We start from the raw sequence: 288,358 nt of genomic DNA, 5'->3' as shown, positions 1-288,358 counted from the left end.
CACTCAGAAGGCAAGTGTCATTCCTGCACCTCTGGGGAACTTTGAATTAGACCATCTATGCAAGGTGCAGTGGCGCCAGGTTCAGAACTTGGCAGACTCTTTCTGGAAAAGGTGGAGATTAGAATATCTCCCAACACTTCAACCACGAAGAAAGTGGTCCTCGGAGAAACCTGACCTCCAAGAAGGAGACATTGTTTTGATAAAGGACATTCAAACTAAACGTAATGAGTGGCCTCTTGGACGTAAAGTTAAAGCGATTGCAAGTTCAGATGGCAAGGTTCGTAAGGTCACAGTAAAGACTCTTAGCCAAGGGGTAATTAAAGAGTACCTTCGACCTATTAGTGATGTTATTTTAGTTATGTCACATAAATAAGATGGTGGTATAACATATTTATACCAAGTGGAGAGTGTTCTGGCTCCTGTCAGTTTTATTAGTAGCCCCCTTGTGGTGTTTTTATGTTACTGCAGTTCTATTAAGCAGGCCTTTCCAGTGTTTATACATACAGCACTTCATGCTAAACCACAGATTAAGTTGTTTAAATCTTGGAGCGGAACCAACATTTTACAAAAAATAACTGAGAAGATTCAGTAAAGCAGCCTCAATCACAGCTGCTGGCTCTCTCGTTTGTTCGCTATCTGTCAGCCAGGACAGAATAGTTGGTGTTTCTTTCCTCTACAAGTAGAGGAACATTTGCTTATGAACAAACCACCAACTTATTAATTTTTCATAATATAAGCTACGCTTTCTCTTTAAATCCACAATGTAATCATACACGGCTTATTTGTTTATGTAACACATTAGCATACTGTTTTTGATAAAGTATAATGTGCCTTCCTTTCTTTGCGGTGCAGTAGTTTTATGATTAATGATAAAATAAGTTGTTGCACTTTTGTTCCACATTATAAGACAGCAACTGGAAAGGGAGCATTGTTCTTATTCATTTCAGTTTCTCCCATATATGTATAAAACTGCTGCCTACTCAGGAGTTAATTTCAGTAAGGAAGGAAAGATGTACATCAATGAAAAACATTGAATTCAGTCCTTAAGTTAGCGTCTAGAATAAAACCTCTCAGTGTAACATCTGGGACCAGGCTTCCTAATTCTGTTGCATTGACTTCTGCTGTTGTTTCCATTTATTAAAATCACTCCTCACTCCTCCTTTCGCTGTCACAAGTGATAGATTTAAACACGCTGGTAAAGGTTTTTAGATGCACTTCGCATACTGCGGGTCCATTAAGGTCACTCAGCTGGGAGGGGAAAAAGCAGTTAGACAAAGGGAAGAGGCAGAGCGGTGTTCATGAGTAGCTTTAGAGATCCAGCTAAGTCAATCACAATGTAATTGTGCCTGTGTTCCAGAGGATGGGGCTGAAGCATTAACCACACAGTGCTATTGTTCAATCCATTTTTATGACACAGATTAATAAAACTGTAGCCTCATACTTGCATGACACAGCTGAAGATCATTTGGGATCAGATTTCCATCAGGCTACGGTCTACTTGACTACCTACCGAGGCGTGTGAGTTATTTGAACGTTGGTAAAAACACTATAAAAACACGATATAAAAAAGAAAATGGGATGGTTGCGAGGCTATTCCCCTGAAAGAAAGTGTTGTTACGCAGCCAACTCTTGGATTTTCCTGCTGCTCTGGATACAACTACTGCATAAACCTGATCCCATAACATCTTCAAATGGTGTTTTAAGAGGGGAGGAGGGAGAGGATGGAGATGTCTTTAGTTGAAAAATGTCTCGGTAGATGTATCACAAAACCACAGGTATTACTCCAGAGATTGAAAATCCCCTTCATGCATAAAAGAGCAAGAAGAGGCACTTTTTCCAGCTCTGGCAGGGCCACGTCTGTCTTTTCCTTCTTCTCTACTCCCGGCTGCCTGAAATGTTCTGATAAGACGTGCAAGTGTCTGACGAAAAGTAACCCTAACATGCTGAGGAGGGATTCAAATTGTTTGATGGAGTGACTGATTAACTGTATCTTTTTTTAACTCCCTGGTGTAGTGTTGTGATGGGACAAGCAGCTCTTGAAGACTGGTGCTGTTAGAGATTTTCTGTCATGCCAATCTATGAGAGAGAAAAAGAAAGTCCAGCAGATCCACTGCAAAATCAAACCAATTTTACAATCAAGCTTCAGATAAAAATTTATATAAATATAAATATATAAATGTCATCCTAATAACTACATATTTTTCTTGCAATTCCATATTACAATGCACAAGCAAAACCTCCCTATGAAAAGTAATAATATATAACATAATACACATAATACTAATAATGCAGAGTTAGATTTAAATGATCAAAAATGAATGCAACTGTGATTGACAAACTATCATCTGACGTGTTACCAGGAGTTAAAATGTATAATGTTTACATATTTTCCCTCATAAAGCAGAGCAGTTATCTTCTGAGTTATTTATACTCCTGGGAAACTTAGGTTTACCTCTGGCTGGAAGGTATACCAGTGGTAAGGGCTAATCGTACCAGAGTCATGATTTGAATCTGATAGAGAATATGAAAGTAGCTAAAGATTATTAGCCTGGCTAGTCAGACTGAATTAGCATTATTCCGACTGGTGAACCGCCGTTGACGCATGCTAAATTTGGCCAGACCAATTACAGCATGGAAGGAGGGACTTTACGATGTCCCATTATCAGCACCTCATGAATTTTCTGTTAGCATAACAACAAGATGGCGACCCCCACGGAACAATTTTTATTATGCCCTTTCTGAGGTCGGAGGTTAGATTGATCTAACTTTAAAACCTTAACAAATGACATCTTATAGTAATTTATTTTTAAAAGACTTCTTGACTTGACATGTCTCAAAACCTATGAAATTAGAAAAACTGAGGTTGCTTGGACTTTTTGCATCGCATATGTAGTTATTTAATTGGTTTTAATCTGATAATGCTGACCCTGTTAGTTCCACCTTTGAAATATTACTGTACCAGGTCTTTACCAGAGTGATAGGCTGTGTATGGGTCAGTGTGGCTAAATTATTTTTTGCATTTAACAGGAAGCCAATGAAAAGAGGCAAAAATAGAAAAAAATATGATATCTCTTTTAATGTAATCAGAACTCTGGCTGCAGCATTTTGTATCAGCTGAAGGCCTTTAACTACTGTTTGTGGACTTCCTGATATTAAAGAATTACAGTAATCCATACTTGAGGTAACAAATGCATGGACTAGTTTCTCAGCATCCATCCTTGATGGGATATTACAAAGTTTTGCAATGTTTCACAGATTAATTTGGAAAAATTCTTAAAAAAAAAAGAGAAAAAGTTTGATATGGTATTTAAAAGACGAATCCTGATCAAATAGAATGTCAAGTGTGTTGAGCTCAGTTTTTTTTTTTGGTTGTAATATTCATGTATGCATTGGGAGATGCTAATAATTTCTAGCAAAGCTTTTTTTTGCTTCTCCATCAGAAAATTGTCTTGGGCATTAAAAGTATAAATATACATATCTTTATAAACCCCGCTGGCCAGAGAAGAATGAACTACATCTAAAAAGTTTAACATGAATTAAGCTACATAACACAAAAGAGACATCTGATTGTAGACTGCTATTTTTTACGTTACAGGATGCCCTATTGCTATTGAGCCCCTGTACAGCAAATGTATAAAAGTATACATGAAGGAATTTTGTTTGACAAAATGGCTCCAAAACATGGCTTCTAAAACAGGCCTTCATTTGCTTATATTAATGGTCATCATTTCTGCCTAAAATAAAAAATTAAGTAAGTAGTAAAATTAAGGCAGCCTTTGAGTCATTATTACCCCAGGCTCACACCGACTCCGGTCTTACCGTTGCGGTGCGGTGGGTGCGGCGCCGCAGTGATTCCAAGTCATTAAAAAGACGTAAACCTCTCTCACCGGCTGCTGAGCTGTCCGGCTGCGGTTACCGAGACACTCCGGCACTGCAGAAAATTCCGCAAGAAAGCTATCCTTGCGGCGTGCCGGAGCCCTCCGCAACAAGCTCTCGCAAAAATCCTTTATTTGGGCCGTGTTATCGCGTGAAGTTACGTGAACTCAAGTGAACTTCTGTTAAATCTCCGGACCTGTTGCCGGAGCCGCAGAGCCGCACCGCACCGTAGTCAAAAGGGCGGTGTGAGAGGGAGTGTGCGGGAGTTGCGGTCTCCGTCGGCTCGGTAACTGCACCGGAGCCAGTGTGAGCAAGGGGTCTCAAGTCATTTCTCCATTATAGTCAACACTCCTATCAGAGACTCTCAGTCTGGTCAAAATGTTCCTTTTGAGTCGCTTTGGTGTCTTTCATGGCCCAGTCATATTAGATTTGTATGAATATTGAACGGGATGTGTAACTGCTTGAAAAAGTTTTTATGCCTGATAACCTTCTTCGAATGATCAAGATTCAATCCCAAAAACCCCAGCATAACAGTAAGAGGCTTATACCACTACACCACAGAAGGGCTGAATGAACAATATAAACCTATAAACTGTTAGATCTGTTAGTTTTATTCCTACAGTTGTTAATTTGAGAAAAAGACAAGTAACTCCTCAAATTATCACATTTTCTATTAGCAGAAGTGGTTATTAAATGCATATTTAAGGCTATCGAGCAATCCGTTTAAAGTGCCAGATCATCATAGAGAAACCTTTACATTTACTTAGCTTTGTCTGGGAAGGTAATCAGGTTTTTAATGTGTTTTAATGTTTTTTACTTGCTCCAGAAGGACTTTGCTTGAGCTTTGACTAAATGTTGCTGTGTGGGTTTACTGTTAGGTTATTAGAGCCAGACAAATAGATCATTTAACCTCTCCCTCCACTCCTTTCTCTCTCCCTCCATTCAGCTCTCTTTTCCTATAACTTGAGATTCTGTTACTGACCAAAGCTATCTGCTACTGCTTTGTTAGTTTTAACCAAAGAGCCCTCTAAAGATAAGGTAACATGCCTCAGTTGTCATCACCCATACAGGGAACACTACCTGACCAGCATGCAATAGTGGTAGGGGAAACCGGACTGAGGAAACCTATACAGATGCAGGGAGAACCTGCAAACTCCACTTAGACTTTTAACCAGATTTATTAGTCATTTTGTTTACACAAGTATAAAACAAAACGAAATTTAATTTAGAACAGCTCTCTATACTGCAAAAATGATCTGAAAATAAGTAAAAATGTCTTAAATCAAGTGTATTTACCCTTAATTTGAGTAGGTTGATAAGATGATTTTCCAATGGAATTAGTAATTAGATAATATGCACTTAAAATAAGACAATTCAATAGTCTTTTCTTATTTCAAATGTAAATTGTCTTGTTCCATTGGCAAAGTGTTGAACCTACCTCCTCAATTAAAAACAAATGCACTTATTTTAAGAAAAAATACTTATTTAGAAGTTTTTGCAGTGTAGATAATTTCATTTTTTTAAGTGAACCCTTGAAAGCTGGTAAAAATAAAAATATATGAAAACTGTAATATAAACATATGACTATAATATGGAGGAAACCTACACATATGCAGGGAGAACATGCAAACTTTGCATCCTCCACACCCAGAAAGGTCCCTGCCAAACCCAGGGCTTGAAACTGGAACGTATTTACTGTGAGGCAAGAGAGCTAAACACTTTGACATCGACACCCTCTGTCTCTTATTTTGTTTGTAGTCTTCATGAACAGACTCTCAACGTACAGCTTTCAAAACAAGTGAGTGTGGTTGGTACTTTTTAATTTTTGCAGATGGCATAGTTCAGTAGACGTCTTTACTCTATGAACTGGAACAACTATGAATCTGGTAATACGGAAGTAAAGTCATAAGTCATTTGTTCTTTTTTTAGCTAGGAAAAATCTGTCCCTTGAGGGGCTCAGTACCTGCCACAGGTCGAGGAGTTCAAGTCTTTTGGTGTCTGGTTCTGACAATAGTATTGAACAGAAAATAAGTGAGAGATGGATGCAGAGTTAAAGTAATGTATGCGATGCTGCACATGCTGTCATAAAGAACTGACCAAGCCAGAGAGCGAGGCTGGTAATTTACTGCAATCAACCCTAACAGGTAGACATGAAACGTGGATCATAACTAAAAAATCAGCCTCTCCTAAGTGGTTGGACAATTCATGTGAAGTCTATATTTTTATAATTGCGTTGATTAAGGGCTATAACGGGTATGGTAGTACTCCTAGGAAATTGATGTTACCATCAAATAAAAGTAGGGGGGAAAAATCCCTCTTGGGTTTGTTAAGAGTAATTTGATTAGGAGAGATCTGCTGTTTTCTAAAGTCGATAATTTATCTCCTAAGAAACAAAACAGTACATCATTGGCCTCGCATTATGAACATGTTTGAGAACATCTTGGATTAACCTGGTAATAGCAAGAGAGCATCCTGGTCCTGTTACCCCAGCAACCGGATCTCAGATAAAGAAGGAAGATTTCAACAATCAGGTCAGATGGATTTGTGACTAACATAACTTGGTGTAGTTTGAATTTTCTTCAATGCATAGGTTTATACATGTGCTTATTATAAACATGACAGCACAGATAAATCCATGGGAAGGTAAAATAATATTTTTTTATTTGAAAAAAATGGTGAACCTTGAAGGGAATGTCCGCTTAAGAGGGATGATTTTCCAATATTAGATCAAAACTAAGACTGTAAGAAGAATTTAAAGTGAGGGAATGTGAACAGACATCCACTAGTGGGATAAAGAGGTCATTTCCCACTATGACACTATCACCTGTCTGCAGTACTTATGAATGGAAGCAAACAAAATCTGAGCCTAAAATCAATTATTTGCTTTAAGTTTTAGCATTTTGGGGTCAAGGGCTTTGTGTTCGATGTTGTTCTGCACTAAAGAGGAAACACTTGGAGGCCCTCAGTTACTGGAACACACAGGGAATACAGTTTCCCATCAGAGAGTGAGCTTACCACCTTTTTAATTAGCCTTTGCAGCTTAAGGCCAACCTGGTAACCTATTTAAGAGGTAAATAATTACTTCTTTAGTCCTATGTCATAATTTCTTTAGGTTTATGGAAAGTTATCATAGAATTACATCTGTACCCTTGGAGTGCCAAAGAAAAATTGGAGCAGTGAGGAGTTTGCCCTGAAGATCCTCTCAGGGCGAGAAATCTTTTAGGATATGTTCCGAAATAACTTAAATTCTCCTTTAAATCCTGTAGGACTTTAGGAACATTTAAAAAAAATCTTGAGAGGGTGTCATTATCAAATAATTGAAAAAAATAAAATAGAATAAAGTGTTTATTTTATATCTTAAGCTAAGACTTGTGCATATTGGAACCAACATTATTTGAGGCTTAATAAAAAAAAAGTGTTTTGCTCCTGAAATATATTTAAATAATAATCATGAGGTGTGCAGTGATAAAATAGCTTGCAGAGTGAGTATTATTATTGTAACATTATATAAAACTGCTGCAAGTATGAAATAAGAGTGGCTAGTTGTCATTCTACTCGTTGTCTTTACTTTTGAGAATTTCCCCATCATTTCTTCTTTTGTTTGCTGGAAATTCCTTGTTTTGTCCTCTTGGGCAGTTGTAGACTCTGACTGATGCCCAGTTAATCAATAGAGGCTTTGTAAGAATTTGATAGCTTTGTTAAAATGCATTGCCAGCGTTCATTGTGTCTGCGTTGAGCTGCACTCTCCTGCTGCTAATCAAGTCATAAGATGGAAATGCACTGTTTGTCTTGAAAGTAATTACCGACCTAACTTCTATCAGGGACATGTTGGGTTCTTGTATAAGCCCTTTCATGGTCTGTTGCTTATTTTTCCAATTTAAATTAAATATGCAACATCTTATTTTCACACCGTTATGAACAAGCTTTTATTACAGTAGGTCAGTACCTATTTTAAGAATGAGCATAAATGTTTATCATTACCGCTTGGAATTTTTTTATCAGTTAGCAGGCATAAGCCTGGCCATTAGGGGTCAAATTCTAACTAATTTAACAGTTTCACCAACTTTCTGCTCTTTAGTTGACTTTACATTGCTTTATCTAATTATAGTGCAAACGGTTGAAAGCATGTGGGTATTAACCTATTAAAGTCACCTTTCCCCTTCTTTACGTTGTGGTGAGGGTGTTTGTAAACAACCTACTGAAATAAAATTACACAAATTAGGACAAATATCCTAATTAGCCGGAACAATGCTTATATTGGCAGAGAAAAACCATCTAATCTCTTTCCTCAATGCCTCAATGCTTGTCTGGGACAGGATATATTTTATGTGATGTTTAGAAAAATCATTATTTTGCTGTCCTTGCCTGAATGCAAAAATAAAGTAAATGTTTTTTTCTGGCTATGGGGCCCCAAATGTAAAATATAGATCTCAATAAGTCAGAATATTATCTACTTTTTTTTCTATTTTGTCATTTGGTGTGGATTGCTTTCACACTGCACTTTTTGCAACTTGTAAATAAAGCCAGGCGTATGACAATCATAAGACAATTATAGAAGTCCTGTGTGAGTCATTTGTGTTCCGCATAGTTGTGCTGTTATTACAGCTGCGAAATCATTGTGAGGGTTAAGAGAAGCTCTTTCAACGATTTATTTCTAATTTCAAAACACAATTACCTAATGTGTTCTGCAAACCAATGTGCTCTGCTCCCCCTGTATTGAAGGACTTTGGGGTTTGGATTTTTGAGTAATTTATTTAGGCCTATTTAATTTGTGGTATGCAAAAGTAGCCAGTTTGGTCTTTTTCGACTTTAAAAAAAACCTTGTCTTATCACAGCGTTTACAAAATTCCTTTAGCTTTAGATGTTTGGGTTTCTTTCATGTTCTTCTGTAAGAGTTGCTGTTGTTATCTTTGAAATAGTTCTGAAGGGTGGACCCGCCTGGTGAGGGTCTTCTCTGTTCCATGTGTTAGCCTTTAGCTAAGAATAAGGGCCATAGCAGGGAAAGGACATGGACCAGTGTTTAGGTATGGTGGGAGGTATTGTACTGTAAAAACATGTGTAAAGCCGGGCGTACACTTTGCGATTTTTAGTACGATTTCAGTCATGCAAGAATTTTTCAATCGGACTGACTTTCAGCCCGATCGTGCATTGTGAGTCGTGTAGTGTACAGGGGGTAATGAGGGGTGATCAGCCTCTTACGACCGCCTCCTGATCAGGAATCGTGAGGTCGGGAGAAAATCAAACATGTTCAGTGCGCAAACAAGGATTCTTCTTTTTCTTCATCCTCTCAGGTTTAAACTCAAAAGCATGGTGGGGGTGAAATCGATGAAGTGGAATGACAGACCGTAGTAGCCACGTTTCCTCAGCCATGTCTTTGTCCAAATACGTCGTTGCCTGTTATTTTTAGGGCTTTCAGTTCAAAATTGTACAAATTGCCCAGGCAGCCGATTCACACTGGAGAGCTTCATATTCCTCTTCTACTCGTTTGGCTTCCGGATAGACGAGTCCGAGTGGCGCCATCTCACTGCGGAGCTGAGTCCGACGTGGTTTTAGACGTACAGAGTGAGCAGGTAAATCGCATCAGAGCGTCGGGCCGAAAATAAATCGTGAGCTGTGAACTCATACTGTAGAACGAAACCCTGTGGTTTACAGTGTGAGCAGTAGCTGCGTGCAACGATTGAAAAAATCACAGTGTTTACCCGGCTTAATTGTATCTATTAAAGAAAGAAAGCTGAAGGCAAAAATTTAGTAAAACTGTTACAACTCAAATAGCTAGCCGCACGAAAGTCACCTTAAATTTAACAGAATATGTGTATAACTGCTTTCAATGTGATTTACTGGAGTCTCCACCGTTTACCTTGGTTACCTTTAAATTAAAGTCGTTGAATTTTTTTAAACTGTTCCTAAACCTCTTAGAGCTGATTACATGTTGCATTTGAATATCTTTTAGCCTACTTCATGCTGCCTTAAAGACTCATAGCCCGGTTGTAGAAGTCAGGTAGTAGCCAGATCCTCTGCTTTAGATATTTACTCAGGTAGTGGTTATCTTTCTATGAAAATAAAATTTGTTTTTACTGAACAATTTAAGTGGCACAAAACACAATAAGATTCTCTAAATTTAAAACATCTCTCACAGCGCTATGTTTTATGCAATGCTGATTTAATAATGTTATATCTAATGGCAAATCTAGAATTTATGACAGTCTTTTAAAAAGTGGGGGAAAAAATGCACTCATGAAAAAAAAAACTGGCTCTTTAAAACGTGACTAAAGTAGAACAAAACTGCTTTCAAACAATAACAACAGCATTTTGTGAAGTGCAGTGTGTGTGTCTGTGTGTGGGGGGGTGCAACACATGCGGACTGTCCAAAACTGTTGATGTTTAACGTTTATGACAACGGTTACTTTTGAATGTACTGGTTGTGAAGCAATTTGTCAAGTTTGTTGACAACTTGACTGGAAATCCTGCATCACAGGAATGCAAGTGTCAGTCTAGCCTTTTAATTTAGACAGGTAGCAATAAGTGAAGATTTGGTGCCAAAGGCTGTATTTCTGACCTCACTTGATGGACTGCAACACTGTGGATAATAATACAAAAAAGTTATCTTTTAAGTTCAAAGCTATTTATTTGTTGTAAAATAATTTAATAAAAATAAAGCAAACTCTAATTTTAGCTTCTACTTCTACTAAAATTTGATTGGACTCATATCAAATTCTAGATTTTTAAATATCTGTCATATCTCTAAACTTAGCCTTAAACTCAGAAATGTCACAATAAATATGCCCTGAAAATGAGAGGAAAGCTAGTTTTTGATTAAATAGTATAACTGGGATTACTTTGCCAAAAAACTATTACGACATGCTTACAGTCAGGCAAAGGTTTTCTTGATTCTTCATTTTAACTTTAGGCTTTCAATTAATTTACATTTTAAATTGTTTTAATTTGGGATGACTTTTTCTTGCATTATTCTCAGCACTGTTTGAGTTTTATGGCTGAAAAATAACCAGGAGGTTTTGATCTGCTACAAATTTGCTACAAATTTGCTTTCATGGATGATTATATGGCAGAATACTCTGGTTAGTTATTATCCTGTGTGACAGTTAAAGCTGTCTTAAGATACAATACTGTCAAATTGAGCAAGTCAGCTGTCTCTGTTTTGAGAAAAAAGAAGGAAAGAATGCTTTAAAAAGTAGAATTTACTTTTTTTTAAATAGAAGTACTGAAGACGATAGGTCGGTGTTGCAATATTAAAATGACATTAAAGAAAGGAAGAAAGCAAAACTAAAATACAACTTGAAAAATTGTTGTCCTAGTTTTATAAAAGCTTTTGCATGGATTGTCTCACTGGAAGGTTTCTGTTGTAGGAAAAGAAAGATATTTGGATTTAATGATATTAGAGATTTAAACAAATTATTTGTTTTGTTAAACATATATTGCAGAAAAATAAAAATAAAAAAATCTCCACAGAAGAAGCTGCTCAGAAAAAAAATGATCTAAAAACAAATAACAAATTCTTAAAATCAGTGTATCTGCGCTTAAGTTAAGCAGGTAAACAAGGTGATATGACAAAGGAATGAGTATTTTTGCCCTTAAAATTTGATAATTATATATTATCTCTTGACATATGATAGCAGAGCTTTTTTTCTTATTTGAAACATAAATTATCCTAGTGCTTTAGCAAATTGTCTCATGCACCTGCTCAAAAGGTAAGTAGTGCATAATGGAATATGGACTTATTTAAAGAAATAAATACTTACCTATATGTCTGTTTGCAGTGAGAATAAATGTTTAAGATTTTTCAGGAAAGCAATGTAGAATAGAATATAGAACAGAATAGAATTCAGCTTTCTTGACATTACACTTTCGCAAGTACAAAGCAACGAAAAGAGGTTTGAATCGATCCAGAAGTGCTATGCAGAATATAAATATTTCTTTACATGTGCACAGGCTATGTATGTATTGACTATAAATGGTATATAAACAGTAAGCAGAGATTAATTGTAAGACGTTATAAAATTAATGAAAATATGAAAAACTATATACAGATTAAACAGGAAAGTCAGGATATGGATTATAAATATATTAGTGGGGTTATGATACAGGATAAATAATAACAGATATTAGCTATGGTTGAGAAGTGCATGTAAGTAATGTTGGATACGTGGATGTGTGTCAATACCCCTCTGTCAATACTTTTGGCAGAGGGGGTACTGATGGTAAGACAAAATGCCCAAAGGTGTACACAAGTCAAAAAAGGTTTGGAAACACTGACTTAGAGGATGTTTAAATTTGGTTTGAATATTAATATAACATATGATGCATGTTAACATCTAGTATACTGATATCATGATAGTATGATATCACAAAGAAGAATTCTTCATGAAATAAAGACTATTATAGTCAAACCTGAGAATCTTCTTCATCAAAATGCCCAACCTATTCTCATTATGAGTGCGTGTGAAATCGTACGAAAACTTATGCATCGTAATTTCGTACGTTTTGGACGTTTTTTTCGTCGTATGCGCATGCGCATCTGACGCACCATTCACGAATCTAGAATATAAATTACAATTAGCCCTAATCCTGACCCTAACCCTAACCCTAAGATATAAAACAGCAATCAACGTAGTTAGAGACATGAATAAGTGATGATTGCACTGTTTTTTCCATTTTTACGTCGGTTTGCGGATCTGCTTTTTTTTTCTGTCAGCCAGCGCATGCGCACTGATGTGTATTTTTGAGGAAAAACGTACAAAAACGTACAAAATAGTGTGCATAACTTTTCGTACGATTTCATACGCACTCATAATGAGAATATGTTGAAATGCCATACGACTGTGTGTCTTCAGTCAGAGGCATCTCCAGAGGTGCTGTGATAAAGGACTGCTACAGGAGATCATTGTTGGCTGCATTCCTCAGTATCAACAACTTGTTGAAGTTTCTGAGATACAACAACATTAAATATCCCTTAGGGATTAATTAAGTATTTCGGAATTGATTATAGTTCTAAAACTGCTTATTTTCATGGTTCTTGCTGGCTTCTGGGTTGCCTTCTAGAGCACAGAAATTTCAGTAGTTTTGACCTTTCTGTTAAACCCAGATGACAAATTGCTTTTCAATTAAATATCAGACTTTTTTACTTCATGGACTAAAGAAGTATGGTTGGAATTTCCAGTGCTCTAAAAAGCATTTTATTCTCTTAGAGATTTCTTCTGCTGTAACTTTTATATAACATTTAAATAAACCATCAAACTAATTCTGATATGAGACATAGATAAAATGAGTGAATGCAAAGAGCAAGTGTTAAATGATGTTCTCATTCATCATGGGCCGCAAACTAAAAAAGTCTGTTTGTTGGATCCCAAATGTATTCTGATAAACACATGTTTTGGAAAGATTAGTTTAATTTCACAAACCACACATAGACCCCTTTACTGCCAGACCTGTAGAAACAAGATGTTACTTACTAGGAACCTGCCAGACAGCATGAAGTAGGGAGACAGACCTTGAAAAGCTATACGTCATGCCCCAATCTAAATAAATTCAGGAATAGAAGAAGACCAACATCCTTCATTGTCAGTCTTGAATATTTTGGTATTTACTCAGATGGCCTTTCTCTGATACTGAAATGGTCTGATTAGCTTAAATAGTTATTAGTAACTGAATAAAACAAATCTTAAAGAGGATACATACTTTTTCAAGGCTTTGTAAAACATAAGAATCTCAGCTAAATCGATCTTATCAGAGTCAATATATTGTGCGCAGTGACCACCGTTTTTCTCAACCTTTTCAGCTGTTTAAATTGGGATGAATGTAGGAGAAATTATTTAGACTATTGAGACAAATAACCAATCTGAATGCAGCAATCGAATTGTTTTCCCTGGCAATAGAGCTTCCAGTCAGGTCGTTCCTCTCCCTGCTGACTTAACTCAACAAAAGACAATGTTCGCTCATTTGCTGAGTAAAGAATTGTTTAAGCCATGCTGATTTCCAAATTAAATATCTTGCCAAGCCAGAGGAGCAGTTCCTCCAGAGTGCTGAGAGAATTGTGGCCCTGTTTTAATCACTGTTTTCTTTCAGGTTTGCGAGCGAAATATTGATTTGGATTCAAATGAAGCTGTTGTGAAGGGGAAATGTCCATTTGTGAAAACCTGCTGCCGTGCCTTTCTCCAGATAATGAGAAAGCATAATGAAGCATGTTAACTCTCATCATCCCCTCCTCATCAAAGCCATCACCAGCAGTGCTTTGATTGGCATCTATCACTGAATCAATGGCATTGACTTACATTTATGCCTCGCCATCTGCTTTGTTGTCATGCATTATGAATGATTTGGACGACGCCATGGAAACGTTAAAAGCTGTGACAGTTTTCACAGCATGTTTTGCGATGAAGGTTGTGTCATTTCCAGTTCCCCACGCCGAAGGGGGAAGCTGCTGATGTCCCGTTGTGGGAGAGAAGTTAAAAATCTCTCCTTGCACTTTTCTTTTACAAGAATTTGGATGACTATTTAATCAGCCTGGAATCTCACTGTCACATCTGATTTATTTGCACCAATCCATTGTAAATTCATTGCATTTAAGATAATGTAAGGATCATATGTTATATTGACAACTAAACAGATGTGATTATCCCAAGAGAGGCTATTGTTTAGATCTTTAATTACTGTAGGAGATGGCAGAGGCATCATCTTCAGGGAATATATGAGAGGAATATTACACAATAATGCATATTTCAAAGGAATGTATGTTTTGTTTTATTGTAACCAAATCATAATTGCTGTCATTCTACAATGATTTTAAACATAGAAAATCTGCTTCTATGTGTTTAAACTAAAAATAATCTATGATACTTATTCGACCATTTAACAAATTTGCAAAACAAGAATTATCCATTGAAATGAAATATTAGCTGTTAGATTAACAGGGCCTTAATAAAGGTGGTATGCTGCTGCGGATTTACAGTGTTTTGCTAAACTCCTCTTACCTCATTAACTTTTTCACCTACAACCACAGAATGTGATTGACAAATAAATTTTTTTCCAAACTTTCAACTGGAGAAAGAAGTAAGCTCTGCTGCTTCAATGGTTTTTAGTGAAGTTGTTCCTCCTAAGATTCCCCTTGTTCCCTAAGTATTTCAAGTCCCTCTGTGTGTAATCTGACTGTTCTGTGAGGGCCTCACTTTTTGGTCGAAGAACAAATATCATTAAGACCAAGGGACACAGTAGAAAATTCTGAAGAACTCTTAAGCAGGGTAAATGTAGAATATACCAACCTTTGAACATCTCCCAGAATTATTTTCATTCTGTCATCGGAATAGAGAGAGAAGTTGGAAAAACTGCAGACCTTCAAAGATGGATGTCCAGCTAAACTGATGGGAGGGGCACACAGAGAAGAAGCTGCAAGGTCCCATTGAGACACTAAGGCTCACACTGCAGGCCTTAATGATCAATTCCCCTTTTTTTTGTTAAATCCAATTTTTTTGAGGTGCCGTCCACATTTTCAAACACTGTATATGCGACTTGTATGTCATCTCCTGTGTAAACTGCATTCATACAGCTTAAGAGTCCCGCATGCGCAGTAGAGGACACAATGACGTCACAAGCCAACATGCTCCGTGGTCACGGAGGTAAACATGGAAGTAGTGGTGGAGCGCATCTAGCAATCATTCCAAACCTTGAAACCTCAAGCTTTTCAAGATGGTAAAAAAAAAAACTGCTCTCTGCATCATCGCCCGCCATAGTGTTTGTTTTTCTTGCCGCTTCTCTATAGCAATATGCAGAATAGTGACCTATGTCGGTAACTAATAGCTTTCAGGTCGAATGAATGCGACCTGGCCGTTCAGACACAGGTCACATTTGTAAAGATCAGATTCGTATCAGATTCAGGACCACATAGCCAATTGGCCTGGGTCGGATTGGAAAAAATCGGATCTGTGTTGTTCAGACAGCCATGAAAAGATCAGCTATAGGTCGCATATGGGCCAAATAATCAGATTTGGGTAACTTCAGGCTGCGGTGTGAACATAGCCTAAGTCTTGTATTCCAGAGAGACCTAGCCAACAAGGGGAGACAGAAAATATGTTGATGATGGTCTGGCCAACATGCAAAAAGATTAGGTGGAAAACTAACACCGCACATCAACCTGAACGCAAAATCACCACACTGAAATGTTGAAAAATTCATGGTGCTGTGGGGAAGCTTTTTTCTTTTCTGTTTGGAAGAATGTTGGAGCTTAATCCTTGAAGAACATCTGTTCAAAGCTGTGACAGACCAAAGACTGTGATGGAGGTTCACCGTCTAGTAGGACGACTGCACTAGACTTACAGCAAAGTGGAGAGATTTTAGTCAAAAGCAAAGTCATGTGTAAGAATGAATAGTCAAAGTTCAGACCTAATTCATTTAAAAATCTTTTTAAAGACATGAAAATTGGTCTTCAAATATGGTCTCCATTCAACCTGAAAGGGCCTGAGATATTTTCTGAAAAAGAATTACCTAAAATGTTATGGTAGAGTTTCAGGGGTTTTTTTCTCAACAAGGTTTATTCTTTTTTTTTACGCCAAACCTGTTAATTTGCACTCATTTCTTTTTCACAAAATGTAAAAAAGGGGTATGAGGAGAACCTTTTCAAGGCACCGTATTCTAAGCCCCAACATTTAGTTCCTGATCAATCTGGAAACATCTTAGAATGTTTTTTTTAAACACAAAAAGTTGATTCCAATTAGCTGACAGTGCAAGAGACATGTAATCGGTCTCCGCCAGTCACGTGACTTTTGTTGCTAAGACGCCGTTTTAGGTGGAAAAGGTGTAGTGTAAACAACCGCAGCATAGCTAAACGAAGGACTAAAGGCCTGTTTACATAGCAGCCTGTCCAAGATAAGTCATTACAGTTAACATAAGCCTGAAAACAGGGGCGGATTTAGGAAAATCGGTCTCCGCCAGTCACGTGACATTTGTTGCTAAGACGCCATTTTAGGTGTAAAAGGCATAGTGTACCGCGCCCGAGGTAAACAATTGACGTCACTTGGCGGAGACCGATACTAATTAGTGGGTGCAGAAATTTGAAGCTTCATCTTTTTCCACAAGACATTTGTGGTGACTTTCATTTAGGATGCACAGAGTGAGCTAATGTTATGAAGCACCCATCAGGGGGTCTTTGAAATGGAGCGATGTTTGGCTATAGAGAAACTCTTCCTGGAGCAGGACCTTAATAAGAAGCCCAGAGTAAAGTTAACCAGTGTGAACCACATCCCAAATCTTCTCAAACTGGTGTCACTAGTTGGATGCCTTACAAGGCAGGAAACCTGTTTTTAACAGTTTTTCCTAAATTGAAGATACATAGCCATGCAAAACAAGCCCCTGTAGATGGAGTGCCTGTTTTTCCATGGCTTTAGCAGGGATACTTAAAGCTGTTAAACAGGAATAAGCTGCTGTTTGCTGTTTGGCTCTCAGTTTTGTTTGACCCTCTGCTACCCCCTGCAGAGCAGTAAAGATGTTGTTGTTCTCCGCAGATCTTTGGAGCAGCTAATTAGAGTAGGACTGCAATGGAAGACTATTACCACTGATGCAGGTAGTTCAATAAAGGAACAGATAATGTATTCGCTTTCAGTCAACATCCAAGCAACATGTTTACTCCGAGGAGTTGTCATAATAATGCTGTAAATCAAGTATGTGTGAGTCAAACAGAACATGCCTACCAAAGTAAGGCAAACTGAAAAAGATCAAGAGCGTGATGCTGAGCTTCAGATACTGATGTTGGTGCTAATGAGAACTCCCATGGTAAGAGCAACTTCTCAAAGCATGAGCGCTTGCTTTTTTTTTCGCATGTAAACACTTTCCTGACTCAACGAGAACAGGCCGAATCCCCAGTAATTGTATGGAAACACAATGTCACATGGTAGTGCACATAAACTCTCACCGCTGGAAAATAAAAGGGTCAGTTGTGACACTGCAAGGCTTTCAGTGGCTCTAATTGATGTTGGAGCAGGCCTGATCGAAGGCCAAGACGCTGTTAATTCAAATGGTAATTACATCAACTTGACACAAAACTTGTGTCACATTATCTCGTAACGATGGACAAAATGATTTTCTGATAGTGTCAGCTACAATTATCTTCCTGCTTTGAAAGGGAGAGAAACAAATTGAATAGCTGTGCAAATGGAACGGGGAGCGAACTCTATGGTCTGTGAAATTCCAAATGTACCCTTGTGGGATGCAGCTGGTAACTGTTTTATCTCGATGAGCCTGAGGAGTTAAATGAATTTCATTAAGATTTTTTTTTTTACTTCTAGCAGAGCTGAAAACGACAGAAAGTTAAACTCATTTCACAAGTGGAAAACCAGTCTTTAAAAACACACAAAAAAACCTTTTCTAGTATTCCTTTTAAGTTATGCAATACTGACCAAAATATGTTTAAGTTTTACAAAAGTTGTATAGATGTAAAGATGAATAATGCTTGAGGCAAATGTTCAAACTCAATCTTATGCATTTTACTGTACTGTAATAAACATGGAGATATTCACACCCACATATGGCTGTTTTGTACCATTAAACAAACTATTTTATTCCTGTGTATCACAGTCCCTAGAAAAGTATTTATATCCCTGGAAATTTCCAATGTTTCATGAAATTAAAATATCTACTTTTTAAATAACTTTGAGATATTTAATATAATAGATCAACAAAAAGAAGAACATTTGCAAAACTGGTTGAAAATGTTCAATGTTTCCCAACTTTTATCAAATAAAATTCTCAAAGATGAGGGCATAAATATGTTTACAGTGCCGTAAGTCAACGCTTGATGAAAGCACCTTTCACTGCATTGCAGTTGTACCTCTTTGAGAAGTGTATCATTGAGCTTTAAACATCTGAAGATTGACAGGTTTACCGGATTTTATTTACAAAACAGCTAAAGCTCAGTCAGGACGTGTGTCAGCATCTAGGAACGAATACCTGTAAACCTTGACATAGGTGAGGTTGGTGAAGGTAGGCCAGAATAGCTTCAGTTTAGCTCTCATTTGACAGAAGAACCTTCTTCTTCATGTTGGGTATGTTCTCCACGTGCCTTGTTTTTTTTTTCAAAAATGGATATTCCACTTATAGCTCTTCCATGAGACTCTAACGATTCTTCTACCTGCGTGGATTTTTTCACTAATGAGGCCTTTTTAGGTTAGCTGGAAAGACGTGTTTTGGTAACGAGTTGTTTTATTTAGACATACGGAGCTCCGGAGGATGTTCATAACTTCAAATATTGTTTGAAAACTTCACCTTGTTTTAAATTTCAGTACTGTTCATAAGCAGCTGGGCTCTAATTAATATCTAGTTGACTGCAGAATGCATGGCAGGAATTTTCAATACAGCAATTCTTAAACAAAATTAATTTAATTTAATAGTTCCTGGAAATTTTATTTCACAACCACTCTACATTGATTGTGAAGAATTAGAGTCATGGAACCAAACTTCCTTAGGATGAGTAGATAATATAATTATTCTTTAAATCTTGAGTTGATTTAAAAGAAAAACAGAATAGGCTGCAGGTTTAAATTAAAGCATCCTTTGTACAAAAGCTGCTTTGGCATACTTCCTCTATGAAAGGTCAAATATTGAAATGGTACAAAATGGTGAAAGAGTCAAAAAAAAAAAAAAAAAAAAACAGAACTACCAGGGCACAGTTCCTTCTTATTTCACTACACTGTTGTTTAAGGGTGGCAGGACAGACAGCCTAGTGAAATGCAGTACCACTGATCAGTGAGAGAAATAAAAGATGACAATAAAAAAAAATAAAGACGAAGAAAAAGGTTAATCAAAACACATGGTTACAAATGCATAGAAAAATGGGTTTGACTTGCAGTTTTATCCACTGCGGGATTTGCTTTTTATATGATGCTGAAGGAAAACGTATGCCGCTTTGGTGATTTAATACTAGCTATACCTCTTGTAAAACCAAGTTCTTACCAGCTTTTTTAGAGATGTAAAAAATTTGTTTAACTTGAATCAAATATCAGTTGGTTCCTGCTGTGCGAACAGAGTTGGATTTGCATCATCTTCGGCATTCTCTGCTGAAACACATTTTAGGATGTCTTCAGATTGATCAGAAATTTTATATATTTGTCAGAAAAAATATTAGTTCCTGCTATTTGTCTTTTCACCCCCTTGATTGTGGCTGTCTGCACACGAAATAAGACAGATTATGCAATAAGTGGGATTTTAAAATGTTTGTTGAATAACTGATTTTCCACCCGATTCCCATAAGATTTTCTCTTCAGTTAATATTATTTAATAATATATTATTTATTTTTAATATTTTGCACCAATCCATTGGTGCATTTTTGAGTAAAGCACAAATTTTGCTCAAACTTAAAAACACATAAAAAAGTAAGAGATAAACCTGTCAGATTATTCGTAACAATGCATTTAATATACCAAGGTGCCCCATTAGAGCACTTTTTATGCAGGGTTGTCACTGCGGAACAACCCACTCAACCTCTCTCTGTCAACTTTTAAAGTAAAGTATCAGTACAAAAGCTAAGACAGTCCTTCTGTTTATTGTCATTGCAATGTCTTAGATAAGTCGATCTTAAAGCAAATGGATGCTTCTCATTTAAAGCCAATCCAGGCCAAGTGCTGATGGTGCAAATGCAAACCAAAAATCTTCTGTAAAGTGACCCCCGCTGTGCCCTTGTCACTAACTCAGGGTAACAAGTGAATGAAAATGGCTTTACCTGAGTCAGATAATCATTGCTAAATGAATTTACTCTTAGACCCAGGATATAAGTGGGATAAATATATATCTCGGAGATGAATACAGATGTCACTTATGTAATGAAAGGCATGCTGGTTATTGATTTTGGAGGTTGCACTCTGTGTGCCTTTCATCGCTGTCCTGTTGTACATTAGAATGATGAGTTTTGCTTATGGCAGGTGTTTACATGAAACTGTCAACAATTACAGTTACAGCGAGTTTTATGTTTTGTTATTTTTCTTGCAGCCTGCAGGTCCCCCCCGTCCACTGCGAGGATGCAAATCGTTCCTGCTTCATGCATGCATAATGAGCGTAAATGTGAATGGTTTCCACAAGTTCATTTTTTCTTCATCCTAAACCATGTTTTTGTGCACTGTCATTATCATTACAGACACACATCACCTGTGTCATCAGCATCATTTCCACCTTCATCATCTGTATTCTAATCATCATTGTAATCACAAATAACAATTATTGCTGTTGTGACTGAATGGATGGCACAGACATTACCATTGTGATACACTAATAAAGTGGCAGTGATTCATTTCTCCATGGCTATGTCTATGTTCATTACGCCTCAATAACAGATGGACCCTGTTAGCTGCACAAGTCTGACGACTGCTGAAGTGTCGGCTTTAGCACATGGAGCAGCTGGGAGGACATGGCCCGTGTTTCAGAGCCGGTCTATGCTCTTCAATAATTCAACCCTTCCAGCTGTCTACTATCAGGCCCAAAGCTCCACGGCCTCCAAGCTCTCATCACAGCCTTACAAAGACTCTGTGGAAGGCAACTTTAAGAAGAGTCTTCTATCAGTTTGATTACTTAAAAGACTATTCTACACTAACACCCATGCCGAAACCAACCTTGATTATTTATTTAACCAAACCTCTCCTTTCTTTTATAACTGAAGCTATTACTTTTAACAATTATCGTTTTTTTTCACTCATTTCCTTGAATTTCTGTTTTTAAAAAGCAATAGAATAGCTAAATCTTTAATTATTGACTTATACCTAGAAGGAAAGCAGCAAAAAGCCCTTGAATTTATTTATTCTTTCTCCTATAGGCTTCATGAAAAAAAGAATGGATCTATGGATGTGGCATCCTGGTGAGATGAAAGTCTAATTATCTCTCAAGAAAACGAGTGGAAGGGGTTTTTAATTAGAGCCCTACCAAATCTGCGCCGTGAGAATTTGTACATTGTGATGGATGGTATGTGTATCTCCTTAGTGACTGCAGAAGAAATAATAATCGGACTGTGTAAAGAGGAGAGGCCACCGAATCAGAGAGGAAGAAGGTGTTTAGCGGAGGAGGCAGGGCTCAGGCAGCTGCTGAATGGTGTGCTCTGGAGTTTAGAGGTAAAATAGGTTCATGAAGCTCAGCTGGATGATTTACGAGTCAGATAGCAATGAAAAACTAAGGGTAGGAGCAAGAAGGAGAGAGCCTTTAAAAAGAGATAAGTGAACGGGACAGAGATGTAAAGAAAAAAGAGGGAATTAGACAAAAATAGGGAGCAACAGAGCCCTGAGCCACAGCCATGATTGGTCCCGTTCCCAGCACAGTGCCGATTGGTTAGCCTTCTCAATACTCCCCTCTCCTTGGCTCTTACCTTCCCTCTCATCTCAACAGGGGGTCCCACCGTCGCCAAGCCCCTTAATGCTCCCCTCCACTCCTCTGCTGCGTGGCTGGCATGCAGAATGCATAATCACTATATAATCATTATCAATGCCTGTGTATATGTGGGAGGACTACAATAGAAGTGGGATTTTTTTTCGTTGTGGTTTGCTTAGAAAAAATAAAAAAGAACCCCCCCCCAAAAAAAAAAAACAAGTACTGTATATACAGCATGCCTTTTCGGCAACAGCCTTGCATGTAAAATCACAAGCAAAAGAGGAGAACTCAATAACATGATTATGTCTGTGCAAACTCGATTATTACCCTGAAAGAGTGGATGTGAGCGGTGAGTACATGAGGATTTTCTCAGAATTTGAATGCTTTTGGAGTAAGAACCTCCCTTTTATGTATTTAAGTTGTGTCCCAGAAAAGCAGCCATTATTCATCCTTTTAAATATATACAAGGAGGTTTTTAGTGATGTCACTGCCCTTTCCTGTCAGACCTAAAGACTCAATGTGGCCCTGGATCTGCAAGAAACTAGAAAACTTCACATTTAATTATGAGTTAGGATGTTGTGTAGAATAAATTAAAGGTTCAAAGATACTCTCTGATTATTTAGTCATGAAATAGTTTAATAGGATATGTAAAAATTAGAGGCAACTAATGCATGTTGAAAGCAAAAGACATGACAGCATTCTGCTTTTTATTTGCACAAAAAATAAGTTATTTGTAATCGACCCCACAAGGGATATATACCGGTATAGTTGAACCATGTTCTGGGTTAGCACCAGACTCTCCTTCCAGAATTTTTCTCCCAAATAACCTATAATTGAGGTATCCTGGTCAGATGCCTGAGGCACCTACTGTACACTGATTCTTTTTGAAGAAGCTCTACTCTGTGTCCCATCTTGCTCAATTTTCAAGGCTGCCACCACAGAGATCAGCCATGTTTCACCTGCTTTCGTACAGGATGTTGCTCTTTTCTTAATGATCAATGTCTCATCAGAATAGGTGGGAGTTGGAATTTAGATCAGTAAATTTAAACAGCAATTCAATTCAGAAGTAGTACTTGCATAACTGCATACATCCATTTACCATAATTTTTAAACAACCATCAATGGTGTTTGAACTTCTTCTCTTCAACAAAGTCTGACCATCGACCCAGAATGCAGTTCATGTGTTTTTGGTTGAGAACAATAGCTTTTGACTTAATGAATGAAATTCTTTCGGGCCAGGTAATTTCATACTTCACAAGAAACACCTTTGCCATGAGTACAATGTCATGATTCTGATCTTTTTAAGTTTTCGGTTATACTTTGAGTCATGTCTTTCTGTGTTTTCTAATTTATTGGTTTCATTTCCATTTTGTGTTATTCTGGTTGTTTTTGATTATAGTTTTTTAAGTTGTTTCGTATTTCTTGTTGCCCTCTAATGTCAGTCTCCTTCCAATGGTGTAAGGACACAACAATAGGCCCATAAGTAACATTATCTGGGTGGGCCCCATATGAAGTACAACATGCAATAAAGGTTCAGGATACGGCCTCAGTTCCATAAATCGGCAAAGAAGATACAATTATGCAATACTCAGTAGTATATGATCACACATCACACATGGAAAAATAGTGCACCTTAAATGGAACCATTGGTAACAGCGCACCCCACCACCTCGCATAGTCTAAAACCCGGGAAACTCCTGGAACTTCAGGGAGACTTGGGATGTCTGATGTAGCAGCAACGTCCACCTCTCCCTCTTTGGGTCTTTGAAAGAACACGCTTTTTTGGGAAGTATTTTCCATTCTTCCAGCAGCTTTTTGCTTTCTGGAATCTGCTTAAGTACCTCTTTTTGGTATCCATTGTCGCTAACATATTGTACGTAACAGTTATGGTTTCAATCTATGCTCTGGACTAACCATGATTCCAAGTCATAGTGTAAAAATTAAATACTCAAATATATTGTTGTTTTAAGGTCTTTATTGCGGTTTCAAACACATTATATGAGTGTATTTTTAACAACAAGTAATTAAAAGTACCAGAGACTGCTTTGCTATTGGTGTCGCGTTTAAACGGCTCACTATCATGTTAAAATCTGGCATGTGTTGAGGTATAAATATGGTCCAGTGCGGTCAGTCATTTCACTATCAGGTGGGTTTAGGAGGAATTTTTCACACCATTACATCTGCAAAGATATGTCCTAGTCTACAATTGCGTAGGGGACCCACCGGGATTCAGTGATGGGGCCCCTAAGTGGGCCCGTAAGCAAATGCTTTCTCTGCTTAGTGATATTCAAACCCATGTCTTCCTCTCCTAGCTTACTTATTAATTCTTCTGTCCACACTTGCTCCCAATTTGATGATTAGCCTGGTCCCTGCTCCTCGAGTCCGATTACGAGTACGAGTATTTTTTTTTTTTTTTTTTTGTCTCAGTTGCCAACCTTTTGGTTTATTAAAACTCCAAGATACCACTTCAGCTTCAGTCTTTGCATTTGGGTCCTCCAAATCCTCCACCCAACCTGACATAGAAAGATTTTTTGAGGTTCCTATATACTAAAAAAAGAAATCTGATCCCTTCCTGTAGTCTGCCTCTGTTAGAATTAAATGTACTTTGTGTAAATTATAAATCCTAAACCAGACATTAGAACTGCGAAAAGTTTGCCCCACTTGTGTTGCTTAAAGTTTATATTATGTAAGGATCTGTGCTTATACGTACAAAAATCTCATTATATTTTATCAGGACATTTAAATACCATATCAAACAGGTTTCTAGAATTTGCTCCTTTCATCTCCAGAATATTGAAAACATTTTGAAATATCTTGTCCAGAGTTGATGCTGATAAACTAGTCTATGCATGTGTTGCTTCAAGGCTCTAGCTGCAGAGCTCTGATGAAAATGAAAAGGAAATATCACATTTCTTCTTGGCTTCCATTTAAATCCAGAATGGAATTTAAAAATTCTTCTTCTCACATATAAATTCCTTTTTAACAAAGCTGATAATTAAAATGGTTCAGGCTAATCTGAACTTGTTGGGATCCAAGGTTTGCCCTCCAGAGGGCGGTGTGGATCCCATTCTGTAGCTTCTGTTTGGATCCCTTCCTGTGAGCTTCTTTTCCTGTTGGGATCCAGAGGTTGCCCACCAGAGGGCGATGTGGATCCTTCTCCTGGGAGCTGGTTCTCAGCGCACAGCTGTTTCCCATCAGCTCTGCTCATTAACCTCTCCCCATATAAGCTGTGTGACAGCTTCACTCTGGGCCGGATCGTAGCATGTGTTACCCACAGCCAAGTTCAGCCTTGTGTTTCCTAGCTATGTGTTCCCAAGCCATGTAGCATGTCTTGCCATGTTGGCCACGTTTTGCCACGCCTTGCCATGTCCGTCACCTGTGCAACTCTGCCTGTCTGAACCAGCGAACCAGTGAGTTTGAGCTTGTTATTCAGTCCCTGAGTTAACCTGTTTTTCCGTGTTCTCTGCCTCCCTGGTGGGAGACCTGAACCTAATAATAAATATTGGACTTTGATCCTGCCTCTGTGTCTGTGGAGTTCTGCATCCTTGGGCTAGCAAACCAACCATGCACCATGACAGAACGATCCGGCCAACAAGCTAGCCCGGCAGACTCCATCCACGCTCACCTGGTGGGGCCCGCTCGGCGCAGTCTGCTACCTCCCAAGTGGGAGGCGCAGCTGCAACACTTCCATGAGTTATTGGCCTCCTTAGCCCCTGAGCCTGCTTCGTGCCCTCCAGAGTCCCCTGAGCAGCTCTTAAGGAGGCGGATGCACCGGAGTTTAGGGAATTACCTTCGAGAGGTGGAGACGGAGCTGAGACGAGTCGACGAGGAGCGGATTCGTTTTGTGCAGGAGATGAGGGGGCGTCTAGGGATCCCTGCTCCTGATTCGAAGCCGCGATGGGCGGCCTCCTCAGTCCCTGATTCGGAACCGCGACCGGCAGCCACCTGTCTACCTGTGGAGCCACAATCGACGGTCTCCCCAGCTTCTGGGGTGGAGCCGCAGTCGGCGGTTTACTCTGAGCCTCCTCCTGTGGAACCACAGTCAGTGGTTTCCCCAGCTCCTGATGCGGAGCCGCAATGGGCGGCTTCCTCTGTTCCTGACCGGGTGCCGCAATCGACGGGCTCCCCTGTTCCTGACTGGAAGCCGCAATCGGCGGGCTTCCCTGTTCCTGACCGGGAGCCGCAACCAGCGGGCTCCTCTGTTCCTGAAGTGAAGCCGCAATGGGCGGCCTCTTCTGTTCCTGATCCGGAGTCGCAATCTGCAGCCTCCTGTGTTCCTGTGGAGCCGCGATCGGTGGTCTCCCCTGCTCCTGGGGTGGAGCTGCAGTCGGCGGCTTCCTCTGAGCCTCCCCCTGAGCTACAGTCGACGGCTTCCTCTGAGCCTCCTCCTGAGCTACAGTCGACGGCTTCCTCTGAGCCTCCTCCTGAGCTACAGCCGACGGCTTCCTCTGAGCCTCCTCCTGAGCCACAGTCGTCGGTTGCTGCAGAGCCTGTTGCTGTGTCGCGGAAGCAGAGACGGCGTCCTCCTCGGCGCTTCCCGCAGCAGCAGAGACGGCGTCCTCCTCGGCGCTTCCCGCAGCAGCAGAGACGGCGTCCTCCTCGGCGCTTCCCGCAGCAGCTGAGTCGGCGTCCTCCTCGGCGCTTCCCGCAGCAGCTGAGTCGGCGTCCTCCTCTGCGCTTCCTGCTGCAGCAGAGAAGGCGTCCTCCTCCATGGCCCCTGCAGCTTCTGAGATGCCGGTCACACGGCCGGCCACCTGAGACTCTGTCCTGCTGCCGGTCCCTCGGCCGGCCACCTGAGACTCTGCCTTTCCGCCGGTCCCTCGGCCGGCCACCTGAGACTCTGCCTTTCCGCCGGCCCCACGGCCGGCCACCAGAGACTAAGCCTTGCTACCCGGCCCCACGGCCGGCCCCCTGAGACTAAGCCTTGCTACCCGGCCCCACGGCCGGTCCCCTGAGACTTTCCTGTCCTCGCCCACCCCGGGTAGGTTGTTTTGATTTTTGGACTCTGTTCTGTTTTCGTGTCTGGCCCCCCGTGCCTGTTTCCCCCTCTGCTCGCCCGAGGAGGGTTGTTTTGTTTTCTGGTTTTTGTTTTTGGGCGTCTGGTATCCGCCCTTGAGGGGGGGGTACTGTTGGGATCCAAGGTTTGCCCTCCAGAGGGCGGTGTGGATCCCATTCTGTAGCTTCTGTTTGGATCCCTTCCTGTGAGCTTCTTTTCCTGTTGGGATCCAGAGGTTGCCCACCAGAGGGCGATGTGGATCCTTCTCCTGGGAGCTGGTTCTCAGCGCACAGCTGTTTCCCATCAGCTCTGCTCATTAACCTCTCCCCATATAAGCTGTGTGACAGCTTCACTCTGGGCCGGATCGTAGCATGTGTTACCCACAGCCAAGTTCAGCCTTGTGTTTCCTAGCTATGTGTTCCCAAGCCATGTAGCATGTCTTGCCATGTTGGCCACGTTTTGCCACGCCTTGCCATGTCCGTCACCTGTGCAACTCTGCCTGTCTGAACCAGCGAACCAGTGAGTTTGAGCTTGTTATTCAGTCCCTGAGTTAACCTGTTTTTCCGTGTTCTCTGCCTCCCTGGTGGGAGACCTGAACCTAATAATAAATATTGGACTTTGATCCTGCCTCTGTGTCTGTGGAGTTCTGCATCCTTGGGCTAGCAAACCAACCACGCACCATGACAGAACTATCTCTATAGTTATGCTGCTATAGGCTTAGACTGCTGGAGGACTGTACATCATTCTCCCTCATTATTCTTTAATCTCTAATGCTTTATTATTTGTTTTTTAAAATCTACTTTAATGCGTGCATGCTTTGTGGGAAGAATTACTGCAGAGTCAACAAAACAGTACAAGCTACTTTTCAACTGAGTTGAGTTGAGCTGAATGAATTGTTCTGAGATCGGCTCTTTTGTCCAACAAAAAGTGGATTTTTGTTTTCCATTTAGTGACATAACTTGTAACAAAGCCCCATGTGTGACAATGGTCACTTCAGTAGGACATGGTGGAGTAGAATCCCAAACCCAGAAATAGAGGAAAACTATCAGAAGTCCCATGTGCTTCATATCTGTTCTGCATAGTTGTGCTGCCAATACAGCAGCAAAATCACAGCTTGGCTATGCACTGTTCTCAATGTTAAAAGGTGTTAAAGGGAATAGATTTTGCACACCAAAAAAGTCCATGTGCTCTCTGTCCTCCAGCAGCAAAATACTATACATCTTCAGCTATATAGTCAGGTATAACTTGAGTACATTCACTATCAATCTAGACACCGTTACTGATGCTCATTAGTTGTAACAATACATTTTTCATTACATCAGGGTTGGATAGGGGATTGTTCGTCTTCACACTACAAACCACAATGGAGTCCATTTATGAATCACCACTCAAAAAAGTGGATCTCATTTGGATCATTTTGTCTCCAACAGGGTTTTTTTGTTTTTATCAGGACTGAGGGAGAAACAAATTCTCTTCTATTTAAAGTAGACTTTATTTATCTTTCTTAGGCCCCATGAACGACATGACACTATTTTGGTTAAAGCTGAAAAACGTTGCGTTTCTGCTCCTCATTTTCATTACAACAGTGGAAATCTTCACTGACAGCAACATCATTTCATAAACAGTCACAGAGTGGAAGGAAGCATCCTTTTCTGAATTTATGTGACTTTAAGTAACAGTTGTGATTTCATATTACAAACACCATTTCAACAGTTAAAGCTTGTCATTAACCGATATAAGCATTTTATTCTTTTCAATTGAAAAGTTTATTTAGTGCAGGTCTGCTATTAAACAGGAAGTGTTTGTGTGCAAGCGCATGTTATTGAGTTTCATAGAATGTTCGGCTTACCTGTGGCATCGCACCAAAATCCGTGTTTTGATTGTTTCTACCAAATGGACACTGCAAATAAAACATTGTTGTGTGGATGCATAGACTGAATCATAACAATAAACCTTTTTTAATGGATTGTTGTTGCGTGACATGGCCATTGGCCAACATATCACTGGCACTGCAGAAAGAGAGAATGGAGGGGTCCTACTTCTAGAAGTGTTGCATAATGTGTGATGCCTGCATGTCTGTATGTTTTTGTCCATTTATTGACATTTTATCATGAACAAGGAGAATCAGAGCCTACATCAGGTAGAGTATTGGATCCAGTCTGTGCGATTGTATATTTTTGGATGGAGGGAACTTCATTTGATGCATGGAAATCACTTAAATGATTGTGTGCATTAAGATGGCAGAATTTTTCAATCCTTTTATTCTGAACCTCAAACTGAATTGGAAGCAAAGATTCAGTATATACACACTGTTGTTATTTCTATGGGCTTCTCTGTATTCTAATCACAACATACCCAATTCCTGGGTGAGGACACAGTGACCTGCCAGGGCCGTAAAACTTCTCTGAACCCTTGTGAAGATGGATTACTGGGATTCCCTCTGTCACGATTTCTTTTGATGAGGAGTAACCACACGGTCTAGAGCTCCTTTGACTAAAAAAGAGACTCTCACTCGCTCTGTTCTGCTGTCAGTACACCATAACAATGATATAGGTTACTGTGTGGGCACCTTGGTACGAACAAATGATAATGTCTGCCTTTCAGTCCTTTAAAATGTTTTCAGTGTGTAATCCTCAAATAAAAGACATTTGACCTTTTACCTACAGCAGTTTGATTATAGGTTTTTTTGGTTGCTGTTTTATCATCTTAACTCTGGATTGGCCCAATCAGCCCTATAAGTAAAGAGTGTTTTGACAGGTTCTCTGCTTTTATTTCTCCAGATACATAGCATTACTGTTGTAAAAACACTGCACAGTACAGCAATTATTTGTTTATTTTCTTAACTCTAACACTTATTCTGTTATTTTATAAGGGCAACATTGTGTGACCACCTTCCCCATTGTGAGACAATGAAGGGATTTTCTATTCTATTCTATTCTATTCTATTCTATTCTATTCTATTCTATTCTATTCTATTCTATTCTATTAACTATATCATTATCCAGATCTTGTGTTGCTGCAGTGTTTACAGCTTTTATTACCATTCTGCTCAAATTATGATAAATTACCTACAGCTTTAAAGTAATAGCGCTCTGCTTCAGTATTTCTATTAGAAAAAAACATCCCTAAATGCTTCAACAACTTAAATTTTTACTTTGTAGTTTCCCCCAACATAAGTTGGAAATTTGCAGGATATGCAACTCGCAATCTGTGATAACCTCGGACTTTATACGTAACTGGAGGATTTTATTTGTTGCATTAATTGATTGCAATTGTGATTATAAGTTGTTGCAAAATGCACAATCTCGCCACACCGACTGACCAATCACATGGTTCACTGCTGTTTTACAATGAAATGCTGTTAACGGTGTGGTCAGGAAGTTTTTATCTTTATCTGCCTGTGAGGACTTGGAGAACGATGTCCGTTATCTGGCCAAGACATTCCTCTCACAGTCCATTCCTTTTTCGGGCAGCAGCTTGGATTAAGTCTTTGTCCAAGAAGTGTGCTTGTGACTGGAGGGTGAGATAGTGTGGTCTGGAGTGGCAAAGGTTCCAACACTTTCAAAATTTGGGAAGCTGGGTTGCAGTGGGTACTACAGTTTATAGAAGAAAACCCGACTTCTGACACTACAGACAACTAAATCTTGTGAAGAACAGACAAAAAGCCATGCATTGGTCATTTTTGTCTTTGATTAGGCTGATCGCTCATCCATTGAAGTGAAATAAAACTCCATGACACTTCTGACCTCTGATTATTGGATTGAGAGTTGGACTTTTATTTTCAGGTTGCTTGCCTTTTTATTTTTCCCCCTCTGGAAGAGATGAATGCTTTTTCGACAACTTTTTTTGAGTATAAGTCGGCAAAAGGGCTATATGCACATATGCCTTTTAAAAGTGTTTTTAAAAAGGATTTAACATTTTGTCACTTTACAGTCTCAAACAAAAATCTATCTTTACAAATCCAGTTTTGTCATAGATCAACACAAAGTACATAAAAGATTGTCATCAAAAGTTGACCTTTCAAATTGAATTACCCCTTTATTTTGATTTACCTAAATGAAATCCAGTGCCACCAAATGCCTGAACTGCATCCCAAAAAAAATGTGAAACAGCTCAAGGACAATCAATAACTTGGTAAGGAACTGTAGCACACAAATAAGCTTTTTATGTGGTTTAATGAGAAGAAAAATAGCACTGCAAGTGCCATGAACTTTGTGTTGCTTGGCAACTAAATAGGGGGAAATGTTTTTGAAAATAAAATTAGACAGGAAGAGATGTATTCATTTTTCTTGTACTTTACGCACTAAAGGAAGAGCCGATTAAAAGCATTGTAAATAACTTCACACGGATATTGTTCCACATCAGGAGTTTTATCCCTCCTGCTCATTTTACAGCAGCCAAGTGAAGACTAACACACCGATAGAAAAACCTGCTGATTAAAACTTAAGGAAATAAGCTTAATTAATGACATAATTCGCATAACAGGTCGTGTTCAGCCCCATTACCATAACCACTCATGGTTTATATATGATGGTGATCATTTCACTACTTATGCAGCTTATGTGAATTTTGCGTCTACTGGACTGTGTGATCCAGATATGCCTTTGATAGGAGAAATTAACCATTTACATAGATTAAACGTAAAGCTTTTTGATTTTAAAGGTAAAAGGCCCTTTCAAACAACAAAAAAATTATGACTGTTCTTTCCTATTTCTTTATTAGATAATACAGTAACAACCGCTTTCAAGCTGTCCGTCAGAAAACCATGATGATTAGTTTTTGTAATGGTATTGACAAGGCTAACAACTCCTCGCATTCCATACAGAAAAGAAAGTTTTATTGGGATATTTTTTAAACTCTGCAGAAATATCGTTAAAACCACATGTTGCACAACATTTTGTCTGCAAATATTTAAATGAGATAGAGGTTTGAAAAAATATTATTAAAAAAAAAACATTAATTGTAGTGTATAGTTGCGAGAACCCCAATAAATGTTAAGGTTTGAACTGGTTAGAATTGTAAGATTTGAGGAGAAAACAAACCATTTTTTTCTGCCCTGCGAACGTCCTGTGAGCAGGCATCCCAATCGTTTTTATGCTACAGATCTAATTGACCATTAATTATAATAGTTGTGCAAGTATCATTGTATTTATCATATGTATTATTAATAATTATAACTAATAAATAACTATTTATACTACTAATCAAAATAAATTTACAATGAAAAGATATTTCAAATGAAACTGGTTAATGGCTATCTGACTTTAATGATTTCATTTGTGTTACCGGTATGTTAAAATTTTACTTAATTTTACTTACATAATTTACCTGTAAATGTGGACCTATAAGCCAGTTATGTACTTTGGTTTAAATTAAAATGATCACAGTAAAAAAAAAAAAGTATTCCTTTTACAAGGAATTATTTTGTTTAATAATAATAATAGAACACACTTAACTATCGCAACACAAAGGAAAATCTGTAAATTGATTTATCGGAATCGGAGGCTTGCAAAAGTTCAGTTTAGTGTGAGTCAGGTGATGGTGGGTGATAGGTGAATGAATTAGGTTCCTAAAAGTGTTTTGTAAGTAGGTAAGAAGTTATGTCTAAAACCACTTCCTCTGTTGAGAGATGTTTTTTTTCCCAGGTTAACAAAGATGGCTTCCTTAACTTTATTGATCTCTCCCTGGAGAAATTTACTCTCTGCATGTAACCCATCCCCTTGCGCAGCAGTGGGCTGCCACTGTGTGGCGCCCAGGGAGCAGTGTGAGGTTAAGGGTCTTGCTCAGGTAGCCAGAGTGCCGGCTTTGGGGATCTAACCAGGTACTTGCAACCTTCTCAGCACACAAGCGCACTGCTCTAACCACTAGGCCAACACTCCCCCCCTCACTCAAACTGCTCAAACTCACTCAACTGCAGCAATCATTGGGTCATTTAAACAATGAATTAGGCCTTGCTTGATTAAACATTGAATTATTATCCAATAAAGTAATAGCAAATATTAAATAAACAGCATTAAAATAATTTCGGAATTTGCCGCTAATTGGACGTAGTGGCACAACAACACTTTCTCAGGCAAGACACACATGAATGAATGAATGACCTTTATTTCAGAATCTTTAACAGTTTTGTCTGTAATACAAATTTTTATAATCGGCGTCTGAAAAAGGAATAGGCTGAAGCACCTCACCTGTAAATATCTTTAACAGTGAAGAATAAAAACTCATTTTTTTATATTAGTTGTTATTTGTTGCAAAAATAGAAAATCAGCTCAAAAATGACCATGTGTATCTCTTAACTGTACTCTATAAGAACGAGTAAAGAATAGAATAGAACAGAACACAATAGAATAGAATAGAAAATCCCTTTATTGTCCACCAATGGGGAAATTCCTGTGTTTACCGCAGCAAAAAGATTTTAGAAAAAATTGTCATACAAATGTGGACCTTAGAAAATTGTCTAAGAATACCATAGTAGCGAAGAGTTAAAATGTTAATAAATAAAATACTGTACTGTGAAGTGTTTTAACTATATAAATAATGTGCACCTGGAGAAAAATTAACCAATATACAGCTATGGACATTTTTACAGTAATGGATATTTGAATATAGCAGCAACATCAGAGATGTGCGAAATGACAGCAGCATTTCATTTACCTGACTAAGGTAGAAACTGTGCAAAATCAGCATGAATGTAAAAACGAAGTTGTTGGGAACAGTGTTGGTTATAAAGTCTTACAGCTGCTGGGAGGAAGGATCTGTGATAACGCTCCCTGGTGCATTTAGGGTGCAGCAGTCTGTTACTGAAGGAGCTATTCAGTTCTGCAACAGCTTCATGCATGGGGTGGGAGACATTATCTAACAGAAATGTTATTTTAGTTAGGATCCTTTTTCTTTCCCCAAGTATTGTTGATTACTTGAAAAAAGTACCTCCAGTTTTGTAACCAGCTACTACAGGCTACAAAGCTAATGGGCTTTAATCAGCCAACAGAGACAGGAGCGGGAAGGGGTCCCCACTCAACAAAGCTGAGTCAAAAGAAAGTGAAAAACATCAAACTTTACTGACTGGCAGAGCAGTGGAAAGTAGGCTTTTCACACTATTTAAATCACACAGCATCCAACAAGCAAAACTTTTGGAGTAAATATCAGCTTTAAAACCTGTTTCAAATGAAGCTACTGTACTGCCCAGGCACCAATAAAGTAACAAATAAAATACGAAGGTTTCACATCGGGGTCCCCTGTTCTTGGCTTGGGTTGCAGAAACAAAGGGGGGAGGCAAGCTGCTGGCACTCTTCGGTCCAGGAGGGGGGAAAGCTTGCAGCAACAGGGGCTCGGGCAATGCTTCTGGATTGCTTGGCGTGCAACAGAGGGAGCAAGCAGGTTGGTCCGGTCCTCTTGCTCAGCCAAAGCAATCTGGTACAATTTAGCTATATTTCAGAATTATCCAGGGACTTCTCTGTTAATTCACAGTAGAGGAGGGTTTGTTTCAATAGGCATAGTTTGCCAGGAGAAAATCAGGAACCTTTTCAGAAGATCAGTTTATGCATGCTCTAAGCTTAAGCCAGCTTCCAAATCAAAGGAATAAAATAGGGATAAGCTGTAGTTTCCCATGTTTCCTAACATGCCATGTTTCCAAACACGATGGGGATCCGCTGAATTGTGTCTTGAAGTGGTGGCTTTGGTTTTGTCACCTCAGGTGTCAGAGCTGTAAGGTATAATGGGAACTACAGGTGCTGGTCATAAAATTAGAATATCATGAAAAAGTAGATTGATTTCAGTAATTCCATTTAAAAAGTGAAACTTGTATATTATATTCATACATTACATACAAACTCATATATTTCAGATGTTTATTTTGTTTAATTTTGATGATTACAAATGACAACAAATGAAAATCTCAAATTCATCATATCAGAAAATTAGAATATTACTGAAGACCAATAAAAACAAAGGATTTATAGAAATGTTGGCCAACTGAAAAGTATGAACATGAAAAGTATGAGCATGTACAGCACTCAGTATTTAGTTGGGCCTCCTTTGGCCTGTATTACTGCAGCAATGCGGCGTGGCATGGAGTCGATCAGTCTGTGGCACTGCTCAGGTGTTATGATAGCCCAGGTTGCTCTAATAGTGGCTTTTAGCTCTTCTGAATTGTTGGGTCTGGTGTATTGCATCTTCTTCTTCACAATACCCCATAGATTTTCTATGGGGTTAAGGTCAGGAGAGTTTGCTGGCCAATTAAGAACAGGGATACCATGGTCCTTCAACCAGGTACTGGTAGCTTTGGCACTGTGTGCAGGTGCCAAGTCCTGTTGGAAAAGGAAATCTGCATCTCCAAAAAGTTGGTCAGCTGCAGGAAGCATGAAGTGCTCTAAAACTTCCTGGTATGTGGCTGCGTTGACCCTGGACCTCAGAAAACACAATGGACCAACACCAGCAGATGACATGGCACCCCAAACCATCACTGACTGGGGAAACTTTACACTGGACTTCAAGCAACGTGGATGAAGTGCCTCTCTTCTTTTCCTCCAGACTCTGGGACCTTGATTTCCAAAGGAAATGCAAAATTTACTTTCATCAGAGAACATGACTTTGGACCACTCACCAGCAGTCCAGTCCTGTTTCTCTTTAGACGCTTCTGACGCTGTCTGTGGTTCAAGAGTGGCTTGACACAAGGAATGCGACAGCAGAAACCCATGTCTTTCATACGTCTGTGTGTGGTGGTTCTTGAAGCACTCACTCCAGCTGCAGTCCACTCTTTGTGAATCTCCCCCACATTTTTGAATGGGTTTTGTTTCACAATCCTCTCCAGGGTGCGGTTATCTCTCTTGCTTGTACACTTTTTTCGACCACATCTTTTCCTTCCCTTCGCCTCTCTATTAATGTGCTTGGACACTGAGCTCTGTGAACAGCCAGCCTCTTTAGCGATGACCTTTTGTGTCTTGCCCTCCTTGTGCAAAGTGTCGATGGTCGTCTTTTGGACAACTGTCAAGTCAGCAGTCTTCCCCATGATTGTGTAGCCTATAGAACTAGACTGAAAGACCATTTAAAGGCTTTTGCAGGTGGTTTGAGTTAATTAGCTGATTAGAGTGTGGCACCAGGGGCCATCAATTTTGAACCTTTTCACAATATTCTAATTTTCTGATATGATGAATTTGAGATTTTCATTTGTTGTCATTTGTAATCATCAAAATTAAACAAAATAAACATCTGAAATATATGAGTTTGTATGTAATGTATGAATATAATATACAAGTTTCACTTTTTAAATGGAATTACTGAAATCAATCTACTTTTTCATGATATTCTAATTTTATGACCAGCACCTGTATAGTTACAATTTGTTTATGACGCGCTTATCAAAACACTAATACAGTCTATGGTCTGTTACCATATGTGGTGATGGTCATCTTCCCCTAATTGGTCTGGAGCACCTCCTTTATATGGAGCAAGTTTGCAGCTTTTCTTGGTTTACAGTTGTGTTTTCTACTTTACATTTGTTTACTTTGTCTGTCAGCATTATTTATGAGTTTGCAGCTGGTTCTGCAATACTTTTCCTTTGCATTTGTGTGTGAGTCTAATTTTGGTGTTTGCAAGACTTTTATGTTTAAGTCTTGCTGTTTTCTTTGCCTTACATATAGTATTTGCTTGGATTTTGGATTATCATCATGTTTGTGTCCTTTGGTTCAGACAACTATGGCTTCAGCATTTGAACATGTAACTCAACTTTATTGGACAAAGCTTATGTGCTCATTTTACCTGGAAAGATTAAATTTACCTGGAATGCTGCAATTTGTATCTCCAAAACTTCAAAAGCTCCAGCACTATATGAGGTAATTGAAGTTTTCATGGTATTGAAGTTTAAATGATCAACTTGCAGTTCCATCTGGGTTTTTGAGGAACTAAGAGCTTTATGGTAGAAATTACAACATAAACTTCATGTGTTTCATTCTAAATAATCGTCCAACTTATAATGTGAAAATACCACATTCCAAATAAACGAATCATACAGTTTTTGCAAGGATTTGCTAGAAGCATTTAAATGCTCATCCAGTTTAAACTGAATTAAAAACCTAAAAAAAAAAAAGAAAACAAACTATGAGAATTAGACAAATAGACAAATTCTTTACTTTGAAAGAAAGTAATGCTTGCAAAAAAAAAACTCTAACCTATTGGGGCATCATGACTGAAGCATTTGGCACCATTCTTTTAGCATTTGCTTCTGTCAGCCTCATGGGGATGACAATTGGGTAAATTTCAGGCTACCTGTGGCTGTCCAATTTGACTTTTGTCCAGGGACTTTTTTGCAGGCTGCTTTAATGCCAAGGCCTCTTTGTCACTTTCTCAAGCAATTGTGAAGTGGCAGCATATATTATCCTCCTGGGAGGAGACCACTGGCGTCCCTGCAGCACAGTAAACAGTAATACCCAGACTCAAGGTCTGTTTCTGTTTTGAATATTTTCATGCCTTCTTGAAATAGACAAGACACTGCTCCTTTATCAAAAAATGATTAGCAAAAATATGGAATTTGGAGGTTATGCCATAAACTGCCATCTAAAAATTTCAGCTCTTGTATAATTCTTTTTTTTTTTTTTTCATTTCATTTTTATGTCTGTAAAATATTGATTTAATCAACAGACTTCATCAGCCAGATAAGGGATACAAGCATATTTGTAATTCTTACGGTAATTTCCATTCCAGTCATAGCCAGAGCAAGGTCCAAGCCAGGTAATAAAATTAAGACATTTTTATAGATTCTGCTTTGTGTGCTAAAACATTCTCAACCATCTTAAAAAAACACACACAAAAAAAACCAGACAACACTAGTGGAATCTGCAGTTAAGATTATGAACCACAGGCTGATAAAACATCCATGTCTTTAATATTATTGCCTTTTGGCACAACACAGTTAGCCATTTTGCGACCTACAGCACTTCCCTCTTTTCCAAAAAGGAATGTTGACATTCTTCTGTGTCCCTGTGCCGCCGCTCATAGCTCGGCAGGCCTCCCGACAAATTAACCCACGCCCCGAGAGTCACTCAGCCTCGTCACCGCCATGAATTTATCATGAGGAACGTCCATCAGCTGAACAACAAACTCAGCAGCAGAGTTTTTTTTTTTTTTTTCACTTTATCCTCATTGCACAATGTCCTTTTGTTGCAAATAACAACTCAAAAAAACTCATATGAAAAATCTGTGACTGACAACCTTAATTAAATACAGTGCACAAAATAGAACAGGCCACTTTTCAATTTAAAAGTGATTTTTTTTCCTAATGATAAACAGTGTTTCTCAGGTAAAATGCAACTGATTCTATATAGTATAGGAAGTTAACTCTAAAGGCAGATTGTCACGAGGCATCGCCAGCCAAGGTGTAGTGAAAACTGTCAGCCTGCTCATATTTAGTTTATAGCTATGATGATAAGATACATGGATGCAGCTTTGAGGAGCATATTTTAAGCACGTTAACATAGAAATGTGAAATAGAATAAGAAATATATATATTTATGTAATGTTGCCCCTAAAAACATTCAGGTTAAAATAAACTGGAAGATAAGATAGATGTAATATTTGGGGTTTTCTCTGAAAGACTGACTTTGGAACTAATTTAGGTGTCAAACCTTATACAAAAATGTATATACAGTTTATAAAGAATGCTAATTAAAAAAAAAAAAAAAAAAAAAAGCTGTCAGAAGCAATTATCCATTGTTTATATCACCATAGTTCAGCACAGTTTATTATTTATTATTCAATAATTACCATTATTAATTATTATCAAGTAGTGAAGCCATATTTGGTGCTGAAGCTGACAAACTGTTATTTTTCCAAAAGCAGAATTTGATCTTCACTGGGATTTTGTTTTGTATTTTTGCTCTTAACTCAGGAAATACAACTTATTTGTTTGCATATACTCACCATGACGTTCTACCTCATGATACACTTAAGTCGCAAACCCAGATTTTTAAATTTTGACGTCTGCTCTGGAAAAATTGACTGAAACTAGATGTTTTGGACTTAAGTCTTAGTCTTAGCTAGGTATATCTCTTGTAGTTAAGGTTAGAAAAACCTTCAGTAAATAACCTATAGACCCAGTGTCTGAGAGGGCTGGCCAAGTTCTCCCTATAAATTAAGTATTTCCCTTTTTAGCCTGCGGCTGTTTTAAAAATCTGTGAACAGAGCCGACTTTAGCTATTTTGGTGCCCCAGGCAAGAATGTTTGGCGGCCCCCTTTCCTCAGCCCAAACCAGTTGGGGGTGGGCAGGGTTCAACAGCTGTATGTAATAAAGGTTTAATTATACTGACAGGCTAGTCGAGTATTACAAGGTTCAAGCTTTTGATTGTTATACGCAGGTTAATATGTAAATAAAAGCATGTTCCTCAGGGCAGCAGAAATAATAAACAGAGACTAAAGTGAATGAGAGTTACAAATTACAGTTAACAGGCTGTTTAAAATCACGTTAGGGAGAACATCAATGCAATATAAATATATAGATTTATCAATCTTTACAAGTTAAATACATTATATTTGCTAAATGGCAGGATAAAAAAGAAAGATGTATGTTGTTTTAAGTATAGAAACTAGTGGTTACTACATCATAACAGATAAATTCCAAGTTTTACAAAAGACACTCTTACTGTTTATTCAGAAACACATATTGTCACATAAAAACCATTTAAACACTCAGTAAATTTACTTTAATATACTACATATTACTTTTAAAAGGGGAAAAAAAAGTATAAATAACCTATAATATAATTTATGAATGCAATATTCTGTTAAAAAGTAGCATTAATGTGTTTCATTGCTTAGAGAAGAGTAGATGGTCATTAATCACTTATATCAGTTCTGTTGGTTGACATAAATATATTGAGAACAATATCTTAATTTATAACAATAATCAGGTAGTGGACAAAGATCTTACAGGTGAAAACTGTGGTAAAATTAGTTTAATTTATCTTTCTTTCTTATTTTATTTAAGTATAAGCCAAAAGTGAACCCTCAAAAATGTATTTCTACTTCTTACCCATCAAGTATATAATTGGTTTTCCCTACTTTGACTAACATTAGTATTATGTTTGTTCTCCTTCTTGGTTCCTTTTCCGTAACGTAAAGCTCGGTTTGAAAAATAAGCAAGCTTTCACTTTTCCCGCCAAAATACTCACCTGAATACAAGATACATACCTCCCCTTTTTTTTTTTTTTTTTTTTTTTTTTTTGTAAGGGTACATTAAAAGAGAAGCTCTGTTCAAATTTCTTACAGTTCTTTAGTAACCTGAAACTGGATGTTTCCAGCACTTCCTCTGCACCAAGTTTGCTCTGACCTCCTCGAAGTTTGTTTCAGATGCTGATGCTGGGTGCTGACGGATATGCACATGGACAAGGTAAGTTTGATAATCCTGAAAAACAAAAGTCACACAAGGCTCATCAGTTCAGGGTCGATCTACAAACCTCCCAGCAGAATTAAACTGTAGCAGTCACAGAGTGACTGACATTCCTTCACCTGGCAACGTCTCCTTTGTTTTCAGCCACCTTCAAACCAATCAATTCTTCTCTTCCTCTGTGGTTTAGTCATCATATTGTTGAACAGACATCTAAAAGGATTTCATTTTGTTGCCCTTTAATAAAGCTGAGCAACAAAGGGACAAGGGTCAAAGCGTACACATCAGATATGATCTTTGTCTAAGTCTGGACAAATATTTTTATTTTATTAATTAGTCCTGCAGAAGTAAAATATGGTCCATGCTAAAATTAATAGCATGCATGCACAGATAAACTTAGCCTCACATTTGCATGTCCTGTTGTCAAATAGGGAACACAACTAACTTATCCAAAACAGTTGATAAGAAGGGCTCAGCAATCAGCTGGCTTTCTTTTTCTAATTGACATAATTAGCTTCACAGCACTGTATCCCAGCTAGACTGCATTCTATTTACTCTATATGGTTAGACTGAATAGATTCATATAGAAAGAATAATTGGCTTATAGAGATATTGAGCTTTTGAAAATAATGATATTATATATATTATAATATATATTATTGTGTCACAACATCAAAAGCAATGACATAATTCAAATTAAATGTTGGATACACGTTAGGAGCAACCTGGTTCGTTTCCATCTCTATTAAGATCAACTGGGCTAAAAAAAAATGTGATACAAGGGGAGGAAGCTATACTAAATTAAAACAGCACTGTGTAACTTTTGGCCACTAGGGGCAGTAGATCTGCTAATTCCAGGTTTAGCGTCCCTGAGGGTCACTGGCCTAGCTGCACTCTTTCAAAACTAAGCAGTCACCCTCAGTTTTTTGGAATCCAAAAATATATCTGATCTGGTTTCACATCTGCTTTTATTTTCTAACCAAACATTATCTTTTAGAATAATTAGCTCTCAGATGACTGGCAGGTGTGGATGGAAGAATCTAGAAGAGAGCAAGGGGAAGGAGACAGACATGAAAGGGGAACAGAGGGTAAACAAGAAATACATAAAAACTAAAGTACAACCAGAAAATATTTCAAATTGAGCCAATACTTCTGTCAAAGCTTACACAGTGCTTATTTAAGTACCTATTAATCTTTTAATTATATATTATATATATAATTTGCATGGTCATATCAATTACTGATAATCGTATACTGTTTGTTTTTAACCTATACAGTACTCATTTGTATTTTATTGTACCATGGGTTTTCAGTTTTCTCACAAAGTTTTTATTATGAATTATTTCTATATCTTCACCCTTTGGATTCATCTCCCCTCTGTTGTTCTCATATTAACACAAAAACAAGACTACACAGCAAATTGAAACATACAAAACAACCAGCTTATTAATCACAAGGGAACCGGCAATATGTTCATATGTTCTACTAATTTTCATCTTTTTATTTTCAGTTTTTTTTTTTTTTTTTTTTTTTTTTTACGTTGAAACATTCTTTATTAAAGCTGCACAATCTTGCTTATTTTACGGTAAAGTAACAGCATGATCTGCTTTCCCCTGGATTATGATGCACTCACACTTATCTTTCTTTATATTTTCATACGTTAGTGTGTTATCTTAGCACAAGTCATCATGTATTATATTTTTTTTTATCCCAGAATGGACTATACATGACAAACTAATTATACAATGCAGCATGCTCTGCAGGAGGGGGACATAAATCCTTTAAATCCAGATTATAATGTTACTCATAGTGATGATAGCAATGTTTTAGTTGGACTCTAATGCGTTTGTCACTTAGACATCATCGTTGCACAATGAAAATAGCTTACTGAGTTGGAAAGCAGTCATGTCTTAATTGCATTGGATACAGTTCTGTCAAAATCCCTTTGCTGTTCATAGACTCTGTTCAGACAACATGCCAGGACATTTTGCCTTGTAAGGCTCCTGTCAGGTCCTTATCCCAGGGTCTGTTGCCAAAGAAAGCTCAGTGTTACGATAATTAATAAAACAGGAGATTCTGGGTCTTTTATTTTATATATTTTTACAGGGCTCATCTCTGACTTAAAAAAGCCTTTATATCTTTGAGGACCCCCTGCTAGGTCAACTCTCTGCTCCCCCACATGTATATATTGATCCAAAGGAGATGCTTGAGAAATTGATTACTCAATTCAAAACGCTGGTTCAGGTCAGAAAATATAAATAAGTTGGCTTTTCTGCCTCATGTAAGAACATTAGGCTTTTTGCTGCAGGATAGCTAGCAATACTATTTAAAGAACACAAGACATCCATAAAGATTTTCAATTTAGTTGTGTCACAGTTCAGAAATAAGAAGACATGACATCAAATTAAAAGAATGTTAGACCTGAATCTTAACTTATAAATGTTTGAAAAAGTATTTTTGACAAAACTTTTTATAGTTAATATTCACAGATGTCAGATCTCCTGTATCTCTAGTCTACAAATTATCTTAGTGTCCCTCAAGGAAGGAATTATGTCTCCAATCAAAGATTTTATCGTAGACAACCTAAAAGACGGACCTTTTTCAACCTCTTTTCAAGAGGAGGAATGAGAGAGAAATGACCGTCCAATCACTGCAGCCCATGAGATTGAACAAAGTATCATTGCCATGGGAGACCAATTTCAGCTCAATTATATCCACTCCCTGCTGCTTTCACCCTCTGTAGTGCTCAGACCGGCTGCTGGGAAAGTTCTTCTCATCTTGGAAAGATGTTGAGATAATTCTTTTTTCTTAATAGTAAACTTATGTTCCATCGCTTGGCTATTTTTAATGGGAATGTTGATTCATCAGCTGCTCTAAAGGGTCTCCAGAGATGGCCACTATTTTTACTCCTAGAGTTTGTCTATCAGTGCCCTTTTTTATAAGACATTTATACTGAGAGTTTGGCTCAGGATGTGTAGGTAGAAATCAATAACATGCGTATCAAGCACTGATGTGAGTTCTTGACCCACAGGAAAACATGTTAGCTTTTCTACTTCAGGGAAAAACCTCTAGGAAGATGTGCAGAAACGTATGTTATAGCTGGACATATGAGGCTAGTTCAAGATCGTTCAACCATGCATTTCGAATTACAGTAGGAGAAAGTAGATGTGGATAGAGTGTAAATGTCATATTTAAAAAAGTAGGATGCAGAGAATAATGAGAACTCACTGTTCATACAACATTTGCTGGAGATTGAGGAAAATACTGTGCAAGCAATGCAGCTCCTTAACTACTCCCTGTGCAAATAAATCCTCGTTTGATCCCACTGCTTAATGAGATGTCCTACTTGAACCCTACCAAAAGCACAAAGCAAATAAAGAGGAAGGGCTGCTGGTGCAAACAAAATAGCTTTTGCATTTTGAGGACCTGCATGACATCTGTAAACAAGTATTCTCTGCAAATAATGCAGCGCAAAGCACTCAGCAACTATTTTCACGACAAAAACAACAAGTCAGGTTTTCCCGGTAAACCTGCCAACAGTTTTGTAGTTTCAGAGTCTCAGTTGTGAAAGATATTGTTATTTTTCTTTAGTTTTGAAGTGAGCAGAATACATTTAGGTTTTGGACTCTCAGTATAAAGCTACAGTGCTTTACAAAAGCTCTCTTACTTTCTCACATTTGCCTCATTGAAGAAATTTCTGTCAATGTCATTGGGGTTTAAGTTTGACAGGGCAACACAAAATGCAGAGTTGTGAAGCGAAAGAAAAGAGGCCCATTGATTTTAGCATTCTTACAAACAAAAATCTGAAAGGTGTTGATTGTATTTATGTCCTGCCCACATCTTTTACTCCAGTTACTGCTGCAAGTCTTCAGGGTTATTTCTCTACCAGCTTTAAGCATCTAAAAAGGGGGTTTTTATGCTGCCTTTAGTGTTTCTCAGAATTATTTATTGTGTTTGTTTGGTATATATTAACTACTTGGGCATGTATGCAGTTTGAACTTTCTAGTATTTCTGTTCCATAGGTCTGATTTTACTGTAAAATGTGAAACATTCTCCCACAACATTAATTTCAGTAATGTTATTTTATTTATCCAGAATTTTCATATTTCTTTATTTATTATTCCATTGAGTTTTTCCAACATGAAACTTGGATGTTAAAGTCATTTTTGTTCAATGCAAAACAATACAAAAATATACGATTAAATAATTACTTTAAGGTCATAGTGATAAAGAATATTTCTCCTCTATCCCTGGACCCACATTCTAACTCACTTGTTGAAGCTTTGATGGTCATCAAAGCTTCAACAAGCGAGTTAGAATGTGGGTCCAGCCTGATGGAAAGAGATTAGAGCTCACTGACTATTTTAGGTTGTTTCTTAATCCAAATAGATAGATAAGCTTGCAAGATGCCTACTGACCTGAGCTGAAACACAGCAAGGTAGGAGGATTTAATTTAATTTTTAACAATGAACAAGTGGTTGTCTTAATATTTTCTTAGACAAATACAGCTGTAAGAGGAAATCTAAAACTAGGGCTGAAACAATTAATTGAATTGATTGTGATTAATCGATTAATCATTAACTGGAGTATAGAGACTGTATAGAGCAACCCACTTAGAGCAGCAATTATACCAAGTAAAAAATATGTAAACATTTTGCATTTAAGATAAGTTTCACCTGGTTTAATTTCCTGCTTGAAACTAAACATCTTGGAGCTCAGTCATCTCTATGACACTGAAGGCTCTATTGAGCAGTAGAAAATCACTTATTTCTGCTGACTAATTCATAATCATAAGTTTACAGAAGAAGCCCAATATTTTTATTTCAATTACAAGCTCTGAGTAAAAATTAGAAGCAGATTTAAACTTTATAATTTCAATAACATTGCCAAATTGTTTTATATTATTGTTTTATCAAATACGTAAGGCTTTCTGTTTGGATCCGTTAAGACAATCTGAGTACTAAATATATATTTCCATGTCACACTGATCAGCACTGTTAATTTACCTCCTTTTTATAACTTTGAACAACTTTGTGTAACTTTATCTCATATATGTAACTATCACATAAAAAAGTCACTTTGATATTTCTTGCTGAGCTTCTCTCTGTTTAATGTGACCTACAACAAAAGGCAAATGTCATCTAGGTAATAAATACGGTAAAGATGCAACTCCTCTCTCTCATATGAAATGCTAAACTTGCCAGGAGAAATTTGTCTCCCATATTTACCTCAATTAATCTCAGATTAAACCAAGCATTTTACTGACCACACACTCCTGTAACATTAACACGTAATTGTTTCTAACATCATCATATTCTGCATAGTCTTCACAGCAGGTGTGCAGATTTTATGTGATGATCTTCCTCAAGCTGCGTAATAAATTCTTTTGTATAAAGCCCAACCAGGGTGTCATCGACAGACTAACATGGGGGAAAAAGACTGATAGTGGGGAGAGAATTTAAATCGTTAGACCTTAGTCACCCCCTCTATGAATGGAGCTGTTATTTCTGTCAAGGTGTTCTTATGCATGCCTGCAGTGACGTGCTGCTCACAGGGAGGGGGAAGGCAATTAATCTCCAATGACTGTGTCTGTAATTGAATCGGAGCGTTCGTTCAAACTGCTATTGTTCACCAATAATGACATATAATTGTCAAAGAGGAACTACGTCACTAATGAGCGGAGGGGGGAAAAAAAGAGATGGGAGATGTGATAATGATGAATTTTGATACGAGCCAGGAAACGGAGACTTCTCTGTTCCCCCCCTCTGGTTCAGAAACGGTGCCAGAGTTGAACTGTAATGGCCTCCTGTTTGCCTGCCACGCGCTACGACGGGGGGGTGGGGAATGAGTGGAATTAGATTGAATTTCACATCTCTTTCATTGTTATTTTTGGTCAAATAACACATTGCTCTTCCACTCACAAGCAGAAGCAGAGAGCAGTTGGTTTGTAATCAATCCTTTCGGAAGGGGGCAGAGGAGGAGGGGGGGCTCGTTTTCTGCCTGCTGCTGTGCACAAAATGGAATAAATGTGACATTAGGGGCACGGGTATCATTACCTTGATGAATTACGGAAGGTATAACGATTATGGAAATTGTCATCGACTGATCATTCATCTCAATTTATTGCAGCTCAGTGCCACGGTGGCCCAGCAGCCTGAAATGTTATCATGTCAATAGTTCTAAGGGCTGTTATCAATGCTTGCTTTGCTCTCAATGGCCGAGCACTGTAGGCCTGTTGTACACCATCCATCGCAATCCAGAGCTTAACGGCTGAGCCCCTTGATAATTCGGGAGGTGAAAAGGGAAGCTAATTGAAAAATTGACCGGTCACATTCCTGGAGTGGTCATGGACTCAGAAAAAGATGTGGAGCTTAATGAAGGGCTGATTTTAACTTGTAAAGCAGTTTAATTTTACAATCCTTTTTTCACTCTCCCTGTTCTCAGAACCGGGTTTAAGCTGTGCTAATATCTCACAGTGGAGATGTAATTGTGTCAAAAACTAATTTGTGAAGTCGTAAAACTATGAGCATAAAAGAGTTCAGCTTTTCATGGCAAAACTGGGATTACTGATTAATCTTCCAGCTGTTTAACGGCTAACACTATGGGACGTTTGACCTACAAGATGCAGGAAAAAAAGAGAAATTTGAATATCAGTATCAAAGTACAAATTCTGCATGCAACATTAACACCACCGCTATGTTGATCATGTCTTTATTGAGAAAGTAGTTGTAAGCATCTTGCCACAACACACTGATTGGAGTCCCAAAGAGATCTGTAGGAGGATATTGCTCTGTGCTCAGCGGCAACAATATGAGGCCACCTCAGGGAGGTTGTTAGTGCTCTGCATGTTTGCATCTATTATCATAACACACCTACAGTAAAGGCAGAACAGCATTTAAAGACTTTTACTCACACGACACATCCCGACCCGCTCATTCAGAATATGTATGAATATGATTAAACCCCTGACATTCATAATTTGCAGTGCAGCGGTGAAATTGGTAAGCCTCTGAGACAATAAATCCTAGTTATGTCAAATGCGCTCATTAGACTTCAATTTATGAAAACTGTGCAGGATATGAAGATTTGCAAAGGTCCAGACTCAATGAAAGCCTGTGATGGAGCCCCTCTGGAGACTTTTCTAATCGCTGCAGCAGGAATATCGCTGCGTAATGGAAGACATATCTCTTCATTAGCCCTGTATTGGAGTACAGTAACATGCACTCCAGCTTTGATATACGCAGTGCTGTTCTCTTTAGCACACAAAAGTTGCCTATATTTTAGCCAGGTTCACTCTGGGAGAAAAAAACCCAAAATGTTATGGCTTACTGCATGAATGAAACAACTGATTTCTGAGTCCATAATGGTATACTTAGCTACCATTACAGTAGAATCAGTCTCACTCGAGCAGCAAATGGGAAGTGGTATTGCAGTTTGTGTTTAGGTAAAGCAGGATTTTTATTACCAGCTCGGGTGTGTACTTTCTGAACAGTATGCCCAATCCTCTGCAGAGACACAAACAATTTGAAGGCTTTGCAGGGTTTTTAAACCTGTATGGTGCAGCCCACACATCTGCATCACATTATTAGGCCTTTACTAGAAAATTTCACCAGAGAATCAGTTTGATCATACCTATTCAAAATGGTACAGCTAATCAGCATTTGGTATTAGTTATTTTTTTTTTTTTTTTGCACAGTTTCTATCTTAGTCAGTTAAATAGCATGCTATTGTAATTTTGCACATCTCTGATGTTGCTGCTATTTTCAAATGTCCATTACTGTACAATAACGTCCATAGCTGTTTATTGGTTATTTGTTCTCCAGGTGCACAGTATTTATATTTTTAACACTTTACAGTACAGTATTTTATTTGTTTAGTTTTAACTCTTCACTATTATGTTAATTTTGTACACTCTTCTTAGGTCCACATTTGTGTGTTTTTTTAATAATCTTTTTGCTGCTCTAGCACTAGAATTTCTCCATTGTGGGACAATAAAGGGATTTAACTTTTTTTTTTCTGAATTCTGAGATATATCCCGTTTGTAGATGTAAAGATGTTTCTAAGGTACCTTCCCCTTCTTCTCTACACATTTCCTGAGTTATATAAGTCATTTAATCCACCAGATTTTATATTTTAGTGGCTTATTATTACTTACTATGTACATTTTAATTCCTGCTAATGTGTTGTTTGAAGGCATGCAATTGCATTAGGTTCACTCCATAAATCCCCTTTTCTGATGTTGTTTGCATTAAAGGATTTTTAATGTCAGTGTTCAATAATGATGCTCTTTCTCTTTTTGGTTAAACTCAATGTGAGTAATGGGCTGCAACTGCAAAAGATTAGACTGCTTTTCATTTGCAAGAGTTAGATGAACTTGTTTATTTCTCAGTGAAAATGAACTGTTTTGATTGTATAACAGCTGTTTTTCTTTTTAGGTGAATACTTACTGTACATGATCTTTAGGTCAAGCATTCACCTAATGAAAGTAACTTTTGGTAGTCTTAGTAGTATTTTACTGTGCAACCTTTTAAGACTTATGGAATAAAATCATAAAAACCTTAATAAAACTTGTGATTTTGTGCCACCAGGGCACAATATTCTTTATGCATGGAAGCTGAATGTTGGGACAGCGAAAACATGCTACTGCAGTACAGCTTATAAGGCTAATTGCCCAGGCAAACCATCACGTGTGATCTATTTTTTAAATCAATAAGCAATAGAAGCTAGAGGTGTATTTCCTGGTGGAGCTGTTTTTTTTTTTTTTTTTTTATCAAGTCAAGGACCAATTAAAAAAATGCCCTTTGTATCCATGTGCTCTTGTTATCTGCTTTTTCTGCCATGATCTTCCTCTGTTGTCCAAAAATCTGAGTCTGATGTGTATTTGTAGTTGCTTAGAGAGCAGCTTGCTTCCTCTCTGGGAGGTAGGTTTTTGTGTTTAAAAGCAAGGCTGTGGATAACTCTTTGAATTGGCTGCATTAGCCACAGACTCAGGGGAAAAGCAAACGCTTTCAAGAATCCAAAGGCAGTTATTACCCAAGAAGTAAACTTGAAGTTGATTTTTTATTTATTTTTTTCCTGCTGAAAAGTGTCACGGATACACCATTGAAGAACTTGTTGAAAGAAAAAATGCGAGGCAGATAAAAAAAAAAAAAAACATATTTTCAGATATGAAATCAACATCTTTAGCAACTTATTTGGTTAATGGTGTTAAAGGTTTTATCTGCAGAAATATATAAATGAAAACAAAACATTGCATCTGGAGAATTTCTTTATTTTTTTCTTATAAACACAAAATTCCCACATGCATTCTCGAATACATCTTTCAGTAAAAATACCTGTACTGGTCAACAGTTTTAACATTTTCCTAGGACTCAGCCAAAATGCCCTTGGCACTCTTTATGTGAAATGGGAAGGTAAAAGTACAGCAGGCTCTTATCTACAGTTAAAGGAACATGTAGCACACTGTGTCTGCTAAAAAGCCAAATCCCTGATATTTCTTATTTCAAACTGAAAGAAGACCACATGGAATGTTAAAATGTTCTACAATTTCCCTGAGGATATGGCAGCGGTTTACCAGCATTTAACAGACTTGACCTGAAATGGTTCATGATCATTTTTTGGATGATATCCGAGCTATGTACATGTAAGAGTCTTTTAAATTATATAGAAGTATGCAAAACCCTCAGACTGATTTCTGATGCATCTTTCATGTCAGTACTGAGAAAAAAAAGACATGATGGTGTCAAAACAGCTGACAGAATGTCTTCAGGGACATTTTCTATAGTGAGAGGGTCATTGTGAAATAGACAAGAGAAAGTGGGAGAAATTACCATCTCATAAGGTAAAACCTAAATAAAACAATAAAAACAGTGTAGTATAATATAGATAAAAGGAAGACACATAGATAGATAGATAGATAGATAGATAGATAGATAGATAGATAGATAGATAGATAGATAGATAGATAGATAGATAGATAGATAGATAGATAGATAGATAGATAGATAGATAGATAGATAGATAGATAGATAGAAATTAAAATGTTGCTGATTGATGGTCGATTCTATCAGGTAAGGTGATACGACATCCCCGATTCGTGACCAGACGTCCCCAATTTCTAGGCACAGTTTCAACTTAGGACCACCTGTCCCCAGGTAGAATATTACGGTAGAAAGAGGACGTAAGCATGTTGCTGTTGGCTTTTTGCTAGCTGATTGGCAACTGTCAACGTATAGATGAAGAGCAGGGCACACCACTTTTAAAACAGACAAGGAAGTTCGTTATCAGAATAGGTCCCAGCTGCCCTGTGTTATGGTGAGTGTGTTCATTGGTTAATTTGATTTGAATTGCCCTGATTATTGTGTTTGTTTTGTGCCCAGGTTAATAAAAAAAGGGCTTTGTTGTGTTTTGTTTAACTAAAGATGAAGATGAATGTAACATCAACCAAGCTAATCAACAAAAAGTAAGACAGACCATTGGCTGCAGCTGGAATGAGAAGATAGACTCAGATAAAATTAAATAGAATGATTGAAAACTTCTTCTAAGGTGCTAATCTGGTACTGTGGTTCTCCAGGGATCATGAAGGGTTCCCCTGAAGATACTTTTAGAACTGATCTGTGACCTTTAGTTTATATCTTTAGATAGTTAGTTATTTTAAGGTGATTTTAAGGTGTTTTTTTACACTTGATTTTTGTTGTTTAAATATTAATAAATATGTAATAATGGATGAAAGCATCCCTGTCCTCGTTTCCTATTATAATTTTCATTATATGTATTTATTTTCATCTATGAGCTGGAAATGTCCCCAGATTAGATTTATTAAAATAGATACAAGTTAGCTTTACTTGTCCTTAATGGTGCTGATATTCATATATTGTTTCTATTTTTCTTTTTTTGTTTTCCTAACTATCCTGCCTGTTAATTTACAACCAATGATTTTAACAAACCTTTTCACTATAATCCCAGAAACATGACATTCTCTGTCAGAAAGAAGATGGGATTAAATTAACATGCCTGTCTGCTAGTTTCTGTCTTTCATAATCCTTGTGATAAGCAAAAGAACATGTGATTTATTTCAGAGCTTTCACTGCTTGCTTACTGCTTAAGTTTTTTGAATTAACTAGACATTCTTCAGAGTATCCACAGCTTGCTTACTACAGGTTTCTTTGCCTTTGCGGTCGTCCGTCCATCTTTTAAATTCATAATGACAACCTGACCAGTGTTTGAGGAGCTGTTTCATTTTACTGTAAGGCCACATTCACTTAAAATAAATATCCAGCCCTGATTGACTGAACTTGAACATGTTTTTGTTTGTTTTCTTTTAACAACCAAATTAGAAATAAATTGTTGACAGAGTTTACTCTTTTATCTGAGAAATAATTGCAGGCAAATTTTCAGATGTACAGAGGTGTTCAACAGAAAATCACACAAAGCAACGAGAGGCTAAACCTGTGGTTTTTTAATGATTTTTAATCATCTTTTGTTTGCTCTAAAATTGTTTTCTTATTGGTTTCTTGAGTTTTCTGCATCACTCCTTTGCTACAGTGACCAGCTGCGATCAATAGACAGGTTCAGAGAACAACCTGAGAAGAAAATCAAGGCACCTCCAGCTTGTTTCAAAATGTCCTCAGAGATTTGGAAGCCTGGCAGTGAGGCATCTGTCTCTGTCCTCCTTTTCTGTCGGTGTCCTCTGCATAAATCTGGACAAACTGCTACGCTCCATTTCTATTGAAGTATTGCATTTTCTTTATGCGGATATTGTCAAACAAGCATGTAATTTGTGCATAAAATTGCTATTTTTTTGTATTTTGTTTTTCCCGATGTAAAAGTTACAAAAAAAAAAAAGCACTCCCAAAATCCTCACAGTATAACCAAGGGTGAAAGCTGTTTTGTCCTTTTCGAAGGGATTCATTTCCACATGAAAAGAGAAGTTCTGTCCAATCCCTTTATACACGTCCGTTTAGTTTGCAGAGCACAATACCCAACTAACAAAAGGCAATAGCCTTTACGGTGCAAATATAATGCACTGCACACATACACACCGCACATCTATTGTTGCTTTTGCTTTTTAACAGACATTGAACAAGATGAGGCACAGCTCTGAACACATCAGGCTCGCTGTCTGACCCCTTGGGGACAAAATTCCTGCATACACAGAGTGAGTAGCAGAGTGGATGCATAATTTGTCAATGTTGCTTTTTTGTTATGTCCACAGGTCTCTCTGTCCCAATGGTGTGGCCCATCTGTTTCCTCTGCTGATGCCGTACATATGTAAAACATACAGACCTGAAGAAAGGTGTGGGATTTTACTCTTTAATATATGCTATGCTCCTGGGCTTCAGTGGTGAAGTTTCTGGTTCATGGTTTGTGTATTCAGGCATGCCACAAAAGCCAAAAGTAGACTAGGAAGCAAATGTTCGAAACAATACGATCCTACAGCCCCAAAAAATTTCTGACATTTAATTTTAGAGGCTAGGCCCGACTTTAATCTGTAAGTCTACCAGAGGCACTGTACTACAGGACGCATTAATCGAGCAGTGTGTGTTTATACTGATAAAACTGCCTCCTATTAGGAAGCAATCAATCTTTAACATGTCTGTGGGTTATTTGTTTGGTTTAAAGCCCCTTTTTTATATTGAATACTGAATTCATTTAAAGGTATAAAATCTTAAAATTTTACTTTCATCATGTGAAACTGCTGGAGTCTATGGGTGCTGGAAGTGACTGGCCTCCAATAGAGGGCACAGTTGACTGCACATACATGGAGAGCATGCGAGTGAAGGAAACTAAAGCCTTGCTGATTGTCTTGCAGGAAAGACGCAAGAAATGTTATTGAGAATGGAAACTTAATGGATGTTGTGTAATAACGTTTGAGCAAACAACGGATGTGAATTTGTTGCTAGGTAACTAACTTAAAGTCTCTTTTGATGGAACCCAAAATTATTAACAGAGGCACATATTTTCTCTGCAAGTATCAGAACCATGGAAAACTATTGGCTGCAGAGGAATTCAGAGTATTTTCGTTTCCTTACTTCATGGCATGCTCTTGACTAAAGACTGAATGTCGGTGTTGGCGATAGATTGTTGGGCAGTTGGCTTTTTTTTTTTTATGCAGATAATGCCATTTGATGGAGACGAGTGTTTGATGTGCTGCGGGTGTAACAGAGGAATCAAGCATTGAAGGGTAGGGCTGATTTTGCTTGGAGAAAAGCTGTCCTCAGTGATAACTTCATCTCTGCATGTGGCCAGACGTGGGGTAAATTCAGGAAGGGGATTTCAAGGAAAAATGCCCAGTCAGAGCTGCAGTAGTTGGCCCCCTATTGGGCTGCAGAGCCTGCAGACCATAGTTTGAAGGTCTGTGATCTGCCATTGGTATTGTTAGTCTTACTCTCTTCTTTCTTCCTCAGAACCAAAACGACTCAGCCTCAAAATGCCTTTTTAGTGGGATTAGTGGACTGTCGCTTTTGTAATTAACGAAACTCTGTCGCTGTCATATATCCTCTAAATGCTATCATTTGAAGCCAATCGGATGGAGTCCTGTATGTTTTTTTGAAAGCAGTCTTGGTGTTAGGCCAGGGCAGGGAATGGCTGGGAGGCATGTGGACTTATCTCTTTGGCTGGAGCTCATCAAGACGAAATGTTCACACTTACAAAGAGCAGAAGAGCTTCAAGTCTGTCCGCATTATCGTCAACTAAAGCCCTTCAAACAATCGCAGGGCCTGCTTGCAGGCTGTTGAATCTTCCTGTGGGAAACAAGGCATAATCTTGAGTTGGAAAAAAGGCCTATATTTAATCAGCTAAATTTATTTGTGTAATAAAATACATTCTCATTGCCCAAAGTGGTAAATACAGCTTTAAGAATAGCAACAAAAGTCAAAGAAGCAAGAAAGATTACATCTAATATCAATATTAATGATAATATAAAGCATACAAAGACAATTCAAACAATCAGGTCCTTCTGCAATTACATTTATGAATCAATATATTTAAACAAAACACTTACCTTCCTCAGAAAAGGAATCTTGCAAAATGAGTCGAACACATGTTCGTTTAAAATACTCAAATATATAATTTCAGAAATGGCAAATGGGGTAAACAGTTTTTTACTGCACCATCTGTTTTATAAAACATACAAAATTGTGCTTATTGGTGATAATTGTGAAAGCCTAATGCATTACAATAAAGTACGACAGAAATAAAATGTGAGAAAACAGTGTGATGCCTTTTTATCATTATAAGAAACATTACATGCGTTCTAAATATTCTAAGAAATAATTAAGCCTAGACTTAAAGACAGGGATTTGATCATCAGTAAAAGCTATTTTCTTAGAATGGGACTGCAATTGAAAAGACGTTGCCCTCTTTGTGCTTAAACCTCATCTACAGGTAAGTATGAGAAGTTAGAACCTTGATTTGAAAGATTTAGGGGTTGATGGAATTTAAGAACATCAGCTATCCACCTTAAAATGAACTCAGAAATGGCTGGGGTGTAAATGCAAAGAGCTGAAGGCTGGTGGAATGAGCTCAGGACACAGCTTTATCTCTCCCCTTTAAGGAGAGGCACCCTGCTGTAGTGCTTCCTAACCTTTTTTGACTTGTGTACCCCATTTTATCTTACCATGAGTTCCCCTCTCAGTCAATAGTATTAATGATTATCAAAAAGTGGAACATACAATTACTGATTATAAACTAAAACTATTTTATTAATCTTTTAATTTGAGCATTTGATTCTTAAGCAATTTATGCTTTCTACTTCAAAAAAAAAAAGTAAATAAAATAAAATCCTATTATAAACATGTACCGGTATTTATAAACCTAGAGCTCCTCTGAGTAACTTATATTCACATTTAAACTTGAGGAATTGGGTACAAAATACAAAATAAAATTATAGTCAGGCTAACTTCATTAGTTTACTTTGTTTTGATCAAGGCAGAGGAGCTTGTTTAATGAGCTCCGATACTCAGTGTGAAACGCAGCTGATCCAAGGCTGTTCTCTACATCCAGTCTGTTCCTCTGCTTGGTTTTGTCACAGCTGCAGGTGAACTCAGACAGATAAGCAAAACTTACTCTTTGGTTCATAAAAGCGTGTTTACTTTTTCAATTGGGTCCTCACAAAGCAAAACAGATCCCTGCCCTATTTTCTTCTACTACCTAAAAAAATAAAATGTACCCCTTGAAATGCACTCGTGGACCACTAGGGGAACGCATACCCCCAGTTGGGAATCCCTGCCCTACTGCATGGGCAGGGCTCCACCATTTTTACCATCAAAACCAGAAGTGCACACCAGCACTTGGTTGACTTGGATTTGTTTCTTATTTATTAATTTCCTTCGTACTTTTAGCTTTATATTTTTATTTTAAAAATTAAGGTAATTTAAACCTTAAATTTTGTAAAAGTTTAAAAAACAATCCACTGGACTTGTGGATGATAATGACCTGGATGACTGAGAATTTTCATCAGCAAACTTTAAATTTCAATGTAAAACTCAAGGTTTAAAGTTGAAATTCTTACTTGAATTTATATTTTTTACATAAATGACACCTGACTGCCTTTTGTAGAGCTTGGTAGAGGTGTTGGAAGAGCTGACGATAATACAGCTATATATTTTTTCCAGTAAAGTTCTCTGAATACAAAAAAAATACGCCAGAAGTTTTGGAGAAAACCGTCCGTGGAGTTAATATCTAAACCTAATTTAATACCTTTGGTTTATTCCCTTCCTTAAAAGCTAGGGAAGGAAAAAAAATCAGGCTTAAATCATAGGGTCAGTGGATTTGATTTGATTTCATAAAATTCCTGTTGGGACCAACCTCAATTTCAGGACCCATTTCTGGAGTGTACTTCCAGCAATAATCATAAAACTGGCAGCTCCCTTCCCCTGCAGTACGGTACTCTTGCCATCAAGTCCTAATATATTATTGTCTATCCATTAAAGAGGATTTTTAGAATATGTTACGAGTTACAAACATATTGGCAAAAAAAACAACAACATTGTATATTAAGATTGTATTGTATCTTAAAACTTTTCTTTGAAGATGAAAATTTAAGGAGGCTGGGGCTTGATATTAAACGGATCCCAGTTGAACCCCAGAGGAAGAGGAATGCTTCAGAATACAGGAAATGTTGAAGTTGAACTAAACTGAGGCAGTTTAGACAGATTCCAAGCAGTTTGGGGGTTTTTTAAAGTATCAAATGCAGGACTCAAGAGCTGCATTGCCACCAGAATCTAATGTGACCAACAGCATTTACTATACACAGCACCAGTCACACATTTTTAATGTGATGGTACAACCTTGGGTCACCCTGGATGGGTCATCAATACAACCCAGTCATGCTACAAAAACCATATGCTCCCATATTTGATGCTCAATGCACTACAGCAGTGAGACTCAGTTAATTACATGATGCTATCTTGTTAAAAGTGATCTATCTTAGATAAATAAATTTAATCTGAGGCTTTGCTGATGGGCCTTTTAATTCAATTTCAGCATGCAGTTTTCTTGGGTTCATTCATAAAGAATCAACTGTCCTTGTAGAAGTTTCCTTTTGTCTGCTCATATAAAATAGTTTTAGTTAGAAGAGAAATACAAAAACATTCCTTAATATTATTATATCTGCACTTTACCACAGATATAAAACAGGAAAAAGCAACGCAGACGTAAAATAAAATGGACATTTCTCCAAAAATGATGAAAACACAAGATTGAAACAGGTCAGAGAGGCTGCAAAAAAGACCTGCAGTGACACTGCAGGAGGTACAGAGATTTTCAGCAAAGTATTGCTGTGTTCTACATTCTCGCGTTTTCTCAGGAGTAGAGTTGAGAAACAGGAGTATTTTCTTCCAATGAGCAGATCCAGATATGAGTAAAATCTTCTTAACCCTGGCAGAAAAGGTAGAGCTTAATCCCTAAAGGTATGTTACGCATAAAGACAACCCTGCACATCGCACCGTCAGAACACAAAGAGCACCAAACCCTCGGTGCAACATGGTGGCAGCAGTATGACGCTGTCTTTCAGTTAAAACAGAAACATTTAACAACACATGGGCATATTTAATAAATCACATTATGAGTTCTGATTAGACAGATTGGTTGTTCCATTTGAAAATATCAACCTTTAAGCAGGTGTGAATATACCTTTATCGACTTTATTTACTTTTCTTTACATTTTGAATAATGTTTTTATTACCTGTTAGCAGAAAGAAGGAAAATAATGATTAGCAACAAGGAAGACATGTAAATAGCATATATGATGTGTTTCATTAGTAAAATAACTGAACTTCTCAATAAGATGATCATGGATTGAATGACTTATCAAGCATTTGCTGATAGTGGAAGGAAAGTTTCCCACAGAACAAGGCCCTGTAAGAGCAACACGGAACCAGTCCAGGAATACTTTCTATGTTAAAGAAAAAGAGAGAAAAAAAAAACATCCAGTCTGTGACAGCGTTAGCTGCTTAGTGATTTTAATTATTGTTTCTGTTAGATGGAGCTCAAACTGTTCATATTTTCTGCTTATCCTCTTTGCAGCTGATCCGCGCCGCTACAGATGGTGGATGGACTGAAACAATATGAATTAAGCTTTACCCAAAAGAAACATTTCAATTTGAACAGTGAGGCTCAGGCTGCCTTGTTTATCTAACTGTTTAATTAACAGCTTGGGTAACCTTTAGCGGCCAGTCTTTCCTGCTGAGAAATAACTCATTTATTTACATCAATCTGCCTTTCCTTTTGTTCCTCAATGCACAAAAATAAATAAATAAAAAAAGCAGTTTTGTGACTTATCCAATTAAATGACTGGACGTCCTCATAGGTATGGCTCCTGTAGGCTTAATGAACAGCTTCTCTAAACAAAAGAGGGAAGGATGCTGAGGGGGAACAGGCAGGTGGCATGAGAGGAAGCTCTGACTCAGAGTTAATCCACATCTGGTGATTAACTATTTATTTTCAGTTTTTTCTAAAAAACCTTTAAAAAAAGGATTTTAATAGGTTGCATCAAACGGATTGAGTTAAAGCGTCCTGTTAATGAGGCTTCCCATGTTGTTTACAGGTGCCACCGTTTGCTTGTTGCTCACAGACTAGGGGTCAGAGTTGACCCTCGTCTGTATTTACGGCCTGATAGGCAGAGAACAGGTTGAGGCTGAGGACTGGATGCGCAGCTTCCCAGCTGACAAGCGCGTATCGGACAAAAGCGCAGCAGAGCGGATGGCGAGCATCCGCATCCTTACCGACTGAGGATTTTTTTTTTCCTTTCTCTCTCTAAATTTTCTGCACAGCTGCTTGGCGACAGGAAATATATATCCGCGTTATCTCCTGAGGGAGGAGGACAGATGCGTGGCTGGAGCTGCTGCCTGAGCTGATTCGCCGGGAGGACTGGGAAGATTTCGGAGCGTTTCTAGCGGAGCTGGCAGCGAGAGGTCCGCGACGCACGGCCAGGCACGAGTCTGTGGCTCCGAGACGCGCGCATCGGTTTCAGCGTCTGGAAGCGGACTGAGAGGAGCCTGTGCGCACAGAGCAGAAGAATAAAGTCGCAGCCAAATTTTCTCTTTCGGTTTATTGTGCGCTCTGCTGCCTGCAAGTTAGGAGCGAAGCGCACCGCTGGAAGTTTATGCGCCTCGGAGAGACCCGCTGGATCCTCTTACAGGTCAGTGCTCCATCATTTCCCCCAATTCTCCCATTTTATATAAATCTGCACAATGATTATTGTAATTCCGATTATATCCCTTTTATTATCATGCTTTACTCTCCTTCTATATTCCGTATTCTTTGACAAGACGCACTGTCCCGTTTTCCATTTTTCTCACTGATCTATATGAACAAGATGTATGATGTTTGATTTTCTTTCTTCTTTCTTTTTAAGCAGTGAAACCCATGCCGGTTTAAGATATTTCCCAGTCGGTTTGATCCAGGGTTTTCTGTGCAATAGGAAGTTTAATAATAAAACACACAGAGTTCCTAAGGAGCAGCCTATTTGATTTACAAGCTCTACCAAATTATCACGTTTTTTTTTTTTTTTCTTTTTAGCTTTAGCGGGAATATTCAGGAATATGAACACATAGCAGAGGTTCATTTGGTGGTTTGCAGCATAATTACACTGGTAATGAAGAATGAGACCAACCATCCCCTTATTCTGCATCCCCTCTTACTTTTGAACATATGCAGACCAGTAAGAAATAAAATTAAATAACTTATTGTGATTAGAACAACCCAGCAGCTTCCATTGTCACATAAATTAACCACTTTTTTTCTTTTTTAATTTAGATTTAGAGCGTTTAAATTCAGTCATCCGTAGTTTAGAGGGTTTCAGCTATAAGATGTAGTGAAAAAACTTCAAATGAGCTTTGTGAGTAAGATTTTAGAATGCAGATCCAAAGCTGCTTAGGTCTGAGAGGAGCCTGACGAGCAAGCAAAACTAGAGCCAGATATCCTGCATTAGACCCAACTCATGATATTTGTTTCTATAAAACAAGAGGTTTCGGATTTCTGGTAATTTTCCTCCTCTTTCAAGCAGGGAATGGTGCTAGACTGCTAAACATGGAGACAGATTTTGATCTGATATGACTCTGACAGGGATCAGGCTAAACACAATCTGCAGATACATGCATCTGGGTCCACATGATAGCCCAGGAGGACAAGTATATCTCTTCAGCTAAATTGATTTATGGCTTTTGTCCCCAGTGTGATTGAGGAACTGCAGCGGTTGAGGCCACTTTGTGTTTTATGCTCCACGTCTGACAACGACTGGAATCATAAACTAATGCGGATTTTCACCACTTCGGGCGTGCTTGGTGAATTATGCCCGCCAATAGGTTTGTTGCCCCCAGTTCACACCTGCCTCCCTGCAAATCATAACACGTGGATGTATATGGATGTAAAAATAAGTGTAAGAAGATGTGACAAGTGTTTTATGAGAACCAATAAACTCTCTGAGACAACAGTTTGTCTTTCTTTGGCACCCTGTAGTAGCACGGCAGTCACATCTCCTTTATGGATCATAGCAAGAACTGACCTCCATGTACAGCAAACACAAACCAATGTGACTCATTTTAGGCAGCCAGGGTTTTGCTGATAAATCACAAATGTCGTTTTGACACTTTCAGAAACACACCTGGATTCAAAAAGGTCTCAGTGGCTCTTTGTTCATCAAAACATTTAGCAAAGCTGTTTAGAGAGAACTAGATGTAGATCCCTATTTATAGAGAGTGCCACAGTATGGCAGATGGCTACGCATCGAGCACTGAGACATTTAGGCTTTCTGCTGTGACCTCTTATTGAGGCTTTAATCTGACTCCTCAGCTTTTAAAGTCATTTTATTTAAAGTAAACGAATAGAAGCAGGTGACTACATTTACAAATCCGTGGAATGATTCTACGGTCAATGATTGCAGTTTGAAAATGTCTAATTTATACAGAAGTTGTATATGAACTGTGTTCATTTCCTTGAGTGATTTCTTTTTTTTGGGGAGAATTTAGTATTCTGTGTGATGATAACTGCCTCTTACCAAGTTGAATCCTGCCTTTAAGCATTTTTATAGACTGTGGAAAAGCAGAGAGGTTGAATTTCCGCCCTACTTACACATGTGGAAGGTGGAAGGCCATTCCATGCACAGGCATCTCGCCTACAGCATCTCGCCTTTTTTTTTTTACTTTGGGGACGCTGAGTGTGGCTTTGGAGATGACCTTTGGGATTAAAACATTTGATATGCCACACAGCGTGGCCTAGTCGCCTGTTTCAACACGTCGGAGCAAACATGTGAAGGTTAATGCAGCCTGACAAACTACCAACAGTTCCCTGGGCTCGACGGATCGGTTCCATGTCATATTTGCTTTACATAATTGCTGCCCTATAATCTGTTGCTATTAACACAAATCCTGGTTTGCTATTGTCTGCTGTATTCTCTTGTTCACCTGCTTTTTCGCTGGGTGTGTTTTCCCTTCATTCCCACGAGAGCAGCATGATCAATATTGGAAAAGTGCATGTGAAGAGCGGCGTGGTGCAGTCTTTAGGTCGATTGGAGTTTAACATAACCAAGTTTTTCTAACTCCCCTCAGCCGATAGACTCTCCTGTTCGCCCTAAAGGCCTGCGGACAGAGGATTACCTGAATTGAACACAGTGATGGCACACCTGCAACAAAGTTGATCCTGTTTAGTGATCATCATGAAAGGAAAAAGGTGCTGTGTGGGATTTGTACAAGTTGCCAAATTATTGCTGAAAGTCACCCTCGGATTTGGAAGGGAGCGGATTGCGTGCTCTTGAAATGTGCTTAGAGAGGGGATATTTAGTGACAGCACTTGATGCATTGCCATAGTCCTTAACTACATTGTATGCTGCACGAGGAAAGCAGAAAATACTATAAAAAACATGGCATATGCTTTATGCACAGCCTCTTTTTTTGTGTAACATATTTATTTCTTACCCAATTCATAAATATGTTGATAAATTCACTACAGAGGAGCTTCAGACAGCTAAGAATATAAATGGGTTTTTTTATTCACATAAAGATGAATGTTCCATGTTGACGGGAAACATCAGAAATTGGGCTCTGATTGAACAGGACGGATGAGTGTTCTCAAGGCGAAGGCTATTGTAGCTGTCGGGTGGCTGTTGTGCAATGCCTAGCGTGATTTATTGCATTGTGCATAACATAAACTGATCCTGCATCTCATTGCACTCATATGTGCAGATGTTTTGGTGGCAATGTTTTGCGTAGGTGTCTGCAGACAGAACAACCAAGGTGGTAATTGTTTGTGATGATGTGGCAGCCATTCTGCAGCTGGTTTATTTTAAATGAAGAAAGGCGTATATTCAGACATGAGAGCCCTTTATTTATTTGTTTTTTTTTTTGCTTTGATTGGAGTCTATGTGGCCAAGGCACGCTGGGATTGAAGTCACCTGCCACCCAACCACAGGATACCGTCCTGCTGGTTCGGTTCTGGATGTGCTCACACTGTTATAACCTACAGATTACCATTTATGGCTCAGCGTGCTCCAGTGGGCTTTCTGGGTCAAGAACAAGCGGAAAGATTGGCAGTGGGTTTGACTTTGAAACAGTAAACCTCTCCCTGCATGTTCCAGGCTAAAGCTTGGTGAGGAAAGCCAAAAAGAAATGTGCTTACTTGTGTCATAGGGAGAATAAAATAGAAATTCATCATGTTCTCTGTTTGTGAAAATTGCCCAAAGCGGTGTGTAAGTCCAGCCTTTGTGAATATAGCAGGAATTATATATGAAGCCACAAACTGTTCTGTGTTGAAATAATGTCAGGGGTCAGCTAGCAACTACAAAAATATTCAAAATAGTTTTATTTAAACTTTCTTCCCTCTGCCTTTCACTCTTGTTTGTTTTTGCGTAATACCGCATCACATTTTTAGTTGCCTCTTGCTCACAAAGCAGAGTTAGCTCTGAAAAGGGGATCCTCAGAATAGCTTCAGCCTGCCAAGGGCCTCCGGTCTGGTCTTTTGTGACCCCTGGACAGCCCAGTGGGAAACAGAGCTTGTCAATGAAGCCGCTTGATGTCCTCAATAATTCAACCGACACGGCCTCCGCGATGCTGAACACCTCATGTCGGATCTGTGACGAAGGGCGATGATAAGTACGAGCGTGTGAAGGCAGTCAGAAACACATTCTCAGTGGCTCTTGTTTTTTTTTATTTTCTCACAAGGGCGAAGAGGGAAAAAAAATGGAATATCAGGCTACTGAAGAGTGTAAAACTGGAGCCTCACAGTCAGTGTAATAGTACACAGGTCAGCAGTCTTTGACTTCCAGAGGTGTGCAATGTGTATTCAGGAGTCGCTCTCTGGCCAATAGTTGCTGGGCGAGACTTTCCAAGCCCCCAACCCCCAGAAAGTTGAGAAACCTCTGCGATGCAATGAATTTTCAGATTGATGTTTCTTTTATAAGGCTTGCAGTGTTTCTGTATTCTCATAGTGTGCCATCATGACCTACATACTCTCTAAAATGCTGACAACTAAAGAATAAAACCATCTAGCTTCTTTTTGTATTGTTTATGCGGCACAATTGCTTAAAGGAAAAAAAAAAACGCTCAATAGAAGTTTTCATTCTGTGTCTGTGGTATTTACCTGCTTTAATTTCATACCCTCAAGAAAGTATATTGATTTATTTTGGACCATTTATGTGCATCTGTATTTCTAGTTGTACATCAGCATCTTTATTTGGTCGGATTTTGTTGTTTCCCGTAGTTGCTGCTTTCTCGCTGGAGTATTGCATTCCCATTGCAGTAGTTATGGCTTAAGTTTTCCACCATAGTCTGTTGTCTGAGATTGTTATGATTGCTGTGTGTATTCCATCTGCCTCTGCATATTCTAAGGGAGGAAGGGTTAGTTTGTGGTACAATCATGCGAGATGCATTTGAATGACACCCAGTGTCAGCACTTTGGAATAGCTCTCCGTATTTGAATTTTTATCTTCTAGCCAGGTTTGTATGCTCACAGCATTTCTAATGTAGCTCGAGTCCTGATTTGCAGCTTGTGTCTCAGTGCTCTGTTAATAGGCTCTGGCAGCAGATGTCCAGATTAGACCCGGAGCTGGAGTGATATTTGATTAAAAATTGTGCAATTAAAAATGCACTTCTCCCTGAATAAATAATATTCTTTCAATGATTCCCATTTTTCCTCTCAATCAGTTAACTCCATTTTCCTTTGTTTACCAGCTTTACTGTATACATAAATGGTTTCATTTTTTGCACTCCCTCTCTGTGGCGCTGAGATTGCTCTCTCCCGCCATCACATTGTAGGCGCAGTATTACTACAATTTAATTTGTTTCCGTAACAACCGGTCGATCATGGATTTTGTCTGTAAATTGCCACAGGTCTGCGTGGCTGAATTTGTTTTGCACAGCGTGGAGTTGTTTCTTTCTGAGTAAGCATTACTTGACAATTTGTTGATGCTGTCTTGCAGGATTTTCAGGAAAACCAATGCACATGAACTACATTACTTCCTCAGATCCAGTATGTGAATCGGCTTTGGATCTGCACTGATTTCAGAAAGCCAGGCTGTGGTCCATTGAATTAAAACTGTCTGGTGTAATTGGTTGTGTGATATGGAAAGGAGCACCTATTTTGATAAGGGCTGGGTTCAGTGGCTGTAGCCTTGGATACAGATAAATGCTGTCGCTGGTATGTATGAATTCACTGCATAACCTGTTATTACCATTTGGGTTACAAGCAGAGACTGCAAAAGAAACATTAAAAAGCCCTTTCTCACTTGTCCACACATAGCAATTATATTTCAGAAACTGAATTTGGCTGTGCTTGCATATTATTTATTTCTTTTTCTTCTCCTCACTAAAGGATCCATTGAATGCAGAACTCATATGAGTCACTGGTAAAGAGTTTTTTGGGGGATTTGTAAACACCCCTGCTTAGCTTATTGTGCTGCTTATTATGTTATCTTAGAACTGGCACATACACTTCTTTTTTCATTATTTAATTCACACATAAAATACGCTGAGCAATAAAATGGTGAGGATTTAATGTTGACCATTCTGATTTAGCAGAGAGGAAAAAGACAGATGCAGAAAAACAGAAAGCTCTGGGTCCAGCTCTGCTTCTTTTAATCTTTTGTTTTTCTAGGCTCTCTGTTTCTTGGTTTATCTTTTAAATGTGCTGCATCCATGAGGGCTGAAGCTTCAAGCCCCAGACATGTGGAATGATCTGAAGTGACTGTATCAGAGATTTGCATCACTTTATTCCAGTTGTGAATATTCTCCATCTTACACTGAGACAGGAAATCCAACACGGAGCAGGATTTCATCATCATTCATGAGTGCAGTAAGCTCATCCCTCAAAACAATTGCAGAATAGACTTTCGCTGCAAGACAACATATATTCTGAGTTCATGTCTGAGTTTAACCTTTTTATTCATTTATCTAATGTTTTGTTGCATATTGGATAGTTAAAATTAAATTTTTTCATATCAAGTATTTCTAGAAAAAAACAACAACACAAAAGTAACTGTAATGAACAAATTGTGCTTTTAATTCCATAAAAAAGTGTAATTATTAGAGCTTTTGGTTGTTGATTTTACAGTGAATTGTATTTTCAGAGGTTTCTTGAGGTTCATAGGATCTTCTGAAAAATGATAAACGCGCTTGTAGATTGGTTCGGGAGCAGGGACTGTACAGTACCTCTGAGCAAAGATAAAATTCCTCCCCAGGCACTGCAAGCTGCTCGCTGCTGGGTTAAATGTAAACAAGATTTTTTCTAATTAAAAGTACAACTGCTGAAATTGTTTTCTGGAAACTTTGCACAGCTTTTTTTCCCCATGTATTCTTATTCATCTCCAAAGAACGCAGAACTTGACTAATTAAGACCCAGCTTAAACCATAATGAGTCCCTGGGTTTTAGTGGTAAGAAGATTTTCCTGGAGCTATGAAAATACGTTTTTGGTGGTATAACCAGACACATGATGGGTTCCAAACATTGCCAAACATTGTTTTTTTTGGGATGAACGTCTAGGTACAAAAAAGAATTGCAAGTCATTGTTTCATTAGTTAACTTTAAGTCCATTGAACTAATTGATCAACTAATGATCATTTGATAAATTGCAGGTATCTGGAGAACCTGTTGCAAGGCCATATTTTTTTATAAAATATTATATATATATATATATATATATATATATATATATATATATATATATATATATATATATATATATATATATATATATATATATGAATAAAACCTAAGAAATAAACAAAAAATTATGGTTTTCTCACACATTTTTAAACTTAGACATATCAATTAAAAGCAGAAACCTGTAAGGTTGCTGAATAAAAAAAAAAAAAAATGATGGACAGAACCAAAATAGTGAGACACTAATCCCCTGTGAACAGAGATATAAAGACACGATATGTCTTTAAATGCGTGCCTGGCATTCTGTCAGACTTAACTTGCCCTTTTGTATCACTGAAGTGGATATAACTGTTGTGCAGCTCTCTGTTTTCAGCATAACCCAGCAATCAGAGGTGGGAACGACTTTTTTTGCCAATAGTTATGTTTCAAAATCTGTGGCTCTGGTTGCTTTAACGGAACTTTTAAACAGTATGTAGTCATAATGTTTAAAATTACATTATGTAATTGTCATAGTTATAGTATTATGCATTTCTGTATCATCACTGTTTTGTGTCATACTGTTCACTTTTCTGTAGTCGGATTATTGCCTTCCCAGCAGATCCTTCATATACGGTTATGAAGCTGATGCTGCTCCATCATGCAGCACGGCTGAATGGGCACTATTAAGGTGATAAGATGACGACCTTATTAAAAGTTTATTCTTACAAACAGAAGTGCACAAAGTGTCTTTTTTGCAGGCTTGTAGCCATTGAACTAAAATAATCTTGCTTCAGACTCAGGATCATTTTGCGTTTCTTTTCCAGCATGCCTCCTGCATTATTATTTGCTCTTATAAATACGATGGGCTCTGTTAGCTTAAAGGTGAACAACAGCATCCAGAAATGTCTGGAGGCTAAAAGGAAGTAAGTTGGCCCCGGACCCCGTGGATGTGTTGCGCATAAACAAGTCTTTGTTGATTGATCAGCAGCTATTTTGATGGAACAAATTTTAATCTAACACATAAAAATATAATTGGAACAAGTAATTGTTAGTCCATTTCTTGCATCCCTTATTCAAACCATGGGTAAATGAACAACAGAGCAACTGCTCCCCTTTTTTTAAATTTGGAGAGCAAATGTATGTTTTCAGCCTTTCCAAAAAAAAATTCTATGGGTGCAGTTAAACCAATTCTGATTTATAAATCATAACATTTTACACAAAACAGCAACTTTTTAGTATCAGTTGAGTTAAAATCTGATTCTGAAACTGAAGTTTATTTATCTCTTCAGTTGCTAAGTTCCCATTAATCATAAGAAGTAAAAGAAGCAAAATCTGAAACAGGTCTTTACACATTATGTCCCAATATTTCTTAGAGCAGCTTACTCGACCATTGCAGTGATCCCCCCATGCAAATAAGCTGAATAAACTCTCTAACTAGGCTGCTCAAATCAGCCAACAGTATGTCCAATTCTCTGGAGGAATTGAACCAAAAGAGTGGGCCTCATCTCAACCCTTTAGGCTGCTGTAGCAGGACTGTTTAAAGTTGTGTAAACCAAAATATTGCATCATATAGGGGATGCAGGCATGCTTCAGAGATATTCCTCTTATCTGATGGTTGTGGTGGTAGGAGTGGGTAAAAGTTCAGACACAGTTGGATTCAGACACTGATTTATACGTTGTGAATCTGTTCAAGCCAATATGTCTAAGCAAACAACACTTTTTACTGCTAGGTGAGTTAACGTGCTATAGGTAAGCAACATTATTGTTGTTCTTTTTAGTGAATGGCTGTTACACCAAATGAATGATGCATGGATGATGGTCAGGAATGTGGGCTTTGAGGCACATGTGATCTAATCAATATGTCAGTTAGACCTATTTTCATCAAGTGAACATTTAGACCAGACTTAATACTCGTTAAGCCAAGGCCTGGAGGGTGATGCCCCTTTTCACCTTCTGTTGAATTTTGTAAAAAGTGGTCCATTTTTTTTTTCTCCCAATTTTCCTTGAAAGGAGTAGGCTTTAATGCTTCTAAAACTAATGGCTAATACCGTTGTTCTATCAAACATGGCAGATCCCTTCAAAAGAATTGTTTCAGGTCATGATGTCGCGCTGCTCCTCATGGCTGGTAACTGGGAACTGCAGTAGCGAATCAAACAAACCACTTATGGATCCTTTTTGGATGTTTTCGGGCTATACTACATATAGTAGCCACTTTTATAACCTCCATGCTTTATGCACAGTTATACCTTTACAAATTGCGCTGAGCAGAGTTGATGATATACAGCGTAAATATTATAACCAAAGGCCCATTTATAGGCAATTAGCATTTATGTTTGAAAAGATTCCCTTTTACAAGCCTAGAATAACAGCAATCTAATAACAATAATCTCAGCTCTCCTTGTGCAATGACTCTCTAAAACTATTGTGGATTAAATATGTTTCAACTGATTGAGCCCGGATTCGCTGTAGGTATAGTAGAGATGTGGGTAAACACAAAAAAATACAAAAAATACAAAAAAAGCAGGATTTCTTCGTTTACATGCAAATAAATAAGACATAGTTTAGATATAGCTGTGATACTGGTCTTATTGGAAAAATATTCTTTATAGTCTTAATTTTAAATGGTACTAACAGGTTGTATTTAAATAATTTTGGAGCTATTTTTGGTTTATTCTACTTGTGTTTTTTCATTTCATTGTAAACAGGGCACGGTTGGTAGTGGCTGGTATATTTTAAAAGTTATGTCTAAACAAAGTTAGGATTGCAGTGTAAATTTTTCCCCTGTCCTTGTTTCAAATAGTTGAACAAAAACCCTAATCAATAACTATCAATATCGACTGATATGACAGGCTTATATTATGATACGTTGTTTTTAGTGATGCACGATATTAAAAATTTCAACCGATACCGATAACCGATAATTTCCTGCTTCTCAGGGCCGATACAGATACTGATACCGATATGTTAAAATTTAATTTAATTTTCTTATTAAAAAACAACATTAACATAATATATTGATATAATCTACTTTGTGCAGTATAGATAACTGATGAAGTAGCTGATTTGACCTATCTATAACAAAAAACAACAACTTTGTGACACTGCAAATGTTTATTTCTTTTCATTTTACTAAAAAAATAAGGTAATCTGCTATAAAACATGTAGCAAGACACAGATATGCATCAAACATGCATCTTAATTTAACAAAAAAAGTGCATCTCTTATGGAGGTATGTAATAAAGTAAAGTGCATTCTGAAAACCATTAATGCTTGACTGCATTAAAACAAAACTCAGTCATTTAGATAAAAAAAATGCTTACAACTTAAACTTAAATGATTTCCTCCTCTCAACATGTCCTTTGCTAACCACTCCCCAATCTTGTCACTGTGTCATGTCATTACATGTGGTCATATGCCATCATAAAACATATAGCAAAAGTTCTAACAACAATAAGCATAAAATGTGCCTCTTAATTTTAACAAAACGTACATCCCTTAGGGACGTAAATATTTAAGTCTGTTTCAAAAATAAAATGCTTAAATTCTTCAAAACTCTGTTGTGAAACTTATGTGTAGTCCGTTCTGGTCGATTAGGCTGTGGATGTGTGTGGCAACAACATCATAAAGTGCAGGGAGGGACACGTCTGAGAAAAAGCGGCGGCTTGGAAGAGTGTAGCGTGGCTCCAAGTGTGCCAACAGGCTAGGAAAAGATGGCTCTTCGACCACGGAGAAAGGCTGGTCGCCGAGTGCAATCTACTCCATTACTTTGCCGTTAATGGCTTTGGTCTTTTCACTGTCTCTCGCAAAGGGTCTACTTTTTTCAAAAGACTGCAGAATGGTAACATCGGATTTTCTTCCTTTAGTTACCGCATTGGTTTTACTGCTTGTGCTTGCTGCTGCAGCCGCTGCCTCATACTCTTTTAATACCTCTTCGCCACGGTGCCGACTTTTCAGGTGAGATATAAGATTACTTGTGTTAAAGCTTGACGACTTTTTTCCTCCTCTCGGAATCCGCAATGAACAGGCGTTGCATATAGCGAAAGCATTGTCATTTTCTGCCACTGTGAAGAACGACCATACTGGTGAAGGCATGTTTGTCTACTTCCCCACTCTCTGACTGCATGCATTGGATGTGACGTGCCACTGCACACGTCATGGCTTGTGTCGTCAAAATAAAAGTCGTTACTCTTGAACGCAGTTTCCACGTTTTTATTAAATTATCGGCTATTTTTATCGGTAAAATATGGCTATCGGGCCGATAGAAAATAAGCCCAAATCGGCCCGATAGTTTAGGTGACCGATATATATCGTGCATCTCTAGTTGTTTTGGCTATAACTTTAAATCATCTTTTTCAATAACGTTAACCAGTACCTAAAAAATGTGTTTTACAAAATGCTGTCTATGTTTGAGAATTATCAGAAGTTGATCAGTATTATTTTATCCAAATATCATTGAAAATGTCTTCTTTCTAATTGGAAATCTGTTCTTTTTTAAATTTGAGGTGGTAGTTTAGAAATTTCTCTTGCAGCATGGGATGCTGGCATTGAACCTCTATAAAGAAGGAAAACAATGTGGTTCAGATGGCATCCAGGATTTACAGAGCCTGGGAATCATCCTACAGACAAACACTCCTCTGTCTCCACAATCACTGGTGTCAGGGGGAAACAGGCAGCATCTGATGGAACACTGCCTTGGTTCTACCTCTCTTCCCCAAGCACCGAGAGGCAAAATAAAAAATAAATAAAAAAAGACTGAAGATAAACTGAAAGAGGAGAGGGAGAGAACAGCGTCAAGGAGGAAAGAGAGAGAGAAAGACTCGACAAGATGAATTATGCGAAGCTGTCAGAGGCGGCTATTGTTGGAGGTGCTGGCTGTGTTAAAGCGAGCTAGCCCTGATCTCCACAAGCTCCATCAACCACTCTCAGCACTCCCTGTGGCTGAGAGCTGTCTGATCTGTGCTCCAGCAAATAGCCAGCAACGCCACGCGGGGGGGGTGAGGGGCGATGGCCGGGCCACACTGTGGCAGGTGAATTGTGTTGGAGGGATACACCAGTGCCGACATGTGCGCTCTTTATTACCGTTATTTACAGAGGTCAGCGACAGGAAGATCTGAGCTGATATGTAAAGCCGCCCTGTGGAAATACAATTACTGAGCAAACAGTCTGGTGAATAGTTGCCATTTCAGCACTCTGGTCAGCAGTGACGACTCTGGTTTTACAAACTGCTTTGTATGCTAAAGTAACAAACAGAAGCCAGCTGGATTTCAGCTGCAGCACCATTTTTTAAAATCAGTTTAATCTTTATCAAATTATTTCAAATTAAATTATAAAAAATGCTTTTTCTTATTTTTGTTCCCACCATATCCGTTTCTTTCATAACACTTGGCTTTAAGTGGTCCAGTAAGTAAAGACTCATTCAGAGAATGTTCTACAAATCCTTTATTTCTGTTTTGTGTATTTTTATAGAAGAATACCTTTCTTTTCTTTTCTCTGTATTTTTGTTACAGCTGGTTAAGGCGGGAGCTCAGCTTCACAAAGGGCGTGACTGCTGGAAAAAAAAAAAAAAACATAACCCTGATATGGACCAATAAGAATTTAGAAACATGTACTGGGATGCACAAAGGAAGGAATTACAAAATTATATCCATCCATACAATTAATCATAATTTCTTATCCTTTAAGCCATTTTTGTTGAGTTCAAGCAGAGATATTTTTTTTGGCCCTGCCAAATCAGAAAAAAAAATGTCCATCTTGTTTCAGCTAGTTGCTAATTAGTGCATCGCTAATCATATTAGCACAAAACAAAACACACATATGTGTTTGTTTTGTCATCTCCAGTCATCATCAAACATGGCCCTGTCTCTTTGAAGAATTAATAAATGCCTTTCTTTAACCAAAAGTTGTATGTTTGCTTTTGATTGCTGCCTTTAACAGAAGGATGTAACTATTTTTTGTTTCCTCCATATTTCATGTTCATTGGTAAGAAATACGACTACAGAGCTTAGACACAGAAAAAAAGCAGGATTTCTGCTTAATGAAACTCAGACATTTTACTCTAATCTGTCAGTTCACTAATTACTTAATTAATTGTTCCAGCACTAATGAGCTTATTAATTAACGAAGAGCTGCTGACAAAGTTGCTCTGTGTCTTAAACAACCCTTGCCTCTGACACCAAATAATATTGTTGTGAGGTTTTGATGAATAACACTGAGATAAAAAAGTCTTTTTAATTTTCTTTTTTAAATAAACCATTTTACTTTTTCCTGAAAACTATATAAAAAAAAAAAAGAAGAAAAATAGGACGCTATCTTGTGGTCATCTTTTCCAAATTCCAACTTGGGAACATAAAACTCCCTCCCGGACATCTTTGATGAATAAAACACTCTGAGTCAGACATGAAACAAGTAGATTTCAGACCCTTGAAACCACTCCAGCTGTGTTGAAAAGCCAAATGACTTGGACCAGTTTTCCTCACTGTATTATACAGATGGTTTATGGTTTATTCTTCAAAGAAGTGCAGAAGTGTAGGACAGCATGAGGCGTTGAGGTGACGGTATTCGACTGCCAGGGGAGCTGTTGAGATGTGCGTAGAGCTGAGCTGCATAGTGTATGAATTGTCTTCTTCCGCGGCTCACTGGCTCGCAGAGGGACCTCTGTGTGACACTAATTTCGCATTGTCGACTCCTCCACTGAGTGGTCACGGGTGACTGACTGTCCTGAATCAGCGGCATGATCAAAAGTATATGGAGAGGTAGATGTGAGCAAGGAGGAAAGCGAAAAGGACTAGATAGTAGTTTCTGTTTAAAACCAAGCAGACAAATCTTGACTTTCTTGCCTTTGCTTCTTTTGACAGGTTGGATGCAGATTTCGAATTATAAATGTATTGCAGGAGCGGTGAATATGGGTTTAGAATTTAGTTCCGAACAAGAAAAGAGCCTCTGCAACCTAATTTAGACTAGCATGGATGCCTCTCATGTGGCTTACAATGTTGTGTATATACAAATGAGACACTTGGAGGAGCTGTGAATAGATCCCATCCTCAATCATACAGGGATGTTTATACAGGGCCATGCTTGGTCACTCAAGGGCTTATAGCTGATTAGGATGCAAAGCTAAATCCTACTATAGTGCAGAGTGCAGCTTAGTCGGTGAGACTTGTAGCATTAGCCGTTGTTCAGACAGCGAATCTCTTTACAAGTCCATAAAGAAGATGAGGATTGTAATCAGGGATGCTTCTAGGCGTGTCTGCACACACTTATACCGTGCATTAATCTAACGGTCTGGATGGGTGTGTACAATTTACTGAAAGTGATGAGATGTGATTGAGCCAGCTTATGGCATCTAAAAACAACTGCTTGGGGTGCAGTGAGAAGGGTTGAGTGTAAGGGTTACAGGAGAGTCTGTCGGTGATTGCATCTCAGCCCTTCAGGAAAACAGAATCATATCAGGCAACTCTGGGAGGTTGGGGAGCAAGTTTAATAGGTGTGGAAGAGCTTACAATTTTCATTATCCCTGCATCCTGTACTGCATCGGTGACTGCCCCAGGTTTTGGAAAGTCTCTGGGGCAGGTGATATCTCGCAGTGTGACGGTAGACTATTCTGGCTTCATTGAAATGTTTTGATGCTTGATGTGAAACAAAGTAGATCTCATTTGGGAAAAGAAGGAGTCTGATACTCCAGTCTTACGGCTCAGCCAAGAGAGAAATGAAATTTGGTTGGTGGTGTGCGAGTGTGAGTGTGTGACAGGAGGCAGTGGAAAATGGCTGGTAATAAACACTTCTGACACACCACAGCTCCCTTCCACATTCCTCTTTAGGTCTTTTTAGGAGGGGGATTGGTCACATTCATATCCCCCTGGCCCACATTTCAGAGCACAAGGTGGAAAGTCATCTATGAATTTTCAAAAGCTGAAGAATTTGAGTACTGCTTCAGTGTATAAGATTCTCCTGCATATTGTTCAGGCCACGATGCACAAACACAAAATATCCTGAAATAAGGGGTGTCTTCTTGGTGTGTTCAACTTGTTACATATTTGCTTATAAAGAGACATTGCTTTTTCCTAAAATATATGTTTTCATTTTTTTATAAACCTGCAGTGGTGGTTAGTAGATGGAAAATATGGCTCTTGCCCAGAGCGAGCTTCTTCAGGGGTGGCCAAGAAATTAAAAGTAGAGTGTGTCTTGCAATATGTTGGGTGCTTCCCTTAATCTAAGAAAATATGGTCATGCACAAAAGGAACATTATTTTATTATTTACATAAATCATGAAATCTCTTTGATTTGACTGTTTATTATGGTTATGATCCTAACTTGGATCTGTTGACTATTAGCCTTGATCTGACAAAATTAAGCAGAAGGACCTCGTGCTTCTGGATGATTTCTAGTGGGGCCCTACAACCACATTTCGTCATGGTGTTAACAGTCTATAAAAAAACTTCAAATTGTTGGTAGTCAAAGTTGGTGTAACCTATTTGCCGTATAGATAGTAATTGGTGCATGGTTGGTATAAAAAAAATAATCTGGCAGCAGTTGATGCCATATTGCAAACCAAAATTGAAGCATGTAGTTAGTTATATAAAAAAATATAAAGACGATATGTAAAAATATCCAGAACCCTCCAAAGTTTAATTTTATACAGAATCTGGTACTAAAAGTAAGGAATATCTAGTAGTTTTTTTTAAGTAATTTAGTTTTTTAGCATTCCTTGGTCAAATTCAGAGGTTACAATCTAGACTAAACAGAAGCTCTTTTAACCACAGTTTGAAGTAAGGTGTGAAGATCAAGTATGAGAAGCGCTAAATTGCTTCTGTTAGAAAAAAAAATGAATTGCATGAGCAGATGATCTACAATAGTTAACAGGTACAAAACAGGTTCAGGCCTTCCTATTTCTATGAGGAGATTGCATGTTATACTGGCAGGTTTTAAGGAAGCTGAAGTTTAAAGCCATAGAGTTGGAGGTAATAATGAACTATAGAAATAATGATACCAATAATAATAGTAGTGAATATAAACTCATTGTGTCTCAAATGTCTAAAACTAAATCAAAAATTTTTATATATCACGTAAAATTAAAAGATTAGATAAAACCTAGAAAAGATTTTTTTTTTTTTTTGTCAGGCTCTATGTTGGGTTATTAACATGCCACAATATTTAAGCTCATTCTTAATGTTTATTGTTTTAATTCAATTGCATAATGACTCTCAGAGCTTTCTGCTGCATTAATCTTTTCCGCACAAAAATTTTTTTCTGTCCTAATGCTTTTGTACTATTGGGATTTCTGACAGTCCAAATAAATTCAAATGAGCACAGACTCTTTCTCCATTTCGCCGTCACATCTATATGCTTCTTTGGTGCCAGCATGACCTCAGACATTTTTGGTGTGAGTTTGCATCTGCTGCTCTGCTTATTTTAGACAAATATGTACCTAGTTAGGATTTCAGCTGTTTATACACTATCAACTTGCATATTTTTTTTGTGTTTTATTTTTTTTTACAGACAAACCTTAAACCTGAAGTTCAGGCTCTAACGTTTTTTTTTCCCTCCCCTGGTTTCTTTTCCAGATTTAAAAATAAAAGCCTTGTGCTTTGGAAAGTGAACTTCTTATTGCTGCTTTCTTTGGGTTGAATTGTAGAATAGATATATGTGAATTTTCTCCTTACTCTTCAGTTTTTATATGCTCAAAATGAATAATTTCTGTTGCAACTGCATAAATAGCTTCTGTGGAAATGGCTACTCTTCTGTGCTGTGGGTGTTGTGTGCAACAATGACAGTTTTCTAGAAAACACATTTCTGCTATGACTTTACTGAGTTTCTAGTATCTGAAAAAAACAACAACAACTTGCATTTAACCCATCCTTTAAGTGATGTGGAAGCAGAAGTCTGAGAAATCTAAAAACAATGTGCGCATATATTTAGCAATATAAGTAAAAGGTTTAATTATTTACTAACCAGCTTCTATATTTTTCTTCGCTTAACTTCCACAGCATCCTCAAAAAATATATATATATATATAGTGACTATTTATTTTTAATGAGTCTTTGTCTTTGCCCTCATTGCTGTTGCTTGTTTGTGTATTTAAATGAAAGCTGCCGAAGCAACAACAAAATAGTTACACTAAAACCCTCCTATGTCATATAATTTAGCATGTTGTTCATTTTAATTTTCTTTATTTTACTAGAGTATGATGATTAGAAATCTTTTTTACTACTGTATGAAAATATAGATGTCAGATTTTTAAATCTGAAAAAGCAGGAAAAGGAGGATGTTGTTCAAAAGATAAAGTCTATTGTTCATGGGGCAGGTTTCAGAGGTGTGGAGGGAGTGTTTGGGTGGGGCGGTGAGAAGTAGAAAAGTGTGTGGTTTATTGAAGATGAAGCTGTGGGATTAGTGTTATCGGTGCTCCTTGCTACTTTTCCTCATCTCTGGTTTTTCTCTCTTTCCCAGGTGCAGCAGGTGGACAGCCGAATGGACTGAAGAAGTGACGGACAGAGGTTCACAAGTGAGGAGGAGGGATTTGAAGAGGAAATCACTCACAGGACGAGATTCACACAGTGGAGAGAGAAATAAAGGGGAGCTGAAAGAAAGTGAAATAATCCAGTGGTGAACACCTCAGCAGAGTGTCAGTATCAAAAGGGAGGGAGTTGGATACCCAGCATGCCGGCAGCATGGAAAGGGTGAGGGAGCAGCGGCCTTTCTGCTCGCTGTCCAAGAGCCATAGGGAGCGGGACAGAGACTGTGAGAGAGGGAAGGATCGGGAGCGGCGCTACACGGCTTCATCCACGGACCGGGAAGACGGAGTCTGTCGGGTTCCCACGCAGAAATCATACAGTTCCAGTGAGACCCTGCAGGCCTTTGACCATGACCCGTCGCGGATGCTGTTTGGAGGCAGAGTTAAGGAGATGGTCCACAAGGAGACAGCAGAGTACGCCAGGCCTGGTTAGTGAAAAGAGTCTTTTTTTTTCTGCAAGGGTTTTAGATCTGTTGGAGACTTTTTGACATTTAATATAAATGCTTACCTGACAGTACAATTGGATAAGGTTAAACCATCATTTTCCTATTAAAATGCAACAGTTTGATTATCTAAGATGAAAAACAAATGTGGGATTTTCATTGTCTCCACTCTAGTGAATTCAATAAATAACTAAATCCTCATATCTTTGTTGATTTCCTGCTGGTCACTAGTGTGAGACTTAATTAGGAAGATGAAGATCTATACAAGGATTTTTAAGGTTGTGTACAAAAAATGAAAAGTCTCACTGTTTATCCTTTTTTGCTGTGCAACATTTATTTAAAAAAAACAATACTCTAAACAGTTGTTGATACAGGGGTAAACACAATTAAGGCAAGTCGCACAGAAAAAATCAAATGTTTTTACTGAAACTTTAGGAGAAAGCTCTTTCACAATGTGATCCAGTGGGCTCCCTTGATCCTGTAAAATATTCCAACCATTCTAGACTAAGTTGAAATATAAAAGCAATGCCTAAATAGTAAGACTTTCCTTTAATTGGCTGGTGGAAGCTGCTTTAAATTGTGTAATTAAAAAGTTTGAGCACTTTATTCTATTTTATGGTACTCCTTGGGCTCATAAGAATGCAATCAGAAAATCTATCCATTACTCCACTACGTTTTCCCAGCGCTAATTGGTGTCCGTTTCAGATTTAATGGGATCATGACGAAATTGTGGGAAGACAGCTGCTTTTATTTTTAATTTAATGCGAACATTTAGAGGTAGCAGATTCTTTCTAGATCTTCATAATAAATGTTTGATTTAAGGTAAAAAAAACAACCTAAAAACATATTTACCTTAATTAATGTGTTTGTGTGTGTGTGTGTGTGTGTGTGTGTGTGTGTGTGTGTGTGTGTGTGTGTGTGTGTGTGCTTGTTTAATTAGAATATGAAGTTCCTTGTATTTTAAGGAAGATAAATTCAGTAATATATAAATTAATTAGTGCAAAAATAAATAATAAATAAATTTTTTCTGAATGCAAATGTTTATTTAGTTTAATTGCATGCATTATTCATGTTAGATATCTATACTTTTTTTTCCCAATGTTTCCAAAATAAAATCCATTTCCAAAACAATTTTATCAAGTCGTTTTTATTTTACTTAGACATATATTGTGTATAAGTTATACTTTTTTGCTTGCTTTTCGTTGTATAAAATGCACTGAATTGAAAGATGGAGTAATTTATTCCCAATATTTCAGGAACTTATAGTTGAACTCAATTATTTTGTTTGCTGTACATTATGACATGGGGAGATGTTCCATAGGCAGTTATGACAGCTTATTATTTTCTTGAGGGATGGTAGAGTAAAATACTTAACTAGCTCCAGGTTGCTCCAAGTAGAGGGATTTTATATACATATATATATATATATACATATATATATATATATATATATATATATATATATATATATATATATATATATATATATATATATATATATATATATATATATATATATATATATATAGTATATGTCTGAAAACAAGTCATTACAGATATTTATCAAACCCACAATACTGATTTTCTGTAAAAAAAAAAAAAAAACTCTTTATGTTTTTACCTAGATCCAGAAAATGTGAGGGGATTTAGATGTTAAGAATTTGATGTTCCTTGTCACGATGCTTATCAGGGGGCTGTGTTCTTGGCTATAAACCTGGTTGTTCCTCGGTTTGTTAACTTTACAACTTGCTGTCATTTACAGGACAGACATTTTCATTGAGGCAACTCGGGATTTGTGAGGCACCAGCTCGCAGAGGCTTGGCTCTCTGCCCTGAGACTGGCCTGTCCCACCCACTCAGCAGCTACACCCGTGGGCCAGCTGCCACAGAAAACCATGAACCTGTATCACCGGAACGTACCATGACTCTTTGGGGAACGGGGGCAAAATCGGGGCAGAATTCATGCCTTTCCAGCCGTTCCAACTCAGCGCTCACGCTCACTGACACAGAAATGGACAATAAATCGGACACCGAGATGGGTGAGTAGGGCACACTTTACGTGCTTTTATGTTCACACTCTTATTTGTTCGCAGCTCTTGCCCCCCTTTGCTTGAGAAAGTGGGGGATATTACTAGGTAGAAAAAGCAGCAGCAGGCTGGATTATGGTTGGTGCTGCAGATAAGCTCCTGATTGGTGGAAGGAAGTGGAAGTGTGATTGGTGGGGCAGCTATCTAGAGGAGCATTTGCAGCTGTCTTTGTTTGGATCAAAGGGGGGGAGTCTTTGCTGCATTCAGAGAAAAATTTGCCCCGAGATTGAGTGGTTGCTAGTCACCTGGTCCATCTCGGCGGGAAGCCGAGGAGTTTGATAAAGTTTCCCCATGAGCTATCGTATAATCAAAGATAGCTTTGTGTGCCTCAGTTTGAGATTTTGCTTAGAAATCCTGCAGTGGTCGACTAGGCGCACATAATGGCTGATTAAATGGGCACAATGGTTTTGAAGTGCAAATTTGATCATGCTGAAGACCTGAGATGGAGGATCGGGGTTCTCTGTTTGAAGAGGGCAAATCTGTGCTACACCAAAGACAGGGAATGTTTATGGATTGATTAGATGCAAACCTGTCATTTACATCACACTAGGTTCACACTTTAATTCTTCACTGCTGGTATTTTTCCTTTTTAACGACTTTGGTTTCTGTTTTAGTATCATAAAGTCGGTAAATTAATCATCTCACCTGTTTGTATTTGGCGTTATCCTAATCTTTGGTACAAAATTCATTTTATCTGCTGTAATTAGTTCTGTGCGCTGAAAGCGCTCTTGACTCCATATGTCATTTGTCATCATTATGGTGTCACCATTGTAACACATTTGATGCAAAGCTCTAATTATTTTAAGAAATCGATGTTATCAAATGATGGCAGGCAGTTTAAATAATTAGGGTTGATTACACTTTCTGGGCCAGAACATTAAAGAGAGGATAAAAAAAGAAAATGTCATGTTCTCTTGCTACCAATTTTTACACTTAAAACATTGGCCACCATCTGACATTTAAGACAAGTCATTTTCTTAATAGCAACATTCATCATGGGGATCCTGGTGTCCAGGGAGGGGAAGCTGACTTAGTTTTGTACCTTTTAAAAATGCAATCAGAATTCAGAATCGAGAATCTGCTGCTGAAACGGGCCTCAAAGGAAATGTGCCTTCCCCTCCTCAGTGCTTTACTCGGGGACTCATTTGTTGTTCTGTATGCCAGGACTGAAACTCGATCTCAAGAGACTGTTCCATTTTGAAGGAGAACATACAGCTTTGCTTCAATAGATCCTCTCCTGCACTTTGATTCCTTCTGCGGGGCTCCACCTAAAAGTGTGTGACCTCACACACACTCATCCACACTCCACAGATAGAAAACGCCTCAAGAAGCTTCTGCTGATTGGCTCAGGTTTTAACAATGTCCTGCTGAGAGTTAAGGTCACTTACAAGGCAACAGGAAGTATTTGTATTTTTTCATCATAGGAAACTAAAAATGTTTTTTCAGGGTTGCAGAGATATAAAATATCTATTTCTTCTATTATTTATTTATAATTCAAACTTCTTCTTTTTATAAGGTTTTATTGGTTTATCACATTTTAAGGCAGGACATAAAAAATAAATCCTTGTCTCTGTTCCACCTCTATAGATCTTTGTCTTCTTTTTTTTTCCTTTGGCAGGAAGCGTTGCACTTTTGACTTTCACTATTTAATGAAGCAGCTAAGAGAAATGACCCATCCAAAGGTTTCTATCAACTCAATATGCATGCGGAAGCTCCAACAAGGGGCCGTTCAGGCCCACTTATTCATAAATGAACCCGATATTTCATTCTAATTTGCTCTGTTCTGCTGAGAGTTCGACACAGACAAGTACCAAAGACTTGGCACGTTCGCAGAGTGTGGCATCTGCAGATATTCACCTCTAGGACAAAGGTCTCCCCCTTTACAGATGAACCAAGGGTGGTCATCAGGGGGTCAATCTGACAATGTGCAGCCCTGTAACAGCCACATGGGACCACAGGAACATTCAAAGCTGTTACATTTTGTGGGTCACTGGGGAGAAAATTCAGATATTTTGAATATTTAGTTCAGAAGATTTTTGGCTGTCAAATTTGTGTTTTTTTTTATTTTTCAATCAAATACAATTTTAAAATATTAAATGTGAATATTAATTTTAGTTCTTTTATTTTAACTATATTTCTCTTTCATTTTTATTTATGCATTTAGTGGGTTTACTAAATAAAAGGCAGGGTAAAGCTACATTGTGTTGGGGTATAAATTACAATAGTTATAAATCAGTAAACTAATTGTTTAGGTAACCTTCTTATTTATGTATTTATAGTTTTGATTAAGTCACCTGTCACCGTATAATTGGCTATTTTCCTCTTTTTTTCTTTTTTTTCTTTTGCTTGCTCTCTACACATACTTATAGATACTAAAATTTTGAAAATTCAAGATAATTAAATTAAAAAAATTAAACAAAGAATTATATAGAAGCAGGCACACCAGGTCTAGAATAATAAATATACCAGTAACATTTCCACAGAAAATAATTTTGTATAAAATATTTTTGTAATTAATATATTAACAATAATAACAATTGAACTTTATTGATCTTACACTGGAGAAATCTACCTCTGCATTATTTGACCTGGATAATTGGAAACACAATTAAATATGTATCTAATAATTGATGAAATTATATTTGGTTTCAGTTGAAATTATTAGTTATACAGTTTGGTTTCAGTATGATGTACCTTAAAATAAGATTAAATAAAAGAGAGCAAACTCTAGTTCTGGTTACGATAATAACATTTCTAACTCAATATTGATGCATAGGAAAATAGTCAATACTTCATACCATTTTTGATACAATTGGTTAAAAATGTGGCAAATAATTATAAGCATAAACTATGTTTTTTGATTAATATGAAAAACTTTATACGTAGCACGTGCTTTTTTTTTTTTTTTTTTTTTTTTTTTTTTTTTTTAGATTAACAGGTAAGTCTTTAAATAAACACGAAAGAATTAGCCCCCAAAAAATAAAAAAATAAATGAATACAAACAACTATACAACATCTTAAGGTTGGCTTAGGTATTATCCACAAATATTAACTTTAGTATTAGCAAAAATCCTTAGTATTAATATCATCCTAAATTAGGATTGTATCAGGATACAGTATTTATATTTTTTGGACTATCAATACTTTTGACACACCTTGTTTAGACAAAAACCCAGTAAAACATACATATATATTCATAGCTTGGGTTGTTTAGTAAATGATAAGATAATCACTTTTATTCAATGTACCATTTTAAGTCACACAAAGGTTTAATTTTTCCACACAAATCGTGTTTGTTTTATAAATGGGAAAATTGTTTAAAAGCAGAAATATAGAAGAACAACATTATTTCATTGTATTTTTTATTTAATTCTTCAAACATGAACATGTTTTTGTTTAAACCAGTCAGACGTTATCCAGATTTAAGATTTAATACCATAGGATGTGCAGCAGTTTGTGGGGCTCAGGGTGCTAATCTGCTGCCAGTTCTGTTAAAACCATGGGAAAATACATTTTGGCTAAGGGTTTGCTTAAAAAATTCACAATTCTCTCAAGTGCAGGAAACATACTCTTTATTTTAAACTAAACAAAAAGCCATTGTGTTTTTACCCTGGAGCTTATAATGCTTACTTTTAAAAACATTTTTTAGGTTAAATTCCTTTTTGGGAAGATTGCCTATACATTTCTATTTTAGGTTTGTTGTAGGTCAAAGAACATCCTCTAAGGAAACGTCTCACACCCACACACACACACACACACACACACACACTGGCTGTGCTGGGTTTTAAATCAATATTATATCCTTCATAAAACATGAATGACTCCATGCAGAAAAAACATTGCCTGGCCCTTTTGAGTTGTATTCCTAATAGGGTGTGAAAAAGCTCACGCTTACTTGTTGGGTATCACAGGTAGAGAAATTCAGCACTTGATAACAGCTCTCCCCAACTTTCCGAAACATATCAGGTGGATTTATTGTTTAACAGCGGGTCAAGATGCCTGCTGCAGCCTGGTTGGAAGAAAACAACTTTCACTGTAACGGCTGTCATCCCAGGCTAAAAAGCCATCAACTTCTGTGCTTGTGTTCTGTGTCTTGGTCTTGAAGGGGGGCTGCTGTAGAGTCAGTGGGAGTACAACATCTGGCTCTTCCCATTGTTGACTCTACTTCTATGCCCACTTACAAGCTAATGTTCAGATGCATGCAGGCACAAAAGATGCATAAATGGAGCAGGTGTAAAACTAAAAGCGTATGCAGACAAAAGGAGCCTTCGGCTTGTGCTAAGACTCGTATTTGATAGATGTATGTTAGTAATAATAACATCGTGGATAGTGATTTTACATTAATATTATTATTGGTAGTAATAGTAGTAGTCATAATAGTATTTGATCAGGAACTAAAGTACTTAAACATCTGATAACCTAATTTCATCCCTTCCTTCTTTTATTTTTTTAACATTTTAATAACATGAACTTAAACCAATATGCATTTTTTTATTGTACATCTACTTTTGAGTATCCATATTGTTTTACGGAAATAAAATTTTATAAAAACTGTATTATTCAAATGTGCATTATTGTCTTAAAAGTACTAACTCTGTTTTAAGTCTTTTAACCTTTAATTAATGAGTGGATCAGCTGACCAAAGAGCAAACCAAATTGACTCCGAGGGACTTCCTTTTCGAACCTATAATCATTTAGCCCCATTTTCTTACATAGTCATTGGTCAAAGCATGTATGAAGTATTTATCTTTTCATTTCTCTCCATGTCATCTTTTTGTCTCTGCTGCCTGATTTAGACACAACCTGTCATGCCATTAACTTAAAGTCAACTGTGCAAAAGGATGAGTTTCTTTTTTTCCCCCTTTTTTCCCACTTTAGTTGAACAAATCTGCAAAGCAAAGCAGTCCCCACGATCTGCGAGTACAGGACACTTGTACAGTAGAGGCTTTGTCTCGTTTCGGCCTGCGCTTCCTTCCCAACATTACAGAGGAAATCAGCGTGTTGCATCCATACTGTGGGGATGCACCAGTGCCTTGCATGTCCAAGATTTCTTCCAGGAGTGTTTACTAGGGGGGGATGTAGCAGAAAAGAATTTCAATTTGTTCAAGTCACAGGTCTACACTGTGGTCATAGGCATTTTACAGCTGTGTATAGCAGATTTACTGCATGAACAGTGCCAGGAAAAGGTTAATTAAATCAGGAGAGATGTCACGGCAAAGTGTGCTGTAGCACGGCGAGCTTTTTGGAGCGAATACGAAAGCAGAGTGGAAATCCTCTAACATGTTTCTCTGCATGTTGCTGCTCACTCTTTACATGCACACACACTTCCGTATCTCACCTTGTTTTTTTTCTTTTTGTGTTTTTTTTCTTCAATCACACTATACCTAGGATTAGAGCAATCGAGTGAACGTGCGGACAGGTTTGCGCGCACACGCAGGCGTTCATGCCAGAGGGGCGTCATGCTGATGGAGATGACACGCCATCTGTCAAACTCCTGTCTCAGATCCGCGCCTGGTTTTGTGACAGTGAAATCAGCCTATTGATCGTAGCATGGAGAAATCCTTCCTGAACACTTTTCATAATTCAACATGACACCAGCAGAACTCTAAAAGAATAAATAATATCTGAGTTTTTTTCTCACCCTCGGGTCTGGAGGGGCGGCCTTTTGTGAGATGTTTGAATGATAGCCCATTATTGACAGAGCTAACTGTTTCATGATTTGTTGATTGGGGTTAGGAAGGTGTGTCTGAGTTTTATTTGGTGCCTCGTCAAAGGGGGAGGCACACTTTGATTGCCATCATTTTTACTGTCACCACTTCTCTTCTGGCTGCTGTTGTCAAGGCTTAAGTGCCGGCACTGCAAAGTGTTCCGTGTGATGGGATATGGGATTCGGTGATGAGATGTCATGGCAGCTGTTGTGCTTACCACTCATATGAAGCTTTCTGTTTTAGAGTGATTTTGGAAAGTCTCAAAGGGGTCACTGCGCTTTTCTTTCATCAGAACAAAGGTCAGGGTCTTTTTAGCCTCTTTCCAGACACACACACAAAAAAAGGATGATTTTATTTCACATGATTCTTTTCTCCAACCAGACTTACGGTATCTGCCTTTCTATTGGTGTATTTTTGTGCTCAGCCACATTGACAACATCACGGCACCACATGGTGAAAAAAACTTCACACACCACAGCTACCCCCCACAGAGTAGATGATCTGATTAGACTTTGGAGTGTCTGGCTGTATAAATTTGCATATTAATAAGGAAAAGCTGATTTTCTTGAAGCTACTATGTCCTTTTAATACTTCAAAGATGGAATTTCAAAAAAAATATCTATGTGAAGATGAGATTTTTATATAAGTATTGGCTAATTAATGTATTTTTCATATGCTTCAAATATCCAGATCTTATTATGTCAAGTAGAGCAATAAAAAATGCATCTTTAGTTGAACTTCTGATTTTTTTTCTAATTTTATTGTAAAACAAATGCCTATCATTATATATTTTGTAAAATATAAAGTTGATATTGTAAAATAAACAATAGTTAGGACTGTTAGTTTAATAAGCATTTGCTTAATTAATACCTAAATGTTCACTTGGGACATTAAAGTTATGCTAATGCATTAATGACAAATCACTGCCGGGTTTTTGTAGCTGCATTTCAAATGACATGTTCTTACATTTTGCTTTAGTTGAGCTCTTTTGTGTAAAATAAATCAGCAGTTTTTTGTTGTTTTTTTATGCTACAGTTTTGCAGACAGGAGAGATGCTTTTTACTGATTAATGTCCAGCCTGTAGATCTCCTCACTTTGACGCTTAGAAGCAACATTTGCTTCAATTTATGTTTGAAGAGCAACATGTTTAGAATACAGAATTAGAATAGAATAGAATAAGAATACATGCTGAACCCTGACAGTTTTTTTTTTGGTGTATTAAGAAATATGTAATTAGAATCATCTTTCCTCTTTAATTCAAAGCGACTGCATTGTCAGTCATTGTTAGGTTCTTAATGACAACAGATGAGGCAAAAAGACACAGCTACTCTTAAGCAAGCAAAACAGACTCATTGTTCGCTCTTAACAAGTCAGCATGTTTAATTAGTTATATGAGATACAATCTTTTGGTTTTTATGTTACCATGGGAGCAAAATATGCAACAATACTTGCTCTCATCTGGAGTAAATTGACATTTATTATCTTCTTTTAGGCTTTTGACCTGGCAGGTTTTCTCTGTGTTTATGTGAGAGAAAATACTGATGAAGTTCAGATTTGTATTAGTTGCATGATTTACATTAAAAAGGAATCTAGCAGTTTTGTGGAATACCAAAATTGAATATTTTTTTTGTTTTTCATAATACAATTACATAATAAGAGACCATCTGTTTTTTATTAGGTGTTAATGGTGGGACATTTTAGCCAGTGTTTATTTAATAGAAGATAAAATTTTATATGATTTTCTTTAAAAGTTTGAATTGGTAGAGGACCAAATCAGTGCCCAAGAGAAATAAAATGACTCAGCTTCAGGTAACAGCATATAGTATATCGTCCTGTTAATGCCAACATAAAGCAAGCAGTGAGACGTGTAGCCAAAACACTGCCATCAAGTAAAAGTAACATTACCCCAGGATAATATTACTTGGTAGAAATGACAAAAAATATTATCCAAGAACAAGAACAAACGAATAAGACTGTAAAAAGACTGAAAACTGACAAACATTTTACAATTCTGTTTTTTGTGTACAATTCTGTACAGTTCTGTTTTTTCTCTCCACTGTCACTACTAGCATGCTTAGTGCAAGAGATTGCCTTCGAGTGAATGAGTTGATGCAATCAACTGGTTTTCCTTAGATAGAAATTATCTATTGGTTAAATTATCTCTGTAATGTACTTTGAGATGACGTGTTCTAAATTGGTGCTATATAAAAAACTGAATTGAATTGAGTTGTGTAATTTCTGGTGAGTTAAAACAAATAAAATGATACAAAAAATACTATTTCAAAATGAATTAAACATTTTTCGTCACTGATTTACGACATAAAGCTTGTGAAACCAACACTTATGCTAGATAATGTACATCAGAAAAGTCCAATTTGTGAAAAAACACATACCATACACTGTGAGCTCATTGACTTCCAAAGGGCTAAGCCGGTGACAGTGAACTTAAATTCTGATGAGTCGCTTTTAAAGTCATTGCAAATTTGCCCCAAATCATAAATTTCCCTTGCATTTTTACTTTACATGCTTTTATGTTTTTGTTGTGCGCCCTCTGTTTGCACAGTTTTGCACAGATTTGTGGCTTTGCCGCAGGAACATTCCTGGCCTTCAGTCTTTCAGCATGAAGTTTGCATGTTCTCCCTCTGCATGCATGGGTTCTCTGGCTTCCTCCCGAAGTTCAAAAACATGCCTGTAAGGTTGATTACCATCTCCAAAATGCCCTTATAGTTGAGTGTGTTAGCATGGTTTTGTGTCTCTGTGTTGTTCAGTGATAAACTTGAGACATCTTCAGGGTATACCCTGTCCTGCACCCACCGACTGCTCCCCCCATTAATTAAATACATTGGTGACCATAAGGTTAGGCATGCCAGAATATGGTAAAATGGTAAAGTATGTCGATGGCTTTATACTTCCTTAAGAAAACAAAAAGAAATCTACAATTGCTTTCTGATAGGCAAACCTAAATGCAAAATATGCACAGATACAAGTCTGTCCCCTTTACCAATTTATATTTTTAATAGACACATTCTATTTCTAATAGAAACAGTCTTTTCATGTCGTTTAAGAGGCTACAGATTGTTGGTGATACTATTGCTTAAAGCAAACATTAGAGAGGATAGTATTCAGAGTAAATCTGCACACACCATTTTTTTTTCATTAGAAGCCCTAAAGTGAATAAATTAAAACCTCCAAATTAGCTTAGCTCGGTTGTTTGTAGCTCTTAAACAGGGATGATTTATGAATGATTTAACTGACAGCAGTAGGAGGTTAAAGTATAGCCTAGTTCAGAGTTGGTACTGCCCTGATTACAAAGTCCTTATTCGCTTATATGAAATGCACCAGATACAGGCAATATATACAAATGATTCACACCAGTCACCTCTTTTTAGGGTCCAAATCTTACTTAAATGGGTCAAAACTCTGTAATTCACATCACGAATGCAACAACTCTGCTCATGGCTCAGGCTAATCACACTCTGTTGGGGGACTGCAGGACTTGTCATTACGATTAGGAATTACTCTACACTTGTCAATTTCGAGACCACTATTACCGTCCTCAGGAGAAAATGGTTCATTTCGTTTCATCACACAACCTAAACGAGTGATTGTATTACAGTGCAACATGGAAATAGACAAGAAGACATTTCTATACCTTATGAATATTAATGTTTGGGACTGAAATTACTGTGTCGATCCATTAGTTTTGTTGGTAATTACATGTATACCTGGTATCTTTTCTACAATTAATGGTTTTCAGAACCCAACCATCCACTTCGACTTCATCAAGAAAAGGTTTCCGAGGGAGGGTCGTGCCATTGAGCGATTGTAATAGGATTAATTCGGGGTGTAGTTTAACTTTTCCAGTTGCTGCATGTAAGAAAATACCACAGCTTAAAGAGATGAGGGGAAACTGATAACCTTGAGGAGACAGGCGAACATTCAGTAGATAAAATATAACGTCCCAGCCTACTTTGCTTCATATTGGCTAAAATGTTTTTACCCATTGTGGATTGGCAGTAGGTTTTCAAATGTCTCCGGATTACTATGTCATATCAGATTCATTCGATTTCATGTCTTCTTCTTCTACAGACTTCTTTTAATCACTCATCTTGGGACTCAGGCATATTAGTAACGTGTGTTGCTTTGGTGGTTTTGTTTTTTTTGACCTTTTGTTTTGCAATTTTTAAAGTTAGCAATCAGAAAGTTAAAGATCAAGGTGATTGCCGCACCTGAATATGAATGTCTGTGCTTGCCGAGTTTTTGTGTCTTTTTGCTCGCTGCTTCTCTGTGTCCTTCAGCAAGACACTGAGGCTAAAACGTTTGAATTGCAAAGTGTCAGCAGCCATGGAGTAGGTTTTTAATGTTCCGGGCTCCAATGTTAAACCTGAGATCTCTAAATTCATTAAAATTATATGAAACCTTACCTTTCTGTAAACTAGGTCAATTAGGAGATCATAAAAAAATATTTAACTCATTTCTACATAAAGTTAAAGTAGTATATTTACTCTGGTTGCAACACAGCATTTTTATAGCTGTGGAGTAAAAGGATGAATAAATATTTCATTTGAATCTTTCGTTTCAGTCAGTTTATCTCATGGAGAAGCTCATCTGTATATATGCCCCATTAAAGGGCTGTTGATTGAAATTGTAGTAATATACCCAATAGTTCTGTAATTTATATCTCATTTTATAATGCAGAAATGGAGACGTGTGAGTAGGGCTGCAACTAATAATTATTTTACAAACAGATTTATCTGTTGATTTTTTTTTTCGATTAATTGATTAATAATCAGATAGCAAAAGGTTCCCTAAAAAGACCTTTTGAATTTTTCTACTTCTTAGTTCTGGATAGAATATATTGACAGACGAAAAATATTTTTATCTTGAATGCAAAATGTTTATATATTTTGTTTCACAACTGTTTTATGTGGGTTGTATGTGGGTTGCTCTGTCAATTAAAGGCATGTTTAGAGTCTCTTTACTTCAGTAATTGATTAATCGATTACTAAATTATTTTAAGATTATTTCAATAATTTCTTAATCCGATTAATTGTTTCAGCCCTACTTGTGTGGCATTATTATGTTTATGATACCGAAGCATAGATGAACCCTGAAAGTAGAAAATGAATATATTCGATAGTGTTGCGCCGATGCCATTTTTTGGCCCCGATACCGATACCCGATACCTGGCTGTGCAGTATCGGCCGATACCGATACCAAAATCATGTAAAATAATTGCCATCATGGCTTTGTCAAGCTGCTGCCTACCTTTGTGAAGCAGGAAAAAATCTAATACAAAGTGAATCCAGTAGAACTTTTTATCTAAAACTTCTACTGTATAACAAAAATAAAAGTTTTTATTGCCTACCAGGAGTGGGTGAAAATAGTTGAATAAACTTATGGCTCTCAAAATGGTATCGGTGCCCTATTTGTTGGAACTCGCCGATACCGATACCACCATTTTAGGGCAGTATCGGGGCCCCGTCCGATACTGGTATCGGTATCGGTGCAACACTAATATTCGATGACAACTGTGGTGGTATATGTGGTTGTATGTCATTATTTATTTTGTTTTGTTGATAGCAAATATAAAGTTCTGCCAAATTTTTTCCTTCTGTTTTCAAATATTTCATGTTTGGCTTCTCGTGAAGTTCTTAAAGCTTGAAAGAAATTAAGATCTTAATGGAAAACACTTTTATTTTCAGCTTCCTTATATGACAAGAGTTTTCGGTCCCATCGTACTACATTAATAAAACATCAATATTTCATGAAGTAAGAATGATGACTTTTGTCAAAATGTATTTTTAAACTGATGTCAAAGTGGCCAATATTGTTTTTAACCTGGGAACTTGCTGAGATGAGCCTTTGAAGGACTAATTTGGTTGAAAAGATAAATGTATAAATCCTCATTAAACTCCATAAACTAAGATAAACTGTAATATGGTTCCATAACTTGGAGTAAGAATGTAGAAGTTATGCAACATGTTATAGTCACATTTAGCTGTTTTTTTGTTTTTCCGTTTTATGTCTCTAGGTGATAGAAAACAATAAGAGCCTTCGACAGTGGCGTTGGTTGTAGGAGTTTGCGCTGCAACTGGAGGGTTGTTGGTTCAAACCCCGGCTCTGGCTTTCAGTCTTGTTGTGTCCTTGAGCAAGACACTTAACCTGCATTGTCCACTGATGTTGGTCAGGTGGTGCCAGTGTACGGCAGTGCATGTGTTCTTGAATGGGTGAATGTAGTCTAAAGCGCTTTGGTCCTCTGACTTGAAAAAATGCTTTAAAAGTACAAGCCAGTTACCATTTCTTTTAGCCAGCTGTTTAGCAGTGCTTAGAAACAGGTGGGGGTGGGGCTGGTGCAGTACGTGTGCTCCATATAGCTGTAAAAGAAAACTTTAAAAAAAATGCTCAATCGTTATAACCATAACCTACTCATCCTTGTGAAACAACAATTTTATGTCAAGTATCAATCAGTTTAAAACACTGTATGTAAGGTTAAGGCTGTATGACTTTATCTTGAGGGTTAATTTAAAATTTCTATCTCAGATTTGTTTTTTGTTTTTTTACAGAAATACAAACAGAAACTGAATGAGTAATTATTAATAAAATTTCGTCTTAGCTGATCTGAGGCATGAAGGCTAGAGGTGGGAGTACCCTGTATATGTTAACAGCTCTCTTCACAGGCAGGTCTCTTTCTTACTGTGACTCATTTTAAGCATAATCAGCCAAAAATAATTGTATTCATGGATATTTGCATGAAATTTTGGCAAGTCTGCTTGTTGGAGAAAAAGCCTCCTTACACTCTTGGCTGTTCATCTGATGGATTTAGATTATATATGATCCGGATTTCACCCTCTTTTAAATTTCTAAGTTTGTCATGCTTAAAATAACTTGTAGTGCAAAAATAAAATAAATCTATATTCCTTTAGTCAGATAATTTGACTGAACAGTGATCGTCTCCTAAAGGACAATCAAATGACTTTATTGTAAGACTTAAAGAGCTGATTGAAAAAAAAAGGTGGTGGCACAATCAAGAGGAGGACACAACACCTGCACTCTCTTACTTTCCTTAAGGGAGAAAGGTCAGTATCTAGAGGAGGAAATGGTGAGCTATTGTTATGATTGATCACACAGCAAGGTCCAGGGAGGACGCAGTGTCACTTTCATTGTCAAACTCATTATACCACAGGCGAAGATTCCCTACCACTGCTCCTATGTCCTTTTTCCACAGCAGGAAAAAGGAAGAAACCCTTCCGCTGTCTGCAGACACAACATGGGTTCCGCAAAGTCGAAAGCCTGGTGAAAAATGCTGAATGTACTTACTTTTTCAGTCTAAACTTTAGTAGGAGGAAATATAGGATTTTGCTTTGAGAAAAAGAAAGAAAGAGAAGCATCTAAAATGAGCACTCCCTCGCAATAGTAACCGTCAACTTACACCATCGACAATGTGGAGGACTGCCAAATCAATTAAAATAAAGCAAAATGGAAGTGTTGTAGCCAAAGGCAGCTTGCAAGAGGTTTGGAAGGATATGCCGGTCCTGATTAAAAATGAATGGTATCAGAATACATAAAGCCTCCTGGCCAAGTGCCCAGAGCCAGGCATCCTGAAACTGTGGTCACTTTAGTGGCAGAGAAAAGGCATTAGGTATCCAAGATATGAAGGGATGCTCAAGTAACAGACTGTTCTCCGTTCAATCATCTAATCACCAATGCAAACCTAAGCACTTTGCAGATATAGATTTGAGGCAAACGATTGATATTGTACACCATGTAAAGTGATTCATGCTCAAATAAAGAAAACATATTCTTCTGTAGATGCGTCTTTTCTGCGTAAGTTGCCCCTGCTATCAGAGCCAGGCCTTTTATCTCGGCCCAGCTGAACTCAACCCAACATACAAACATAGACATCAAACTGAATTCTTAATTTACTCATCAAAATCTTATTACCCCTTAACGGCTCCTTTCATTGTTTCAGTTCAGATCCTTAGATGGGTGTGATTTACATTGGTATGATAGAGTTACAGATAAAGCCCTTTTTTTTCTATCTGTACATTTACTCGTGCTGATTTAGATCAGATATGGGTGATTTTTTGAATACTTTGTTAGATTTGAGTGGGTTTGTCGACCCAGCCCCTTTGTAGCACTTCTGTTACTTGTCTTCTTCAGATGTTATCCAAAGCAGTTTTTCGTTGTTTCACGAAAGTAAATGAAAGACAGATACTTTTACAGAGAAATGACTAAACACTAATTTGTGACATTAAGTAAGTAATCCAAGGTCGTCAGAATGCAGAGTATCTGATTCCTAACTTCTACATGGTCCTTCCTGTGGATTGTTTTGCGTCTCGGGTATTGATCATGCCTAAAGGCTTCCAAGAGGGGTGAAGCCATCGCTGCCAAGAGTAGAGGTCACTCAGATAAATTGGCCAGGTTGGCTTTTAGCAGCTTCAGGGTCAAAGCCCATTCATCTTATTAGAGCGACGTATCCTTTTAGAGGTCTCAGAAGAAGGATTAGACAAAAGAACAGCAACCGGGCATTAGATGACAGACCATTTGGCAAATAGGTTAGAGCAGTTTCCACCTATTGTCTTTTTCTGCATTACCCAAAGGAGCTGTCTGCAGCAGAGTTTTTGCATGGCAGCTCTAAAGGTTAGAAAGACACATTCGCTATAGATGAGGGTTGGCAATTTGAAGAATACCTTTAAAACTGTAATGCAGTAAACACTAGTCTAGACGGTTTTTATTGTGCTTATAGTATTTTGTGTTCTAAAAAAAGTATAACACATTTTTTTTTTTAATGAATTCACATGTTAGGCATACTTTTCCAGGCATTTTCTGTAAGTCTGTCATTTTTTAACTTAAAAAATATATTACTAAATTTAATGATTCCACTGATCAACTAGCATTAATAAACTGGTGGGAAAATACATTATAGCAATATACCCATATTCCATTAGATTCAGCTTTTATCCTAAAATATTTCCATAGAATTTTAAAGAAAATTCTTAAGATTATTTGTTTTTCTTAGCAAAAACTACAGTTATGGAAGAAATTACACACCATCATAGTCTAGTTTAATTTGCTTTTCAAAAAGTTTGACTAAAGAATACAATAAACTTGAAGAATACAATAAACACATCAAAAAACCAATAGTGCTCTAATACGATTTCATTGACTATACATAGAAAATAAGGTTATATTTTTGTTTAAATAAATTAAACCAAAAATGTTTTAATTTTTTTTTGATCCCATAGAAAGGAGAGGAAATAGCAAAGACATATTCCAAATAAAATTAAGTCTTACAATAGCAACTAGTTGGAAAACAACTATGCCCACAAGAACATAGGACTTGATTGTGCCTATCTTTTTAGATATCAGCAGACCTGTTGGAAAACAAAATATAATTTTCCCAGCATTTATTATTGTTATTTGGAGACAGTTTTTTAAGTAATGTGATTATATGGGTTAAAGTCATGCAAGTAAACCTTATCAAAGATCAATAAAGGACATTTCTAAAATTCAAAATGCATTAAATAAAACAGCCAGAAACAGTGAATGGAAATGGACTCAGAGGGCCGGATTTATCAAGATCCATTTTTGCGTGCAGTAATTTGCGCTCGCAAATTGGAATTTTGCACGAGGGGCTGAACCATGGTTTGCGGGTGATTTAACAAGAGCGATTGCGTAACTGGTGGCAGGAGCAAAACTGTTGGAGACGCCCTATTTAAATGATGGTTTCCGCGTTTTGTGGTTTGCGGCAAAGTAGTTTGTAGTTTGTGCAAACTAGTGCATTAAGAAATTTTAATCTTACAGTGACACCCCCACCAATATATATATATATATATATATATATATATATATATATATATATATATATATATATATATATATATATATATATATATATATATATATATATACGTATATATATATGTATAAACTTTGGCAACCTTTATTCCCTAAGGTGGTATGTGGCTGAATTTCTTCTTCACTGCAGTAAAAACAAAACAAAAAAACAGGTGTTTTGTTTTGGCCTGCAGAAAAATGCACATACCAAATGGCTCACAAGAAGTGACTGTGGATGAGATTACTGCGTGTACGCATCCCCGCAACATTGGCATTTTGCTCCACAGGCGCAAGGGGCAGGTCGGGGTTCTCTGGTAGGGCGTCAGGGCGACATAGCATTTAGAACGTCGGACAGCACTTCTGAAAAACGAGATTGGGAGATCCCAGATGCAAAAAAGTGCAATGTTGCAAGGAGTTTTGTGATATCTGGTATTGCGTGGGTCCTCCTTGTGGCTGGCTCCAAATCCATTCGGAGTTCCCCCAACAGCTCCAAAATGGTAATGCTGGATAAACGATATGTTTTGATGATCGTTTCCTCGTTCATTCCAAAAATATTCACACGGAGTGAAAAAATGCGTTCTCTGCGTCTCCTTGCTTCATTTCGATGTCTCCTTCTTGTGACAATAACCGCTGCCATGTGTGCGCAATTACGCATACAGACCATTTGCACCTTCTTTTGAAACGTGTTAAATATAGAGTTAGATACCGTTAGCAAAATTGCTTTCAGGTTTGATAAATCACTTTGCGAGTGCTAAATTAATATATTTACATGTTCTCCTCCCACAAGACGCACTTTTGCGTGTAAACGCCCCATATTGCATATTCATTGCAGAAAAAGTACTAAATGGATAAGAGGCGCTATTTAGCACGTTTTAAAGACCAAATCCTTTTAGCACGCTGTTGATAGATCAGTTTGTACATTTTTTAGCGTGCGCAGTGAAATAGCTCACTTTTTTATACACGCAAACTTTTGATAGATCCGGCCCTAAGTCTCCAGGAATGAAATGCAATTGAATAAAAATCCAACAAATCCATAATTTAAAAGTTAATACATAATTAAAAACTACCCAACCAAAGCAATGAATAAAATGGATTATGACATCTCTGTAAAAGATTGCCCTTCAAAAAATATTACTCATTAGGCTCACACATAGAAAATAGACAAAGTTGCCGGTATAAAAAAAAAAAAAGACATGCAAACTAACTATTCATTCTAAATAAGAGCAGATTCATCAATCGGCCAAATGGGCGCTATGTTATCTCAGGCAATCTAGACTCAGGGTCAAATGTTTAAGACATTTTCCAAATTTCAGACTTTTCAGTAATATTAAAGGAATTCAGTTAACTATGCTGCCTGTATGCACTATTTTGCATAGCCTTTTTGTATTTGAACAGTCAGGAGGACAGTGAGGGCCATCAATACTAGTTATTTTATTTCAGCTTGGAAAACTACCTCAGGTGATTATATTTTAGTTGCAGAATCATTGCTTTATTTAGTTGCAACTATCTAATAACCAAATTGGCTACTACAAGTTAAGCAGTTCCCCACGATCGTAGTTGAATCCAAAGAGCTTGCAGAATACAGCTGTGGTGTTCAGCTCTCAAAACATTATTTTCCATCACTGCTACTAGTCAGTTATCTGTCTCTGATATTAGCCTCAGATTTATGCAAGACCATGTATTCATTTGTCTCCACATTAAGGAAAATAGGTTTAAACTATTTTACCACTGATTTGTTTTAATCATATATATAATTTACTTTAGAGTCAGATCATCAGATGTAAAATATTGCTTTTAAAGCTGCTACGATTGCTTTCAATTTAAAGCTGCAGTGATTCACATTTTTTTATTTCAATTTAATTTTAAAGTGAAGGGCTATAGATATCAAATCAATTTGCTTCGAAAGGTTAATTCCTTTCCTTACCTTCTTCCTTTATGAAAAGTTAGCTGTCATAGTTAATCACTTGGGAACACAGAGTAATCCTTTATTCAATTAAAGACGGTTCATCTAAAAAATATAATGTAAGGTGTTATCAAACAAGCATACTGATAGCCTACTTTTTATTTTTGTTTATGCAGCACTGCACACTGATAAACCACCAACATGGCTTCTTAACCACTCAAGTCTTAGTCTTTCAATTCCTGCTGCAGCGTCGCCTCCACTGAACGTCTGGCATATTTTAAACATTGCTGAAGAAACTCAAATGCAGTGTCAAGATGACACACACACAGCACTCCAGTAATTGGCTGTCCACCATCCCCCCTCTCTGCTCCGCACCATTGTTGAGGGAAAATGTGTTGGTTCTAATTTGAACTCAGCTTGTGACTCTCTTCGCTACGCTTACAAAAACCACTAAATTGCAGTGACATTTTTTTTTACTATAATGGCGTTTCTCAATGATTCCCTTTTTCTTCAAGGCTTCTCTTTTTTGTAAAGATGCTGTATTAAAGGAAAAAAATAGACTAAATCGCAAACTGGTAAAGATAGATCCGTTTTTTAGAAGCATGTTGGTCGACTACACTGCAGCTCTCTGACTGCTCTGACTTCACGTGTTTTACTTTCATCCAGAGTAGTTCTGGAGATTGATCAAAAGTCTCCACTCTTAAAGATACACTTAAAGTTCCTGGACAACCTGTTTACTGTGCACCTCTGCCCCCTTTTTTATTGAGCAGCTTTTTTATTTGTCTTCTCTCCTGTCTTTTACTGGGGCTGCTTGTTTTCACATCACTTGAAGATGCACTGAGGGACAGCCAGGCTTCAAGAGGAGCGTCTCGGAGGCTGTGCTTGAAAGAAGTATGGGGTTGACATTTGGGACTTCATTAAAAAAGCTTGAGAGAGAATATTTCTTCCACCCTCTACCACATGACACAATATATTTACCACAGCAAAAGCATATTACTCACAAATAATCCACTACTGCAGCTTCCCTCGTGCAGAAGCCATTATGCATCTTGGATGAATTTGGGGCTGTGTGACTGATGACTCGCGTGGTAACATATTAAATCATGGTGTCATTCTGTCCAGGTCTATCACATTTCCATAGAACATGACATAGCATGTCATTTATGCTTTAAGTGATGTTGTGGTGTTAGATTACATGGAAAGCTGCTTTAATAATGGCTCATAGGATGAAGGTGTCTGTGATAAGAAATGAATGCAAAAAAGTATCAGCACAGGAGATAATACTCTTATATATACTTATATAGATACTTTATATAGCATATATATATATATATATTTATATATATATATATTTATACTTGTGCACATCATGCTTTTATTCTGGGAGGCACATCAGAAGCAAAGTGGTAGTGACGTTGTAGCCATCATTTTCAGATTTTGAGTTCTTGAGTTAGAGAAGTTCACTCGAATATGTATATATATATATATATATATATATATATATATATATATATATATATATATATATACATATACATATATATATATATATATATATATATATATATATATATATATATATATATATATATATATATATATTAGGGGTAGAACGGTTTACAAAATCCACGGTTCGGTTCGGTTCACGGTTTCGTGGTCACGGTTTTCGGTTCGGTTCGGTATATGTTTATTGTTACACCGAAAAATAAAAAAAGTTAATAAAAATGATTTAATTTATGAAATTAATGAAAAAATCACCCAAAATTAATGAATTGTAATTATTTTTAATGATTTGCGGAAACCCTGGATCATTTCCGTACGTTTTGCTGCTTTTAATTTAATCATCTGGTGCATGCTCTCTACCATCTCCAAGGCACTCAGAGCGGAGCGGACGGGAGCCACAGCGGAGGCTGTAGGCTTTGCTTTGTGCAGACGGTCTGGAGCGCAGCGGGGCGGAGCGCTGACGGAGCGCTGACGGAGTATGTGGGATTTCGGGGTTAGCATGACATGTTGGTCATATTGCTGTTAGCATAAACAAAACGTGTTGCACAATGCTTGCACACTGTTGCACTTTTATCCACAACTTTCTTTCCGCCGTCATCGTAGGTCACTCTAAATGCAAAGTGGTCCCATACAGCAGACCTATAAAGTGCTGCTGGCGCGTCTTCCAACTCCTGTTCTTTCCCACTCGCCATACCGACACAATTCTCCACAACAACTGATTTTTTTCTGCTACGCCGCTTAGCTTCTCCTTCTTCTTGTTTACTACTGGTGGTTGATTTTAGTCGCAGTACCGCCACCTTCTGCTCTGGATTATAAACGCTTCGCCTATGAGAAAATGGAGCAGCGCATGAACCGAACGAAACACACGTGAACCGAACCAAGACAGTCGAACCGAATGGTTCCGACGGTTTTCATAAACTGTTCCATCCCTAATATATATATATATATATATAGAGAGAGAGAGAGAGAGAGAGAGAGATGTCAATAGTAGTTTTTTGTTTGCTGCCAGCTTTTCGAATATTCTGCTTTGTTTGGCCTATCCTCTCAGTCTCAGAGGCAGAACCAAATGAAAGCTCAATATTAGCTGGAAAATTTAACATTATGCTAATTTTTCCTGCGCACCAACTTCAGCTGTGTGTGGGTGAAGAGCTTTTAGGTAATCTAACGCTACTTTACTCTCCATGAACAACATTCATTTCACCACTGGCTGAGTATCAGGGTGGGCTATATTCTCTCCATCATTTAGTTTGTAGATGTTAGTGTTACATGAACCAGGTGCAAGCTGACAACTAAATGAATAATGTGTCTGGTAGAGGAGAAAACTCAGTCAGGGGAAGCCCATTCCCAGGACTCTCCATTAATATCACAGTCCAGTCTTTCAGGGGATACCGCTGACATTTTGCTCTCTGTGTAATAGAGATCTAACCTTTAAGCACTGTACGGTAGAAGTCATTTTTTATAATCCACTGTCCATATTTGAGAATTATTCCTCTACTGCCTACTATGCATCTGTCCTTATTCCCCTCTTATTTGTTTATTTTTTTATGTTCCTTTTTTTGAACAATCCAAGGTCATATTTTTCTCACATTACAAATGCATGAATGTAACCCTTTACGGCAAGGTCTGTTTTTCGGTGAAAGATCTAAATTTAATAACCAAATAAAGTGAAATAAGAAATGGCGGAATACCAAGAATATTCCATTTATAATGAGGCATTTAACCAAGGATACTAAAAAGATCCAAACAAATTTCATACATTTTCAAGTCCCATAAAATTTTTTTTTGCATAATTTCACCCAATTGTGCACCTGTTTTAAAGTGGATGCAACACTTCTTCTGCTTTAAAGGACACAGGTAAAAAATGTTTTTAAGTTTACAGCGGCAAGACACCACTTGACTAGAAAAGGAGAGAGATGAATGAATATGGGATTTATTCATTTCTTGACAGATTTAACAGGAGACAAAGCTATTCTGAATCTTGTAAAAAGCTATCACTAACCAGCTTAGAGTTTGTAAATAGATAGAAAAAGAAACTGTTAAAAAAGAATGAAGGCAGATCTAATGGAAATGCTGCCAATTCTTTAGCAAGAAAAAAGCTTTTTTTCTAAATGGCACAATAACTTATTGAGAGACCTGTTTTGTATACTTGATAATGTTTGATCAAGGCCATCAAAGAGAGGAATATAGAGAGGAATGTCATTAAGAAAGAAAGTTATCAAAAACTCTAATGTTTAACACAAAAAATGTGCTTTATGAAATAATACGAAGTATTCAGGAAAAAATTCCCTTAATAAAACTTCATAAGTCAATCTTATGTTGTCAAATGAAATAATAGTTTATAGAGGCACACACAGTGGATGAGGCTCTGTATGAATTCATTGCAGGGAGAATTTATTGTAGTGCAACAGTTTCAAGGAAAAAACATTAAAGCTTACATTTACATCCCATTTTTTAATACATGAGGAACAGTGGACGCTGTGCTGATTGGTGACTAGTTTTTTTGTTGGAAAATGGAGAGGAATCTCTTTTCTTTCTCTTTTCTGCTGAGTCTAACCAGCCGCCAGGATTTTGGAGAAGCAAGGGGCCACTTGCAGCAGCTCTCACTGCTCACTGAAGAAAGTAGACTAAGTTATTGGGGCATTCACATTGTTGCCACTTTCCAAAAAAAAAACTGAGAAAAAATTGCTTGATTAAAAAGAAACGTCTTAAAAAGTTTTTAAATATGACACAGTGGATAAGTTGACAACAATGTTTTATCGTATCAGACCCTTCACTGCTTTAGTGATTAACATTTACCATGAAATCTATCCTTGACAGGAAAGAAGGTTATGCATACTGTACAGATCAGGACTTGTATAATATGCTTATTATAATCTGTTAATAACCTAACCGGATCTTTCTCTATGACTTCTAAATGCTTTTTGAGAATCTTTGTTTGGTCCAGAAAAATTGGCATTCCACAAAAAATGATAAGAGATGTAATTAAAACACTAAATGATACATGCTAGTGAAAGTATATGAAATGTAAAATATTACTTAACCATGTGGGTCAGATCTACCTGACCCCATCCCCCCACCCCACCCTTTCCCCTTACATATCCAGGAATTGGAGATTAAAGGTCAAATAAAGCCAAAAAAAAAAAAAAAAAAAGCTGAGATGATGTAATAATAGTAATTATCATTATTATTATGTAATAATAGTATTAGACTAAGTGTGGAGTCTTGGGGAACCCCATACATTAAGAAAGCTTTAGCAGAAATATTATTTCAGGTGTGCCTCTTAAGTATAATATGCAAATAAATGTAGATATAAAGCAAGTGTTATTTTCTTAGGTTTAACAGTTTTTTGTTGATATTTTGTTTTCAATATGACAGGTGAGACACAGCCTCCCCTGTCTGCCCTGCCTCTGTTACTCTTTTTTTTAAATACAGAAGCTTATGATGAATTTTGTATGATTCAGTCAAAAATGCTGTGTGTCCTTTATCTCTGAAGATGACTTGGATGGATGATCAGAGTACAGATTTTCTTAAGTCCAAGTCTGCCCTAATTCCTCAAATCCAACTCAAATGTTAAGCCACCAAGAGCAATGACCAGATCCCTCGTGTCCTTCTCTGAGCTGAGTGAGCTAAAACAAAGTCATTGTTTCAGCAGCCCGTAATGATGATTAGCCACAATCTGGGGGATCGACTGCACATCGGTCAAACGCGTCGACATCCTCAAAGGCATACATGGCCCACTGTCCTACCCACGCATACTGATCAGATTGATTGTGTTTCTGCAGAGATTGAGGAAAATCTTTGATGTGTGCATGGCAATAATGTGGTGAGAGTTGGGGCCATTTCACATTACCTGATAAAAATCTCAAATAAAAGGAAGAATTTAGCATCTTTGCACAATTAAAGGCGTTATCCCACTGATAGGAAATCATTAAATCTCTTGTAAGTATTCTTTGTCAACATCACATAACTTCTAAAATAGTTCTTGGTACTTGGTTACCATTTTTGGTAACTTGAATATAAACACAACTTTGCAGCAAACAAGGTTAATTTAAAAAAATAAAAAGCTAAGTTAAAAAGTTCAAAGCCTAATTGGAAAGTTAATAATCTAAGTTAAAGAGTAAAAAAAAGTTCCTGTATGGGCATTAATGTTCTGTGGATCATGTTGTAACATAATTTTTTTTTTTTTCTTCTGTTATTTTTTTTCATGCATTTCTTATACAACACAATGGATTTTCTTTCTTTTTTTTTCTTCTTTTTTTTTTTTTTTTTTACCATTTTAGGGCAAGTGACTGTTTTTGGTACTTACTTGGACCTTGATTTTTGCTATTAGAATACTGTTACAAAAATATTAAGGTCCTGTTTTTTCTCCAAAAAACACTCTTGACTTGAGAGTATTTTACCTAGGGTTAACCCTAGGAAACAAGCGCATGGATTTTTTACAAACATGACATGGAAAAGGGAGGGGCAAGGCACATGAGGCAGGTCTCTGATTTAAGATAACAAACATTAGCTTGACAAATCTGCTGCATGAAGTTGAAACCTAATGCTAAGTACCAGCTGGTAGGTATATTTTGTCAACATCATTTTTTAGGTTTTAGTGGCAGCACCATGTGATCATAATGCGGTAATTGGATAGCTCATTTATTTCACTTAAGTCTAACTGGAGGTTTCCATACTGACATTAATTTGGCACAGAAAGCTACCTTTTACATGATAAATGGTTCGCAGGACGGTTTCAGGTTTTGCAGGGTACATGTTCATACCCTATTCTTCTAAAACAAAAAAAAGATCTTTTATTTTGGTAATGGAATAGTCTCGGGCATGCTTTGTGCAATTAAAACCGTTTCTAAGAAATTCCAATAAGCTGCAGCACCCACTGGCACCATGCTTGGAAATATTCTCCTAATTTCTTCTGACTTTACTGGAAATGGCCTTTATTATAGAAACAATGATAGAATCCAGTAAATCATGGAAAAGTATAGGGTGTAGTGTTGCCATCAATAATAGATTGAAAACAAGTTGGCACTGATGGAACCTGAGGCCTTTCCTTTGTGGAGGTCTTAGTGCCGTAGCGATGCATGTGAATAATGCATGCCCCCAGATAGACTCTGTCTACCTCTCTTGCCTTTTCCACTCACTGGCTTCCTTGCTTGCAGGCTGGTGCGGCACTTTTCCCCAGCAGTGATTGGCTGTGCCTTGAGGGCAGTGGAGGAGATGGGAAATCACCTGCCCCATTTAGCCATGCCGTGCTAGCTTCCTTAGCACCATTCCGTACAGACCTTTGTGTCTGCTGCTGGCACTCGACAGAAGGACCTCTGGTTAACTTTAGTTGGGGGTATAGCAGCACAGAGCTGTCATTTGGCTACCTATTATTGCCCCTGACTCTCTGAATTTTTTCAAAGGTAAATCTACTGCACACTGACACTCCCTGGCTTATTTCTCTTTTTTTCTCTTTCCTTTTCTAGTGACAGAGCATGCACTATGATTGGCAGTAATACAATGTCTGAGCTCTTCCAAACTCACAGTTGTTGCTCCTACTTCTTCTTCAGTGTCCCTCAACCCAAGCCCCTGCCAACCCACTCTCCTTCCCCCTCTTCACTACCCTTTTTGCTCTTCATGCTATTTTCCCCCACCCTGATGTATGGCACTGATGTGGGAAACATCCGCCACGTTCACCGTTATTTAGCCTTAAGAACCGAGGGGGTTCTCAGCGTCCTCTCATGCAGGGGTCTCGGTGGGGAGTCTACTAAAGCTGGACACCCAGTCCAGCCCCCTATGGAGCGAGAGACTTGCCAAAGTAACAAATAATCTATATTCTAAAGACCAGCTGGACTTAAACCATAGGCTGAGACCTTCTCCCCCTCCCCGCCCATCTTTTTCCCAGAAACTGGCTACCTTTAGACAGCTTTGGCCTGTCAAAACTGAGAGTTGCATGAATAGCAACCATTGAGTAACAGATCTTTAGGAGAAATAAAAGTCCATTTTCCCTTCAGCCATGGATTTAGGCATATTATGTGGAGAAATTCTATCCTTTTACCTATATTGTTAACTTACTGCAACATCTTTGCCAGTGCAGATGGTATTTTTCTTTCCCCTTCTTCTCCTGTGCTTTATGTCTGAGCATGCTGTTGAAGTGAAAAGTGGTGGTCGGGGGGTAAACTTGCTTCACCATCCCTTCAGTTACTCTAATTGCTGCTTTCCAAACCAAATCCTCTGCATGTTGCACTCCAACTTTACATTGTGTCCTTTTGTAAACAAAGAATAATATGGCCAAACAAGCTGAAATACTAGGCCAAAACGATTACTGAACATTTTCCCTGCAGTTTGAGACTCTGAATAAAATACTGACTTTCCCACTTGACTGCACCTAGTTTTAAGTCCTCCACCTTACTAAGGCAGACCCCTTGGGACTATAATGAGGCCGTTGACTATTCCCAAAGGATTTTAAATTGACGTTTTCTCCAAGGTGTTCCAAAATGACTAATGTAGAAATATTTCCACCTTAAAATAGCCTCTCTTACAGAGTCTCATTACATTATCCTCGCGATGGGAGATGAATAAAATAATTTGGACAAGTCACTCAAGTTTTCACTCATGCGGTGCAGAACTAGGGCAGTTCTTGTAATCAAGAACCCCAGTCCAAACTTTAAACTATTTTTTAACTTGAACTTCAGGCATGACCAAACCCCTTTGAGGCAATGCGTGGCTGCACCAGGGAAATGTCAAAGAAGCTTTGCTTGTTCTTAAACCCTAGAGGCATCACTTTTGATGTCCACCTTCAATGGGTTCTTATCATGCCTTGTGCTGTTTTATTTGCTGGCCGTTAACAAAAGGGGATTATTACAGAGCTCCATCTTCACGCCATAATTTCTAAAAATGAAATGCTCAATTGATCCTACCATAAAGACATGATGCACTGCTGCACTGCCTGCCTTATTTAATTCATATCAGCAGAAGCAGATTCCTGAATGAAACAACTGAAGTAAGTCAAAATTCACATTTGCATATGCCTACTGTGATAACGTATAAAACTGTTGATATCATGGTTCATTGCACACCTTAATTATGGGTATACAGGAAAACAGCTGTGCATAAGAAATCACTGATCTTTCTTAGAAAAACAAGACTACGCAAATCTGGTATTGTATTTTTTGGACCGTTGTTTTCCAAATACACACATTTAACTTCTAAGTCCGACAAACCAGAAAGATGAGCTTGCCTAATTAGCTGGCCAAAGAGAACATCATATATTTCCACTACAGAAGAATAATAGCCATTTAATCATTTGCTTTAAATTGTTATACTTTATATCCATGGAAGGAAATAACATATTAACAGTAATAGTTTAAAAAACTATCTATTCTGACCAAAAAATTGGCGATTGTCAGTTTATTTAAATTAATTTGTGTTCCCCAGAAATATTTTCTAAAGGAAAAGTGAAATATTGGAAAACCAAACCTAAAAGTTTATACCTCAATTTTATCAGACTACAAAGGGTATGTTATGGGCGTTATATCCTCTGTTAGATTTTTTATGTCTATATTTATAGTAGAAATGTGTTGTTATTCCTTCACTATTATATTTAAAGGAGTTAATATCTGGTATATTACATATAAAATCCTTTTAAAATTGTATCTAATTACTTATTTTATCATGTTAGGTAAAAAAAAAAAAAAAATACATGGAAGAGTTAGCTTCTTGCTGCAGGAAAGCTAAATGTTTGATTTCTCCTGCAGTCCACAAAAATGACCGTCAGGTTGGTTGGCATCTCTAAATTGTCCTTAGGTGTGAGTGTGTGTGTGCATGCATGGTTGTAAGTAATGTTGCACCGATACCTATACCAGTATCGGACGGGGCCCCGATACTGCCCTAAAATGGTGGTATCGGTATCGGCGAGTACCAACAAATAGGGCACCGATACCATTTTGAGAGCCATAAATGTATTCAACTATTGTTGTCCACTCCTGGTAGGCAATAAAAACTTTTTATTTTTATTATCCAGTAGATTTTTTTAATAAAAAGTAGGCAATAAAACGTTCATCTGGATTCACTTTGTATTAGATTTTTTTCCTAAAGGCAGCAGCTTGACAAAGCCATGATGACAATTATTTTACATTATGGTATCGGTATTGGCCGATACTGCACAGCCAGGTATCGGGTATCGTATCGGGGCCAAAAAATGGCATTGGCACAACACTAGTTGTAAGTCTCTGTGTTGCCCTGCGATAGACTGGCGTTCTCTCCAGGATGTACCCTGCCTCTATCTCTTAGACTTCTAGAGAAAGCAGTGCCCCATAGTGGCACTGACGGAATAAATGGGAGAAGATGGATGGATGGAAAAAAGAGCTCATTCTGAAATTCTTTTCATCCCTTTTTTTCTTGCAGAGGTATGCAATAGAATATGCACATTCTTGTGGATGAAGTGTTACCATATTTGCACCTGGTTTTCTCACGGTCTATTACACAACATGCAAAAAGTTACACAAGCAGCAACTCTTACTGACTGTCTGCAGGTGATTCCCTGATTGTTACAGTCTCGCTTTTTGGTGGAATAGCGACGGGCATGATTAAAGCAAGGTGTGATAAAGTTTGTATTCTTCCACAAACTGCATAAATCAAAGAGAATAACTAAAATTGCACTGTGGAGAGCCCTGTTTGCTTTTTGATTTGAACAACGACTCACACCAACAAAAAAAAAAAAACGCTTTCGCACTGCAAATTCTCTTGTAGGTTTAAACTGAAGTCCAAAACTAATTCATACATTTAACATAAAAAAGTCAGATTTCTGGGTAATGACACCTTTTAATGAATGCAATACCAATTGTAAGGTATAAGGAAAAGTTTACATTGTTTTCTAAATTGTCTAATTTGCATTTGTACCGTATTCACTTTAACTTTAATACCCCTATGTAAAATTGAGTGCAACCAACTGTCTTTGTAAGTCTTAATTAATGAGAGAGTCCCGCTGTGGGTAATTCAATCTCAGTTTAAATAAAGCTGTGGTGTAAAAGCCTCAGAGGAGTGTTAGAGGACATCAATATTATGAAGACCAAGTAACAGAGTGATAGCTCCCGAACAAGTTTTACAGAAATGTAAAGCTATGAAACAATATGTCAAATTTTATGAATCTCCCACAGCTCGGCTATATCCATTATCTGAAATTGTAGTGTATGGCAGAACTACAAAGCTACCACCAGATGTTTTTCCACCTAAAAAGGCAAATCAGACAAGCCCAACAGTAATCAGAGAAGAAGCAAAGACACCTCTTCCAAGTTCAAGATGTGGATTTCCACAGCTCCTCCAACTTAGGAAGTAGGAAATCTGTTAGATGTTAGTTATGTACTTGAAAAACATGGTCTCTCCAGTGGGTCAAGAAAAAGCCATGTTGAATGAAAGCCATAAAAAAAAATTATATGTATTTTTTTGCAAGCCATGTATAACACACAGCAAACATGTAGAAAAGGTCTCTCTAGTTAGTGGGTGACAAAATACAAGTAGAAATAGTGAAAAATCATTTACATCCTCTTTAATTTTAAAGTTTTATGTATTTGTCACAATTCAGAACAGAATGACCCAGTATTCAGGCAAGCCAGACAGTGGGTTTACTCAAAAAGCATTTATTAAAATAAATGGTGCTAGTGTGTCTGATGTAGGAAACTCTGGAGAAAGGAAACACAGGTTAGTGACCAGGTAAATCTAATGGAGGAAGATTATAAACTTGAGTCACTGGTTTACAAGTTCAGTCCATAGCCAGAGAACGAGGTAGGATCAAGCCGGTTGGCTGCCGACAAGATGCGCATGTGCCGCCAAGAGTGTCCAAGATGCAGCATCTGCACATGTGCGGCAAACAGATCAGAAAAGGAACAGGCAGACTCAGAGCTCCAGGAGTCCAAAGACAGTTCAGGCAAACCGCTCAGACGGGAACAGGCGGGCTCAGTGGTTGAGAGGCAGAACAGGTCGGGATCAAGAAATCAGAAACACTCAGGTATGCTAAAAACACTCACCACTGGCTAAAGAAAGCAAGAATAATCAGGCTCTGATGACTGGATGCAAGTAGCTTAAATAGAGGCAGGAGCAGGTTGATCAGATGATGGGGTTATGAGAAACCAGGCCAAATTAGATATGTGAATGAAAAGAGTAATTAAGCCAGTCGTCAATGCCAACATAATGACAGTATTGTATACTGAGTAAAGGTTTTAGGTTCAGGGTTTTCACAGATTTCAATTTCACTGTTCTCTATGCTTGCTAAATTCTTTCATGATGGAACCCTGATCAAAGGTGTGAATAGTTTTAGATCCTGGAAAAAGCCCAACAATTGAGAAATGTTTGTAATATCTAACCATCAAAATACATCGCCTTCTTTTTCTCAATGTGTAGCTATAATTAATCACATTATCACGTCGGTCTTACTGGACATCAGATAGTGGAGACAATAATTAGCAACATATTCACACTGAATATCTTTTTAGAATTACAAATTAGCAATGGTCATAGAGGTCATATTACTTATGTTTCAATGAAAAGAACAAGACATTCCCACTAGCATATCTGGAAGCACCATCACTTTAGATGTTCAAGTAATTATTGATCCAAGCGCACAGTAATTACACAGCCAGTGCTGTAGAGTTTCTTCTTCTTAAAATGATTATTTTGAAGGCAGATACATCAGTAGTGGGGAAGGAGCTTTTTAATCTTTTAAGAAATAACCTTGATGTTGCATGAGGGTTTATCTCATTTGTGCCTCGAAAACCAAACCTTAAAAGTTGGCTCTAAAAAGGGAAGGATGGTTCCGATGAAAGAGAGGTAACAACATAGGGATTTAACAAGACTAATTGGACCTTCACACATATTTATATGTGTGAAGGTCCAAGGTGTGTATGAAGGTGTGTATATATATATATATATATATATATATATATATATATATATATATATATATATATATATATATATATATATATATATATATATATATATACGTGAGTAAATGTCACAATATCTTGATTTATTCTGTTCCAATTGCTTGTCTTTAAAACATGGAGTAAAGTTTAAAAAAACATTTCCATCTGGTATGGGCTATTTTGGAAAACAGAGATTGTACATTTCTTTGAGTGTTTATTAAAAATAATATGCCCAATATTTCAGCATTTCTTTAAAAGCAAACAAACAAAATAAAACAATACAGGATGTTTTTAATTGATGCTTTAAAAATTTCATCCTGGCTTTTTTTTTATTTTATTTTCATCATCCTCCCAACACATTCCCTAGTGTTTGGCAGTTCGGTCTCAAAGACCTCTCTTTATCAGCTGAGGATGAAACAAACACAGGAAGGCTATCTTGATTAAACATGTTCTTTTTACTTTTTATGCATAGAAATTAAAACATTTATATATTTACATTTATGGAAAGGTTTGCATTGGGATACAAGATAAGATTGTCTGAAAGGAGTACCATTATTGTCTGTACCATTTAACAGTGATCTGGTGTAAAATATTAATTTTGTTTTTATTTAAATATTTATATAGGTGATAACTAGCTTCTGTAATACAGACAAAGTATATTGTTTAAATCATTAACAGTAAAGAATCTGATCAAACCTGCCAAACTGAAGGCTGGAGCAACTTTATTTTACTTCTCTGCTAAACAAAGTATGTTTAGTGTATTTGGGATTGTCACTTAGTATTCATCTGCCTCAAAAAGTTTATCTCCTCACTGCTTTATTTGTATTTTATACAAAATTTATCTAGGATGGAATATATAAGGTGTGAAAAACTGAGAAAAACATCTCTAAACTGCAGCATTCTTTATCCTGAAACGGCACACTATAAAATAGTCAGTGCAAGTTGAGTTTACAAGTTGAGCTGTAGTTTTTCTGTTTACAGCAATGTGGAAGCAAAAAAAAACTTCCATAAGGAAGAAATGAAAGCCCTGTTTTTCCAGTTAAAAGTGCATAACATTTAATGAATAGTTTTCAATAGTTTCTGTCTAAAGTTTATGCCATACTGTCTGCCATCACACTCACAATATTTCATATATATTCATTTTTGTTTTATTCTGTTTGCTATGTGAGTGGTGCACTTTTAGTTACATCATCTTCTCCAGTGCAGTTGTTCCAGAATTAAATTGATTTTGCGTTTCCAACAGTAACAAACCATTGATCACCACATAGCTGTTGTGGATAGCCCAGTGTGCATTGGTTTCTATTTCTCATTTCAGTTTTTTTTTTTTACTTTTTTACTCATTTCAAATAAAGCTTAGCACCTATGCACAACAGTTCTACTCGATGCTTAAAGGGGAACACCTTTTTTATTTTTACATTGGCCCCTTAATTTTACGTTATTACATCATGTTCTACTCACCCATATTAGTTTTGTGTCATTTGGAGCCGTTCTAAAGATATTCGGTTTTGTAATCCAAGTCTTCCAATGGGTAACAAGTTGAAGGCACAAACTAAACTGTTTTTAATTTATTATTAATGGTATACCAGCATTCATAACATGTAGGAGAATCACTGTCCCCCAGACATCTGCGGGTATATTTTTTATATTTATATCTTTTTAAAACAAAGCGGTGCGTGTATGATGTCATCTGCACGCCGGACTGGAGTTGTGCCAGGCAGCCCGGGCCACAGGTGGCTAAGCTCTACTCCTTCCATTCATTCGGCTAGCTAATCTGAATCATTCAATTCTATTTAGAGAGCGAGATCATCTGTGGTAGTAGCACTAGACATCTTCCAGGCATGTGAGGAAAACTAGCAGCAGTTCAGCGGACAGGATGAATGAATGGTAGCCGGCGCGCGCAGATGACGTCATACACACTCCGCTTTGTTTAAAAAAAATATAAATATAAGAAATATAACCGCAAATGTCTGGTGGACAGTGATTCGCCTACATGTTATGAATGCTGGCTTACGATAAAGTATAGATTATGAACAGTTTAGTTTGTGCCAAATAACCGAATATCTTCAGAACAGCTCCAAATTACACAAAACTAATAAGGGTGAGTAGAACATGATGTAATAACGTAAAATCAAGGCGCCAATGTAACCCCCCACCCCCCCCCACCCCCCTTCTGGTCGCATGCGGTAGCCGCACAGATGCTGTGAGAGGGGTGGAGCTTGGAGGTGGGGCATGAGTGAAGCAGAGAGGGTGGGGAGTGGCGTGAAACCTGTTTTTCTTCAAATTTTCAGTCGAAGTCTGCTCTCTTCTCACTGTTACAGACTGCAGCTTTAATGCTTTAAAACATGTTGCCAGTTGTGCAATTAAACTCTATGAATATCATATATTAAACTAAGTCATTTGATTTAATTAAATTACTAGAGAACAAATCACATTTAATTCAGATACATATATATATTTCATGTAGGATAAAAAAAAAGTTTATATCCAAACATTTACCAATTTGTAAAACATACTTGAATAAACAGTCAGCAATATTAGTTTAATCAACAAGATTGGATAGATTTATCATACTTTGTTCCATCATGGTGTGGAAATGTGACAGTGTTGAGTCATTTTTGATGACCTCATTGTTCTTTTAAAATTATGCAGGTTTTATCATACTATTGAAGCATTTTAACATCTCTGGTTAATTTCTGTCTGCAGCAGATTCGAAAATATCCTTTCTATCGAAGGCAATAGAGCACACATGATCAGAAAACATTACCTTGAACAGACATCTAAAACCTTTACATAAGGATTTCCAGTCAGCTGTCTGGCATTCTCCCCATGAATGAAGATCAACATGTTTTAGACACAACTCTTCACTTTGGTTCATGATATTTCTTGAAGGGTTTTCCCTGCTTTCGTGCTGCACAGGAGGCTCCCAGTGTTTTGCCTCCTTTCTCCACTGCTGCTGCTTTTTTTAAGGGGGTAAACACACACGCAAACCTCCACAGTCTATCATCTGTGACCGCCGCTACAGCCAGACAGCGTTACACGATCCATGATAGAGTGGTGCAAATCGCCCGGTGCGCTTGTCTACCATCTCACACGAGAAGGGGGAGTAGCCCACAAGATCGGTGGAGTTTTTTTTTTTTTAAAAGGGAAAGAAGAAAGAGAGGGAGGAGGTGTTAGAGAGCTGAGGGAGAGTGCGGCAGCAGCGGCTGGCAACTAGAACGATGCTGGTGTGACTTTCCGGTCCACTAGGTTTTAACCCCTTTGACTTCGCTTGAGTGCCATCCATGTGTCAGAGCGATAGTGTTCTTGTGCAGCCCGTGGCTTGTGCAGCAGCTGTGGGAAGAGGAGGAGATCCAGAGCTTTAGGAAAGCCAAAACAAAGCAGCATCGCAGCCAGAGAAGTGGACGTTAATGCAGTAAAGCTTCAGAGGGGAACAGCTACAGTGATTCTTCAAGGTAACTCAGCACTCACTCAAGTTCTCTAAAATCCATATTGATACAAACAGACATTAAATGTATTTAAATATTGATCTATACTACATTACTGTTTGCTGCATCTTATTTTCTACTCCTTTTTTTTTTCTAAACACGTGTTCTAACAATTGTGGAGCTGAACCTGAACCGCATCTGTCAACAACTTGGATGTGGAGAAATAATGTTTAATGCATTAGCAGGCTGTGCAGCAGCAGCAGCCCTTCTCTAACCCAGGCCTTATTGTTACAGCAGAAATCTACTGTCTATTGTATTCTTTTCATTCCCCTTGTGGATTTTCTTATGTGGGGGTGGTGTGTTGTGCTTAGAATGGCACTGCAGCCTAACACGTGTACTCTAATATCACTGCATCCTGCACATGGCCCTAAATTAGGTCGCTATGCTCAGAAATATTTGCATTATGGAAGAAGGTAATGCAGATTGGGATTTGAAATGGGGTTGAGTTACTTGATGCCACCCTTAAAAGATTTCTGCCAAATATGTTCGCTAAAGAAATTTCCCTTTAAGATACATCAGCAGAACTCCTTGGTGCTGGGGGAAAAAAATGAATAAAAAATTAAATTTCTACATATCTATCTGTTGACATATATACATGTGAGTAGAGAATAGCTGAAACTCTTTCAAACCTGCTTTGGAGTGATACAAGTTAATTCTTCTACTTCTATCTTATTCTTTAAAAAAAACTGCTTCTCCAATTAGAAACCCCCCTCCCTCTCATTATCATAGGAAATACAGGGTGCATTATAGCTAATGCATGCAATCGGACTCCCCGTAGGTGTTGCTTTTCTGATGTCGACTTGTCTTTGATTAATCATTTTGGGCTGACGTCATGGCCTGGGAGACAGAGATGAATTGAAGTGCTTAGCAGACCACTAGCTGCAAAGACATAGAGTAATTGGTGTGTGGTGAGTGGTGGCCAACGTAAGCAGACCAGATACATCAGCAAAAGAAATAAGTCTGCATGCTCCAAAAAGGGTCATGCAGTTGCAGTCCCACATGCTTTCAGAGGTGACAGGTAAATAAGAGCAGGTAAATGCAATGTCCCTCCTCTCTACTGGCAATGCTTTTTCGGAGTTTTCGCGCTGCTATTGTCCTGCTCTGAGGTGAGTTGTTAAAATGGCCGTTTTGTTGTACAGATTTATATTTGCTTATGTGGTTGTTTAGTAAATGAAAGGGGGTAGCACTGTACTGAAAGATGTGGGCGTATTGTCATGCGGCCGTCTTCTTACATATCAGCAATAATTACTGTGAAAGAGTAGCTTTATGTCCCAGTAGACAGCGGAAAATATATCTACATACATGCTGCTGCTGAGCTAAAGCTTTTATGGAATCATTCAGCACATGTGCAATCAGTAAATAAATGATAGCTTGAGTATCATCAATCACAGTTGGCTGGGGAATTGTAAATCCTTAACTTAGCCTTTGATTTGTTGTTGTTGCCTTCTGTAAATTACAACCTCTGGACTCGGATATTAATACCAGATTTAAAGGCTTATTCTTAATGTCACCCAGCAACTCTTCTAGTATCTTTCTGCTCCTTGTCTTCCAGGCAAATACTCTTTCTGACCTCAATGCTACTGAGAGCCTTCATCAACAGAGGCTTTTGTGCATCATGGTGCAGTTTTCTGGATAAACTGTTTCATTATTTATGTAATGACAGGATGAACTGTTGTTTAATTTATGTAATATCTGAACGAGGAGCGCTCTCCTTGGCAGAGCCCGACCTTCCCATCGTATAACTCGGAATTACAGTCTGCTGAGAAACCTAAACAGGTCCCATGAATCCCTAAACAGCAGCTTAAGAGCACTACTAAGGTACAGCTAACTTTATTTCATAATGCTGATGTTCCCCTTTGTGTTCTGTAAATAACACCTGCTTTAAAGGTAAACAGGATAAACTACTTAAACTTAAAGGTATATTACATATATATATGTATGTACATATTTTCCCTTTAAATGACACCTGATGCAGAAATAGATCAGTGTATGGTAGAAGCAATCCTCTTTTTCTATACATTTTGATTAGCCTGCCAGATGCGTGATTATATGACAAATTGAAAAGTGGAGCAAATGCTTCTCCTTGATTCCTCAGGAGGCAAAGCTGACATTACTTTTTGCCCAAATCATCTTCACTTCCGACTCTAAAGTAATCTCAGAGGGGGGTTTTTTCAAGAGCCCATCAGTGAAAAATTGTCCCTGAGTGCTTTGGGAGACGGTGATTTCTTGTTTTCAATTAAAGCTTTGTCAAATCACAAGGGTCAGAAATCGGCACACTGAAAGCTTAAGACACTGTCTTCGGGGAAAACGTTAAGTGAAATGAGGAAGAAAACCATTTGTCTTGTTCCATTGTAATTAATATTCTGTATTTTAAAGAAGGCATTTATGAAGTATGAGACTGATAACTATTATTTGAAATAACTAGTTTTTCCTAGTTCTAATATTATCTGGGTTATTTTTTTACCTCAGCTCCAGTGGCTGCTAGAGATTTTTTTTTCTCCTCTTATCTCATTTTCAGCTTGAACATTTGGAAAAAAATAGAGAAAAAGACATCCGGTTCTCTCTATTCAGCTGTTTTCTACCATGTGAATTATATTCTTAACAAAAGTACCTCTGTAAGAACAAGGAACTTTAGAATTTTTTTGAGGATTATCAAACTTTTTATGACTGCTGCATACAAGAAACTTATTAGTAACGCATAACTCAGAAAATGAAACCTGTTCCATAACTTTAACCTTAACAGAGGTAGGCTTTAAAGGTTATCTCTTTTGTGTTGCGGTCCTGGCATGGATATAAGGGCAGGAATGTACAGCTCACCTACTTGAAAAGGTCACAAGTTTTTAAAACTGTGAAATGACTTTTGACACCACTCAGTGGGGAGGAAGGCATTACTCCAAAAGGGATGGCAGAAATAGATTTCCCCTAGGGGCAAACCTTTGATGATTACAGAAATGCCCTTCGGTTTAATTTATTCTTAAATCAGATTGTTTGTTCAAACTGACTACTATTATATTTAGAGTAGCCATTTTCTATTTGTGCTCCAATATGATGGCAGCATCATTTGATAAGTTAAGTTTTTGTTTTTCTTGTTTTGTTTTTTTGCTGCAGAAAAGAACAATGCACTTTAGTATTGAGAATGATGATTGATGATTACCACAACATAAATTATGAATAACCGAGATGTCTCATTAATTAATTCAAACTGGAAGTAAATACAGTATTTATTTAATACATATTTAATTAATTATATGGCTGCATGGTGGTGCTGTTTGTAGCACTGTTGCTTCGCAACAGGAAAGTTCTGGGTTTGATTTCTGATTTGGTCTGTCTGCATGGAGTTTGCATGTTCTCCTCCTGCTTGAGTGGGTTCTCTCCTGGTACTCTGGCTTCCTCCCATAGTCCAAAAACATGACTGTTGGGTTAGTCAGTGTCTTTAAATTCCCCTTAGGTGTGAGTGTATGTTTGTGTGGTTGTATTTCCCTATGACACATTGGTAACCCGTCGAGGGTCTACCTTTCCTCTCGCCCACAGGCTGCAGGAGATAGGAGATAGACACCGGCCCAACCATGACCCTGATGGATAAGCATGAGAAGATGGATGGATAATTAATTACATGGGCCTCAATTAAATATATTGATTTTTAGCAGAGCGTATAATTATTTCAGGATTTAATAAATTATTTCATGTTCCTACTGTGAATTAATTCAAACTGTCACAGATCCATCAAAATCAAAGAAGCAGCACATAGAAATCCTGACATCTGATGGCTGCTTCTTATAAAGCATGATAAAATAATTTCTTCTTGGTTTTCTTGACTCTAAAGTTAAAATTATGATAGATAAACATTTTCATACATCTCACTCTCTGTGCTTCACAAACTAGATAACAAGATGAAAAAATACATTATTTGAAAATAAAGAAATAACATCTGACATCACCAGCCAGCAAGTTTGAATTAGAATAAATGAGTCCTTTACATAAACAAACACCCCAAGCATATCACCACATTAGTGGTAGATAATGAGGTAGAAGCCTGGCCCAGCTAGGCTGGTTCTATCAGGTCGGATTGGACAAAAGTTAAACTAATTATTATGAGGACCTTTTTAAAGATTGAGAAATAGATATTTAACCCAAGTTATATAGTTTAGAATTTGATTTAACAAAATATCAAGAATCGAAACTGAAAGTCCTCAACTGTAATGAGGGTCTGAATACCAGTAGTGTAAGGAAGAGTATCTGGAGCAAAACCTTTGGCCAAGTCTGTAACTGGTCTGTGGCTTCAATATGTAAGCAGATTAGGGCTGAAACAATTAATCGGAATAATCATAATTAATCGATTATTGAAACAATCACTGAAATTATGAATCGATCAATCATTAACTGGAGTATAGGGACTGTAAAAGATGCCTTTAGCTGACAGAGCAGCCCACTTACAGCAGTAATTATATCAAAATTGTTAAAAAATATATAAACATTTTCCATTTAAGAAAAAAAAAATGTCATCTGTCAATGTCAACTCCTCAAGTTAGAAAGTTTTAGTTTCACTTGATTTAATTTCGTATAAAAAAAATCTTCTTTATAGTACCTTTGGCTATCTGATTATCAATCAATTGATCAGAAAAATAATAGACAAATTAATCAACTTGCAAAAGAATCGTTAGCTGCAGCCCTAGAGCAGATAAAATTATGCAAACATTAAAAAAATGTAAAAAAGAGTTTTGAGTTTAGGAAACTGTCTAAAAATACTTATTCTCATTCTGGCATTTAGTAAATACATTTTTTTTAATCCTTTGTGACCAATAAGGTAGAAGTTTATTTGGATTTAACGTCAGAATGTGGAAAAAAAAAAAAAAAAACCTTACTCCACTATATAATCAAAACAGACCTTTATTTTTTTAAAGATTTAAGAAACACATTGCAGATGGTGACAGCCAAATGCCAAACAGCCTTCTTGACAGCAACACATAAACCAACAAAAGCGGATAAGCCCAGTAATTCTGTCAAGCTTCTATTTAACGCCTACTATCCTATTGGTTATTGGCAACCCAAGAGCAGTGGTTTTATGTCGACAGGCTGCATTATTATATTTAAAGTAAAGTCTGTTATTAAAGTAAATACAAAAAAATGCTTGTGGTTGACATAGCAACTCTAACAAGAAGGTTCCAACAGCAGCAGTTTAAATAAATTAACATGCAGAAGCAAATCTGCTGTACTATATCCTAAAAAATATGAGAAATAAGAAAACAAAGGATAATTTTTTGTGGTTTGAACACATCCTTGTGACTAAAATTAAAACAATTTCATAACCAAACAACTAACAGTGCTGAACTACTTGCTTTTCCCAGGATTGTGCACCCGCTTTGTTCAATTTCTATATTTCCTAAACCTAAAAGGTTTGTAAGCCGACGATTATTTGACAGCACTGTAAATTTCAAGTGAAAAAGGTTTGTCTTTGCATCCAAACAGTAATGTTTCTGTTGTTTGCATAATATTTTAAGATTTTTCTCTCAAATTTTTCAACAGAAAAGGAACATTATATCTAGTTTTTTTTATTTCCATCTAGAATAGCTGATGCTTTATATGTGATGCTGAATTTCTGAGCATCTCTGTCTGCACTATTAAATTGTTAAAGACACACAGCTGTGTGTGTGTGTGTGTGTGTGTGTGTGTGGGGGGGGGGGGGTTCCATTTGTGCTTTTGCGCCTCTCTTGTTGGAGTGACTGGAATTCATTCAGTAATGACCATCTTTTCCTCATGTACAGTCAATAGGCAAAAAAAAAGGCTGGGGCCCTTGTTCCTCAGTTGTTTACTGCGGACATTTACTGGCATCATTATCCAAACGGTGATACCAGTGGGTGGCTGTAAGAGCTTGAGGTGAAATAAGCCATTTAGCCACTTTATGATAGCCTCCCCAGACCTTACTGTTCTCACATCCAGGGTCAAAGCTGAGCAGGCTTCTAATCTCCCTCAGTCTCACAGCTGTCATTACTGAGCCACTTGATCAATCGAGGCCTCTGAAAGTGGCAAAGTTTGAGGCTTTTTAGATCAGAGATGATAACAATAATGCCTGTATGGGTAATTGTCCCTCTTTGCAGGTTTCATTTAGGTCTAATTCTGTTGACATTTAATATGAGATCTGATAAGAATGTAGCTCAGATGGCATCATTGTTGGAAAATGATCGAAACAGAAGCTATATTTGAGTTGAACTAGGCTGTTCTGCTTCTAGTTAAACTCGCTGTGCTGTAAACTAATCTCAAACAATGTGAAATTAATCTGCTTTGCAATTCTAAAATGACAAAATTGTAAATGATTTAAGAGTCATTGGTGTGCATCTATATCTGCTGTCAGACAACTAATCTTCTCCTACAGCTGCCTTCAACAACATGTTACATTAAACATCACAATTTCACTCAAGTGAGTTAGAAAAAGCAGCTAAAAAGCAGGGAAAGAGCAAAAAACAAATTATTTTCTGCTGCCTTAATGAAAGACAAAAGTGTTAAAAATAGAAACAGATTATGACAGTTTAGAATCATGATTATTGTGTCCAAATGACTGCAGTCACACTCATAAATATGATCAATTCAGTTCATTTGTTTTGTATAGCTCCAATTCACAACAAATGTCATCTCAAGGCACTTGAGACAGAAACAGTTCAACCAAATCATAAAGCCAGATTGGTTTAAAATTTTCTATTTAGGTAAAACCAGCTGATCGAGTCATTTAATCTTCAGCAATCCCTCACATCGAGCATGCTTGTGGCGACAGTGAAGAAGAAAACTCCCTTTTAAAAGGAACAAACCTCAGCATAACCAGGCTCAGTGTGAGAAACCATCACAGGAGGCCGACTGGGGTTCAACACTTGCTTAAAATGTGTTAAAAATTGCAACAGTAAGGTTAGGGTTGTCATGATTTTATCTAGAGCTCTGACCCACATGCAGTAGACCAAACAGAGAGACCAGGGAAAAGTTTAACAGGTTTTACTTTGATGCTGCTCTGAACACTGTTGAACCGGAACTGGAAAGTAAAGGGGAAGATACTGCGGTTAGTTCAGGCTCAGTGGGAAATTAGTGTCTTTGACTTGAAGAGGAGGAATCAGGTTGCAGACTCACGTTTCCAGAAGAAGGTGTCTCTGATTGAATCCAGTCGGTGTGGGGTGTTCCAGTGAATGTCTTGTTCGTTGGAGGGTGGACAGGGTTTACCTAGATTGCGATTGATCCTTGGTGAACGGAGAAGCTGACTACCACTTAGTTTTCCTGTGGTACTTGAACGGGTTATTGTGGAGATGAATCCCCTGCTCATTGAGAATCCCCAAACAATCCTTGGGGGAAAAAGTTGATCCAAACCACAAACTTGAATCCTCAGCTCAGTTTGGTGCTCAGAGAATCCTTCAGGGGAGAGAAGGTCCGAAACATCCAGTTCGCAGGATGAATTCCTGCCGAGAGGCAAAGACAAAAAAACAGCAAGATTAAAACTCAGGGAAACAAAAACTCAGTTTGACTCAGCAAAACTCAGCTTGGCTAGAGTACTCAAAACTGGCAAACACTCTGGCGTCGAGGTAGTGGCAGTCAGCAGCTTAAGAGTGCTCCGTTAATGAGGTAACATCCGCAGGTGTGTGAGGAGGCCTACCAGAACCAGGCGCCGCCTGGTGGAGGAGGGAAGACAAACACAAAACACACAGACTGGATTCCTAACAAGGTTAGCTTATTATATTGTGGTTTGTTGTGGGTTAACACTCTCCCACAGACTGCTGGAGACTCTTGGTCCCTGAGCAAAAAGACCCTTAACCGCACACTGCTCTTGCACAATGGCACTCCAGTGCTTCCCAAGGAGTTAAATTTGTTGCTCTGTACTTGTGACAGTGTAATAACAATAAAACACTAAAACGCTGGGGGAAAAAAACATGCGTTGCAGAATTTGGTCACCTGTACAAGCGTCTGACATCATAGGTGGCTTTAGACATTTAATGCAACTCACTTAGACATATTCCTCTTTAGCAGGTAATCCTTGGCAGTCCTGGCTCTAGGCATTTCAAAGTCAGTATCTTGAAAACTGAAACTGATAAGGCTTCTGCCCACTGTGCTATGCAAGCCTCTTTCAACCATCAGTGAGGTGGGTGAGGACTTCACATCAAAAGATCTGCCCACTCTTCAAGCTCCAGTAAGTCTAAGCTAGACTGAGCCAGACATTTCCTGCTCAGTCCCACACTTATCCCTTTGCTTCTGGGTCTCAGCACCAACCACTTTGGTGGCATTTTTCAGATTTTGTCTGGGTACATAGGTATACTACAACAGAGGATGAGTTAGATTTAATAATGTAATTACGCTAAGTTTGGAATGCATAATATTTTCATTAAAGCTTTTATTGTGAAGGATAGCAGGACATTTATGCTAATCTGTGGCACTGGGGCTGTAAAACAAATGTTAATTTGACCACTTCTCATTTTTGTGTTTGTATGCGTCCTATCTGCATTTTCAGGACTTTTTGAATTTGTTGAGTATTCATAGATCTGCAGGTCAGTTGCATCCCTCAACCACCATCATACACAGACCTGTGTCTTCATTTCTGATTATATAAGGAAACAGTTAAACTCACTAAAGGCAACTTATTTAGTGTTATTACTCATCACAAATTACTTTTTGTTTAAAATGCATTGAACAAAGTGGACATTTTCCAAAACCCATTTAGCCTTTTAGAACCGTTTTTGAAAATACAGTCACATTTAACACTTGTTGCTTTTTGGTGGTTATAATATGATCCATTTCACTGTTTATTGTGGCTGCTAGTGTCTGCAGTTAAACTCTCAATGTGAAAGGCAATAAAAAAATAGAATTATCTAGTCAGCAGTTTTTTTTTAGTAGCACTGGGGTTGTAAAATAATAAAACGTGCATCTGTTATGATTGAAACTTGCTTCATTTTTGTTTATAGGTTAATAAGATTCCTTTATACCTTTGTAAAAAACACCTCATAATCATCTTGCTGAAATGACTCTCCCATCATGATGCTCTGGTTAATTTGCCTTCTTTACATGCAAAATCTTTGCCTGATAGAGTTTAGAATTCCCCTTTGTTTTTGCTGTATGTAGTAAAATGTTCCTCTTACTTGTTTTCTTCTGACCCATACCTGTGTTTCACACTGTACAGTTACCCAGGGTACACTACACTGTGACCGTTTTTTTGGGGTGTATTTTTTCTAACAGGAGTAAAGAAGTAGCAAAATAGTAAAGATGTTGATTATAAAAAGAGGGCATAGATTTGTATTGCCTACAGTATAGTATACAGTATAGATTTGTACAGGAGAGTCAAGTTACAGTAAATGCATAATGTTATGCATTAAGCAGCCTCTTCTAGGAATAATAGAATACCTACAATAAATGTGTGTGTTTCCCATAAGGCAGGATCTCAGGCTGGCATTTGGCTGATGAAACTGACTAACTGCACTTTAATATGACATCTGCTTGCAATAGGAAGTGTCAGAAAAAAAACCCTCAGCCCCTCCTTTTACCCGCCTTCACTTCTTCCATAATCAGAGGCAGCGGACGGGAAAAGGAAAAGAAGCAGAGAGTAGCTTTTTATTCCTTAATAATAGGCCACTTAGGAGGATAGTATACCCAGAATAATCAGTTCTGACTCCTCTTTCTGCTACCAGATGAAAAAATTTCAAGAAAAGTTCAAACATACTATCTAATATAAGATCCCTTTAATAAAAACTCACCTCTTTCCCCAATTATTTCTCCTTTCACCTATTTCACATACCCGCATCTTCCCTTATCTGCCTCGTCTCTTTGATATCATCCATCATTGAAAGCTCATAGGTGCCCTTTGCAGTACTGTACCTCTTAGGTTAGCTCTTGATGCCTTTTGAAATCACTGGCTTATCCAAGCTTTGATGTTCCCTTCAAATGGGTACTAAGTAAAACTTTGAAGTTGCGACCTAGATGTGGCCAAGAATGTTGAATAACAGCGATAACTCAGCACTTCACAGGTTTTTTTTTTTTTTGCAAGCAGACAGTGCCGCACATCCCTGACACTCCGTATGATTCAAAAAGCAGGTTCTAGGAAGGAAATCACCATTACAGTATTTGTTTTTAAAAGTGAAGGAGAGAGAAGGAGTGCTCCGTCTGTCTTTGTTCTATTTCTGGGAATGGCTGCCAGAGGATTACTGCAAGTGGCAGAGTATTCATTATTTAGATGGAAGTAGCGGAGTTGGGGAAGGGCTGGTTTCATAAACCACTTGGCGGTGACATGTGTGCTGCTATACTAGAAGTAAAGAGTGAAAAAAAGTTTCACCTCCAAAATTTATCCCCCATAGCAAAGGCACTTGTAGCAAGTCTCTGGCAGAGACTGCTGAGACATTCGACACTAAGTAAAACTGATGGAGCAAACTCAGATTGATGGAGTTAATGGATGAAATCGTTATGAGTTCCCCTGGATCTCTCCCTATATGGCTCTGAACGTCGTGAAGCATTCATCCCGCTGGTTCATGGTGCATGTAAGATGTGGTATTATAGTTTTAAATGCAGCATCCTTCATGCTTGTTATTACATTGAAAATGACCGAGTTCGATATCCGCATCCAGAAATCTTTGTTAAGCCTGACTGATTGTGAAAAAGTGGCAGTTTTGTCTCCGTGTCTGGCTCTGAATTCTTTTCAAAAAAGATGACTGGAGATATAGGCTTTGACATTTCAAAATAGCCTGAGAGGAAAAATGTGAATTTCAGATGAAATGGCTGAAATGGTTGTTTTCCGAAGAGAAAAAAAGCCGCCGGCATGGTGGGTCACCAACAAGGCTTTTTCTCCGGGGTTAAACATTAGCATGTTTATCCTGACAGTTCTGATCCCGGCCATGGAGAGGGTCCTGCCGCGGTGATTAATGCACTGTCATGCCACCACGGCAGAGGATGTCTCTCGGCAGTCTCCATCCCTTTTCCCGTACCCATCCCTGATATTTTACTAATGTGACTCGACAATAAAGAGATTGATAGTGATCATTATGCTGCTCTCAAAGAGTAATGTCGCTTCCCAGCATGATCCAGCCAGCTCCTAATTCAATGACTGCTGCGGGTCGAGTCTGAGCAGCGGAGGTACATACTTTTACTGTACATGAAACTCACTTCTACTGCATATGTGACATTTCAAAAGCAGCATCTTGTGCTGCCGTAGACTCCCAAAGCCCTGTACATTTAAACAACAAAGCACCCCCCCCTTCCTCCCATAGGTTGACTCTTTGTGTTGAACTCGACACTGACTGAGTTATCACCTTAAACAAGAGAATCAACCACAGCGTTTTGCAGACTATATCGCCAATTTCCTAGTTCTGGTTCTACAAATAAAACTGTGAGGGTCATTCATTTGCTTTCCTCGCTCTCAGTCTTTACAGCTAGGTTGATTTGTTTATCTGTATGTGTTTAGCCCCTGGCCCCAATCTGCTACATGAGAAAAAGGTTTAGCATTTAAATTGGCTGATCCGCTGCACGTTTGCTAAACCTGTTTTTTAAGCATTACACTGATGAAAAGCAGACGCTAATCCCAGAGGGTGTGCGACCTTATCTGCCTAAACACCTGACAATGAGATTCTATTGTCACTCTGAGAACAGAAAAAGGATCTGTGTGACCATGTCTTGTTGCACTGACCGCTCCAGCGTAGCACGCCGTGGCTGCAGGTATGAATTAGAGCATGACGTTTTCAGAACACAAGCTGCTGTTTTTCATCGCTTAGCATCGGGGCAGGAGGGAATTTTCAAAGTCTTTCTAATGCCATGCTGCTCAGAAAGTTGCTCTGCACTGCTGGTTTGCCTGCTAGACATGCACTACAGTAACTTCTAGGTATCAGTGACCAGACCTGGATGAGAAGACTTTGTTAGCTTTTCAGCTTTCAGAGGTAATCCCAGAATCTCTTGTATGCATTTCTCCTCTACTTATGTTCACGCTATCTGATCCTGTTGTGCCGTACAACCCATTTTATATTTATCCAGACAAGACATTTAGTCAATATTGTTGCTCATGAATATGTAGACAAAGGTGGCCTTCACCAGAATGTGGCAGATGTGATTTCTAACTAAATCATAGGGATTACATTATTGACAGTGCCTTGAATAAACATCAGGATGAGGTCAGAAATCATTGTCTTCCATTACTTGCACAGCATCTGGAGCACATTTAAGTTTTTAAAGAAGCAGATCACATCTTACATGTATTCTCTTATCATTCCTTGTGATGAATTTAATTTGAGTTTTGTCGTTGGCCAGAATTTTTCTGGTTTGTGAGACTGGTTGTGCTTTAAGATCACTGCGGGTCCTTTTTTTCTCTCAATTTAACCATCATTCAGACATAGATTGGACTCCCTGCTATGATCTAGTTTCATGTTTAGCTACAGAAATTCAGCAAGGCATGATAAACTACACTATCAGAACACAGAGAGAAAAACATGTTCAAATAGTGACAGTTGATTGTGCATTATGGATGAAACAGAAAAGTGTGACTCCACACGCTCGTGCCAGCCATGGGCTTTCAGTTAGATTAATAAGCCTTTGTTCAGTTCATTGTGGTCAATACTCATCTGAGGCAGGAAACTTAACCAGCTGCTGCCTTTTATAAACTGACAACTTACGGTTTTCTGAAGCCATATGCTCTCTCCGCCGCTCTTTCTCTCAAATATCATTTCTCAGTTTCTATTGTCAGCCTCATCTTGGCTTTTGTAATCCTTATTCTGATGGATGTGTTCTAGTGTGAAATGACTCGTACGGGTGTGAACACGGGCCATCCTTTGCCTCCTACTGTTGCCATTTGGTGAGAGGGAGGGAAAGCGTTGAGACCATCAGAGGAGAAGGCAGAAAGCTCGAGTGTTGACGACGCTCCGATCTTATCTAATTGGAGGAAAGCAAACATGATTAAGCCCAATCTGAAGGACGATCAGTGTCTTCCACCACAGAGACGTGTCACGTTCTGCTGTGTGCGCAGCTGAAAGGCCGATCAGCACAGTCTAATGACAGCATCAAGCTGCTGTCTCAAAGGAAACCTGCAAAGACAAAGTTTGCCTTTTTAGTTTAACTGCTAAATAGACTCTTTGACATGAATTTAATAAGCATTCTCTTACGAAAATATGTCAAGGTTGGTTCAGCAGGAGTTATACTTGTAGGCTCATAATTTTATCCTCTTTTTTCTGATTTATTGAAACTTCATCTTAATACATTTCTAACGAATAAAGATAAATATGTGAGCAAGAACACAATTTTTCTGAGGCTTCAATTAAAAAGCAGAACATAATCTTATTGAGCACATGAGTTAGTTATAATTTCTCCCGTAATGTAGCAGTGATTTAATTATGTGGCTCCATGTTAACCTTTTAGTTGTTAATTTTCATTTTGCTGCTGACTGATAGCCCACACCAACCACTGCTGGTCCTTAATATGATTTAAAGCAAACATTTTAAGATTACTATAGATTCCCTATCACCTTAAGAAAGTATTTGTCAGAATTTCTGATAAATATTTCTGGAGTTTCTTTTGTCTTCCAAAATGCCTTGCCATAGATTGTTAATAGTAATTTATTTTTGGAGAAATCTATATTAGAAAATCTTTATTTTATTATTTCCTTTTCTAGTGGTTTATTCTCTATTTTGAGAAGGCAGTACATTATGCTTAAAGTAATTATAGACAGTTTTTTTGTTTTTCTTCTCACAAATTTGTGAAATTACAAAATTTAAATACAACCATGATGAAAAAACCATGACGTTATTTCCCATGAAGTACAGTTGAATTACAGAATGAAGTACAGAAGTAAAGTTTTACAGATAATCCTGCAGGAATGATGAATACCATTCAATAAAACACAATGTCTAATATTCAGTCTTGATTTAAAAGCCTGAGGTGAGCAATAATTAAGCTCTCCCGTGTTGAACACTTCCTCCCTTTCAGATGACTCATGACAGATTCACAACATGTTCCTAGCAGCACGGAACCAAACTCAGTGCGGTTCAGATGTAGAGGCGCGAGGGAGGCGCTAATTGATGCCTGCTGAGGCACGAAAAGCAAATTGTATAGTTTACAAGTACAACCACCAAACTGAAGACATGCATTGCCCTGTGTGTGAATGGAGAGTGCGCACAGAGAAACTTAATGGATGCTGTCAACACATCACTGCTACCTGCTTGCTACTATTCCTGTGGCCTCAGCATGTTAACAGCATTTGCGCCCACTCAGGCACATTAAAGTGCCACCACACTTGCATACATATTTGAATATGCAGAATTTTTTTATATTTAGCTGAAAAAAAAAATATTTATGCATTTTTTAAACAAGTACATGCCAATTCATTTATATTTAATCTACTAAATCAAATTTCAAGATCAAGTTGTAGGATTCAAATCCATTAAATGAGAGTGAATGTCTTCCTTCTATTAACTTGAATTATATATTCAGCTATTTATGCTGTGAGCCTGAGGAAAAAGATCTTTCATTCTGTTTTTTTTTTCTGGAGAAGTGCAACACAATAAGTGAGCATATAATAGCTCTGCGACGTGCACACTGAAATACTTTTTACAAGTCTAGCAAGTGAACTTTTGACCGTTTTGAAGTGAATTTCTAATATATAAGTCATTGAACTGTTAAAAAGAGTTATCAGTGTACCGTGCGCGTCTGAATGATGAAGCTGCTCTCCCTGCTCTGTTTCATTTTCATAAATTTTCAGGATATTTATAACGCTCTTTTAAAAACAGAGCAGCTTTATGATGCTTGCTCACAGCAAGATGTAAATAGGCCGAGAGATGAACTGCCATTCCTCACCCCTGCCAGTCTTCTTTTTTTTTTTCCCTCATGCAGCAGCTTTTGGAGAAAAAGACAATTTTTCCATTTAACATGATGGTGTCACAATGGAGGTGAGATTGAACCTTGAGAGAGGAAAGGGAAAGTGTTGTTCCCGGAGTGGAACATCCATAACTATAAAGCAAATTTCAGGCTACCAGCAGTTTCCATGAGGCTGGTAGCTCTACAAAAGTTATCATTTCTATTCTGCTACAGGCAGCGGTTTCCCACAGTGGTCGGCTATTTTAATAACTGTGTCTGCTCTCATTTAATTTTTTTACTGTTGTGAATTTAGCTGGCTCAATCAATAAAATCCTAAGTTTTCTGTTTCCATTTTATTTCTATATGAAAGTCTTAATTCTAATTATAACAGTTGAAGATAGGCTGCACTTAATAAACAGTGTAAACCTTTACCTATGGAGGTCGTTGTGGCGTGCAGTTAAGTTATCCTAAAAACTGTCCACAGATGGTGTTCATACACATTCTGAGGCTTCACTGCCAGGATCCCAGGAGAAAAGCAGTGGACTTCAGCTCTTGTCCCAGAATCATGTCTCATTTTCACTGACCTCAAACTTTAATCCTCCAGTCTGTCCTAATGTGTATGATGCTTTTAGGTTTGGAAAATTATTTTGTTGACATTCTAGAAAGTAGCCTCTAAAACTGGCTTTTGTCAGAGGTAACATTTAATTAGGGGTCTCTGGGTCCCACTGCAAGCAACACCGTAGTTTGCTTACTGATTGCACACATGATTCATTTCAAGAAAAAAGCTCAGAAAGACCCTTTTGCCTCTTTGGTTAAATCTGCTATCTTCTACACCATATTTTATTAAAGCAGCAGCTAATCTACAGCTAAGAGGATTCAATAAGCGCATTAGGAGAATCATCTCTGCGCTTGGATGCGCCCTGGACACATTGCAGATGGTGGGAGACAAATGAACTGTGGAAAAAATAACATCATGGAAGGACAATGATTCCCACCTCATTCATGAAGCTGATGCAAACCTTAAGATCTGTTTTGGTGACAGACAGCTAGACCCAGGTGCACAAAAAAATGATGTTGCACATGATGTGTTATGTGTGGTTGCCTGGTGCTTAGAGTATCTTAACCCCTTATTTGAATCCTAGAGCTTGCTTGTCTTGGTCCATGAGCAAGTCCCTTAGCTCCCAAAGCTCCCCAGGCGCTACGATGACAGCCCATTACACCCTAAGGGGATGGGTGAAATGCTGTTGGAAAAAAAGTTGTTACTATAAAAAAAGAAAGAGGCTTATTAAAATTATTATAGACTGGTCAGACTCTTAGTAATATCTTTTTTTTTAAGGGGAAATTCAACCGTTATTTTTCATGGAAAGAAATGTTGGGTTTGCACATTTTAAAGTGTCAGTTTCCATTTTCTTTTCTGGGGACAGAAACTAAAACATCCTGGGGTTAAATCATTTAGATCAATTAAAACATTATTAAAAAGTGCATTTATATCACTAACTCAACTCACAAAGTGAAACCCATTATATAGATTCATTATACACAGACTGATGCTTTGGGGACTTTAATTCTGTTAATTATGATTATTTTCTGCTTAAAGCTAATAAAAACGTAACATTAAAGATTAGAATATTACATAAGACTATAAAAGAACATTTTAATACTGAAACTATAGTTTAAAGAACATTATATTTCCTCTAAAAGGTCTTAATCAGGCAAACACGCCTTAGTTATTGCACATTGATGCTATGGAGCTGAAATCATAGTTTTTAAATTCTAACAAGGTTTTTTAAGTTGGGTTTGCTTGAAGTTTAAAGAGAAATTAGTGGAGTTTATACTCCTATCTAGTATTTTTAGAGTAAATATTTAACTGTTGCTTTCAGATTATAAAATGGTAACTTCCTCATAGATCTTATTTTTGTACCTAATAACTCTTAAAAAAGATATACTGCTACTTTTTAAAGCTAGCTATTTGTTATAACATTGTGACACTTAATGAATATAAAGTAGTGCTCAACAAGGCTGCAAATATGTGGGCTTGTGTGCAGAGGGATGGTCTGAGGCTGTGGTAAGACGGAGGTTGATAAATTACTGTTATCTGACTTGCTGTGGCAAAAAAAATAAATAAATAAATAAATAAAAACAACGTACTCCAAACATATGGATGGAGGATTGAATAAATCCGTTAGTGACCACATGTTTTGACGTCTGGTGTCGAGAGGCTTTTTTTGGCTGAGCGATTTGGCATGAAAAGCACTAAGAACTCTCCCCAGGCTCCCGCTTTTTACATCGGTAACATGCTTTGATACACGTCAACAATCTGCTCAAATCTTTGTGTGTTTATATGCTGGCTGGACTCTAATGATAAATTAGCAGCAGAGATATATATGGAAAAATGTGGTTTTGCTGAGCTTGACTGTATCATGCATTTTAATACCCTCAGCTACCCCTATTGAACAAATCTGGCTAAATTTCCAGCTACCTTAAAACACTGCAATTTTTCTGAACATCATGTTTTGTGTGTGTGTGAAGGGGGTGGGGGTAAATGTGTTCCTGTAAAGGCAGTCTCTGAAGAACCGGCAAAGGAGGTATGTATAAGCTGGATGGCTCCTTGACAACACCTTGGAGGTAAAAATCAATGTCTGCCAAACAAAGTGAAATGTTAGGCTGCAGCCAATACTTGACAGATGATGCTTAGGGTGGTATTTTCTAGGAAGAATGAAGACTGGAACGCAGGCAGCCTTGTCTGTTGTTGTCAGATAAAGTGGCATTTTGAAGGACAGTGCATCTGACTTCACTGGCCACTTTTGCTGTTGATTAGAATGGTGCAGAAGTGTTTGAGAGCCACTCTGAGATAGAGGGGTGATGAGGTTAAAAATTAAGAATGCCTGCACGGCAGATTAAGCTTTAAAGACCCGTTTTGCTAATGAATTGTGATGCTGGGCCACTGGAGGGGCATCACTTAAAACTGCAGTTGCACAAAAGCGCAGTCATGTTGATTAAAGTGGATCAGTTGTCATATCAGAACAGTGCCTGTATTTCAAACCGGAGCTAAAATTTTGTGATAAGTCACAAATTTCACAGCTCAGCTGCTTAGGATTTTAATAGTGTATGTCTAAAAAAATGTCTGTACTTTCCAGCTCAATGCCCACAGAGTTTTAGTCAGATCCCAATTTCCTCAGGGTGGAGCTGAGGCTGTGCAGCTGAATAGAAGCTTTGGAAGCAGCCTAGCTGTGGCACATTAGTCAGAAAGCACTGTGTGGCCACCTCATGCATGATCAGTCTTCAAGACTCCAACAGTGACCTCACCGCACAGCCGTGGGCCATATCACGTTGCTGATTGAGCATGCAGCAAGCCTCAGAGGGTACGCGGGTTACATCTTCTTCTCGCCGAGAGGAGCAGAGGGTGTTCTGACGGAAAATTCCAAAACATCACTAGTGCTCCAAGGCTTTTCTCAGTGGGCTTTGGAGTGTGTTTTCAATGTGCGCGTGCGTGGAGTGGAACATGTGCTTGCACACGTAAAGTTCATCACTCATGTCCCGTTGAGGTTATTGACATCTTCAGCATGAGCCGCCCCTCCACTCTAATGCACAAGTTGGTAAGCAGTATGAGGGAAAAACCAATGATTTGTCCCATTATTATTCTTGTCCCATGCTCTGCTCGGTGGCCAGGAGTAATGCAACAGTGGGATATCAATTCATAGCCTTAGCCCCAGGAAAGCTCTTTGGAAAGCAGAGGGATTTTCAGCCTGTGTGTTATAGCTCTAACTCTCAAGCCAGACGCTGCAAGGAATGTTGGTTTAAAGAATTATATCTGGACATGTTGGAAGGAGCCCATCATGGGGAGAGATAGCATGGATCAGCTTGCATTGTTTGCTCATTAAAGTTCATTAGATTAAGAGACTTAGATGACAGTGCATTAATAATTTAAGGCTGTACTAATGTCTGCTGTATAGAGAAGCATCGCATGTGGATAATTTCTTTGTTCTGGCATATTATTAGATTTACAGAATTTTTTTTTTTTTACCAAAGCCACAAAAGCTTTTTTTTTTCCTTTGTGAAGCTGCAGCATAAGGAAATGCAATTGAATGCAGTTTTGCTTTCATGTCAGCTGGCAATGCAGCTGATTAACTAGTTAAAGAAATGGACATGATTTAGCCTGTGATGGACTGGCGACCTTTCCAGGGTGTACCCTGCCTCTCGCACGCTGACGGCTGGAGATAGGCACAAGCACCCCTCACGACCCCACTCGGGACAAGCGTGTCAGATAATGGATGGATGGATGGATGGATGGATGGATGGATGGATGGACAGGATTTAGCTGTACCTCAACCCTAGAAAAACTCTTTCTAGATCCTAAACAGTAAAGGCTTTAATATTGCCCCTACCTTCAACACTTTGTTCAGATTTTATGGAATAAGAAACACAAAGACATGCACATGTTGGAAGTGGAGGGGAAATGAAGCTTGACTTTTGTTCTACTGTAAAACCAAAAGCATTGGTTTGTAAATGCTGCAGGAATTTTTATTAAATAGTTCAAATGTTTTTTTTTTTTTTTTCAGGATTTCCTTTTTTTTAGCTGCAGTCATATCCTCATCTCATCTCTGTAGCATTCCCCACAGCATGATGCAGCCATTGACATGCAATGATTTCTCCACCCTAGGCTGTGAATCTCTACAGCTCCTCCAGTACTGCTCCATCTTTGCTTCTTCTCTTGTTCAGTTTAAGACGGGTTTAGGTAGGTTCGCATTGTGCCATATTCTAGGCATTGGCTTGTTTGGATTTTTTCTCAGTGTATTTATATAGCTGGGGGTGCTTATGTATGCAAAAATGCTAAACATTTATTTGTAAATAATCAACAACAAAAAAAAAATGCTTACGCTCACCTATTTATCAGTATTTTGTCAAAATTAGTTTTCACCGTTTTACAGGAAAAATGATATCAACCTAACATGGATTCAGCTTCATTGATGACTTGATAAAATCTTGGATTTTCTCGCTGTTGTAAAGCAGTTTTATTACAAAAAAGGCACAACAGTATGTAATAAACTGGATAATGTATAACTCTGCTTGAGGTTTTTGCTCCATATAAAGATATCAAATTCTAGAGAATGTTGTGTTCTGTTGTCCTATTATGTTTTCTGAAAGATACACACAGCGTAAACCCTTCTCCTCCTCAAATTTTCTCACAATGGAGGTGAAAATTAGCCCTCTCTGCTAGTGGAGTGCATCCAGTTGAGAACAATATGCTAACAATTAATCAGGAAAAGATATGCTTTCCCCATTTTTAGATGGATAGTGCTTTCTTTGTCTGGCTTCCCCACAAAAACTGAGCGATTTGCACAGGAAATGCAATTACAGAAACCGTTGTAAAAGGCCGCCACTACAACCATAAGTGTTTTTGTTTTTTTTGTTTTTTGTGCTCAAACCATTTTCTCAAGTGATTGGGGAAGCGAGCTGTAAATGAATAGGGAGGCATATGAATAGTTCTCAGAATGCACGTCACATTTCCCCTCCAGATGATTTGGAGAACATGCCTTTTTTGTGCACTTACTGATGCAAGTCTGTTGCTGTGGTCGGGAAAGTGATTCAGAGGTGTGCAGAACTACATGGGGCACCTTTATTGTTGTTTCTGACCTTCTGAGAGCCACTGCGGTTGAAAATAAATTGCAAAGCTTCTGAATGTTTAAAAGCTTCTCTGCACCATCCAGGAATACCCTAACAAGGGTTTCAGGTTGGCCCCCATTAACCATTCACCATCACAGCTACTGGCTCTTACTGAAGCTGCTCTAAACATCCGCAGTCATGTAGATAGGGGAACGGATGCCTACTTTCAAGCCAGGTTTAGTTTAAACATGCAGCAGATTCACAACAAAGGGCTTGGCAGAAACATTTGTATAATCACATGTCTCGCGGTGTCCTCAAGTTTCCTTGTCGTCTGATGCATTGCAGCTTACTTAATCTTAATCTTCCTTCAAGATCAGAAAGGATGTTGCAGGAGAATATTGATTTTCATTGTGAGAGGTAGTGGCACGTCGCTGCTGATGTGGTTATTAAAAAAAGCACATTAAATATGTAAACAAACTGTCAGGGTAGGAGTTTTTTTCCGGAAAATGAATGATGCAACAGGGACTGAAAAGTGAGATTGCAAATTGGAAAGGTTCATCAGTTTTCTAATGTACTGAGAAATAGCAATGATGCAAATGTGGAACGCTTTTAAAGCTGCTTCAGTCTGTATTTTTCTCATATGAAGTTCCATAAGTGGCTTAGGTTAACACAGTTGCTTCTGGTGAATTACCTCAATAAATCAATGAATCATTTTATAAATTTATTTTCCTTTATGGGTCTGTTTTTCATAATTGTTTTTTTCCAATTACCCCTTTTTCAGACATCAAACCTCGGTTTATGCCGAAAGTAAGTTTAGAATTACTTCAAAACAAAAGTCTTTCGTCTGTCAAGGCAAAAAAGTCCCGAGCCCTTAACATCATCAGTGACCCCTCACACCCCCACCATGGACAGTTCTCCCCGCTGCCCTCTGGAAAGAGGCCTTGCGGCATCTGATGCAGATCCAGCAGGTTCTGTAACAGCCTTTTCCCCGCTCTAAATCAAGTCACAAATCAAGACTTTGTATGACACTGATAACACCAAGATCACTGCTGCACTACGAAATTGAAATGTTCATTTCACTGCTAAGCTGCTGCTCATTACTATCTGAAAGCGGTACAAAACCAAATTTCCATTTGTATAAACTATGTGTATACAAAATTACAATAAAAGCTGTTTAAGTCTAAGTCAAAAAGTTCTATGCTTCATAGTTGTCTAAGCCAGACAAACGGATTGGTAACCTTGATAAAGATGATAAGATAATTAAAGTGAACTAATCGTTTACCCTGGAATTCTCCTGCTGAACGATTTTAGAAAAATCCAACATTTGATTCGAGCATATGTTTTCAGCATGATGCAATATATATACATATACTTTATTAAAACAGATGTTGTGCAACCTTTAGCCACTAGGGGCGCTAGATGTGTAACTTCTAGGTATAAGCAACTTGTAACACTTTCCTGTCAACATTCCAGGCTGTTGCATGATTAAACACTCTCTCTTCTTGTTTTGGAATCTAACAGCAGACCACTTTGGATCACCAGAGTAAATCCTACAGTAACTCAGAGAAGCAAACATATCTCTGATCAGGAAAATGTTATATCTGTTTTTATAACAACTTTATGAGACCCCAAGATCCACTGTGTCACATGACTCCTTCCCTGATGAATCCAACTCAAGTTACACAGGCAAGTCCTTGCAAATGGAAGACCGGTAGCAATTAGGGTTGTCAAAAGTATCGATACTCAAAAAAGTATTGATACTGAAACGTTGTATTGGGATACAATACTCGTTTTTAAAAGTATCGATACAGTGCTACCACCAGTGGCACCTAAGCAGTCATTCGTCTAAAGTGCAGAATAGACGACAATGCACTTTCAGAATACTGTGTGATTGAATAATTCTGTGCACTTTTCAGTTTCAGACTTTTTTTTGTAAGAGGTGCAGCTGCTGAGAATTATTTTTGTTTCTTAACCAGTTTGGCTAGCGTCATTGTTGTGTGCACATCATAGCCAAGGAAGGAACACTTAATTTTAATTTTGTAAGTTTTTTATCAAGCTTGCTTAATATTGTGCACAGCATACAACCTCAAAATATTGTTCTTATTGTTTATTGTATTTATTTATTGTACTTTATTTATTAATGAAAATATTTCTGTAGAATTTTAGAGTCTTTGTTTTTGTCCTTGTGGTATCGAAAATGGTATCGAGTATCGAATATTTTCCTTAGTATAGGTATCGAGTTAAAAAGTTTAGTATCTTGACAACCCTAGTAGCAATACACACCAGGTGCTTAATATTGACCTGAAAAAAACATTTAATACATCTCAAGTTAAGACACTATTTAGATATAAGGTTAAGCAGTTTTCCTTTACTTATTGTTTCCATAGTTACTAGTATATTTCCAAATACGGTTCTATTGTCAGCAGGGAAAAAAATGTCCTGTATGTGCTATAAAATTTCACTTAGTTCAATAGTCAAGAAAAACTGTATTTGACAATTCCTTTGTGCATGATATTAATTTAAATGTATCAATGATTTTATTCAAAGTTCAACTACCTGAAATTGTTTTATTTGTCCAACATACATGTTTTCAGTTAGTCTTACTAAGGTCTAACAATTTCCACATGATTATATTTGTGATAGTATGAATGGCATTGGTATTTTTTTTCTTTTCTCCCAAATTATCAGTAGCAATGGAGTTGCCATCTTTTTTTTTATAGAGACCACAAGGCCCCTGTTTTTGTGACAGCTGTCTAACTGTGACTTATTTACTTTGTTTTTTGGCAAGAAATGTAAACCTTTGTCCTATTCCTGTGATCTTCAAAATAAATCTATCAGGTCATTTTTAACCCCTGCAAATTCCCAGATTGCTAATTAAAGGTTCAGAAAAATCTTTTCCACTAAACGAGTAAGGGAAGAAAAATGTAATTAATTAGAAAAAGGCTCCAGGGACATTCTTTTAGCAGGATGGTGCCATAAGTTATTCTGTTTAGAAAAATAGGAAAGAAACATCTCCACTAAAGTTATTGTTGTTTTGATTTTTTACCCAATAAGTAAATGTACTAAAATTAAGACAGTATTATTCTTGATCATTTTTATATTTTCAAAAAAACATTATCCTGCTAAAATAAAAGAGGATTTTAGGCTTTCTACATATCTATTATCAGGGGACCAAACATTTTGTCCACATGTTATATTCTTATGTAGATATCCAGCAGTTATTGACAAAACTCTTAAGGGGGTATACCACCTACAGGATGCTTACATTTCAACACTTAATCCATCCTTGTTTAAAGCAGGGTACTTGTGCTGGATAGTGGATGGGTTTGGTATCTTTCTTCATCTGCCATTGTGCAAGAGGCATGTACACCCTGGACAGGTCACCAGTCTGCACAAGACAGCACAGAGAGAAGAATTTAAACTGCGCAAACCTTTACAAGGACAATTTGGAGAGATCCTTTAAAGTGGCATGCATATCCTCAGACTGCAGGAAGAATTCACAGTTTTTGAAGAGAACCGAGGCATGCAATGTTGGGGGAATATTCTTCTTTATGCTGCACTGAAGAAATAATGTTGAGGCTTTGGTTTTGGCTTTGGTTACATAACTCTTCATCAAACAGTACCTATAAGCTTTAGAAAAAAATTAGTTCTGATGGACTTTAGAAACAAGCTGCACCGAAGCTAGAAACCGTTTCACTTTATAAAGGTGCGAGAGAGACCTCTCGGAAAAAACAAAGAAGGCAAAGCTGTCCAAACATGAATAAATAGAAGTAAGTGTTTTGTCAGCAGACTAATTGTCAAAGCAGCTTTAGAGGAGGGGTGTAATTGCTATGTAATCGGAGAGCTGACAGAGAGAACGGCTAAGCAGTTATCATTTGTATGTTGATCTGCCATCTGTAGCAGTGACTGGAGGAGGCTGAGGTTTCGGGGGGGGGGGGGGGGGGGGGGGGGGGGGGGGGGGGGGTGGGTAAACAGCGACATGGAGCTGCTTAGTTTTACAGTGCATCTTCAAAGGTTCCTGCTTTTCAGATATTGATACAAGCTGCACAATTTAAATTCAGAGCAACCTAGTTTGTGCAGATGAGTGTACATCTCTGTAGGACCAATGGGAAGAAAAAATGTCTGTTCTTATATAATTTTATATATTGCAATGATTATGTAACATTTGAAACATTGGTTACATCCTGGTTCCTCTCCTCAGAAACAGCTTAAAAGAAATATCTGTCTTTGATCTGATAGAGAGTCAGAGGAAGAGTGGGCTTGGCTTTGAGTATGGAGAGGATTTTTCTCAAGCTGAAGGAAGATAGAATTCAAACGTTTCTCCCAAAAGCCCAGATCCCTGAAATTTCCAGCCCTCTTTGCTGGAAAATAAACCCCAAACTCACCTTGAGCAAGTGTCTTTTTTTTTTTGTTTTTTTCCTCTTGTCTGATGGTCCAAAAATCCATTGGGTATGGCCTCCACCTATACCTTCCGGACTGCTTAGTAAGAAACTTCTGCCTATTACTGCTGAATATTAAGGTCGACTGCTGCAGGAAATATCTCGGCAGACCTGGAAACTAAATCCAGAAATCTTTGAGAATCCATTTTTAGCATTTGGCATGTACATTCAATGTGTTTTTTTTTTAAATGGGACCCTCCGTATTCCATGTTTTCTTGCTTTCTTGTTTCTTTAATTTATACTGTGTTATAAAAACACTACAGACCTGCAACAAAAACAAAACTATTATAATTTAATCAAAAGATATTTCATAAGTTTATCGTTAGAAGCTTTTAGAAAGATTAAGCAGAGTGTCGTTTCATTACAATTGCTTTATAATTTAATTTAAGGTATGAAACGATGACTTATTTCATGATGCTGTGGAATCTTAAGTAAGTTTGCCTAGTATTATTTTAGTATTAATTTGGAAAAGCAAAGAATGTACTGCGACTGTAGTATAGGAAGACATAAACTAATAGATAAGGAAAATAATTTTCATTTTCATTCATTCCAAGTTTCATTTATTTGTTTTTAATAATAATAGTCAGGATCTTGATTTTGCAGAAAAACGGGCATTACATAATCAAAGCTCTAATTGCAATTTAAAGTTCTATTGAAATGTCTACTGAATAATCAGAAAATGATTTAAAAATCAGTAGATATGTGGGCCCGAGCATTATTATAATATATAGAAGTCAGATAAAGTCAACTTTAGCGAAGAGTTTTAAGTCATGTTTAATAACCAGACTTAACCTGACATAATCTTGTCTTGAAACCCTGGTGAATGGAGCATTTTTTTTAAATAATATTGATATATGTTTAATAACCATTATATATTTAATATAGTACATATTTAGTATAAATTTAATATAGTACATATTAGAATATATATATATATAAAATTGAAATATATACATCAAATCTAAACACACGTTGCTGAAGTACCCTCATTATTTTTAATCTAGATTTCTAAGCAGGAAGGTGCTGAAACATTTTGGGGATAATTTAGGTTTTCCCTGTAAAATGTAAATACTAGGAGCAGTAATTGAAAATCTCTGGCATCTCCAAGTTATGTGATCTGTTTTGATAGAATTCTTCTGATCCACACATACAGCAATTTTCCTATTGGTGAAGGGCAATCTAGCCAAAGCAAATGCCCTTTCAATTCCATTAGCAGTTGCATCAGTCTCTTAATGGAGAGTAAAATGGCACAAGGCCTTTTTGCAGTATTTACACAATGAATATGAAAAGACTTTCACTAAGCATGCCAAGCTTTAGTGAGTGCAAAACGGCTTTTAATTGTGTCCTGACTCCGTGTTGGAACGTTATGCACAGCCTTCAAGGCTTGTCGATTTTATAATCAAAAAAGGATATTTTCAAAATGACCATTATTGTGGAAACTTAATTTTCCCTCAAGAAATAACAGCAACAAAAACAGCAAAGAATGCTATTATATAGAGCAATTGAAGCAGCTTCAAAATGGCAACAGCCCCTGAAATAATGTAAAATGGCCTTAATTCAATATCTTGACCAATGTACAGACAAGAAATTGTATTTAATAACAACTAGAAATATTTGGCTTATAATAAAGTACATTTTTCATTAACACCTGCGTCACAAATCTGTCTAAAGATCTCATATATCTAAAGAGTCGTAAAACAAAGTTACTTTCTAGATTCAGTTAATGAAAAGATTTCAGAAGCTCCGTAAAGCAACAGCTTTGATAAGTAGGGAAAGCATCATTAAGTCGCGAATGGGTCTGTCATTCCCGTCTTGGCATGGAGTATTAATCACCAAAGTCCCTTTTAGAGCATGTAGCTGATGGAGATGATGACAAGCTGACGTTGAGGAATTATGCAGAGGAGGCATCCGTCTTGATCTGATTTCAAAGCAAAGCTCAATAAACCTCACAGCTGTTTCATCTGCCTTCCCAGTTTGCACATTAAAGGCCAGCCTAATTCTTTCAGTCTTGATGGAAGACAATGCCAAGCTTTCGTAAAAGCCTCATTTTTTGCGCGTCTATTTTCTAAAAAGGAAAGTCAAACATAATGTATGCTTGCCAGTGGGTAATGTAAATTAAAGTGGCAAAAGCCCATATTTATCATGGCTTACCCCAGTGGCTTTCAGACATCCAACTCTTCTAGAGAAGTACACAGAGAATGAGCACTGCTAGTGCCACATTTTCCCTTTGAGTTACCTGGAATCACATTGAGCTTCTCACTTACAGGTTTTCATCATAGCGGGACCCTGTGCTGAGTATAAAACTGTTTGTCAGAAATTGGATTCAAACCTACACCTTAAATTGGAGACCAGAAACCATGGTGCCTGACATCACTCAGACAGCCTGACACCTACTGTGTGCAGGGAATTGGAGTGCATGAAAGAAATACATGGTGTTAAGACCGGTACCTTTAATCGAAATTTGTCCACCATATACGTAAAAGGCCTGAATTCAGTAGATGAGCATTAAAGGGCAAAATGTAGATATGCAATTTAAATCTTGACTGTGATATTCAACTAAAAACACATGAGACATACATTTAGAAAAAAATTATATAATCCTTAAAGTAATGATAACAATCGAGTAGTGAACTCTACAAGGAGTAACGTTTCATATTTAAAAGCTTAAAAGGGCAACATTTACAGCTTGGTTTACATTTTAAACCTGAATCTGTGATATGCACAAGAGTAAAATTTGTGTTTGTGCATTTAAGACAAAAAAGAGCCATCTTTTTATCTTAGCTTATGTTTTTTCATATCAGTGGGTATATGTATAATACAAATGAAAATGTAGAATTTGTTAAATAGCTCTTAATTGAAACAGAAACGGCAGTTATGACAACTAATACTGAATTAATTGCATACATAATCAGATCTATAATTGTATCTATACTATTTAACAGTTTTTTGTTTTCATGTGTTTGCCATCTTCTGGTTGTACCTCAAACTTTAAATTTAGATGTCTTTACTTAGTCTTTGTGTGTATTCTGAGGGACCATGGCTGAATGGGTGGGTTGAAGTCAACCCTGTTCCTCTGAGAAACCAAGCAAGACAGTCCGACCCACAGTTGATTCCTTTTTATACATATGAGCTCCTTCTATAATTTTAGCATGGGAAAGTATGACCAGTCTGTCTGCAGATTTACTACAGCAAAAAAGAAAAAAAACAAAAAAAAAAAAACAGGGAAGACAGTTGATTGGCACATTGTGCAGTTTTTAAGTTATAGTTCTGCCTTCTTTGGATCCTTGATGGCAGAATGATTTCTAGAAAAACTAACAGCTGAGTTGAATATTTTCAGTTAGAAACATTGAGCTGGCCAACTATTGTGTATTATTCCTGTTAAACTGCATTAAAATAAAGTAGACTTCAGAATACTTATGGCCACAATAAGCATGGACTTATTTTTTAACTACTATTTTGCTATATTTTTTTTTCTTAGTATTGATTTGGTAAACGTTTGTACTGTTAGTGTTTGCACTGCGATAACGTCATAAAAAAGAAGTTTTCTGCCCCTCTTCAGATGTGGGGGGGATCCCTTATTGTTTATATATATTTCAATATTTCTGATTTACGTTTGCCTTTTCTTAAAGTGCATTTTTAAGACCTTCCCTAATACCAAGTGGGGTTGTATACAGCAGTCCCTTTAGCAATAATTATTTCTCAGCTCTTATGGATGCTATATACCTGTTTGGCTTGACATTTTAAAAGATATATTTTCATATTAAACACTGTTGGCTGTTGGAAAATGTGGATATTAAAAACATCTTCCAGCTGGAGTTCACTTTTGCAACTTTTTTTGATCATTGATCACAATCTGACATTATTTAAAACAGTCAACTTGCAAAAAAACTGAAAGCAGAGAGAAATGAGATAGAAGCAAATCATATGGGAATTAACATACAAATGCAGGAATTTATATTTATTTTTCATTATTTTGTATCCCTATAGTTCATGAAATGACTGAGAAATAAACTGAGGTAATATAAACAATTGGCTACATGATTACGACATGGAAGTAGGATGGGATAAAATGGGAAGGGTTGAATAAAGATTTGAAATAAAAGATTGGCAGTTGGGGCAAATTGAACCAGAGCTGATCAGAATCATCAATGGAGATTAGATTTTGCTGTGTTGTTGCTGTGTTGTGTGCCTGTGCATAAAGCACTTTACAATAGTTCACATTCCATAGTATTATAGTAAGATTAAACGCTCTGATTTACTGCATGTCATATCCTGCTCTTTGGGAGGTTTATTGGGTGTTTGGAACATTTTGTTCTGTGTCCTCAACAACTAAACAGCTAATTTCAGGGAACAGTTCGAGAATGTTAACATCTCGGTTCATCATAAATTGTTTTGCAGTAAAAGCCTTCACGCACTGTTCCCATCAAACATAATGCACCTGTGATGTAAACTGGCTCTATGTTTTTGTTATGCGTTGAGACTTGGCTGCACTGCTTTTTCAGGGGCCACATAAATGAGGGCAATCAGGATACTAAGATCGATATGTAAACACTGAGATGAATGGATACAAATTTGTTCAATATCTGTCATGTATCTTTATTTGTAATGGCTTATGGTAAGATGGGCTGCTTTTGATGGAGTTTTTATTGAATTTGTTGGTGTAAAAAAAAATACCAGGGTTTAGTAATAAAAAGAATTTTAATTGAATTTTGAGTGGGATGAGCACATTCTTCTTATAAAGACACTCTCAGGATGTCAACACCCACGTTCACCTTAATTGTCTTGAATTTCTTTACCAAACGGTAGAACACGGTTTAAATTTTCTTTTCCTCTCACTCACTGTGATATGAAGAATGTTCAGCTGGAAAGTGAAGCTGAGCCCATTGGTTCTGCAGGCTCCTGCGGAGCCATAAGGCCTGGAGGTAAAGTAAAACCAGCCAGAGTTGGTAGATAACTCACTTTTCCATCAGCCTACTAAGCATTTTTTTCTAATGGGGTCCCAGTCTCACCCAGGAGCTGAGTGGATGTCTTGTATTCGTTATCACCAAGTCATGGCACTCTTCTATTTTTCAAATACCAGCACTGTAACTGATCTCTGGTAATTCATGCTTAATTTAGATATCAGAAGTGACTTTGAACGTGGTGGCGTGGGGTGCTAAAGGGATCATGTTTGATTGGGTTTGATAAAACTCTAATCACAGTTCACAAAAAGGAGGGGAAAATAACAACCTTCATTTGCTTCTGATGATTTTGCTTTTATGGAATTTATGGCCCCATGCTGCTACTGTGTAATTGCAGTCAGGACGTAATTAATCTTTGATTGGCCTTCTGCACCAGAGCTGTGGATTCTTGTAACTCTGTTTCTGTCAAGGAGTCTATTCATGCATGAGCCTGCAAGGAAGGGGACAAAAAAGAACCTGTAAATATATGCAGTGGCATGCAAAATTAGTTTTAACTACTGGACCCTTCACATTGTCAGTATATTTTATTGGGATTTTATTATCTAGAACCAAACAAAGCATCTAAAATGTATAGAGTTTTTTCTTTATAACTCTAAAAATTCCAAATTCCCCATTGAAATTAAGAGGTCTCCTGTTTGATAAATGTAATCTTCTTGTAAATATTTATAATCCAGACTACTTGGTCTTTGAAGGCCTCAGAGGGCTGGGAAAGAAAATTCTTAAAAAAACAAAAACATCTTAAGGGTAGGCCTTTATTTTACCCTCCCAAAAAAATCTTCCTTTTTTGAGAACAAACTTCTCACTCACCTGTAATTATGATGTCATTTGCTGTTTTGTGTGATGGTGTCGTTTGCCAAACTGCAACCTGAGAGTAACGCTGCAGCTACAGAAACTCCTGGGAGCCAAAAATGCACTGCTATATATATATAAAAAAAAAAGATTTATTTATTTATTATTTTTTTTAACTCCCGCAACAACAAAAATGTAATTCATTCATTGAATCATTTTTGCCCAGTCCTACTCTATGGTCAAGGAACACATCAGACAGTTGAGGGAGAACATTGTAAAGTGTTTTAAATCAGGGTTAAAATTATTAATCAACATCCTGACTATTATTATTTTAGTTTCAAGAATATATAATACACCATGAAACCAAGAACTACTATGTATATATAATGATAAGCGGTGCAAGAACAGTATTATTATTTTTATTGCCTATACAACATATGGTATTTGTAATCGTACTCAGCTACAGCCAAAACTGCACGACAAAACCACAGGCTTAAAAAGTTCACAGCTTGGAATATCTGATGCTGTACGTCCAGAAACTACACATCAGAGTAAGAGAAATGGTGCTGGTCAGGATCGCCTATCCGGAAGTAAAATCGAGGAAGAAAAATGTTGTTTGCACGTGTGCAGTGTGCAAGGTTGAGGTAAAACGGCTAATAGACACGCGTAGTTCTGCTTCAACAGCACAATACGCGCATGATCACCTCACAAGGGCCAACTGAATTTCAAACATCTTGGATTTCCATCCAAACTTATGATTCCTGATCATGGGGGGGTGGTGGGAAGCTAGTGGCCCGTTGTTATCCCTTGTATACATGACACAGGGTGAAGCTGAAAATCAAGCCGATCCCCCCAAAAATTCTTGCACAGCAGAAAAATGGACCCAAAAACAGCTAAATATGGTACAGTGTCTGCCCAACCTAACAGGCCAACTACTAATGAGAAGCACATTTCCCTTTGTGGAGGAATTGTTGAAATAAAGTCATTTTATCTCAAATTTAGCCAAAATGAAAAATTTTTGGCCGGCATTAATGAAACTGTGTGCAAAAGAAAACATTGTTTATCGCTTTGAGGATGCCACCACATGGTGAAACGTGTTGGTGGCGGCATCAAGCTGTGAGGATACTTTTCTTCACTAGAGGAGTGTAAGCTAATCAGATTGGTCAACTTTTGTTTCTACTTGAATAAATTTGCTTTAAAGTTTGTTGATCATTTAAAATCGAATAAAAAAATCTGAATTCTAACTTTATTAAATGAGAAACCAGTTCAAGAGGCTTGGATACTTAAAATTTCACTGTGTGAAAAAAACATTTCATTGGAATATTATACTGTCAGGCTTCCGTGTACTCCTCGAAACTTAATTATTTTTTTTATTTCAAAATAATTTCTACTGCACTATTTCCCATGCTACATGTTTTTATGTGATCCTATATTAAACATTAGAGGGTAGTCCATATTGGTTCTAATTGGTTGCCTGGACAGAAGCCTGAAGGTTTTTCCCTCTAAGCAGTGAAAATGATTGCCTTGCTCCAAAATGCATTCATGTTTCCTCCTAGCTGTGTGCTACCAAAAGGCTCATTTGCCTCCACTGAACAGCTCGTTTCATGCACAGAAGGGCACTCTGAAAAGCAGAGGCACTCACACAAGGACACAAACTGCAAGGCTATTAAAGGATTCGATTCAAAACAATGGCTTGTGTCATTTTAGTGTGCTGCTCAGTGCAGCTGGCAGCACAGTGACCACTCTGGTCTTTGCACACATACACTCACATACTGTAGACACACACCTGCGAAAGCAAAGGTTAAATCATGCGTTGACCTTCGGTGTACATATTTGCTGTAAATCTAAACTCCTTTAGGGTTTGTAAAAATTCAGGCTGTCGATGCAAAAACAACAGAAGCTCCCTAAAAGAAACAGCTTCTGGCTTTTTCAATATTCTCTAAGCCTCCGTAAGGCAGGAAAGATGATACCCATTTGGGACTCATTGGAGCAAATCAGAATTGTCAGCACTGTGGGTTTTTACCTTTTAAACAGGAAAGATGGATAGATAATCACCACATGCCATTCTGGGGGCCAATTACACAGCTTTGTGTGAAATTGGAAAACCTGTTCTTTCAGAGCCCTAATGGATGTTCTGGTCATTAGTTATTTGAGAGTCTTCTCTGGCTGTAATCAAATGTGAAGCATTGCGTTAAGCGCCCATAAAGGAACAGCTGCCTCTCTAAGTGACCTTCTGTTTAAGAGAACCCAACTGTCAGCCGTATGGTGTTTTGTGACAATTATTATGTGTATATTCATAAAAACAGCCCTTTTCGCAGTGGTTGCATCTCATTTTTATGACTTGCTCTTGGTTGTATTTGCTTTTCTTGGTCTGTTAAGTTGCTGTCACATACTGTATATCTGCGTGCCTTAACCATCTGTCGTCTCTCAACTCAGGATTTTCAAAGTAAATGTGCAGATATTCGTTCGCTTCTGATTTGGCTCCTGATATAAGTATGTTAAATGCTATTCTCTTGTCTGTCTGATGTTTGCTTTTAGGTGACAATCTGACTAGTCAACAGGCCCCGCCTCCTATCCCACCTGCACCACCCCCACATAAGCAGCATCCGTCAATTACCTCCCTGAGCCGGAGCTCACTGGCCAATCAGAGGAGCCCGAGTCCACCCCCCACAGCCGGCCTGGCGGCTGACTTGCAGAGTACGGCGGAATGCGTCCAGCTGCAGGACAGCTGGGTGCTGGGCAGCAATGTGGCCCTGGAGAGCAGGTGAGTGACCCGCTCAATAGCACAACTGGAGAAGGAGGTCCATATGTCAAATTCAATGATTAAGAAAGCTAATGCCACAAAGATGGGCCGAAGTAAACTTTAAGTACCATATTTTCCAGACTATAGAGTGCACTTTAAAAAAACAAACTTGAAACATACATATAAAAGCCACACTGGGCTATAAGCTGCTGATATTGATCTTCAGGAGTTGAGCCAAGTCTCTTCATTGTTCTGCATTTTAATGCAGCAAATAAATGTCAAAATACGTGAATTTGGGACATTTGTTCTCCGTCATGCCTGCTGCATGTTGTGCTAAGTAAAAATTAGCTTCTTATTCTTTAATTTCCAACTTTGACTTCCCCTTCTGGCGGTTAGGAAAAATCCACAGAAAAGCCTTTCTTTCTTATAAGCCGCATGGTTCAAAGATATAGAAAAACATTTAATTAATTAGGTATTAAATAGTTAGGTTTTGTTTAATATTAACACGTCTAACTTGTTTAATACATAAAAGTCATTTGTATTTATTGATACCAGAAATTAAAATCTGAGGCAGCACAGTGATAACATTTGTAGCACTGTTTTGCAGTCTTCTACTAAAAAGATGCTTGGTTTGCATCCTAACTAAAGGATCTTTATTGCACCATCTCCACATGAATGCATGTTCTTTGGCTTCATCCCACAGTCCAAAAACATTACTGTTAGGTTAATTGACTACTCTAAAATGCCCTTTGGTGTGTGTGTGTTACACTGTGAAGGACTGGGGACTTCTTAAGGTTGGACCCAGCCTTTCACCCATAAGCCTGTGACCCTGATAAGCAGTAGGAGATGGATGGAAAATTTAAAAAGCACTGCAGAGAAATTATATTTCATTTTTTTTTGCTATTATTCTTTTTGTGAAAAGTCATATTCTTAAAGAAAATATGTTTCTCAACTTCCTATTTTTTTTTTTTTTGCATCGTTTGGCTTATTTATTCTGTTTCTGCATCCATAAACTCTTCTCTTTAGTCTTTACCCAGTGACAGCTCATAATGTAGAGCCAGGGCTCCCAGTTTATCAGACTGGAGGCATTTTTCATGTCTCTCTCTCTCTCGCTTAGCCAGAGCAGAATAAACTGCTGTAAATAAGTTAGTCACTCATGATTTATGCTCATCATTTTGCACTTCTAAAACTGGAATGCATGGACAGCTTTTCAGCATCTGAGCCAAGCACAGACTCGGATAAATGTAATTTTGTTTCAGAAAAATTGTCCTCTTACAACTTAAGTTGTTTTAGGGTTTTATGCTATAGACTGACTTTCAAAAAGTGAAATGATAATTTTTTATCCCATTTCCCTGATACCCCTAATAAAATACTGTGTCACAAATGTAGCGACAAGGTCAGATTTTCTACAAAAAAATAGTAAGTCAAAAACGTGCAAGAGAAACTATGGTGTAAAAGCTATTCAGAGAAGAAGCTATGAAATCAACAGTCACTCTGGGAGAACTGGGAGAATGAAAGCTATTAATTGTGTTCTTTAGAGTACAAGTTTTTATGGTTGAGTGTTGACTGAAACCCATAAAAAATCATTGTTTGTAGTTTGTAACAAGTCTTTTGGCGCACATAGAGAAAATCTACAGAGAAAGTGCTGCGTTCAGACGAGATAATAAATTTACAGTTTTGGCTTAGGATAGGCAATAATACCTTCAAGCCAAAACAACTCGGGTTCTTGTCACAATAATGTGTCTATGAAGAATAAACTCGGGAGATCTGAATATAAACGAATTGCATTTGATTTTAGAAAAGCATTTCTATTTTAAACATTTTTATTGGTTTTGTGTTTTCACAAACAGAAAAAAATTTGAAAATTATACACTGTGTTTCCTATCATCTTACATGAGTATGGGATATGGAGCAGGAACAAACCACTAAACAAATAAATAAATAAAAGGAGCCGCTGTACAATGTCACATTCACGTTAAATCATGTCTAGAAATGCATTTCTAAAAACAATGGACACCTTTGTCTTATTCTGTCAATTACAATATTAATTACTGTTAAGGATTTCACACAAACTGATATTTTACACCCTTTATTTTCTTTATTATAATGTTTTGGGGGGTTTTTTTGCCAACAGCTGATGAAAACCCAGCAGGAATAGTTAGATTAACACACCGATTAAAAAAAATACAGAAATGTGGCTTAATGACACGTACATTATGATTATTATCTGCCTTGTTAGTAAAGATTTTCCTTAAAGGCACTTTTATCTGATAAACAAGTGTCATTTGAAGGCTATTATTATAATTATAATATGCCAATATTATGGTATTACTCCACTTTCTGTGCATATCTGTTGTTGTTTTTTGACAACAAGGAGTTTACAGATTTAGCTCTTTTTAGAGCTTTTTCTGAGAAACTCCCATCAGGAAAAGAAAGTTGTTGGCAGATCGGCAGCATGTCTGTGTCTTTAACTGCTAAGACAAAGCATCTTAAACTCCATAGGTTAAAAATAACCTGTAACAGTATGAAAAACTCTTTTAGTCAAATAGACATGGTGTAAATTGGCGCTGTATAAATAAACTAAATAGAACTGAATTAAATTAGGCTAGTACCCTGTGTTATGTTTTATCAACATGACCATTAAAACTAATTTCAGAGACTACACAGCACTACCTCAAAGTTCTACTATTAAAAGCCTTTTATATTTGCTTGTGCAAAATCAGCTCAGACTCCATTAAAAGGGATGGATGCCTTTAGCTGCTGGGCTGTGAAATGCACAAAAAGCAACACCCATTCTTGATCGCTGATGATTTTATTAATGTTTTACAGTCACTCCGACGAACAGGAGGGGACACTGAAATGATAAATCACTTTAGGATTTAAAATATTTAAGGGTGGCTAAGTTTTGAGTCAGTTTTAAGGAGAGCTTCTCATCAAGTTAAACTATTAATCCACAAATTGGGTATGACATATTACGACTCCTGTTGCGTTTGATTAATGGCCACAATGTTCACTGATTTCTCTGCCTTTTGTAATCACCTGCACTTAAAGGCTGATTACTAGATATAAGACCAGCTGGCACTGAGAAGGAGAGTTCATGATTAGTGTGAAGTATGGAAGCGGCAGAGAGCATGCCGGTTAAATCAAAGAGTCTATAGCTTAACAAGAATCTATGTAAGTGAATTTTAGTTCTAGATCACAGTCTGCTCTGCAAGATTCTATTTAGTGCCTCAGCCAGGTTGTTTCTTCTGAAATATTAGATATATTTCATCTACCGTATTTTCACGACTATAAGGCGCACTTAAACGTCTTTTTTTCCCCTCAAAATGTGCAGTGCGCCCTATGGTGCGGTGCGCCTTATGTGTGTTGTAACTGCGACTTTTGAGACCACCTCATTGAGGAGATGATGAAAGAGTGGCTGAATGTAAGGAGAAAAGGTGTTTTTTTTCCACTCATCACCATCGCTGTTAATATGTAACTCCATGCATGCCCATCTCACAGCTGATGTGAAAAACATGGGGAAACAAATTAACGCTGTGCTCGCTGTTCAACCGCTCGACATCGGTGTGAACCGGACCCAGCAGGTGCAGCAGAAGCAGCGAGTTTACATGCAAAGTCAATGGTTGACGCGCGTACAGGCGCAGCAAAAGGTCCTGCAGCGCGTTTTGAGCAGCAGGAGCGTTTAAGCATCTGCCAACGCGCTGCCGCTGCTCGAGATGGAAAAATTGAAGTTTTGCTGCTGGACACGCTGCATCAACCAATCAGAGAAGCTGATCTGGGAGCTGACAGCGAGACAGACACAGCGCTCTGATGACATATGATATTAACGCAAATGGAAAAGGCTGGGTGGATGAGGAGATGATGAAAGCGTAGCTGAGGGAGGTGTATGTGAGGAGAACAGGTGGTTTTTTCCACGCATCACCATCGCTGCGTGCCCATCTCACAGCTGATGAGAAAAAAAAGGTGAATCAAATGAACGCTGTGCTCGCCGTTATCCCAGGGGTCTGACAAAGGAGCTTCAACCGCTCGACATCGGTGTGAAGCGGCCGTTCAAAGTAAGGCTGCGAGCGGCGTGGGAGCGATGGATGGCCGACAGAGACCACAGTTTCAGGATAAGTGGAAGGCAGCGCCGGGCAAGTTACGCCACCGTTTGCAGATGGATTGTAGATGGACTAACGTGTCTGCTGGCTCTGTTGTACAAGCTTTTGCAAAAGCCGGCATTATTTCTGAGGAGCTGCGCTGCACGGAAAGTGACTCTGACAGCGAAGAATGGGAAATTGGCATTTCTGATTCAGCGCAGCTGTTTAATTCAGAAACAGAGGATGATGACTTTGATGGGTTTGATTAATACTTTGTAATAAATACATGAATAAAGCACAATCATACTCAGTTTTGCTCCCGCTCTATTTTTCTACCAGAAAACTTAATTCAACAGCAGCCTCTGGGCGGGTCTCCTCCTCTTCACCATGGTGGCTGGCAGGTGTTTTTTCATCTAAATAATCTAAATCTTGCAGCTATATTTGCTGTGATCAGTGGGAATAAAGTAGTTTTAATATGTTTTTAAATGAGAAAGTCCACCTGAAAACTTAATAATTGCAGTCAGTTCATCCAGATTATCTATTTCTGTCGGAGGCGCTCAGACCCCCACATACCAGCGGTGCACCGACAGGAGAAATCCTTTCATCAGCAGCCTCTAGGCTGGGCAGCCTCCGGGTTCACGCGGTGGATGGCAGGTGTTTTTCATCTAAATAATTTAAACTGCAGGCACCCATAAAAGCGAACATATTCCGTCGGCAGGTTTCAGGATTTTAAGTTAATTTAGGAGTAATCACAGCGCTGTGTCATCTGCGATGTGTCTGTCTCACGGCCAGCTGCCAGGTTTGATTAATACTTTGTAATAAATACATGAATAAAGCACAGTCATACTCAGTTTTGCCCCCGCTGTATTTTTAAATACGCAGTAGAGCTATTTAAAGGTAGTAGAGGACATGTACCTGTATATAAAAAACGCGCCCTATAGTCCGGTGCGCCTTATGTGTGTGTTAAATACAGAAATGGGACACATAACTGAGACTGCGCCTTTTAGTACGGTGCACCTTATGGTCATGAAAATACGGTAATCAGCAAGCTGGAAATATCTTGGCTAATGAGTTGCGGTGCATCGCACTCTGCCTAAGAAATAGCTTAGAGTAGATATATTCCAGCCTGATGTTCGCCTGCCAAGCCGTAGGCGCCCTTTCTGAGACTCACCTGATTGAAAACTTTGAAATTATTCTGCGGCAGCAAGAAGTTAGAACTTAAGATCTGATGGGATCACTGGGATGCAGAGTGACAGTTTGGCTTTCCCAGGAAGGCGCTGTGATTGAACACGAACCATACAATGACCTTGAGCTGTCTTAGCTGTATCGACAAAACAATATGTACACACCTATCATCAGCCGAGGCATAAATCACTATCACCATGGTGGACTCTAAATCAAGTGCTTGTCAGTGGGTGGGATCCGAGAGCCGCTGCGATCCAACAGGGCCAAAAGGGAAGACCCGGTTCAGAACATAATTACAGATGTCAAGAAAACCACCGGGTTGGGAAATGTAAACAGAAGCTCAAGAATGTACTCATTAGGCTGCCCTCAGGGGGTTTGGGGCAGCAAAGTCCAGGCAACAGCAGCTGTGTGTAGAGGATAGCTTCAGGTACCTTGGGGAAGTGAATCTCATTTCGGTGTCCAAGAGTGACACAGACTTTATTTCTTATGCAGCTCTGCAGCCGTGCTCATGTGTGCACACGGTATATTATTCTGTACAAGGGATTTGATTAAAAAAGTGTCAAGAATGATTCACAATGTTATGATCTTGCCTAATATATTTCCTGTGATATGACGACCCCTTTGAAAATAAAACACTCATATGACAGCTTTAACTACTTCTACAGCAATTAGCAGTAATGAAATATGTGTGTGTAACCTCCCCTAGAAGTATTGGTCTTCAAAGCACGAGGGGGCTAATTTGACTCGGTACCAGCTAGCTTTTAGTGTGCTTTGAATGAGTGAAGGGGCTGCATTGTGTAACCACTGATCATTATTTTATGGTGATGGACTAAAGTCCCTAATCCTGCTGTGATCATACCGTCAAAGCTGTTTTAAAACAGAGCTGGGATTAGGCTTTTTTTCCTCTTGCAGCTAAAGAACATTACGCTCAAGAGATAAGTCCTTTAATAGATTAGGACAACTAAAATAAAAATGACACTGCTTTGAATTTTCCACCCATGCATCTACATATATGAATGTAACTAGACATCCAACTGACTATAAGAGGTAATGTCAAGTTCATAATAATGAGGAAGGAGGGATCAACGCAAAATGTTTATTGTTCTTTTTGCCAATCCCAAACAATCTACAATAGAAAATATTGTGAATGGTTGACTCCTCTGTAGATTTCCCCCTGTGTGCCTCCCTTCTAAGATGGTCTCAATATCAAGAAAGCTTTGGACATGCTCTTTTCTAGTTATATATATTTTTTTATTTCTCTTTTTTATGAAGACTATAAACTGTTAGAGACTACCTTTATTTGGGATGTTTTATCAGGAGGATGTATCAGCAATGTTGTTGTGTGCAGATTCATCAGAGCTGTTACCACAGTTCTGTTAATATTGATGTGGCAAGAATTTTTTTTATCATATTTAGGTCTTATGGTCTCATCTGTAAGGGGAGAATTTCTTCTTTCAATGATTACTGAAAACAGCAAACATGCAAAACAGACCTTAATAGCTTTAGCTTGTACCTTGACAATGTCTCAGGGCCATTATGTGCATAAACAAATAGATTTTTAAAAATCCATCATTAAAAACAATGTAATTATTTCTAGATGCACAAAATTAGCATAAATCTTCTTTAGGGCAGTGACCACAAGAGAGATCTGTGCAACAGAGAATGTTTAACTATTGGAAATATTAACAAGGAATCCGATAACTGCTTTAAATAAAATGGAAATTATCTGGTTTATCACCTGTTATGCAAAAACTAGTCTTTACAACTTGACAACAAGAAAATATTATTGACAGATTACTGCACAGAAAATAGCTTTGCTTTTGCTTTCATTTTAAATAATAAAGGCTAAACTCTGTTTACATGTATGGTTAATACAACTATTCCAATTTACATAAAAACACCCTCGGCTAAAATGCCATCAGAATGCATATTATATTAAGTGTGTCTCATCCCATTCAGTGTCCACCACATTGGATCAGTCCTTTTGCTGGACATGTTCAGTAAGCTCCAAACAGACAGCAGCAAACCATTTGAAAACAAATGATGCTAACTTAGCGCTTTTCTAGTTATATTTAACAACTTTTAAGACTCCTGTAGCACTTTTTATTTTTTTTTAAACCCGCCTAATGCAGAATCTAGTGACTTTTTTTCTGCTACTGGAGACTTTGGCGACAACATATGAAAGCACTGAACTCTGCTCTCCCGAGCAAGTAGATTCGTAACCCCCCCTCCTGCTCTACTCTATCTTGTCTGCTGTCATGAAAATCTTTCATTCCTTTCATTCCAGCTGAGTTCAAAACATAGAGAGGAAAACAACAAGAAAAGGGACAAGAAGAGAGGGACAAAAACTTAGAAATAAAAAATGTATGTCTATTCTATTTCAATTTCTGTATCTGTATAATGGGTCTGTTTTATGTGTTGTCTTCTCAATTCAGAGGGCCCCCTTCCTGTCTTTGTCTGGGGTCCCAAATTTCCTAAATCTGCCTCTGCCAGAATTAAATGATCCTCCACTCCCTTACATCATCATGATAGACCCACGTTTTTCCCTGAGCTCAATCATTTTAGACAATTAAATCTTTTTTCCCTATGTTCCTTATTCTTTTTTTCATTCCATACCAAATTTACATGTGATTGATAATGTCGAACCAGACAGAGACAGAAGATAGAAGAGCAGTGGAAAGCAAAGAGATCCTTTGGATAGGAACCGAAAGAGAAAAAAGACAAAAAAAAGACAACAAAAATTATACAACCAACTAACATGTCTCAAAAAAAAGCAACTGTTCTTTGTGGGCAATCCAGGTGGAGAACCTATAGGAGCTCCTGCAAATGGGCACAGCGAAAACAAAAGAGCAAACAAGCAACAAAAGCCACAACAACAACACTGGTAAAGGTGATGTTAGTGAGCTTCTCAGAATAAGGCAGCAGCTGTACAGAAGCCTATGGAGCCGTATGTCCCAGTAACCACTCAATGAAATCTGCTTCAGTTTTGTAGCATCAATAAGCAGAATTCTATTCACCTGGTTAATGAATTGTTTAGAGGCACAGCCTTGACATTAATGTGTGCACCCATGTGGTCTATCCTGATTGCAATATTGCACACAAGGATTTTTTTCTCCTTTTTTTCATTTTTTCCCTTTCTTTTCTCTTTTTATTTTACCTTTTTCTCCTTTTTTCTCTTCTTTTCTTTCTTTTTTTCCTCTTTTTTTTTCTCCACTCTAAGTCTTGAAAATCCTTGTAATTATGACGGTGAGCCTAAGATCCTACTTGCCAAAAACCACCAACAACTACACCAACTCATAAAAAGCCATTAAATCATTCAGGTCACCACTTATTTATTTATTTATTTTTTTTGTTGGTTTGTAAAAATGCATCACAAATACTTTAACAGTAATAGAGACAGATTCAGCTTTTGTCCAATATCAAGACATGGACTCGGCTTGGCAATTCAAGAATGACCTCATGTGTTATTGTTAAGTAAATTTTCAAACATAAACACAGATTAGTACATTAAAATAACCTGCCTTGGATCAGATTATACCAGACAGACTCCACCTTGATGAGGAGTATCAATGCCATCCTGTTGCAGTCTGACCTTTTTAAATAGCCTTGACCTAACTGTGTAAAATGAAACAAACTTAAGACTTATTCTGTTTTATTTTAAAAGTGTGTCAAAAGTAGCATCAGGCAGAGCTGAGATTCTTCTTGATGATCTCGAGCACTGAGGAGACATTGCTATGAATAAAAGAAAGGAGCACTTTAAATTCATCCTGCTGGTTTATCTTACTCACCACTCAGCTCCACAAAAATAGTTTTTTTTTGTTTCTTTCAATTAGATATCCCATTGAATTTCTTTGTATAATGAGAAGCTGAGTCTTTGTCTCTCTCACTAGAGACCAATACACATACGGGGCAATTATTCTTCAGCAATACTTAATCCTTTGTTTTAAATAGTTCATACAACAGGGAGTGAAATTTGTATTTTTAATGCTATTATCTTGTAAGGGAGAAGCTCTAGAGTGTACTTGCTGCATTGAATACATTAAGGTGTGCATCTTTTCTGACATTTGAATGTCCATTGGAGCCCACTTCATAATTATGCTCTTAAATTCAATGAGATTGGAATATGGCCGTCGTTATGATATTTCTGAATCAGTTCTTGAAGGCTTTCCGAGCTGCACACTGCTGTTATAAATGTACTGTCAATCCTCATTGGATTCACGTGTCAAGGGAGTCCTTTGGTGAAATGAAATTATGTCCCGGCTCTAAAATCATCACGCGCCACAGTGTCCCACAGACAGTTCATTTTCCTGATTGAAAAAGGGCTGGAATTGTTCTCGAGGGTAAGAAAGAATGGGAGTGGTAATTCAAGTTTGTGGGATTTGCTCTTTGTCTGCGCGTATGTGTGGACATAAGTGTGTGGTACGCACATGTAAATCATGACTCAGTCACGCTCCACATCAGAGGGAGGAAATTGAACTTTTTTTTTTTTTTTTGCAGTGTATGGCCAGTCACTGTGTCATGATTGCACCAGGACTGATTAGTCATGTGTGAGATACCAGCCAGCAGGCCCCGCCGAGCTGAGAGGAGCTCAAAGTGTTTGCTGGTTACCAGCCAAAGTGTATGCTGGTGTAGACAAAGTAGTAATCCTCAAGATGTATTTTTTATCTTCTTCTGATGTGTTTTTCCTCTTATTTATTTTGCCAACATCTTTAGTGCCAAGCAAACACATCTCCGGCAGTTTCAGAGTTCTTTGACATTTCCTGTTATTTTTAAGTCAACTTTACAAACTGTTACTGCTGCTGTTAACGTTTCACATCCTTTCCATATGTTCTGTTTCAAACTTTTTAGTATCTCTTTTTGAAAGTAGAATTGGAGTAGTATAAAGGATTAGTCAAATAAAACAGTTATTCACATAAAAGCAGAACCACCCTTGCCCTAGTAGTCCTTCAGAATTACCCTACGGGACGATTGTCTTAGAGTTAAGACTTCGAAGACAGTCTAAAATGCACTGATGGGACATAACACACTCACGACTGACAGATTCTTTTCATTAAGTGGGTGGAGTCTGTTAGGCAGTAAGTAAAATAACATAACAACAAAAAAGTTAAATAGAAGCAGAAAAAATATGTAACTTTTCAAACGAGATTGAGAAGGGGCTAGTTTATGATGGCTAGATGAGGTGGAAGTGTGTTCATAACTCAGTCAAAATGGGAAAGATATCTTTTATCTACGCTCTCTCGTTTTTGAGAACCCCTAAAATGTGAACAGTTTCTGTTGTCAGGTACACTTACAGAACATCTCCTCATTCTTAGAATACTATTATAAAACAAAGCAACTTAAATCAAAATGTCAAAATAAGGGCTAAATTTCTATCGCACTGATGGAGACTGCTAGCTGCAAAGACCAACCAGTCTGCACTATATAGGCAGTGTCCAGTATGTTGCCATATTGCTACCATCACACCGCACGTGATTGAACAGCTGGTTTACAAGTCAATGGTTGACGCACATCAAGTCGCCTCAAAAGTTCCTGCAGGCCATCTGAAGCAGCAGAAGCAGTGCATCTTGATGCATTGAAGCAGCTGAAGCAGCGCTCATGAGCTTGTGAGCATCTGAGGCACATGATGCTCTTCACAAGCAGCAGATGCTGGAGTTGGAAAAGTTTAACTTTTGCTGCTCGACACGCCACATCAACCAATCACAGAAGCTGATCTGGGAACAGGCCAGGAGACAGACATAGCCCTGCTGATGTCCGTCTGATGCACTACTGTATAATAGCTCCTCTGAAACATTTTATTAATGCCTAAATTAACTTAAAATGTCGAAACCAGAACCTGCAAAATATGTCTGCTTTTATAAATCTGGTGCTTGCAGTTTGAGCCACGTACATGAAAAAAAATTACATCTTCTTACAGCCGCGACAAACTGTAGAAGAAACCCCCAGACTGCTTGTGGGGATTCCCAGTGACAGTGCATCGCCAGTATGTGGCAATCTGTGTGCCTCCGACAACAAAATAATACTTTCTGCACAGACAATATTATAAGATGGAATTTCTTGCTCAAAAATATATTAAAACTAGTTTTTATCAGCTTATCACAGCAAATATAACAAAGCCACTGTCTTCCTTTTGAACACAGGAGGATCATCGGACGCATCTGGACACATTTTACTGGACGCACTTCAGGACTGTGACAAATACTCTGACCTTAATGTGTACAAGCTTAAAAAAAGAAGCAGCAGGGGCTTTTTTGCTGCCCAAAGCATGTCCGGTGTGAACTTCGCATAAAGCTTTTCTGAATTTATAAAAGCAGGATCCCTGGAGCTTGTGAACCTGTAAACTATTTGGAGAAACATGGAGTAAAGTCATCTGTAATATAACACCACAAAAAAAGGGATGGACTAGAAAACCACCTCACAAAACAAAAGAGTCTATGATAAAGAGTTAAACGCAATTATGCTGGTGGCCTGTAGATTAGAGGCTGTCATACAAAGTTTGTATATGCATCAAATTAACAGTGGTGATGGGAAGGTTGGGGGAGATCAGAGCAAACTGTATAATATAGAAAGAAGAGGTTGTTATAATGTTATGCCTGATCAGTCTATGTACAAAGGAGCTAAACTGTTGCTTGGTCAAACACAATCAGACTAATAAATATGATAAAACCCTTCGTGCAAATAATCAAGACCCTCTGTTGCTGTGATTCAAGGTGGTACCCCGCTGCTTTCTTTGGGCAGGATGACACTGAAATACAGTCACATGGTGCAGATCTAGCCACAGCATCCCAGCACCTGCTAGTAGACCCCCTGTCAACAGGGCAGGTGGTGCATTAATGGGGAGACCACTCGGACAGCAAGTATGAAAACAAGTCACTGCAATGTCATATTACATCTGTGGTCATTCTTAAACCATATATGAATCAACCTGATTATTCCAGCGCTAACCTTGAATTTCTAGGGCTAACACAGTGTGCTGGTGAACATGCAGATTACACATTCTAAAGCGCTCCATCCTTATTGTTTCTTCTGTGCTCTCTCGCCCCTACAGCTGGAGCTTAGCCATGGACTCATCCACCCACTCCCTGTTTAGTCTTTTGTCCTCATTGAGCATGTTTTTAAATGTCATCATGATGACAAGCAATGTTGTGAGTGCAGAAGAGACCAGGCCGGCTGCCGCTTTTGTGTTTTAGGCTCCTCAATGGGATAGACAGGCGTGCAAACCAACATGCTCGATCTCACCGACAAACAGCCATTCATTCTGCGTTGCTCACACTCTCCTGATTGTCTCTCTTCCTTCTCCCTCTCTTTCACTCACAACACACCACTGGCTGGATTAGCATAGTAATGTGCCATGTTGCATCACACTGACTGGAATCAATTACAGCTGGTCATTCAGTGTCTATAGGAGAAGACATTTACACTAGTCTGCTGTTTGTTAATCATGTCCAACAGGAGTTTATCTTCAGACCCCTTCAGTGTGTATTTTTTCTTAAAAGAAAGAAGGGTAACATGAAAGCCATCGACATGAGAAGTACTTTAAATGTCAAGTGTAATAAATGTCCAAAGAAGGAATTTGTTTCAGACGCTGGTGCATCTCTCATTCTCTGGTTTCTAGGTGTAAATAACCATTTGTCTTTTCTTCTTGCATATATTTCTTAAAACGCGTCTTTCTGTTTATTTAATCTCAGTTACATTTTTAGTATCTTAGTGTAGCTTTCAAAACTGTCTTTATCATCAGAACTTTTCCCATTTTCCCCAGGATTTTATGGGGATTTTTTTTTTCTTTTCCTGGCAGAATAACACAAAGAGGTGAATAATTGTGAAGTAGAAGGTAAATAATACATGTATTTTAAACTATTTTTCAAATTTGATTTCGACACAGGCAGCATGCAGCTATATTAATTAGCCCTTTTTTCATTTGGTGCCTAAAAAATATATTATGCATTCAATTGTCCTCAGAAGACATTTAATAAGGAAACAAAGGAGAGCTTAAGTTAAATTACAGTATAGGTATTTAGCTGTTCTGCTTATGGCTATTGGTATAATAGAGAACATGAGAGGACAACCAGCTTCATTAATGCCAAGGAACTCAATAGACAGCTCAGTGGCAAAAGGGTGGACAAATCTAAAGCAGAGATAAGTTCCAAAACATTTTCCCGATCTGTGAAAGTCTCTGTCCAACCCCTCAATCTTAAAGCCTTCCAAAACATGGAAGATCCCCTAATTTGGAATGAGAAAGATTAATCAGAGAAGCAATCAGGATAAGGAAATGGTAACTACTAAGGAGTTGCATAGATACACAGCACAGGAGAGATGAAATGTTGACAATATGTATTATATAAATGGCAGAGAAACACAGGAGTTGGTCAAAGAAAGCAATAAAAAAAGCCTTTTGTGCTTTGGAACAAATGGACTAACATGGAAATGGAACGTATCTGTTTAGGGAATCACATCTATATCTCATTTTTTTTAAATTGTTACTTGCCGAAGGAATATGAAAAACATGCAGTATTTTCATTCTCATTCACATGTATGAACAACATTGCACTGGCCTTTTATTTGAAATTCCAATAAAATGCAGTGAAGTTGGAGGCAACAACAGAGAAAAATCCAACCTTTTCCAGTTGGTATGAATATTTTTTGTTTGGCACCGTATGTTAATATTGCTTCATCGTATTGTGTAGACTTTTCCTGTTTTTTATTTATTTATTTTAAGTTCAGCTGCCTTAAAATTGAAGGCCATAAGAAAATAATATATTCATAGCATTGCTTAAATAAGATTCTGCAAAGATTTCAGTGCATCTATTTCCAGGCAACACTGTTTCTGCACTATCTACCCAACATGCATTAGGCATTCACCTTTTACAGATAGAGTACCGATTCTTCTTGCACACGTGTGCACAACTCCACCAGTCTATCTACCTCATCAGATTGCTTCTACTTACACTTAACTCCCCCGACAGCAGGGTCTATTTGCCTGTGAGTCTGACTACAAGGCTGCCGCCTCTGCTGTTGAGCAAGTTTTGACCTCATTCATACCCAATTTCATATTATGGAGTCTGGCACTAGAGCTACAGATCAGATTGTTCTAGAATGAGGAATTGGAACATTTCCTGGTTGCAGATAGCTGTTGCATTGTCATTCCATCAGTGTGGCTCCGTAACCTTTAAATGGAATCCCTGTCTGATCGTGAAGACACGTGTCAGTCGAGGGGCATCGAAGAGCTCAACGATCCAAATCTGACATTTGTTCTTTTAGTCAAGAATTGATCAGAGCAGGATTTACCTCAGAGATATCCTCACTGGAGACAAACAACACCTAAATATCAGCCTCGACACTGAAATGTGTGAATTGCCTCATGTTGAACATATATGTTTTTTTGTTGTTGTTGTTGTTGTTTTTTTTCTGCGAAGATGCTTAAATCAACTTTCCAAAGAACATCCTTTTACACTGAAGTGTTTAGATAACAGAAACAGAGCACTTTAGAAACCTTCAGAGCTCCTCTAATTACTATTAAGTGGATCTCCATGAATTTGCAGCCTTCTGCTTTAGATTTTCTGCTCTGTTTGCCAAATTTCAAGCTCTTTAGTAAAGAATCACAGCCCTTAGAAAGCCTACACAGATACTTCACAGATGCTGCACAAATAATTGATGAGCAAATGGGTTTATCGGTACATTGGTTTATCTAAACATGTGATTACACTGGAAACAAAGACATTAGTGTCTGGAAATCTTTCAAAACTTCATATACATTGGTCTAATTAAGTTTTTATAAGAGTGTATTTTGTTATTCGCTGCTATTTCTTATTAAACTTTGTAATCTTTAAATTCAATTATTCTTCCTGACAATAGTTAAGATTCAGCTGTTTTCTTTTTAAGGTCAGATAGGTTTAAAAATAATTTTGATAAGAGGCTTACAGCGGTTGTGTCCGAACATCACTATATAGAGCAAGGACTATATAGTGGACTAGATAGTGAACTTAGTTGACTGACCGCTCGGACACATAAAACCTGCTTTTTCTGCCATCTGGTCATGTGACTCCAGCTCCCTGCATGGTGTGTGTTCCACACCATGGGGGCAAGAAAGATTTGTTCTTTCTTGCCCCCAAACAAATATTTCTGCTCATCTAGTGATCATGGATGAATGCTACTTTTCAAGGTGCATTGTGGGAAATTTTTAATCAACTACTTTTTCATTCATTAGACATTCGGACTCTCATATAAAATGGCATAACTACTATAAAGTGATCTATATAGGGGTTAGGGCAGGAGGCTCGGACACAGCCAAAGAGATATTTTTAAATATACTTTTAAAAGAAGACGAAGAAGAAACTTTACATATTTATGTGGCAAAATAATAAACTGCTTCACAAAAGACATCAGGAACAACATAGTTGAAATTAAATAGAAAAATAAAAAGCAATTAATGCCCAGTTAAGGAAATTTTAATTTTCAGCTGCTTTCTGGAAAAAAAAAAAAAAAAAAAAGTAAAATGGGTCAGACAAAGGGGCAGAGATAAAGCATTCCAAAGTTTTGGAGCAACCGCTCGAAAGAGGTATATTCTGATTTTTCAAGCAAGTCTTTGGGTTCTTCAGAATATTCTGACCAGAGGACTGAAGACAGCGACCCGAGGTGCAGAAGAACAACAAACCAGAGGCATATCTGGGAGCCAGACCCTGCAAGGCTCTGAAGTCAATACTAAATGATTGAAATCTATTTGAAATTTGATGGGGAGCCAGTGCAGAGAGGCCAAAATAAGAGTAATGTGTATCATTCTGCCTGATATCAAAAAAATAAATGATAAATAAAAGCATGAATCATGGTTCTAAGATTAGAGTTGGCCGAAATATTAGCTGTAATATTTAAGTGATAAAAACTGCTTTTCACCTAAAGTCTAAAATGGCTTTCAGGAAACAATGGATTCTTTGGGATTAGTACATTAGAATCACATTGAGGGATTAAGGGAAGCCAAGATACCCAGATTGTGTTTTTATAGCCTTATGATTGGATAATTCAAAATATTGAAATGAAATTGAACTGAAATGAAGACTCTCACCTTTGTTACAGTTTTCTATTGCTTGAAATTGCATATTTTGAAACTGTTTTGTAAAGAATATGAGAATAATCAAAAAATTGTTGTTTTGGTAAAAAAAAATAAATAAAATATAATAAAAACAAAAGACTGGGCTTTAGCCTGGGGCTGAACCTGGTGACCCGTACTGGAATTGTCCTGTACTAGACTTCTGAAAGGCCCCCTCAGTTAAAGGGAAGCCTAAGCTCCAAATGCAGTGTTAAAAGATTGCATTGCAGTTTGTTAGTGTACTTAGCAGACATGGGCAATGTGGAGTCAACAAGTCATCTCCATGTCATGTATTTGTTCTACCCAGCCACTGAAGCAGGTGAGTCCAATCTTCACCGTGAATTAACCTGTGCAGATTGGACTCACCTGGTTAATTGGCTGGGTAGATTAAATACATGACATGGAGATGACTTGTTGACTCCACATTGCCCATGTCTGGTACTTAGACACATGTCCTGTTGTCTAAAGAAAATAAAATTGAGGCCTTTGACCATAATGACCAGAATTACATGAAGGGTAAAAAGGGGGAAATTCAAATGCACAGGAACTCTTCCTAACTTGGAATTACTGTGACAGCAAAGAATAGTTGTTATTATCACAAGTATGAAGACTTTAAAGGCTATCTGGTCCCTGCATAAAAGGTTACATGAAATAGAAAACATAAAAGTCTTGTTTTTATTTTTCAGCAGGGACATGCTCTGTGTAAGACAGATGGTATTGTTTTGAAAGAAGATCTTATAGTAATGTTGAAGCAATATTTCATGCAGCCCTGATCTACGATCCACAGACTGTGAGTAAGCATTTAAAGAAGCAAATCTAATTACATCAAGTCTATTAGTACGACTGGGATAAAATTCTAAGTCAATTTCAACTAAATGTTTTTTGATCAAGCATTGTGAAATAACTCATATTTGGCATGTAGCAAATATAAATTTGATCATTAGATTTTAATGTCTGCCTGACATAAAATGTGTAAAAAGTTTATATATTATTCCAATTGTATGTAAATGCCTGGTTCAAACAGAGTAGGATTATTTTGGTGGATCTGGAAAATTGTGACCTTTTTTACATTTTGAAGGACGCTGTTAAGCCACAAACCATATTGTTCCAGTTGAACAGGCAGAACTGGGATGGGGCTGGAGCTGGAGAGGCACCCTAAGGTGGAATGTGTGCAAGAGAGCATGTGAAGTGTTGATTCAATGCAGCCTCTCCTGAATAATAAAATAACCTGAAACAGGTCTTTCATGATTTTATTTGAAGTTTTTTTTTTTTTATCCTAAAAGAGATATGACAGTTCTTTATTCTTTTTTTTTTTTTTTGTTTTGGTGTTTTTTTTACTGTTGGTTTATTATGCTTCACATTAATGATACATTCTGTTTTGCTGTTTCTGTCTTTTAAACTCACATAAGCAATTTGATAAACTGCAAGAGAGCAATGTAGGATTCATTTAAACCTGTAGTTTGAAACTACTTATTATTTGAGGTATTAAAAATAAAACAAAAGAAAAAAAATAAGACTGAATTTTTATAAATTATTTCATATATATCAAGCAGTATCATAATACAGCTGCAGACTGGTATAATGTGTGGAAACCATGGTCAATTTGTTCAGTTTCCCCGGCTGTCCCCATAAGCCGGAAGGCATTTGGGTATTAATCTCTAAGTAGTGGCAAGTGTGGCAACAAGACTTAATTCATTTACTTAAGAGCTTTTCACGTGGGGTTTAAAAGTTAATAAGACCATCACTCTGTGGTGCATTTGATTAAACCCTGTTAATTACCCCAGGTATAATGGGCTATTAGCAAAGGCCCGGTTGTAAAAGGGCAAAAGGGAGATTATTGTTTTTATGAGGTGATTTTGGTCCACCTTTCTCAGTATAAGGATATTAGATTATAAGCGAGGCTCTTCTGTAGAGCAGTCCATGTGGGACTTTATAGTGTAGTTAAATATGTTTAAGTTAATCAGCATATTTAGATTTAGGCCGGTAAGATTAAATTCAAATTTATTTGAGTTATTATTGTTTAAGAAAATACTATAGAACAAGAAGTGTAATGATTACTATATTGTACATTTTTGTTTCTGCAGGCACTTTCTGTTTAAAACCGGCACAGGAACCACACCGTTCTTTGGCGCCACTGCCCCTGGGTACACCATGGCAACAGGAACCATGTACTCTACACCTGCGCGCCCTTTGCCCAGAAACACGCTGTCCAGGGGGGCTTTCAAGTTCAAGAAGTCACCTAAGCACTGTTCCTGGAAATGCACAGCCCTGATCGCCGTGGCCATAGCAGTGGTGCTCTCCATCATTCTCTGCTACTGCATAGGTAAGGCTCAGAAAAGATTACAGCAGCTGTAGCATTTGGTAAAAGTTGAAATTTGGTTGCTTGGGAACATTTCCTTAAATGTTATTTGCCTTCAAGAGTCTCAGAGCTATTACAGAAAGCTTTATAAGGGAAAAAAAAGAAGGCAGACTTTTTCCTTCAAAAACTCAAAATTTATGTGAAGCAGAGTTTTTCTCTTTATTTTAAACATGGGCGCACACCACAGTTCCTTATTTTTCTTTAAATCTATCCAATCAGATATTTCCCTTGCTGTTATTTTATTGGTTACACATATGATATCCTATTGCTGTAAGGTAGAAGGAGGAGATTTTAAAGTGGAGTGCACATTGAACCTGAATGTAAGCCAAAATAACTAAATCATTGTAAATAATTTGGACTTTGACTAGACCATTCTAATATATCAAAATACTTAATCAAAGGCCTCCTGTTGTGGCTCTGGCCTCATATTTAGGTATGTTTTCCTGTTGGAAGGTTCAACTCTACCCTAGAATCAAATCCTTTGCAGCATCTTCTTCTAGAATTGTAAATCATTTATCTTTATCTCCCTCCATCTGCACAGCAGTTCTAAGTACCTTGTATCTTTTAAACTAAACATCCCAACATGATCAGGGCCTGAAATTCACTGCCTCATCGCGTGAATAGCACATTATCTGATCCATCCCCGCAAATCCTGTTTTTATAATGCAGGAAATTCGCCCTTAAGAAATCACAGCGATGTGTAGCTACTAATGTTGACGTTTTTGGATTTAGACGAAGAAGATCATCTTCGCTACTCTCTGCTGTGCGTTCTTCTTTTTTTTTTTTTTTTTTCTTCTCTAAGAGCACAGTTTAGTTCTTGGCTAGCAAACCAGTGTTTATCATATTTAATGTCTTTTACCTTTAAAATATTCCAAATATGGATCGCTGGCTAAAATGCAAATCTATGGTTGTATGAACAGAGAAACAAGCTTAAAAAACACACACACACAAATCAAAAACGATGCCGGACCCAGTGATGTCTGGATTGACCTGGATACCGACGATCCTCCAACAGGCGTCAATATCATTAAGCAGCTGAAAGATATGTTTCAACCTAACTAGCTCAAGATACATCCCTGGTACAGCGAGTTACTCCATCTGTAAAATGTACGTTCTGTACAGCCAAAGCTGTAAAACTTTGTGCCGCTGCAACCTGATGGTGTTTCTCCCACTGCAGCAGTGAAAAGAAAAACTAAGCTAAAAATGTCTTGGCCAAAAGCTATCCACGACGCGCAGCGTGAAGATGAAATAAAGGGACTCCTTTGTTGCAGAAAATAAAATAGCCAGAGCAAACTTTTGCATATATATGCATTGATCTGAGGTAAGAATATATTAAGCTGCATTTGTAACCTTACAAGCTTTTTCTCTGGAAGGGTTTCCGTCCTAGAGAATATGTTCTTCCTTTAACCCAAAAGTTAAGTGAGGAAAAACAGAGATCATGCAGGGGAAAGGGCAAGAAAGAGCAGCTGAAACAACAGCTAGGAAGACAAACGGTAGAAATGAGAAGCAGCATTAATCTGGGGTATGATTAGTGCAACATAAGATCTGTAGTGATAAACTAGTCATGATCCCCTGAAAAATGTATAAGTCTCAAGGATATAAGGAGGGATTCATCCCCAATTTCAAAAGTTACAGTTTTATAGTTGAGATGCTGAATTCAGGGTGATGTTTATTGTTATTGTTTAGCATGATACAGCTGCATTATGGTCTCAACTCACCAGAGTACCTACAGAAACACATATGTGCGTCCTTCTCCATGGCTTTTGGTAAACAGCTTCTTTTGGCTTCCTTTTCTGCCATGCCTTGTGTTTGTTAGTGTAAAGGCCAGTTTAGCAGAGAGCTAATAGTTATACTGTTAACTCTCTTACTATTTATGCTTTCTTTACCAGTCATCAGTGTCTTGATGGGTTAGCATTAGGGGTTGGTAATTGTTGTCTTTATTTATTGTGGGGGGAAAAACAAACATAGTTTTGTTGTTGATAAGAGCTGTGACAGAAACCAAAAACCTGTGATTGTTGTATTTTCTGTTTGAATCATTTCTCACACCCTTGGTTCTAGGAGGGCATTGATAGATAATATGTTTGACGGTAGAACATAAATCAATGGCTGTGAGGTTTTTAGCTGTATGTTTGCAAGCACTTCAAGTAACTAGTGTGCTGAAGTGTCATACTTGGTAATAAGTAATAAGTTTTTTTGAGCAGTACTTCTGTTTGTTGAGCTCTGCATCACTTAAAAATACTCGAAATAATAGTTAAATTTGAAAGCATTTGTAATAAATAAAACTGTTATTACATATAATTACTGTAATGAATACTACAAAACATTAAGGCTGAAGCTCAATCTTTGCAGTTGCGCAGTAACTGACTAGTTTTAGTGATGATGGATTAAAGTTTGTGGTTGTGACCTGACAAAATGGGATATAAATCATGTTGCAAGTTATTACAGATATAGTTTTCTTATCAATTCATGAAAACACAGTTTTTTTTATCAGAACATTATCAGTGGACTGTTTCAAATCTGTGCTTTTGAAAAAAACAAAAAACAAAAAAAAAAAAGCCACACAGTGATTTTCACCTTGAGTTTGTGATGACGAGGTGCAGCTCCACCTGTCACACAAGTTTATACAAACACTATATCTTTGTGTGCCGCAGGCACTGAATTTCAGATTTAGGTGAGAGAGTATTATATGCTTTGGCATTGAACAATTGTCTTCCAGTTGAATGGAACAAATGATTGACATCCTGCTGGGAGTGAATGGAGGTGGCATTCCTCTTCCGCTGCCAGTCAGATGTCCTGATAGAATTTGGTAGATCCTATCTGACCAAACCGTCAGTCAGATATGCTGATATTGCATCGGTAAAAAAAATGTTTCCGCATGTTATTTTGACAGAAACCCATGCATATTCCCAATGCTTATGATCAAGCATTTCACAGAACAATGCCCCGTTTATGTCCATGCGAGTTTACATTAAAGCGCCATCACTGAAGTTCAAATAGCGTTGCTTTAGATAAGTTTTGGAACCAGATTCATATAAAAGGAGCTGCAGTTTGAAGAGCAGGAAACATAAAGTAGAGATTGGTCCACAAATCCTTTGTTGTACAAGAACTAAAACTCTGCTATTCTGTGAAACAGGAAACGCTTTTATCTCGGTCAGCAGGATAAGATACTCACCCTCCACTCTCCCTCCTTGGGGCATTATTTCTTACAAGAAAGCCTTTTTCCTTTTTTTGTGCTGTTTTTATAGCACATGTCAAACCTGACTCCTTGGTAACCTTTGGAATCTTGACCACAGCAATAAACTTGTTACAGATTCATCTCCCCTTATGCCCTCCCTTGTCATCCCAGCCCTTAATCCTTCCACTGTGGGTTCTGCCTGAGCAGATGTATAAGTATTCACCCAGCTTACAGGCAGAGGAAATGTGACAGTTGTATAAAGAGAAATACGGCGATCCTGAAGAGATCCTAACCACTATTTTATTGCTAGGAAGAGAGGCAAAGTGCTCCCTTGCACGACGGGTTGTTAAATGTGCAGCATCGGTATCGATATACATAACCTCTTCATTGACTTAACTGGTTTGTTACTTTGTGTGGTTTGCAGGATGATATATTGACTAAGATGCTCAGTTTAGTGAGAGAAAATGTCCCTGCTTCATCTAACAGCTCTGCTCCTTTGGATTCATTCACAATGTTTAGATTTTTGAGGATAGTGTGAGACATCCACACAGGCACTGTGGCAATTCAGTCAGTTTTATTATCAGTACGATTAATGATTATTTAATTAAAGTCACAGTGATTCTGTTATGCCTGAATTAGATCCTATAGAATTGAATCTAGACTGCTGAGACTGAGGAAGTGATGGGGGGGCTTTACGAGGCTGCTGCTGTGACGTAAATGTTTCTCAAATGGTCTAAAAAGATGCTTCATCCAGTGACAAAATCCCTCCTTATTGAACTGTTTTTATGCAGCTATCTATTAAGCAAAGAAAATAGAAAGGCAATATTCTGAAGCCATTTGTATTGATTTCATCAGTGCTGTGAGCCCTTTTAATATTTCTGAGTTGTAACTATAACATTCACACAGCAAATTCTTCCTGCTCCATCACTTTCAGATGTTGAAAGTTAACAAATTAAATGAACCATTTAAATTGAAGTTAGCTTATGTAGCTGGAGATTATCCTTGTTGCTCCTCAGGGCAACAAGGAGTTTGTTTTTCCCCAATCACCATGAAACTCATAGACATATATGAGAAGGAATTGACAGACAGAGAACCTTTATAGGAGCACTTAATTACTGACGTGCATAAACATAGTACCATGTTATCTGCATCAATTAGTCACTTCAGTATCGAGACCAAGAATGATGCCGGTATCAACCTGATCTTAGTATGGGTTCCCATCTCTGCCTATAATCACTCGGACACCTTTAAGCTCATTTGTTGTTTGCAACTGATGAGGAATAGAAAGAACAAATTATACTTCAGTCCTATGAAAGATCATAATTCGCATCATAATCTTAATGCAAAGAACACCTGAAAAGAGCCAAGTTTAGCCAACCTGAAAGAATCACCATTGAGATGCAGCAGAGCAGTCCTACATGATGGGTCTTGTAAAAAAAAACAAAAAACCCTCAGGTAGACGTTACTACCAAACAAAACCAGCTTTGGTCACTTTACTAATCTGATGTTTTTTTCCTTAGTGAATTAATTTTTTTTTTTTTTATGTAATCATTTTCAGCTTTTTAATCAACAGCAATAAGAAGTAGCAAATAAAAAAAAACAAATACTATTTAGATTAAAGATAATACGATACAACTCTAAATGAGTGTATCCTCTTCTGACTTTCTTTAAGGAGACTTTAAGTCAGAGGTTTCACCATGATCTCTCATTTTTACATCAAAGAAAGACCCTATATAATCATTCAGCTATTACAGTACCTGAAATCTAGAGCATGAAGATAATTGTGGTTCTGATCTAAGTAAAGAGGCATTTAATGCTCCCTCGTAAATAAAAACATGTCAGCATCTAGTTTTATATTACTAGTTGAGGAGTTGAGTAGTATGTGGAGCAACCCTCTACCTGCCACAGAACCAGGAAGTACACACCTGAAGCTCACTTCGGCATCAACATGGCAACAGAGGATTATTGTGGGAAACAGTGAAGAAAGACGATTTAAAAGGTGAACACTCTCTGTAATCATTCTTGAAATTGCTTTAAGGGGTTATCAAGGTTAATTTAGACCTGAACTGCTGAGAACGAGGGAGATGACTGTTCAGTTTGGCAGCGATAGGAGGGAACTAAAGAGCCATTGTGCAGTTTGAATGATCTACTTTAAGAGTTTCAACCCACTTTTATACACCTTCATATATATATATATATATATATATATACATATAATCTCACTAAAGTAGTGTACTTTAAGGCTTTAAATAGAACAAGAAATCAGTATAGTGGCTTTTGGTCACAACCCACTATGGGCCGGATTTATCAAGATCCAATTTTGCGTGCAGTGATTTGCGCTCGCAAACTGGAATTTTGCGCGAGGGGCTGGACCATGGTTTGCGGGTGATTTAACAAGAGCGATTGCGTAACTGGTGGCAGGTGCAAAACTGTTGGAGACGCCCTATTTAAATGATGGTTTTGCGCGTTTTGTGGTTTGCGGCAAAGTAGTTTGTAGTTTCTACAAACTAGTGCATTAAGAAATTTAAATCTTACAGTGAAATATAAAGAAAAAACTTTGGCAACCTTCATTCCCTAAGGTGGTATGTGGCTGAATTTCTACTTCACTGCAGTAAAAAAAAAACAACAACAAAAAAACAGGTGTTTTGTATTGGCCTGTAGAAAAATGCACATACCAAATGGCTCACAAGAAGTGACTGTGGATGAGATTACGCATCCCCGCAGCATTGGCATGTTGCTCCACAGGCGCAGGGGGAGAACCCCGACCCCGTCGGACAGCACTTCTGAAAAACGAGATTGGAGTTTGGGAGATCCCAGCTCTCGCTGCAACCGTACGCTGGAATGACCCAGATGCAAAAAAGTGCAACGTTGCAAGGAGTTTTGTGATATCTGGTATTGCGTGGGTCCTCCTTGTGGCTGGCTCCAAATCCATTCGGAGTTCCCCCAACAGCTCCAAAATGGCAATGCTGGATAAACGATATGTTTTGATGATCCTTTCTTCCTTCATTGCAAAAATATTCACACGGAGTGAAAAAATGCGTTCTCTGCGTCTCCTTGCTTCATTTCGATGTCTCCTTCTTGCGACAATAACCGCTGCCATGTGTGCGCAATTACGCATACAGACCATTTGCACCTTCTCTTGAAACGCGTTAAATATAGAGTCAGATACCGTTAGCAAAATTGCTTTCAGGATTGATAAATCACTTTGCGAGTGCTAAATTAATATATTTACATGTTCTCCTCCCACAAGTCGCACTTTTGCGTGTAAACGCCCCATATTGCATATTCATTGCAGAAAAAGTACTAAATGGATAAGAGGCGCTATTTAGCACGTTTTAAAGACCAAATCCTTTTAGCACGCTGTTGATAGATCAGTTTGTACATTTTTTAGCGTGCGCAGTGAAATAGCTCACGTTTTTATACACGCAAACCTTTGATAGATCCGGCCCTATATCTTGCTGCTCTAATCATCTAATATTTTAGTTGGATCTATCATTAGGAAGTGAGTTCGAGTGAGTTCATATCTGTATCTCTTCAGCTAATTTTCAAATAACTGCATACACAGATTTTATTCTTAGATGTAATTCCAAAGAACATGAGCCAAGGTCTGCACATGTAGCCTTTAACTTGTAAACTTGACCAAATTAACTTTACTTTTCGCCAACTCACCTCCTGCCTGTCTCCTCTACTGTAGTTTGACTTGAAGTCGATATGGAAAAGGGAAAAAAAATCAAACATGTGCATATTTTAGAGAAGTGGTAAACTCCAGGACACCTAGACACAGAAACGCACCAGGAGGAACAACTCTGACTGACTGGATTCACTGTGATCAGTTGCGTATGTGTAGTGCAGCGACATCATGTCGCTTAAACTTCCACATTGGGAGGAACAGAAGATAACACACCTATATGAACATGTGACAACCTCAATCTGTTGCTATTTCCGTCTTTTAGGAGTAATAATCAGGAAGTGAAAACCTTTTTCTCTGTAGTGGATAGCATCGTATTTTGGACTGACTTAATGTGCCAATGAAGCCTGAGCCTACCAGTACTTGATTCTAGGGATTCCTCATGAATGTTTGAGTTTAACAGATTCAACCTTCTGACCTTTCCCTCATGGTGTCTGAGAATATTTCCTCAACTTCTCATGTCTTGCATTGAGCACCTGGTGATATAAATAAAATAATGACAATAATCAATCATATGCTCACTCTCCTACTGTGGGCTCACAGTCTGTGAAAAAAAAAAAAGCTCCAAGATAAATAAAACACAGCTGCATCTGTGTTTTAGCCAAAATGCTCTACATTTTAGAGCCACACTTTAAGTTGTTTGCTTTTGGTTGTTAAAAAAAAAAAGAGCTTTTTTTTTTTTTTTTTTTTTTTTTAGAAAAAATTGAGAGTGGATACTAGAGCACAACAGCTCCTGCAGGTCAAATGAGGCAATGCTGCTGAAGTGAGTCGTTCACATGATGCCAACTCTACTAAATTGGAAGAATTTCAGCAAAAAATGGTCTAGTCAGAACTGATTCCAGGTCAGTAACTCCCATTCATTGTAGGAACAGCATGTGGCCCTTAACATAATGTGTGAAAAGGAGAAAACTATGAAATCCGTCACACATTTGCCTTTAAATATAACATTGTCTTTATATTACATCTAAATCAATCTGTATCTTTTGCAGAATTAAGTAATAGCTTGTATAGCCGTGTTGGTAATAATTGTAGGAACCTCCTACAGAAGGGGAAAAAAAAAAACTGCTTCTTTTTTTTATTTGTAATAGAAACAAAGACAGGCTGACCTCACTTTTGTTGCCACTAATTATAAAATAAACTCTCGGTCAGTTTTGTAGAAGGGATCTTTATCCATTTAGGGAGACACTGTCCTGAGAGCAGCAACATGTTGCATTTTCTCAGCTCGCTTCTTAAAATCTCTTGAGGGCATTTGGATCAGCTTGAGGACTCCATATGGTCCTGTTTTCCCTCTGATAAATGGATAAAAAGTCACCTGCAGTAGAAATGCCATTACTCTTCACCAGGGAATCTAACTAGCTGGACTCTGATCTGGATCCTGGCCACATACCAACCTGATTCAGACCCAATCTGTGCCTCTTTTTTTAGCCCATCAGCAGCGGCTGCACATAGGAACAGAGCTTCAGTAGCACCAAGCATTGATAAGCTTTGTTTTTTTAAAACATGTTTTTTCCACATATAATAACACAATTAATGTTGATTTACCTTGATGTTAACTTAACATGTTTTATTCTTATTATCATTATTGCAGATGGTATTGCTCATATTAAAGTGTTAGAATGTTTCATATTACAGTTTTTGACTATATTTTAAATCCATGGATATTCTAGAAATATTCTCTTCCCCAGCAAACGTCAAACTGAGTTTTAATGAACAACTCCTTTAAACTATGTGATATGCAGGGCAGTAAAGGCTTTGCCAAACTCTTTAAATATGATACAGAAAACTCCGGTACACTCAGATCTTAGTGAGGATCCTCCCTTCATTACTCCTCTGCAAAGTAAGGAAATGCTTATTTCAAAGGGAAGTATACATTTAACAGATGTCCTATTTAAAACCATTATCTTTGGTTAGACATCTCGGGTTAAAGCAGCTTGAAGAAATTATGGACATTTTGAGATATTGCAGTGAGTAATATAAAACACTAAAATGTTTTGTAAACCACAGAGGTCGGTGACAGTGTAGCCGTAACTACGTAGGTCTATGCTGGAATCTGTGCAGGTGCATACTGTACACACACATATCCACCAATTTAGGTTCAGATGTGATAAACTGCTTATGTTTCAACCATTTCTTTGTAATCTACCTAAACATTGAGCTCTGTTACTGTATTGAGTTCGGATGGCATAAATCTTTTCCATCGTCTCATTCCTGAAAAGGACAAACATATTGTTCTACATTTTTTTTTACGAAGACAGAAAGATCGATAGAACTGAGAAAAAATGAATAGAGGGAAAATATTGAAATATTACTGCTATGAAAAATACAAAACATGCATTAGTATGAACAATAAGTATAAAAGATCAATTATTGATGCAACTGAATTTATTAAAGACAAATGTTAACATTGTGAAATAAAGGATTAAGCTGAGCAAAATAGCCATTAGTTTGGCTGATAATGTAATAACTGTAAAAAAGGCAATTTACTTGTAAAGGCATTAAAACTAATTAAGTTATAAAAATGATGCATTAATTATGGCTGGAATTTAAAACAAAAGAGCAGCATAGGGTCTCAAATAAACAGCTGTATGCATGAATTACTGTTTCTTTTGCATCTTAGTTGTAAACTGAATTAATGAAAACAGTTTATTTGTCTTTATTTGTTCTGGACACTTGACCTTTGATCTAAAAATCCATTTTGAACACAAAATGGAGAACACCTAACTCAATCACCCTCGGTGTTCATTCTAATTTGTCTAGTGGCAACAAACCAGGATTCATCGAAGCCAGATGTGCGGTTTCGCAGTGAGAACGAAATGAATGATATCCTGAAGGCCATGTTAGGTTGTACGGTGAAAAGGTGTTTGTGCCTCAGCAAATGAAAGGCCTTGCAGGGGTATCAGCGCTCAAACAAGCACAGAGTTAACTTAAAAATTCAACTGCCGGCGTTAATGTTCCACAGGGAACATTTTGACATCAGCGATTGGGAGCCTGCTTTTTCACCCTTCTTGCTCTGGAAGAGAATTGCTCCTGCCCTATAAATATTAATTGAGCTGGCCTAGGCTGGATAGAAATAACTTATGTAAATTTATAAATTGAGGGCTATTCACCTCAAAGCAATTTGTTGATGAGGCAAGTGGAGATCCAGGCCGGAGCGAGCTGAGAGCATAGAAGAGGGAACTGCTCTCTGCGGTTCTGTTGCCTCTGATACACAAGAGACTTCACTAATACACAGCTTCCTTTCTCATGGAGGGTTTTTTAAACAATGAGACAGATGTGTAGAGAACAGAGCATCTTTGCTTATTATGTTGACTGAGTTTGGGGTCCAAAATAAAGAACCAACCTAGAAAGGGTGTTTTCAGGCAGTGAAACCTGTATCTGTTCATTTAATGGTTTTATTTCTCTAGGTTAAATGTTGTCATGTTCATATTAAACATAATGACTGCCTGGCCTCAGGGACAGAAGTGTCACCTCTCTGCTACAGTAAAGGTGTTAGAACACAAAGAGGTTAGTTCTTAGTCCATCTAAAGCTTAGAGTGGAATCATAAAATTGATGTTGATTGGTAGAAAAGCTTCATGTGTAAAACTACCACTGTTTGGATGAGTGCAGTAATTGCCCTGCAGCGCTTCTCTTGGTGAGGCCGATTCAGGCTGCCCATCAAACAGCCGCTTCTCGAATGCATTCCTTGTTTTACACTGAGGTGTTTTCAAAGAAAGGAACTTGCTATCTTTTCTTCTTCAAGTAACAAACTCACTTTCTTTATTTGGCCCTGTCAGTCACTCTTTGCTTGGTTGGTGTATTCTTTTCTTTTTAGACAGAGGTCCTGCTTTTCATTCATGCTCCATTCCCACACTGACTCTCACCATTTTAGATCTGTTTAGTAGACTGTTTTCAGACACTAACATGTTTTCCCTAAAGCAGAATTATCTGTACACAATGGTGGTGGGATTGTCTGCTATTGCTCTTATCTGTAGATTTTCCAGGGCCAACTGTTTTTTTTTTCTTTTCTTTTTTTGTAATATCTTGATTAAATGCAAAATATATATATGGAGATCTCTGAAAGGTTGCAAAATATAGAAAATAATTACTACATTATTCATCACTGCTGATGTACAGTGTATGCGAAATTTTACCACAGTCATTGCAAATAGACATCGTGTATTTTCCGCTGGTTTGTGTGTAAGTGAAAAACTCTGAAAAACTTCAAACTTTAGTTTTTATTTACTGTTTTTAATTTGATTAAGAATATATGAAGTGTTGTTGCAAACTTTTCACCTTATGTCGGGTTAAAATCTCTAATCTCAATGTGTTTTAATGGGTTTTTATTTGTTTTTTAAATGTATAATAATAGATATCTGGTATGCGTATGTGCTCGGCTCCATTTAACAGTCTTATCGTCCAACACAGATTGGTGAATAATGACTTGTAGATTTCATAGATATTTACAATTAAAATTCTAAAACACGGCAGCCATTTAAACCCTTGTTTTCCTAACAGTTACTATAGTAATACTATATAATATCTGAAGCTTTCAGCATCACCTGGCAGTCTGCATGAAGTGACAAACCAGTCAAGATCAGCCCTAATTAGAAAAGCAGTCAGGAAGTCCATGGTACCTCTGGAGGAGCTGCAGAGATCCACAGCTCTGGTCTGTGAACATTATGCACTCTTGCAAAGGTAGGATTTTTGGAAGGGGTGTGAGATAAAAGTTACTGTTAAAGGAAAGTTTTTTATAAACACAGAAACCAGCTTAGCTTGTCTAGTTTAAAAAAACACCAGTGTTGTTGTGTTGATACGTGCATGTGATGAAAGGAACAGCAGAATGTCTCAGTTTTTTTGTTTGTTGTGGTTTCGTTCCTGCCTACCAGGTCTTACATGCAATTAGAAATCTTCCATTTTTTTATACATTATAGAGCATTTAATGTCAAGTTCATAGAGACCTCTCTTAAAAACATCATCATTAAAGTTACCAGTATACACTGAATAAGCAGAATAAGCAGAATAAGAGCATTTTTCATAAATTGAGGATGTGAGACAATTTGCCAATGAAACACAACAATTTACATTTAAAATAAGTAAAAACAATTGCATTGTTTTATTTCAAGTGCATATTATCTAATTATCGTATGTAAAAGTAAAAATACTGTTTCTGTTGGTAAATCATCTTATTTAACTAATCTAATTAAGGGTAAATACACTTAATTCAAGAATTTTTTTACTGATTTCTAGGTAATTTTTGCAGTGTAAGCTATTTCCTGTTCACTCTGCTCTTTATAGAATTAAAGTATTTTCCAAAAGAGGTAACGCTGCAGGAAATATGCTGTTCTCTCTTAAGCCAATATGTTCAGCTCTCTCAAGCTTTTATGTAAGTCACTCCTGTCACAGGAGCATTATTCTTTTTTTAAAAATATTGATGAAACAATCAAAAATCATTTCCTTTGTCTGGTTCACTTTATTGACTACTGAAATAGATTCTGAAGCAGGGCTTGGTTTTGAGTGAATATGCTAGATGGCTAAATATTATCACTGATGTTAAATCGGTATTTTCTGACTGAAATTCAAGGCTACGCCACACCTGTTCATCTGATCTACCAAGGACATGAGCTTCCATATTCCACTGAAGCCCATTTTTTTTCTCCTTTTTTTTCATCAGGAGGCTTTTTACAAAGCGCACACGCACACTGTTTCTTGACAAAGTATCTATTGACACGCTGTTCATACCAGTTTTCCATCTCTCTTTTGGTCTCCTTCACATTTGATATTCTCTATGGCCCCACATCCACCTCTCATGTTATTTGCTGCAGTCGATATCCATCTTCCCAGCGTGCGACGGGTGTTGGAGAAAAGTTCCTCCCGCAGATCAAATGGTCGGAAATCAAGATGCTTCCTCAGCATGTTCCCTCGGTTGGTGACTTTGAAGGAGATAAGCCCTCTCGCTGTGCTCGCAGAAACGCCTCAGTTTCCCAAAACAACAAGAGCGCAGTTTGATTGCATCCAATTCGGTGACAATGAAGCAGGTTGTCTGAATGAAAGCCAGACATGTTTTAGTTATGTAAGACAACGAGGAGTGTTGCAGCGCCTAACCTTCTCGTTTCCATCTCCTGCTGTGAGCATCTCTCTCAGTACTCTGCTTTCCACTTTCTTAAAAGTCTCCCACTTTTTGCACCCCCCTCCCCACGCCTGTTTTTTTCAAACACAAGTTGAGGCATTTCTTACTTATTAGACTCATGGAGTTTAAGACGTCTTCCGGTAGATTTTGTCTGTCAGACTCAAGTGGAAGCTTTGTGTCAAAATAAAAACTCCGGCTGCTGTTGTCTTTGATGCAGTAGCTGACACTTTGGAACCTTAATGAACAGCAGTCCCCGAGGAAACATGCCTCTGTATCGATTGAAATGACTTTGTCTGGCCTGAGTCAGTGCAAGGTTTACACAAAAGCCACCCATGGACGTCTGTCTACAGAAAACACAATGTAGAGGCAAAAGCTTGGAGTTAAACAGCTGTTGTTTTCCATCTGCACCGCTCGCTCCCACAGGTCTTTTGTCCATAAGTGGCTTGATTGGTGTTTTGAAGCTATTTGCTTATTGTTTTCTGCAAGCCCACACACTGTTTTTATGTTTGTGTTTTTCACAGCAATGCACCTTTTTGGTCTCAACTGGCAGCTCCAAGAGTTGGAAAACCAGCCAGCTTTTGAAAACGGAGGAGTCGGGAAGGCAGGGCCCACCCAGTCGGTAGTAACAGCTCTGGCTGCTGACGGTGAGAAAAAAAAAAGACACTGAAATCCCACGATCAATTAACGCCGCTGTTTCAATTAGGATCTTTTATTACTTTATGTCATATTAGGAAAGATTTGAGACATTACTTTTTAAAGTATTAGATATTATTTTTATTGCAGAACTGCCTTTTTTATGTTTCCATCCATAGCCTGCGGAAGCCCTCTTCCTCAGACTATGGATGGAGACACAACTGCATACTTTCAAGGGATTTTGTGTCAAAGATTGCTAGTGTCAGCTCTCAAAGACTCTTGTATCCATAACCCCCTTCTCCCCTAATTTTCTCTGACATTTTCCTTCACTTCAGGCATCTTTCCTTCTTCTATGTTAGCTGAAGCGATTAGAAATTTCATACCCCTCCCTGTATTGGTGCTACTGGGCATTATGACCTCATGTTATTATTTCTTGTATGCCTTTTATCAGTTAAAGCCTGTCCTATTTGGCTACAGGAAGCAGATATAACTTTGAGTCTCTCTGGACACAAATGACGGCCCCTACATATCGTTTCCTGTTTCAAATGCTCTCTTTAGGTCTTTATTAATACTTCTGAAAGGTTCTAATGATTGTTATCATAAATAAAAGATTTATATAGTAGGAATTGTCCTTGATCTTTATGAGCACTTTGCATCATGGCATCTTTCAACTGAAGCATTGTGCTTTCATTAGAGGAATTCCTCTTGAATTATTGAAATTGTACTTAAGCTGGATGAGTTGTTTTTCCATCATCCTTAATTCCTCGCTCATGCAGGGTTCCTCAAGCATATCTTCTCACTCCAACTGTTTTTCCCTCCCTCTGCTACAGTGAAAACTTTGAATAACAAGATTTTCCCTGCCATTTAATACAATGTATGTAAGGGGTTATTAGAAAGAATGGAAAATTGATAGTAATAGGATACATTTTCTTGACCCTTTTTAAACCTTGAGTTTCTGGTGGGTATGCTAGGCTTTCTTGGTTGGTTTAGTAATGTATTTGTGATGCCTCTGATATCAATTTATATCATTACTATTCCAGAAATGTGCTTTTGCTTCCCTTTACTAATCTTCCAAAGCAGTTTGTGTCAGTATTTAGTCTTTAAATTACCATCCTAGTATTTATTTGGGAATGAGGTGTTTTTTTGGTTTAGCTGTCTAATACTGTGTAGGATTAAACTTTGGTGGTTGGTCCTTAATTCCTGTCTCTGTATTGCATCTGTACATGGTCGATACCCTAGCAGGTGCAGTTAAAACACTTTGTTTGAAAATAGTTTGAAAGTTTGAAAACTAACTGTGTGAATATTTTCAGCAGTAAATTGATTTTGATTTTTTGTTTGAGAATAATTAGAAAAAGAATCCCTGACAGATTAAAGTACCTTTCTCATGAACAATGAACCAACATACCTCTCAAGAGGTACACAATTCTGACTGAACATTTCCTGAAAACACAGAAAACACACGTTTTAATGTTATATATTATATCTAGATAGATTCTTCTTTTTCAAAGTTCCAAAAACTATAACTTGTGTTTTGTCTGCATTCAGGAGCAGAAAGTTAAGAGTCATCCACGTGTTTATGTGTTCAAGACATTGCTATAATCTATGTAATTTGTTAGCTTCATATGGATTTATAGACAGATATAGCTGAGTATCATCAGGATAATACTGGAAATTAATCCCATGCTGTCAAGCAGTTCTACTGATATATATATTAGGGCTGGGCGATAATTCAATAACAATATATATCGATCGATAGACGTGTGGCGCAATAGAAAAAAATAGCGTCGATAAAAGTTCGATAAAGAAACGCAGTTTTCCTTCCTTCTCATTGTAGCCTATTATGTAGGTTTATGCTAGTCACTACTTCCTCCCAACCAATCACAATCGCGGACCCAGGCATGCCGTCACAAAGCGCCGCCCTCTCAAACCACAACACAGAGCACATGAAGATGTCACAGCAAGGAAAGGCAGAGGAAATTGTTCCAAAGAAAGGTTTTTTTAGTTCGCCAGTTTGGCAGTATTTCGGTCATGGCAAGTTGGACAAAAAACAAACCACAGTCATCTGTAAAATGTGTAGGGAACCAGTGAAAATGAAGTCTGATAACACAACCAACTTTTTTTTTTTTTTCATCATCTCAGCTGCTCACACCCGCAGGAGTACGAGCTGTGTAGGCCCCGGCGCGGCTCTGCATATATATATATATATATATATATATATATATATATATATATATATATATATATATATATATATATATATATATATATATATATATATATATATATACATATATATATATTCAGTTTTGGGCAGGTTCCCACGTAGTTCTAACAGTTGAGAGAAAAATGCTGAGGGGCCAGCAACTTCAAATTAATAACTCAGATTAAAGCAGGAAACTAAGCATAACGAGGCGCCAGCAGCACCTCTAGAAGAATGGGGGTGAGAAAAAATACCCCATAGAAATGCTAGGCTAAAGGGTGAGTTGATTTGGGTTTATGTTCTTGTTGAGTGGAGTTTAGCCTAGTCCTACAATCTTTTAATTACCACAAGCTGGTGGTGTACTATTCCCACCCAAATAGGGTATTCTATTTATTTATTTTTTATATTTATTTTGGTCACTTTTCTGGTCACTTTAGTTTATTCTTTGTCAGTATTTAATAACATAACTCAGGTCTCTTAAGTTATTTTTCTTTAAAACAATTCTGTTATGGTTAAAAAAGTTGGTTAAATAAATATTTAATTGGAAGTCTGTGTTCGTGTTCTTTATTAAAATTAAATCATTTAGCAATATCATAAAAAGTCCAGGCAGAGCTGCACATAAAATATGGTTTCAAATCTTTTCAATAATTATCGATATCGATCAATATGCATTTTTTTTTATCGATAAGCTTTTTTTCTGTATCAGTCAGCGCTAATATATATAAATATATAAATATATATATATATATATATATATATATATATATATATATATATATACATATATATATATATATATATATATATATATATATATATATATATATATATATATAAAAATATATATGTAGTGGTTCTAGCACTTCTCTGGTATGCCACGGGTAACCCTGGAGCATGAAGAAGATGTATTATTTTCACGAAAACACTGAAATCTTTCAGATGCACAGGATTTAAACCAGTCTAGTGCTGTTCCTTCAAAATATTAAAGTCTTTCTAAAAGTATCAAATGCAGAATTGAGATCTAACAGGAAAAGTACAGATTCAAGTCCACTATCTGAGGCCATGACAATAACATTAGCAACTTTTACCAGAGCTGTTTCAGTGCTATGATGAGTATTTGAAAAGTTCATTATGGTGTAAGCCATCACACACTTGTTTGGCAACTATTTTCTTAAGAATTTTAGAAGAAAGGAAGATTTGATATACTAGGTCTATATATGACCATAGGTAATTGTTCAATGTTCTGTAATTGGTCTATAATTGTTAATTTCACTGCTGTAAGCTTTTCATTCAGTGTTGAAAGCTGTATGCATAGAATTGTCATGTTGTATGTACTCTGTGTATACAACATGACAATAACGTTTGTCTAAGTCTAACACCAAGTCATCTGGGTCAAGAGACGGTTTCTTAAGTAAAGGTTTAAATACAGCTACCTTAAAAGCCTAAGGTAAACTAAGGTTGGTATAAACTTCCCCACATTATCCTTGACCTATCCAGTACATGGTGTCCAATGATTCACTCCGTCGAGCATCTGAGTCCTTCACAGAGCAAGTGTATTTATATTGAGAGTAATCTATAATTTATAACTGACGTGTCTGTCCTTTCATTGTGCATTTCTAATCTGAGAGAAGTTTTTAAATATGCTTCTCACTGGGGTTTTCAAGTATATTGTAAAAAAAATTGGTAATCTGGTTCATGGACATTAGTTTGGACAATGACAGCAACTAATCCTTGTTTTATTTCCAAACTGCTTTTAGTCAGCTGAGAGAAATATCTTAATGATTGTTGTTGATCTAAAGATCTACAGAAACCAACTGTAGACAGATATTTGGTTGGACAGATTTTTTGTTTGTGTTTATTTTAAGTTGTTTTTGTTTTTTGTTTTGTTTCTGTTATTGTTTTCGGGCAAGGTTTTAAAAGATTCTATAAAGTCTAGATTTTAAAGGAACTATTCAATTATGGCTTCAGCCTTTTTTTTGACTGATAAAAATAATATATATATATATATATATATATATATATATATATATATATATATATATATATATATATATATATATATATATTACTAGAAGATACATCTGCAGATATCTTTTTTTTTAAACAAACACATAGACTGATGTCTCAAGGAGGAATCTGAGTAAATCTAGCAGCAATATGCAGCTCATTTAATGACAGTTAGTGATTCCTTAATGGGAATTTAGCTACATGTTTTAGGAAACATTTGGCAGAACTTATTTGTTGTGATCTATTGTGACCTTTGATAGTTGCCGGTGCACAGCAGCATGCCAGCCATTTGATATCAGCTTGTGGCCGCATGTCTGCACTTTACCTTCATTTTTCTGCAGCCCTGAGCATGAAGAATAAATTAGATGTTTATAAACAAAACTAGTGTATGTTTCTCCCAGGGTCTCATTGGATCTAATCAGTTCTTTCTCCAACTGATAAAAATAAGAATTGTGAGTCTGCACTATCTGCAAAACCCCCAGAACTAGGATCAAAGTCCTGCCAATAATAAAAACTGGGCCTGAATTTATACTATTGGTGTAGTTAAGGCTACATTTCTGTTTCTTTTGTTTACATATAAATGTAGATATAATAATTTAACATGGTAAACCCTACATCACCTTTAAGCAATAGGACTTTGTTATAACTCTCCATTAATGTGAACATATGTCTAATAATGCAACCATTAAATTCCTACTGATTGATATCTGTTCTCCTTTCAAAATTAAAGATCACCAGTATATGACATATTTCAATGAAATGCTAAACATTTTGATATTTCAGATATCTTCAAATCCTGGCTAACTAATAGAAGTAAAAAAAAAAATATTGTATGTAAAGATCTCTAGAAAGACCCGCGGGAAATATTTTAAGACTTAAGTCTTATTTAAATGTATATAAAAGATAAATCCTAAGATCCTTTTTTAACCCCATTTTAAATTTTCCCCTCAAACGGGATGGAACAGGAGAGAACCTTCTGAACATGTTTAAAGACACTGTGGTTCTTTGTAATAAATTTACAATGTACTGTAAAGAGAAAGTTCATTTTGCAGCAAGTTTTAAACCATTGTTCTAGTGTGGCATGTAGACAAAAGGTTATTAATTCAAAATATTTAAGCTTAATAGATAGCAAACTGGCATTGGATGTAACTTTGCATCTATTGTGGCTCATTTAATCCATGCAGGCTCAGCATCATGTAAACAAGCTGGAATTGATGCAAAAGGTTCCCTCTGGGATTTGTTTGAATGTCTTTAAACCAGATGCATAAAATAACATGCTTTTTGAAGCTATCTGAAAGGTTCTGGCAAATTTATGACGGATATTTGATTACTTTTTTTTTTTTTCTTTGTTCAGAACCTTCTCAGAAGTTCTGATTTGTCCATTCCAGAACCAGCTTTGGAACAATAAAACAAATAACAAAATAAAAACAAAGAAGAAGCAGGACATTCATGAAAGAAAACATAGACACGAACAATTTTCCCCAATTCATGTAATCTTGCAGCCATTTTCATACATTTAATCCAAAAGCAAACATCACTGTGTTTAAAGCCTAGTCCAACCCCACCAAATATTGCCGGTACTCTCATCATTGAGGCCAAGCAACCAAATATCAATCTTCTCCTCTGGTCATAAAATTGTGTTTAACAGAATATTTGGCAAATGGTTAACTGCAAATTAAACTGAGGCTAAAAGGTGTGAATTCCTGAATCGTGTTATATTTGCCTAAGTATGGAAACTGACACAGGTGTTCTAGCTGTTTCCAGTTAACAGCAGACATGAGCCTGACTGGTTCTTGGCCTGATCCCTGTTATTCTAACTACATTACTTTCTTCTGAGGGGGATGATTTGAATCGGATGGGTATACAGAGAACATTAGACTGCTTCACTGAAGATGCTTAGATAAATACATTCTAACGAAGATTTATAAACTATCCATGAAAGTCAGATCTGTGCCTGGAAATTAAGATGAACTCTGGTGACCAGAGTGGTCTAACAATTTTTTTTACAGAAGCTTATGTGGTTCAGGTATAATTTCCTTATCAGATATGTGTTTGAGCATTTGGTAAATATTAGCAAGAGTTTCAGAATTAATTTAAACTTTTATATCCAAATATATGGCATGTGTAATTATTACGGCCAGAAAAAAAGATAATTTAAACCCCAGATTTAATATTAGATTTCAATGGAATGATCATGAGATGGTTTTCATTTTAACCCTCTGACCAAAAATTTACAAAAAGACAAGATATGAAATGTGCTGTGGTTCCATATGGATGGGACAAAAAGGTTTTATATATTTATGAGCTACTCTTTAACAAATTGTAGTTTCATGCTTCGCTCAGATACATCACATATAACATCTTACAGCGTACTTCTGTTTTGAAAAGACAATAAATAAATATATAAATGCACCTAAAGATCTTTGATTTCTACATGGAAATCCTGACTTTAGATGTTACATCATGTTAAATTATGGATCCATTTACATATTTGGAGGAATGTATGCACTTTTATAAACTAAAATTATCTTATCAACTTCAATGTTTTTTTTTTTTGTTTTTTTTAAAGAACTAGAATGCCAATAGATGCATTTAAGCAACGTTTCAAAAAACAAATAAGATGGACAAACAGCAAAGAAATGGCCCCTACTTTGGTCTCCAGGCTGAGCCATGTGATATTGATAGAGATCTTTCACCTTCTGGAAACCATTTGAGCGACATCAGACAGCTCTGTAGGCCCTAATCATACTCTCAGTCTATTGTGTATTCATCAACAAGCAAGCAGGGCATCTCGGCTCACCTTTACTGCAAAAAGCGACCAAATGAATCTCCAAGCACAGTGGGGCTGTTTAAAATGCACGGTCACGAAAGCATTAATTGAGTTGAATAGGCCAGGCAAAAGCTCAATTGTTTAAACTGGGCTAGATTTAAATCCTCATAAGTACTGCTAATTAAGATAGCACGAGGCAGGTTTTGGACTGTTTAAAGGCAATCAATAGCCAGCTATTATTCTCCCCAGAGGTAAACTTGGCTTCCAAGCCACACTTTGACTGAAGCGGAAGTGACAGGCAATGGCCTCATTACACAACCAACACTGAGGCATGCAAATAAAGGAGGTCTGGCACAAACAGATATAGTCACAGCTACAGTACATGTGTCGGCACATCACAATGCCTCTGAAGAGGTGGAGTAATGCAAAGCTTGCTCTGTATCTTCTATATGCATTCCTTCACAGCCACAGCTTTTTTTTTCATGCCAAAGCATTTCATGCATTTCTTCTTTTTAACCAGGGGAATTTGTGTGGCTAGTGAAATGTTTAACACCTCAGTTTTTCATAGAACTGCATACCTTAATCTATAACCTCCCTCAGAAGCTCGCTGCTATAGGGTAACGGTTGAAGGACATCATTCAGCAAATTGTTTTGATTTGCAGTTATTGCTCTGGCAAGGAGGCTCTAAATGTGTCTGACAGATTCCATTTACACCTTATCTGATATAAAGCCTCACTCCATGAACCACAAGGACCAAAGAGACGATGAGAGATTTGGCCTGTTAGCGGTTATAAAAAGACAATTATGTAGGGCGTGTTTTATTTATTTATATTTGGGGTTAACAGGGCTTGGAAATAGTGGTTTTAATCCTGTCATGCTTGGTCAAAGCCCATTTGTAAGAGAAATTATACCCTTACTATACTGCCTCATCTTAATTGAGGAATTAGGATAATAATGAAAGGCAACTACAATGAAAACCCCCAAAAGAAATGCAACATGAAAACTGCGTTATATTTGAATGGTTTCTCATCACCTTCCGTTCTTAATGTTGTTACAGGAAAAACTGGAATCATTCAACCTGAGAACAACTCCATTGATACTGGACAGGTGGATATTGGAAGGAGGGTGGCTCAGAGCGTTCCACCAGGAGTGTTCTGGCGCTCTCAGCTCAGCATGGAGCAGCCACACTTCCTTAAATTCAACATCTCTGTGCAGAAGAGCGCGTTGATTGGAGTCTATGGGCGAAAGGGTCTTATGCCATCTCACACTCAGGTAAAGGAATCCTGAAACGTTTTCTTTTTTGTACTAAAAATGACACAATGATTTTGAATGCTGTGCAGTGGGATTTGTATAGTTTTATGTTCTCCTTTGTTTATTTTATTGGTGTCTGTGTATAAGAACTAGTATTTAGGATGAACAACCAGCCCACGGTTTAAAATGCAAATGCAAATTGACTAATATCAAACTATTGCTTATGCACCTTGCATAAGAAAGTACTGTGCCTTGGACCAATAACTGTCCAGCTTTGATGACTCTCTAACAGGGATGGAGGTCTCGTGTCTGGTCTTGGTCTTGATCCTGGTGTAGCATTGTTTTATTAGCCACACATGCAACATTTAAAATAAAAACCCAAACTCTGCAATTTCAAATGGCATCAATGGAAAGATTTTAATAAAATAGGGTTGCATAAAATACCCTGCCGTCCAACTTGTGCCCATTGTTCTTTCCAACTCTATGTGAGCGTGTGTGGTAAAGATCAACAGTACTGTATCGCTGATCTGCATACAAAAATCTCTGAATCAGCCGATGCATAGAATAAAGGGACTCATTTCATAAAGCCCAGAAGCATATAGTAAATGTTTTCTTTGCTGTTTTAATGTCATAATGCATGGAAGATTAATTATTTCAACATGGCTCCTGTAATCCATTGTTCCAGTGTCATAGCAACAAATATGAAACTGTTCATAGCTGTTTTCCATTCTCTATTTGATTTTTACAAAAAGACATAGATTCCATTGGCTCTGACTGATCAATAGGTGTGCTAATCATTCATAAATATATCAGCAGACATAAAAAAATCCATCTAATTTGATCTAATTTGGAAATCCGCCTAATTTAATATTAACTTTAAAAAGAGCAGTAATATGGATGTTTTTAGGAGCAGTAACAAAACATTGTCAAAAGATTTTTGTCGTACTTTTAGCGTAGTGAAACTACTCCCTGGGACAGAAAAAATTGTGAACGAGTTAGCACCTCTACAGCTAGCTCTAAGTCAAATGTTATTTTTCAGTAATACTGATAGAAATCATGTTAAATTATAAGAACCTACTTTTAACACACTGTTTGACACAAAACTTTTAAATGGTTTATTACTCTTTTCCCAAAATTGCCAAATCAGCTGCTTAAGTTTTGTAAATAACCAAATTATAACACTTGAAATAGAATGTATGCAAAACACTCATGAACACACATACTCTTTACAGACATTTTGTGGTTTTGTATGCTTGCAGAATATAGTTTATAAAGTCACATTTGCATAAAATAGTTTCTTTGAAAAGTGATTCTGAGTCAGTATCAAACAGCATTTAATATTGGTTGAAAGTCTTCTCTGTTGTTGGATAAGTTGATTTTCATCCCTCCGGATCTTTAACCATTATTATTCTAGGGGTTTAACATTAGAATATTAATATTACCGTAAATAAAAATGCAGAATCTTTTCTTTTTTTTTTTTTGTAATTTTGTAATTTTTTTGTAATTTCTTAATACCAGTAATATTAAAAGGCTAAACCTAATATGAAATATCTTTATCAATCATTGCACTGATCTGTCGCCAGTGAGTTTGATTATTGTATCTTTTTATTGCTTACAAAAAATGTTTTAAGTTTCCATCAGTAATCTTTGAATCCAATAAAGTAAATCATGATATAGTAATAGATTTCCACATTTAAAATGATTTTACTTTTCACCAACCTTTTGCTACCCCATTTTTTTGTCAATAAATTCTAATAACTGATGGTCATTTATTTATCCTTATTAATTCACTGACTGCATGCTGAGTTTGAACATCTGCCCATTTATGAATAAAAACCCATTCTGTTGTTATTTATGTGGATAAGTCTCTGTGCTCATAGCAACCTGAAATGTTTCAAGAATTTCTGACGTAAATCTCCTGAATAACATGTCTGAGTATCTAAATGTCTGATGTGTGCTGATGGTGATGAAAGCTCTCAGGCAATAGTTATTTTCCTCTGAACTCGACAGAAAAAGCTCTCAGCTTCTCCTTCTCCACATTTGCTCTTAGAAAAGGTGGGCTTCACTTAAGTATAGAGTGTTAGGGCCACACTGATGGAAAGAAAAAAAAAGTTCAATATAGGTAACAATGGGTGAGCTAGTCTGCACTTCAGAAGTAAGGAAATAAAGAAAGAAATTGAAAAGGTAACTGAACAAAATCAAAGTCCAAAGCATCCTAATTAACAACAGCCTACTTTTATGTTTCAAGCTATTGCCATTCCGACACTCATCCTTGTCAATGTGCAAAATTGTGTCCATTGTGTCTCCTTCTAAACTACATTCTGCTCAGGTACTGAAGGAACAAATCAATGCATTTACTTAACCGAGCATGAAAGACCCCAATGAGAGATATTGACTGTTCATCGCATTCACTGCTTGGAAGACAAGACAGCATTTAAGTGTGAAAACCTTTCCACCTTTGTCAAATATAGACTTCCTCCATCACCTATTGAGTGGCTGTCTGTGATGATACAAATCAGACAAGTGTGAAGAAACTAACTTTTTGTATTTTTTTTATTGTGGTTACCACTTTGTTGTGTGGCTCAAAGTCCACTCAATTCAAAGATTGAGGAATGCAGAGACTTTTCCTCTCTGTCCAAGGCGCATCAGGGAACATCTCCATATTTGGTCTTAAAGCATGATGGTTATTCTGTGTCCTGTGTTGTTGGATTGAGAAGAGTTAGGGGGCTTTCACACCAGCAAATGGAGAAATATGCGCTTGGCCAGAGGGTGGAGGCCATGTGGGATGAAGTGTTTTATTACTTCCCCTTAAGTCTACAACACAAAGGAGTCAACTTCTGCCAGGTTAATATCTCTTCCTAAACCCCTCAGCTTTTCTCAGAAGCGTTTGAAAGAATGTTGACCTGACCTCCTACTTAATGTGCTTCTATGACGTTTGCTAATCAGCTAAACAGTTACAGATCACAATCATGTTTACTACAACTATGTATTTATGTATTTCTGTGCCCTTTAAATGTATTTGAGAAAATAAGACCTTTGCATTTAGGGCTGAAGACCTGGATGTTTTATTATTGACCTTATTGTAATGAAGGATGCACAAAAATTGAACTTTTAAAAACCTCTCTTAATGTGGTAAGTCAAACTACCATGCGTGTTTAAAAAACGCACATGTACTTTGTTTCACATGATACGTTTTTAGCTTAACAGACCTGGTCCAGTGAGCTAACTGCTGATCAAATTGCAAAACATATCTTATTAGTGCAAATATGTGTCCATCTATCATCAGATTATTTAACTATAGTTTAGACAGGTGGAAGAAAAACCTTGTTCTCATGCTTTAGAAAAGCAAAGATTTAGCTGCTTCTACCGTAGTGTAAAATAGTGTTTGCCAGCTTCCTGATTTCTTTTTCCTTTTGTTTGTTACACTTAATAATGCAATAAAGGTAAGCAATAATGCATAGGTTTTGATCCAGGTATTACTTCAACTGAACATATAATAAAGGATTTTTGAGATCATTATACTTTGCAAATACCAAAGCTCCAACTTAAAAGGGTCTGATCAATCGTTAAATGAGTCATGTGAGCCAGAGCACTGAGCTCTGCTTCATCATGAGAGCTAATTTAGCTAAAAGTTTTTGTTGCCAACAAAGAGTTATGATCTTTACCTGATCAGACATTTGGTTCTAAGATGTAGGATTTCATCTAAGGATTAACTGTAAGGGTCTGTCTTTACCAGTAACCCCATGTCTTGTCAGTCTGCTGGTCCCGGGTCTGGTATTGGATTCCAAAACAAGGATTGAGATGATTTTATTTTACTACAGTTGCTTTCAGGGTTGCTCGACCTGGAAGATGCAGATCTAGCAACCCCTGTGAGTAAAAGTTACTCATTGTTGCTTTAAGTGCTTCAGACCATGAAACAACTCTGAACATTAGTCAAAGACAACACATGTAAAGGCAACATTTTGTTTTAAAATCAAGGATTTAAGTAATATGGGGGGAAAAAATCAAAATCAGCATGGACCTTGAATGAATAGGAAACAACAATAAGCAACAACAATAAATGATTCAACAAAATACACACAAAAGAGACTAGTTAACATCTACCCAAACAAATACCAATTTTTAAACTAACTAAATTTACATGAACATAAATAGAAACAAACCCTCCACTAAATAATCCATCGGTATATACAGCCAGAGAAATGACATTGATTAATGGAATACCTTTATTAAATAGCGAGTGTCCCCTGTTAAACCGTAATTCAATGGTAGTTTATTACACCTAGGTTTTATTTATTAAGCCACACTAAGGCATTATTACTGCCATACTTGTTTTCAGACATTATATTACTTAAATAGCACATGCCTGACAAATTGAAATGCACCCAAAGATCCTCAAAAACTAGAAATCTTGCAGAGATCCAAAGGTAACCAGGAAGAAAATGAAAAAGATAGTAGTAGAAATCTATCAGTTAAGAAGAGGTTGCAAAGCCACTTAAAAAGCTTTGGGACTCCAGTAAACCACAGTGAGAGGCCTTATCTACAAAAAATGGAACAGTGTTGAACCTTCTCAAAATGGTCAAACAAAATTACTCCAGGAGCAGAGTGATAACTCATCCAAAAAGGCACAGCAGACCCAAAAAAAACAACCAAAAAAAAAAAATGCACACCTCCACGCTGACAAAGGGACTGGGCCTTAATGGCTGCATGGCAAAAAACAAGCAAAAAAAGTGCTCCTTTTTTAGGATTTTTTTTTCATAATCTTCAAGACCTTTTAGGAAAATCTTTTGTTAACTGATGAGACAAAAGTTGAAGTATTTGGAAGGTGTTTGTCTTGTTACATTTGTTATGAAACTAACAACACATTTCAGAAGAAAGAGCATCATACCAACAGTTAACCACAGTGGTGGTAGTCTGATGATAGGGGGCTGTTTTGCTGCTTCAGTATCTGGAGGAAATTAAACCATGAATTCTGCTGAATCCCGAAGGCGAATGTTTTGGCCATCGGTCCATGACCTCAAGCTGAAACCAATTTAAGTTCTGCAGAAGGACAAAGGTCCAAAACATGCAAAAAAAGTTCACATCTGAATGGCTTAAGATGAACAAAATGAAGACTTGGAATGGCTTGTCCTAACCTGAATCTGATTAAGGAGACGTGACATGACCTTGAAAAAAGGCTGTTCATACCTGGGAACCCTCCAGTGTGTCTGAAGTACAAAAATTCTGCCTAGATAATTGAAACAAAACTCTTCCACAGCTCTGTTAGCAAGTTATCACAAACACTTCATTGCAGTTTTTGCTGCCAAGGTTCAACCTGTCAATATGTTTGGGGTATTGGACATTTTTTTCTCCATTAATAATAAAACCTGCATGTAATGTTTTCTTTATTGTGATGTAAGCTTGACAAATAAAAACAAAATTAAGACATCAAGAAGGAGCAATCACTTTATAACACCACTGTACATACAGTAATCAGGTTGGATTGGGTTCATCTACATTTGCCTCTTTAAAGGCATCTATACTATTTTCCAAATAGCTCACAATTGTAAAAACATATAACAAAAGACAGAGAAAAACTGTCTGACAAGATGAGATAAGTGGGAAAAAAAAGTGTACATCTTCCAAACCCTAAAAATTACCCTTTATACACTTGGGTGGGATATCCTTGAAATTATCTAGAGTAAAGTTCTTCCATCTCCTTTTTTCTGACGTGCATCTTTCTAATATTCATGTGAGGCTGTGCTTGTGTCGAAATAACCCTGTTGACTTTGAAGCATAGCAGCAGCCATCCTGCTTGAATAAGCAGATTGTTTCATTCCTGCAAAATCTTTATGTAAACTGTTACACCTATTCTATAACTATATTTACCTTAAGATATCATATCATAATACCAGGAATTGTTAGGAATCTGTCAGAAATCTACATGAGAAAACTGAAAATAAATGATGCTTTAAAACCTGCAGCAAACAGCCTCATTTCTGGGTTTGAATTGCTGCTCTTTCAAAAAGCAGCTACCAAGCCAATCAGTATGCATCACACTCCTTAGCAGCCCACAGACTCTTTCTCCAGCCCCCGACTTCAGTATAGACACAGTACATCTGTGTAGCTAACAACTGCTTTAGCCTGGGGATCTGCTGTCTTCATCTGCTGTGCTACTTTGCAGCCTGCAGCCTTTTTGAGGATTGTTTGTACTGTATGCATTTCATTGTTTTTTGCTACGCTTTACAGCTCCAGTCAAAATGTGGTTCAGGTGCTGCTGAGCAGGTGCAGTGAAACCAGATGCACCTCTTTACTCAGTGGCTCCAATAACTCTTTGTTTGCTCTGTAAATCTGTGTTTGTTGGGTTTTTTTTTAGAGGACAAATAGAAATAGTATTATGTTGAACCCCAAAGATAAAAGAATAGAAACTGTCCAATATTACAAATATTTAATGCATATTTCTAATTTTATTCTTACCATAGATATAGATATAATGTATAGATATAATGTTATGAAAATCCAAAGTAGGAGACATAAACATGTTCTAGGACATTCTACCTTTAATTTGAAGGAACAAAGTGAATCACTGGATGCATGTTTTGTTCCTTTTTCATGCAAATTAGGCAGCAGTAAACCAATGTCTGCTTCAGCTACAAAGATATTTTCACACCATATTGTCGAGGTTAATTTAACAGACTGTAACAAGCATATATTCTAAATCCCCATTAGAGTTTCAAATGTAGCTTTCACATTTGCCTCAGAGCCATATCAGCTCCATCAGTACATAAACGCCTCTCCAGACAATATATATAAACTCCAAATACCTGCCACAGGAAAATCAACAATTATTATACTTGAATATTTGCTGTGTATACACAATCCACTTCTGGCCGTTTCTTGTATTAAAACTTTGCATATCCATTGTCTGAGGAAAATCCAGCAGTTGCATACAAAGTAAGCTACACACAAAAAGATGTTTTAATGTTTCTGCTCAAAAAGCCTTTCTGTCTTTTTTTTGCAGTACGACTTTGTGGAGCTACTGGATGGCACCCGGCTAATTGCCAAAGAGCAATGGACCCTGGGCGAATCAGACTCAAGGGCCCGGATTGATCACCCGGTCCCTGTCCACCAGGCGGGATTCATCCAATACCTGGACTCAGGGGTGTGGCACTTTGCGTTTTATAATGACGGACGAAGTGTGGAAGTCGTCTCCTACAACACTATTATCCAGGGTATGAGGACTCACATCTGCTGGGAGGGCTAATGAGAGTGGAATGATGTGTAATGATATGTTTGGAGGATTTTAATTTCCTGAAACAGCTGTGCCTGAATGGGAGTATTTTAAAATCTTTCTCAAACGAATCGAGTTTGCAGAAAGTTTCGGCAATGCACCGCATGGATTTAGGTCTTCATTTCAGTGCAGTGGATTATTGTGCTTAGCACTTTAATACAAGACTATACAGAACATTGATCTTTCCTTCCTAACAACCTCTGCTTTGTTCTGAAGCCTGTGAAATTTCTGTGCGGGTTATGGGCAAGGAAAAAACTCTAGGGTTGAGTTAACGTTTTCTTTCCTTTGGGGAGTCCCATTGATCTGGCCCTACAAATATGAAGATATCGATGTGTGAGGTCAAAATTGCCTGAGTCTGACACTGGCTCAATGAACATCCAATACAAGCTAAAGTAATAACATAAAAGTTGGCCCTCTTAACGCCCATCAAAATGAGGGCCCTGGTCTATTGGGGGTACGATTTATGAGCGTTGGTCTGTTGAAAGAACACAAGATCTGTCTGTAGGATATGTCAGATTAACTTCAACTCAGAGAGGTTTTGAGCTGTAAACACAGAGGAGATTGCATGGCTTGTGTGGGCATGATCAGTCATTCAGGCTGGGGTGGTGGTGAAGCAGGAGAGAAGACAGCAGGGGATGGAAACGTCTCAAGGACATGGAATTATTTGGTCTAATTTAAAATGCATTTTTGTAGAATTTACTTAACAGGGCTTAGGTGGAAACAGTAAGCATGCAGTGCACAGTTATGGAGGCTTAGACCTTAATGGGACATAGACAAACAGCTGTAAATGTATGCCATGCTGGATTCAAGCACTGCATATAACACTTTATATTTTAAAAAGTCAACTAGGATTTCAATGCAGTTTTTTCTCTTTCACTATGAATTTGTTAAAGACTTAAATATGACGGTTGATAGTTATTAATAGCTGTACACCTCTGTGCCCACAGAGTCTGTCACAGAGTGCACACACAACTGCTACGGGAATGGAGAGTGTGTGTCGGGATCTTGCCACTGCTTCCCTGGATTCATTGGACCTTACTGCTCCAGAGGTAATTACCGGCTCTAATAATTACCTTAAATGGTCCCTTCAGTCTTTTTAAGGTTTATCAGTTCAATATTTTTTTATGGAAAATTGATCTGATAAGTTTAACATGGAGCTATTTCACCGAAACTTGAAAAAAATATATATATTCTCTCAAACTCAGTCTAGAATTCAGTTTGTTTTGACTCCACTACACAAGACTCATTACCTTAATATGACCTTTTTTATTTTTGTTACCACCTTAATACAACTGAGGTAAACCAAATATGGCTCAGCATACTTACAGAAATGGAGAAAGAAATGGCAAAATCAATTTCTATCTATTGTACTTGACAGATAAATCACCTTTGCTAGAATTAGCAAGCATGTGAGTACCAAGACACTTTGGCCAGAAATACCACAATTTCCTTTGAGACAATTCCTAGTAATTTCACCACTGAGCTAGGAGGCATTCATCTATCCCAGTTGCCCTAGGCTGGGGCAGCAGTCACCATGGAGAGGTGCCAAGTCCATCATGGAGCCTAGACACAATACTCTAAATATTTAATGTCTACATACTATAAGAATTTCTACAGGACACAAATGTAGATGTTTCCATTTTAGAAACTACTATCCAACAAGATGATTTTTTTTTTAAATACAGATATAAAAGCTTGTTTTTGTTCTCTAGCTGCACATTTGGAATACATATTATTACTTTTTAAAATTTTATTTTTGAGAATACGTTCAGCCATGTACATAGCAAAAAAACACTTTCTTATAGTATGTCTTATAGTATGTAATCTATTTTTTTTTGTGTTTGACCGGCTATCATGCTAAAAACTTTATCCAAAGAAGAAGAAAAAAGGCCCCTTCCTCCCAGTATGCAGACAGGTGCCCTAAAGGGCCCATTTTTTATGACTAAATACATGGTTGGAAAGAAATCCAGTTGGGTACCTACAGTATTCTCTTGAGAAAAATGGATCTTTACCTTAACTTGAAAATCAAAATATCATTAAGCTTCAAACATTTTCAAGTCCATTGTGTAAGAGGTTGAAGCTGTAATATTAAAGCAATGCAACTTTGCTGTACTCCATTTGACCTTCCTGTTATCTCTGAAAAGTCTTGTTCTCTCTTTCTCTGCTTGCTTCCTGACTAAACTGCATACATGGCTTGATATGGTGTAAATAAATCTTTCCTTTTCAAAGCTTTTTTATAAGTGACTATTGCTCCCAGAGTCACTCAGTAACATCTGTATGGAGGATGTCTTTCTAATGTAATGTTCAATGACCAAAAAAGAATAAGAAAGGTATGGTAATAATCCTATTTCGTGTGAAGCAGTTAGCTAAATTAACTACTTTGCAGAAAATTAGCCACTAAATAAGGATGTTTGTATTGTTAAATTTGTATTTTATGGTGATTTTAACTCTTCTTGATCTCTTTACCCAGCTGCCTGTCCTGTGCTCTGTAGCGGAAATGGCCAGTACACCAGGGGGCGCTGTCAGTGCTACAGCGGCTGGAAGGGAACAGAGTGTGACGTTCCTGCGACCCAATGTATCGATCCTCAGTGTGGGGGACACGGACTCTGTGTGGCAGGAAATTGTGTGTGCAACACCGGTCACAAAGGAGTCAACTGTGATCAAGGTAACCGAGAAAGAAAAACTCTTCCTGCTGGATTTAAACAGATTTGTGCAACACCTTTCTGTGGGGCGCTCTGGGGAAATCGACTAAGTCTGGTAGTGAAACAATCGGTGTTTTCGACTCCACCAAGCAAATAATGCTTTGGATGTTGTTATTGATAATGTATAAACCAAGTGTTAAGACCCCATTGGGGTACAAGCTTGAACTGATTGCACTTTCCCCACCGATGCAGTCACCTACTAGAGGCCTCCACAGATGATGACATCTGAGGAAATCAATCAGTTTGTGGCATCTAATTCTTTGTTGAGAAAGAGCTACTTCCTCTTTCTTGTCAGCCTCCCCTCCCACCTACACCCTCCTCACTTCATTGCCTTTAACTCTATTGATCTGCTTGCTGATAAAAGGCAATTATCAGCTCAGATTTACATGTGGGAGCTGTCGACCTTACATGGCAAAGCTATTGAGTTCACTAATGAATATGTTGAGGTTTTCTTTGGAGTGAAGGAGCACTGGAGAAAAGCATGAAGGAGCAGCATTTGTGGTTCTTTGAGAGTTTGAAAGAGGTCCTTATTATTCCCAGTGTCCTTAAGAATAAAGATATGCATAAAATGGGAATCTAAGGCGGCAAGAAAAAATATGTTGTCAATTCTTTCTTGTTAGTAATAGGTTTATTATGTAGATCATAATTGGCTATTATTAACCAGGATCAGTATAGTAATTGATCAAATTAGTCTACAGTAGACTCTAATTGGGTATTGTTTCACAGTGTCTATAATGGAACATAATTATACTGTTTCTATGTTGGACCTACCCTTTTGTAGAGCAGCTAGTTGAACAGGGTGGAAAATTACCATGTGCAACTACCAAAGCCTGCAAAATCTTCCTGCTTCCCTGCTATCATCCTCCTCTCAAGTTTTTCCTCTTTGAAAGTGACTTTTGCCTGGTTGGAGATTCAAAGTGGCCAGGGTAAATAAATATGTTTAAATCTAGAAGCGGTAAACTGACATAGCTGTCACCTTCGTTGTGTTTCTTCAGTGGACTGTGTGGACCCAACGTGCTCCGGTCATGGAGCTTGTCATCATGGTGAGTGCCACTGCAACCCGGGGTGGGGAGGGATCAGCTGCGAGATTCTGAAGAGCACTTGTCCAGAGCAGTGCTCCAGTCACGGCACGTTCAACACGGATACGGGAACCTGCATCTGCGAGGCCAAATGGACGGGAGCCGATTGCTCCATAGGTCAGAAACCATCTTTAGTCATTAAGTTCTTACTTGATCTGTGTAAAAACTAAAGGTGGCAGTGAAAAGATGTGTTTATGTTGTTAATTCCGGAGATATTTGCCTCATTCAGTGAAATGAGAGCATTCAAAGTGATTAGAAAACACTCTATAAACCCAAGATACCATCTTTAAAACAGCATATTTTTTGTAATGTGAATAAATAATTGACAGGCCCATTCAAGAAACTCAGCAATTAGAAATCCAAGAATTACAGCTGGTTATGTTTGACCTTCTAACTCGAATACGGTAAATTATGGATTCTCTAATGAATAACCTAGTGCTTTTTTTCTGTTGAGTGACTCAATTGTTAATCAAGAGTCTCGATTGTAATTAAATTTCAGTATTTAATTAAAGTTGACAGTTTTGGTGTTTTTAAACTTTTTCCATGTAATCACTGGGAGCAGAAAGTTAAAAAAAAAAAATGTTAGATGCTACTCAACTACATACACACACACACACACCAAAATTAAAGCAAACAGAAATAAATCTGCAGGCTTTTTTTCCATCCATTCCTTTTTCATTGATGATTGAACTATGATGTTGTTCTGTGCCAACATGTTGCCAGCAATCAGTGCTGTTAGATTTACTTCATTATGTCTCTTTTTACTGTTTTCTTAGGTGATATTTTAGCCACACTAGCAAATAATTGGCACAACATTTCTCTGTATTTATTCCAAACAAACTCCCCCCTTGCTGTGCCAGGCACCGGGTCCCCCATACAGCAGACATATAGGTCTTTACTAAGGGGCTGTGAGTTGGAATAGCATGTCTCTGTTGCAGCACAGTAGGCCACACGTGGGTGTCTTATTTGGAAAGTTAAGGAACAATCATTAAACTTGGCAGCATAAGTCCTGATGAAATTATGACAGCAATGCCATTGATGCATTGTTTCCTTTTAAACGATTATTATAAAGTTGAAAAGAAAAATCACACTTTAATGTATTCATCATCTGTGTTTTAAAAAAAAATAATTCAGTAAGCTCAAAAGATAATTTATTTTCTGAAATTAATGTGGTACAATTTGGAACGAAAGCTCTGAATCCATCACATGTGAGATTCGTTTCAGATTTTTCCATAGGGAAGCAACAAAATTACTCATTTGTGATGTCCCACTAATTTGAGTGCTTGCCTGCAGCCGCAATGATAAATGGAGGCGTGAAGTAAAGTTTTGTTCTATTACAGCGCTAACCCTGCTTTGTTTTCTTAGCACTACATTACAATTCCCTAGTTTTATTAAAAGGGCCACTATTTGGAATGAACATTTTAATGTCTGGTTAAGTTGGATTAAACTATAAAAAGCTTTACCTGTTCAGACATAAAGCACAAATTTAGGCATTGTTTGGCATAACAGGGTAGTGGTGGCCTAGTGGTTAGAGCATAGAGCTTGGAATCCTGAGGTTGTGAGTTTGAAACCCACTCCCACAGACTGTCACTCTCTTCCCTGAGCAAAGACCCTTTAGCCCACACTGCTCCCCAGGCGCCGCAAATGGTATCCCACTGCTCTCCAAGGGGATGGTTTAAATGCAGAGAGTGAATTTCGTTGCGCTGTACTTTTGACAGTGTAATGATAATAAAACACTGGAAATTAACGCTATGATGTCCTTCCAAAGAAAAGATTTATCTGATGTTGAGAAAAAATATCTAGCGGAAAATGCTTTCCTTAGCTTTTAGAAGACAAATGTTGACATATATAGTAGCCCTGAGACGGAGGGTTTATTGGACTATTTAAGAACATCAAGAATTGCTTGAGAATTCCAAGAATGTTAAAAGAGCCACTGGTTGAAAAACGATCTACTAGACTTTGTTTCCAAGATTGAAGATGTTTCGCTTCCTTTAGCTTTTCAAATCAAAATGTCAGAAATAGCGTTAAGTGTGAGGTTTTATAGAGTGGACCAAATACAATGCTTTGTTTTGGCTTAAAAAACATGCAAATTGAACCAGACGAGCGGGTCCACCCCTTTGGCATGGGGGTTCTTTTGTTTTTTTGTTAGCCTGTAATACCCAATACCATTATTGTCCCTGAAAGGGTGTCGTTATAGGGAATTTTTGGCCTGACTGAACAGACGAGATGTTCTGTTCCCATGTAAGGGGGTGAGGGTTGCGATGATAGCTGGAAGGAATCAACTCAATGAATTGTAGGTTTTTGAAAGCTGAAATCTGAGTCCACCCCTCTGTTTAAGGTCATTTTTTTCTTTCTTGATACAGATTGCTTCCTTCATGCCCCTCTCAAACCACCTATCTTCTTAGGGGAGAATTCTCTGAGACTTTATTATCAGTGTTTTTCATTTAATTTGGCTGCTAGTTCTTTCCGCTTTTTGTCTTTTCGTTCGTCAGAAGTGTTTTTTAATCTTTCTGTCCCTGACTGACTCGGACAAGAGAAGACATAGTCTGCTTTGACACGCTTTTTCCCCTCCTTAGGGATAAATCATGCTTCATCAGTTACTGCCGCTGCTGGTGGATCAAAGCACTGCAGAATATGTTGCTATACACTCCCCAATCCCTTTAACAACCCCTGGGAATTTTTCATTATCCTAACTTAAGGGACTAAATTACTGATAAACTGAAATTAACTGGATAAATGTGTGTGGAAACACTACTTGGACTTTTGGCTTTTGAGGGGTTATAGATGACTCCAGGAACCATTAGTGAAATAGAGAGAATATTTAAAGTGTTCCACATTGGCTAAGGACAACAGGGACTGTACTCTGGCTTTTTGGTCAAAAGTGCTTCTCAGCACAGAAAATAATTTTTTTTTTATGTTATTCAGAAATTCGGTTTACATGTTTAGCAGGGATAAGCGTTTGCCAAAGGTACCATTGCCTACTGTACTTTATTGACCAATGTATCACAGTTCTGGCTTGGTGTGACCCAACCCTTTCAAAGGTCATTGTAAGGAGAAGATAATAGGCAAATAACCAACAATCCAGATGAGATGAAGGTTGCTGTTAAAGCGACCTAGACTTCTGCAGCACAACCAGTCAGATCGTCTTTGTGCCACTCTGCACTGATGCAGTAACTCATGCAGAAGGAGCATAGTGAGAGCATCTATTCTACAGTTAATGGACTGGGGAGTATATACGTATTTTATGTATTATACAGTATGTGACTTCATAATGATAAGATTTAATTTTTTAGATTTTCCTGAAAACTAACTGATGGGATATTAATGATAGATATAAGACAATAAAGAATAAGATGATTCCTTTAAGAAATGTATTAGACATAGAAGTAGACAGGGATGAAACAGGTTGTGTAGAAATATAAAATAGGTTTATAACTGCCCCAAAACTTTTTCAACTTCCTGTTGATTAACAAAAAATTAAACAAACTCTGATTTAACAGTGTCAGAAGCTTTTTTTGTGTAAATAAGTAACAGGTAAATACAAGTACTTATGACACCTTGTTAAGCAGAGGTGTCAAAATTATTAATGTTTATTACTCAAGTAGAAGTGTAAATCTTACTGTTTAAAAAAAAAAAACTTTTTCAGAAGTTGAAGTATCAACTTAAGCTTTTTACTCTAGTAAAAGTAACAACGTACAATTTTAAAACTAAAGTAAAAAATAAAGTAATGCAGGAAAAAATGCTATGGACAGATGCTTTAAACTAGGACTGAACAATTAACCTGATTAATTGGGATTAATAGATTATTGAAATAATTGTCAACAAATATAATAATCGATTAATAGCCTTACTTTACTTATACTGCTTACTGCACTACCCTATTAAAGGAAGATTTTTCCACAATTCTGAACGATAACTTACTTATACTTAATTTTCTTAGTTTTATAAGTGATAGTTATAGTGTCCGAGTTCACTTTGCATCATCTTGAAAACTATTTATTTTGGTACTGTATGTGGTGAAAAACCAGTTGGTGCAGCACCGAGTCCAACCACCAAGAAATCAATTGACTGGATGAAATAAATCATTTTTTTGCTTTTTTATTTTTATTTTTTATAAATACCAACATTCATAATGAAAATGAGCTTAAACAAAAGTAATGAGTCATTTTTTAAAATGTAGGAAGTAGAAAGTAGAGATAATTGCAAAAATAATGTAAGGGGTAGAAGTAAAAAGTTGTTTAAAAAAGAATTAGTCCAGTAGAGTATAGATAGCCAAAACTCTACTTTAGGAAGGTAACAAAGTATTTGTACTTCGTTACTTGACACCTGTGCTGTTATGTATTAATATTTTTTCACAATGTAAACTAAAAAAAAAATATATGTTTTAAACTAATTAAATGATGCTTTGGGTGTGATCACAGCTTTAAAGCTTTGTAATCAACCCATGCCAATTATAAATATAGGTGTTAATAAAAGCCCAGGCTTCTCTATTATTCTACTGAACCAGAGTTGTTCTCTCTTTACTTTTGTGGTCTTGAAGATTATTTGAATATATTCTTTGAAGGTGTCCGCGTCTTTGATAGAAGCTTCATATGTTGGAGAGAAAAAAAAGACATTTTAGTCTTTCTGTCCATGTGCAGCCAGCTCTTCATTTGTTATCCCCTTTGTATTAGATGGGGTTTGTCTTTCGACACAGGTAGGTGTCTTGTTAGTTCAAAGGCTGGTCCCTCCTGTCTGTATCTGAGAATCAGGTGATTTATGCACTGTTCCCCCTCTCAGAGATGGCTCCTGCTCTGCGTGTTACATCCAATAGGGAACACATACTGAGTCAAACAATTAAAAGCAGAAGTTTCACTCTGTTTCACTCAATTTAAAAAAGTGGAGTATCTCTCTCTTGAGCTGAACTTGTGAAAATCAAAGCTTAAATACATCGTGATGGTGCGTTTGAAATACCAGGTTTCTTTGCAGACCTTTTGAAGCAGCGTGTAGCCAGTTTGGATGGTGCCTAAGAACAAAGAACAATTGTGTTAGCGAACAAGACTTTTTTTTCTCTCTTTTTTGTCCTGCCTCACTTATTTTTTTCCTTTAAATAAGTAATTTTCAATTCTTCTAAGTGTTCAAAAATATCTGAGAAATCGACTGGCACAGCAGGACATCTTGTCAATAGCAGAACTGATAAGTCTAGCATTGCTGCAGTCCAAGAATTGGGGAGTTTACCCATCTGGCTGGGTGGAGGATTCCTCATAATTAATGCTGCGGTTCTTCTTCAATTAAATAAACTTTAATTAACAAGCTGTAGCATGGATCGACCGCCCACAAGCCCCCATCCAGCTCGAGTCAGGGGCATGTTAAAGGCAGATAAACACTTTTGCACTAATGAAAAATTGATTGCATAGATTCTATGAGAAGGAGGTATTCCTTTGGAATTAAATGACTCCCCTCCAGAGACATGCTTAATATTCTACAGTGTCTGCTCAGCTTAATCAGAACCATCCAAGGTCCCTCAATCGAAGAAAAACTCCATTCAGAGAGCTGGAGGAGACAGACAGTCAAAAAAGCCTCGGTGAAGCAGATGAGTGAGGACAGTGGGAGTGGATTGAAAAAAAAAAAAAAAAAAAAAACATCAACCAAATGAGTGGCTACTTTATTTGTTGTGTTTTTAATTGTGAGCTGATTATGATTTATATACTCTCTCTGAAGTCAATGAGCCAAGTAGTTTCTAAGACTGAAGGTACTTAGCAGAGAATAAAGTATTGGTTACCTTCCTATTTTCTTGATATGACTGTTTTCATCAATCTAATTCCAACATGTGATTATCCTTTGAATTTTTTTTTTAATTGAGTCTTTTTGTACAGTTGAACGTATAGTAGAGGTTTTTCGCAAATTTTTGAAAAGACCCGGCCTCTGCAAATGCACATTCACTACCCTGTACCCGAGAGGGAACACCTGTTAAACATGTGCAAGAGCGTGCACGAGCCCATTTTTCCTCGTGCACGCTCTGTATAAAAGTTGCTGTTTGCATCACTCACACAAGCTTACTTTCCAAAAGAAGATTTGCATTTTCCACTATATCAGACTTTAAGTGAAAAGGAGAACCAGCACGTAGGAATGCCTTATGTAAACATATCACCAGAATGATAACACTTATTTTGATGATCCTCCTGGATAAAAAAAAAAAAAGAAACTCCACCATTCATTTAAGCCAAGATGATGACTGGGCTACTCTAGAAACAGACTTGCAGATGCTCTTTAAATTAGTGTCCATCTTAGCAAACCTGTGTGCCTTAGTTTAAAGTATAAAAAACAGGTGTGAAAGCATAACCCAGCCCTGCCTCCATACAAGTTCTGAATGTTTCCACCAAAGTAGGACATTGCCAAGAGACTCTATAGGACATGCGTAGGGATGTGTTAAGGGGTTTAAGCAGGGGTGTTGTCATGAGGAGGGGAAGTGACATTGATTTAAGAAATGGGTAAATAATAATGTAAGAATTTTTATGCTGAGTAATATGGAATAAAAAGCTCACCTGAAAAACACTATCGATCGATGCCCACTGTGCGTGCAATTCGACACACAGGCTGTGGCTGATGGTTTGGCTGATGGTCATTTTGGCTCCCGAGTCAAAATATCACAGACGTTTTCTTTTGCCAGTGTTGAGGTTCTAACAGTGGTCATCTTTGACATTCACAAGCAATCGAGAATTTAAATGTCCAAAAGCAACTCAACACTATCATCTCAGATATAACGTCGCTCCTACCTCCCAGTTCTAAGGTTTGAGGTGAATCAAAACCACCGATTTACCCAAATCTGTAATGTGATTCACACATGTGTACCAAGTTGTATAGGTTAGAGGGGAGCACTAAGTAGGACTGTTGGACAAATACTGCAGTATCAAACAAATTAAGAAGGAATTGTCTTCTGCCTTAGGCAGAAGGGGTTCAGTCTAAGGCAGTGGTTCCCAAACATTTTAATCTCTGTGCCCCAAAAATAACACTGCAACAGACTGACCGCCTCCTAAAATGACATTGAATTATTTCAGTCTATATTTATTGATGAATATAAAGCAATTACTTATGTTTGTTTTGAGTTAGATTTAATTTTTAAGTAACATTTAGTTCATTTTAGATGTATTTTAATTATTGAATGTGACATTTAATAATTTGATGGTCCATTTTTCTATATTTAATATTTGAATTATGTATTAATGGAAAAAATAAATGTTACATTTACTTATTTTGTGCTACTTTTAAGTATTTTAAAATATATTTTATTTAAAAGTGTATTTTTGGCCTTCTATATACCTCAGCAATCACATTTCTATTTCTTGTAATTAATTCATACCTGTGAAAGGTAAGGTCTGAACTCCTGGACTCATAAGTTATCTCCTGGATGAGCAATAATCAGTCTTTCATTATGTAGTAGTTTTCTGGAGTGCCAAGGCATTAAAAATGCAATACAATCTTATGCAGATTAATAAATGACAATATATCTGTTTTCTTTATTCTTACATTTCTGTGGTTTAAGGTGTAGTTTGTTGCTTTTAGATTAATTCATCTTACTTTATTTTGTAGGAGAGAATTGGGGTAGACTGTTGTTTGTTGTTTTTATTATTTATTAATTAATTTATGTATGTATGGGCTTGAAAAAAAGCAATACATCAAATCAAATAAATCAAATGAAGTAAGTAATTATCCCTTGAAAAATATACTTTATTACCAATGTTATCTGTCTGTAGTTTGTTTTTGATAATCTGTCAAATTTAACAGTGAGAAGGAAGCGAAAACTAAGGACATTTTTAAAGAAAAGAAACACAAAGAGCACAATCCTGAAAACATTTTGTGACCGCCAAAGTCTCTGTTCAAAAGATATGATTGTAGCTCTTGTTTCTGCAAATCCACTCTGCTCCATCTCCCGTAAGAGCAGAAGCAGCTTGTTGAGCATTAGCTTTAACATGAAAAATCCTGATTCCTCACCAGCAATAGATCCATGCGTGTCAATTTTCTGAAGATAACACATATTCTGCAACAGATGCTCTTCTGTTTGCAGTACTAGAAGAAAACATGTTCATTATACGTCTCTGAGTTGAGACAAAAGAACCCAGCCTCAGCCTGTTAAGACAAGACGAGTGGGGCTTCATCTTTTGTTAGAGTGCTTATTTTAGGAGTTTTTCAACATACAGTAATTGCACTTCTTTATTCTTACGAGCTTTTTAGACATAGACATCGTTGTTTTCAGTTGATAGTGCTGCACTGATGAATAAATAATGCAGTCTATTCAAATAGTCTTTCATAAGCTATGAAAGCACCACAAACAAAAGTCTGTTTTTATTTATTTTATTCCAGGGGGTTTATTTAGACAAATATTTAATGTATGTTGTAAACACTTTCTGGTGGCAAGCACTAGTTAGAGAGATTGAAACAGCTTGTTGATGAGATAATGTAGACCCTCAAAAACTTGCAGAGAGAAAAGTGGGATTCGGTGAAAGTGATTTTAATCTGAAAGCCACTTTAATATTTGATTCTATTTCTGTGAAAAAGATACTTTTTAATTGCTTTCCGTGAGCTACAGACATTTTCAGGCGTCCAACCTCTAAGAATTGATGGAAATCTTTCAGATTTAATGTTTTTTATCACTGCTTGCACCTCCATGGGCCTCTCTATCAGTTCACTTTGACGTCCGTGTATTAGTAGGTTTTTAGATGGTCCATTCTCTCCATATTCAGGTGATGGATTAGACAGAGCTCTGTTTAAAGTCGTAGGGGAATAATATTTGAATGTCAAATCATTCTGGCTTAAACATGTATATAAATGTTCTCTTTATCGAACGATATTGTTCAAAAAGTTAGAAAATTTCAATTTCTTTTTTAAATCCTGTAAATTCCCGTAAATTATTCCTTAAAGCTTGGAATTTTGTAGAACCTAATATGTCTTTAAACTTCTCCAGAGCCTCCCCCCCTGCCTGTCTGCTGGGTCCTTTAGCCTATTGTGCTGTTTATTTTCTGTTATCCACTGAGACCTTCACTGAACAGCTGTATTTATACCGAGATTAAATTTTCCAGTTTTCTAATTAGGTCAAATTTAAAGGCAATTTGTTCCATGGTATTAAAATGAAGAGGGCTGATTACATATGCGGCCCCAAAAGAAACCACGTATGGTTCCATTTCCACTCAGCAATAGTGACTTTGCTGTGTTGGAAATCAAAATAAAATTATTTAAATATATGGTTAAGTGGAAAAAAAAAAAGTTGTCGGCTATTTGAGGCACCCTTTATCCCTCAAACAATGCAAATCTTTAAACCCTCAGAAATCATATCTTCCTGCATGACAAGTCCGGATCACTGCAAAAAATAAAAAATATAAATAAGTCATTCTTTCTTTAAATAAGTGCATTTTTTCTTGAATTAAGGAGGTAAATGAGTCTGCCAATAGAACACAATTTACATTTAAAATAAGAAAAAAACATTGCATTGTCTTTTTTCCAAGTACATTATACCTTATTATCTTATTCTAAGTGTAAACCATCTCATTTCATTGGGAAATATTATTTACCTGCTCAAATTAAGGGTAAATACACTTAATTTATGACATTTGTACTTATTTCTAGATGCCTTTTGCAGTGTGAAAACTTTTCTGTAAAAACCTGTTTATAATGTTGCAGCAATGAATAATTGTTGGTCACATTAAATGATATCAGGCATTTCAGTAGCTGCAGGGTACAGTACAGTATATCCAGAATGTATTATAGGCTATTGACAAAAGTGTTAAAAACAGACTGTTTGCTGTTGAACTTATTGGCCCAGTTTAACAGTAGGAGCAAACACTTCTGTGCAAACATCAGGGTGTTTTTCATTTTTGTTAAGTAGTGGCAGATGAATGTATAGAGACTAAAAAGGGAATGCAAAATGGGGGATGGGTTTACAGAAGGGAAGATGCATGTTTTACCAGCTCTCTTTTTCTGCAACAGAAGTGTGTGTGGTGGACTGCGGTCCACACGGCTCCTGCATCGGTGGTGCGTGTCACTGTGAGGAAGGTTGGACAGGACCAGAATGCGAGCAGAGGGACTGTCACCCGCGCTGCATCGACCATGGAGTCTGTCGAGAGGGAAAATGTGACTGCCACCAGGGCTGGACGGGCGAACACTGCACCATCGGTGAGCCACGATGACACCCACACATGGCGCCCAGAGAGACCCAAGTCACAGAGGAAATTCATCTCTTGGCAAGGATGAAAGGGCAACATTGAAGTGTGAATGTTGGGATTTTCAGCAGGGGTTTCAAAAATTAGATCATGCTATACTTCTCATGCTGCCCACAATCTCTAACTATAGCCAATCAGTCATGAGCTGTTGGTGGCATTTTTGGCATGCAGCTGAACCTTTGCTTTTTAAAACAAAGTTCAGGGTGTGGTCTATCACACTCACCAAAATCTATGAAGGTATTTACACCAGTGATTGTTTGAACAAAATGCATATTTATAAAAAAATTTAATAATTCTACGAAACAGCATATATATATTTTGTACCACATGCATAAAGACATTCAATTTCCCTTGTTTAAAAACACACTATCACAAGAATAAGAGGAACAAAAAGATTTGATCAACTTTATTAAAAAGTTAGAATAGATAATTAATAAATCTATACTTATGGATCTAAACTGTGGTTTAAAGCAGAGTAATTCATACCAGAGTTTCAGTGTTGAACAATAATGTTTAGATCTAACTGGCCAAGGGGCAAATATTCAAAATCCTTTAAAAACAGTGACGCTGTCCTTACATTAAAGTTATAGAGGACGATTTTTGCAAGATTTTGAAAAGACCCACCCTCTTTACTTAAAAAAAAATGCACATACACAACCCTGTACCCGCCCCCGAGAGGGAAAGCCTATTAAACACGTGCAAGAGAGTGCACAAGCCCACTTCTCCCCGTGCATGCTCTGTTTAAATGTTGCTGTTTGCATCGTTCATACAAGCATACTTTCCAAAAAAAGATTTGCAATTTTTCCACTATGTCAGGCTCACCACCGGTAAGTGAAAATGGGAATGAACACATAGGATAGCCTTACGTATCACAAGAATGATTGTCAGTTAAGAAGACCACTTATTTTGATGATCCACCAAAAAAAGAACATCCTCCTCTAGACTTTTAAGTATCTTGAGTATTTTAATTTTTTTTTTTAGCTATTCACTCTGTACACATAAGTTTTGGTTTAAAGCTTGTGCTCGACCCGAGTGTGGCACCTCGGGTGAAGAGCCACAATATGAACCCCTCCAGGAAAAAATATGCTATTCTGTGCTTTGATTTTTAGATTAAATGACTTACCACTTCAGCAGTTTAAGGTCGCACATTCACCTCTACACATGTAGTTTTTTGTTTTGTGTTTTTTGTATTAGAGGAAAAGTATTTATTTTTTCTAAACGCAATAAGCTGCTGACTGTTCTGGAAATATCTCCTCTGCTGAGGTTATCCCCCCTCTGCAAGGCGCAGCTTTCATAAAAACCCTAGGGTGAGCTATAATATGTCAAACTTTAGCAAAAAAAAACGACATGAAAAAACAGAGTTTGTGAGCATGTTAAATATGATTCGTAAAAAAACCTTTTATTAATCATGTTTCTTCTTTTCTTTTCTTTTATTGTAAACACGGTGCCTTGAAAAGAGCCGCATATTAAGTTTGTAATTTCTATAAATGATGTATGTATTCCACCTTTTAGACTGCTGGAGTGGGGCCTCTGTATTAGTGAGTCAAGGGCAGGTATTAAGGGAGCCACAAACCATGGCCAGGCCTCTTTGGAATATAATTTTTTCCAAAATAGCCATGCTTCACCTGGCATTAATGAGGATAATGAGTTCTGAGATGCCACTTCTTATTGACCTTTAACTCAAACTTCCTCCACATCTTACCCTCTGTCAAAGGTCCAACAGTTAAACCTTGACACGCAGCCTCCAAGACTGTTCTCCCAAGTGTCATTTCGCTGCCTCTCGATGGCGGCACATTTGCAGCGAAACAAAAAGATCTGGCCCTCCAAACTCTTGAGTCTTAATTATGTATTTACAAGTTCTCTCTCAAGCAATCCCCTCTCTGCAGCACTGGTCCACCTCTGCGGAGAGAGGAGATTGCAGTGAGGGAGTTGTTGCAAGGGTCACATTCCTGATCTTATTAAGCTTTCCCTCCTCAGGGGCCGCCTCAGCACGTCATCCATTTTCTCTTTCTTTTCTCCTGTTCAGGCTCCGTCAGGAAAGTAACTCCATGCTTTGGACTCCCATGAATAGACGGTGCGCTACCTTTTCTTAAAGGAACCGGGAGCTTATTTTGTCTTTCAAACTCTGAATAACTGCCATTTGCACAAAGCGCCTTTTAATCACATTACATGGTCAGCTCCTGAATGGAGCACTTCCTTGGTCATTCTTTTTTCACAAGCATCTAGATCCTGTTTTATATGCAAGGCTTACCCTATTGTCAGTCACTTTCTCAGAACAGCAGTTTGCTGCTAAGGTGTTTTTGATTTGTCTCGGTGCAAAATCGTCGAAGTGGAGCTGATGATGGAAAAAAAAGTCTAAATATATAAAAAAAATAAGAGCACAGAAGCAGAGAACTGTACTTCACGATGCATTTACAGTAGAAGCTGAGGCCATACGCATGCTGACAAGCAGACAGGGAGATGTTTTGATGCAGACCAGAGTGAAAATGATTCATATGGTCTGAAAACAAAGAGAAGACAAACTGTGGACGCTTTAAATAAGAAAAAAGCAGATGGAGAGTGTTAACAAAGGCTTTGCTTTACACAGGCTGCAGAATTGATTTATCTTGGTTTTCTTAACAGAAATATCTTTACAAATCAAGGCCGTTTAAACCATGGGGACATTTATTATTCTGATTAATTACTCCAGCTTTATATAAAAAGTTTTTCACTCCTTCTGCTAAACCTCAAAGAAGCCTCTAGAACTGTAGCCGCTGTAACTTCTGCCTTCTTCTCTCTGATAGATTTTCTGTTTGTTTCTTTCTCCTTACATTCCTTTGCCTAACTCATCCTTATGTCCATTCTCTTCTTTATCCCACGTTTCTATGCCTGTCTGCCTCCCTGTCTCTCTCTCTCCCGTCTCGGCTCACGCATGTAGCCTTGGATTCCAGAGTATCAGGTAAAAAAAATACTTTTTCACTTTGTGTAAAACTTATATCGTTAAATGAAATATTGATTTTTCTTTTAATCACACTGAACACCCACGTTTTACAAAAAAAAAATGTGAAACCCTTTAAAGCTGAAAACCTGTTAACTAACTTGTTTCCTCTCTTTCATTAACACTTGTCATACAGATAAACCTCAATTAATAAGAATATTATTAGAAAATCAGTTCAAATCAAAAGGTAAAACTGTCCAATTGTGGATATATATATATTTTGTCCATATTGATAGTTATGCCTTGCAGCTAATAAAAAAAAATAACACTGCTTCTAAGAGCTATTAAACACTAAATAGCTACTAAATAAATTAGGATGTTTACTTTAAAAATGTCTTCCTGCTGAAAAGAGGTCCAAGTACTGTTTAGTGCATGCATCTAATGCTTTGTGCAGATACAAATTCCTGCACAAAACAGGTGAATCCATAAAGCTGGTCAGCAGAGGAAAGCAGGGAGTCTGATCTCATCATAGATGGTGATGAGTTTGGTTTAATTAAAGCAGAGTGATCGAACAGTTGCAATTAAATTATCACTGTTTGTGAAGACTTTAGTCAGGACATAAAGGTTATGTCCCTCTCTCCATTATTGCTCCAAAATCTTGATTTTACATAACTGGAAAAAATCTATTTAATTCTCCTAAACCCTTGAGAGAGGTTTTCTTCACAATTCTCTCATGCACCAATTATCTTTGTGCACATTTCTTTACCATGAGTTTTTCCTTCCACTGAGCTTATGTATTAATCTGTTTGGATAAAACAGCTGACTAAGCAGTTCCCTATCTTCGTTACGGACAGTGTTAGTGCATCTGTCGGCTGAGTAACTGTAAAATCTGCTTTTTTTGCAGTTTTTTTTTATTTAAAGCATTACATTGCTGTGTTTGTAGTATTTATATTCAACCCTTGAACTTAAATTGCAGTTTTCATTACCTATAAGTCAAATCAAATAATGAAGATTTAACCTTAGCTATTGCAGCATATTTAAATATTCGAGCCAATATGTTTTTGATTCAAATTGATATTCTGATTTATTGGGAGGACCTGTATGCTGTCACTCAATCTTAGTATTACCTGTCATCCTTAATACTTTGATTTACTTATCACAGTGGAGAATTTGAAATTAGACACTATCTAAAAGGTGGTGAGTAGAAGAATCCGGAAGGCGACGACCTGCAGAGGTTCTTCTCTAAATATTTAAGCTCCCCTTGCAGGCAGCTGTGTGTCAGACACCGTTTCCACTTTTTCTTTTGCAACTTACTCTAAGTAAATGTGTTTGCCAGTCTTAGCAAACTGCCACCGCAGAGATAAGTAATTTTCTTTTCCAAATGTTTCCCTTTCCTCGGATGTGTAATAGGAGCAGTCAAGATAGGATATAAAGGTAAATTGAACCACTACCCCCACAAGGGAGATTGTCATGAACAATCCCTCCCCGCTCTCTGTCTCTCCTAGCACGGCGTATATACACCTGTTTTATGTCCGAGTCGATCATAATGTTTCTGCTGTGACCCTGACCCCCCCTTGCTCCCACACCCCCCCACCCTCCCCACACGATATGTCCCCTCATCTCCTGTCCGTCTGAACCAGTCTCACACGAGACTCCACGGTACGTCCCTCCTCCACCCCTCCCCGTCCTCCACCACTGTCGTAACTCCCTGTGTCTGCCAGATTAAACGCCCAGAACTGGTGTGGTTTAGTCATGTTTCGGCTCCCTGTCTTCACCCTCCATTAGAAGGAATGCGATCTGGCAGCAAGTGCACTGTTTTCTGTAAATGTGGAGACTCTTGACCCCTCCTTCCCCTTCTTCTCCCACTTCCCCCTATTTACATATATACCTCTTCCCTTTGATGTTGCCGTTACTTCACATGAGTGTTTTTTTATTTATTAAATTTTTTTATTCCCCCCAACATCTGCAGCGAGCTGCTCATGCTAATTATTTGCAGGAAAAGTCAATGAAACCCCAAGTGAGAAATCGCCAGCCTCTTAGGTCTAGGTTGCACACAGGGTTCCTATGCAGACTGGAAAGGTGTCGTAAATATTACTGGACTGGATAATTATTTCCAAAAAGGAAAAATATAAAATGTCTTTGCCCCACTGGTTATAAAAACCATACAATCATCCATCCTTTAATCCGTCCATCCATCTATCCATGCATCTTTTCAACTCTGTAGAAATCTATCTTTGAAAAACAGAAAAGTTTTAGATATTAAACAAAAACTCAGAGAACTATAGAAATATAAGTAAAGTGTTGACTTTTACACATAAAGGCAGAGGAACTCTGTGTACAGCTCTAAGCTTTAGAAAAATCATAGAAATTCTATCTCGATACGAATGAAAAGATAATGGTAATAGTTGTGCCATTAAATAAAGTGGAATTTATCTGAGATAATATTGTTCTAATGTTCCTAAAATCTGAATTTATAAACTCACCCCATTATTCTACTTACAGTGAATGAAGACTTTGAAGGTCCCCCCCTTTACTCTTTTACATTTTCCATTTCTCAGTAGTAGCCCCCTCAACTCATGTGAAACGACCGTAACCTCTCATCCCCCCATCCCTAGTCCTGTCAGAAGTGTATTGTTCTCTATGTTCACTCACTTCTATCCTCTATCATTTTTACCCCTCTTCCCCTATTTCCACTCTCACATGCCCTCTTTTGCTCTTGTCTCCTCACTCCTCCCTCCACCTCCTCCTTCTTTCCGTCTCTGACCCCCCCGTGCGTGATGGTTTGACAGACGGCTGCCCTGGGTTGTGCAACAACAACGGGAGGTGCGTCCTGGATCAGAACGTCTGGCACTGCATCTGCCAGTCCGGATGGAGAGGGCTCGGCTGCGACGTCGCCACCGAGACGCTCTGCTCCGACGGCAAGGATAACGAGGGAGGTAGGAAGACGTAAAGGCAGAGCACAAGCAGTCGAAGAAGAAAGAGGAATTAAGTGGAAGCGTTATTGCAGCAGACAGGAAAAAGCATTTTGATTCGGCTCCTTAGTGACACAGAAAACAAACAAAACAAATCAATCATACAAAACATCAGTGAAAATGCAAATGCTGCAACAGTTCAGACTGTTAGACAGCATGCTTTAAAATATAAAGTAGATCAATTAGAAAAAGGGCTAAGATTATATTATTTCTTATAAAACACTCTATTGACTAATCACAGTACAAGCCACAGACAGTCATGATTCACGTGGGATGCTTTAAAATATTCACCATGTCACATCTCTGCTCTGACTTTTAGGCGCTTGAGTTAAAGTAAGAAGCCATCTGTGCCTATCAGCTTCAGAGGTTTAAAACCTCCTTTTTTTCAGGTCATCAAAGCTTTCAGGGCCTGTCCCGACTGTCTCCCTGCTGTTTTTTTTTTTCTCAGATGGCCTCATTGACTGCATGGACCCAGACTGCTGCTCTCAAATCTCCTGCCAGGGTCAGACCTACTGTCGTGGCTCGACTGACCCGGCTGCCGTCGCCGGCCAGGGCCAGAGCGCCGCCGCCCAGCCTTCTTCTAAAACTTTTTACGACCGGGTCAGCTTCCTGATCGGCCCCAGCGGCAGTCATGTGATACCCGGGGATAACCCCTTCAACAGCAGGTAAGCAGCTTAATGTAGCTCTGACACCTGCTTAATTATTTGGCTCACGCTGGCTGTTTGCTGTCTAATTACCAGTTTGAGGAAGGCACCTGCGGTTGTGCAGCCGGAGCGTCATGAGTGTCGCACATATTTGTCTTTGGAGTCAAGATGACGAGTTTGTTTACAGCCGTTCAGCTGCCAGAAGTGACAAGTAACTCAGGAGTATCTTGTTCTATTTTAAGCACAGCTCATATGGCAGAAAAACATGGATATACATTGATTCTGTACATTAGACAGTGAAAAAGATATGCTTTTAGTTTAAAAAAGATTAGCAAGTAACTTTTTTTATTAATCTTTATTCATATATTTTATAATCAGTAGGCCGACTAGCACACTTTTCTACATTTGAAGATGCAACTCTTTGATATGAACAAAAAAAATCTGATATTAAGGAGAAGGCTTCGTTTGAGAGAAAATTTAATATGTTGGAGCACTTTTTTGTAAGTTCTATCTGTATGAAAAAATGTATTAAAACTCCACATACTAGTGTTATAGAGTTGCGTGAAAGTTGGCACGGCTTCCATTTCATCATTGACTTTCCATCCAGCCATCCATTTTCCATCATGCTTATCCCAATTGGGGTCATCAATCGCAGGGCATTAATGACTTTCCATTTTGGTTCATGAACCCTAATAAAGTTGTTTTATTTGACTGATCTATCTTATTAAAAGGTCTAAAGAAAATTCTAAACAATGTGTTTGAAGGGTTTTCTTTTTTGTCTGTCTCTGGAGGGTCTCTTTGTTTGGCCCATTGTGAGCACTTATCTAATTATATTTTATCATCTTTATCATTTCAAATATGTTTTTCTGTTCATTTGAAATCATTATTTTTTTTTTATAATACCATGCAAATCAAACTCAGTTATTTCATTGTTTATTTAACTATCTATTATTTCTTTATTTATTTACTTGATTATCTACTAATTGCCTACCTATTGTTGTGTTTAATATATCCTCAATTCCTTTATTGATTTATTACACATTCTATATGCATTCAGTACCGTTACATTTTCAAACTGATTTTGAGTTATTTTTCATATTATAACATGCACCGTGTTGACTGTGAGCCTATACATTCTATTCAACTTGTTTCTAGAACATAGTTTACAGGCTAAAGGTAAACAAACGTATTAAAATATTTGATATAAAAGACAAACGAAATACAATAAATAGTTATAAATCGACGTGCAAAGCAAAGAGACGGTTATTGTTTTCATTAAAAAAGAACTTACTGCAGTCATATTTGCACAGAAACACTTTTTTTTTGCATGGGGGTGGACTGATAGAGAAGAAAATGATTATCAACTGTGTGCTGAAGGCTTTTGGATTATTTCATCCAACAATTTAAAGTAATCCTTATGTAAATAGTGTACTCAACTCAAAATATAGAATGAGGCAATTCCCCTCAGCCGGGTTCTCAGTAATCCTCATCCTCATTGTCTTGAGCTTACTGTCGATTTCATGTCTGGCCGTGGCATTAGCTCTATTGCTTAGAAATTTCATTTGACTTTTTATCTTTTCCTCTAAAGTCAGTTTTATATTCAAAAGCAGAATGTACGTTGCCCTGCAATGAAATGTGACAAAATTAATTACGCTTTATTCTAAATTATCACTCTTGTGGAAAAAAAAAACCTGAATGCATTAATGTTTTTAACTAAAAAAGTAGAGCTTATTGGTGTTACAGCTTGTTTCAAAGCTCATTGATAAAATTCTGGCTCTAAAGTGAAGTTTACTTTCTAAAGAAGTGTCTGAATCTCTGCAACAACGATAAAGACTTCCCTCTGCAGCGATGACTGTTAGTCACAGAGTGCTTGATGTGGGACAGAACAGAAAATGGAAATACTTAGAGGTCATTCGTCTGCTTCTGTTTTCTTACAAGAAGCCATTGTGTGAGACGACCGAAAGGGAGTCGATTTCAGTGTGTGGTCTGGTTTCAGAACTCGGCAGTAAACTTGTCTCTTGCATAGAAGAGAGAATAAAACATGTGTTGTGGTGTAGAGTCCCCCCCCCCCCCCATCCCAGCCTTCTCCTCCACAATAGTTCCCCAGCCGTATCGCATGTCCCCCACACAAGTCTCCCACTGGGCTTTCAGATGGTGTTTTTCTGCAGCCAGTGTGGGACAGTGACAGATAAGAATGCACGTACTTTATGATTCATTTCTGGATTTCAGCAGGTGGTGTTACTTTGCGTTTGTTTGTAGGCTTCAGCTCTCGCATCATTTGTCTGCCTCTCCAAAGATTAATAGAGACACGGGGAGAAAGACTGAGCCTTTGCTGGAGCTCTTAAGTGGCCTTATTTTTATTTTTTGTTGCTGCTTTCTTTTTTTGTGAAAAACAAAAAAAAAGATAAGAGTCATTTGTGCAAGGACAGAAAAAAAGACAGCTGCTCATGCTGTTGATCATCCCTGTCTCATATATGTAATGACCCAGAGATAAAAAGGCAAAAATGGACACTTTTTACCTAGCAATGATAAATGCAGCAGGAACGCCTTTAAAATTCCCCTCTGCGGTTCAGATATGGTAAATGGAAAAATATTACATTGTCTGGCTCTGTTTTACCTTCAAACACTGGTCGGACCTAACAAATGACTCCACATGCATGAATTTAGGAAAGGGAATCGTTGTTAGACAAGTTCTACCTGAAGGCCCCACAGTCACATTGAAAAATGGTCAAGGATACCAGGGGCTTAAATCATGTATGAATCTTCTGCCTCTGTGATTTATAAAGCAAATGTAGATGAAAAAGAAAAGAAAAAAATAAAGTTTTCTTTTTAGGTGATAGCAGGAAAGAGAAGCTGAAGCTGGAGAGCTTTTTGACCAGAAGCAAATCCATTTACCAGCAGGAGTAATACACGAGCGGTTGGTGAATGAATAATGCCCTCCCATACAGAAGACTAACTACCACTGTGGTGTCCTGAAGTGAAGTATTTAACCCCCCTATCTGCTCCAGAGGCATTAATGTTTGGTCAGCAGTGGGAGGTGTTCTGTAAAAAGCCGCTCCAGGGGATTCATGTTCTCAAAAGTACTCGTTGAAAATGTTGGAAAATCTCTTGGACTGATTCAAAAATAGGCCTTTTTTGTTCTATACTGAACCTTCAGATTCTGACATTTCAGGGCTGAACATTTTGTCATTTCTGAATATAAATTGCATCTTTCCTTCACATGTTAGCTTCTAACCTCACCTTTCTAAACCTTTCTTAGTTATGCTCTCTTGTTTTGTAGCAATGCATTTTCTTTTAGGAACCTTTGTTGGTTCTGTCTTTAGTGACACTTTGCCTTAGGCGTTGTATCTCCGTTGTTCTGAATTGCTATAAAGTGTCTCTTGACATGTCAGCTACCAGGCTTTTTTAGCTTCTAACTTAGAGAGGGCTTCTGTAACAGAGCTGAATAGCTTGTAACACTGCTCTTTTCCATGTAATATCTGTCATCATGAGCATCACTAGTGATATTTAGAAACATCGCTGTCATAAAAATCTGGTGTGAGGCATGAAAAAGGAGCTATTTGAGAACAAATTGTGTTTTTTTTGGAATAATCTTCAAAGTCAGTATTTTGTCAGAAGGGACTCAGAGAAACATTTTAATAAAACAACATCAGCTTTAATAGAAGTAATTTCATTACTTACATTGAGGTTTTAATGCTGTCTGAGCATCTAACTGTCAATCTTGTTTGGTTGGTTTACATCTCAGGCTTTTTCTTCGCTAGAGACAAGCCAGTCCTCTTCTCCCAGCTGACACCGCTGTCCAGTTTTCTTCCAAATTGAAATGCAAACTATATTTAAATTAACTGTGAATGTCTTCGCGAGGATAATAACAATCTCATGTGTGCAAATTACTGTATGTTCTGATTAAAAAGGTCAACAAATTCAGGCCTTATAAAAAAGTTCTTTAATCTGCCTAAAAAGGAATTGGAAGATTATCTGCTTAAACACCTCAGAGGAAAGGCCTTTAACCTTGTTATTGTTTTGATTGAAGTCAAAAAACCCAAAAGTGCATTTAAAAAGTGTTTTATGGTGTGTTTGATGGTGCTTTTACAGACCAGAGGTAGTGGGAATTCTTAGTTTTGATTTAATGAAGTGCGAAAAAAAATATGTTTTTCCGTGTCTGACCTTCAGATCAATGGTCAGAGCCAGTCAAGGAAAGAAATTGGCCGACATTGATCACTGTTCAATGGACTGAGCTATCATTAACCTTTACCTTAGTGTGTTGCAGAACTGATTGTGCAAATAAACAAACAACACACACTATTCTCCTACAACAGACATCTGTCATTTGGCCTTTGCTTTTTATGTGTTCTTTCCCGGCACCTTTGAAAAATAGACGGGTGTTGCCTTGCAGCGTGAGGAAGAAATTTGTTCTACAAAAGGGTGACAACAGGGACCCTCCCACCCACTGCACTATAGTAAATTAAAAATGCAGCAGTTGGTATCTGAATCAGAAAACAAGTTAAACAGGGCCCAAACTTAAAAAAAGACAAAGAAGAAAAGGAAAGTGTTAAAACATGGACCGGAAACAAAACAATAGCAAACAAACCAGAGTGAATATATCAAGAGTACTAATAATGCTAAAGATATTACAGTAGAAACCACCACAGAACATATTTTCCGAGATAAGAGTATTGGACAAAGTAAAAGTCGCCCAATCATAGGACACTGGTCCTCAGTTCTTTCGGGTAGAATAAACAAAAAGCCATTTCATATGGAAAACATTATGCATTTTGGAAAGGAACTGTTTGCAGAACTGTTTGTTTTTATTTGCTTTATATAGGAACCCCCCCTTCAGCTCTCTTTACCCTTATGTCCACATATAAAAAACATTGTCAGCAATTTCCTCCAAAAGAGACCTAAATAACAGTCTGTCTATATGTAATTTCAGCTCCTAATAAACAATGCTGTTTGAGAGGTGGCAAGATGTTTGTCAGACAAACTTGGTAGAAATCCTACAGTAGTTCAACTAAACTGAGGGCAAGAAGAAACGGCCAGGAGGCCGGTGGTTTCTGCTGCCAAGACCAGGACTTTATGTATGAGAATCTATTAAAAGGACCTCTAGGCATGATGCATATGGCACCCTTTTAATAGCGCAAGAATATATACAGTTTACCAAAGGCAATGCAGTCTAAAATGTGCAGGAAAGCGCTGTGTTCAGTTGGAACTCCAATTCGGTTGCAAATTTTTGAAGGCTGCCTCCCAATTCTAGACCTGAACCCAGTTGGGATTCTGTGAGCATACTTAGACATGGAGTCTATCAAACATCTCCAGCTGATCTGACATAACTTAAAGGTATAGTGGAGGATGTTCTTTTTTCGGGTGGATCATCAAAATAAGTGGTCCTCCTAATTGTCAGTCATTCTGGTGTTATGTTTACATAAGGCCATCCTACATGGTTGTTCCCATTTTCACTTACCGGTAGTGAGTCTGACAGAGTAAAAGAATTGCAAATCTTCTTTTGGAAAGTAAGCTTGTATGAGCGATACAAACAGCAACTTTTAAACAGAGAGTGCACAAGGAGAAATGGGCCCCTGCATGCTTTTACACGCGTTTAATAGACCTTGGGCATCTATTAAACTCGTACAGGGTTGTGCATATGCTTTCTTTTTTTTAAAGCGGAGACAGCGGGTCTTTTAAAAAATTCACGAAAATCCTCCACTATGCCATTAACTTTTTTTTTTTTTTGTAAAAACATGCTGTGAGGCTGTACTGTACATTTCCAAAGCAGACAGAGATATATCCCACATCCAGCTGTAGTTGTTGGGAATTATGATTCTGCAAAGTATCAATACATGTGGGCTGACTACAGGGACTACATGTCAAGTTTTTTTTTTTTTTTTTTTCTAGATTTTTATTTACAAAAAACAAAACTATGCATCATATTCCATTCTCTTCACAATTATCCTTTACTTTGCTCTATCACATAAAAATGAAAGCACTGAGGATTGTGTTTCTAATGTGACAAATGTAAACAAGCTCAAGAGAATACTCTCCCAAGGCTCTGTATATAATATATAGCATAACCTTCCGAAATTATTCATAGACATCAGAAAAATGTAATCTCTAAATGCACCCCATTTGGGCTCATAGAATTTTTATTCACTGTTATGTCCTCATAAATAAGATGACTTACCTTAGGAACTGCAATGAATGCTGCAACCTGCCAAGAAAAGGGGCTAACTCATACATAACTAGACTTCTCTCTTTGTGTTCTCTTGAATAATAAATGCTGCAATAGAGGTGCAAGAAGAATGTTAATCCATATCCTTATTTGTATAAATTATGTTAGATTAAATCTATAAAAATGCACAAAGGGACTTAGTAAGGTAGTATTTTCATGGAAAACAACCACTGATGTGTGTGTTCCTAGCAGTCGGTGTATCATTCTTCTCTCTTCATGCCGCTGGCCAACATGTGACAGTTGTTATCTGCGGTGCAGCAGTGGCCGCTTGTTTGTTTACTCGGCTCTTTGTCTGTTTGTTTTCTTTCACAGCTTGGTATCTGTTGTACGGGGTCAGGTCCTCACAGCTGATGGGACCCCACTGATTGGAGTCAACGTGTCTTTCCTGCACTACCCGCATTATGGATACACCGTCACGCGGCAAGATGGCATGTAAGCGATTCCCTGCTTTCTCCTACATCAAGAAGTGCTGTATGTAAGGAAACGTAGAGGTCATGCCCTGCACAGCTGTGTCCCAACCAGAGTTGAGACACGAGTGGATGCTAAAGAGGCTCTCCAAGACAAATCAAAACAGCAGCACATTTCGCACCAGAACAATTCCTCATGCAAATGTCACCATGGTGAAGGCTGTTCTCAACCCAGCTGTTTAAAATGCATTGAATCAGTGAGGGTAGAATCAATCTGCTTGGGAGTAGTAAAACATGGGATTACTGTCTGACCTTCTGCTGCTATTACCACAGATAGGTCCTTAATAATAGTGGTGCAAACACATACAAGGGAAGCATATGTTGCATATCTTCCAGAAAGGCTGAGCAAGAAGCTCTGGCATCCCAGACTCTCTGTAAAAACTATGAACCAGACTTTTGGTTCCAATTCGAAGCATAAAGGCCATGTTTATATGTTACCAGTGTGGAATAAAAGGTTTTTTTGATTGGCAGGGAATTGTACAGCTGTTGTTATGAGTCACAGTCCCTGGGTCCCCGTATGGCCGAGGATTAGCTGATTTCTTCAGATATTCCGCCCTGTAACTCTCTGACAAGAAGCGTGATAAATGGAAGGGGATAATCACACTTGGTTAGCCAACAGATCCGCTCAGTGTGTTAAGAAAGGAGGGGGGGCAGAATCAAAGCATGTTCTCTTGCAGCTGTGAGCTCCCCACTGCCCAAAAGAGGAGAGAGCTTGAGAAGGAAGCTGTTTTAGGTCAGCTGCACAGCTTGGCTGTTGGCGCGCATATATCTGTGTGTGTGTGTGTGTCACTCTGGGCATGGGTGGCGTGCATGAGAGAAGTGCATATGCAATGAAACCGCTCAGTGTGTCTTTGTGCATGAGAATGCATGCAATGTCACCACACAGATGCTGTACCCCCTGGGTGTGGAGCTCACCGAATATATAGAGCAGCACTTCAAAGACTCGCCCTTCATTTCCAAACCAGTAACTTTCCCTGAGTAATGTCGTGCTAATTAACACCGGTTCACCAGAGGAAACTCCCCAGACTCCTCCCCGCACGCCGCTCCAAACCAAATTCAGCCATAACGTTTCTGCCGCTGCCATGCCTGGGTGAACAGAAGTAATAAATTATTTTCAGTGAATGGGAATGTTAAGTGAGACTGAATGGTTGGAGCTTATTTGAAAATGTTTCTCTGCTTTGGTGGTCTGGAATAAAAGATACTCTGGAGGGAATATTTCAGCCTTTGTCCACTGCTCTCATTAGAAATAAAAAACAATAGGATTTCTTAACAAATTTGGTCCTTAAAGATCATTTTAAAGTGCTTCCATAGATTACCAATTTAGAAGATAATATTCTTCTAAGATATTTGCTTCAATTTAGTTAAATTCTCATTTACAAGAGTTTGTTTGCTGACAGTAAAACTTTTTTGATTGCATCTTTTTACCCCTTATGACAAAATAAGAAAATTACCCAGTTTTGCCACATGATATTTAAGTTTGGAGCAAACATGCAAAACAATATATAACTCCTCTTCTTTTTAATTGCCTGTAAAGATGACTCTGAGTCCCTGGTTGTCTCTAATTTTCTCTTCTCCCTGCTTTACGTCACAGGTTCACTGGTTCTAACCTTTATGGCAAAACAGTTTTAGTTTTATAATTTTATCATAGCTAAGTTTTTTTACATTGCTTTTGGCACCTTTTCCCCAAGAGGTCTTGATTCTCCATTCAGAATGAATAACAGTGAGTACAACTAAAACTCCAAAGAAAGGCAATGGGCCACACGCAACAGCAGTTTTATATTTTTGTCCTAAATTGCTCTTAAATTCTCTGCTATATACACGCCACATTAGATTCAACAAAAGTTCTTAACTTCAGTAAATGATCATAAATGATCCTCGTAAACCTGATGTAATCCACCTGTGTGCAATTTAGCGATTGTTCCCCAGAAATGTAAATCTGCATAATTACTAGAATTAAAGGACCTTTAAAAGCCAAGCAGTAAAATAAATCACAAAATGTTTAAATGGTGGGTTTGCACTGTTAAAAAAGTAAACATAAAATAAAAGGATAAAAGTAAAAATTGTTTCATTTGAAAGCAATCAGTGAAAACTACTGATGGAGGGAAATATGATGTAAATAATCTGAGATTGTCATCAACCAATGTGGCACAACATTCTGCAAAATCCCCCTTTAATATGAACACAGGTACTGTACATCTCCAGACCATGTCCTACATTCCCTCATCGCACTGTATCTCTCGTGCAATCAATAATAAAAATGTTAACAGTGAAACTCAAATTCAACAAATTCAGACAGACCCAAACATTCAACATTTAGTGGAATGACAATGCCAGGAGCGTAAAGCATGTCTTAGTATTAGAATAGTTTTAAAAAGCAACATGTTGCTGAACCTTTTTTCTAACTTTCTGTGTATTTTCTGTTTGTGGTATTATTCCAGTAGTAGGTTGGTGAAGGTTCTCTGTCATCCAGGTCATAGTCAGTCCAAAAAAAAAGTTAGAAAACAAAACCACTGAACATTTTTATCCAAGTTTGAAGACGTTTTGCTTCCCATCCTGAAAGGTCTCTTAATTCAAAAAGTGTTGAGTAGAGTGCAGCTCCAGGCTTTATAAAGTAACCCAACAAAAGACCTGTTATGGCTGAGAAAACATGCAAATTAAACGTAAAACAGGTCCAACCCTTTGTAATGGGGAGTCGTTAAGGTCATTGTTGGCCTGCTATTTAAACTGAAACTGGCCCCTGCCTCTGTAATTGGGAGTCGTTAGGGTTGTTATTGGCCTGGCTTACAGGAGCGACCTGCATGGCCAAGAGGATTGAGGCGATAATGGAGGGAATCAATTCTAAAACTGTGTTATAGGTTTTCAAGAGCTGAAACCTGAGTCCTCCTCCTCTTTTTAAGGTTGTTTTTTGTCTCTCAACGTAAATGGATTCCTTCACACCCCTTTCAAACCACCTGTCTTTTTGTCCAATTTTGAATGGAGATAGATTTCTGGGTGGGAAGTGAAACATCTTCAAACTTAAAAAAAGAAAAGTGGTTATGTTTTTAACGTTTTTGGAATTCCAATAGTAGCTTGATCTGACATATAGCTAACTGGCTGTTCTTTTGAGGAAATTACAACAAATTAAACCAGTGTCCCATGTTTACTGACCTGCCAGCTAAAAGTCAAGTGACCAAGGTTCTGTCATCAGATTATATAAAATTGAATTTATAATTGCAGAGTTGTATGATAAATAAAGATGTAGGCTAATAAAATGGACTAGTGCTCATAAGTACCACCAATGTGGTTATTTGGTGAAAAACTAGATTTGGATAACAGCTGACTCATTGTGCAAAACACCTATGCCAAGTCTAGAGCACTCTAATAATTTGTTCGTACCTGAGAGAAGACACCTTCTCCTAACTCTCTTGTATGAACAATTTAGGAACAAATTTGTTTGTACGGATGCTTCTTGCTTGAGACTAAATGTCCAAAAAAGTGCTATACCACTATGTTATTTGGATGCCAATGTGTTATTAGGAGGAGAATATTCAGTAATTAAAGCAAACATTTTTAAGTATTTTAAGTTATTTTCACTGCACTGAAACAATGAAAACAATTTTACAGTCTGTTACTTGTTTCTTTTATTTTTACATTTCTTGATTTTGCTTTCAATGAAAAAAATACATTGAAGGTATATCCAGATTAATAAAATATGAAGGTGATGATGCAGCTCAGTGAAATGCAGCGTTTCTGGTCTGTGCAGGTTTGACCTCTTGGCTAATGGAGGTGCTAGCCTGACGCTGAGTTACGAGCGGGCACCGTTCCCCACGGCGTACCGCACAGTGTGGCTCCCCTGGAACATTTTCCATGTGATGGACACAGTCGTTATGAAGAGGGAAGAAAACGACATCCCCAGCTGTTACCTGACTGGCCTGGTCCGGCCAAACCCGTACATTCTGGCCTCACCACTCTCCACCTTGTACAAAACCTCCCCAGAGGACAACCCTGTCGTCCCTGAAACCCAGGTGTGAGGACGCCAGAGGGATGACTCAGAAGCATCCCTATTCAACATTTTTGTTGCCTGTTTCAAATTCACCACATTCATATCTGATTGTTTTGGAATGACTGCTATCTTTTCACTCAGGTCGGATCCAAGTATTACAGGCTGTAGCTCTGATTATGCTATCTTTATTTCACAGCGGCTTGTCTCGCTTATTTTACACGGGGTCAGATCTGCCTTTCAGTCTGCCTTTTGGGTCCTTATCGAACTGAAGTATCTCTTCAAATACTTAGCTATAAATTGTCTCACAGCAGCCAAGATTAATATGTTTAGTCTGTGGCCATTTCAGTGAAATCCCTAACAGCAAAATGTGACTGCAGCCTTTGCGTCTGCTGTAAGAACAAACTATATCTGTGTGAGGTTTCAGATTAGAAAAGCTGTGTTTTTTGCATAATAGCAGCTTCAGGTGCAAACAGACATTCTAAAAATACAGTTTCTCTTATTAGTCATACAGTATTTAACTTTTCTTTTACTTAGTGATACTAAAGACCTCATCTCTTACCTTTAGGGGGAACACAATTCGTTAACACCACTGCACAGTGTTTGCAGATTGCACAGTAGCTTTATAAACTGTAATTAGGGCCTGTCTTCAAGTTAAATACAGACTCCCATTGCTCCTTTTAGCTGTGTTGTTTTTTTTTATGTCTGCTTTTCACACTGTGCTGTTGGCACCAGACTGACTGCTAATTAAAATCTTAGGTTCTTCATGAGCAAGTGGCCATACCAGGCAGTGACCTCAACCTGGTCTACCTGAGCTCCAGGGCAGCTGGCTACAAGCCCATCCTCAAGGTGCTTCTGACCCAGGACCGCCTCCCTTTTGGCCTGATGAAAGTGCACCTGATGGTGGCCGTCATGGGCCGTCAGTTCCAGAAGTCTTTCCCCGCCTTCCCCGACCTCTCCTACACCTTCATCTGGGATAAAACAGACGCCTACAATCAGAAGGTCTTTGGCCTGGCAGAGGCTGTGGGTGAGTTCCTGCTGGGAAGCTGCCCCACTAAAGATGTTGTGCAAGCAGAAGTTCGCAGTCAGACGGCCTCAGGCTCTGAACCTTGGTTGAACTTTTTAGAGATTGATTTTACTTGTTTTTCAATTGAAGATTATTTGGCTAGGGACTGCTGTGGTTACCGTGAGCAATAAAGATGTAGCAGTTGGCGTGAAATCCGCAAATCCCTCTGTGCTGCAGTTTTTGAAGGCCAGTGTTTTTTTTGCTGAATTGTTTATTTGCATGTATGATATTTCAGCAGCTGTCCAAGAATGAAAATATTGCCTATGAGGCAGTGGTCTGAAAGACATCTGCATGAAGCGAGCTAAAAAAAAACAAAACACTTACTGTAACCAAATATTATCTGATTATTTTAGCTATGATTGAAGATAAATCAAAGAATCATAATAATATCAGCACAATAATATCAGTGAAATCCTGAGCTCTACATTGTTCACAGTGATGCACAATATTATTTTGTGAACATATTGCAATAATTAAAGGTAAGAACTGTATAAAAAGCATTGGCTTCCTTTACAAATAGCTGTTCTGGTAGCTGAGCAAAGCAACAAACACATTCAAAGAGAACATTGTAAAAATGCATTTGATTCAAATGTTTAATTTCAAAGGGAAAAACACAAACAAAGAAGAAGCAATTGATTGTTTCCTGGTTCCCTGTTGCCTGTTACCATTCTCTTTATCAAAAAAATTAATACCAATATTTACCAAAATACCTTTAACAGTACTATATCAGAACCATAGTTCCTTGATCAGTGATCTGGGATTAGGATTAATTTGTGAAATTAACTTCTGCTAAAAAGTGGGGGGAAAAAAACTGTTTTATTTTAGCAGATTGGCCAATTCAATTTATGACCACAATCACTGCTGCAGCAGAAGAAAAGTTAATCGTGCAGAAATGTAATATAATGTCATTAGAATCAGACCCTTATGGACAACAAATGTTGTTACATTTTTGTTTTTACTTCAAATTTTCCTGTAAAAAAGGTCTGGAAAACATCCAGTTCAGAAATTAACGAAAAATGTATAAAAGAAAAATAAACTGCAGAATTTGACCTGAACGTGTTGGCCATCCATGATAACTCAAGCCAAAGCATCCAACGTTAGATCAAGTCCAGTGGCTTTTAGCCAATAAAATAGCCTCATTTGATCATACAGCAGACATGTTTCTTACCATTTAGCTGGTAGCTCTAATCAGACCAGGTGAAATTTAGTGATTTAATATATTTTCCATAAGTTTTGGGTACCCAGCCTTGATTTTTAACAATGGGCATTAGACAACATGGAGATTGTATAATACCATGGTTGAAAAGTCTCATTTTTGCTGGTGAAATGTTTCCTGAAGAACAAAAAAAAAAAAAAAGAATCACATACAAAATCACACAAACTTTATTATTATTAAATGTTAACAAAGTCTTTAATGAAAAAATTACTTAAAAATATGAGGCAAAGTTAACTAAAGATGACCAAAAATTATTTTTCAGCAGCTTTTTAAAGCTATATTTAATAGGAAATGCAATTATTGTTTTTTACTCCTGTGGTAGGCTGCCTCTATGTCACATGAGTGCCCAAATGTGATCTTCATGTGATAAAGTGGAGACAATTTGAAACTTAATCAGCAGTATTCTAAAGAAAGTTTGATTTTGAAACACAATCAGATGTCTTTACTAGCAGCTTATGCAGCGATTATGGTGTTTACCTTAATGGGCTCTATCTAAACCTTTATTGCTAAAGGGATTCACCCTCTCCTTTAAACACAGGTTTGCATTCTGCTTTATTTGCATCTACATAAGATAAATAAGAGAAGTACGCACACAATTCAAACAGTGGAGGTGTGATAGAGAAACCCCACAGGTCTTCTAAAATCCTCCCAGCTGGCGAGAAGTGCACAGTCAAATCCAGAGGACACATAAAACAACCACACTGTGGGCTCAATGTCCGCGAAACTACAAGCCTCATTGCTGCTATAAGTGTCAAGTAAAAAGGTTGCAGCTCTGCTCACCGTGGGTATCTTCTGCCATTATTTTCAGTGTCAGTGGGATATGAATATGAGTCCTGCCTTGATGTGGTGCTCTGGGAAAAGAGGACGGCGGTGATACAAGGCTATGAATTAGACGCCTCCAACATGGGAGGTTGGATGTTAGACAAACATCACATCCTGGACATCCAAAATGGTAAGAAATGCTCATTACCTGCAGTGCATGTGTGTTTTTGTGTCTGTGGGGCAGAGATAGGTGCCTCTGCGGGTTACTGGCAGGTGGTCTTTACCCTGAATCACCGCAGTAAAGGCTTGAATCAGAATGAAATATGGTTCGTCATCCCATCTGGAGATAATAGAGGAGAGTTTTGAAGGGCCGATCACTCACAGTAATGACTGAATAAATCAGCGTGTAAGTCAGCGGGGTGCAGGGCTCGCCACGATTCAACACCACTCAGCTATTTTAGGAAGAAAACGGCTTTTTGCTTCCCGCCAAGGGCTCACGTTTCTGATGAACAGGCGTTCTGTTTAAATTCTTGCATCGGTTACAATAAGCAAAAATGAAATCCTCACTCGATCATTAATCCAGTCCTGGGCAACACCGACAGACGTGAGTCGATCTTTTTCGAGCTGCTGCAACAAATGTGAGAAAGCCTAAAAGACGTAATGAAACAATCAAGTATAAATACAGCAGAGTCACTGCTGGGTTACAGCTTCATGGAGGTCACACTTGAGAAATTCAGTCAGCGCACTGTTTAAGGCTTTCAGAGCGCGGCTGCAGAGGAGGCAGTTAGACGAAGGCACTTCTAAGGAGTCTGCCTCAGGGCCTCAGGCTGCTGTCTGCTGTCAGTTTGCCAGACCGCTGTTTTGACATTAAAACCTCTACGGTGCACAATTGTTGTTCCAGTTGTCCACCACAATTTGGTTTCTTTTTCATCTCCACAGTATTCAGGCTGGCTCTATAGTCAGATTGGAGTACGGAAGCATTTTTGTTTTTTCCTCCATTGACTGGACTGCCTCTGATTCATGCTTGTTTTGTTCAGTGCATATGATTGTAGTTTTAGCCCATTCTAGTGGGCCTGCTCTGTTCTATGGTATATTTTCTTTTGAAAAATGTTTTATCAGAAAGAAATGACAACAAAGAGATAGGAATGAACCACATGAATGAGTATTTCTACTTCACAGGTATTGATCTCAATATGTCGGAGAGCTTTGACAACAAAAGCGTTGTAGTTACTTTTTTGAAGTTTTTGCTCGGCTCTAATTTTCTGTATGTTTCTTTCAAGAAGCCAATCTCTGAATGTTTGCAAGTTGTTTGGATCAATCATTTTCAGAGCTTTTGGGAGATCTTTCCTATGCTTTTTCTGGTGTTTGACCTTTTATTCATACAAAAATGTGTTCCTGACAAGCCTCATCCGACTGAGAAAAGTGGACATTTTTAGTGTACAGTAAGGGAAGAAGTATCACGCATGGAAAGTAATTTCCTCTATCATTTGACAACTATCCGAAATTAATATCTTTAAATAAAGAAAAATAATACGTAATAAGCATTCGTGATTAAATGTTTATCCTGGAGAAAATGTCACCTCAAGTGACTACTCTGATGTACGATATTTGGTGCTTTAAGTTTAAATTCCATTATACTATTAATGTATTAGGTTTTGAATTGATGACATTACAGAAATACAATAAGGAAATCAGATACATCATGATGATCATATACATCATCAAGTTAGCACTTTTGGCACATCATCAGATGGTGTGTGGTGTAATATTCTTAATATCTGACATCTATATTATTATCTATATTATTATGCTCTATAGAACACACTAATTTTGTTGTGATGGATTTATATAATATGTTATATTACATTATTTATAGACTTTATTGACTTCATACTGATTATGCAATGTGATGGGCCTATTTTTCAGCTTAAATGATAGTAATCTACTGGTGCTATGAAACAGCAAGTGTGTGTCTAAGCAACGACGTAAATATCGGTAAGCAGAGTCCGCCGTTGCTTACGGGTCCACGAGCTCTTAGGGGCCCATTCACTGACACCTAGTAGGCCCCCTACGCAATTGTAGACTAGGAAGTGTCTTCGCAGACGACACGAAAAATTCCTCTTAAACCCACCTGGTCCACAAGCGATTAACCTCACCGGACCAGTGGTACTTTTAATTACTATGTTAATACCTGTGTACAGTTCATTAGACGGTTGGTTAAAAAAAATACGCTCATATAATATCTTTCAAACCGCATTAAAGATCTTAAAAGAACAATGTACTGTATATGAGTATTTAATTTTTTACACTATGACTTGGAATTATGGGTAAGATAAGATAAGCATCGTAAGCATCTCCCTGAAATTAGTTGTTTGGAATTTGGGATGTCTGTAACGTGGTGGTGCGCTGTCACCAATTGTCCATTCAAGGTGCAATATTCCGTGTTTGATGTGTGATCATAAAGTACTGAGAATTGCATGATTGTTTCTTCTTGGCCGAAAGCTGTAATATCGTTATGCATTTTTTTTTTTTTGAGAAACAAGAGCAAATAACAGAAGTAGAAAAATTGCACTCTACCTATTCCTATTAAAACCTCATTCACTGAAAAATAATAATGCCCATGCGTTATAGATTCTGAAAGGCCTTGCATCAAAAAAATATTGCACAAAATCAGTGCAATGAGTGCAATTCAATACGTCGGCTCCAGACATCCCCACCCCCTCCACAGACCCTCCGCTGCACCTCTCCCAAATTGTAGATGACCGCAAACAGTGCTGCAGACAGGAGGGAGGCTTGTTTTGTTTTTATGACCGAAATTGCATAAAACCACTTGTGAAGTTTGACCCGCTAGAAGAGCGAGGTGCACAAGAATGCTAGGACCCTTTTTCCACCTGGATCTCCGCTCGTTTTGGCCCTCATATCCCTCTGTCGTCGGACTAAAGTCGCCCCCACTTCCTCCCGCCTCGGCCGTATCTAGACCCACAGTGTGTAGCACAGACCACGCTTCAATATTGAGCATAAATCAAAAATGAAAAATGAAAAAAACATGAATCGATACTCTTGCGGACGTATCGATGCATCGATACAACACAATTATTATTTACACCCCTACCAATATGGCAGCTGGTGACTTTAAAACCGCGGATTACCAATGGCCTATCAGCAATCAGGTGAATAAACAGAGATCCGTGGTTAGGAAGCATGGAGTATAATCAAAAAACTTCCCGGAACCATGCGGTTTTGAGTGTTATGATTCTTTACAAATGTTGTCCAACATATTTAAGGCAAGTAAAAACACGACGGCATCCACTCTGTAGAGTTACCTTGAACATCAAGGCTTCCTCTGCTTAATTCAGTGTAGGGGTTTCACACTTTGCTGATTTACCTCGTTTGCAGTTTTATCTTCAAAGTAATCAAGTTAATTCTTCAAAGAACAAAGATGGATACATTTGGCTCCATTAAGGCTTTAAGCTGCCAACAGTATGGCCATCAGAAGCTGTCAAGACATAGCAGCTAAGGCAGGTTTTAGAGTATGAGGTATTCTTTGATCTGCTTGGTTCCTGTATGCTCCTAAAGGTTCAAAAGTGCCATGCCCTGCCTGGCACACCATGTGTGCTGAAGATAAATGCTTTAAAGTAGTTAAAAAGGTTTGCTGACAATAAAAGATTAAAATAAACAAGCAGCATTAGTCCTTAAAGACTCAGAGGAATATCCCCTCAGCTGTGATGTAGAGTCGGGTTTAAGAGGATGTACTCACAGCCTCTGGAGGCTCATCACAAATCCTCTGCAGCCCCCAGACACAGAACTTTAAATCTGTCTCTGACATGTTTCTTTTAGGGCAGGTTCAACAAATTTCAAGCAAGAAAATATAAAAATATTTTTTGTGTATTGACGTTTTAACGCTTACAGGAGCTTTGGATATAAGGAAGCATGTTTATGGAACCTATTCCTTCTCATGGCATAGAATAAAGAACATATGTTTTTTTCAGATAAAGTTGTAGAAAAGGGAGAAACAGTTACTTCACTTTCTTGAAACCTTGATACTACTTTGTCCTACATCTTTGTTGAACTACAAAAACAAAAAAAAACAGACTCACAAGCTCATATCCAAACCTGATCTGTCATGTCGTTGAGAACCCAAAGTTTGTGAAGTGAGAGAAAGAACACAGAAATATGCCTGTAGCTCTTGTACCGGCGGTATATTCCCGTTTCATCCTGGTCGTCTCAAAGCAGAGCACAGCCATCTCCAAAGCCGTCACAACGGCAACAACTCCATCGCAGTTGGAGTTGTTGTGAGATGCATTCATGATCAACAGATAGCTGCAGCATGAGTGATATGCTAATGCGTTGCTGCATCCTTTATTAGATTGAGCCGTACTGCGTCTAAAGATGTCAGAGAACCAAATGCCGCCTTGCATTACAAACCGTCATGCTGAGGGCTTGTTGTTGAACATGAAACTAGCGATTACAGAAATAAAACAAGGACCAGATGGCATAGAGCGTTTCCTGTGCAGTAAATGTTGCAGGCTCCCCAGGGCTTCTTTTCCTCACATTTTTCACTTGTCCCTGTATGAAAAAGAAAATCACTGCAAGGTCTGTCTAAATTTAAAATGAACCAAAATAGTTAAGCAAACTTGTGGCTTTCTGTCTCAATTACTACCTCTGTTTGACAGGGGCTTAATATTGCTTGCAGAATATTTTCCCACTGCAGTCCTGTCAGCTCAACCCAACACAGCAGTCATGGTACCACTGCATGGTTTTTTATCCAGAACTTTTGCAAGACAGTTAATAGAGAGTTTGCAATCCGATCCTTACTGTTAGACAGCAGTCTAAAATAATCTCGGCTTTATTTTTGACACATTGTACAGCTCCTTGCTGATGCATTCAGAACTTCTGGATTTTGGGATTTAAATTATTTTAATTATGAAGTAGGAGGGGAAAATTTTTTTTTGAAGATGCAAACTTACAAGGATCGGCGCTATTTAAGTCACGCAAGTACAATAAAAACTAAGTCTTCACTTTTGTCCACTATTCCTTTTCAATACTTTGTTAAATCCCTCTTTTTCTACAGAAAAAAAAAATATTTAGATCTACATCTTTCAGACTGGACTAAAGGTATCTTTGAATGTTTATTTTAGTTTTTATCTGCAAATCATCTTTAACTATAAGGTTTGGACCATGGGTGATTTTGAATAGATGGCCTGAATCACACCTGTGGGTCTCTCTGCATAAATTTCTCCTTTTGGTGGGTTTTCCTTCAGTTTCCACCCACCCTCTAAAAACGCTACTGTTGAGTAAGCTTATCTCTCTATATTGCTCCAATGTGTGTGTGTTTGGAAAGTTTTAGTGGTGTAAAGAAACTTGAAGTTTTTATTCGGACAAATTTGTCTCCTTACAATCCAAATGAAATGATTCAGTCTGCAGTCAGGCTTTTTTTTGACGTTAGAGATTTATTGCGCATGTGGGGTATTTGGGTGGGAAATTCAGCTCGATATCCTCAGTCGACAAGAAGATGAATCCAAATATCACTGTTTGCCTTCATTGCTGCTCAAGTATTGATTCTTTAATGCTCCATACCTTGACTAATGTCCTTACCAGACATATGAGCAAGCGGTGCTCCTGTGCCTCTGCACTGCAGTTTATCTCCAAACATTTGCTATCTGGCTTTGTTGTGATTCCTGCTTCATTTTTGCACCACTTGGAACATCTGAGGACTGTTTTCTCTCATCGTTTGTGGTGCAAGACCTGAGCAGAAGCCTCCTTCCCCCTCGCTCCACCTCAACTACTGAGCCTGTCAAACCAGATAACGCAAATTGCTGGTGTCTGCACCGTAGTCGTGTCCTCCTGCCCCTCGTTTCTTCGTTACAAGTGGATATACCTTCCTCTCAATCTCCAGCTAGTCTCTATCTTGGGTAAGATAGCTGATACTTCTTGAACACAGCCAGGGTTCAAAAAGTCTGTATCCGTGTGAGTAAGCTCTGTATGGCTTACACACATTCTGCACTTTAAGGAATCAGAGGTCTGCTGTCTGCCTTTAGCCTCAATCACGACCTGCTGGGCTTTGGGTGGCAAGTCGAAGAAAGACACAGGAAAGAGGAACAAAATAAGGGACAGGGTGCAATTAAGACACACTTCCTATCGTCTCCTACCTCTCTCTGTGCTCACCGCGTGTCACCAAGGTGACATTGCTCAGGGCGCTCCAGTTCTTTATCACATATGGAGGCCCGGCCTTGCGTCGGTGCCATTAATCATCGCAGAAGCTGTGATGTCAACATGAAAGACACTTTTTTATTTCCCCCCACATGATTTAAATTAGCCTTTTATCAAACAAATTATTACCTGGTGTAATGTCTCCAAGGTAGAAATGAATTCAATTTGGGGCAGCGCACTCTGGAATTATGATTCCTATATACAGGCAGCAGGCAGAGTTTGTGCAGATGACATCTTGGCCCTTGCTCAATAATTCATGTAATGACTCCTCTTCCAGTTTTCTATTTTCATGGCCTCAGACCTCCTCAGTGTCTCTTCCCCCATCACTTTTACAGGCAGATATATTTTTGACTGTTTTTCTGTCATACTTTGAGAGACTGAGTTGCTTCAGGTTTAGTTGTGTTTCAGTTAAACACAGTCGCTACTGATAATTAGCTAATTAAAACTTGCTCAAATGATCTGCTGTACATTTGCTGTGATTTAAAAGTCTTTTAACAGGATGTTAGAGTAAGTAATCTTGTTTACTGTCAAGTTATAGACACACCTTAGCATGCCATTGATTTATCTAGTTCTGATTAAATGTTAAACTAGAAAATAAGAGCATGGAATACATACCCCTACCTCTCAGTCTAAATATTGATTCTTTGCTTCTGTCCTTATGACCTTCAACCTTATTTTCTGTCTTTCATTGTTTTCTCCCCACTTTCTTTGTTCCCTCTCTTTCACCCTCCCTGTTGCTTTTCGTGTTTTCTATATTTTTTTTTCTTCCTTGTTTCCTTTTGTTTCACTCGTTTTTTTTTTTTTGCTGTTTCCTCTGGATTTTTACTTATCGTCTTTCCTACTTTAGTTTTCTTTTTCACTTTTTTTTTCTTTCTCTCTCTTACTTTCTGTCTCTTTCTTTCTTCCTTTCTGTCTTTCTTTCTTTTTTCTTCTGTATAACTGGGACATTTTTATCTAAGGTTCCGATTCTGTAAATTCACCACAGTGAATTACACATTGTGTATTACACAGGCATATTGTGAGAGAAGTTCCATTGTTGCCTTCCACAAACTTCTCCCCAGATTTTGAAGCCGCCTCCACACGCTCATATTTCTAATCGATGAGTAGACATGTCCCAAGCGCCTGATACATTCAGCTGCCATGCTTGTTCTTTGACTTCTCCTCTGCAAAATCTGTCGAGGGAGTTCGCTTCAGCCTGTGCAGAAAAGCAGGACTTTGTGAATAAATTGTTTTCCTGAAGCTTCACTTGTGGGAAATCACATCATAGTTATCCGAGTTTTCATCCAGTGTAAGAAGTGCAAAACAGTTCTGGATGGATGTTTGTGGAATCCAAAATCCCCTTTTTAGTGGAGACGCTGTAGGAGCCCAAAACTACCACTATCTACAGCCTGGAGCTTCGGCTAGTCACAAGCCAAATTCCCATCTGTGGAGCTCTCCAGCTGAGACATCAGAAGCTTGATCCTTGCAACAATCATCAGCAGTAATGTGTCATGGCCAAGTGTCCTTGAGGGAGCAAAGCTGAACCTTAATCTGCTCACTCACACTAAGCTGGCGGAAGACATTGTGTGTGTGAGAGAAATCAAAGTAAAAGAGTACAGTGTCAATAGTAAGGGTAGGAGTAATGGTGGGGGGTAGCTGGTGATTGATAGCAGTATTTAATCTATTCCATTACACTGTCTAATAGCCTATGGGAAGACTTGTGTGTACAGTAAACTGTGATGGAAGCGTAAATGGAAAGGACCATAGTGACTTGCCAGAACGACTTCAGCATCCTTCCTTTCTTAATTCTTTTAAGCTGAACGTCTGCCAAATTGCAAGACGAGCGCAATGCCGACACTCATCATGTCCTACGCGCTTGCATTGCATCCTGCATATTAGTAATGTCGCTGTCTCTCACGTGAATGGTAAGAAGTCATTACACAAGCAGACATTCAAATTCTGATCAAATTATTCAGCTTATTTGTCACTTTTGATGTGTATATTTTTTTTTGTCTGGGCTCAGCTTCAACCCTTCAGCTCACTGAGTGTTTTCATAGCTCTGTGTGCGTTCTTTTCAATGCGCCGACAAATGGATCACAGTTCAATTAAAGTCCCAAGGTCACACGTTTCCAGGCGCTGCGCAGAGAGCCTCGTCCTGGACCTATTTGTCTTGGTTAGAGGCTCATGTATAATGCTGTCGGGTACAGAAGACGAATTGGTCAGATCGTGAGGAGTCTCGCTGCTCTGTGTCTTCATTTGAATTTGCCCTTCAATCAGCTAAATCAATGAGAGGATCTAATCAGAGGAGGGACAAGCTGCACACTTAATTCCACATATATTGAGGGTTTCGATGGCTTACAGTATGGCTCTGTGGGAGTTCACCATTATGTGGCCATTCAGTGGTGTCATAGATCTACTAATTAGGACAGAGGCAGACTGAAATCACACAAGTTGCTGGATGTGAATAATTAAGTGCTCCAAGCATGCACTTCTTCCCTTTGATGTTATTTTTTCCACTTTGAAGAATGTCCCACCATGCCCCCACCCCCTCTGAAGAAAGCCTGTTATATCAGCTCCTTGTTAAAATATTAATCTGTTATGACTCACCACATTTAGTGAGTCCTCGGTGTGATGTATGGACGGTCATTAAGGCGGTGTCCACAGCTCCATGTTTATGTTTACTGCCTCTCGGTGACTTAGGAGAAGCTTTCTCCCTGTCAGGTTAGAAGAACATCATTTTATATGAAATATGCTTTGGACTTATGAAGAGTTTTCAGGATTGACTGGGGCACTGCCACTCCTTTGCCATGCTGGGCTGTAGCAGTTAAATTTATGGTTGTCTGTGTGTAGCTTCTGGTTATTTCAATAATGTTATTGACTAAGAATTACCTAAAGGGATTGTGTGGAGTGGTTGGTGTGTAAATGTCTCACCTGCAGTATGCAGAGTTGTCTCAATTTGAATAGTAAAAGAGTTAAACAGGATGTTCTTTCTCTGGGTGGATCATCATAATAAGTGGTCCTCCTCATTGTCAACCATTCTGGTGATATGTGTACTGTAAGTAAGGCCATCCTACCTGCTCGTAATTGCAAATCTTTTCTAAATTAAGCCTGTAAGAGTGATGCAAACAGCAAAATTTAAACAGAACTTTGAGAAATAGGCTCTAGCATGCTCTTGCCGATGTTTAATAGGCATTCCCTCTCGGGAGCAGGTACAGGGTTGTGGATGTGCATATTTTATTTTTTTTTTAATGGAGAGGTCTTTTCAAAAATGTGCAGAAATCCTCCACTATACCTTTAAGTGCTGAGGGAGAGCTTGCAGCCTCCAGCCTGCTTACCTGACAGCACCAATGGGAAGCTTGTTTGATGGAAATCTTGTCACCTTTACATGTGTCCAGATTTTTGTTGACTGACAACTACTGTACAGCAAACGTCCAATTCCAAGGATGGAACCAAACGGTTGACAGAATAAGATAAGATCATGAGCATATGAATAGAAATAACTCTTCTTGTTTCTTTTTTAATGAAAATAAAAATGGGCAGAGTGCCTTTTTTTTTCTCTGTCATTTGGGATAACTTGTAAGAGCCACCAAGGACATAGAAGCCAAACTGATTTTCTTTATTTTATTTAGAGCCAAATGAGTAAATGAGCTAAAGACCTAATCATGTCACGTTTTATATTATTGTTCATCAAAAAATTGACAAATTGTCGTTTTTCTTGGCTTATTTGTGTTTGCTTTGGTTGATCACATGAATAAAACTGAAGCCACACCTTTTCTTTAACCCTTTATTACATAAAAAAGGGCTGCCATCTGATCTGTTTAATCTGTCTTTTCCTCCTTCCGCTGGATACCTGAATAATAAGCCCAGGTATGTCCTCCCAATAACAAACACCATTCACACTTCCAAATATCTGCTGTGCTGTTTCCCAGGCATCCTTTATAAAGGCAGCGGTGAGAACCAGTTCATCTCTCTCCAGCCGCCAGTGATTTCCACAGTGATGGGGAACGGGCGGCGCAGGAGCATCTCATGTCCCAGCTGTAATGGGCAGGCTCAGGGCAACAAATTGCTGGCGCCGGTTGCTCTGGCCTGGGGCATCGACGGCAGCCTCTACGTCGGCGATTTTAACTTCATCCGCCGCATCTACCCATCTGGAAATGTGACAAGTATCATGGAGCTCAGGTAAAAGTGATATAAGGTGCTGCTTGGAAAATTAGACCTAAAAGTTAGACACATACATAATACCTGAAGAAAAGTATTAAGCCGAATGTCTAATATTAGTTGAACATCTCTACATTATATACACATAACATTATTTATCCATTTCAAGTGCTAAATCCTTTATTGGTAATAAATTTGTTTAATGATAAAAATATGTAAGACTGGCAAAAACATAAATAAAAAATGTGGGAAGTTTAAAACCTTTGACTTACAAGATAAAAAGGGAACAATTACACCATACGCTTTACTGACCCCCAAAGTGTGAAGGAATAAACAGACCACTTGTCATGGCTGTCTCTAGCATGGTGAGGGGAAGCTGGAATGGCACGGTGGGCAGACTCTAATTTACACACATCTTTCCACTCCTCATAGAAATTTGAAATCTTTTCCCCATCCATCTCCATAATTAGGAAAGACATCCTGTCTTCAGCGTGTAATTGGGATGATTTACGTCCGCATGCCAACTTGGCTTCTCTCTGCAATGACTCTGATTCGGCCAGTTGGCTTATTTCACAGTGGCAGATGTTGATTAAATGTACATTGGGCCGTCATCTTCCACGAGACACATACATGACAAAAAAAAAAAAACATGATAGCAGGTTTAAAATGACTGAGGTCACTGTACTGTTGGCTTGCTGTTCACTGGCTAATATCAGGATTAATAGGGCAAATGTTAAGAGCAAGTCGGAATTGGAAAGGGAAGGTGCTAATCCATCCTGAAAGTCTGCTCATGCACCTACAGAGGAATCCATCATGACGTAACAGATGTTGTAAATGTTGTAGAGATGTGAATGAAAGGCAGGGCACTGCTACAAACCAACATGCTCTATACAGTATGCTAACTCTTAAACAGAACAATAATGTAGAACAACTCTAACATTTTTACAAAGGGTTGCTTGATAGAATTTACATAAAACAGGAAAAACTGAACTATAAGACTATACAAAAGTCTTTTCAGGGAATATTATGTCAGGAATTGATTTTTTCTTTTTTTGGTTTTAGTCGCGCCACCTTGTAGAAATGGAATCACCCTAAACCTCCTTCAACCACTGTTCGCTTTAAGCCTCTGTTTATATTCTGGCTTCAGTGGTCAATGTAGCAAACGGCTGAATCAATATTTCAATATGAGCGGTCAAATTGAGAATAGCAGCGGTAATACCGGATGGCGCTTCATGAACACAGGAGGACGTGTTTTCCTCCCCGTGGGTTATAACTCCACGTCTGCGCTGTCTGCCGAACAGACTGCCACTGCATATGACCTTCTAGCTGCTTGTGTCGATTCTTCAAGGGGACGACTTTGACTGTCTTAGTTTCCTCACCAGGCTCTGTAAGAAAGAGGAAGCTTCTTGTTTGATTTTTTATACACTAGTTTTGCTGACATCCCACCATATTTGTAAAGTTTAAGCATAAATAATAAAAAAGGTGTTCCTCAGAGCATCTAGGGTAGAATCAGACGCCTGTAAGCTGAAGAACTGGCAAAAGGGAGCCTTAAAAATAAAAAGAGAAAATGTGCCTTTAAAATGTTTAAAATTCATTGTCTTCTTTCTCTTTCCTCTTTTTTCTGCTTCCACTGCACCCTGTCATAGAAATAAAGACTTTAGACACAGGTAGGTCTGTCATTCTAGTGGATGTTTTTCCCTTTCTGCATGTTTTTGTCTCTAAAAGTACTTGAATATCTCTCCCTTTTATTCTTGGATCTCATACAGCATACAGATTGTTTTGGTTGATTGATTTACAGCTAATTTTGGCTTATGGATATTTAAATCTGTTTGCCAGTTATAAAACACTATCACATGTGGGGTTCCTCAAGTCTCCAATATCAGCCCACTTCAGTTCAGATATATCCTTGTTAGATGTCATTATTATTAACAATCAATTTCATAGATAGGCACTCAAATATTTATCTGGACTTAATACCCAGAACATGCATGATGGACCCCAAACAACATATTAGCGATTCAGGGTGCTACCATCTTAACAACATCGCTAGAACAAAGAATTTAATGTTAAACCATGAGGAAGGTAAGCGGTTTGATACTTTTATGTTACATTTCATTTATTGCAAATCTAGATTAAAAGTTGTACTTGTTTTAAAAAAATAATGTCTTTAATTGTATTATTATTATAGGTCTAATAAAGTGAACCAATGATATTTGAACTAATATAAATAGTACAAATGGCATTTTTTGGTTTAGAACAACCTGCATACCTACAAAACCTGCAATGTGAATAAAATTTAAGATGACTTAAAAAATTACTGTTTTGCAGATTTCCCATAAAAGTTTGCAATCAATCATAATATAATAATGTACATCATAATGTCTCAGATATTTATCTTTTTTTTTTTTAATCTTTTAACAGTTTTTTGTTTAACTGAATCATTTCAATGAAATTTCCCTCCTTCTATGTTCCATAACTTTTACCCTACTGCGATTTAAACTACTTTGTGTATGGATGGTGCTATACAAATAAATGTGCCTTGGCTTTTAGAGTCGTATAAGCACCAGCGATTAAGTTTTGTAATTATAGCAAATCAGTGATGGCTTGATTACATCTAAACACGAGGGAGACTACACAGATTTCCAGAATAAGTGCATCTGCTTTATGTAAAACAGGAAACATACATAAGGAGGCTTAACCGATTTGAAAAAATGATGCAAAAACGCAAAGAGACGCCTACATGTCCAACATCAGAGCTATGAAATAAAGTTCAGTAAAATTGCTAAGCTTGTAATTACATTTCTAGTTATGGTGTTTGGCAGATGTTCTCATCCGGAGGGCCTTGAACAACTGCTCTGTATTCATGAACGCAGCAACATCGCTGCATCAAATGAAGATGCTTCTTGCTGGCAATTAGCTTGTCCCAGTGATTAACATGACAAGAGCAAGAGGTGCTCCAGACAGTAAAACTGCCGTAACTTTATTAGGCTGGCTGTCACGGCAACGCCTCTGGTGAGATGACCAGATTATGGGATATGGAAGAGGGACCTTTGTGTGAATTTCAAATCTAATTTGCCTGATTCAGGCTGTGAACTCAGATTTCCTGATCATTTCCAACACTTAGCTGGATGAAAAGGCAGTTGGTCCTAATGTAATCAACCCTGCCATGTCTTAATTACACATAAAGATACGTCTAAAAGGTATAAAAAGAAAGCTTAGATGAGATAAAAATAGAAACATGCTGTAATAAATTTTACTTCTTTGTTTTTTATCTTTGGGGTGTACCTTTCTGGAACATTTCAGGATCAGGATTTCTGGTTCTTCTACATCGCCTGGATAAGCCTCCAGTCTAATTACAGGGAAGTTAATTGGTCTAACATATAAAATGAAAGTCCTTAAAAAAAAGGGGGGACAAGAAGAAGGTCATGAAAGATAAAAAAAAAAATGTCAAAATCAGAAACTATAGATGATTTAAAAATCTCTTAAAAGATTTCAAAATTATTAGAAGAAAGTTTGTCTCTGGACTTTAAATAGAAATTAATTGTCTGCCCAGCGCTGTATAGCAACACAGGTAAGCCGGTGAGTGGAGCATGGAGGTAAAGTGACATGCAGCAGCTTGATGCTTTCAGAGCAGCTGAATTCCAGATCAGTCAGAGCTTTCTGAATCCCTGCAGGGCAATGCCAGCTTCCAGCACTCTGTGATTGCCTGACCAGGCTGTGACTGACACCTGTTTTAGCACCTGTGACAGGTTTGGTCAAACTGTTGAGATGTAGTGAAAAAAAATGCTGCAAACTTTAGGAAACAACATGGAAACTAGACTCAAAATGGATAGCTGACTGTAATTTAAAGACCTATAATTTCCTCTTTGAATGTATCTGTATTTTAACATTTAGAAGTGCAAAGAGGTAATATTTGTTGCATAAATGTTTTATCAAACTGTAAAACACTGGAACTGGTGCCTCATTTATTATGTCCAGACCCCTGCAGGTTGACTGTAAAATAAGGGCTTACTAATGTTTGACTTACTGAATTTTTTATAAGATCTCAAATAGTGCCCACCTATTTTGAACATTTACTTCGGCTTATGATGGCCGTCAAGTTTTATGACCACATCTTCATCATTTTACAAAGATATTTCATTGCCACATTTATTTCACCGGCACATTATCCAGATCCAAGGCCGGACCAGTATTGACTGAGGTACCATTAAGCCTCAGTACAACATTTACAACTGCACAGAGAAGCAGGCTGATTTCATATTTATGGCCTCTGTTTTGAGCTCTTTAATTACCCTCCAGTACCTTCTATGTTTTCAGTTCTGCCTCTCCTCAGTTGTTTTTAAATACCTCCAGTTTGCTCAAATATAATTTTGTCATGCAAATTTAGCTCTTGTTTTGTAGTCTCAATTATCATGTGAAAAAAAACAGATTAGCAATGTGCTCCATCATGTTGCAGTTCCTACAGCTGCCTGTATTTACATTGCAATCCGTTATGTGAGTGTAAATAATACAAATTAAGCAGAAAGGGATGCCATTAATTGTTGCACACTGTCAACATAAGCCAGTCATTTCTGTAATTTCCAGAGGCTTCTCCCCACAGGAGTCTCATAAGAGATGAAATGATCTGGCACGCATGTTGTCATTTCTGCTTTGCAATCTGGAACCCCTCTGTGGTGGTATCCGGTTAAATTTAGTCTCAGTTCTTTGTCGCAACCTTCTGTTTTCCCACTTTTTTCCACCTCAGCCTCAAGGGTTCATACACTTCTCCGGCTGTTGAAATTAGTTGTAGAATTTGGTTGAAACCCCCAAAAAATAAAAATTATTTCAGTTTTTTTTATTATGCATTCACATAAAATTGTCGCTTCGACTTTAAAGTTGCTAATAAACTCTGGATATTAAGCTGAAACTGTTGTCCCGCAAAACAGTTGCTCTCAATTAACCATTTACAGAGTATATTTTAGAAAACGTTAAAAACAGCTTGGAAATCGACTGTCTTTAACCATTTTCTTTAGTTTAGGTGCGACGTACATTGAGTTAATGTATTCCATGCATACAAAGAGGTCACATCATGCTTGTTTACTTTCTGTTCTTCCTGTTACCCTTCATTTCTATTTACTATTATGTTGAGCTCCAGCTATTTCAGAGTTCTATACAGTCTGCGTCCACAAACCCCACAGTGTCAAGGCTTTATGGTAAATGAAATGGCCTTTTGAAATAGTCAATTGTGATAGAATTATAGGTGTGTTATATTCCCCAGCATAAAGCAGCAGAGCATATGCAGTCACACAGCAACATTTTTTAACTGCGGTACCTTTGGCTTCGCCAGACTACTAATGTATTTTCAGCTCAGACTGGATTCGTGCACCTAGCTCACATAAATACTGACTAGAAGGTGCAGATCTATAATTTTGCCTTCAGACAGGTTGTGATTAAAGATGAAGTTGGTGCTGAGAATGACATGGAGTGTAAAATTTACCAGACTTGGTTGTTAATGTTTTATTGCTTTAGATGTCGTCCCTGTCAGCTCTACCAGCGAAAGTGATGTTGTGCTCAAATTGTTTAATAAACTGAGGAGGATTGTGAATTTTAATAATGTACTTTGACCTGCTCTAACCTGTTTATGTGTTAACATCTTGGTTTGGCAAATTAATCGATTGCTGAGCGTTAAACCAAGCTCACTTTCAGGCTTTATTACCCTGAAAGATTTAGAAACAGCTGTAGATTCAGGATGACGAGGTGGAGTTCACAAAGATGTATAAAAATAAATTCATACTTACTGGAGTAGTATCATCTCTAACTGAAAAAGAAGTAGAGGAATATAACCTTTAATTTTATTCAGTAGATAGAAAAACCTCTATATTTATGTGATACTTGTTTTTTATAAAGCCACTGCTGGCACAGATCCTGGGACTCCTTCAGCCAACAAGAAGGCACTTTGTCGTCTCTTTAGAAGGGTTGAAGCACACAGATAGGGTGCATTAAACGGTCCTCTTTGCACAATCTTTCTAGATGATCCTGAGTCCTGGATTTTCTTTCATCCGCTCAACTCTCAGCTCACCCCAAAGATTTTCTGAAGGATTTAGCTCCTGGGGGTGTAATGGTCAGTTAAGAAGACAGATTTTGTTTCTTTTTTTTGTTAGGTTATCAACTCACTGATATGGTTGTATGTTTTTGGGTCATTATCCTGCTAAACAATCCGAGGACGGCTCGTTTTTCAAAGACATCCCTGCATATTTATTCATACAATCTTGGTAGACTGTATTAGGAAGTTAATGGACTCCAAAAAGCCTCCCACACCTGCAGCCTAACAGATCCTCTAACAGCAGGAAGTAGGCAGACATCCCCTTGTTTCTCATTGAGGCAACCCAGAGGGTCTTTTGGCAAAAATCTCAATTTCACTATCCTTTGATCAAAGCAGCCACTTAGAGTTAAAATCCCAGTAATTGCTTCTGACATTTTCACACATTTATTTGCCCATGACTTTCAAATAAGCAGTTTGCATGGTGACTTCAAGAAGGCTATATTAGATGCAGTTTACTGCTAACAGATCAGTTTTTTTGTTTTATTCATTTATTTTTTCTGTATCATCCTACAGCATGTAATCTTTGGATGAAATAAATGTGGGTCCCTTATTCAGGCTAGGCCCAGCTGTCACTGTGTCACACTGTAATTCTTCCCCATTAAACACAAATGTAGGAGTTATTACTTTATGGTTGTGAACGGCTGTTATTAATCTAAAGTCTTTAAAAAAGTGTTCATTAACTTTTTTAAAGACAAAAGACCAGTATTTATACTGGTATTAGCAATGTTTCTCTGAGAATGTGGATAAACCTGGAGACTTTTTAAATTCTCTAGCAGGTATGCCAGTAAATGTGTCCAACTCTGTTCACGTGTTTATGTTTATTTGTGTTTGTTCTTATGTCTAAACTGATCAATCCATTTATAGCAACATTGTGTGTTTACTGAGAGCAGTTTTCTAACTACAGAATCCCAAGAGGGAGTCCCAGATGGTGCAGGCTTAATTTTATCAGTGCTCACTTTGTGTATGAATAGAATTTAATTAAAACTGTAAAAAAAAAAAAGTTGAAAAAATAAATTAATACCCCCAAAGGAAAAGTATGCTGTAGTGCACTATTTATGAAAATAAAATAAAGAAATAAAATGAGTCTATATGTTGTGTTTAATCCTTGTGGAACAAGGAATAGCTGCTTTTTTATGTGAGGAAGAGAAGAGATCTGATTAAATGTGGATTCTAATATATAATAGAGATTGATTAATGGGATCAAATCTCACAGATAGATATGAACCATTTTAAACCAGACCATCACCACTGTACGGAATTAGGTTTTAAAACTAAATGTTGCCAGAAGCTTTCATTTATACTGACTTATTGCCTTGAACACAGCAACAACCCAGCGCATCGCTACTGCCTGGCCACTGATCCAGTAACTGGCCAGCTGTACGTGTCGGACACAAACTCCCGACGGATCTACCGACCGAAGATTCTGAGCGGAACCAAGGAGCTGCAGTCAAACGCTGAGGTGGTTGTTGGAACAGGAGAACACTGTCTGCCCTTTGATGAGAACCACTGTGGCGATGGAGGAAAAGCTCTAGAGGCCTCCCTCACTGGACCCAAAGGTATCATTTAAAATTAATGAAGATGTTCTGTCCAATAGAGGGGTGGAACTCAGTGATGGATTTCTAATTCTGAAGTGGCACCTGCTTGATTGGAATTTATGCATGCTTTGGGCGCTGTGCCAAATGACGGGTTACTCATTTGTAATTAATTAATTTTGGTTCTCATGTAAAATTCAGAGTAAACAGATGCGGCTCCTAAGAAAACATTGATACTTGGTAAATGAAAGCAATGTTCCGCTCTCTGTTAAGAGCCTGTAACCTCAGCAAATGCAAAGAATACTTTAGTTTACACATGAGGGTCTTCCTGTGAAATTCTGTTCAAAAATTGGTGCAATTTTATTTATTATTATTTCTCTTCCTCTTTCAGCGATAAAGGAAGACAGTATTCAGACCCCTTGAACGTTTTCACATTTTGTCTACTTAAAAACATCCAAACTAAAGTATAAGAATAAGGCAGAAAAAAAGCTGATACAGGGTACTATATTAAAAAGTTTGATTTTACCCCCTTTACTTTGATACTCCATAATAAAGTCTAGTAAAGCCCTATTTCTTTAAGAAGTCACCTAATTAGCAAATAGAGTTCCTCTGTTTGGTATTTCATTTTCTCTGTTTCTGGCCTAAGAGCTTTGTTTGAAAACATCAGGTGACACAACAGACAGGGTCATGAGGAAAGTAATGAAGAAATGTAAAATTAGACTTGGGTTGAAAAAGACATAATTCAGTCCATCATCTGGAACCGAAAGAAATATGGTCAAATGAAAAACCTACCAAGACGTAAAGTAACAGGTTGAGCAGCAAAAGAGATCCATTGTAGCTTTGGAGGTGCCAAAGAGAAATGAATTACAGGCTAACCAGCTAACAGTCCTGCTCCCGGTGTGAAACAAATAGAAGAGTATTTTCCTACATTTACAATAATTTAACTTTATTGATCGCACATCGGAAAAATGTATCTCTGCATTTAAGCCATCCACTTGGGGAGCAGTAGGCTGCCACTGTGTGGTGCCCGGGGAGCAGTGTGGGGTTAAGGGTATTGCTCAGGAAGCCAGAGTCGAAGCTGGGGGGATCAAACCGGGTACCTGCAACCTTCTCAGAGCACAAGTCCACTGCTCTAACCACTAGGCCAACACTCCCCCATTTAATAGACTGTTTATGTCTGATCGTTTAAACTATAGATTGTAGTGAACACAATTCCCCTCGATGGGTTATTTTGGAAACAGTGTGGATGTTTCTCTCCAGCAGGAAATGGAAAAACTGAGGGACAGATGACAGGATTAAGCGAAAACCAGGATAATACTTCCTGTTAAAGACTGAAGAAAGACCTGAGACTGGGATGGAGGTTAAACTTATAGGAGGACAACCAGCCCAGATATACAGAGACAGAGAGAATTGGATTTGGTTAACCCGTTAACCGGTCACAAAGCAAATCATAAATCAAATTAGCTGCTGTTCTTTAAACCTTGAGAGGGTCTAACCTCCATGCACAGCCATTTTAATGGCGGACCATTCTGACCATTCATACTCATTTTGGGAGTATGAGGCAGGGAGTTAACGAGTTAAAGCAGATCAATGTATTAAGATGGTTAAGCCAAAGTCCAAACTTAAAGAGGCATGGTTACATTATAGCTATGTGCTAACTTCTGCTGCATGCAAACTATTTCCTGCTGCCATAGCATTTGTTATTTTTTGTGTTATCCGCCTTGTTTTTGCTAGATTGTTAGTAAATAAAGCCCTCTGTGTATATTCACAATAACGAAAGCGGGTTAAGCAGGGGTGCACAGGGAGTAGACAAGGAAGCGATGGGCTAGTTAGCACCTCTCAGCGGAGTTGTTAAATTAATGAGGAAATATCAAACATCCAGAGCAGAAAAAAACAAGAAAATATTTAATTCCAAGAAAAATAAAAATGTAAAAGAGTGGTTGGAAAACAGTGCGAACAGTGGCCTCTACTGAAGCGGGATCTAAAGCTGCGGAAGCATTCAGATGTCACTAAGAAACTGATGGATGTGTGGGTAAATGTCTTCCTTAATACGGATACTAGTTATAGAACTGTTGTTCTTAGTCTATACAGTCTGTAACATCTGCTAAAATCCAAGATGGCTGTTCAAGACCTGATTAAATTCCAGGCTCATCAACCATGCACTTACCTGGGATATACTCTAGCATTTTAATATGCTTGGATTCATTCCGTTGAAACGGTTTAGATATTACTTTTTCATTCATTTTATTGATTTTTTTTTTTACCTTGATGCTGTGTCCCTGATATCTTTGGGTAGGAATGGGAATTTTCTTTCTCTTTGATGTTGTTATACTATAGGAGGCTCTGGGGAGGATTCACAAGAACTTAGAGTTGCTATAGATCACTTTGTTTGATTGTTATCGGTCGGTCTTTGACCACGCCGAGCTGGTAGATGCTGCCACATCTGTCTGCTTATTCTTCTCCGGTGCAGGAAAAAAAGCTAAAAAAGATAAGACTTTTAAAAGATTTTCTGGACATATGATTGGTGTATATAGACTTATTTTATGATGATTTGGTGTTTTTTTTGTTGTTTTTGTATAGGCATAGAAAATGACTATGCCCCTTTAAATACAATGTGGGGAGAATTCAAAGTCAAAGTTCTCAAACATATCAAATTGTTTTGTTCCTAAGGTGCTTGGAAAGAAGCCAAACTGTTTGGTCTGTTTGCAAAAAGCTAGTCCAGACGACCCCCAAAGACCTGTTGCTGTGAATGCAGTAAAAGGTTTTCTTTAATGACTCAGGGAAACTGCAAACAAACACTCACAAAAGTTTGAAAAACATTTTAGCATTTTCTTTACACAGTTGTGCAATACTTTGTGTGGTTTTATTATACAAAATCTACACAACATACAAGGGGTTTGTAGTTGTAAAGTAAAAACAAAGATAAAAAAACATTTTAGGGGTATGGATAGTTTTGGAAAGAGCTGAGAAAGTCAGCTTTCCTGGCTTTTAGTGCTCCTTCTGAAATAACTGCTGCCCACAAGCTGATAAGTGCTTTGCACAACCTGTTGTCCGCATTCAGATAGCACAGGTACATTTGTGGCAAAATTGCTGCCTTTTCCATAACTTCTTTCGGAATAAAAGGCTAGGATGAATTGTTTTGCGCATCGTTGCCATCTCCTTTTGAGTGCCACCTGCAATAGCTAAGCTTCAGCTAGGTGATAAAGGCTTGAGTGAAGGCAATCTGAGGGAACGACTCTAATGATGGAGTGGGTGGAAGCCGAGACAAGAGAAGAAACAGCAGATGGCTCCATTTTTTTTCTCTTTTCTCTTCTCAGACATTTGCTGAACTCTGCTCAAATGTGGCACATTTCATCTGTCAGAGAATCTTAGGCTGTCAGATAGCCAGCTCCCAAGGATTCACTGCAAGCTCCCACAGCTCGTCAATGTTTTAGCAGAAAGCAATCTTGTGCAGCCCAAGCCCACAGGTCAAACCAAACCACTAACCTTCCATAGAAGCTTTTAAAGACTTCATTGAAAAAGAAATTCTCTGGAGGTAAGAGTAAAGTTATAGCACATTCAGAACAGTTAAATTCTTTGAAAACTATAGAGTAATCGACCACTGTACTTCCTGGGATCAGCGGCTCTCTGTCTTTGAATTTAATTCCTGGACCGCGGCATGTTGAAATGGGTATGGCGGATAAAAAAGCACCCTTCCTGGATATGAGGTATGGCTAAATTCCCAAAGGAAACAATCTCCATTAAGCAGCACAGTGACACAGAGAGGGATCTGGAAGCTTGAACACCCCCTTTATATATATATATATTTTCCCATTTAGGGTCGTATGGTTATTGCAAACCCACAGTGGCTTGGCTTCTGTGTAGAGATTTGAGCTAACAGTCAATCATGTAGACAATTTATTCCTCACTTGTCACTAAGGTAACTGCATGTCTTTAACCTCTTTCAAGAAAAATTATCAGCAGCTGTCGGTTGTATTCCCTTGCATGTTTTGTTTCTCAAATGATGGGCAAATCCTGATGATTGCTGAAGTCAAGGATCTCCACAAAGCACGAGTCGTTGAAACCTCCACCTTTTGAGGTCGTCCTTTGACACGGGGAGAGGGGGGGTTACAAGGCGAGGCAAGTGCATATATATACCGTATGAATACAGCCTTTCCCACTTCTGCCTGAGAAATTATTTAATACCAGAAAAGCAGCGTGTGAATTATTGATGGCTGTGCTTTTTGCAGTGACCTGAATAATGGGAAGGCGCGCTTGACACATGTATCCATCATGTTCTGTCCACTGAGTCATGCAAGCAGAGATGTGGCATATCTACCATGTTTGCCTGTTATCACAAGCTCCTTTCCCTGCGTTTTTTTTCTCCTTTTTCTCCCATCCTCCCCCACCCACCTCCTACCTGCTTTCAACAGGCATCGCCGTAAACAAGAAGGGGCTGATTTATTTCGTTGATGGCACCACGATCAGAAAGGTGGACCAGAACGGCATCATATCCACTTTCCTGGGCACCAACGACCTCACATCGGCTCGTCCCCTGACCTGTGACAACAGCATGGACATCAATCAGGTGACTTAAACCAAGAGGTGCCAGAAAGCTGTTAACACTCTTGCAGAGTGTGTCACAGTGCCACCTTGTGCTCCCAGCTCTGTAACCCCATTTCAGACTCATCCCTTCAGAGTGAGCTCTACTAACACATACTACTGCACACACTTACTATGCATTCAGTTCACAAGGAAGGCAACACATGCAGGAGGCTTTTTTTTACACTTCACTGGCTATAGTAATACTTGAAGTTTCCAAATTCTTTGGAACTGCAAATTAGAGTTTTTGGATGCTGCCGGAATAGGAAAATAGTTCTCTCTGTAAAGATTGAAACTTTTGCCTCACTTTTTGGCAGCATAGTTGTTAGCATATTGAGATCTGGAAAGATGAATTAGATACATTTAATATTCAGCTGTTGCTAATGTAGGCATACATATTGATTGACCAGAAATATAAATCAAATCTTATTTGATCTTAACATTGCAGAGCTTTGTTTATTTGTTGGAACAAAATTGTTGGTATCTGCTTAATGATTTATGTTTATCACAACAAGGAATGTCTAAAAGGCAAAACTGCATTCAGCAAATTATCCATTGATCCACTGTCTAAACCCACTTACAGCATTTATTTTATTTGTTCTTTTTCTTTTTTTATTTCCCGGACACTTTGACCTAACAAATCACTTAATTACATTTGTTGTGAATTGCTGCAATATAGATCAAATGAACTGCATTAAAAATTGATGCTATTATTGCAGACGATTTCATGCTGTTTTAAATTACATAATTGCATTTTATTAATTATTCCTAATCACCGTCCTAATCTCCCAATAATTACTTCTGAAGGAACAATTTGTTCCTTCCCATTGAGCAATCTTTAGTAAAGGTTCAAAGGGGGAAGGAGGTTCTGGTTATATCCAAAGTAAGATTTATTTCTTAAGGTAAATTAAATACAGAATGATTCATTTTACTCAAAATAATACTCACATACACATACATTAAAATGTACTATTTCTAAGAGGTGAAGGTTTTTAGAATTTGAATCTAATTTGAATCGATCTACTTTAAGAGTTCAAAGAAATGGCTTTTGATGTAATTCTGAGTTATTTTATTTAATTTGTGGGAATTCCTTCCAGCACTGGTAAACTGCCTCAGAAGAGGAGGCATACAACCCTGATGTGGTCACATTTCAGTGAAATGGATTGGGTTTTCTGACCTGCGGTTCTCACTCTCCTCTTTCTAAGTCCAGCTAAAGGAGGAGTCTCACATCTCCCACTTGTTCTGACCTGAAGGTCGTTCTGTTGCAGCAAGATAGAGGCTAGCTTCTCTGACTCAGGTTGTTGGATGTTTACCTAGTTTCCACGTTTAGATCAAGTATATAAATGAAAATATACTAAAACTGACTAACTCTGTGGTTTATAAAAATATGTTTCCAATTTCAAATTAAGTTTATCAGCTATACTTTGATCTGATTGGCCTTCCGGTTCTGTCTCACTGGACTTTATTTTTCTATGTAAGCACACGCTTAGGTGACCATATTTCTGAGAATGCAGGAATATTTCCAGCTTGGAGATAAAAACAAATTAAATGCTATAAAGAAATGAAATAAAGAAACAGAGATGGTTACAGTTTAATTTACTATTTATATTTACTCATTGTTAAAATATAAAAATCATGCACAGCAGCCTCTCCTTCCTCTTAGCGATATGGAATAATGAAAAAAGTTATGGTAGCAGTAATAGAGAACTAAGATAGATGTAGGATTTCAGTTTTGACCAACTTCTTGCCTCCATTTCTCCAAAATGCTCTCATGCTCTTTTCTGTTTTGTGGCTCTACTCTTTTATCAGTATTTATATTTTACTCATCTTTCTCGTATTTCTCATCATAATATAATTGCAATCCTCTAAAAACATGTTACAATTTAGGCATGTGCCATACTGGAAAAGTAAGTATAATATAATATTTGTTTTAGATACTCCTTTGAAATCGCTTTTAGCACCCAATGTCCTTTTGATAAAATCAAATAATGACCAAAATCCTATTTTGAGGAAAAAAAGCAAACAAAAAAATGAAAACAAACATAAAAAAAGCCCAGTCATTTTTATTTGGAGTGGATAAAATGCACATATAACCAGGTTTAATCATCTCTTCCTCTTTATAATTCTCAGTTCATGTTTTTTTTTTTTTGCCTCTCTAACAGCTTTACAATAACAGAGTCCTTTATTACTTGCTCCTTTATATATACAAGAAGACAAACAAACCTAAGCCTGAACATCTATGTTAACAAATCACTAAAATTAATTAGCAAAACAGGAGCTGCCATAAAAGCTGTTGACATCAGCAACACGCTAATTCTCACTTTCAATGTTCTTTTCTCATCATTCAAATACAGGTGCTGGTCATAAAATTAGAATATCATGAAAAAGTAGATTGATTTCAGTAATTCCATTTAAAAAGTGAAACTTGTATATTATATTCATACATTACATACAAACTCATATATTTCAGATGTTTATTTTGTTTAATTTTGATGATTACAAATGACAAAAAATGAAAATCTCAAATTCATCATATCAGAAAATTAGAATATTACTGAAGACCAATAAAAACAAAGGATTTATAGAAATGTTGGCCAACTGAAAAGTATGAACATGAAAAGTATGAGCATGTACAGCACTCAGTATTTAGTTGGGCCTCCTTTGGCCTGTATTACTGCAGCAATGCGGCGTGGCATGGAGTCGATCAGTCTGTGGCACTGCTCAGGTGTTATGATAGCCCAGGTTGCTCTAATAGTGGCTTTTAGCTCATCTGAATTGTTGGGTCTGGTGTATTGCATCTTCTTCTTCACAATACCCCATAGATTTTCTATGGGGTTAAGGTCAGGAGAGTTTGCTGGCCAATTAAGAACAGGGATACCATGGTCCTTCAACCAGGTACTGCTAGCTTTGGCACTGTGTGCAGGTGCCAAGTCCTGTTGGAAAATGAAATCTGCATCTCCAAAAAGTTGGTCAGCTGCAGGAAGCATGAAGTGCTCTAAAACTTCCTGGTATGTGGCTGCGTTGACCCTGGACCTCAGAAAACACAATGGACCAACACCAGCAGATGACATGGCACCCCAAACCATCACTGACTGTGGAAACTTTACACTGGACTTCAAGCAACGTGGATGAAGTGCCTCTCTTCTTTTCCTCCAGACTCTGGGACCTTGATTTCCAAAGGAAATGCTAAATTTACTTTCATCAGAGAAGATGACTTTGGACCACTCACCAGCAGTCCAGTCCTGTTTCTCTTTAGACGCTTCTGACGCTGTCTGTGGTTCAAGAGTGGCTTGACACAAGGAATGCGACAGCAGAAACCCATGTCTTTCATACGTCTGTGTGTGGTGGTTCTTGAAGCACTCACTCCAGCTGCAGTCCACTCTTTGTGAATCTCCCCCACATTTTTGAAGGGGTTTTGTTTCACAATCCTCTCCAGGGTGCGGTTATCTCTCTTGCTTGTACACTTTTTTCGACCACATCTTTTCCTTCCCTTCGCCTCTCTATTAATGTGCTTGGACACTGAGCTCTGTGAACAGCCAGCCTCTTTAGCGATGACCTTTTGTGTCTTGCCCTCCTTGTGCAAGGTGTCGATGGTCGTCTTTTGGACAACTGTCAAGTCAGCAGTCTTCCCCATGATTGTGTAGCCTATAGAACTAGACTGAAAGACCATTTAAAGGCTTTTGCAGGTGGTTTGAGTTAATTAGCTGATTAGAGTGTGGTACCAGGGGCCATCAATTTTGAACCTTTTCATAATATTCTAATTTTCTGATATGATGAATTTGAGATTTTCATTTGTTGTCATTTGTAATCATCAAAATTAAACAAAATAAACATCTGAAATATATGAGTTTGTATGTAATGTATGAAGATAATATACAAGTTTCACTTTTTAAATGGAATTACTGAAATCAATCTACTTTTTCATGATATTCTAATTTTATGACCAGACCCTGTATATAACAGGGGACATTCCCTGGGGACGTCTTCTTCCAGTGTAAAAATGTGTAGCCATGTTGTCCCCATCCTGAAAAATCATTTATCTTTTCCTATATCCTTGTTTAAATTAAATGCCGTTGATAAAATGAAAACGATGATCATTGTATATTAAATAGACCTGGTTGGACCATTCAAGGTTGCAAATTTTCCATTATTTTCCAGGTCTTGATATTCATATTGAAGAAAGGGAAAAAATATATTTTAAAGCTTTTTTTCTGCTTTTATTTCCTGAAGGACGGAATTATAAAAAGCATATTCAGAAGTATTCACATTGGTTTATAATAGAAAAGTTTTACCCTCAACTTTACGCATCACACCTTGATTTCAACATTTTACCTTCAGTCTTTGACTTTCTGACTAGATCAAGTCATTTGGAAACTTAAAAGTTTCCGTTTCTCTACTTGCTTGGTCTCTATAACCTTTAATAAAACTTAACAGGGTGTCGAAATCTATTTTTTTTGAATGGTCAGCTACCAAATTATTCAAACTTAACTGTAATGTATATACTTTCTTCCTGTAAAAAATCAGAACCCATAAACACTGTCTTTTTTAGTCTCTAAATGTCCTGCTCAAAAATCAAGAAATGTTTGTATGAATATCTGGGATTTAAAGGGAAGAATTTGAAGGCATTCTACTGAATAAAATCAAAATATCTTTTTTATTTAGGATGACCTATTTATTCAATAGCTTTTTGAAATTTCCGAATTGGTAAAATGAAATCCTTCAGATGTGACATATTCACAGCCATTCAGAAGAGACTTCAGGGTCAGAGTAACATTCATTTACGAGACTGTTCGGCTAATCTCAAAAGATCTATCAAGGTTTTTTTCACGAAACAAAGAGAAAACAGGTACAGTTAATGTGAAAAGGTACGATTTGATTTATTTTTGCTCACCACATTATTATCACCTTTTTTGACTGAACTTCAAACCATCATGACTTGAGTATTTTTTCTCAAAGCGTATGAACGTGACATGAAAATACTAGGGTGAGATTTTTAGACCAATAACAGACTTCAGGTCCAAAAAGAGGGGAGTTTTCATCTCAAGCCAATTAAAAGTTGGAAAGAATAATTACTTAGTTGGGGGGGGCGTGCTCTCATGCAGCCGGTGCTGAATTAGTGTTTAGTGTTCCACAAGTAATTGTCATCACTGAGGACACTTGCACAGCACATGATAATAAGGGAAAACTCAGAAGCTGCTGCTTGCTAAGCTCATAAAACCTTTTTTCTTTGGCAAAACAGGACTGTTGGCGGCTTTGCCCAAAAAAAGCTTCAAACTACCTTAAGAAAAAAAAGGAAACGTAAATGCTTGGCCCTAAATGATTCTAAAACTGGAACCTAAAAAATAGGCTCCCACACCCATATCTGTCTCTGACGTGCTGCTTGAGAGATTTGGGAGCTGATTTAGGATGAGAAATGAAGGAAAAAGGCAATAAAACAGACTTTATCACACTAAGGTGAATACTTTCACACCATTATTCTTTTTACTGCTTCTGGGGTTGGAAATGCAATTGTTGCAACTGTTTAAGCTCATGACAAAGCATTGAGCTAACGGCTCTATTTTACTAAAGAGATGTTTTATCATCATGGAAAAACAAACATGGCTCCTAAATTACAAAAAGAAAAACCCATAGAAAACAAAGTTAACCTTAGTTCAGCACCAAAAGGAACAGATTTTTAATAAATTAAAGCTCATCCACTGATTATCAGGGTTATGTAATTTGATTAGTTAGGACAGACATGTTTAATAGATTTATTTGGCATAAATTAATAAAGCAAATGATTCAAATATCTATCTATTAACTCTGTTTTTAGGAATGAAATGTGTATTTTCTTTATATTTTACACATAAATGGTGTAATTGTTGTGAAGAATTCAGATAAAAAAAAAAGCTAAATTAAACATACTGTAGATAAAATATCAGCTGTGTTAGACAGTAGTAACTCCATATGAATTAAAAGAATGATTTTGTTTGAAAGTTTTTCCTCTATGAAGTAAAGACGTGCATTCCAATAAACCGACTTTGAAGTGCTTCTGCTAATATAATGTTTTCATTACTTTGCGTCAGCTTTCACATCAACTACCATTACCTCACTCAGCGCTCCTCCAGAGCTTCCATAGAGCCTCTTAATAACCCTTTCCTCAAAGACGAAGCACTTAAGCTAAGGTGATTTTTGTAATTCTAGGAATTTATTTAGTTTACATCTAATTCGATTGAGTCAATATCATTTTAGTGTTCAAATATGGTGAAAGTGCAACAATCTTATGAATGATGCAACTGAAATAAAACCAAAAAAATATAAGTAGCAGTTCTTTATATATTTTCTTTCATAAAAAAACAGAATGTGACAGGTGGTTTGCCTCCATTTAAAGCCAGATATAACAACTTAGCTTTTACAAATTTGAAGAGAAGCTAAGACTTCACCAAGGGTGAGAGGATGATTAAACATCACCTGGCTTATTATGAGTTAAAATGAAGAAGGATGGAGGAAAATGTTTCTACAGCATTCATGTTGTTTATTAATTAGGTTAGCTTACATGAAGCACACTCACATACTGCTGTATTACCTCATTAAATGACGAAAACTATGGCGTCATATGTATTTCAAAACGCCCAGAGGCAAAATAATCATACTCATATGCATGTTAAACTACTTCTGTGCATGGTTTACCTACCACCGCACAACAAAATCACACATGCACGAGAAACCGCCGCTTCCAGAGGAGAAAATCACTGTCCACGTGCACCAGCTCCTCCCACGCACGCTCGGGTTCGTGATCAGGATCTCACAGCACGCACGACTTTCTATCCAGCTGCCACGCTCAAGAGTGGCTGCGCTCTCGAAAACATCTCTGCCCTTGGACTGATTTTCCCCTTGCGCGAAGGAAAATTTTCATTTTGCTCACGGGTGTTTTGAAATAAATGTTACGCCATAGAAAACAGACATCATAAAAATAAAATTCAGATAGGTTTTCATATCAGTTGATATTGTATTTTCCTAGTGAGCAAAGGGGAAAGCAGTTAGTATTTGTTTGTTAGGACTGGAAACATGAGAGAACATGAACATAACGCATTAAGCTTATTACTTTTTGCTTATTAACCAACTTACTTGGCATGAATCAGCCTAGACAAGACATTGGCAGGACTGTGTGGTCCCCAGGCAACCGGGTGAAGATCTCTTTCAGAGCAATTTAACTAGCAGCAGCCCTAGAGGGATTGTTTTTTTTATTAATCACTGGTCAGAATAAACAAGAATTAGGAGTGTTTGGATGGTTTAGGACACAGTATTGTATCTCAAGTCATTTTTTACAGTTAGAAAAGGAAGCTAAATAAAAGTATGTTAAAAATCAGACTAATGGGTAGTGAAGATTTCGGCTTTGGCTCACTTAATGTTCTACAAGATGTGATTAATTATACCATCACTTTAAATGCGAGCGACATTTCTTTCGTGTCATTTTGATTTATTCTGATTTATGTTACTGATGCCCGTGTGCAGCTTTTCTTTCAGGTTGCACCACCAATTTGCACAGCATAAATGGAGCAGGAAGGTGTTAATTGGGTGCTTAATGTTCTGGTATAAGACATGCTCATTTACTGAGGCTGATATCTACTAAAACATGTGACACCATGGAGATTAAAGCCATCGAAATAAATAGATCAGTTTTCCCAATCATTCAGTCAGAGACGTTAAATAATATATTAGAAGTTTTGGAATAGATGTGTATTTCATAAATGGATGTTGGGAATTTGAAAGGTTTAAAGTTTCTATCATTGTGAAAGTCTTATGAACCACAATTGATCCTGTCTAGAAGATAGTTGACGTCTGTTTTTCAGTGAGAAACAACTTTTTTCTATCTATAAAGTAAACCCACCTTTATTTACTAGCTAACAAAAGAATACCAGCATCTTGTGTCATTTAATCCATAAACTTGTATGGAAACTGGGAGAGTGGAAAAAATCATTGTTTTTGATTTGTTAGAAAATAATAAGAAGTAAAATGTGCTTTTGTATTCCATTTGCTTCATCATCCTTGGAAATCTAGAGCAAACAACTGAATCTATAAGTCATCTAACTACATGCAGTTGCAGAACATCATAAATCATGCAGTCATTGAGACATGACTGTCAATTTATAGGTCAAAGATAGTGAATTTACCAAAGTTTTTGTCCAGACTTCTGTATATATATATTTTTTTTTTCCTAAGGGAACTAACTTCTGCACAGGAAAAAAGGTTTAATGCCCCGGTTTCATTGTTGAGAGGGAAGTCTATCTTTTACCTTTTTATACGGCACCCACACAACATAACACCTTTATGAGCTCATAGGATCTATATTTATACACGGTTCCTTCTGGCTCTTTAAAATCTTCTATTTCGGCTTTTGTAAACAAAAGACAGTCCTGCAAGTGAAAGATAAATTTTACATTCTCTATCGTATCTAATCTCCTCCAGGTAGCTCGCTTTTATCCAAACAGCAGCCCAGAAACTGAATTTAAGCTGTTTTTTATGACAAGAATAACTTATGGTCTGTTAGAAATCTTTGCTGGATGGAAATAAAGATTTAAACATCAGACTTGTGACTTACTTAAACCTTAAGCTGTTTTTCCTGTCTCTAATTTGATGCCAGTATCATTATTTCTGTACGCTTCCTTCCAGAAATACAGTATGTATACCCCTAAAACCACATGACATTTTATAACATTAGAACCGCAAATTTTAGTGTTTTTATGGGGATTCTATAGTGCTAGCAAAAAGGAAATAGAGAAAAGGGCAATTTCATTTAAAAATGAAAATGTGAAAATTAAAACCCAATAAAATACAATAATTTACAAGTGTGAAATAAAATTAAATGTATAGGTAATATTGTGAATTGCCCTCAGTATGCTTTATAAAAATCCCCCTCATAGACCATTTTCATCAAATGATTTACAGATTTCAGTGTGAAACCTTCTCTATCACACTCTGACACTGACAATCTGCCATTCACAGCAATCTTAGTGAAGGGTAGAAAGAGGCCAGGGTTTGTAATTTTTTTCTGGATCTCATTTTTCTATCTTGACACAAAAACATCTGTCACTTTTCAGATGTAGTCTGCCCACATTCATCTTATTTTTGGCCACATTTATTGCCAAATTGTGTTTTTGAGTGTGTGATAAAAGTTTATAGAAATAATAACTTTATGTAACGCTGTTGCTCATATAATATATTACATCCTATAAAAAAGGTGTTCTTTCTCTCTTCATTAAATCCACTAATTTCAGCGTCTTCTGTATTCCAGGTGATTTTGGAGTGGCCCACAGATCTAGCAGTAAGCCCCATGGACAACTCCCTGTATGTTCTGGACAACAACATAGTTCTGCGCATAACAGAGAACGGTCAAGTCAGTATTGCGGCAGGCAGACCGGTCCACTGTCCGCTGGCTGGCCTGGAGAGAGGTGTAGCTGGGGGACAAAGAGCACATTTAACCCCTCTAGAGTCGGCCGTTTCCATTGCCATATCCTATCACGGAGCAATCTACATCGCAGAGACAGACGAAAGGAAGATGAGCAGGATCCGGAAGGTTTCTGTGGATGGGGAGATAACACATTTGGCTGGAGCTCCCTCTGATTGCGATTGCAAGAATGATGCCAACTGCGACTGCTATCAGACAGGAGATGGCTATGCCAAGGACGCGAGGCTGAATGGTCCTTCTTCATTAGTGGCAGCTCCAGATGGAACCCTATATGTGGCAGACTTGGGGAACATCCGTATCCGCGCCATCTCTAGTAACGGGCCAACTTTGACTTCCAGCGGCAGCGCGTATGAGGTGGCTTCCCCTGATGCCCAGGAACTCTACATGTTTGACAGTAACGGCACCCACCAACACACCGCCAGCCTGCTCACCGGAGACTTGAAGTACACTTTCAGCTACAGCACAGAGAACGACATCACGGCTGTTACTGACAGCAGCGGGAACACTCTGAGAATCCGAAGGGACGCCAATCGCATGCCTGTGCGGATCGTCGCTCCTGACAACCAGGTGATCTGGCTGACAATGGGCACCAATGGTGGCCTGAAAACTCTCACTGCGCAGGGTCAGGAGCTGGTTCTGCTCACTTACCACGGTAATAACGGCCTGCTGGCTACCAAGACGTCAGAGATCGGCTGGACAACTTTTTATGAGTGAGTATAAGAATGCAGAAAGTGTTTATATCATTTCCAAAAGTATAGTTCATTTAGCTTGAAATTATTAAGGCATTTCTGATCAATGAAACAGTCTAGAGTGCAAATTAAAACACACCTCCTACTTTGAGCGTGCCAACACAGGCTGCTTAAACAGGGATTAGATATGTTTGGTAAATTGGGAATGGCTACAACATGAATCTCTGGGATAGCAAGGGTCTGGTAACAGTCATGTAAATATAAGGTTTATTTATTCATTCATTTATGTTTTATTTTGTCAATGATAGTAAAACTCTTACCCCTGTTTTAATTTGAACGGAATAGCCTTGGCAATCACACAGAAGTTTCCTTTTTTATATAAACAGTTTTTTTAGGCACATATCCAATTAATTGAAGTGTTTGTATGCTCATAAAACATCTACATCACTGAAAAGGAAAAAAAACTTGAGCGTATTTAAATCAACCCCCTTTCCTTCTCGTTATGAAGGCAAATAACTTTCCTATTAAAGAAGATCAGTCTTAAAAACACTTCCCATTACATACCTCTGCTGGGTTTTTTTGTCACACTTAAATGTTTAATTTTATCAAGCAACATTCAATACAAGACAATTATAATCTTAGTAAGTTTTTCAGTTCATTTATTAAGCAAAATGCTCGAAAAACCAGATCTTTTGTGAAAAACTTAATACATACTTAGCAGCATTTACTGCCTTCAAGCATTCTGATAACTGTTTGATAGTCATTAATATAACTGTTGAAAAATTCTGTCCCAATTTATTTAGCAGAAATGTTTTATTTCCGGCACAATGGAGACTTTTTAACCAAGGACAACCCATTTAAGGTCATCCCAGAGGGTCTTAATTGGATAGGAGTCCAGGTTTAACAATTTTTTGGTCCTTTAGTGGTCTAATATGGTGTTCCTTAAATTGCTGTCCTGTTTCCTACGTAATGCAAGAGCTCAGTCAATTCAATTCAATTCAGTTTATTTATATAGCGCCAAATTCACAACACATGTCATCTCAAGGCACTTTACAGTTCAACCAGATCATACAGTCAAATTGATACAAAGTTTTCTGTCTAAGGAAAACCAGTTGATTGCATTGACTCATTGACTCAAATACAATCCCTCACACTAAGCATGCTTGTAGCGACAGTGGAGAGGAAAAACTCCCTTTTAACAGGAAGAAACCTCCAGCAGAACCAGGCTCAGTGTGAGCGGCCATCTGCCGAGGCCGACTGGGGTTCAAGGAGACAGAAGCAGAGATACAGAAGGCAGCTGTAAAAGGTGGCCCCGTCCAGGAAACACACAGACAGGCAGACGAGCTCCGAGCCAGCTCCCATTCCAGAGGACGAAGAGAGCACATCCACTCAGTCACGGTCAGAGAAACAGGACCACACTGGAAAACAGGCCGATCTCCAACATCTATAAACAAGGGTGTTGATGGAAGCAGCACAGCTGATGTTTCTTTCCAGGATGACGTCACAGCCAAACAGGAACAGACGAGGCAAAGCTACTCTGAGGAAAAGCAGAGAGAGCAGAAGGTTAGAGATTGAACTAACAGATTCTGCAGAATAGGAGAACAGAGAGAGAATGAAGCAGAATGATGAAATGGGGGTCCCTATGTCCTCCAAAAGTCTAAGCCTATAGCAGCATAACTATAGAGATAGCTCAGGATAACCTGAGCCACTCTAACTATAAGCTTTATCAAAAAGGAAAGTTTTAAGCCTAGCCTTAAAAGTAGACAGGGTGTCTGCCTCACGGACTAAAACTGGTAGTTGGTTCCACAGGAGAGGAGCCTGATGACTAAAAGATCTGCCTCCCATTCTACTTTTAGAAATTCTAGGAACCACTAGTAAACCTGCAGATTGAGAGCGAAGTGCTCTGTTAGGAACATAAGGAACAATCAGATCTCTGATATAAGATGGAGCTTGGCCATTTAAGGCTTTATATGTGAGAAGGAGGATTTTAAATTCTATTCTTGATTTAACAGGAAGCCAATGAAGAGAAGCCAGGATAGGCGAGATATGATCTCTCTTTTTAATTTTCATTAGAACTCTGGCTGCAGCATTTTGGATCAGCTGAAGGCTTTTAACTACAGTTTGTGGACTTCCTGATAGTAAAGAATTACAATAGTCCAGCCTTGAAGTAACAAATGCATGGACTAGTTTCTCAGCATCACCCCTGGACAGGAGATTTCTAATTTTTGCAATGTTCCTCAGATGAAAGAAGGATATTCTAGAAACCTCTTTGATATGGGATTTAAATGACAGGTCCTGATCAAAAATAACACCAAGATTTTTTACTTTATTATCTGAAATCAGTTTAATCCCATCCAAATGAAGTGACTGGCTAATCAGCTTCTTTTTCAGAGACTCTGGTCCAAAGACTATAACTTCTGTTTTGTCTGCATTCAGAAGCAGAAAGTTAAGAGTCATCCAGGTTTTTATGTCTTCAAGACATGCCTGTAATTTATGTAATGGGTTAGCTTCATCTGGATTTATAGACAGATATAGCTGGGTATCATCAGCATAACAGTGGAAATTAATCCCATGCTGTCTAATAACTCTACCAATTGGGAGCATGTATAAAGTAAAGAGAATTGGTCCTAGCACTGATCCCTGTGGTACTCCACAGGTAACCTGTGAGCATGTGGAAGATTTGTCATTAACATGAACAAACTGAATTCGATCAGATAGATAAGATTTAAACCAGTCTAGTAATTCCAACAAAATATTCAAGTCTTTCTAAAAGAATATTATGGTCAACTGTATCAAATGCAGCACTAAGATCTAACAGGACGAGCACAGATACAAGTCCATTATCTGAGGCCATGAGAATATCATTAGTGACTTTCACCAGAGCTGTTTCAGTGCTATGATGAGCTCTAAAGCCAGACTGAAACTCTTCAAAAAGTTCATTATGGTGTAAGTGATCGCAAACTTGTTTGGCAACTACTTTCTCAAGAATTTTGGATAAGAAAGGAAGATTGGATATAGGTCTATAATTAACCAAGTCATCTGGGTCAAGAGACGGTTTCTTAAGCAGAGGTTTAATTACAGCAACCTTAAAAGCCTTTGGTACATATCCCTGTAACAGAGATAGATTAATCACATCTAAAATACAGGAGGAGATCAAAGGGAATACCTCCTTAAATAACCTGGTTGGAACTGGATCTAACATACAAGTTGAAGGCTTAGATGAGGACAACAATTTTGCTAATTCAGAAAGTTCAACTGGATCAAAGCAGTCTAAACCCGGTTCAGATTCCATGACTAACTCAGGTACAATCGCAGATAGAGGAGTGCTTATGATCTTTTTTTTAATAAGATCAATCTTACTTATAAAGAATCCCATAAAATCATTGCTGCTAAGAGCAGGTGGAATGGACGGTTCAACAGAGCTATGGCTCTGGGTGAGTTTGGCAACTGTATTAAAAAGAAATCTAGGATTATTCTTATTCTCCTCTATTAATGAGGAGAAGTATGCTGCTCTTGCTTTACAAAGGGTCCTCTTATACAGCAGTAAACCATTTTTCCAGACTTGGAAGGACTCCCGCAGGCCTGTGGAGTGATATTTTCTCTCCAGTTTCCTAGCATTTTGCTTCAAAGTACGCAGCTCTGCATTAAACCAAGGAGCAAGCTTTCTATTTTTAACGGTTTTCATTTTCAAAGGAGCTGCGTTGTCTAAGGCAGTACGCAGAGAACTAGCAACCCCATCAACAAAATCATCAACCTGTGAAGGGGAATAAGCTATGCTTTTGCACTCTGCAGCACTGCTCAGTGACACAGAGGAGAGAGAAAGTGAAGCAGATTCTTTAAAATTTATAACTGCACTATCTGATAAAGATCTACTAAAATTGAACCTTCTTTTGGGGGAGGAGAACTCTGTTAAAGTAATCCTGAAGGTTATTAGAAAGTGGTCAGAGAGGACAGGGTTGTGAGGGAATACTGTTATTTCTTCACATTCTATGCCGTATGTCAGCACAAGATCCAAAGTATGAAGATGAGAATGTGTGGGACTATTCACATTTTGAACAAAGCCAATAGTGTCTAAGATAGCATTAAAGGCTGCTCTTAAGCTATCACCTTCAATGTCAGCATGGATGTTAAAATCTCCCACTATGATGACCCTGTCAGTATTTAATACCAAATCAGAAAGGAACTCTGAAAACTCATCTAAAAATTCAGAGTAGGGACCTGGTGGACGATACAAAGTTACAAAAAGAAGAGGTTTTCTTGCCTTGAAATTTGGATCAGGGAAATTAAGGGTTAAATGTTCAAAAGAGTTGTAGGTATTAACTGTTTTGGGAGTAATCAGTAAGTCAGACTGGAAGATTGTTGCTACTCCTCCTCCTCGCCCAGAACTTCTGGGTATGTGAAAATTTAAATAGCTTGAAGGAGTTGCCTCATTTATGCTCACATAATCCTCTTGCTGCAGCCAGGTTTCTGTAAGGCAAAACAAGTCAATGTGATTATCACAAATCAAGTCATTAACTAGCAGACTTTTAGAGGAAAGCGATCTTATGTTAAACAGACCGCATTTAATTGTTTTAACTTTTTCCCCAATTGAAGTTATTTTGATTTTAATTAGATTATCATGATTTACTCCTTTGGGAATCTTTTCTAATTTATTAGATTTTGGTCGTGGGCAAGACACTGTCTGGATGGAGTAAAGAGTGGGTAACAGTAGAGAAGCTGCAGAGATGTGTGTTAAACTACAACTCTGCTTCCTGGTCTGCACCCTGGGTGGTCAGGGTTTTGGAGGACTAATAAATGTGGCCAGATTCCTAGAAAGAAGAGCTGCACCATCCAAAGTGGGATGGATGCCGTCTCTCCGAATCAGACCAGGCTTTCCCCAAAAGGATTGCCAATTATTAATGTAGCCCACGTTGTTTTCAGGACACCACCTAGACAACCAGCGGTTGAATGACGACATGCGGCTAAACATGTCATCACTGGTCAGATCAGGGAGGGGACCAGAGAAAATTACGGAGTCCAACATTTTTTTGGCAAACTTACACACCGAAGCAACACTAATTTTAGTGACCTCCGATCGGCGTAACCGGGTGTCATTACCACCAGCGTGAATAACAATCTTACTGTATTTAACCTTATCCTTAGCCAGTAGTTTCAGGTAGGATTTGATGTCGCCCGTTCTGGCCCCCGGCAAACATTTGACTATGGTCCCTGGTGTCTCTAATGCCACGTTTCTGACTATGGAGCTGCCAATCACCAGAGTGGGCTTCTCAGTGGGTGTGTGTCACTGAGTGGGGAAAACCGGTTAGAAACGTGAACGGGTTGGTGGTGACCAGTGGGCAGAGATCCACGACTACGCTTTCTGCGTACAGTTACCCAATCGCCTGGCTGCTCAGGCACTTTTGGAGGACAGCTACGTGGGGGGCCTACTTTAACTCCTGGATGTTCAACAGCCTGAAGCCTGGATTCTAACTCTGACACCCTCGCCTCCAAAGCTACAAAAATACTACACTTATTACACATCCCATTATCACTAAAGGAGGCAGAGGAATAACTGAACATCTGACACAGAGAGCAGGAGAGAGGAGAGGAAGAAGGAAGAGTTGGAAAAGAGTCAAGGGAGGGAGAGAGAGAAGCCATAGCAATGCTAAGCTAGCGCTAACTTAGGCTAGCTACTCCTTGCTATCAGAAATAAAACCGTGTGAAACTGACAAGTGCTCAGTAGAAAAGTTCAGCAGAAGGTGCTATGTTTTAAAGTAGTCAGTTAAGAGTTACTCAGATACAGAGATATCACAGAGAAAATAACTTAACTTCAGATGGAGTTCCTCTGGACAGCTGCAACAGCTCCACACACAGTCAAGAGATGATAGCCATTCACCCTCAGGGTGTTCTGTGAGAGAACATAATTAATTAGTCCATCAGCTACAGCAAGTTCTACAGCAAGTTCTCCAGGTTCAGAAAGGTCACCATCCTCAATATGTTGGGCTGTTAATGTTCAGTTGCTGAAATGCAATGTTATTTTCGAAGCTCGATTTAATGGGATTTAGAACTTTCAGAAAGTTTTTTTTTTCTCTTCAGCTGATTTATTACTTTATATGATTATTGAGGATGTCAGATATTTCTGGATTTCTCTCATTTAGACCTCTTTGTCCCAGTCTTTCTCATGAAGCATGAACACTGACCTTAAAGGAGAAGTTCGGTTTTTTACACTTTAAGCCCATTTTCTGTAGTGTCCAGGATGAAATCGAATGATCGACACCAAAAGTTTGACAATTGCTCCTGTCTCTGCTTTTTGGCTCATGCAGAATCCCCCCCTGGCTGCTCCAGAATGGCTTGCATAGAGCATGTCCGATAATGTCCTTAAAACAACCTTAAACGTTCTTTTTTTAAAATATGCTACTCACCGGGTCGTCAGCGCTGTTCAATGACGTTCCAAAAAAAGTTTCGTAAAGAAAAAACGTTCCTGTAGTGTTTTATTTAGCATTTTGTAAATCCCATTGAGTTCTGTTGGAACAGTCAATATTCCGCTGCCACCGGAAACGGAAATGGGGCCTGTTTACACAGTTGTAGTCTTTTCGCTTCACTCTGTGTACTCCGACGTCGAGAATCAAGAATCCACCTTTCGTATTCCATTTTCAGAGTTTTTTAAAGTGTTTAACAGAGACGTTAGCACCTCGACGTCGGAGTACACAGAGTGAAGCGAAAAGACTACAACTGTGTAAACAGGCCCCATTTCCGTTTCCGGTGGCAGGGGAATATTGACTATTCCAACAGAACTCAATGGGATTTACAAAATGCTAAATAAAACACTACAGGAACGTTTTTTCTTTACGAAACTTTTTTTGGAACGTCATTGAACAGCGCTGACGACACGGTGAGTAGCATATTTTAAAAAAAGAACGTTTAAGGTTGTTTTAAGGACATTATCGGACATGCTCTATGCAAGCCATTCTAAAGCAGCCAGGGGGTGATTCTAAATGAGCCAAAAAGCAGAGACAGGAGCAATTGTCAAACTTTTGGTGTCGATCATTCGATTTCATCCTGGACACTACAGAAAATGGGCTTAAAGTGTAAAAAACCGAACTTCTCCTTTAACTGATGCAGTGAGGTCTACAGAGCTTTTGTTCTGGGTTCTTCTGTTGCATCCTGGATGAGGTGTTGTTGAGTAACTGTGGTTGGTGTGCAACTCCTGAGAAACTTTGCCAGAATTCTATATTTTCTCCATGTTGGATAAGGGTTTGACCGCGGTTCCCTACAAATACAGCAGTCCTGTAAGAATGAGACTGATGGATATCATTGTTTCACAATCATTTTTTTTTAATGGGCAGAGTCAAACTCCTTTGCAGGTCTTAACATTTTCAAGGAAATATTTGTCGATCACAAAGTTTGTAGTTAATTTGCCTCACAGTGACCCTTTGAGCTGGAATCATTCACACAAGCTTCATCACATGTCCATCACTGCAGTCCTCTAGTTGTCATATCAGAGTATCTCCAGAACACCTTCAGCCTGTCCACCCCTAACATTTGATTCCTGTCAGTTTATGTGTCCAGTGAGAAGTTCTAATTCTTATATATTGTGTCCTGCCTGGCCAGACACCTTGCTATCAACCAGAAGTGCATCAGCTGCTGTCTAAAGTGATCTGATCAAGGTTATTGGCTGTTCCTTATAGCAGATTTAAAACTAAAGGAGAAAAAGCCTTTGAATCAGTGATATGTACTTCCACAGTGTATACAAGCTTTAACAAAAACTGACATTTTTTTACTACACAGCGTAAATTGAATCAGGTTTCACAAACTTTTCAGAGACCATACTTAATGCATTACATTTTCTTTGAACTCTTTTATTTATTTGTTGTTTTTTTCTGTAGATATTGAAAATGTATTATGGTGAAGCACTTTGTAAGTCTTCTGTATGAATAGTGCTCTATAAATAACATGTTCTTTCTTCACAAAAAGCAAACAGAAGATATTTGTTTAGGGAAATTCTATTCAACAGCATTGTATAGGCTCACACATGAAGACATGTAAGGAAACATGAAGAATGATAATGAAACGGCCTCTTAAGGTTATAAAATTACACACGGTGCACATTACTTTGAAATTTAACTGTAAAAATTGACACATCTGTAAAATAGCCTACTATACTTAAATAACATTTGACATTTTTTAACTGTTTTTTTAGACCAGTGCAAAGAAAGCATATCGCAAATGTACAAAAGATCCTTAAATTAAATAAATAACTGTATTAGATTAAAGTAAGCCTTTCAGATTTTCTGTCATAATCCAATTTGTGTTCGTAGCAAAGCCTCTCAGTGTGTGTTTTATTTATTTGTCATATCATGTTAAGCCGCGCATGATACCCTCACTCACTTCAACAAAACAGCCAATTAATGATTATGACACATCTATCAATCCAAAACAAACAAACCAAAAAAAAATCATTACAAATCTGTGTTGATTAATTTCCTTTTCCTGTGCGTAAGAAACTGATAGCTGACGAGATGTGTCACTCACTCTTATTCTATTTGGATCGTGCCTAAGCCACTTTTACAGACATCCTTCCCCTCGTGCACCAGAAGTGGAATATATCCGGCAATGAAAATGTGACATTTTAATTACAAGGAAGTCGGTGCTCTCACCCAAGTATGAAAGAGCTGATAATTGAAATGCATTGTAGCGCTGGGAGCTCTCATACATATAAATGCTTTGTCATTTTTGATGTTCCTTTCGTCCAACAGCTATGACAGTGAAGGCCGGCTAATGAATGTGACGTTCCCCACTGGAATGGTGAATAACTTGTACACAGACATATACAGCGCTCTGACGGTGGACATCGAAAGCTCTCTGACAGAGGAGGAAATAAGCATCACAACGAATGCCTCGACTATCAGGGCCTTCTACACTCTGGCTCAGGGTAAGGCTCCAGCGCTGGGCAGAACAGCGCGGCTGTTATTTGTCTTTGTTTCAAAGGTCTGCAGGGCAATGTTGAGTAAGCCTAAGTCGTGTATCATTATGACTCAGAGGGTCCGGCAGTATAAATGATTGCTCTCTGGGAGTGTGGGCTGGGATGTCAGGGAGACGCATCAACCTTGTTACTAAGTGCTTTCTGCTCTCTTCCACAACCAGATGGACCCTTTATTTCTTGCAATCGCTCATGCTCCTCACAACCTGAAATTGTCTAATCTGAGATGCTGAAGAATTGGAGATTTTTTACCTTAACAAACTTAGCCTGTGATTAACAACTGAGTTATACTGTTTAGATTATACTTTCTTTTTTTATTGTGTATGTAACCAACAGACCAGTGTAGAAGCAGCTATCAAGTAGGCTATGACAACTCCCTGAGGATTACCTATGCCAATGGGATGGACACCCACTACCAAACAGAGCCCCACATCCTATCAGGAGCTGCCAACCCGACTGTCGCCAGGCGCAACATGAGCCTGCCAGGAGACGTTGGGCAAAACCTGGTGGAGTGGCGCTTTCGCAAAGAACAAGCCAGAGGGAAAGTTATCGTGTTTGGGCGAAAGCTGCGGGTAAGTCTGTTTTAAATCCTTTTCTCCTCTGTAGCGGATGCAACTTTGACAACATAAAACCCACCTTCCAAATGAAAAAGAAGTTGTAAAACTGTGCAAAATTATTCTGTAAACAGACTTCTGTGCTTGGAAAATAACTTAAAACTAAAGTTGCTCATAAAATGAAGACAACATTGTCATTGTTGCTGCCAGTTACACATTTTTTCTAAAGCATGAGGGTAGCAGATTATTGTCTCACCAATATGCAACAGCAAAACCAAAAAGAACATTTTACAATGTGATGAGATAGAAAAAGACACCCTAAGAAAACAAGCAAAGTCGAGTTTTTGTAAAGGAAATAACTGTTAATAATTTTGATATTTTATCATATATTGTGCAATATATCACTCTGTAGTATTTTGAGTAAATGTTTGTTCTTTTTCTGCAGTAAAGTTCAGAGCTTCCACCACTTGAAACATGGAAAATTATTTCTACCATAAAAAATCCTGGACATAACTATTAAATGAAAGATGTTAAAAAACTCTTTTAAAAACCCGCTTGAAAATTTGCTTATTTCATCACAAGAAGCTTATATCTTTTCAATCTAAATAAATAAATACATTTTTAAATTAAGGATGCAAAGACAACCAGCTGATCAATTAACATTATTGCCCCGACAGCCGATTAGCTGTTCCAAAACAACAAATACTTAAGATTTAACAACTTATTTATCAAACAGTTTTAAGTAATCTTAATAATCCCTTGGACTAGGTGTGCACATAACACATAATACTGAAATAAACTAAAAATACACAGAAAATGCACTAAAAATACAATACTATAAATAAAAAAACAAATGGGCTAAAAATGCTTAAAGAAAACAAAAAATGTTTATTTCAAAATGACAATAAATAGGCAATAGCATATAAAACAGATTACTGAAATAGTAATGATGGAAATGACGCACAAGGAAAATGGGGAAGACCAAGGCAGTGACCAAAGTCAGAAGTAAGAAAGCACAGAGACGTAAGAAGATATTTAAAGGAACCATCAGCCAAAAATAAAACTTGCTGGAAAATTCTTCTTAATTTAAGTATGTCAGTGTTGGAAGGGTACCAACATTAACCCACCTTGCTTTCATCACACCTGTCTTTGTTTTTCTTGTGTGATATCTTACCTATTGTGTAAGAGACTGGGAAATTATGATAAAAGATCCACAGCATTGCTAATTGCTAATGTTAATTACGCTACATCTACATTAATCTGCATGAATACAAGTCAAGTTCTCAAGCCTACCCTCATAAGGTGTAATAATAGGGGTCCAAATGAGCACAATTTTATTTTTGTTCCCTTTTAAAAATCAGTTTAAAGACAGTTTAAGTATTTTATGTAAAATATCAGCTTTTGATTCCTTTTCAGAGAAAACATTTTTAGATGAAAAGCCTTAGTTGTTCACTAAGGCTGCTGGAGAGAATAAGAAATTCACTAGATAATAGTAAGGCTGAACAAAGTATAGCCTGTTCAAGAGTTTCATTGACAGTGATGCAGGTTACTGTTTTAAAAATGCTAGCTGTGCTACTAGCAGGTTAGTTCTACCTAGGTAGTGCCAAAACCACATTTAGATTTCTGTTTATATACTGTAATTAACTGTAGGTCTTAGAAATAATCGGAATTCTCAGTATTTTTATTGCCAGCTCCCAATAGAAAAAAATGAATGGTGCATCTTTTTCACAGCTCTAAAAGACTAGAATTTAGCCACTTATGACCATGAACATTGTCTCCTTCAGCCTAAAGAGTAAAACAAAAACTAAAATGAAAAACAGACTGCAGGATGGGGTAGTGATGAACAGCAGCTGTGCACCTCGTGGCTTGGCACCTGTTGCATGTTTCTGGCATTGCCGTCTGTCCTGTTGCAGTTTGTGCTCTAGGCTACTCAGAAAAAATGATTGTGTTGCTTTTTGTAAGAAACTGCTTGTAAAGAAAGCAGCATAAACAAGATGGGGCTTCAATAAAGGATTCTCTGTTGAACATTTTTTTTTCACCATCATTTAATCACACTCACGCTTCATGATTTTCAGGGACGACACAGTAAATACGGAAAATCAGGGGAAAGCTGTTAAGACTCAAAGATTATATGATAACAATTTTTAAACATTTGACAAGGAAAATCAGTAGAAAATACACATTAGAATAAAATAAATGTGTTTTGATGTTTAAAATGTGACGAAACAGTTTTGGCTTCTATATGTTGAACTTATCATCAGCTACACCAATAACCTCCGAGATAGTTTTAAATGCGGTAATGTATTTTATTTTCAATAGCCTACTGATTCGCTCTGTTACCAAAATAAAACATTCTTTAGTCTATAAAAGAACAAGGTTTATATTCTTTCCATTACTATCATTGTTAATTAAAATGTTGCTAACGTCAAACTACATTATGCAAACTTAGAAAAAATTAAAAGTAATGAATGAGTTATAGGTTATTGACATCTAATTATGCTTATTTAAATGAAATCATGGATTAGGTCATTTTATCTGTGGAAATACATTTTAACGTTTTAACCCCTATTGTAACGATAAGTCTAACCTTCGTTTCCTTTCTGTTCCTGCTTTAGAACACCATTAATATTCCAGTGCTTTACATAAGTCCACCTCAGCACTGCACCTCCTTCCCTGACTGTGACACAGATTTATCACTTACACTTCTTCATGAACTTCACTCGGGTGGTTACGTGGACTCAGTGTCACTTTTGTCCCCTCTAAATTTAGTAGCTTTCATTTAAAAGTGCGGGGACACTTAACAGCGTCTTTAAGTTTAAATAACTTCCTCAAGAGGGGAGTTCATCTTTGTGATAACTTCACCTAGGGTTCTCTAGAAATATCGTTTTAACAGATACCACAGAGGAACAGCGATCGTATTTATATATAGGCTACTTTTTTATTCTCTTAATATGAATGTTAAAGTGTGAGCTGTTAAAACAGGATCCCTGTTGGAACGAGGAATGAGTTGTCGGCGTGGAGTTTTTTTTTTTCTTTTTTAATTAACCAAATGTTCAATTTTACCCACAGGTGAATGGACGCAACATTCTCTCTGTTGATTACGATCGCACCCTGAGGACGGAGAAGATTTACGATGATCATAGGAAGTTCCTGTTAAAGATTATATATGACACTGCAGGCCACCCAGTCCTGTGGGTGCCCAGCAGTAAGCTACTTCCAGTTAATGTGAGCCGCACAAGCACTGGGCAGATCAGTGCCCTGCAGAGAGGCCCCACCACCGAGAGACTGGAGTATGACAGCCAAGGCCGCCTGATTTCCAAGGTGTTCGCAGATGGGAAGATATGGAGCTACACCTATCTAGAGCAGGTGAGGGGAAAAAAATGCATCACCAGCAGAAATAGTAACAAAGATGTATTGTGCAGCAGAATAGTTTTTAGCCCCAGAAGATAAATCTGGACCTTAGGTTTCCCCCAACTGTTTCTCTGAAATATGTCAGGGTTAATTAAGATCATGAGGCCTCAACATGATTTAAATAGTAGGGCTAATTACCGCTGCTACAATTACATTTGTGAGGCAGCAAGTGGGGGCAGCACAGTAGGATGCTCTTCCTTAAAATACATTGTTCATAACCTACTACTGTATGTGCAACAGTGTAATAAACTCTTTTAACTGTACATATTTAAAAACATAAAGGTTAACCATTATTAATTATAATGATGTTATGCTTACAGGTAAGCAGAATAATGACATTTAAAATACAGATATTAGATTAGAAAAATAAAAAGAAGAAAAAATATCGTCCCATTTCAAAAGTATTTTAAATAACTTTTAAAGATTATTTTCTTTTAATCTTATAAACAAGCATATTTGGAATATTTTATTTAGTTTTATCAATGACTTTATATTTCAACACAGAGATAGGGTCATATTTGCCTTGATCCCTGCTCAGAAAATGCATTTTGTAATCAAAAGGGTCACCTTACCATGTAAAGTGACTTCACAGCATCAAATGCTTGTTTGTCTCAGATAAATTTGACATTTATTTACATGTATGTGTTATGTAAGAATTTGTACTATTTAGAGCAGGAAGTCTGTAAAGTTAAAAAATACCTGCTTTGCTAATCAGTGTAGCTCCTTTCTCTTGTTACTTGTACTTCAGCTGCTTTACAGATTTTACTTTATTTTTCGCAACGCTTGGCTCCTCTAAATATTTCAACACCCGTGTTAGTATGATACACATAAATAAAGGATGTAAGAATAAGTTAAAATAGGTCTTTGATCGAAAAAGTCCAAGGTGAATACTTGTGAGGGTATTTTGCTGTCACATGTTAAAGAACAACACTTGTATGCATACTTCCCCTGATTTCTTGTGGAGTGAGTTGAGATGGCACCGGGATGATCGGCAACAAAAACAGGGAAAGATTTTTTTTTTTCTCTTTTGGGAGTTTTTTTTTCAGTCACTTCTGGCTCCATCCTGTCATTGCGTGACCTAGAAAGGCCATGTCAACACTGACACAAGTAACACAAGGGGCTCAGGAAGCCTCAGTGTGGCAACGGATGACTGGGCATGACATTTTAACTGAGAGTCTTTGGGAGATAGAGTACATCCTAAAAAATGCATATTCTCTGAATTGATTAAACAAGTCTAATATTTATTGCAGGAGTTAATAAACTGCTTATGACTGATAGATATGCATATGCATGATTGGCAAGAATTACCTTTAACTCTGTTCTAAAAATCAAACACATATCTTATCTAAGCTTATAAACTTTAATAATTTGTGCCCAGTCTTTTTCTTAATGTTGCATTGATTTGTTAATTTGCATCTCAAGTTGTTGAGGTCCCCTTCTACATTTTTTATGCTCTGTTTCACCTTTCCCTACACCTGAAAATTTCCATTCTCTGCATTGCTTTGAAAATATATTCCACAGGCATGCAACTAAAAAAAGAACACTGTGTTTTGCTCCTCTCCCCCCAGTCTATGGTTCTCCTGCTTCACAGTCAACGGCAGTACATATTTGAGTTTGACTCTCTGGAGCGGCTTTCTGCTGTCACCATGCCAAGCGTGGCTCGTTACACCACGCAGACCATCCGTTCAGTGGGCTACTACAGGAACCTTTATCACCCACCTGAGAGCAATGCCTCAGTAGCTGTGGATTACAGTGAAGACGGCCTCCTGCTGAGAATAGCTCACCTCGGCACTGGCCGCCGAGTCCTGTACAGATACCGCCGGCAGAACAAGATTTCGGAGATCTTGTATGACAGCACAAGGGTCAGCTTCACTTACGATGAGACGGCGGGTGTGCTGAAGACTGTCAACCTGCAGAATGAGGGCTTCATCTGCTCCATTCGGTATCGTCAAGTGGGTCCACTGGTGGATCGGCAGATTTTCCGCTTCAGCGAGGATGGCATGGTGAACGCCCGCTTTGATTACACATATGACAGCAGTCTGCGTGTTACCAGTGTCCAAGGCGTCATCAATGAAACCCCGCTACCCATCGACCTGTACCAGTTTGACGACATATCAGGAAAGATCGAGCAGTTTGGGAAGTTCGGTGTGATCTACTATGACATAAATCAAATCATATCCACTGCAGTCATGACCTACACAAAGCACTTTGATGCTCATGGACGCATCAAGGAAATCCAGTATGAGATCTTTCGTTCACTGATGTACTGGATTACTTTCCAGTATGATGATGTTGGTAGAGTCACCAAGAGAGAACTCAAGATTGGTCCCTTTGCCAATACTACCAAATACAGCTATGAATATGATGTAGATGGCCAGCTACAGACTGTGTATCTCAATGATAAAGTAACCTGGCGCTACACCTATGATCTGAATGGAAATCTGCACCTACTGAATGCTGGAAATAGTGCCAGGCTTCTGCCTCTGCGCTATGACCTGAGAGACCGCATCACCCGCCTTGGAGACATCCAGTACAGAATGGATGAGGACGGCTTCCTCCGTCAGAGGGGCGCGGAAATCTTTGAATATAACTCTAAAGGACTCTTGGTGCGTGTCTACAGCAAGAGCAGCGGCTGGACTATCCAGTATCGCTATGATGGGCTTGGACGCAGAGTCTCAACCAAAACCAGTTTGGGCCAGCACTTACAATATTTCTACGCAGACCTGAGCTACCCAGAGAGGATAACTCATGTATACAACCACTCCAGCTCAGAGATCACTTCGTTCTACTACGACCTCCAAGGTCATCTCTTTGCCATGGAGATAAGTAGTGGAGAAGAGTTCTATATTGCTTGTGATAACACTGGCACACCTCTGGCTGTCTTCACCAGCAATGGTCTCCTAGTGAAACAGCTTCAGTATACTGCATATGGGGAGATCTACTTTGACTCTAACCCAGACTTTCAGCTGGTGCTTGGTTTTCATGGTGGACTCTATGATCCTCTGACCAAACTGCTGCACTTCGGAGAGCAGGATTATGATATCATGTCTGGCAGGTGGACAATTCCTGATATCTCGGCTTGGAAGAAGGTCGCCAAAGAGCCAGCTCCTTTTAACCTGTACATGTTCAGAAATAATAATCCCATCAGCAAAGTCCATGAACTAAAAGAGTATGTTGCAGGTAAGATATCTTGTACTTCAAGCTGCAATTTTTATTTACTGTGAGCTTATTTTCTGAGAGCATGTCTTTTTTCTTGGTGTTTTTAAGGATTTGAAGATGGAAATAAGAAATTTGGGGTAGTTTTACTCAGATTGTAAATAATAATAAAAACACTAACGTAATTTCCAAAAATAGGAGCTCCAAGGGCAGAGGGGATGAAGACAAATTGTGTGTCGATATTGATGCAAATAGATGGTACTTTATTTAATTATTCAGCACTTAAAAGAGCCCTTCTGTTTTTGTATTATTTATTAAATGATTTCAATCATAAAAAATATATTCTAAATTTTCTAAAATAACCTAAGTAAATGCAAAACATTTTCAAATTATGATTTCATTTATTTAAAAAAAACTATTCATAACAGTGTTGCTGCATATAAAAAAAACACACCTAAAACATATATGTTATAACAAATACATTGATTGTTATAAATTTGAAGGATTATATAATTTCTGCCTTATTGGAGGGATTTAATTCATAAAACAGTGATTAAAGGTTATTAATCTGCATCTCAATCAGATTTATAACTGGACACTGGCCAAATCACTTCTAATTAAGTTTAAAAAGTGGAAATGCTTTTTTGCTTTTTCCAGCTACATAGCAAAAGCAACGTTAAACAGAATTTACTGTTTGGTTATTTCTTCTTTTTTTTTAGCATTGAGAATATTACAACCAATTCAATATAACACCACAAATATCTACTTTTGTCTGGCCAGTCCAAAGAAAATGCTCATAAACTTTTGAGGGGCCATTGTTTTTTCTTTATTTACAATAATCTGTTTTTGTGCAGTCTCTCTTGTATTGTTCAGTTATGAATGCTTCCCCTAATTCAAGGTCTGCAGAGTTCTACATGTTTTTCTGGATTCATTTTTGACCTTTTGGTATTGTAGTACGTTCGGCCCCTGGTGTTTCATGTTTCCTCCTTGGGTGGATAGTGGTTCTAACGTTGGTTCTCTGAAGTCCCAAAAACTTAGAAAAGATTGATTGTCTCTGTTCCTCAAGTGTTCTTTTCTTTTGGACTTGGCTAAAGTGGCTTATGGAGATTGTTTAGCCAATGTCAGACAAGTCAGCCATGTAGCTGTCAGACAGGTTTAAGGTGCTAAAACCCTTCATTTTTATGCAGAATTTGGTTAGTTTGATAGTAGAAAATGAAATCATTATTTAGAAATTGTATTTTGTTTTTACACAGCTTCACCTGTTTATCAAAAACACTAAAAGTTAATTCTTTTAGGAACATGTCCTATTGTGCTTCCTTTTGAAATAAAACTTGGGGTGGGAGTCATGAGTTTTATGCCTTGTTTTTTCTTCTGATTTTGCAGATGTGAACAGTTGGCTTGTAACATTTGGGTTTCATCTTCACAACACCATTCCCGGGTTTCCTGTTCCAAAGTTTGATTTGAGCATGCCCTCCTACGAACTGAGAAAGAGTCAGCTCTGGGATGATCTGCCGGTGGGTAAAACTCAAAGCACTCACATACTGAACTCCCCAAAAATGTAGAAACATGCAAACAGAACCGGCAGCAAATATAGACTGAAAGAAAAAAAGCAACAATTCTTTTCTATTGTTTACTTCACTATCTTGAAGAGTCTGTCTCATTATAAGACTTCAATGTTTTTCTTGGAATAAGCACATTAATTGGTATATATTTGCATATAATTATAAACATATAATTATAACATGTAACTAGGTAGTGCTTATACCTCTATGTACCTTCAGTAGCAACAGAAAATGTTTCGTGCTGTCTAATTTCATATGTGATTTTACAGTTAAAAGTCTTTGATCCTGTATATGCAAAGAATCGTTGGTCTGTGACCTTAACACACACACACACATAGAGAAAGTCATCAGGGATTTATCTACATTAGACCTAAAAACATGGCTTAAAACCAGCAGTATCTCAGATAGAGATAAAAAAAACTCTACGAAACCAAGCAGTAGCTGGTTCTAAATGGCCTTGAGAGTCAGGTTCTGCCATGTTCAGACGTTAACGTTTCACTGCACTTCTCCTACAGTCTATCTCTGGGGTCCAGCAGGAAGTAACCAGACAAGCACATTCTCTCTTGTCATTCGAGCGGCTGCCAGAGGTCCATCTCAGCCGAGGTCGAAGAGGTGAAAAGTCTTGGCTGTGGTTCTCAGCAGCAAAGTCTCCCATCGGAAGAGCTGTTATGTTTGCCATCTATAAAGGCAGCGTCCACACAAACACACTTAATGTGGCGAGTGAGGACTGCATCAAGGTTGCAACAATCCTCAATAACGCCTTCTATCTGGAGGACCTGCACTTCACCATAGAAGGACGAGACACACACTACTTTGTCAAGCCGGGCCTCCCAGATGCTGACCTCGCTTCGCTGCACCTCACCAGCGGACACAAGACCTTAGAGAATGGCGTCAACGTGACCGTGTCCCAGTCCACCACAGTCATGGACAGTAGGACTCGCCGTTTCGCAGACGTTGAGGTTCGTGCCGGGGCTCTGGCTTTTCACATCCGCTACGGCTCCACTGTGGACGAGGAAAAAGTGCGAGTGGTTGAGCTTGCACGTCAGCGTGCTCTGGCAGGAGCGTGGGCCCGCGAGCAGCAGCGAGTGCGCGATGGGGAAGAGGGGGTTCGACCCTGGACAGAGGGGGAGAAGAGGCAGCTACTGAGTAGTGGGAAAGTGTTGGGATATGATGGGTACTATGTGCTTTCCATTGAGCAGTACCCAGAACTAGCAGATAATGCAAACAACATCCATTTTCTCCGGCAAAGTGAGATTGGAAAAAGGTAACAACTCCAGGTGCATTACCTGCCAAAGAAACTGTATTGGTGTGAAGATAAATGTGGAAGAAATGAAAAGCGGCTGTATGAAACAGCTACTGATATGTATGTACAGTGTGTGGCTTTGTTTTGTAAGAAATAAAATAATAAAAAAACAAAAAAAAGAAGAAAAAAAGAGGTGAAGAGCAATGCTGTGCATTGTGACCTACAGACTTCAGAATAAATGTAAAACTACACAAAGCCTTAACATGGCAATTACAGGTCAGTTCCTCTGTAGCACAAGCCTTTTGGACTCGGACTCGGAAGCAGAGGAACATAGATGTTTTTAAAGAGACGCTGAGCTTATGTAGGTGTTTTATGTTTTGACTTTTTTTGGTTTGTTTTCATCCGGAACAAAGTGTCAATGGAACAGAGGAAATGTTTACATTATGCATACCTGCACTTCTCTAGAAGTACCAGGCTCATGGATTCACATTCCTAGAGCAAGCAGTGTTCTTAAGCAAATATTTGTTTTTCAAACCAAGAGACTTGTGATGTTTATTCTCACCAGACAACCACTATGTATACCAGATTTAGCACTGTAAACATCAATATGTCATATTCTCTTTGAAATGCTTTTAAATGGGGAAAAAAAGATGTCTCAATAACGAAATAGTAATTGTTTTGGGGGGGATGCAGCGAGTGTGTGATGAACTTTGTTGAGTAAAGCAGCACAGGTGTATCTTGGATATCACAGGGACACCATCTTTTGTAAATGATCCAAGAGTTTTATGCAGTTTTTCTTGTTTCTTTTTAAGAAACTGAATCAATGTCCGTACAAGTCATTAACAGTAATTTATGTTGTGTTTATACATAAATAAAGTCCTGCTGGTTTTAATTTCATTCTTGGTATATTTTGGGGGTTTGTTTGATTTTAGGTTGTGGACACAAATGGGACGAATATTCATGTTTTCTAAGTTAAGCTTCAAGGTTCTTTAATTGTTTAAGTTTATTAAATTCCAGTTTTCCTATATTCTATTTGGGTTTAATATGTGCTCTGCAAATTATGTAACAAAATATTTTTGCTTTAGATCCTGCAGTTTGAAAAAGTGACCTGGTTTACTGGTATATTTAAAAATGAGCTAGTGTGTCAGATTTGATTTCATTCAGATTGCATCTAATTAATGCCTGTATTCCTTTCAGTTACATTTAGCATAATTCAGGACGCCTAAACTGGACTCTGCAGAATCTTTTTCACATAAAAAACTCATTTATTTATTTAATTCAGTCCGTTTTATGTTGAATTCTTTTTTTTTATTCTCAAAGAAGCATGTTAGGTAACAGCATAGAAATGAATAGAAGAATACATATACTTGAGAAAAATTTTCTAGGAAATCAGGAGGTTTACAGTCCAGTTAGGAATTCAACGTTTCTATCTTTTTAGACAGGAGAAATTCCAGCTGTTTACTCAAAACATTTTTACTTTTTTTTAATTATTGCTCAGACCTGGAAAATAATTTAACAAAATGCAATGCTTTTAAGGACTGTCCAGAAACCCTAATGTTAGGACTGTTATTATTAGTAACTTCTGCAAGTAGTAACTTGTTTCTACAAATGGTGATATATTTCTGAGACAAAGACAACCCTTACTTCCAGTAAATTTAACACTCAGGGCCAAACTCCTGAGATTTGTCTTCCTCTCCAAAGATAAATATTTTATCAATGCAAATATTTCATGAAACTATCTTTCATAGACAAGAGCCAAATATAAATTGCCAGTATGGCATTTAGGATTAAAACTATTTCATGGGTTTTTCTAGAAGCTCCGTGTTTCAACAGCAGGAAGATTCTTACAAATCAATGTTTCCGTTTTTCAAGCATATGTTTAAAAAAAAAGAGAGAAGGAAAAACAACTTAAGCGGGCGTTAATCAGTCACTAATTTAAAAATCATCAAAGGAAGGCTTTCCAATTCATCATTTATGAATAGAAAGAGTTCTTTTTTTAAATAAAAAAATATATATAAACACCACAAATTGCATTAATGATTGAGAATGCATCCTTTGAGCTACAAAGCCGAAGAAGACAAATGTAGCCTGGCTTTGAAGTCAGCTGCTTGAAGCTGTTCTGATCTAAAGTGTGTGAACTATAGCTGGAGGAATTTTGGGTGTAATTCACCTGAAAATAGTGGCTGCTGACTGAAATCAGTGCATCCATCCATGGTGTGCGAACAGATTTTTAGGTTTGAGTTTGCGAGTCTTTCACTGCTTAATTTCTACAGAAGGATATTTGGTTTGTGATCAGGATCTCCACTGATCTCTGAGTGATACTCATCAAAGTGCAGAAGGGCTTCAATGATGGAATGCTTCTCAAAACAACTCCTTCATATTAAATGCTCTTTTCCATGATGAACTTCAAACAGGCTCCCAAACCGAATGAGAACTGAATATTCTTTGCACACAAGCAGCTGTTGTTTGACCTCCTCTTTCTCTTCAAGTCACATAGACTCAATAATTGCCCAAAATATATGAGAATTGGGTTATGTTTTTAAAAATGTTCAAACAAACAGCTTCTCATTAGACTTAATATGGTAAAAACAATTGCAGTGTGATGTATTATTAAAGGTTCCCTGTGGATCATTGCATATTGTTCCATCACATTAGTGCAAATGAACTTACACCAGTCTCTTTCTGTTTTGATAAAATGCCTTTCAAAGTGATAAATACTTAATAAGCTTCATATATTGCCACTTACATAAAAACAGAAAACACTGATGACATTTTTTTGGTCAGCAAACTCCACCTAGAAATTATCTTTGAAATTAAACAAAAAAAAAAATCTTTGGGGGGTTTTCTGGATAACATTTTTTAAGAGTGTGGAGTGCATCAATATTTAAGAGTCTACACAGTTTACAGACAGCTCATGTTCAGCCTGTTTCCAATTACTGCAACAGGTTCCAATTATATCGAGGTCTACACCAGCACTGCAAAGACTTTATATCAAAGTCAGTTTTTCTTGATTTGAGCAGGTAAGACATGTCAATGTATTCAAATGATTTACATAAAAAATATGAAAAACTCCAATATCTCATTTCAAGTCCATCATCTCTATCTTAATTACAGTAAAGGACAAATATACTCTTTCCATTGGTAGATCTTCTTACTTAGCTCCTCAAATTAAGGGTGCAGCACTTATAATAGGAGATTTTTCCTTATATTTAAGTCAGTTTTTTTTCAGTGAGCGGTCTGCAACCTGTTGCCCCAGAGCCACAAGTAGTTCTTAAGGTCTCATACATTTAATAATTTAAAGATTAAATAGAATCAACTAAAATTGTATGTAATGGCATAACAATTGTGCAGATTTCTAGTCTTCCTTTAATTAAGTTTCAAACAGAAATTATACTAAGAGCACTATATGTTTATTTTAGACGTGCATGCCTTATCAATTGATTTAAAAATAACAAAAAGCCTTTTTTCTAGAGAATATATTAATCAAAGGTTTTAAAGTTTCCTTTTGTAAAAGTTTCTGTAACATTTTCAGTTTTAGATGGATTTTATTTAACCGGACTTGGGCTAAAAATGGATTTGGATTGCAGATGTTTCCAGTTTTAGACTATTTTAAACCATTAGTAGCTATAGTCTGATCTAATCATAACCATCTTGCACCTTGGCTCTTGTTCTACTTGGAGGTGAACTATGATGTCTTGCTAGTTTGTGTGAAGTTGTTTTCTGTTTTTCACCACATGTGGAGTGTGACCTCACCAGACCACCTTCATCCATTTATTTTCTGTTTCCCCTTCATGTTTTAACTCAGATAAGTTATTTCGACTTACTTCCAACCATCCAGCAACAGATTTATTATTACTTTTTTAAATAGGCCATATATTTTAAGGATATAACTAAGTCATCCTACCAACAGACTCTCTCGCCTAAATTGTGGCTCTGCAGCTCCTCTGGAGTTACCTCCAGGCAGCATCTCTGACTAATGTTCTTCTGCCATGTGGCCGCTCATGTCTTAAAACGTTTGCAGTTGTGGTAAACTGATTGACAAAGCTCTTTTCAATGTTTGGAGTATTGTATTTTATACAGAAATGTATATAAAATCTTAAGACTATACATCCACAAATGTCGTATTTAGTTATTCTGTCTGAAAAAGGTAAAAAAGACCCATGCAGTAGTTTGACTGGATTTTGTTAGGGTTTAAAAGAACAACATTATTTTTCTCCCACCTTGTGGAATGTATGCAACATGGTGTTGATCTGTTAAAGCAGATGCCTAGTTTATATAAAGTTTGCAATTTTAACACAGAGAACATGAAACATGAAAAGTTTCAGGTATCTGAATACTTTAACTTGGAAGTTGATTCAAAGAAATTTAAACCATACCAAAGAGTCTTAGAGAAAATCCTCTTATTCAAGCCAAGTTTGGCCAAATATAGAGACCTCAATCATTTCATTTAAGCCCTCTGATGCTCTCTAGTGGTACAAAGTGCATAGATCAGACCATCATCCAGTGGGCTGTTTATCTGCACATCACATCCTAACTCACCTGTAACGGCTGCCAATGCTGCACTCTCAGAAAGGTCAGAAAACAGCACTGCTTTGAGCTCCAACTTCAAACAATCATGTCAACTTCTTGTGATAAAAGTGCCAGATGTTTGGAGTTATACAATCGCTTCCGGAAACTCCAGGTTAATTTAAAGAGACATCAAATGGAATATCTAAGCCAGTGATATTAGAATGAACCGCAGTGGTGCTGCAGTATCTCGCTGTGACCACACTAAGTACGGCCAAGAAACAGCGGGCTGGATATCACTATGCACTGCAACTAGACCTACTTCAAAGGCTTATATAAAAGAGAAGCGCTTCTTTGCAAAAACATCAAAGAACCAAGAGAATTGTGCAATAATCACAGCAGAGCAACCAGAGTAAAAAAAAAAAATCTAGCATGTTCCAAGCTTCAACTGAGCTTGTTTTGGGGTCGGCATATGGAATCATACTTCTGAACATGATTTGAACATCTTTTAATATTGTAGAGTTAACAAAGGATAACTTGTAGCCATGCACACTTTCATGGGAGCTTTGTTTTAAAGATAAAAAGTCTGGATATATTTAGGTGATCAATTTGGACGCATCGGTTGAACAAAGTCCTGCAGATTAGAAAGACATCAAGTGCGGTTTTACAGCAATGTGAATGAAACATTAGATCAGAACTCTGAGAAAAATCTGATTTTTACAACATAAATTATAGGTATAAAGCAATGGTTCATTTGATGTTAGACAAATACCACAAGGAGCTCAAAAATCTCAAGAAAATAGAAAAAAAATGATAGACTTTTCCTTCAACAAAGCAATAATTTTTACAGGCTGTGTTGGTTGAGCAAAACTCAACCAAAACGCCCTTAAATCAAATTCAAGTTTACTTCAGGTGGTCTATGTTTAATGAATGCATGTTTTCATGGAGTTTTATTAATTTTGTTCAACTTCTGTTTGCAACTGATGCTGTAGCAGTTCAATAAGCAGCCAATGCAAGTGTGATTTCATTGTTTATTCACTTTTATAGGACAGCTTGTGGAATTAATCCCTTTGCACAGATTTGAGTGAAAAATAATTAATTTAGAGGTGTAAAAATGTAACGGTAAAGTCTGAGAAGGTATTAAAAATAGTGGGATAATTTTGCCTATTTAAAATAAAACACAAAATGTAGAGCTTCACCAGCTTTTTCTATTTGCAAATGTTTTCAGAGGAGGTGACAAAAAAGCAGGATAAAACAAGCAGAAATGTCTCCTCGTGCGCAGACAGTGTGTGAACAGCAGATGTTCAAAGAAAATTCGCCTTTGTTTACTTGTGATCACAAGCTTTCTGTTAGTCTTTGTTCCCCAAATGGCAACATAACATTATACTTTTACAATACACTCACAGATAATTAAACTTTGAAATATGCAACCCTAAATATTTAGCTCTTCAGGAAAAAAAAAGAATATTAGCATAACAGGCAGATTCTTTAATCCAAAACAACAAAAGAGTATTTTAACCATTTTAGATTTCTTCTGCTCATGATTTATTCCAAATGTGAACACATCAGATCATCAAACAACTTGGGTAAACAAAAGGAAGGATATTATAATGGCGTAGGATCTAAAAAGGGAAAAAAAGCTATCCAAACCAACCAGGCGCCATGTGGAAAACTTATTGCCCCCCGATTAAATCTTTAATTTACCGTATTAAATCAGATTTTTTTTGCTTAATTTCACCATCTACACTTACATATGTCCAATTTGAATGTAGATAGCTAAATATGCTTAAAAAGAAGCTAGTTGGAAATATGAAGTGTTTCCAAAAACAAAGTAGGGAAGAATGATAAACGAACTAAAGTAATCCAACAGAATATCAACCCAGAGGAAAGTCTACAGCAATATATGCTTCCTTTGCAAGTTATGGTCAATGGACGTGATTTTTAAAAGAGCCTAAATGAGTCCTAAGGTAAAAGCAAAATGCAACAGCAACACTCTAAAAAAAGAACATCAGTCAAACACGGTGGTGGTGGTGTGATGGTTAGGTGTTGTTTTGCAATTTCTTGAACTGAATGGGTTGTCGTAACTTTTGAATCATGAACTCTGCATTGAAGCAGATTTTTCAACCACTACTCTTATAGAACTAGAGAACTTTAGAATAGCTACGAAGAAGAGCAATAATAAGGCCTTTAAAGTAAAAATGTCAAATGTTTGGACTAAAATCTGACCATGAATAGTCCTTATTTCTTAGTAATGTAAAACAGTGCTTCCCAACTCAGGGTACGTGTACCCCTAGTGTTGCGTCAGCGCGTTGCATGGGGTACATAAAAAATATTTTCTTTCTTATGTAGTAAAATAAAACAGGGCTGGAATCTGTTTTGCTTTTTAAGGACCCATTTTTTTTTTATATTTTTGATTTCACCCTCAGCTGTGACGCACATCTGAACAAAGCAGAGGAACATCCTGGAAGTAAGGAAACAGCCTGATTTCAGCTGTTTTTCACACTGAGCTATCCGAGCTCATCAAAGCAGCTCAGGTGTCTTGATGAAAACAAAGTAAAACTAATTAAGTCAGTCTGACTATAATTGTTGTTCCCGATTCATCAAATTTAAATGTGATTTTAAGGGAGTTAGTCAGAGGAGCTCCAGTTTTATAAAAAGAGGTTTATAATATGAATTTATAATTATTTTTTTGTATTTATTTTGATTATAACATACTAACTTTTAGGAAAAATATGAATGTTGTTTGTTTTTTATTTGAGATGGAAAGTATGTAATTAATAAAATAAAAGCTCAAATTAAAAGAGACAGATACTTTATTAATCCCTGACAGGTGAAATTTACCTGCCCAATAGCGAAGATAAAAACATATAAAATAGTATAAACACCACAAACTTAGATTTAAAAATAATAATGATAAAAATCCTCCAAGAGACATTAAACTGTCTAATTGCGGCCGGGGAAAAAAGTATTTTTTAATAAGAGGGGTACTAATGGAAAGACAAAATGCCCAAAGGGGCACACAGGTCAAAAAAGGTTGGGAAATGTAAAGAGATGTAAAATACCTAATACTAGTCCCTGCAACACTGTAAGACAACCTATAGAGATTGTATTTGTTAAAGGGAGAGGTGGATTTGCTATTTGACAACTCCATTCTGTATTTACATAGGTTATCTTAGTCTGATGTCTAAATGTCTTTTATCTTCTACTATAATTCAAATGCTATAAAAAAGCAAATAAAGAATAAATGTATAGGTGGGTAAATCATTTCTAACAGTGCAGCACTGAATGTAGCATTCCCCTTCTGAATAATTACACCCAACAGAGTTAAGAAATCCTGCAGAATGAACATGCGGGTCACATGCTGATAACTTCATTGTTTTAGTTTTTTCTTCTGTTTGACTTTTCAACAGTTTTTCACAGATAAGAATGTTGACATTTAAAATGATGGGCTGAGAGCTGGAAAATGATTAAAAGTTATATTAAGATCACAAATCATAGCTCAAGGCAAGGCGCACCGCTTGATAAAAACATCCCCGCAGCAGGAAATTATGACTGCAGAGTTCAAAGACATGGAGTGGAGACAGTTAAACGAATAAACTTTCGCAGGAAGAGTTCACATGGCAGCGAGAACAAACACAGGACATCTCCACCGTTTCTTTTTAATCCGCGGCTTAAAAACACCTCTGAGATGACTCATGAAGACACCTGTGTCCTGCTGGCGTGATGGATAGGGTGGTTTGTTAAGGCTCAGAAAATCTACAGTGATAGCTTCATGTCATCACAAAGACTCCATCTATCATATCCTATCTCCTCTAGAGTCCTATTTATCCCAGCTAAATGGGAACAAGAACAAAGCATTTTGGGGCTGCCAGTGCTCCTCATGCTCGGCTCATACCTTGTCCCAATTCAGAAATAGCTGCTTATTACCATTCCTCTGATCTTTTTACTACTGCTGTACACACTAATAGGATTTAACATGGTAAGTCATCAAAGAGCAAAAATAAATAAATATTTGTAATAATACCAGAGGTTTAAAGGTTGGACTAAGAAATCCCATTTTTTTCAACTTATGTAACTGGACAAAGAGTTCTGCCTGTTGTGACTGACGTGTTGCGGCGCGGCTCAGGTGGTGCAGGGCAACAAGCTTGTTATTATTTTCAACAGAACCTGCCACCTGAGACTGGAAACAAGCAAACATTTCCCATGAACTTTGTATGACAGCTAATGCTGCAGTAGAAACACGGCCACTATTTCAGTGAGCACTGTCCCAATGCATGGTTCCTCCAGTTCAAAACTAGGAAGCATGTTCCGTCTTAGGAGGCTGTAAGAGCGATCCACAGAATAACATTAGAGTCACTGAGCTGCAGTGACGATGAGCTAAATGAAATATTAACCAAAGTGTAAATATTTAC

General features: G+C 37.8%; 1 protein-coding gene across 7 annotated transcripts; it reads left to right on the top strand.

Moving 5' to 3' along the window:
- Nucleotides 1-58,730: 58,730 nt before the first annotated feature.
- Nucleotides 58,731-280,337, top strand: si:dkey-237h12.3 (teneurin-3). 7 transcript variants are annotated; one of them, XM_038269102.1, is made up of 31 exons: nucleotides 58,731-59,233; nucleotides 76,606-77,097; nucleotides 78,875-79,150; nucleotides 145,651-145,876; nucleotides 164,281-164,519; nucleotides 178,047-178,169; nucleotides 186,193-186,407; nucleotides 193,387-193,597; nucleotides 194,604-194,705; nucleotides 196,127-196,321; nucleotides 197,354-197,554; nucleotides 207,398-207,583; nucleotides 210,548-210,568; nucleotides 211,958-211,981; nucleotides 213,337-213,483; nucleotides 213,968-214,184; nucleotides 220,699-220,818; nucleotides 224,596-224,857; nucleotides 225,592-225,859; nucleotides 227,923-228,066; nucleotides 237,995-238,244; nucleotides 239,870-239,890; nucleotides 245,629-245,861; nucleotides 250,250-250,404; nucleotides 259,693-260,576; nucleotides 269,291-269,466; nucleotides 269,851-270,086; nucleotides 273,138-273,434; nucleotides 275,048-276,659; nucleotides 278,019-278,149; nucleotides 278,713-279,465. In XM_038269102.1, exons 2-31 carry the CDS (start codon nucleotides 76,827-76,829, stop codon nucleotides 279,463-279,465), a joined length of 8,196 nt encoding a protein of 2,731 aa, XP_038125030.1. In that variant the 5' UTR covers nucleotides 58,731-59,233; nucleotides 76,606-76,826. The 7 variants fall into 7 exon arrangements, with proteins under 7 accessions (XP_038125030.1, XP_038125037.1, XP_038125033.1 ...); XM_038269109.1 differs by lacking the exon at nucleotides 178,047-178,169 and having other exon boundaries at nucleotides 58,732-59,233; XM_038269105.1 differs by lacking the exon at nucleotides 211,958-211,981 and having other exon boundaries at nucleotides 58,732-59,233.
- The last annotated feature ends 8,021 nt before the right edge of the window (nucleotides 280,338-288,358 follow it).

The sequence above is a fragment of the Cyprinodon tularosa genome, unplaced genomic scaffold (genome assembly GCF_016077235.1).
Source record: "Cyprinodon tularosa strain WSP-4 unplaced genomic scaffold, ASM1607723v1 ctg72, whole genome shotgun sequence".
NCBI lineage: Eukaryota > Metazoa > Chordata > Actinopteri > Cyprinodontiformes > Cyprinodontidae > Cyprinodon > Cyprinodon tularosa.
The sequence above is the reverse complement of the archived record's forward strand: the minus strand, read 5'-3'. Positions and strand labels throughout refer to the sequence as shown.

Excerpts from the sequence above, each read along its gene's own strand:
- si:dkey-237h12.3 (XM_038269103.1), top strand. The coding sequence starts at position 76,827 with ATGGAAAGGGTGAGGGAGCAGCGGCCTTTCTGCTCGCTGTCCAAGAGC. Across the intron at positions 260,577-269,290 it reads GGCTGGACAACTTTTTATGA|CTATGACAGTGAAGGCCGGC; the intron begins GTGAGTATAAGA and ends TTCGTCCAACAG. Across the intron at positions 276,660-278,018 it reads ACTAAAAGAGTATGTTGCAG|ATGTGAACAGTTGGCTTGTA; the intron begins GTAAGATATCTT and ends CTGATTTTGCAG.